General features: G+C 38.9%; 2 protein-coding genes, 1 non-coding gene and 1 pseudogene across 3 annotated transcripts; 2 read left to right on the forward strand and 2 right to left on the reverse strand.

The window, feature by feature from the left end:
- The first annotated feature begins 102366 nt into the window (after positions 1-102366).
- On the forward strand, positions 102367-120238 carry Eif3m (eukaryotic translation initiation factor 3 subunit M). Its single transcript, XM_048359964.1, has 11 exons — positions 102367-102509; positions 104857-104989; positions 107162-107300; positions 107562-107685; positions 107838-107932; positions 111664-111747; positions 112238-112337; positions 113869-113950; positions 118712-118855; positions 119539-119599; positions 120048-120238. Exons 1-11 carry the CDS (start codon positions 102468-102470, stop codon positions 120166-120168), a joined length of 1125 nt encoding a protein of 374 aa, XP_048215921.1. The 5' UTR covers positions 102367-102467; the 3' UTR covers positions 120169-120238.
- Positions 120239-120328: 90 nt separating this feature from the next.
- Ccdc73 (coiled-coil domain containing 73) lies at positions 120329-221371 on the reverse strand. The gene is given in 22 exon segments (XM_048359963.1): positions 120329-120775; positions 126363-126490; positions 129575-129927; positions 129929-130138; positions 130140-130673; positions 130675-130729; positions 130732-131021; positions 131530-131533; positions 131963-132152; positions 136248-136382; positions 142169-142279; positions 159591-159695; positions 162109-162168; positions 163096-163224; positions 175093-175172; positions 175393-175528; positions 182111-182149; positions 198349-198423; positions 200210-200245; positions 202140-202211; positions 213692-213763; positions 221243-221371. Coding segments are annotated over 22 exon segments (3159 nt in total). The 3' UTR covers positions 120329-120559.
- LOC125362837 lies at positions 179047-179151 on the forward strand. Its single transcript, XR_007213137.1, has one exon. It is a non-coding gene; the product is annotated as a U6 spliceosomal RNA (small nuclear RNA).
- LOC125361476 lies at positions 206243-206856 on the reverse strand (annotated as a pseudogene).
- Positions 221372-269492: the final 48121 nt, after the last annotated feature.

The following is a 269492-nucleotide window of genomic DNA, read 5'->3' on the forward strand; positions in this document are numbered from 1 at the left end:
GGGACAGGGGGTGTGTGGCTTCGGGAGCCGCCTCGCCAAGCTTGGCTTTCTTTCGTGAGCCCGATTTGGTTCTGGGTGCGCAGCGATCGACCCGGGAGGCGCAAAGCGGTTAACGGAGCAGAGGGGCTGGGGGAGCTCCAACGGCCCACAGCCAGAAGCGTGTTCACACCTTTGGGAACGTGAAGCACACGGCAAAATAAACTCCTCCCTCCACTTATTAGCGTTTGGGGAGCCCTGTGCCTTAGAACAGGTGTTGGGAGTTTGTTTTAGTTTATTGGTGGTTCTTTTAAATAGTTGGATCTTTTGGAGACACAATCTGTAGGCGAAGCAGAAGCGCCAGGAGCACGGCGTGAAGTGCGTTTCAGGGCGCGTGGAAACGCCCCAGGAGCGCCGGCAGGCAGCGGCGACGGCGGAGCCTGGAACTGCCAGGAGCGATGGGCAGGAAGAGGCCGATAGCAGCCCGGACTCCTGAGCCAGGCTGGCTGGGTATGGGGCAACTTTCTAGCCAAGCCTAAGGACGCAAAACAACAATGAAGCAACTGCTGTTTTACCAATAAACGGAGCATCCCAAAGACCTTGCTTTCTTCCCTATTTGTTACACTTTGGTTTCTTTGCATGGCGTAAATACAGTCGCCCTCAATTCTAGTAGCAGAAGCGAAGCACGAAGCGTGGCGCCCAGACCAGCAAGCCTCCTCCTTCTCGGGGTTGGCGCCTGTAGGTGAAAACTGTGGGGTTAAAGGTTGAGAAGGTCATGTCCGCTGCCCCATCACCCTGGTGGGTAGAAGACACGGGGCTAAGTTAGTGCACTTGAGGGCTTGGCAGAGAGAGGCACAGGCATTCAAGAATGGTCGTTTAAGACTAAACTTGTCAAAACCAAATTGCCCTTCGGGAACCCTAGCACCCCCACCCACACCTTTTTCCATCCTGCTCCCCACCTCTTATTTCTACTTGGAAGTCATTTTCATATCTAGGACTCAAGCACTGGCAGGAAGCGGAGATAGAGAGCTTTGTGAAAAGCCAGACTTTCATTTACAAACGAAAGGCAGGGATTGTTTCTCTTTTAATCGCTTTGCAAGGTTGGGTTTTGTTGGGGAAGCGCGTCTGTACTCTGAAGAGAAGCTAGTTTGATGCATGCTTTTGGGATCTCCAATCTCAGGCAGAGCAAAAACAAATCCCTCCTTCGCTTTTTACAAACTTGTTTGTGTCTTGAAAGTAGCATTCTGAGGTGGATGGGAGGAGAGGGGCGCCCAGCAATTTAGGATTCTTCTCTCCTCGGCCATTTGTTTGTTTCCTATGGCGGGGGGGGGGGGGGGAGACCCAGGAAGTGAGATTTTCATTACAAACCCACGGTGTCCCCCAACTGGCCCCGACTTCACCCCACCCCATGGTGGGAGGAGTTCCCGACAGCACTCAGGGCGGAGATGTGAGTGCTGAAAGTTTCTGCCGACTGCGGTCCAAGGCTCCCAGGTCTGACTGGGGTGCCCTCAGGAGCACCCCCTTTCCTGTGCCTTCCCTTTTTCTGCACCTAAAAGCCACTCTGGAAAATCTATAAGCTTCCAGCCTAGTTCTTTCCACTTTGCCGCCTTCCCGCAGGGTGTTGGGCTCTGCTGCCTGTGCTGGGCAGAGGGACCCAGAGCCAGGCTCAGAGATGGTGGCACCTTCCGCCCACCCAGCAACCCCTCAGCCCCAGAGGCCCTTCCAGCTTCCAGAAAGATGAGAGCTGAGGTTTACTGGGCTCTCTCCACTCCCACCATTTCCCCTCCCGGGTCAGCTCAGAAACCCCCTCTCAAAGGATCGAGGTCCTAATCGCCAATGAACCAAGCTGGAGATTAAAGTCCTTGATTCATAGAGAAAGAAACTGAGGTCCAAAACAAGGAAAGGTGTGGGGTGCAGTGGTTAAGAGTAAACTTGTGGACGGAATTTGAGCTTCCTCCGGTCATCAACAGCTGTGTAATCCTAGACCACTTCTGTAGCCCTTCCGAGCCTCAGTTTCCATAGGAAGCACCTACTCGGTGTGCTACCTACCAAGGCTTGGGTTATGCACTTGACAAACCGTAGTTATTGCCCGTTCAAGGACATGCAACCAAGCTGAACTGAAACCCAGGTCTCTCCACGTCCAGCTTTCCCAGGGGTGTCTTTAAGTCCTTGTCCCTGCTCTTCTAGAACTAATAGAGAGGAAAGAACGTGGAAGCCCACGTTCAAATACGTTGGTCAAATGAAAGCATTCCAGCCTAGAAGGTGCATAATTACTGCAATATAAACACATCACATGTAGGTGGGAGGGGGCGATGAAGACCTCGGCTACCCCCCCCCCACACACACACACATATACACACTACACTTTCACCCCAGTGTTGTCCACGGCATCTGACAGAGCCTGGAGGCTGGCGGCTCCAACCGCGGCTCCCAGGGACCAGCGCGCACCCCGGCCCCGCACCCCCCGGCCCCGCACCCCCCCCCCGCCCGCACCTCCCGGCCGCACACTCCCCGGCCGCGCGCTCCGCGCTCACCCCACGGCCAGGGACAACTGAATAAACACGCGGAGGGCTACGATCTGTCGAGGACCGGGGCCACTAGCCCACTAGCGGAGCTGCAGATCCGTAGCGTGTCCTCAGGCCACCTCTTCCACACCCCACACCCTCTCCCGGGGCAAGAACAGGCTCTGGATTCGCACTTTTCCCACTAGCCCAAGCCAGGATCCCCAAGGGCAAGACTTCTCCGATCCTCCCGGCCATCTCCAACTCAACAATCTATTCATCTGAGCCGTTGGGCAAACGCTTAAAATGGTTCCATCCCGGCACTAACGCAAAAAAAACAAAAACTAATTTCTAAAATTAACAATAAGAAGAAACTAAAGATGGGAAGGTCTTTTGTAACATATAGCCCTCTCCTAGGCATCGTCTGTTCACTTGAAAATTATCTCTATCTATTTTGCTCAGCCTCTCATTTACTGCTCAAACTCTTCTTTCTGACCTGATTTTGGGTCCCCCCCCACCCCCCCACCCCCGCCACAACCATAGCTGGCAGTGCCTGGAGCCACCGGGGATAGTCAACTCGGTCTGATCTGATGCATCCGCGAGATGGTCCCCGAGTCCCCAATGAAAGGATTCCGCAGCGAGGCCTCTATTATTATACCGTAAATCTTTTTAAATTCTGGAACTAATTATATAGAGGATATGTCTCAATTTGTTCTGCATTAATGCCACAGTGGGGATAGAGGCCAGGCCATGGCCAGAGCAGATACGTAGGCCCATGAAATTGATGAACTGAGAGTTGCTTCCAGTCCTGGGCGCACCATCTGGAATTCCAGTCTGAGGTTACAATTAGAACTCCTGACCCCTGATTCAACTTTGCAAACAACTGGGATGGGGGTGGAGAATGGAGGGGGGGGCAAAAAAAAATCAAGAAGGAAAGAAGAAAAAATTTCTTTTGCACCTGTAAAGAAAAGAAAGAAAAAGATATGATTTTAAAATCTTTCCATCTTAGAAAATTCTTTCCAAGTATTTCGTTTGTGTTTTTTTAACCTATAAAAGATAATGGAATGTATTTTATAGGTTGAATTTTATCTTATCTCCTTTCACTCTCCTGACTGCATTCAGTTTTATAATTGTCATTTTCCTCTCTGAGTTGGGTTTGATTATATAGGACCAAAATAATCCTCAATAAATTAGCTTGGTAAGTATTGCCAGTCTGTGATGTCCCTTTTAATAAATAGCCTAATTACAGAAATCTACCTGGATCCAGGAACTCCTATTGTTTTTAATGCTACTTAAGCTTAACTGTAGTAATCAGACATTTTATTTGTGTTGTAATTTTATTTGTATTCTAAATCCTTGGGGCAAATATAACACACCTCTTTATTTTCCTCTCACTTTGACCTCCTGAAGAACTGAAGGACCAGGCAGTACTGGGAATTTGTTAAATTTATTAGCATACATGCTTAGACAAAACGAGATATAAATCATTCAGATGTATTAAGCCATAAAATATCCCAATGAAGTCAGCCCCTTGCTAGGGATCTGGTGTATGAATGTTCATATAAAACAAGGTATCAGTATTCTCTTTCAACTGGAATGCTTGTTCTAGGAATACTCAAATGTTGGGTTAGAAATACAGAAGGGAGAGGCAAGGCAAGGGATGGATGGGAGAGATTCTTTAGAGCAGACTCTGAACACTGTGGTGGCTCCCAGCCTAGGATAAGCAGGCAAAATCTCAACAGTCTGCATTAGGAATGTTCAGCATATGATTTTATTTGGGGAGGGGCATTTGTTTTGTTAATTTTAAGAGACATATACAAGCTGTGTAATGGTAAGTAGCAAAGGAATTAGAGGGGGGAAAAGGAATTAGAGGGGAAAAAGGAATAGAAGGCAAAAGTCAATGCTTTCTATAGATGAGTTTCTCCCTCTAAAGTCAACTCAGCTTTGCAAAAATTGAGTTAGGAAAGACACTGTATCTTCATACAGATAACGGATTAGCCATTAGTGAAGAGCCACCTGGGCCTCTGTCTGCAAACCCGGATGTGCAGCTGGTCGACAGGAGAAGGATGTGTATTCACTAGAGGTGGATGAGAAGGAGGAGCAGGCTGGGGGAGGGAGGAAGGGGAATTGAAGTTGACCAAGACAGAAATCCAACAAAATGTTGAAGGAGCACATAATTGTGGCTCTCTGTAAATCTCAGCAAATCAGGGCATCCTTTGCCTTTTAGAAATGATTGTTCCTAAGGTATTTTGTAACTGAGGGTGATAAAAAGTGAAATAGCTGAGCATGTTGGTGGCTCATGCCTGTAACACTAACCTCTTGGGAGAGGGAGATTGGGAGGATGACAATTTGAGGCCAACCAGGCAAAAAGTTCTGAGATCCCATCTCACCCAATAAAAAACTAGGTGTGGTGACGATACTCCTATCATCCCAGCTGTGCAGGAAGTGTAAATAGGAGGGTCTACTGTCAGGCTGCTAGTCATAAACATGAGATCCTATCTCAAAAAATAACAAAAGCAGAAAGGAATGGGGACATGGCTCAAGTGGTTGAGCACCTGCTTACCACACATAAGACCCTGAGTTCAAACCCTAGCACTGCAGGGGGAAAAAGGAGGAGGTAACAAACAGTACAAGAAATGTACCCAAGGCCTAATGTATGAAACTGTAACCTCTCTGTACATCACTTTGACAATAAATAAGAAAAAAAAACTGTAGAGTGCTAGATAGTGCTCAGGACCAGCACTGCTTCATGTGAACAGTGGAAAGGAAGATGTCTATTGAGAACCCTGGCACTCTGCTAGATGACTTCAATTTATCTAATCAAATAGTATTAATGAAGCTTTGGGAAAACGAGTCAACCAGCTACAGCTTGAAACAGCATCTTATTATGCACAGAAATGAATTTACACTTTCCATACATATACATACATATATGTTTGTTATTGTTGTTGTTGTTCCAGTACTGGGGACTGAACTCAATGCCTGGATGCTGTCCTCTGGCTTTTGAGACAAGGGGCTCTACTGCTTGAGACACAGCTCCACTTCTGGCTTTTTGTTGAATAATTCAAGATAAATATTTCATGGACTTTCCTGACATCTGGCTTTGAACTGAGATCCTTCAAATCTCATCCTCCTAAGTAGCTAGGATTACAGGCATGAGCCACCACAGCCTGACTTCCCATCTTTGTCTTAACTTACCTGTGTCACATTGAAATCTCCTTCTTTCCTATATGGAAAACTTTTTAGTCAAGACATTAACTCTAATATTAATGACTATGCACCCTTTAAGTTAACATTTGGAAACTCTCTTAGTAGGTACCTTTGCAGATACCCAGCAGATAGCAGGGACTCCGCAAAGACATGGTTTTCAAAATGAGCAGGAAATTGTTTTCAGCCAAAACAGAGAAAAAAAGTAGTTTGACCTTCTTCCAGAAGTTACCACATAACATTTATTAATAGTTCTGTAAACAAGCTTAACATAGTATCGGCTTGCTGTTCAAGATATTACAGAAGTTTACGAGAAGTTGCTCAGGGAAAACAAGATAGAGTCATTAGAAATCTGATACTACCCAATAGTGCATTTATTCAAGTCTCCATAAATCACAAAGCGGTGAAACTTCATTGTGATCGCTCTTCCAGATCTAAAGGACCACCCCCCCCCCCCGGCAGAAATTAAATCCATTTCACAAAGCCCAGGATTTTTTCCTCTACCAATGTAGAGGCTAATTACAAAATTTCCCAAGAGATAGTAAATATTAAACTTTAATCAACACATACGACACAAGATAAATATGCTCAAAAGTTAATCATGATTTTCTATTTATCTTTAATTATCCCCCACCTGGTAATGGGATAAATAAATATTATCTGTTATACTTATTTATACCTAGAGGTGCCACACTTTAATTTTTCCCATGTCAGTTTCCTTTTAAGCTGCTCTTCCACCTTAATTATGATCTTCTCTTTACTCCCCAGTGTCTAGGTTTTAATGATAAATGATGAGTACTCCATTTGCCTAAAATTTTATTTTGTGGAAAAAGCAGATTTAATAAAGACATGACAGCATGAGTAAAAGACAAAGGGTTAAATGAGATGAAAAGATAGGATTAATATTAGAAACAAAAGGCTAAAAATAGGGCTTGGTTTGGAGCTTACTGACAACCAAATCAAAAAGGAAAAATAACACTGGGTACATGTCTCTCAATTTGTAGTAGAAGCAAGACACCCAGTTTTCCAAAGTGACAATTTTTTCTAGCACTAAACTCTTGGCCCATGAAATAGTTGTTAGTATCTTCAACATTACCACTACCACTGCTGCCACCACCACCACCAACAACAAACCTCAGAAGATGCTGAGATGTTCTCTAATTGGTAGTTTCTCATTTCCGTCCATCATCCATAGGAATATTATGACCACCAGTTAGCATTTCCTTAGCCTCAGGTCCTCAGCTCCTGCAATTAGCCCCAGATCCACCCATACCTAATGAGCCATTCCTACTCACTATTAAGACCTACCTACTTCCCCTTTACTCCCAGAGAGAGAGAAGCTGCTACCTGGATAAGGTGCAGATGCCATGTAGCTTCCTCTCCCATGGGAAGTAGGCCCCATTAATAAACCTCTTTATGAACCTTCTTCTCCAGTCTGTGATCTCCACATGGTATGGAGATGGCCTGGACATATCCTTTCACCACCCAATGTTAAAACTGTTGTGTATGCTGTTTCTAAGACAATAGAAGTGGTAAAATATTCCCTTTTAATGGGGCAGAGTTAATCTGATCTGATTCAAATGAAATCGATTTACGTTTTAGAAAGTCTCTGCTGGTAATTTTTTAAGTATCTTTTTTATTCTTCTATTCATGAATTATTAAGCAACTATGGATATGAACCCAAGCAAAGCTAAGGAGTTGATTCTTGATTTCTAGAATCTGTATAGGATTCAGAGGTGCTCAGTGCAGGGATTCTCATTGAGAAGACATCTGGCATTGTCTAGAGACTTTTTCTGGACAGAGTGCTGCTGGCTTCAGGTTGGCAGAGGCTTGCTGAACACACCATGTACAATGCTGGATCTTGCCAGCCTAACATGTTGGAGTGGTTGAGAAAGCTAGGTACTCTAAGAACATCCTAGCTAGGGTAAGCAGAATAAAACCATGTGGAAGGAAGGGCCTCAGGCTGGATCTCCCTACTCCACTCAAGTAAAACAGAAGATGGCTCTCCTTAAGCTCAAGGAATTTTGAGAAAAGAGCTTGGGAGGCGGGGGCTGGGGATATAGCCTAGTGGCAAGAGTGCCTGCCTCGGATACACGAGGCCCTAGGTTCGATTCCCCAGCACCACATATACAGAAAACGGCCAGAAGCGGCGCTGTGGCTCAAGTGGCAGAGTGCTAGCCTTGAGCGGGAAGAAGCCAGGGACAGTGCTCAGGCCCGGAGTCCAAGCCCCAGGACTGGCCAAAAAAAAAAAAAAAAAAAAAAAAGAGCTTGGGAGGTGAGAAGAAGCAAGGCATGTGGTTGAGATTCAACCCAGAAAGAAAATTCCAGATGAACTAGTTTAACTAGAAAAGAAGGAGACTCCATGGAGAACAAAAGGGAGAAAGTTAGGAGAGTCTGCATAAATTTAGAGCAGAGTTTCTGTCCTGATGCTATGCTCCAAGATCCCTAAATATTGCGAGTACATTTTAAAACCACACAAATCAAAGGCAGCATAAACTTTTATGTTCGCAAGATCATTTTTTTAATTCTAGCTGTGGTGTATATATATGAATAAGTTCATATTTTGCTTCCTCTCCCACACATCATTTTTTTTTACCACTTACATAAGGAGGAGTCATGGGAACGCAGGTTTATATCACACTGAAGTTAAAAATGGGTGCCACCTTAAAAACACAACCTCTCAAGACCCAGAAAATTCTGGACCACTGCTGTAATTAGATGACACCCCAGGAATCTCCATTAAGAAATATTATTCTGACCTAGTTCTTTATGTCACGCTGCAGATTGTCCTTCCCTTGAGTCATGGAACGCTTTGTGAGAAAAGACTACAAAGCTGAGTCTCTCGATATTAGCCATCTCACCCTTCAAAAGTTCAGCCAGAAGTGGGACAAAACCCTCGTCACCGTGTTGACATGTTTACTTCTGGCATAGGAAAATACTGCTGTTGCCCAATTCAGCTTCCCAGTCAATTCACTTGCCTGGAGACACATATTTTATGTCTTCCTTTGATGATTTACAAATAAATTAGTACTATCCACAAAGTCTGCCAACATATATGCATTATCGGAGAACTCGGAGATGTTGAAAAATGATGGTAATTTATCGTATCCCAATACTTCCTTCTTAACAATCAAATAAATATCACGGGCTAGTTTATATACCTGACATATTTATTGCCACATTCCTGCTGAGAACTTCCCATTGTCGTGTGTTCTCACACATTGTTTTCACAAATTGTATTTTGAAAGAATTGAATAGAAATTCGGGCCAGAAAAGCAAGATGTTATCTTTTGGAAAGGATGAGCCCACTCTAATGGAAGATGCTAATCCATTCAGAGTTTTGGAAAGCCAGAGGCCTCCAGTGGGTGTGATAAATCCACAGGATCTGAATCCAGGGTTTTGCACTGGGACCCTGAAGTCAGTCATGTTCCAAATAAACATAGTGTATCATTATTATCATTGGGCAAGCTTGAACATCTGTTAGGTCAAGTTTGCCCTGTTTCCTTAAAGGCAACTGGAGTCACTGAACACTGTTCAAATTCCTACTGTCACAAATGGATCCAAGATGCCTAATGTAAGGTCCCCCTGGGGAGGGCTCCAGGTAGATGCCCCCCCCCACCTGTCTAAAGTTTCTGTCCAGTACCTGCATTACCTAGGTAACTGGCATATCTAGAGGCAGCCACCTCCCCTCACCTGGCCACACCTCCCTGCCCCTGCCCTTTTCTCTAGCCATGCATCATCTTGGCCACAGGCCAGCAGTTTGGGAATAAACCTTTCCCTCCTGCCTGAATACTGTGTGATGCTTTCTTTTATCGGCTACCTACTTTAATAAACCTTACACATATATAACACCAAACCTAATCCTTTATCACTTCTGTGCTTAGAAATCAGATTTGGAAAAGAGAACATTTCACCTGCTCCTCTCAGTTAAGTCATAGGAGAGTTTTGTGGAAAGCTGGAGTTCTCTTATCAGCTCCATGACATGGCTGCTGTCAAAAGATGAGACATCTAGAGCCAGCTGACCTTTGTGTTTAAAGTACTGTCCATGTCTTAAGTGGTCATGAGGAATCGAAGTCTCACACACTCAGAAGCTCTTCGCCATCCCCTTTGCCTAACTCACTGGTACCTTCTCAACTATCACTCAGTTGGCATCAAACACACAAGACAGTTTTTTCACTTTGTTGAATCCTCATTTGCTAATCCTTTTCAGGTTGAGTCCTGGCAAAAGACCTTGGTGAAGACCCTGCGGGTCCTCCTACTTCAGAGAAGATATTGTATGAGTTGCCCAAGATCATATACCTTGATAGGGGCAGAGCATTTCTCAAGTCCAACTCTGGGTGAAATGAGAGCCATCTTTTACTTTTTTGGTGGTTGGTACTAGAGTTTGAACTGAGGGCTGCAGGCTTGCCAGGCAGATGCACTTGAGCCATCATGAGTGGAGAGTGCTGTCTTTTGATACTGCTAACAGTGTTCATTTACTGACTGATGAGTACCTTGTACAGAGCCAGCCATCTGACCGGGGGCACACACAGTCCCGGCTCTAAAATGCTTTATAGTCTGCTACAGGACTTGGTTCTAATCAAAGCAGAACATTAAAGTTCAGATATAAGAACTGTCCTTGGAACAACCTTCACTCATACCAGACCCAAGAACAGAATTCTCTTCAGTTCTTTCAGGTGTTATTCAGAAAGAGAATAAGCCACATTCTTAAGTGTTCCAGAGAAGGTCTTTGGTGGATATGTAAATGATTGGCTAACATGATATTGTTAAAATTAGGAGAGCTTGACTGCACTTCACCAGAACCCATACTATAAAGACACATGACAGGCTGACAAGCTCTGTTTGCTTGAATTAGTCAATGATGCCTCTTAGCTTAGCTACAAGGCTACCTGAAGGGGGAGCACTTCGAGTTCGGAACTGAATTGGAATGACTTGGCGGATCAAACTTGAAAGCACAAGTCTTTTTAAGTATTTAGCAGTAGAGTCAAAAGAAGATAGCCAGAAAGCCACAAAAAGGCTGTTAATCTGCTCCACCCTGTATTTTTGTTGCTTATTTGATGCTGATGAAATCCTGACATTGCGGGGTAGGGGGTGGAGGTGAAGGGTTAACTGAATGTTACACAATGTGCAAACATCACAGACATTTACCAAAGATCACATGTCAAGATGTAAAACGAAATACAAGAAAGAAAAGGAAAGAATTTCTCCCAATTGGATTCCCAAAGGATCTGAAAAGCATTTCCAAAGTGTCTAGTAAGGCATTAAAAATAATTATCCCAGAAAGCTATCACTCCCTTGGTTGTTTTAATGTATTTTTGTCTACAAACAAGAGCAATTTTCTAAACCACTGCCTTGGCTTATTTTAAAAGGTCTTTAGAACAAAAATACTTGGATGAACCTAGGATTACTGGCAACAGCAACCCAGGGCTGTGGATGAGAAAGATAAAAACCGATGATGCACATTGTGATGTCAGGCTTAAAATATTGTATAATTAAAATAGGGTAAAATGCTGAAGCTTAGAAACAAAGAAATAATCCTATCTGGAAAATTAGCAAGTTTATTTAACAGGATGTTAAGTAAGAATTTTCAAAGCGTAGTATAAAATTGCTCTTCTGCTGCCCAGATGGCTCTGTGGAGTAACTTCTTCATGTAATTAGAAGGAGGTGTCCTCCTCTTTTTGTCCTCCTTTCCTCCTCCTCCTTCTCTTTCTTCTCCTTTCAACAATAACCATAATTTTTATTTTTATCAATTATCATATACTGAGTGCCAGTCTCTCTCATGCATCCCCTCCACTTCTCACAACCATCATTTAAGTGAGCCATTATTAGCATCAGGTGCTAGATGAGGAAACTGAAGCTCAGAGGGTTGGGCTGGCCACAGCCTAGTCATCATGAAGACAGTATAGCCAGAGCAGCAGTCATTGGGTTCGATGGTAGAGTTTCAGTATTCTGGAAGGAATGAATGATACATAACTAAATGTTGAGGATCCACTTCTGATTAAAAAACCCTAGTTGTAGTTGATCCTCAGAATGCAATCTGGCCAAGATCCACAAACCATAGTGAAATTCAATTGCTTCCCACTGAATGTTTCCACCATTCAATGTCAACTAAAATCTGACCCACCCATTTCCTGTTTGTAGCAAATTCTAGCATGCCCTGTTCTTTGTGTTGAAATCAATTTTTTTTGTTGTTAATTACAGAGAGCAACAGTGTGAATACATTGTGGAGGAGTTACCATAAGAATTTGCTACTTCAAGGAATCCCAAGGTGATTTGTTTTCCCCTCTGAAGCATTCTTTGCTCTCCAAACTTGAGTTTTTCCATGCCAGGATTCAAAAAAGATGGGGTAAGAATGTTGCACACACCCATATTATATCTATAAATAAAACAGGAGGCCCCTGTGCTGAAACAACTGCTCTGTTTTTTAACTAGGTGGCTTTCAAGGGCTCTCAGAGCCAGATCATTTTTGACCATCACAGGGAAGAAGGAAATATTCCTTCATAAACCCAAAGGCTCCTGAGTATGTACAGCTATAGATGCACCCATGCCTCTGAATTATGGGAGCTATGTTAATTGTGTGTTGTGGAAGTCACCATCTTTTCCCTTCCTGCCTTTCATGCGATTCTTGTTTCTTCTCTTCCCTTTCACAGTGAGCTCTCATTCACCGAGTTGGTGGTTCCCATTCCCACCTTTTGTTCCCCAGCCCCCTCACACAATCCTGAAGTCCCATTAACAAAATATTGCACATTTTTATAAAAGGAAGCTGGCTTCATAGGGCCAAACAGGCACTTGACACATGTAGTAAAATACAGAACTCCATCCAAAGTTGACTTTCTGGGGCTTCTCATATTGTGGGTAGGGGAGAAGGACTACACACCTCAGGCAGGGACTCAAACACCCCAAAGCTGACCCAAGCCTGGGCCCGTGGAGCCATGGATTCCCAGTCAGATCTTTGGGCTCACAGGTCCCCTAGGAAATGTGTCTGGTTTCCAGTTCCTCCTTTATTTTTCCTGAAAAATGGTGCTGTGGTCATGGAATAAGGTCTGTTGGCTGTACTAAGAGCTAGCTACTAGAGGACACCCTGTATAGCCTGCTAGGTTCAACCTAGAAAGCATGAGCAGTGCTATTAACTAACCCAAGCCACACATGTCAGGCCTAAGTTCCCTTTTTGGAAACATAAATAGAACTTTTAGGCTTCATTTGGTTCACTTGGCTCCGTTGTAGAGCTGGAAGCTCTTGGCAAGCTAGCAATGGAACAGGAGGAGGAGAAGGAAGATGGCTGCATCGACTAAATTGGCATGAAAATTACTGCTCAGGTCCCTGAATAGCATAGGTCCAAGTTAGCATTAAACTGTACATCTTTTCAGTAACAACTTGGTGCCACAGACTTCAAAAGGCAGGCCCATCAGATACTTCTCTGAGAACAAAGATGTGTTTTGTTTTAATGAGCTTATTATTTTACAACAAGATATTCAAACTGGGAGAAAAGATTACCCTGTTGTAGGAACCCACAATCCAGTATGTTGTGGCCCTGAAACAGAACAATTGGTGTCAGAAACTCTTTTGTGAGCTCTTTTAACAGAGCCAAAGTTGGTTGGCAGTACATGAGTTCCACAGTCTACTGAGTGCCAAAGATGAGACTGGCTTGTTGCCATAAACCCAACTACGCAGTCAGTAAGACCTGGTTTCACCAGCTCAAGGCTGCTCTGACTTCTGATTTTTTTTAACAATAGAAATGAAACTACCAGAGGGAGGAGACAGAACAATGGTGTTTTGATAAATGCAATAGAGACAGAGTGTGACTGACAATCCAGGTCAGGAACAACAACAACAAAAAATAAGGCACAGATTTATGTCACTGTGCTTCCTTGCCAAGAAGCAAAGCCTCTGTGGGAGGTTTCCAGCAACATGGTGGATGGCTGGATGGTGGCCATTGGGATTCAGCAAATTTGTTGGATTTTTTCTCCAACATGACACTTTTTCCTAAAAGACTGCAAACATAATACACATGATGGCCAAAGAATCTCTGAGATTTAGAAAGGATGAACTAGAGTGAGATAGTGAGACTTCGTGGTTAAAAAAAAAGTTTTCTTGGAGATAAACTAGGATGATTCAGATGAATTCTGCCCCCTCCAAAAAAGAGTAGGCTAAGAAGCCTCTAGTTGTCCTTTCTAGACTTTACAATCCTCTAAAATATAGCAATTAGGAAGCATTCATTCATGGCTTTAAAATATTGTTTATAAAAAGTATATCATAAAACAAGCTTGGAAGAGGTTTTATGTGAAAGTTCATGTGAGAAACACAGCTCTTAGCACGCATGCCATTCTCCACCTTGACCCCAAAAGGAATGTGTAAATTGTAACATATGGAATGTAAGCATCTCTGGAGGGTGGAGAATTTTCATAAATCTGCCTGGCAATAAGCATCACAAGGTCTTGCATGAGAACAGGCCCCAGAAAAGCAAAGATGGTGAATGTCGTGTCGAATGTTGAGCTTTTAAGTTATTAATGAACCCCAAATCTGGCAATCAAAAATTTCTACACAATGTCCCATAATAATTTTGAGTATTTCCTGATAAGGAGCTCTTCTTTTATAGGATATAGCCCAGAAATTGATAATAGAATTGTCTATCCATACATCCATCCAAAAACTATCTGCTGAGGGGCTACAATGTGACAGACAGTGTAGTGCTAGCACGATGGATTTCATTGGAGAACAAGGCATGGTTGCTTCTGTAAGATTTAATAAATGGGGGAAAAGATATTAGAGAATAATAAAGAATGCCATAATGAGGATATTAGCCTACACTAATACAGTGTAGCCACTTTTCCAAATCCTCTTGCATGGCTTATCTCACTTAATCCTGTACGAAATCCCTTACAGGACACACTATCATCAGCCTGATGATGGAAGCAAGGAGATCTACAAATGTTCCCCAAGACCACAAAGCTAATGACTAGTGAGTGAAATATAAAGTCAGAAAGTGTGAGTCCATGTCCCAAGTTCTATTTTTTTTATGACCTAGATGGAAAGAGGACACTGATTTAGCTAAGAAGGCTAAAATGCTTTCCAGGAGCTGAGGTTGGGGCTCAAATGATAGGACACCTGCCTAACTAGGGCAAAGCACTGTACTACCTCTAAAAAATACTTTTCAGGATATGATTTCAGGTTGGACCTCAAGAATGGGTAAGTATTTGTTGGGAAAAAGAAAAGTAGAGAAATAATAAGTCTTGCTGAGACTATTGAACTAAAGCTAAGCAGAGTGGAAGCCTCTGAGGATTGGGACCAAGTGACACAGCTCTGGACATACTGGTACATTCAGGCAAGGGACACCTGAGCCTGATTCTGAGTTGGTAACTCACTCCTCCTATCTGCCATCTTTGTAGGAAGGTGGATCCTACCAACTGTCACTTTAACAGATTGCTGTCATCTGGTGCAGTTAAAAAATAGGGTTGGAGTTTATTTCACTTAGCATCATTTTACATGTTCATAAGTGGTTTGTCATTTTTGTTGCTATGTTCAACATAACACGTTAACTAATTTTGGTACCCTGGGTATTGTATATATGTTTATCGGAAGTAGGGACAGGAAGGGGAACATCAAAATAAAAAGACAAAGGGTAAAAGGCAGACCAGTGCAACAGCAGAACTACATGTTATAAACCAACTGTACAACTGGGGGGAGGGAATTGAAGAGCAGGGAAGGTAGGAGAAAAATGAGGGAGGAGGTAACAAGTTTGATAAGAAATATACTCACTGCCTTATGTATGAAACTGTAGCCCCTCTGTACATCACTTTGACAATAAATAAATCAATTTAAAAAGACAGGGTTGTCAATAAAAGAGTTAAGTTTCCTTCTGCACTCAGATCTGCTTCATATTAATTTCCCTTGTCATCATTAATTTTGGCATTGCCCAAACGTGGGATCCTAAGATTTTTAAAAATTGAGCAGCACACTGGGGGTTCACACTTGTAATCCTGGCTACTCAGGAAGCTGAGATCTGAAGATCACTGTTTAGAGCCAGCCAGGGCAGGAAAGTCCATGAGACTCTTATTTCCAATTAACCACCAGAAAACCAGAAGTGGTGCTGGGGCTCAAAGTGGTAGAGCACTAGCCTTGAGTAAAAGAGGTCAGGGACAGCTCCCAGGCCTGGAGTTCAAGCCCCATGATCAATAACAACAACAACAAAAATAAGAGAGAAAAATGTTGTTGTTCCTCAAATTTCCATATTAAATATGCCAATATTTCTTTACACTTCTAAGACAGATACCCTGTATCCTGAGTACTTATTTTGTCCATTCTTCCATTCACTCACTAAAAGATTTCCATGTGCAGGGCATGATAAAGGTGATAAAGTCAAAAGTAAATAATATGAAAGTCTTTGTAATCCAGGCTAGAGTCTGCTTCCAGGGTGGTTCTCACACCACATGACACCATCATCCCCCATGGTAGACAAAATGGTGACTTCCCAGTGGTGTCCTCAACCTGGTTTCTGAACCTGTGAGTGAATATGCCACCTTGCATAGAAACAGAGACTGCAAATGTGATCAAAGTTAAGGATCGTGAAATGAAAGATTACCAAGGTGAGTACAATGTAATCTCAAGAACACTTAAAACAGTAAAAGAGGATCTGAGTAGGAGACAAAGCTTCCTAGGCAGAAATATAGTGAGTGATGGAACTGCTGCAAGGGGCTACAAGCCAAGGATAATGTGCAGTCCCTAGAGCTGGGAAGGCCCGGTGCAGATTCTCCACCAGATCCCCAGCAAGAAGTACAGAGTGCCAATGCCTTGGTAGCAGCCAGCTAGGACTTCTGATCCGCATAACTGTAAAATGAAAACTTGTGTTGTTTTTAAGCCATTAAATTATTACATCTGTAAGGGAAAACAAGGACCCTCCTCACTCTGGCCATGACTGGGCCCAGAACAGACTCCTTTAATCCCTCACAATTTCCAACAATGCTACAATACTTCTATACCAAATGCCTCCTATCAGTCAGTGAAAAACAATTCACTTGCAGTCCATTAGGGTCTATATAATTTATACCCAATACCATGTGGACAGATTAGATATTTCTTTGATAATTCTTTTTTATATGGGTCCCTAAAAGTAGGTTAGTGAAATTTCTATGTGCTCTTGGTCAAATGAGAGACATTTCTGTGCTCTGAGGTCTTCATCTCTATGCCGAGTAGCAACCATGATCTACTTCCAAGGTTATTGTAAAGATTAAATGAATTCTGTATGGAAGCATTGGCAATAGTGCCTGGAACAATGATGATGATAGTAGTCCTGTATAGGCCTCAGTTTGGGCTTCAGTATGGGAAACAAGGCAGAGGAGCAAGAGTGGTGCAAGTTGACAGAAGTGAATTGGGGGAGAAGATGGGATAAGGGTGATAATGGTTGAAACAGGAAGAAGTGAGTAGACTTGAGAGAAGTCTGAGGGATAGAAGAGCAAGGCTTGTTAATGGATTGCACATGGAAATGAGGTTTGTCTGGGATGACAGTAAAGAAGTATAATAATGCCAGGCACCAGAGACTCGCATTAGTAATTCTAGCTGCTTCTAAGGCTAAGAATGGGAAGACTGACGTTCAAGGCCATGGCAGGCTGAGAAAAGATGGGTCCTTTCTCATTCCATAGCTGGGCAAAATGTCAGATACTGGTCACCCTAGTCCCTTAGAAGGCTGAGATTGGGAGGATTATGGTTCCAGACAAGTCACAGAGTCTCACAGACTCATTGGGAGAAACTGTACATGGTAACATGTGCCTGTCATCCCAGTTACAATGACAAGCATGATTTGACATCATATCTCAAAAATAACCAGCACAAAAAGGGCTGGAGGCATGGTCCAGCAGTAGAGTGCTTGCCTAGCACACATGACCCTGAGTTCAAACTCTAGTACTGCTGAAAGAAAGAAGGCTAACAATGACATGTTAATGCAATATGAAACAAATTTTTATTCTGATCCTCTGGTTCCTTCCCTCCCATCTTTCTCCACTAGGATGTCTTTTTTTCTTTCTTTTAGAATAAAGGTACAACCAAAAAAATAAGAACTAGGATTAAAAGAAGGCATCAGGTATGGAAGCATGAACCATTTGACAATGTAGGAAAAACAAGATACTCTTCTATCTGCATTTTGACTTGCCTGTGCCAGTATGTGAAGAAGGCATTGTAGTTGGGGAGAGGGAGGGAGTACAAAATTAGAGAAAGAAAAATAAATAAAATGTAAATGTCTGAATTGATTTTTTTAAAACAATAAATGTGTGTCATAAGAAAAAAATGGTTTTAATGCTGATAATGAAATTGAGTTGAAGCTGGGCTCCCGTGGCTCATGTTGTAATCCTAGCTACTCAGGAAGCTGAGATCCAAGAATGGAGGCTCAAAGCCAGTGTGAGCAGACAAATCTGAGAGACTATTATTTCCAGTTAGCTAGCAAAAAGCCAGAAGTGGAGTTGTGGTTCAAGTGAAAGAAAAAGCTAGAGGACAATACCCAAGCCCCGAGTTCAAGACCCTAGCACAAAACAGAGAGATTGAGTTGGAGCTGTGGGCAGTAGATGGAGATCCAGCACAGACAGCTCTATATCTCCCCTGCTACATTTGCCCTGCTAGGACTGCATGAGATGAGCTAGTGCTCACCCTAATTGTAAGGGAGAAATCTTCAGGAACAACATCATCATCCCTAAAGCCCAGTTTTGTGAGCTTGCCTACTCAGAATTGCTGAATAGTGCAGTATATCTGTGCATGCAACAAAATACCCTTTTCCCCCCTGACTTGGCTGTGCTCAGGAGAAGGGAGGCAGGAAGGCACACTTTGAAACTGTAGCCAGTCTTTGAGCAGATTGAATTCAATTTTAGATACAAATGTCAAGGAAAAGCTCCCTTGGCTCTGTGTTCCTTGCTTACTGAGGCGCAGTGTGATGCTCCATTGAAAGGCCTGCTGATCTGGCCAGCATGGGGCTGATAATGATAGAGGGAGAGGAGCAAGCAGCTGCCACTGCAGGACCAGTGACCTTCCCAAGGATGCGGAGGAAAAACTCTGCCAGAATCTGCTGTACTGCCTGGACAACGCAAGAGAGCCATTTAACAACCAGCATTGCCACAGATATGCTGTGTCACCCTATCCCTGAGCCTGGCCTTGATTTTTCCAGCACTTAAAAGGATGAAAAGCTGGGCACTGGTAACTCACCTGTAATACTAGCTCCTCAGGAGGCTGAGATATGAGAAGCCTGGTTCAAAGTCAGCCTGGGCAGGAAAATCCATGAGACTCTTATCTCCAATTAACCACCACAAAGCAAGAAGTAGAACTATAGTCCAGACTTGAATGAAAAAGCAAAGGATCAGTCCCCAGGTTCTGATTTCAAGCTCCAGTAGCAGCACACATGCACACAAAATAAAAGCTTTAAAAAAATAAAAATACGAAAAGATGGAAATAGATGATCTCTTAAGCCTTTTTTTTTTCCTGTATGTTATGATCCTGGCAATTACAGCCTCTATAGAAGAATATAAACAATTAGTGTCTGCTAAAAATTGGAACAGCCTTTTGGTGGTTGACTTGATTTTTGCCTTTCTGTCTTACAAAGGGCATATCCTTTGGCCCAGAGTGTCAGTTCTTTGCTGTAGTCTATGGGAATAATAGACTACACAATAATGCAAACATGGATGTTTAGCACTGTAAACTATCAAAGGGAAATTATATGCTCACTAGTAGGAAAATAGTTAAAGAAAGCTACTACAGAGTAATTAGGGAAGGGGTGAGTGGGTTGGGAGAAATGGGTGAGAACATCGAAAGGGGTGACATTGACCAAATTGCTTTGTTAAATGGCAACTCATTTGTACAACTATGTAAAGATAATAAAAAATTTTAAGAGAATGCAGATCCAATTTAAAAACTAAGTGCAAGATCCTGTAAATAATTTAATCATCATAGTTTGCCATCTGTTGAATTATAATTGCTAAGCCTGGAATTAAAATGCTTAATAAACTGCTAGGTGCTAGTGTCTCATGCTTGTAATCCTAGCTACTCAGGAGGCTGAGATATGAGGATCTAGGTTCTAAGCCAGCCTAGGGAAGGAAAGTCCATGAGACTTTTAGCTCCAAGAAACTACCAAAAAGCCAGAAGTAGAGCTGTGGCTCAAGTGGTAGCATGCTACAGTTCAAGCTCTAAGACGCTTTCTCTCTCTCTCTCTCTCTCTCTCTCTCTCTCTCTCTCTCTCTCTCTCTCTCTTTCTGTCTCTCTGTCTCTCTCTCACACACACACACACACACACATACACACGCAATTAGCAAACCAAAACAGAAGGAAAAATGGAATACAGTTGTTCATGACCCGAAAAGGGAAAAAGAAGGGGGGGATCCTAAAATGCAACGCTAGGTAAGGAAAATAGATGGTAGACTAAATCACACAGTATGACCATGATTTTCCTGAAGATGAAATTTCAGTATGTATACTATGTTATGTTATATATTATACTTGTTTAATGATGAATTTGTTGTTCTATGTACACACCTGGAAAAATGGCCTGGGATTCTAGCACAAACAACAGCCATAGTATGTACAGTAGTCACAAACCATGTAGGGGTTTGAACTCAGAGCCTGGGTGCTGTCCCTGAGCTTTTTTGCTCAAGGCTGTCATTCTACCACTTGGGCCACAGCTCCACTTCTGATTTTTTGGTGATTAATTGGAGGTAAGAATTTCATGGACTTTCCTGCTCCATCTGGCTTTGAACTGCATTTCTCAGCCTCCTGAGTAGCTAGGATTATAGGCTTGAGCCACTGATGCCCAGCCTTAATTACATTTTTGTACATCTGCTACAATTGAAAAACTGAGATATTAATGTATTCAATTACTTGATTACTTCAAGTTTAATTTTTTAAAACCTGGCATTTGATTGAGTTATTGGACAGCTTTTCATATGTTGGCAACAACTTGGCTATGCAGATCCAGTTTTCCAACTGTATGCTTTATGAAATCTAAAATGTTAACATTCAAATGGAGGCAATTATAAAATACACAACAGATGTAAAATACTCAAGACAAAAATCATGAAAAGTCTGCAATAATTTTACTTCTCATTATTTGATTATGTTACATTTTGGAATGATTGCTTGGATATGTTGGATTTAATAAAATATATGACTAAAATTCATTTTACCTGTTTCTTTATACTTGTTTAATGTGACTACTGGAAAAATTTAAGTGATATATGTGATATTGATGCTGGGAGGGAGGAAGGTCGGTTTAGACTTTCCTTTTTTATATTACATGGTTTTATATTGTTCCATTTTATTACACTGTTCAAATGTGACATGTATACTTTCATAATTTACAAAGAATACTACAAATCTTTATATTATTCAAACAAATTAATTTCTATTGTTCTATTATTCTACACAGTTAATAAACTGTGTATGTATGTGTGTGTGTGTGTGTGTGTGTGTGTGTGTGTGTGTGTGTGTACACCAGTATGTGCCAGACTAGTGTTTGAACTCAGAGCCTGGGCACTGTCCCTGAGATTTTTTTTTAATCAAGGCTGGTGCTCTACCACTTGAACCACAGTTCCATTTTTGAGATTTTGGTGGTAAATTGGAGATGAAAGTCTCATGGACACTTTCCCAGGCTGGCTTTGAACCATGATCCTCAGATCTCAGTCTGCTGACTAACTAGGATTACGGGCATGGGCCATAGGTGATAAATTTCTACAAATTAAGAAAATTGAGAGAATTTCTCTCTCTAATCCATGTTTTTGGGATATTGTATCAGAGTCTGGAATATTTTGCCATCAGATGATTTTAAAATAGAACTCTCCCTGGTGTCTTCATGATTTACCAGCAGTTTCTAATTGTCTAACCTTTTTCTTTTTTCTTCTTTTTGATTACTGCTATCCTTGACAAGGTGAGACCGCCTGAAGGCCATCCCAGCTGTGTTGGGAAGGGATTTTTTTTCTCAGAGTAGGAGTTAAGCCCAGGAGAGTTGGGGAGGGGGAGAGATAAATAACCCTTAAAGAAATCTCCTCTCTTCTCTCCAATTCCCTCCTTGCCCTGTATCAAGATTCCCCAAAGCTTTAGGATCTGTAGCTTTAGGCTGAACTTCCTACCTCACTAAGTGACAAGGCCAGGATGTTACTGCTCCCCACACAGACACGTCTGTATTCTACATAAAGATGTCTGTGTTACACATAAACACGTTATGGCTGTAGCAATATCACTTTCAAAGGAGCACTAATCCGCTGAAGTCATCGAGTCAGAAAACATTTGCTTCTCCGTGTCTGGTGTCTGAGCTGAGTGTGTGAGAAGGAGAAGAGGAGGGAGGAAAGGATAGAAAGATAAAGAAAGAGCATTTTTATAAAACCTGGCTCTGCAGATATAAAAGCATTCCTCTAGTTTCATGTTTGTTATGGCATTGTTCTCTTACACTATTTACCCTGTGCTTTAAAATATGGATGGTGATCTTTCTACACAAACTTACAGCTATCTCAAATCAGTTTTCTGGGTAAGAAGTGGTTGGGCTTGAATGGATGTCACAGAGTCACTTGGGCAGAGAAAACTCAGCTGCGGTTCTCATAAAGCGCAGGAAATAACTGACTCAATGCTCCCCTAAAACTCTACACTATCACAGCCCCCATCTCCCCAGATCATATTCGCCTATTTTTATTTGTCTGTCTTGCTAGACTGAGCACTCTACAAAGTACAACTATCCCAGACGCTAGTACATGTCTGGTAAACAGCAGGTTGATTACAAGGAAGGAAGGAAGGAAGGAAGGAAGGAAGGGAGGAAGGGAGGGAGGGAGGGAGGGAGGGAAGGAGGGAGGGAGGGAGGGAGGGAGGGAAGAAGGAAGGAAAAAGGAAGGAAGGAAGGAGAAGGGAGGGAGGGAGCCATTACCACTATCTAAAACATTAATAAAACTAGGATTTTATCTAAAAGACCTGTGGAATCTTCATCTTGATTATACTCATATATATATATATATATATATGTATATATACACATTTATAATTCCTATTATGGACTATAAGATGGCTAAACAAAGGTTAATTTAAACACACACACACACACACACACACACACACACACACACACACATCCCTGCTCTTGTCAAGTTTACAATCTAGGGAGAGGATAAAAGGCTTAAATAAATTCAAAATTAAAACTGGGAGAGAGCAAGCAAAGAGGTGACAATGTCCAAAAAGAAATATACTCTTTACCTGACTTATGTAACTGTAACTCCTCTGTATATCACCTTTATAATAACAAGAAAAATTAAAAATAAATAAATTAGAAATTAAAAATTGTAAGAGTGTCTCTCAAGGATATGCTCTAAAGTGGTGACAGCTGTTGGTGGGATGTAAATTAGTTTGGTCACTGTGGAAAATAGTTATAAGTATTCTCCTCAAAAACAATAACAAACCAACAGAGAACTACCACATGATCCCAATCCACTATTGGGTATATATCATAAGGAGATGAAATCAACATACCAAATAATACCTGCACTCCTGTATTAATTGCAGTGCTGTTCACAGTAGCCAGGAAATGAGATCAACCATGGTATTCATCAATAGATGAACAAAAGTATACATACAATAATATACATGAATTTATGGTAGTGGTCTTTTAAAAATAAATTTGGGTAAGTTCTACCAAAAAAAAATGAGGTGGTAATAGAGAATAAAGGGACAACACTAATTTAGCCAATCTGTGTTTTCTCTGAGGAGAAGACATTTACAGTGAGGCCCCCCCCCCCCCACACATACACACACACTTGGGGGATCAGAACCATGGTCGCCCATGCTAAGCAGCACTATCATGAGCCATTTCCTTAAACCAGGAGGCCACTATTAAGCTACTTTTTTTTTTTTTTAATGCAGGAATGGAGTGGTATAGGAGAGAGGAACTTTCCATGCATGTTCTCAGGAAAGGTTTTAGTGTTGGCTGCCTTTACAACTCACTGCTGAAATGAGATATGAGGTTTGAACTTGACTTGGTTCATTTTGGTTTAAGAGACTATGCTAATTTGCAGGCCTGCCTGGGTGTCAAGGCCTATTGAAACCACCCATTCTGACTGTGAAGAGGGCCATTTCCCTTGTTTGAACAACAGGGTGGTCATGAGCCATTGTGATAGTAGGTGAAGAAAAGGCAAGCAATAGGCTGGTGGATTTCATTTACATCTCACAAAATTGTCTCATGCCACTTCACATTAGTGTCAGTATTTTGATCTGCTCTTGTTCTTCAATTTCAGTCTTAAAGATATTTTTTTTTGTAGACAGTAATTATAGATGAAGGAGTTCTGGGGATTCAAAAATTAGAAAATTCTTACTTCTCACTTGTATACCTTGCCCTTTTGAATTTTTTTTTTTTTTTTTTTTTTTTTTTTTTTTTTTTTGGCCAGTCCTGGGCCTTGGACTCAGGGCCTGAGCACTGTCCCTGGCTTCTTTTTGCTCAAGGCTAGCACTCTGCTACTTGAGCCACAGCACCGCTTCTGGCCGTTTTCTGTATATGTGGTGCTGGGGAATCGAACCTAGGGCCTCGTGTATCCGAGGCAGGCACTCTTGCCACTAGGCTATATCCCCAGCCCCCCCCTTTTGAATATTTTTAACTAGCAACTTTTTATAAACTAGTAAAATAAAAATTGTGAACTATATGAAGTTCTACTTACCATACCATCCTTTCAGCAGGGTGGTGGTGCTTGTTTTTGTTTCTGGATTATTTTTTATTTTTTATTTTTGTCGGTCTTGGGGCTAGAACTCTGGGCCTGGGTGTTTTCCCTGAGCTCTTAAGTTCAAGGCTATCTATCACTCTACCACTTGAGCCACAGAACCACTTCTGGTTTTCTGGTGGTTAATTGAAGATAAGAGTCTCATGGACTTTCCTTCCCTAGGCTGGCTTTGAACCCTGATCCTCAGACCTCAGCCTCCTGAACAGATACTATTACAGGCATGAGCCACCAGCACCTAGCTTTGTTTTTGGCTTTTGTTTTCTTCTCATGACTGATGCAACACATACTCAAAGCAACTAGATTGGAAATTTCATAATTTACTTATGGGGAGATGACTTCTAATAATATTTCAATTTCTTCCCCAAATTCTTTTAAAAATTAGGATCAAAATCTACATGAGAATGTATTGACTATGTTTTAATTCAGTATATATAGGCCATAGTTGTCAAGTTTTTAGATTAGTATATCATACTTTAAGTCAACCAGTTCCCTTTGATCATAATATACAATGCATAATTAGCTTTTAATGAATGTGTGCAAGTCCTGGGGCTTCAACTCAGAGCCTGGGGGCTGTTCCTGTGCTTTTGTGCTAACAGCTAGTTCTCTGCCATTTGAGCCACAGCCCAATTCTGGCTTTCTGGTAAGTGTTTGGAGATAAAGAGTCTCATGAACTTTCTTGCCTGGACGGACTTTGAACTGTGATCCTCAGCTCTCAGATTTCTGACTAGCTAGGATTACAAACATAAGCCACATGTGCCCTGCTCTTAATTTTTAATCTAACTATTCATAAAATTTTATTTGCCTGTCAATAGTCAACAAATAATAGTGACTTTTAGTAATCAAAAAACTAAGATTTTTCTCTACAAGTAGTTAAGTAACTCAAATAACATTCCATTGGATGCAAATTTGATATATAAGGGCCTAGACTGAGCAAGTCACATTCTAGATTGTTCTTAACTTCACAAAGGAATTTAAGTAGCCAAGTCTCACTTGGTTATCACCTTCCAACAAGGGTGATCATGAAACATCTAAAGATTATTTTTACTTTATTATTTGATTTTCAGTACCGGCATTTGAACTGAGCTTATACACATACACACTTTTGCCACATGAGGTATGCCTTTTTTGTGTGTGCTATGCTATTTTTCACAGTCTCCAACATTTTACCCAGGATCAGTCTTGGACATCAATCCCCTACCTACACTGCCTGAATAGTTGGAATTACCACTGAGAAACATTACACTTGACTGTGCTTTGAGATAGGGGCTCTCTACTTGCTGAAGCTGTCCTTAAATCAAAATTATCCTATCTCCATCTCCAGAATAGCTGTGATCACAGGTCTGAGCCACCATGCCCAGATAATGGTTCATGTTAGATTGAATGATTTTTCTTTTGTTTTGTTTTTGTGGTGCTAGGGACAGATCAACAGGGCCTTGCACACATGTGCTCTATCATAGAGCTTTGCCAGGGCTCTGCTAAGGCTCCGTTTTAAGAACATCTTGCTTCATGGTGGATACTAATCCCTACTTAGACAACAGTTTACCCTACACCCAGTAAATAGGGCAGGTTTGGATGTGGAGCTAAAAGCAGAGTTCCAGGTGCCCAGGCATCAGAAATAGGATGGAACCACACTGCCTGTCAGAAGCCCCCAACCAGGGTTGGGAAAAGGAAGTGACACCAAATAATTCTTAACTAAACAGAATGGAAGCCAAGGCTTAGCCCACTCCAGGCTGGATCCGCTTCTCTGTCTCCAAGTCACTGAATACACACAGATCCATTCTTCCCTCAAACCTGACATTCTCCCTAGTTACAAGCCTGTGATTTCCAGAAAGACTATTTTCTGTTTCTTTTCAGCTGTAGCAACCTGCTCTTTTAAATGGCTTCTTTATCTGCTTGGGTAATTACAGTCTGTGACTAACAGCTGCAGTTTATAAACATGAGTTTTGCATTTGGGTCAGTAGTTCTCAGGTCTTTTCAGAATGACAACAGCCCCAGCCCAGGCTGATCTTGGCAGTCAGACATCCATCTCTCCTTCAGCACCCAAGCTGCCAGTACCCAGTGTGCAGTTAGTTAACTGCGGGTGGGAGTTCCATCTCCACTTCATAAAAGAGGTCACAGTTTTGTTTAAAAAGGCAAGTGTAATATTAATGCAAACCTCTAATGTATTACTACCATTTTTAATTTTTCACTTGCATTTTTTAATGCTCTCAATGGTCTACAATGGATAAGCATGTCTTCCATACTTAGGGAATCAAATGGCATTTTTCAAAAAGCAATTCATTGCTATAAAACTTTTAGAAGAAAGTGTAGAAGAAAGCTGACATTAGCTTAGAAGCTAGGGTAATGAAATAGTTCTTAGATATAGACTGTATGTAGTTATGAAAAAAAAACACAATGAAACCTATGGCCTCCACTTAAAAACTTGCTAAGAGCCTATGCCATTGACCTGTAATCCTAGCTATACAGGAAGATCAAGGTTTGATGTTAGCCTGGTCAGCAAAGTCCATAACCATAAATTCTTATTTCCAATTACCCACCAAAAAGCTGGAAGTGGAGCTTTGGCTCAAGTGGTAGAGCATTAGCCTTGAGCAGAAAAGCTAAGGAACAGTGCCCTGAGTTCAAGCCTCAGTACTACAAAGAAAAAAAATTGTAAGAAAATTTTAAAAGGAGAGTTGGACAGAGGAAGAAAAACAAAGAACAATAGAGATGATGAATATGATCAAAGTATATTATATGTATAATGGAAGTATTACAGCAAAATCTCTCACTTTATACAATTGATAAACTGGTAAAAAAAAATCTCTTGATCAATTTAATTTCTCTTCTATTTATCTTTTAGCATATGTATTTGTCTTCAATCATATATGAATGTTAGATTTTGCTGAAAATATTTTCTACCCTTACCCTACAAAAAACTATTCTTAGAAAACATCGAAAGCACAATTCTTTTTGTTAAGTAACAGAAAATACACAAAACAGACTTTATTCCTGTTTGTACACATTTATTATTGTTAAATGCCTCTAAACAATTTTTTTCTCCAATCCTGGGGCTTCAACTCAGGGCCTGGGTGCTGTCCTTGGGCCTCTTTGTGCTCAAGGCTAGCACTCTACCACTTCAGCCACAGTGCCACTTCTGGCTTTTTTGAATAGTTTATTAGAGATAAGAGTCTCACAGGGACTTTTCTGCCAGTGCTGGGTTCAAACTGCAATCCTCAGAACTCAGCCTCCTGAGTAGCTAGATTACCGGTGTGAAAGCACAATTCTTAAACAACAAAAGAAAGGTAGGTAAATTAGACTTCGTCAAAATTTTAAAAGAACTCTGAGGCATCCATGTTAAGAGAATGAGATATAAGCTAGAGAAAAAATACCTGCAAGCTACATATTCCAACAAGGGCTAATATTTACAATATTTAAAGAATTCTCACAATTCAACAGTGAGAACAATCAAATTAACAATGTACAAAGGATACAAAGATTTTTCACTGAAGAATATATGCAGAGTACAAAGAAGCACAGAAAAAGATATTCGACATTATTTTCCCTTAATGACAAAATACAAATTAACACCACAGGGAAATACTACTGCATATGTATTAGAACAGACGAAGTAAAAGAAAAAAAAGATAGGTAACACTTGGAAAGCTGAGTCAGATGATCTAGAGTTTGAGATCAGGCTGGGCTACACACTGAATTCTAGACCTGGACTCATGAGACTGTCTCAAACAAAGTCAAAACAAGTCAAAAACAAATGAGACAGCAAGGATACAGAGAAATTGAGTCATTTCTATGTTACCAGTTAGAGGCAAATATTTGGACAGGAATTTCCAGTAGTCGCATTTTCTGTATCTTCATTGCTATGACAAGCTATGAACCATCAGTGCTCTTTTACTACTGAGAATACAGTCAGTGATATCTTTAAATCTAGTTGGATTAGAAAAGAAGTTCCAGAAGTCTCAGAACCACTTAAGGAAAATCAGTCTAAGTACTCTAAAAGTACCAAGAGATTAGAACATAACCAGTGATTGGTTATGAATGTATATGTACATATGTTTATTTTATCAAAATAGGAGGTCTCAGGAAAAGTTAACAATGGAAAACTAGTATGTGAAGTAGGAGAGAGGGGCAGATGTAAAGAATGTTTCTTCAGTTCTATATTGTTGGGTGTGTTAACAAAGACAAATTCACTTTTTCTTTTTCCAGTCCTGGGTCTTGGACTCAGGGCCTGAGCACTGTCCCTGGCTTCTTTTTGCTCAGGGCTAGCACTCTACCACTTGAGCCACAGTGACACTTCTAGCATTTTCTGTGTATGTGGTGCTGAGGAATCAAACCCAGAGCTTCATGCATGCTAGACAAACCCTCTACCACTAAGCCACATTCTCAATCCAGATATACTTTTTAAAAATTAACTTTAAGTAATCATACAAAGGAGTTGCCATGTAACAAAGCAGTTTATGAATAAAGTATATCTTGATCAACGTCACCTCTTTCAGCATTCTTAGATTTTTTTGAAGTGGATGGATGGATAGAGAAATGAATAATTATTTTCCTAGACATTTCATGACATCTTCTAGAATTGCATAATTAGTGAGTTTTTATTCATTTTGTTGATGCACTTATCCCCACTTTTACAGTTTCAAGGAATTAAGACCCAGAGTGACAAATATATGCCTCTTGTGCTGTGTCTGTTCTGTGCTTGTCCAGGTTCCCCAATCCAATGAGCTATGCCCAATTACTTATAACTCCCATGACACCTGCCAGCTTCAATGCCGTTGTGCTTATCTATCATAACCAGTGTGTTTAAAAACAGAGCTCTGCAGCTCTCCTGCCATGGTAGACAGTATCCACACTATTTCCTAGGGTTCTGTAAGCTCATCATATTATTCCCAGAAATCCTGGCCACATGAGAGATAGATTTAGTCTTGGAAAAATCTATCCACTAGCTTCTAGTAGGAAATGATTCACTAGCTTCTTCTAGGAAGTCAGAGAGATTTCATTCTAATTTTACAAACTGGGAAACAGAGGCACTGAAGGTTGGTCAGGCATGTCCAGTCACCAAGCAAGTTAAAAGTGATGAGACAGTATGGATAAGATATTGGAATCAGAACTTAGATTTCTAGTTTCAAGTCAGACCTACACTGGGGAGTGGGAAGTTGTTCTGCTTTGTTTTGTTGCAAAGTTTAATTCCCTGAGCTCCAGTTTCCCAGTCAATAAAGTAAGTACTACAACCTATTTCCTAGAGTAATGTTACCATGAGAACACATAAACATTTTGCATATTACAGAGCATCATAGAGCTGATAGGAGGAACAACCACAAGGAAATTATATATAAATACTTACTACATTGTAGCTGACCATATAATTATACATTTTATATTTACACAGTTTATGTTTATGTATATTATTTAGTTTTCTTAAGGTCTTTTCAACTTTTTAGAAACCATCCTTCCATTATCCACCTTATTATTTTTTCTCTACTCTAAATATTTCTGAAAACAGGTTAAAAGGAGACACCAAAGTATCAGTCCCATGCTAAAGGCAACAATACATTAAGAATGCCATGCTAAATCAACTACCACTCTGGAAGTACATTAAAGTTGTTTGAAATGCTTCTAGGAGGAGCAGAAAACTCTAATCCCCACAAGGATCCTTTTAAATCCATATTCCTTAATTTCAGAAAATTTCCCAAGTCTTTCAAAAGGCCAAAATATCATTTTACAGTTTGGAAGTAGTAATGGAGACTACTTCAATTTTTTTTTTTTTAGATCATTCTTGTTTAAAGAGTTCAAGGAAGCTAGATCTCCTTTGCAATGGGACTAGGCCAAGTAGACGATTCCTGTCTTGGGGGGAGGGGGGGGCCAGGGGAGGAGGTGGCACGTGGGAGTCAGCCATCCCTAGGGCAAGGCTAAATGGCTACCTAGAGAATTCCTTAAAGCAGCAGAGTCAGGAATTTTCCCTGTTATTTCTGGGTGAGATTCTCATGTCTGTCATTGTGTGGAAAAACGCCCAGTCCCTCTACTAGGCAACTGAAGGAAATAAAGTTTCCAAATGAGAAGAAAAACAAGGCTGGTTACAAGACAGGCAAGTGAGACCATCTCCATGCCCTTTAGCAAACAGTTGTTTGTTTTTTGTTTTTTGTTTTTTTGGTCAGTCCTGGGGCTTGAACTAAGGGCCTGAGCACTGTCCCTGGCTTCTTTTTGCTCAAGGCTAGCACTCTGCCACTTGAGCCACAGCGCCACTTCTGGCCGTTTTCTATATATGTGGTGCTGGGGAATTGAACCCAGGGCTTCATGTGTAGGAGGCAAGCACTCTTGCCACTAGGCCATATTCACAGCCCCTAGCAAACAGTTCTTACAAAGAAATTTTTACCTTTTGAGAGAGACAAAGTCTCGTCCCCATCTTTCTCCTGCTGCTTATGAAAATGTCTAATTATGAAAGCCCCAATGAGGGCTGTGAATATGGCCTAGTGGCAATAGTGCTTGCCTCGTGTACATGAAGCCCTGGGTTCCATTCCTCAGCACCACATATATAGAAAAAACCAGAAGTGGCACTATGGCTCAAGTTTTAGAGTACTAGCCTTGAGCACAAAGAAGCCAGGGACAGTGCTCAGGCCCTGAGTTTGAGCCCCAGGACTGGCCAAAAAAAAAAAAAAAAATCCCAATGATCACAATGAGTATTTCTGGAAACTACCAACGTGCCTGGCATGATATAAAGATTCTATATACATACCTGATCTCTTTCAATCTTGCCAGCAGCCTTGAGGCAGATACTACTTATTAGTTCTGTTTTACAAATAAGAAGGTCATGGTGTATATGGACTAATTAAGCTGTCTAGTGTCACAGTTACTGATTGATTGATATTCAGATCCATATCTCTTTTCTTTCTTTCCTTTTCTTTCTCTCTCTTCCTTTGTTCCTTCCTTTCTTGTCATTTCTCTTCTTCCTTCCTTGCTTTCTTCTTTCTTTCTTTTCTTCCTGCTTTATTTCCTCCCTTCTCGTTGTTTTCTTTCTTTCCCTTCATTCTCTCTTTCCTTCTTTCTATGCTGGTACTGGGGCTTGAAACTAGGGACTGGGCATGGTCCCTTAGATTTTTCACACAAGGCTGGTGTACCACCACTTGAACCATAGCTCTACTTCTGGCTTTTTGGTGCTCTACACCAGACTCTATTGCCCCGGCTGGCTTCAAACTAAGATCCTCAGATATCAGCCTTTTCAGGAGCTAGAATTACAGGTATGCACCACACGCACCCAGCTCTTTTTCTTTTTTCCCTTTTGAGCCAAGGTTCTACTCTGTAATTCAGGCCTCAAACTCCAAATCCCTCTGCCTCAGCTTCCTAAGTGCTTGTGATTATAAATATGCACGATAAATATGACTCTGAAATCTGTTTACCCAGAATGACACACAGCTGAAATGTAGTCCGCAGGTAGTTAGTGGGAGATCCATGCCGGATACTTAGGTTGCACATTAATTGTGGGGTTGCTTTGTAATTAACAACCATCACTGTGTCCAAGTGAATACTTTACATGCATCGTCTCATTTACCACTTCCCAGCAGGCTTGAATGGCATAAACATAGCTGACCCTGGAAATATTTTGTTTCCTCCATCAGTCCCTTTTCCTTTTTCCCTACTTCCTTCCTCCTCCCTCTGCTGCTTATAGTTGAAGAGTACCAAATGCCCACATCTCACTTTGTCTTTAGCCTAAAATGCAAGAGCATAGAGGCAAGGAAGACAGGAATCTATTTTAGGTGTCTTCTGGGTTACTTTGAGAGGGAACAAGCATCCCTCTGCTCATCTTCAGGACAACTCCCTGTGCACTTGGTGCCAGAGCAGTGACCTCAGACCACAGCTCCAACACTGATTACCAGTAATCCTGCTCAAGAGGTGATAGAGTGTCCTTTCTTTCAAAAAGGAGATAAAAATAGCCAAGAAACAACACTTTCTTTAGTTCTCTGAAAGCTTGGCTGCCTTCCAGAATAGACTTATGTACTTTTTGTACTTGGAGGGGAAAAAAGAGATGGGATTTGATCCAAGAATGGTCCTACAAATGAGAGAAATAGAGAGCAGGCAGCTGGAGCAGCAGGCTCAAGTGGTACCACCAGCTGCAGGCCCATTAATTAATGTTCCCTGGTATGCAGCCGTGCCCGTGACCTTGATTCTTGTTGAATTCACAGAGATAATTTCTACAGAGTCTCTACTTTTCTCACTGAAGTATATTTATCCAAGGAGTGTCTTGTATATTTTCCCCCTCATCCCTCTCTGAGCAGTAAATTTATTCTAATTGCAAAGAGATATAGTAAAAGCCTGATTGAGCTCTTGGCAGTTTATAGAGATTTATTTCTAGGGCTTAAGGATTTTTTTTTAAGAGTGTGTGACTAGAGAAGGCCTGAGGGGAGCCGGGAAAAGGAGCCCAAGAGAAAATGTAGATTTAATGGATCTATAAAATAACCCTGCTGTAGATTAGCTCTGTTTCCATAAAGAGTTTACACAGTCTGACCCAAGCCAGGGCCTGTGACAGCCAGTTCAATATGAGATCTCTGAAGCATTGTACATTTCTCTCTGGATTTTTGGGTTTCTGTGTGAAATTTGTTATTCCCCAAGCTAGGGGATGGGGTGGAATCTCTTTTCCAGCGGGGGTTGGGGGAGGCATATTTAACTACAAGAACTGGCAGCTATGAAGAGACACAAAAGTAGACCCTAGCACCTGCCCTGAAAATCACTGTCTTCTCAGGAACTCTGTCAAAGCTGAATTGTGACTTTTAAGCCATGGATTGTGGCAGGCGGATGAGGAGAACCTGACCTTCCCTCTCGGGGCTTCTGTACAAGAATGGGGAGTCTTCTGACATTCAGTCCCCTAAGGCACTTCCAGCTGATAAGGAGACAGACCAGCACTCAAATCCCGTTTGGGGCCTTCTGCTTCAAACAGGCTTTGCAAGCACACATTACTGAACATTTCCCTGAAATTCTTCTAGGCTTTTGATCCCAAGAGTGACATTCATCTTTTTTGCAGCTGCTTTGCAAGTTCTGCTGAGGATGAATTTTAGGACTTCCAACTGTTAAATTGGTTATATTGTAAATCTAATCACAGCACTAAAATGGAGACGTTTGTTCTAGTAGAAGAGGCAAAATAGAGAAGTACCTGAAGTGGATGCTAGTGGGAAACAAAGCCAGAGAATAGGTCACTGGCCTTCAGCCACTGGCAAGTTTGGACTTGGGTTACCAGGTGATAGGGTTCCTTCACTTGTGCTTTTTTTTTTTCCCCCCCCAGAAAACAGCACAAGTAGATGTTGGAGGAAACAGGGTGTGTGTGTGTGTGTGTGTGTGTGTGTGTGTGTGTGTGTGCGTGTGTGTGTGTCCTGAGGCTTGAACGCAGAGCCTTGTGCTCTTGCTCAGCTTGCTGGCACTTTACCACTTGAGTCACGGACCCTAGTCTGCCATTTTTCTGGTTAATTGAGATGGAGTTTCATAGACCTTTCTGTCCAAGCTGGCTTCAAACTACAATCCTCCAAGTTCCAGCCTTCTGAATAGCTAGAATTATAGGTGTGACTCACTGGCACTTGGCAGAAATTTTCCTTTGCTAGCGAGATGACTGGGAGGGCAGTATGGGGGCTTGAACTTAAAGCCTTCAGCTCTTGCTCAGCTTGCTTGCTCACTGCTGATTACCGCTTGAGCCATGTCCCCAGTCTCTGAAACCTGGCTAGGCAACTATTAGATGCTGTAATTTACATGTAGCATCTTGGACACACCTGGGCCCCAAAGGGCTGGGGCAGCCACCATCCCTGTGGCTTTGCTGTTTGTCTCTCTTAGGCTGATGTTTGTTTCTCATAGCTTTCCATGCACATTCCATGTTCCTGGTTTCTCTAATGTCCTGTGGTCTCCAGTTCCTCAGAAGACATGCTCCATTCCTGACATTTTAAAATTTGTGTGCTTTCCCCTGAAACAGGCTCTATCCTCACAGCTTCACCCATTACCCTGTGGGAGAGGAGTGTTCTTACAGAAATTCTGACCCTGCCACATGTTGCCTAGTCGTCATTGGAAATCTAGGTGGAAACCTCCATGACCCCATAACTTCTACATTCTGCTTGCTTGCAAAGTCAGCATCATATGGATGGTGCCAAGATCTGCTGCCATTTCAAGCAGGAGCCCCTTGGGCTGCACCTGGGACCCTGGCTTTGAGTGGTTGGATGGCTTAGAGAAACTCTTCCCTAGGTGACCCTGCATACAAGGGTTCCTTGGAGACTTTCAAGGGAAAGTCAAATGAGTTTCACCTTGAGCCTGCCATAGATGATGGGTATGTGTATGTGCTTATGAGAGCCTGTGTGCTCGCACACGTATAGGTTGGCTCTCCAGAGGTTCTAACTCCTCTAAGGAAATGGATGAAGAAGCACAGGGTGTAGCTCAAGAAGGCAAATAGGGTAAGAGGACAGTCGTCTAACTCTATGGGGCTTCGTACATGTCAGAGCAGCTCAGGATTGACCAACATTTGTATGAACAGGAACTGAAAGACATTATGGCAGGAGAATGGCACAGCTATTGTGGTCTACAAATCCCTGGTTGATTCTCCATGGTAATGTCCAGGTAGGCTCCTGTGGAGAACTGCTACATACAATGGCATGATAGCCAGGCCTTGGCTCTGACTCAGTGGCTGTAGTTGTCCCGTGCTTCAGCTTTCCCCTCCATAGATGGGCCGCTTTTACAAGGCTCTTGGTTCCTGCCATGCCATAACTTGGGCTTCAATTTGACTTTGGGTTACAGTGGCAAGCAATGCTGATGTCCTTCTTGTATCCTCTGACTCATTTGGGAGTTCACCTGCAAGAGTGCTAGACAGTTACGCACAAGCTGGCCATTCCCCATGCCAGCATCCATATCTCTTCCCTACCAGCTTTTTCTCTGCTCCCTGGTGACCTGCGAGGCTGCTGAGAGGTTCAGCAATGAACACAGCGGTCAGGAGTCTCTGAATGATGCTTTAGTCTTCCTGCTCCCCAGTGGGAGCCTTCTGAGGTGATTCTCGAGAGAGATTTAGCCACAATTCCTTAAGGCAGGAACCTCCTCATGATGCATCTTATATTCATTTTTTCTTCCTCTTCCTTATTTTCTCCATCCTTAGTGATGTTTCTTAGAACTACCTCCTAAGTAAGCTTCCTGTCTCCACATCTCTGTCTCGAGGTCAGCTTTTGGAGGTTACAGTTCTATATGACTCTCCCATAGCCACATGTTCTGACATCTGGTCCGGAAGACTCGGTTTAGAACTTTGGAGATGTGACTGGTCCAGATCAAGGGTCACAGTGCAGCCCTGGCTCACATATCTGTTCCCCGGTGGGTGAGCTTAAGAAATGATTGACATTTCTAGCACACCCAACTTCTCTATGCTGGGTGTTGTGCTGGAAAATGGTTCTCTGTTGAGAACAAAACACATTTTCTGCCCTTCAGGGTTTCCAGCTGGAAAATGGAATTATAAATAATACTCATGTTAGAAAACAGCTTCATTTTGTACAATTGTGCAAGTGTTAGGAAAGCAGGATAACAGTTGTTTGGAATATAGAGAACTAACATCCAATTTGAGACTCCCAAAATTTACATATTAGAAATCTTAAATACAAAATACAAAACTTCTGGTTGTCTGGTGGTTCATTAGAGGTAAGAATTTCATGGGGGCTGGAATGTGGCTTAGTGGTAGAGTGCTTGCCTAGCATGCATGAAGCCCTGGGTTCAATTCCTCAGTACCACATAAACAGAAAAAGCCAGAAGTGGTGCTGTGGCTCAAGTGGTAGAGTGCTAGCTTTGAGCAAAAGAAGCTCAGGCACAGTCCCCAGGCCCTGAGTTCAAGCCCCTGGACTGGAAAAGAAAAAAAAGAGTTTCACGGACTTTCTTGCCCAGGCTGGCTTTAAATCATGATCCTCAGATCTCAGCCTCCTGAGTAGCTAGTATTACAGGTATGAGCCACTGACACCTGGCTCAAAATCTTTTTTTTTAAGTATATAAAGCAATTATTATGGGCTAGGACCACAGTAAATTTCCATTTACTTAGTTCCCACAACAACTCTATGAAGTTAATACCTTGTTTCCATGTATGGCTAGCCACATAATTAGTTTTAACCTCAGATTTCTTATTTGTGATACCATGAGTAGACAGCCCCTTGGAACTCCTAAATTCTGTGAATTCAAGAAAATGCCTGTTATATTCAAACACTCAGTCATTTTGCAAATATTCAATTCATTCTCTGTGGCAATGTGCAGAGTGCTGGCATACAAAGATAATCTAAATTGTTGTAGTTATTACTTCTCTGCCAGAGAAGAAAGGTTTTTTTTAGAACTCACTGTCAGACCATGGCTCTTGGATTTCCAGAACCAGAAAAATCAGGAATTTAGTCAGGTATGGTGGTTCATACCCGTAAGCCCAGCAGTGGGGATACTGGGAAAGGAAGATTATGAGTTTTAGGACAATCTGGATTATATAGCAAATTCGGGACCATCCTGGGCCACATAGGGTGACTCTTTCTCAGAAAAAACAATAACAACAAATTGTGACATTACCATCTCATTCATTATGGGATCCTGTTGTAGAAGGACCTAACTTAGGATTCTACTTCACCAAAGAGGTCCTTTGGAAAACTCAAATACCTTTAACATGATTATTTAAGTACATCTAGGTTTAAATTTTCATCTTTAGCCTTCTTTGTGAAGATTCAGTCCTTTTTGTCCTACCAATACGGCATCATGAGGCCCTTCTATGTGTTGACCCATTCCTGATCACTTTGCATGAATTATCTCCTTTAGTCCTTACAATAACCAAGTACCAGTACCATTCCCATCTTAAAGATGGGGAACCTGCCACAAATAACCTGCCTGAAGTCGCACATCTGGTATAATAGGGTTTTAATCTCAGGCAGGATGACTTCCAGGACTATCCTTTGAATTCTAACATTAAACTGACACTTTCTTTAAGAAATTTTTTGAAAAAAATTGTTGTACAAAATAATGGGTTTCATTATACTTCCACACATGCATACAATGCCATACCCTCATGCCCTTCTTCCCTCCTCCTGGTCTCTCCGCCACATATAATCATTCCTTTAGGTTCATGCTCTTTTGCTTGCTTATATTTATGGGTCTAGGTGTCATATGAGGGACAATGTGGTATTGGTCTCAGTCTGACTTAGATTACTTAAAATGGTAATGTCTAGTTCCACATACTTCCCAGCAAATGACATAATTTCATTCTTCTTTATGGCTGAATAATAATCGTGTGTGTGTGTGTGTGTCTGTGTGTGTGACATTTTCTTTTTTTCTTCTTCTTTACTGTCAAAGTAAAGTACAGAGGGGTTGCAGTTTCATATGTAAGGTAAGTGCATTTCTTATCCATTACCTCTTCCTTCATTTTTCCCCATCTTCCCCTCCCCAGTGCCCTCCCCCACCATGAGTTGTACAGTTGGTTTACACCAATTGGTTTTGTAAGTATCGCAATGGTTTCTCATTTTATGCTTTGTCTCTCAATTTTGGTCTTCCCTTTCCCTTCCTTAGTTCCAATATACATCTATATAGTATCCAGGGTACCAAGATCAGTTACAGTAATAGCAGGAGTAAAACCACAGGAAGGGAATACAAGAGAAAAAAAAAGGGTATGGTTTTACATGCCATGTTGAAATTAATTACAACAATGATATACCACTCATTTCCATAGCATGGAGTTCATTTCACTTAACATTATCTTATGTGTTCATACGGGCATAGCTATTGAGCTGTTGTGATCTTCTGCTATGTCTATCCTAGAGATGTACGAATTATTCCCTATGAGGGAAACCACAGAGTTCATGTTTTTTTGGGTCTGGCTCACTTCACTTAGTGTGATTTTTTTCTTGTGTGACATTTTCCTATCTATTCATCAGTTGTAAGGCATCTAGGCAGATTCCATAATTTGGCTATTGTGAACAATCTTGCTACAAATGTTAATGTGAGAATATTATATGCTGATTTACATTCTTTGTTTATATGCCTAGAAATGGTATAGACAAAGCACATGGTAATTGGATCTTTAGGTTTTTTTTAGGGATATACATGTTTATTTCCATGGTGGCTGTACTATTTATATTCCCACCAACAGTATAGAAGATTTGTCTCAGAATTCATTGTTTAAACTGCTACCATCCCCCCCACACACACCATCCCTGAGCTCTTTTGCTCAAGGCTAGCACTCTACCACTTTGGGCTACAGTGCCACTTCTGGTTTTCTGGTGGTTCATTAGAGATGAAAGTCTATTGGACTTTCCTGCTGGGCTGGCTTTGAAGCTTGATCCTCAGATCTCAGCCTCCTAAATAGCTAGGATTAGAAGCATGAGCCACCAGTGCCCAACCTAAACTGCTACCATACTTAATAGTCAGATACTGTGCAAGAGATTTTCACTGGAAATTTAAGGGTTAGCCTCTTTGAAGAGCTGAGCATAAGAAATAAGTGTTAAGCTCCAGTCAGATAGTGTTCTAAGGAGATAACTAAAACTTGAAAGCTTTTTCTTTTTAATCTCAGGATTATGAATCTATCCATACACCAGCCAATTCTGCACTTTAGATGGTGCAGTAATATGACACTAGTAGTACAGTTTTAAACCTAAGGTTTTACATGTCTCATACAATTTCTGAAATTGTTTCCAAGACAAGTCTCTACTCTCAAATCTGAAGCAGGTTCTCTAAAGATTTCCAACACCATGCAGTATTTACTTAATTGTATCAGTTATATAGAGGAAAAACTCAAATACTAAAAGTAGCTGTGTTTTAATCATAAAATAGTGTGTTGCTAGAAATAAAACAAAATATGTCAAAGAAACATACACCATGCCATGTCAGTGAGCATTCTTGGCATTTCATGTTCAAAGCCACATTGCCTGGAAATGAGTAAAATATAAACATAGTATTTGAACTGGGACATGACAAGAAACTTTAAGACTGTAATGTGTATGAAGACAACATTTCAAACCTATCCTTTCAAAGTTTCAGCCAAGAATTGGTTTTTATACATTCTTTGCAGTTGTCTGATAGCCAACATCTCCTTGAGATTTCCATTTCCAGGCTGAAGGTCCCCATTCTCCAGTTTGTTGCTGTTACCTAGCTTTGAGACCCATACTAAATCGCCCACAAGAATGGCATGGATCTCTCCACTTTTCAACTCTGTGATTCTAGACTATGGATGGTGACAGACATCCTAAAAAGTACTTGCTAGAGGGATTGCACTTTTCAAATATAGGAAGAGTTAAGTGTTTTGTGAGTGATTCATTCCATAGCCAGCTGGGAAGAGCATAGAAATGGTGGCTTCCAGGCCCTGATGGGGATGCTTGTCATGGTGTTGGTGAGCAGGTACAGCATATTTTTGAGAAAGCAAGTACTTTGGAGGCCTTCCAGAAGCAACAATCTGACAATGGGTTTCTTTGACTTCCCATCACAAGAAAGGTCTCTGAGATTCTGGGGAAACAGCAGTGATCCCACAATCTACAAGATAACTTTAACATCACCTCTCCAACTGCGATGTGGTGGGCCTGGGGATACAGTGCCCAGAGACTCCTCCAGACCCAAGTATTTGTCCTGCCATGCTTCCATCCTAGATGATAGTATGGCCGCTGCCAGCTCTCCACTGACAGCTTCTCTGGAGCTAGCCCTGAGCTAAAGGGCCTGCTTTGCCCAAAGCCACAGTGAATGCCCGGGCCCTGGCCAATGTGCCCAACCTTGAAAAGTCACTAAAGTGTGAAGTCCCATGCAAAGGCGCAAGGCCTTTGTGAGAGAGCCACATCCAGTGTATTTGCCAGGGAGCTTTTCTCTGCTCACCCACAATGCCTCCAGCACTCTCCCCAAAACTCCCTGCACACAGAACTCATTCTCAAATCTATTTCCTAAGGGTCCAGATCTGCCCTGGGACACGCAGACTGAATTCCAAACCAAGCTTGGCATATTTCTAGTATGGGATCTACTTTCAGAAAAGTAAAAATAATCCCCACCTCCAAGAAACACTTATAAGGAAAGGAGCAAGTGAAACACATAGTAAATAATTAATAATAATAATATATCATCTAGAGAACATTTCTCATGCATCACATGCTAGTTTATGCACTTTACCACATAAGCACTCTATGAGGTAGAAAACATCCTTATGTTGTTAAGGGTGGGAAAAACGGAGGCACTGAGAAGTTAAGTCACTTTGCCAAGGTCACACAGCTGATAACACACAGCCAAGAAAACAAGGCCAGGCAGCCGCAGAACCAGCATCTGAAGCTACAACTCTACTGCCTCCCATTGATGAAGGAAAAGTTTAGAAAGTAATTCAAGATAATGATAAAAGCAAAATAAATGTCACCAGATCCAAGAAATAGCCTTAAAACAAAATAATTAATAGAAAATATTTTCACAAAGGATCTCTGTACTTCTATCTTTAAATTTTAATATTGAGAAAAGCTGTGCTTATTTTTTGGCATCAAAAAGGTGGGTAATATAGCAAGCCAGCTGGTTGGGACCATAATTTGCTACCTAATGTGACTGCCATGGGTAACTCCACTAGATCATTAGAATATTTATTCTTGGATTTTTTTTCTAGTGGAACATGGACTTGGTTTCTTTCTTCATGAAAAGTATATGAGAGCCAGGTACTGGTGGCTCACGCCTATAATCCTAGCTCCTCAGGGGCCTGAGATCTGAGGATCCTGGTTCAAAGCCAGGTCAGGCAGAAAAGTCCTCATGAGACTCCTTATCTCCAAGTAACCAACCACCCAAAACCCAGAAGTGGTGCTATGGCTCAAGGGGCAGAGCTCTAGTCTTGAGCACAAAAAGGTTCAAGGATATTGATTAGGCCCTGAGTTCAAGCCCCACAACCAACAAAAACAAAAACAGTATATGAGGACCAAAAATAAACCAGTGACATAATTATTAATTAGGTAGTCATTTTATATATTAGTGAGGGCTCAAGTTCTGTCATACTCCATCCAGTTCTATACTAACCCTAGGATTATGAGAGGCACTGGAAAAAAGGTCCCTGCTGTGCCCCTCCTGTCCCTATATATAGCTTATACTTGCCTTCCCTTCCAATTCCTTTCCCCATTACATTCTACTGCAGTCAGGCTTATACCAGAAATGTTCTCTTAGAGGAAAAATGTGTGAACAATGTTTGTTTGGGCCTCTCCCTGTTCTACTGGTAAAATCAGAGAAATCTCTTACTCTTTAAGGCACAAGTCTGTTGCTGTTTTTATGACTTGCCAACGAGGTGGTTTTTCATCTTCTGCTATTAGACAGCTAAAGTAGAAGAGAGTGCCTTCCACACCAAATAAATTAAGCATCCAAGTAATTTACAGCTCCAGGTATGTTTGCCAGACTAGCATAATTGAATAAAGTCAACAGATTAAATGTTCCCTTGGCAATTGGTGAGGGTATGAGATACAGCACCTGGGTTGTGCTAGTGGTCTCACCATTAAATCACAGGCAGGACCCTCAGAATCCTGGGGTCCCAAGTGACAGGCGGGAGCTGACTTTGGAGATAGAGTTTTCCTTCCCTCCTAAGTGTCTAGTAAATGGCGACAGTAGAAAACACAACTGTAGAGAGAAGGAGAGGGAGACGGGAAAGCGGAAGGGAAGGAGAGAAATGAGCAAGGGGGAACTTTCCTCCAGTATGGGGAAATATAAATTGTTATTTACATGTCATTAAATTGAGAGTTTATCAATGTAACAGTGTGCACTTTTACATCTCAGAGCAAAAAAAATTTAAAATGTCAAGAAACATTTGGTATCCTAACTAATATTTGTCACCATCAATGTCAGAACAAAACCTGAAAGAATTAGCCACTGTTTTCTTCTTCTCCATTTCTGGATGTTGACTAACATCTGCTTTAGCTACAGAAGGAAAGCATGTCTACAGGACTGATGATGACAGAAGAGAAACGTCAGCACCAGGGACTTACATGCCCATCCAGTTTTAAGTGCCAGGATCCATTCACCTGACTTCTAACAAATGAAGTTTTAAAATAATAACATGGTTTTGAATTCACCTATTGAAGGATGGGTGGCTTCAAGCCATCCAAACGGAGAGTTGGGTAGGGAAACAGGAGAGAAGTTGATTTGGTGGGGATTGCATTTCTAGATACTGTTTATTGTACCTAGTAAACAAATAAGAGCTCTCTCTCCACTGCCTCCATGTCTCCTAGGAATTGAAGTGCTAGGGGGCAAGAGAGAGGCAGAACTATGCTTCTAAATCTCAATCATTATTGGTAGAGTTTCTCTCAAGATGAACGGGGTGGGCAAAAAGAAGAACCAGACACCCATAATATGTATGGTAAATAATTACTCTGGGGGAGGAAAAGATGCAGGGGTGGGGAGATGGGAGATTTAATGTCCAACCTACAATGCATTGGGATTTAAGGTTAAAAAAAATTTTTTAAACCTATGCATTGGGCTTGTTGCTGGCTTTTTACTGGGCATGCTGATGTTGTCATGTTCACTTAGAAAGCTTCCCAGGGCTGGGTTATGAACATGCAGCCTTGAAAACGTCAACAGACTTATTGTCTTGTTGAGTCTGCAGGCAGGAAGGCAGAAATCAACGGCAGCAAAGCAGGTGTGAGTAACCCCCCCCCCCACCACCTCTATTTCACAGGCAGCTCACTTTGAAGCTGGAAAATCAAGGACACTGGTACCTTCAAGGAAACAAGGATATAATTATCACAACACCCAATTTGCCAGTGACCTTCCATTCCTCAGGCCTGTCCTACTCCCTTTGCTGGCACCAACCCAGATCCTCACAGACAGAGCTCCATGTCCCAGACGGCTCAGATGAAGGAGCGACCCCCTCCAGTACCCTTTGAAAATGCTCTTAATCTCTTTCTACTACACTGCTTTCGCTGACATAAATCCACCAGCCCAAGGGGCCACAGAGCCTCTATGTAGGGAGGCCCATTCAGGCCAAGTGAAGTCTAGGCAGCCCCAGTGTAGGATTTATGCTTCCTCTCACCTGGGCTGGCTAGCTGTGACCTCAGCTCCAGCCTGTTTGTGAAGGTTCGGACATAACCTCCCAGCCCCTCGCCAAGCCTGCCGTCACCACCCCGTCACAGGAGCCCACTTCTCTAGGCCATGGGAAGCTCAGGGCAGAGACGCTTAACATCCATGATTAGATTTGAAATGTTGAAAGCAGAAACCTAATAAAATGAGTGCAGAAAAACAAAAAGGGCTATAAATTGTCATCTGAAAGGAGTGGCTAAAGAATTCATCAACTCAAAATACTTAAGGGTGATTTCTCAGTTACAACTCCAATCAAGTATTCGGTTTCCTTGCCTTTCCTGGATGAAAGTCTGGCCTGGGCTCATCTAACACATATTCCTTCCTGCTTCTAAGTCAAGCAGCCTGAGTCAAGAGTTAACACAGCACTCCTTTACCCTACTGTGTGTGTGTGTGTGTGTGTGTGTGTGTGTGTTCACGCACACACACACATTTTGGTCCTCAGGGATCCACTGAAATTCACTACTGGAATCCAATTCAGAACATCAGGAATGTTTCTACCTTTTCACTCAATAATACTTGTTACAATTGAACATTACATTTATTTTAAAATAAGAATAAAATTCTACTTTTTAGACCTCACAAAGACTGCCTATGGCAAACTGATTCATGGAAAAACATCAGAAGTATTGTTCCAGGTAAAATCAGAAACGAATTATGAGTGCTCGTATCACTGTTACCATCATGTAACACTTTGAAAATTCTAGGTCATTCATTCTTAACTGGTAGAAATTTTGCTTCCTTGTTAAGACACTAGGCAATGTCCAGGGCTATGTTTTATTGTCTCAGCTTTGAGGATGAAGGTGCCATTGGCATGGGGTGGGAAGAGGCCAAGAATACTGCCAAGCACCCTACAATGCAATAGGCAGCTCTCATAGCAAAGAATTATCTAGCCCAGTCAAGAGTGCTGAGATTGGGCTGGGAATATGGCCTAGTGGCAAGAGTGCTTGCCTCCTACACATGAAGCTCTAGGTTCAATTCCCCAGCACCACATATATGGAAAACGGCCAGAAGGGGCGCTGTGGCTCAGGTGGCAGAGTGCTAGCCTTAAGCAAAAAGAAGCCAGGGACAGTGCTCAGGCCCTGAGTCCAAGTCCCAGGACTGGCCAAAAACAACAACAACAACAAACAAAGAAAACAAGAAAAGAAATCTCATTTACATTATTATCTTTAAACTCCAGATCGTCCCAAGCCTTTCCCCATGATCCGGGCCCATTTCCTGCCAAACTGCTCCCCCTTCATCTCCAAGTAAAATCTATCTGTGCCCTAGCTGGTTTCTGGCATGCTAACAAGGCCATCGCTCCCAGTGGGACAAATCTGTGTTTCCCAGTAGGCTTGGCGGAAGTAGTGACCGTGTTTGCTGGCACTTGCTGAGGATGACTGGCCATTCTGGATCTCTCCATCATTTCAGAGTTCCTTCAGGCTGGTGAAGGAGAAAGACTGGGAGTCAATCCTGTCATCTCAGAACCTTGCAATATGTTGGGAGATTCATGAGTGTCCTTATCACACATGCATTTAAAAAAAAAATCCTGGTTAGAAGTCAGGGTCACTATGAGGTTTTCTGTGTGTGTGTGTGTTTTTTGTTTTTCAGCATTGGAAAGGGAGAGGTAATTGATCATTGTAGGAATGCAAGACTGAATGATAGCCCAAACAGATGTCTTTTCTCAGTAATGATGTAAGTTTTGTGGGTAAAGGGACTTGGGTTCAACAACATTGAGCTATCTGCTACATTGCTTATGCTGATCTTATTTAATTCTCCCAAGCCACTGAGAAGTGAGACATTATATGACAGTAGGGGAAATGAGGATGGAAGGGGGCAAGCAACTTGCCAAAAGCCACACCGCCTGTGCGTGACAAGAAGCAGCCTGCAAACCTGGGGCTTTAAGGGCTCCTCCATGTCCCATTTTAGGATCATTATGAGCAAATAATGAAAACATTTAAGTGCAAACCAGCTTCCAAACGCTGTTAGCCAAGGATGAAACTTTCTTCTCTTCAAAATGGAACTACTCATGGGGAGAACTAACCAACTTTTGTGCTAATAAAAGAAATCTTCATATGTAAAAACCCTATCTCAACTTTAAGATCAATATGAGCTGAGTGCAGTAACTCACACTTGTAAAGGTGATGCATAGAGGGACTATAGTTATGTAAATAAAGTAATGAGTACATTTCTTCTCAGTGTCATCCCCTCGCTCATTTTCTCCAGCTTTCAATCCAAGCTACTTGTGAGGTGCAGATATGGAGACTGAGGTTCAAGGCCAAGTCAAGTTTAAAAGAAGCAAGAACCCCTCATCTCAATCAATAAGCTTGGTATCGTGGTTCACATGTATCCCAGCTATATGAGAGGCAGAGGTAGAGGATTATGGCTCAAGGTGAGTCCTTGGCATAACTGAGCAACTAAAAAATAATAAAAGCAAAAAACTGGACTGAAGGTATAACTTAAGCGGTAGAACAACAGCCGAGCAAGCAGAAGGCCCTGGGTTCAAACCACCAAAATAATAATAATAATAATAATAATGAAGAAGAAGAAGAAATAAAACATAACGCTACCTAATAATTTAATATTTTCTCCCCTGCAGATTGGAAAATGTCAACCTTTATCTGTTTCTAGTCACAATTCGTGTGAGGCCAGCTTAAGGCCTCTTGGTGTTCCTAAGAAATGCTGTCCACAGGCACAAATCTGGATGTGGGTAGTGGGGGCTGGGGATGGCATAAATATTTTCCAAGCTCTATTCAAACACTGACTTCTATCTCCTACCATGTACCCAGTGCTGCTATCATTTTTTCTAACAGTTGATGGCAAATTCACCTCATAAATCAATCTGCACAAGAGGTTAGAGGCCAACCACAGCCAATTAAAACCTCTTTGCAATAATTCATCCAAGATCTGAGTAAGGATTTTTTTTTCAAGTCCTAGGAGGCTCTTGTTTATTCTAATCAGATCAGTAGAGGAAAAACTAAATTGGGTAAAGCCTACATTTTTCTCTTATCCCATGGCACAAACTCGGATGTTTTTGTAAGAGAAGGAAGAGAAAAAGGAAAAAGATATGAAACCAAGTCGTGGGCGAAAGATATGGAGAAACTTTCCCCTTAAAGTAGTGTTACAAGGCAAGACTCCTTCAAGGAGTGACCTGCTACAAATGCCTTCTTCCTCAAGGTTCTGCTCCTACTGTTTCTGCCTGAGTCCTGCCAGTGCTGTTTCCAACTGAGCTGCTACTTAGAGCATGTCTGTGGCAGGCCAAATGCTGTGGGGGATAGAAATGAGTTCAGTGTGGTCTTTGCTTTTTATAAAACTTGATTAAAGAGAGCTGTATAAGAAAATCCTGGAAAAATAGGGTATATAATATATACATCCAGAGCTTTGAACACAAATGCCTTGTCCAAGGGCAGCCATGTGGCTCAGTATATTCTCATTGGTAAGTTAGCCCCCCTCAACATGCAAATAGATCTTGAAGCCCCTTCTCTTATATAAAAATGCCCAGAATGCCTTACTTTATATGTGGTATACACATATTAACACATATATACACATACATATCTATAACTATGACCATGATTATCTGTATCTTCATATCTCTATCTATGTCTTCATATATAATTTTCTATAGTCTCTGTTTTCAAGGCTAAAGAGTGAATCTAGGGCCTGACTTGAGCTAAACTCTCTACTCCTGAGACTCATCCTTACCCAACCATGAACAGATAGATAGATAGTAGATAGTGTGTGTGTCCATGCGCATGCGTACACACACACACACACACACACACACACACACACACACACACACACACACACCAGTCCTGTGGTTTTGAACTCATGGCCTGGATGCTGTCCCTAAGCTTTTTTACTCAAGGGTATCATTCTACCATTTAAGCCACAGCTCCACTTCTGATTTTTGGTGATTAATTGGAGATAGGCGTCTCATGGACTTTCCTGCCCTATTTGGCTCTGAACTGCAAGTCTCAGTTCTCAGCCTCCTGAGTAACTGGGATTACAGGTTTGAGACAACGATACCCAGCCTTAACTATATTTTTGCTATAGACCTGCAATGATCATGGACAAATTACTGATCTCACTAAACTTGTGTTGCACATCTATAAGATTGATAATAGCAGGGCCAACTCATAGATACAGCAGGTTCAATGAGATGTTTTCGAAGTCAGCATGCTGCCTGGCCCCCAGAGTACCCACTCATTGTAGATCTAACTTTAAAACCAGGGGCAGGCTCCTAGGTTATCAGTTCATTCTCGTCAAGTGCCATCCCCCAGCCCCTGGTCTTAACCCAAAGCTTGATGGATCACTTAAGGGGCCTGCAGTGACATCTATGGGAGCTCTGCAGGCTCCCATAGGGAGTTGCCAAAGAGGTTTCAGCTTCTGTGTGGTGATTTGGCCCAGGGAGCCGCTCTGCCTGGCCCAAAGGGCTTCAATATGGTTCATATACTCATACCTGTTTAGCAAGGCTCAAATCTAATCCTCTTCTCACACAGGCTGGGGCACAATCTGCTGGATTTCTAGTTCCTTTTGTTGTCGTTGTTGTGTTTTGTTTTGTTTTGTTCTTGAGACAAATTCTCTCTTTAGGGCTGGGGATATGGCCTAGTGGCAAGAGTGCTTGCCTTGTATACATGAGGCCCTGGGTTCAATTCCCCAGCACCACATATGCAGAAAATGGCCAAAGTGGCACTGTGGCTCAAGTGGCAGAGTGCTAGTCTTGAGCAAAAAGAAGCCAGGGACAGTGCTCAGGCCCTGAGTCCAAGCCCCAGGACTAGCAAAAAACAAAAACAAAAACAACAACAACCACAAAATTCTCTCTTTAAATGAGACTCCAATGATTCAATCAACTGCTGGTGGAAAATGCTACTTTTTTAATTCTAGAAAGTTCTAAAAGGCAGAACATGAAGTTGCAGTGTGCCAAATATTATACAGAATCCACACAAGTGAAATGATGTGTAGGTATTGCATTGGACATTATAAGTAATCTAGTGATGATCTAAAGTGTACAGAATGATGGAAATAGGGTATATGTAAATATTCTCCCACTTTATATAAAGGACTGTGGGTTTGATATGTGAAAGGGATCATGAAACCTATCCCCCACAGATGCCAAAGGATGATGGTGCTTTAAAAATACTTTTTTTTTTCCAGTCCTGGGCCTTGGACTCAGGGCCTGAGCACTGTCCCTGGCTTCTTTTTGCTCAAGGCTAGCACTCTGCCACTAGAGCCACTGCATCACTTCTGGCCGTTACTTATATATGTGGTGTTAAGGAATCAAACCCAGGGCTTCATGTATACGAGGCGAGTACTTTACCACTAGGCCATATTCCCAGCCCCTAAAAATACTTTTAAAGTCTTCATATGAGCACATGCAATTACACACATATATGATTAATACTATTCTGCAGTGTGCTTTCTGTCCAAAGTATGGTGGACATCTTTCCCAGGTGTCATTTAGTAGCTCTGGCAAAGCTCTGGTCTTTCCCTAAGTTCTGCAGAGCCTGCAACAAAGAAAACAAACAACAAAGTAAACTGAAATACCAGCTTTGCCTTCCTATTGTTCCTCTTTCCAACTTCATTCAAGGAGGCCTTGGTGTTAGGTTCTGAAGCCTAGTTTGGGATGAGGAAGGAGGTCAAAGAATTCATAACTTTTAGTTAATTCTCTGGAAAGCCAAGTAGTGATTTGTAAAATCAGTCCTGGCTGCTGTGGTCTGTTTCTCTTTCCTAAGAAATTCTCTTTAGGCCATACACAAGTGAATCACATTTAGCTATTAAGGAAGATCTGAGGATTACAATTTGAAGCCAGCTGGACTCTTGTCTCCAATTGACTATCAAACAAGCTGAAAGTGGAAGTATGGTTCAAGTGTAGAGCGCCAGCTGTGAACAAAAACACAGGGTGAGAACATGAGGTCCTGAGTCCAAGCCCTGGTACTGGCAAAGGAAGAAAGGAGGGAGGGAGGGAGGGAGGGAAATAGGGAGTTCTCTTTGTCCTCAGCTTTCTGAGATGTATGCATGATTTCTCATCAAGTTCTAAGCACTAGAGGAACATAGAACAAACAAGAATTGGAAGTCTGTACCACACCCAGGACTCCAAGAGACATGAGGGAAGAGTAGCAGCTCATAGTGGTCACAACCAACCCAGTCTTGGTCTGTATTCATCACCTGAATCACAAGGAAGGAGAAATGGAAGGAGGAAGATACTCTTCTGATGAACTCTTCCAGAATTTCTCTCAACTCTTCCAGTAAGAAAAACTACTAGCATATCCTCACATCTGCCCAGTATTGGTGCAAGGGCATAAATAAAGATCCACAGTTGAGTAAACCAAGACACAAGAAAAGGAAAAGTAATGGCTCTTGAGAGAAAGTGTGCTGTCACCAAACTTAAGTCCCTAAGTCCTGCCTCACACTGAGGCAGATAAGAAGGTTCTGTCCTCCTGGATGCACTGCAGCCCTCTTGGAGCTCTTTATTGCTTGCCCGCCTGCCATGTTTATTGCTGTCAGAGGGGCTGTGTTTCTGACAGGTGGGTGTAAGGGAAATCAGGGCAGTTTGCTTGAGATTTTTGAGAATTTGGGAGCTCAAGGGAACTTCGAAGGTGAGAGCCAGATGGAGAGGAGATCCTGACCCACCACCACACATATGAATTCTCCAGTCATCCTGTGTCGGTTTGTGGCTCATCAAGCTTCCTGAAAATGAAGTGGTGTTTCATTCCTGGAGCATCTCCTCCGGATCAGCCTTTAACAGGATATAAAGTTATGAAGCAAGCATTCACCCAATATTCCCGAAGTGGAATCACTCAGAGTTCAGAATCACTTCTGATTGTCAATAGAAACAATTTAATCAACTAATAATACTGAATCTAGGGCCCAGAGAAGGGGGCCATGTCTAAACACACTCCTTTCCCTCCTTCCTTCTCTCTCTCCCTCCTTCCCTTCTCTGTCCTTTCCTTTCTTCATTCTCTCCTCCTTCTTGCTCTCCCTCCCTACTTCCCTGCTCATCTTCCTTCACTCCTTCTCTTCCTCTCCTTCTTCCCTTCTCCCCTCCCTTTTCCTTTCATCTTTCCGTCCTTCCCTCCCTCCCTCTCTCTCCATACTTTCCTTCTCTCCTTCATTTCCTCCTTCTTCCCTTCCTTTCCCTTTCTATTTCCCTTCCTATTTTCCTTCCCTTCTACTTCCCTGTTCCCTCCCTCACTCCATTCATTACTTTCCTCCATCCCTAACTTATACCGTCTTTTTCTCCTTTCTCCTCCATTTTCCTTTCTCCCTCCCTGTTTCTCGTCCTCCTCTTTTCTACTCTTTCTTTCTTCCTTTCTTAGTGTGGTAATAACATACAACATGAGATCCATCCTTTCAACAAATTTTGAGTAAATAACACAGTACTACTAACTCTAAGCATAATATGGTACCACAAATCTCTAAAACTTAATCATCTTGTGTATCTGAAACTGAAATAGTAACCCTCCATTTCCCCTCCCCCAGAACTACTTTTAAAATAGCTCTTCTGAGCATGTTACAGGACACTTAGATTTAAGATCTCTAATTTGTCACTAGTGCTCAGTCTTCTCCAGCCAGAAGTTGAAACACTGAAGTATTTTTTAACTCCACAATTAATCAATGAAGACAAAGAACTTCAGAAGGAGTTCTTCATAGGAGTCATTCCTGAATTCTCATAAGCAAGAGAAACAGAACAAACACCATCAAGGAGCCAAAAGTTACCTCATAAGAATGAAAATGCTTCATCTATAGACATTTCCTAATATTTTAATTAAATATACTTTTCCATTCTTTGGAATGTATATACATATATATGTATATACATATATATGGACCCCTATAGGAATCCTTGGTTTGATTCTCCTATCACTGGAATACTGCTATGGGTTAGTTGTAGATTGTCTTCCAAGGGCTCATATTGGCCCGAAGTGGGGTGTTAAGATGATGAATCTTAAGAGTCACATCTTAGTGGAGGATGCAAGAATGGCCTTCCTCTTCTGGCTTCTGGTCTGTCTGATGATATGATCTCTTTCTCCATATATGCTGCCACCATGCCGTGAGGTCCTCCTCAGAACCAAACTGATGTAGGTGCCATGCCCTTAAACACGCAGGACCATGACTCAAACAAATCTCTCTTCTTTATAAAGTTAGCCAGCCTTGTACACTACATTACAGCAATGGGAAAGTGACTATCATAATGTAATTACACTTTATTTTAATCATTCATGAAGTAAGTCAAGCTATTTATATGTATACGAGCTATAGAGGAATGCCCTTGTCAGAGTAGCTGTTATTCTTTTTTTTTTTTTTTTTGCTAGTCCTGGGACTTGAACTCAGGACCTGGGTAGTGTCCCTGAGCTTCTTTTTTGCCACAATGCCACTTCCAGCTTTTTCAATTTATGCGGTACTGAGGAATCAAACCCAGGGCTTTGATTGCATGCTAGGCAAGCACTCTACCACTCTACCACTAATCCACATCCCCAGCCTTGAGAACATCCATTGAGCAACATTATGCTATCTAGTTTGAGAGATATTTTGGTGGAAACCATGGTTAGAGTTAGCCTAAGATGTGCTAAAGCAACAGCTGTGCCCTGGCTCTCCTAAGCATATCAGATGTGTGGCCCCCAAAGGCAGCAGCTGGGATGATTTGAGAGACTTTAACTTCACCTCCTAATTAGCAATATGGCAGGAGACTATAAAAACAGGAAACAATGAAGCCAATCATAGTGGCACACACCTGTGTTTCCCAGTGCTGAGGCTGAGGCAGGAGGATCACAAGTTCATGGCCACAGAATGAGTCTGAGGCAGGGCTGGGCTAGAACTGCCAAAAAAAAAAAAGGAAAGAAAGAAAGAGAGAGAGAGAGAGAGAAAGAAAGAAAGAAAGAAAGAAAGAAAGAAAGAAAGAAAGAAAGAAAGAAAGAAAGAAAGAAAGAAAGAAAGAAAGAAAGAAAGAGAAAGAAAGAAGGGAGGGAGGGAGGGAGGGAGGGAGGGAGGGAGGGAGGGAGGGAGGGAGGGAGGGAGGGAGGGAGGGAGCAAACAAAGAAGGAAGGAAGGAAGAGAGTGAGGGCCTGACATTCAGCTTATGCTACTGATGTTTTATGCCATGATTCTTGACAGGGTTTTTTTTGTTCTTTGACCTAGAAAACATTAAGAAAACATTTTTCTCAGCAAAGAAGCCTAATACAGCCTGGAACGCAGCTTCCTGATAAAATGTTTGCCTAGCATGCTGAAGGCCTTGGGTTCAATTCCCAGCATGGGGGGAAGGGAGGGAAAAGGAGAAGGGGGAGGAAGAGGAAGAAATAGCCTAATAAAAACTGTACATACATAATTACATTTGTATGAAATCCTAATCTACAGTGACAACGACCCCATCTGTGGCTAGCGGGGGCTGGAGAGTAGACTAAACAGCAGAGATTGACTATGAAGATACCAGAAGATTGGGGGGGGGAGGGTGACAGAAATTTGTTATATCTCAATCGTACCATTAGATACACAATAGTATATTGGTGATAACTCAAACTATATGCCTAAACCGCATGCACTCAGATGTGTGTATGTTCTGTAAAGTTAAATATGTTTTAAAGTGCTGCATGTGGCTTTGTGTTTATTTGCTGGGTGTGCAGGTCATGGCTAGTGTGATATAAATGTGTCGCTAGGATCCTGAGTGTTGTGGTTGCCACGTGCTGCAATGCCTGTTTGGAAGCCAGCCCCACATTTTCATCACCACGGGGACCACTGCGGAACGCTGCCCCCAGAGTTCATTATCTCAGCACTTACTGCTTTGTTTTTGTTTTTTCAAAATACAGAAAAGTAATTAGAAGCCATGATGGGCAATAACCTCTGTGCCAAATTACCTTCTTTTAATTTGATGATGCTTTTGAATTGTTCAAGCTCAAATAATTAATTGAAAACTGCCAGACTCTTGATAGGATTTTTTGGGGGGTGGGAGAGAATGTGCACAGAAAGTATTATAAGGAATGTTTTCTATGGTTAAAAAAAAAAATCAATCCCTTAAAACATGCAATGACCACTGGACCACTGATCTGCTTCGAAAGACAATAATCCACATGGTGGGGCTGACTGGCTGGCCATCCTCTAAGAGTGAAGTTTGACTGTTTCTTTAGGAACACTGATAAGACTCTATTGCACAAATCAAATCATGAAAAGACAGCTTTCAGATTTCTTTAGGGTTGAGAATTGAGCTCATTCTTGAAAGTGCTAAGGGAGCATAGGTACAACCATAAGAAGGATTTTCTTTTCCTTCTTTCTTTCCTTCTATCCTCCCTTCCTTCCATCATTTTATTCTTTCTTTCTCTCTTTCTTTTTTCTTTCTTTCTTTTTCTCTTCTTTCTTTTTTCCTCTCTTTCTTTCTTTCTTTCTTTCTTTCTTTCTTTCTTTCTTTCTTTCTTTCTTTCTTTCTTCCTTGTCTGTCTGTCTTTATTGGGGCTTGAACTCAGGGCCTGGGCACTGTCCCTTAGCCTTTTTACTCAAGGATTGAGTCACAGCTCTATTTCTGGATTTTTTGCTGGTTTATTGGAGATATGAATCTCTCAGATCTGTCTGCCTCAGCAGGCCTCATTTTTTTACCCTCAGATCTCAGCCTCCTGACTAGCTAGGATTACCAGCATGAGCCACTGACAAAGAGAGATTTGAATAGAAGGATGATGACATGGGTGAAGAAAATATTCCTCATTGAGCATGCTCTTGGAAACAGCTTTGCCCAAACCTGAGGTTGATGGAGGGAAAATTGTGGGAAAGACTATGTATCTTATTTTCTGTGGGAGGGAAGTAAAGGGAGAGAAGTTTGGCTTTGCAGGCACAGTTGATAATGTCTTTCAGGCCCCCTGTGGAGCCCCATGCCCTGTACCTTCTTGCCAACAGGATATGCCGCCTGCTCTTTCCCGCCATTGTGGAAAGGCACAATTTGCTTCTCTGATTGAAAACCAGAAAAAAAATAATCCTGACCATCTTCTGTAAATGTTTGTTCTTCAAAAGGGCAGGGTAACTTCCTAAGGAGGTAAGCTGGCCAAAGATCTGAGTGAGCTTGAAATAGAAAGCCAGGCCTGTCCTTGAACCTGCAGAGATATGCAGAGCAGCTCTGGCTTCAGGCCCTGAAGTGGAGCGCAAAGTGGCCTCAGGAAGGTCATGGTGCATCCAGAGCTCAGGCCTCACATCTACCTCTAAGTCTCAGTCCTTTTGCTAAGGACAAGTAAGGAGTGAGCCTTAAATCCTCCTTGCCTATACAATGTTAGCAGAATGCCTCATGTGCTGTAGATAACAGGTTTTAATCTCATCTATAAGATGCACACAGCCTCGGGGTGTTCTCATGCAAAGTGGATTTATAAGCCACATAGAAAGTTTCAGATTTTTTCTGTACCTAGTATGTGTCTGATATGGAGTTGGTACTCAGTAATGGTTGAACATCTAGGTTTAGCTTAGGATTCCACTTATCTATCTATGTCTTCATGTTATGCTTTCTTTCCATGGCAAATGTACCCATTTTTAAAAGTGAGGTTCAAGCCCATGTCTATAATCCTAGCTATTCGGGAGGCTACAATCTGAAGATCACAGTTCAAAGCCAGTCTAGGCAGGAAAGTCCATGAGACTCTTATCTCTAATTAACCACCAGAAAACTGGAAGTGGAGCTGTGGTTCAAAGTGGTACAGTGCTAACCTTGAGCACAAAACTCATGGACAGTGCCCAGGCCCTGAGTTCAAACTCCATCACTGACAGAAAAAAAAAGTGAGGATCAAGGTTTAGAGACAGCCTGGGTAGACAAATCTCAGACACTTAGATCCAATTAACCACCAAAAAGCCAGAAGTAGAAGTGTGGCTCTGGAAAAGCACCAGACTTGAGCAAAAAAGCTAAGCCAAAGCTTGAGGTCCTAAGGCTCTAGTAACACACACACACACACACACACACACACACACACACACACACACATACACACACACGTGTGGTTAATAAGATGTATACTTTTGGAAATGATTGTGATGCCTATGATTCCCAACAGACATTTTAGTCAGCCTCAGGTCTTTGAGCCAACATATCAGTGTGATAAAAGGCTGGTTTCATCTTTTTGTACTGGTATCATTGTACCAAGCCTATGTCTTGCTAAGGATGGACAAGTTGGTGTCAGATAACTAAATCATAAAGATTTTTAGAGTCCAACTTAAAGACTCTATCTTATAGCTAGATCATTTTGTCCTACAAGTTTCAGAAATCATGTTGAAAATGAAGTATACAACTTGTGGGTGGGGACAGAAAGGAAAAACTGGGAGAGAGCAAAGGAAGAGGTGACACTGTTAAAAAAAGTACTTTTTACTTGGTCTATCTAACTGTAACCATTCTGTACATCACCTTTATAATAACAATACATTTATAAATGTACTCTTTACTTGACTTATATAACTGTAACCCCTCTGTACATCACCTTTATAATAATTTAAAAATTTTTTAGAACACAAACAAGACCACACTAAAGCTTCCAGCATAGCCATGTTCATTGCAGCATTGTATACCATAGCCAAGATATGGAATCAACCCATTTCCCCCTCAATGGATGGATGGACCAAGAAAATGTGGTATATATACACAATGGAATTCTATGCGAGCATCAGAAAGAATGGCATTGCCCCATCCATAAGGAAATGAAATGACTTGGAAAAATTATATTAAGCAAAATAAGCCAGACCATAGAAACATAGGTTTGGGGCTGGGGATATGGCCTAGTGGCAAGAGTGCTTGCCTCGTGTACATGAGGCCCTGGGTTCAATTCCCCAGCACCACATATACAGAAAATGGCCAGAAGTGGCGCTGTGGCTCAAGTGGCAGAGTGCTAGCCTTGAGCAAAAAAAGAAGCCAGGGACAGTGCTCAGGCCCTGAGTCCAAGCCCCAGGACTGGCAAAAAAAAAAAAGAAAAGAAAAGAAACATAGGTTTAATGGTTTTCCTCATTTCTTGTAATTAGAATGTGCCTATGAATCTACAAGTAAACACACTGGATAACTTAAAAAAAAATCTTGGACATGATAAATTATAAATTATATAGGACTCTAGAGACCAAAGAAGGATATTTTTAGGAGAGGATTACAAAGGCTCAATAGCTATGTGAATATGATCATATAAAATGATATTTATCAAAATGAACTACAAGAAATAGAAACAAGGGTTTTATTTGTTATTTCAGTTTTTGTTCCTTTTTTCTCTTTTGTTGCTGTTTTTGTGCTCTGTACCTTTTGTCTTGTTTGTAAGTTTATCTGGTTTTTTGGGGGGGGTTAGGGAAAAACAGAGAAATGGTGGGACAAAGGATGAACAAATGCAGCAGTGATACTCACTAGACACTATGTTGAAAATTAACTATACAATTTGTGGGGGGATACGAGGGGAAAACTGGAAGAAAATGCGGGAAGGGGTAACACTCTTCAAAAAGAAATGTACTCATTACCTAACATGTAATTGTAACCCCTCTCTAAAATAATTTTTAAAACAAAAAAAGTGTTTTTTTTTAAGTTTCAGAAATCTTAGATGCACAGATAATTAAAATTAGGGTTGTGTATCTTCTTACTCATGAACTGAATTTATGTTAGTTTTCATGCCAGGTGTGAGAAAGGTTTCATCAGAAAAGCATCTCAGCAAGATGCTCTCATATTGTTACTTTTGGATTATAGTTTTGATATTCTTACAGCTTAAAGACTTGATCATGAGTATTTAATTTTATGTCCCAAGGCCAAACCTACTGAAAGAATGTTCATGCTTGTATTGATTCTGTGTAGTCCCTTTGCTTTCTAACAGCTGCCTTTCTTCTCTACCCTTGACTACCATGGGCTTCCACAACATTGCTGTAGTGTTCACAGTCCAGAGCTACACTGTCTAGTTTTTATCTGTCTCCTGAGCTTCCAGAGTTTTGCAGTGAACCCACTGCCTCCTTTTCTGAGCCACACAATTTGACATTGCATTACTGATACTTTTCCATTTTTATTCTGACTATTGCAGCATTGTATCAAGAAGATTTAAAGTTCTTAAAGAGCAGGAACATTGTCTTGCATTTCCTTCACACATTTTGTCAGCTTTTGAGAGTGTTGCACAAATACACATTTGGTGCCCAGTCAATGCTGGTTGATTGATAAGCCATTGTGTTAATTCAGCTGTGAGTTTGGGACACTAGCACATAGGGTCTGGAAAGTGCAGTCCTTATTGGTAGACATGTGTCACTGAAGCTAAACACTATTTCTAAGTAGGAAACTGGGAGGCTGAGCAGGACAGCACTCCCACGTAACTGGAAGGCACATACAGTTTCACAATTCTGGACAAAAGGGCAGCCTTTCCTGTTTTATGTGATGATTACATTGTCCACTCATTTGTTAACACAGCAAATTGTTTTTGAGCCAATGAGCATGTGCTATGTGTGAAGTAATGTGTACCTTATGGAGAATACAAAGAAATAATTCGGAATCTTGTCATTTAGGGTGCCCAAACTCAAATGGAACTAAAATTAGAAAAATCCTGTCTCTACTTCCTGAAAGAGCCTTGGGGGCAGGATCTGCAAATCATGGGCACCGATAGCAATATCTGGGCTGCCCCATTGGACCCCTGCCTTTGTGCTAGAACAGCCTATCCTGGTGGAAAGAGAAGCCAAGAATCTGGACCTTTGAATCAAACCGTGTATACTGGTATTAGAACTAGGATATTGAAAGGGATTACCAAAATCAAGAGACACAGGGTAAAAAAAGACAAACAACTACAAAAGCAATATTTGCAAAACTGTTCGGTGTAAATGAACTGAACAACTCATGGGGGAGAAGGGAAAGTGGGAGGGGGAGGGGGGAATGAGGGATGAGGTAACAGTACAAGAAATGTATCCAATGCCTAATATATGAAACTGTAACCTCTCTGTACATCAGTTTGATAGTAAAAAAATGTTTTTAATTAGCAAATAGAAAAAAAAGACTCTTTGGAACATCTTTCTACATTTTGTAGAACTCAAAGGCATGTTAACAAGTATGTTAACTAGGAATCCGGAGCATTGGGTGATTTATTTCACACATCCTGTTAGCCTTTGTGCAGTGAGCACATAGTAGGCATTGTACTAGAACTAGGGGTGATATGAATGTTAGCTACCATCTTCATATTTAAAGCATCTGGAGGAAAAGAGATAAAATGCACTTAAAGAAATATAGACCAGAAAATGTGATAAACTATCCAACAGAATTAATCTAGTGAAGAGAGGTCAGAGATCTGTCTCCTTAAAGGAGCTAAAAGGACCTTGAAGGAAGGGTAAGCAACAGGCATGTAGAAATGAGAATAAGACTGAGGACCGGGCGTTAAAACAAATTTTTCTGCAGGGGCAGAAATATATTAGACCTGGATATGGAGGAGTAGACAGTTCCATTTGATGGGAAAGAAAAGAAAGTGGGCACCAGTGGCTCATCCCTGTAATCCTAGCTCCTCAGGAGGCTGAGATCTGAGGATCACCTAAGCCAGTCTGGGCAGGAAAGTCTGTGAGATTCTTCTCTCTAGTTAATCACAGAAAAATCTGGAAGTGGCTCTGTGGCTCAAATGGTAGAGCACTAACCTTGAGCAAGAAGAGCTCAGGGAGTAGGGGCTGGAAATATGGCCTAGTGGCATGAGTGCTTGCCTCATATATATGAAGCCCTGGGTTTGATTCCTCAGCACCACATATATAGAAAATGGCCAGAAGTGGTGCTGTGGGTCAAGTGGCAGAGTGCTAGCCTTGAGCAAAAAGAAGCCAGGGACAGTGCTCAGGCCCTGAGTTCAAGCCCCAGGACTGGCAAAAAAGAAAGGAGGAGGGAGGAGGAGGGAGGAGGAGGAGGAGGAGGGAGGAGGAGGGAGGAGGAGGAGGAGGAGGAGGAGGAGGAGGAGGAGGAGGAGGAGGAGGAGGAGGAGGAGGAGGAGGAGGAGGAGGAGGAGGAGGAGGAGGAGGAGGAGGAGGAGGAGGAGGAGGAGGAGGAGGAGGAGGAGGAGGAGGAGGAGGAGGAGGAGGAGGAGGAGGAGGCAGGGACAGTGCACAGGCCCAGAGTTGGAGTCCTAGGACCATCAAAACAAATTTTTAAAAATGGAAGTGGCAAGTCATGACTCCCCAACTAGGAAAGGTTAAGTTATATGCCTAGGTGAGGTTGCCATAAAATTTATCAGCCATATCAGGACACATTAGTGTGAACATATTAGCAGGATCCCTTAGAGAAAAATTCTTACTGTAAGAATGTATACCTTCAAAGTGTCCTTTCTTTTGACTGCAAAGTGTTCTTCACTTCTTTTAGGAAACAAGAAGCTAAATGTAACCAGAACCATTCCATCTGCCATTTTGAATATGTACTCCATGCCCTTGAGCTAAGCATTCCCAGGAACTTACCACCATATTTCCTTCCTAAACTATGACTTTAAACTGAGTATGTTCAGTAGTGTATATCTAAAATGGAACATGCTCAGGAATGCCTGCCTCCCCGAGTGCTTTCCTATATAAATATGTATAAGCTTCCAGAATAAAATCCTCACACTTTCTGTCTCAAGGAAGCCATTGCTTCTTACCTGCAAAAAATAAACCTTTCTCCTCTTTTATGTTTTGGCTGTGGTTGTTTGGATTTGCACTTGCCAAGACATAAACCTGTTGTGTTCAGTTACAAAAGGGACATAAAAATAATTTAAGTTATATGCACTCTTGAAGTATTTATTGACCAGCATATTTTGTTATATTGGTGAACATCTTTTAAAGTTACATTCAAAACTATTTTAATCAAGTTATTTTTAGATTTTAAAATGCCCATCAATATTTAGATATCAAGCAAAAAATATAAACCTCTACATTAGTCATTGGAACATTTACAATAACATAATAAAAAACATCATGCTTGGGCTGGGGATATAGCCTAGTGGCAAGAGTGCCTGCCTCGGATACACGAGGCCCTAGGTTCGATTCCCCAGCACCACATATACAGAAAATGGCCAGAAGCAGCGCTGTGGCTCAAGTGGCAGAGTGCTAGCCTTGAGCGGGAAGAAGCCAGGGACAGTGCTCAGGCCCTGAGTCCAAGGCCCAGGACTGACCAAAAAAAAAAAAAACATCATGCTTGATATACTCAGATTTGAATCAGGTTCCTGGGTGATTCTGTCTTTAATGTTATAACACTAGTACTTTTTCTGGAAGATTATTATGTTTGTGTTTCTCATGAAATTATCTGATCTTCAAAGTTATATTGGAAAGTTAGCTTGGAACTTGATACTTTTCATTTTTATCAAGAAAGAATGAAAGAAAAGGAGGAGGAAGAGGAAGAAGAGAGAGGGAAAAAGAAGGGAGAAGAGGGGAAGGAAAAGAAGGAACATTCCACGCTCCATCATCATAGTATTCATTTTGTTAGACTGTATGCTAGTTGTTTAAAGGAGTTACACCATTAGAATTATCCCTTGCATGGGCTGGGAATATGGCCTAGTGGCAAGAGTGCTTGCCTCATATACATGAGGCCCCGGGTTCAATTCCCCAGCACCACATATACAGAAAATGGCCAGAAGTGGCACTGTGGCTCAAGTGGCAGAGTGCTAGCCTTGAGCAAAAAGAAGCCAGGGGCAGTGCTCAGGCCCTGAGTCCAGTCCCCAGGACTGGCAAAAAAATAAATAAATAAATAGAATTATCCTTTGCATATGCCATACTTTAGTTTATACATTTGTGTATATATGTATATGGCCCTGTGTATACATTTACATATATATTTGTAAACCCTGAAAGAGTCAATAACCCAATGACTAAACAGTTGAAGAGCTAAATAGAGACTTCTCAGAAAAAGTAAAAATGGTCAATATATGCACCTGAAGAAATGCTCAACATGGCTCACCATAAATGCAAGTCAAAGCAACACTGAAATTCCAAATCACCCCAGTAAGAATGACCATCATCAAGAATATAAACAATAATAGATGTGGTAAAAAAAAAAAAATATATGGAGGAAATGGGATCCCAATACATTGTTGGTGGAAATGTCAACTGATGCAACCTTTTTGGAAAGCAATTTGAAGATTCCTCAAAAAAACCTAAGCATACATGTACCCTATAGTCCAGAGATACCACTCTTAGGCATTTACCCAAAAGATTACAAGTCAGGATACAGGAAGGTCACTTGTATAACCATGTTCACTGATGCACTATTCACCACAGTCAAGTTATGGAAGTAACACAGATCCTCTTCAGTGGATTAATGCCTCAAGAAAATAGGATATATATGCATATGTATAATTTATATGTTTGTGCACATGTATGAATATATAATTTAATATTAATATAAATATATTCATATATGTGCATATATACATTCACATATATAAAATTTACTCATCTATCAGGAAACATGATAGTACATCCTTTGCAGGGAAAAGGGTAGACCTGAAAATAATTAAGTGAAGTAAATAAGGCTCACAGAGACAAAGGATACATATTTCCCCTCATCTGTGGAAGGTATATCTAATTTATAAATATGTATGTAGTAATATACAGAGTCATATGCATATATCCACACATGATTTTTTTGTCCATACAACTTAAGGGCAATAGGCAGTGTAGGGGCAGCCTTGGAGGACTTGATGTATCAATCAACCATCTTAGACAAGATAGGTTTATTGAACATTAAATGTGCCTAGTGGATCCTACATATCTTAGGTAAATGATAAATATTTCAGCACACCAAAAAAAAAAAATCAAGCTTCTACACAGGTTCCAGGCCACTGCAATTGGTTGTCTAGAATAAAAGGTTTCTGTAGCAATGGTAGAAATATCATTTCCTGGTCTTGCCAGAAAATTAAACTAAATTTAAATTAAACTAAATTTTTAAAAATATAATTGTATTATTTATTAAGGTGTTTTACAAAGGGGTTACTATTTCATAAGTCAAGTAATGAGCACAAAATCTTTTAACTCAATACTAGACATAGATCTTTACAGCAACACTATGTCATTTTCAAGAATTAGATAATATATACAAAACAGAATAGCACCTGAGAAATGACACCTGTAATTTGCTATGATTAATTTTGTATTTGGGAGAATCAGAAACTGTTACCAGAAATTTCTGAAGTAGACACAGACACAGTTTTACTGTTTTTGTTGTTGTTGTTGTTTTTCGGGCAACCACTGAGATACCTGTTTCTGAATTCCCTGTTGGTTATTTATTTTAGTCAGCACCTAGTCACAGTAATTGTTATGACTGTTAGAACCTAGTTGTCATGCATCACTGTCATTTAATCATACGAACAAATTATCACCAAAATTTTATTGTTGCAGTTCATTCTTTAACCAGTCTAAACTGAATTCGATAAGCCATATACTAATAAACTTGAAGAAGAAATTAGTTTTTAGATTACATGAATTCATTCTGATGTTCAATTTCCAAGCAATAATTGTTCTTCAGAATGCCAGCAGCATACACATAGCTGTAAACTCAGAGAAATGTGAATATCCGGAGTACAGCCAGGCCAGTTACGATGTCATCAAAAAAAACACACACTCACATAACTAGGAGCTACACAGATCATAAAGCAGCTGATTTCTTTTCACAAAGACCAAATGCACCTACTTGAAGAGTAAGGACTGGTTTCCTCAATATCATTTATTTCCATCAATTGAATGCAGGTAATCTGAGGTTCCAAGGATTTACTAAAAATGTGTACAAAATGTGTCAAGATAAAATAATTTAGGAAAAACAAAAGCATTAACAAAAGACTACTGAACTGGGCTGGGGATATGGCCTAGTGGCAAGAGCGCTTGCCTCGTATACTTGAAGCCCTGCGTTCAATTCCCCAGCACCACATATACAGAAAATGGCCAGAAGTGGCACTGTGACTCAAGTGGCAGAGTGCTAGCCTTGAGCAAAAAGAAGCCAGGGACAGTGCTCAGGCCCTGAGTCCAAGGCCCAGGACCAGCAAAAAAAAAAAAAAAAAAAAAAAAAAAAAAGACTACTGAACTAAAAAAGGCTTGGATATTCTCAACCCTTTCTGAATATGGTGAGTTAGGAGGAGAGGTCCTGTCATTGCAAGTGGAAGAGTGATGCATATACGCAATCATTTGATAATGTTTTGTAAAAACTTAGGATTTACATTGGCAATTGAGAAATCAAATGATTCTAACAGCTGAAGCCCAGGACATTTGTACAAATATAAAATATATAACTTAGTTGGTTATGTCAGTCAATAGAAAAAATGGTTAATGCTGGATAACTGTGCTGTTCTTAACACAAATTTGGGAAGGAGTTTAACATATTGGATGATATTGGCCAGATCCTACTTTTCCATCTATGAGAAAAACAAGTCTTCATATCTCAAGGAAAAATAGACTAGAATTACTATAGAAAGCCTGTTTCATTGTAGGTAATATCAACCTATGGATATATGAATCAATTTTTAAAGTTTCTTTTTTTAATCAGTGCAGAGAGTGTACCATTGAGCTATACCCCCAGCCAAGTCAAAAAAATTTTTGCTAGTCCTGGGGCTTGGACTCAGGGCCTGAGCACTGTACTGTGCCTTGGCTTCTTTTTGCTCAAGGCTAACACTCTACCACTTGAGCCACAGCACCACTTCTGGCTTTTTCTGTTTATGTGGTACTGGGAAATCGAACTTCATGCATGCAAGGCAAGCACTCTACCACTAAGCCAGATAGATTCCCAGCCTGCAAGTTAATTTTTCAGAAGGCCCATTTGTCTCACAAATCTTTGACTTGCAATAGATCGTATAATCTGTTGGTTACTTGTGTGTTACCATTTACTGTATAGTCATCATGCAAATAATGGGAAGAAAACTTTAAACTTTCAGAGGTTTATTATCATAGAAAAAATTTGATTTCCATTTCTTTTTTTTTTTTTTGACAGCTCCTGGGGCTTGAACTTAGGGCCTGAGCACTGTCCTTGAGCTTCTTTTTGCTCAAGGCTAGCACTCTACCGCTGATTTCCATTTCTTTACATCTTTCTGCAGCAGAGAAATAAGTGAAGATGATCAACAACCTTTCAAAGTTAAAATAGCTTATGTATGGATGACATTCATGAAAGCAGCAGAAGGATATAGAAACTTAACAGCAAAGAGAAAAGACACAAAGTTTTCAATTGTTAAGGAGGAGTAGATTCATATATTCATAGATTCATATATATTCTTTAGGCAATGGAGGCAAAGGCTATAATGTGTCATTTACAAAAGAGGAATGGCAGATCTAATGCAAGGTATGGTGACTATAGTTAACTAGATCATATGCCTGAAATGTATTTATGTATATCAAAGCATCATAATGGGTGCATCATAATGAAATTCCAGCACTACGGAGGCTGAGTCTGGACTAAATCATAAGAACCTACATCAAAATAAATAAAATCAAAATGTAAAGCATCACATTATTAAATTTAAATAAATATATATGAATTTCATTTGTCAATTATACCTCAATAAAAGTGGCTAGAAAAAGAGTGATGAGGGGATAATATTACTCAAGTATCTAAATTCCATTGGATACATTTAGAAGAGTTTTGTTTTCAAATGTCCATGTTTATAATAACTAAATATTACATACTTTGCCATTATCTAAACTGAAGCTAGCATTTGTTTTTATTGGGGGGGGGGCGCTGTTACTGAGGTTTGAACTCAGAGCCTAGTGTAGGCCTTCTACCATTTGAGCCATACTACCAGCTCTATTTTTGTAGTAGACTCTTGAATTTTTGCCCAAGCTGGCCTTAGACCATAATTCTCCTACCTATGCCTACTATGTAACTGTGATGACAGGCCCAGCATCACACCTTACAGTTGGTTAAGACAGAGTCTCAAGAACTATTGCCTATGCTGGCCTCAAACCTCGATCGTCCCAGTTTCTACCTCTAGAGTAGCTAGAATTAGAGGCCTGAGCCACTGTGATTAGCCTAACACTTTCTGATTGACACCAACTGTGAAGCAGGTGCATAGATTTTTAGGTAAATTTGGTTAAGTATGAGATCAAAATCATCATCATCTTATGTGGGATACAACATACACACAAAATCCGAAAGGATGAAAAGGAGATGTCCAGAAGGAAGAGGCTGGGGCCAATCACATGGTTTCACAAAGATTCAATTTTCTAATATGTAAAATCAAGATAATTGTAACAAGACCAGATCATAAAATGTATGTCTTATAAACTGTAAAGTGATATAGTAGTATTATGTAATTCACAATAAACATACAAATAAAAATAGGTATATAGGCATTATTCACACCCATCAGTAACTCTGTGCAATTTGTTAGTCTGAGAGAGAGAGAGAGAGGAAGTAGCTAAATTCATTATATGGAAGAGAGAGTATGGGGGTAAGTTTATTGTTGCATTTCCACACATATCTGTAATACTTTCCAATCAATCTCACCTCCTCTATCACTGTCTCTGCCTCCTTACCCTCTTCCCAGAACAATTTCACCAGTTTTCATTGTTCTATTTTCTTAGCTGCAACAATCTATTTTGACAGTATTTTACCTCCTTCTTCCTCCTTGTTAACCCAACCCACTCCTGCTCATACCCCTCCTCACTAGTCTAATGATAATTTTGTTTTGAAGACCATAGAACTCTGGAGCTGGAAAAATCTGCTGTAGTCATCCAATCAAAGTCTCTAATTTTATTAAAAAGAAGCTGATTCACAGAGACATCTAGTGACTTATCTAAGACCACGTGACTAATAAATGACAGGATCAAGACTGATTTAAGCTTTCCTAACCTTGTACAGGTTCTATTTACCATGTTACTAATTGTATGTGATTTATAAGTTGAAGTATCACATGCTATTTCTACTACACGATAGTGATTCTTTAGTCTTTCCACAATGGTGAGATCTGCTTGTCTTTATAAAGAGAGACATCTACACTGCACAGTCTCAAGTGGGAAGAGAAATTCATGTTAAATAACAGGATTCTTGCCTTCAGGCACGGAGATAAGGAAATCACACTGCTATGGGCCTAGGAATAGTTATGCAGTGCCCACAGCAGCCTCAACATATGTAGCCTTGCTAAATCTTGGCAGGGTCAACATGCAAGCTTAACCTTTTAGAACAGATAAATTGAGCTCTTGGAATGTCCCTGGTTAGTAGACTCATAGGGGTCTCTTGGTTGAGCCCCTTTTTAAGTGAAGCTCAGTCTGCTTTGCATCAACTTTACAAGTCCTGAGATCATCTCTGACTGGATCTCCAAGAAGTCAGAGCCAGCAATAAGAAATTCAGTCTATCAGCTCTGCGTTGGCATGGAAGAAATAACTGTGGTTCATGACAACATTATTCATCAGAGAAAATCTTGGAAACTGCCTACATGTTCAAAAATTAAGAAATGTTTAAAGAAACTATGAGCCATTTGCAAGAGATGACATTGTACAGCCAATGAATAGTATTACTTTCTTAGAATTTGAATATCTGGACTGGGCAAGTGGATACATACCAGCTACTTGGGAAAGTGAGCAGGAGGATCACAGTTCAAAACTTGCCTAGGTTACATAGTGAGATCCCTCCTCTGAATATAAAAATTAAAAAGAAAGAGGATATAGCTCAATGGTATGTTCAATACCCAGCATAAGAGAGAAAGCGAAAGGTGGAAGCCAGATCTAAAATACACAAGGACATGATAAATTATATAGGTCTCTAGGCATTCACACACAGTGAGACCAAAGGAGGATATTATCATGATAGGAATACAAAGGCACAATGCCTACGTGCCTCTGATTATACAAAATACTTACCAAAATGAACTCCAAGAAATGGAAATGAGGTTTTTTATCTTTGTTGCTATTTTTTTTTCTTTTCTTTATGTCTTGTTTTTTCATTTATCTGTCTTTGGGAGGGTAAGAGAAGTCCCATAAATGGAGGGACAAAGGGTAAACAAATGTAGCAGTGGTACTCAATAGAAATTATGCTGAAAATGAACTATACAACTTGTGGGTGGGGATGGGAGGAAAAAATTGGGAGAAAGTGAGGGAAGGGGTGACATTGGCCACAAGGAAATGTATTCTTTACCTGATGTAACTGTAATCTTCTGTACATCACCTTTATGATAACAATAAAAAAATTTAAAAGAAGCCAGGTGCTCCTGGTTCACACCTGTAATCCTAGCTACTCAGGAGGCTGAGATCTAAGGATCTGAGTTCAAAGCCAGCCCAGGCAGGAAAGCTTGTGAGACTCTTATCTCCAATTAACCACCAGAAAGCCAGAAGTGTCGCTCCAGCTCAAGTGGTAGAGCTTCATGAGGTGAAGAGCTCAGGGACAGTGCCTAGGCCCAGAGTTCAAGCCCCAGGACAGGAAAAAAAATGTTTTTAAGAGAAAAAGAAATAGCTGGATGTGGTAGCTTGCACCTATAATCCTAGCTATTCAGGAGGCTGAGATCTGAGGACTGAGGTTCAAAGTCAGCTTGGGCAGCAAAGTTTGTGAGACTCTTATCTCCAATTAACCATCAGGAAACTAGAAGTGGCACAGTGTTAGTGCACTATCCTTAAGTGAAAAAGCTCAGGAACATAGCCCAGGCCCTGAGTTCAAGCCCCACAAAAGACCAAAGCAAAAAAAAATTCTTTTTTATTATGAGCCTGAAAAGTATCATTAGTCTCCTCAGCCAAATAAGTGGAAACAACTCAAATTTCCAGCAATTGATGAATGGAAAAAACATGGCTTGTTCATACAATGGACTATCTAGCCATAAAACAGAAACCAAATATCTGTATGTTATAATATGGATATTCAAAACATTAAGTTAAACTAAATAAACCAATTTAAAAAATCACATGCTGTAGGATTTCATTTATATGGAATATTCATTATACAGATAGAAATAGATTGGTGGTTTTCCAGAGATGACATTTTTATGGGGTGGGAAGGGGACTTTTCTGTGTGGTGACAACAACATTATAAAATCAATTTTTTATGATATAACCACTCTGTGTATATTCTAAAAATACTAAGTTATATATACTTTGAGTGGATGAATTGTATGATACATAAATTATATCTCAAAGACTAAAGTACTCTCCCATTCAATGCAAGATCACATGTATTAGGAAGTGTTTCTTCTGTGAACTTGAAAGTCTGAGGTACTCAAATGTAATGATTTCAAATCCACAGGACATGAATCTGGAGTCATCAACTGATGCCCGATCCAAATTTAAGTCAGAAGGACAATACTCCCAGACTATTTTTAAGACCCCATCAAGTAGCAAGTGGATCATAAAACTGGCACAATTAAACAAGCTAAAAATAAACCATCACCAAAGTCAGTGGAAAACTGTGAATTTCATGGTATTTAGAGATACCAGCTTGGTGACTGCCTTAACCAATCAATCCTAATCGGCCTATCAGAAATGGATGGGATTTTGATGTATCTTTTGCTTTAGCCAGGGAGAGAAAGACATTCCCACATAATAATCACATCCTTAGAGAAATTGGAAACGTATGTTCAAGTCATGGTGGTCCTGGAAAAACATCAACTCAGATAGGGTTTCTTGATTGTCACAATTCATTTTGCCCATTGGAATAACTAGAGTTTTACCAGCCTAGACATTGACTGATAGCTTTTTCATAATAGGATATTTTACAAAATTTTGAAATGTAACTCTATTTCTACCTGACAAATGCCCAGACCTGTAAACTTTGAACCCTCACTGGCCTTTATTTCTTGTGACCTTGTTTAAATGATTAATGTTCTTGTAACCACTGCTGGCCTTGGAAAGTAGTATGTATTCCTTTTGTGCAAATTCTTTATTTGAGGCAAAGTGAAATTTCAAGCACAAAGCAGCTAGTCATATACCCTCTGGCACACTGTTGGATCATTTTTATTTCAGTTTCTCTACTAGGGGGAAGAAGTTCATAACTTATTTTTGGTACATATATCTTCCATTTTTAAAAGTTGTAAAGTATCCTTCAGGCTTTTAATTTCTAAAAAATAATATGAACAGTATATTGATACAACTTTATGTTCAAACTCAAAAATGAAGGATAATTACATGATCACCTTATAATTAACATTGTTTTATCCATGTTTTGTAGCATTTGGTACCATTTTGCTATTATCATCCAAGGTGGGGAGTTAAGTCATCTTAAAGCTATGTTAATCCTCACCTCTCCACACCTCAATCTATCTGCACTTAAAGTTCAAAACTTAAACATCAAAAGTTTGAATTTACCAGAAGTCAATAAATAGTTGCTTTCAGTGACTGGGTAAAAAATGGCCTGAGTCTTTTTTACTAACACCATTCTTGAAATGGTATAGACAGAATAAATTTCTCTTGTTGTCTTTATACCAGTTTTGAAAACAAAAGCCAGAAAGGAAAGAGAGAGGGAAAAGGAGGAGGAGGGGGAGGGGAGGGGGAGGGGGAGGGGGAGGGAGAGGGGAGGGGAGGGGAGGGGAGGGGAGGAGGGGGAGGGGGAGGAGGAGAACAGGAGTAAGAGGAGGAGAAGGAAGAAGCGAGAGAGAGAAGAGAGAAAAGAGAAGGGAGACAGAGGAATTAGAGGAGAGGAGGAAAAGTGGGAAAGAGAAGAGAAACAGAGAAAGGAGAGAGGGAAATGAAAGAGAGAAGCAGAAGGAAGAAAAAGAGGAGCGAGAGAAGGAAAGAAGAGAGAAAAAGAGAGAGTAAAGAGGAAAATGAGAAGAGAAAAACAGAGATAGTATGAAAGGAGAGAGGCCAGCCTCTAAGTTTACAAAATATTTTACAAACCTAATGTCCTCTTGTAAAGGTTCATGGGAAATAAATTAAATGAGCAGTCTTTAGCAACTTGTTTAGTATACATCATTACCCCAGTAGTAAAAGGGTTTCTGCAATGCTGAAAGTGTTTTATAAACTACATTTTCTTGTCACTTTGGTAAGGAAGATCATCCTTGTTTAAGACTAAGGGACCATGGAGATGGAGAGAAGCTGGGAGTTGGGGGCCCATCTTTGTTCTAAAGGCCTGTTTACCATCAAGTCAATGGATATTAACACGAACAAGACACTTCCTACCTCCAGATTCCACAGTATAGTGGGTAGAATTTTTCTTTAGCAATTTACATAAATTACCTCTCTTACTAAAAGTGTGTGTGTGTGTGTGTGTGTGTGTGTGTGTTTCTTTTTTGTCTGGTTTTGTTTTTTTGCCAGTCCTGGGGCTTGGACTCAGGGCCTGAGCACTGTCCCTGGCTTCTTTTTGCTCAAGGCTAGCACTCTGCCACTTGAGTCACAGCACCACTTCTGGCTTTTTCTATATATGTGGTGCTGAGGAATCGAACCCAGGGCTTCTGTATACAAGGCGAGTACTTTACCACCAGCCCAAGTGTGTGTGTGTGTGTGTGTGTGTGTGTGTGTGTGTGTGTGTGTGTGTGTGTTTCTTAATGGCTCTAAGGTTAAAGGTGAAAATACCAACAAGGCTGTGCAGAGATGTGGCCAGATTGAATGTCAGGTCCACATTTTCCAGTAAATCTTTTCATTATCCATAAGAATAATCTTCACTGGCTTTACCAATGATTGCTTTGCTATACTTAAGGAAGTCTGATTTTAATTTGCTATCTACATCTCCATTCTGCTATTCTTTTTATAGATTTTAACAAGCTATCAGTAGAATCTTCCTTCACTCAACCTTTAGTGAAAGTTTTATCTATCTTGAGATATCTCTAAAATGATTTATGGCTAGAGAAACAAAACCTTTTGCCTCAAAATATATATTTTCCCCCAGACAGCTGTGGTATTTCACGGAAAGCACCAAAGCTATGACGGGTTGGACTGCAATCAACCATTCTTAATAGGAAATTTTACAGACTTTTAATAAGATATCCTTGAATAATTTATGGAGAGAGGTTTTGAAGTGAAGAGACATTGTTTGCCAATATGTTCTTCCTCTAGTCTCAGGAAATTTAAATAAAAAAGTACTCATTTCCTCTGAACTTAGCAGTTCTCCTTTAAAAGAAAAAAAAATTAAGTAAAACACCTGCTACCAGAGTCCCAAAACATGGTTTACATTCTCCTAGCAAATTATGCTAACACAAACAAACAAATAAACACACATGTACTTCAGCACTAGAGTGCTCTTGTAGACTTCTTGGTCTATGACAGGTCAGAAATTTCCACTAAGGAATACACAGGACAAGCTTGTTTGAAAATCATCAGAGAAGGGTCCTTTGCTTTCAAAAATGTGGAGAATCCCCAAGTTTCCTGCTCATTTGGACCATTGCTTCCTAATCTCTTCACTATGACCATCCCTGCCGCCTGCCTAGTTGCTTTTTTATATTAACTTAATTCTGTACTTAATTCTTCCTATTTTCATCATTCTCCAACTATTTTGCAGGTTTTGTTTGATTGCTTTTGTTTTAGTTTATTTTTTATTTTATTTTATTTTTTATTTATTTATTTGTTTGTTTGTTTATTTATTTATTTATTTTGGCCAGTCGTGGGCCTTGGACTCAGGGCTTGAGCACTGTCCCTGGCTTCCTTTTGCTCAAGGCTAGCACTCTGCCACTTGAGCCACAGCGCCACTTCTGGCCGTTTTCTGTATATGTGGTGCTGGGAAATCGAACCCAGGGCCTCATGTATACGAGGCAAGCTCTCTTGCCACTAGGCCATATCCCCAGCCCATGTTTTAGTTTATAATATTGTTTTTCTACTTAGAAATGGATTTTGTCATTCTCTTTCCTGACTTTATAATGAGAATTTCATCATCTTTGATTATCCAGCGTTCATTCCATTTATTTCCTGCATGGACTAATGGGTAAACTAGATTTGTGCCTTACAAGTTATTTATTTATTAGTTTATTTCTATATTTATTTAAATATTTATTTATTAAATTTTATTAAATATTTATTTAAATATTTATTAATATTATTAAATATTTATTTATATATTTAAATCAGGTACATCATGCCTGATTTATTTGTTGAGATGGAGGAATCACCAACATTAGGTCCAAGCCAGCCTTGAACTTGGGTCCTTCTGACCCTCACCTCCTGAGCAGCAAGGATTATAGGTATAAACCACCCTGCCTTGCTTCCTCTCAAGTTTTTATTTTTCAGCCCTGGGGCTTGAACTCAGGGCCTAAGCACTATCCCTGAGCTTCTTTTGTTCAAGGCTAGTACTCTACCTCTCGAGCCACAGCACCACTTCCAGCTTTTTCTATTTATGTGGTACTAAGGAATCAAATACAGGGTTTCATGCATGCTAGGTGATCACTCTGCCACTAAGCTACATTCCCAGCCCTCCTCCCAAGTTTTAATGACATAAATCTATTGACATCTATGTTAAAAAGCTGGCTCTATCGTAGAAGGTCTAATGGAGACAGAAATTCTGCATCTCCATTGCATCAGCTGGGAGATGACAATTTTTCTGCTCCTAGGGTCAATTCCTGAGTAGCAAAGACAAGATGATATTAAAGGTCCTCCAAATTTTAGATGCCATCTCCTGGGGTTTCAATGGAGTTTCTGTGGGGTCACTGGAGGATCTATAAATAATCCAAAATCTTGATGAGAAAAGTTCAAACAACTTTATAGCCACTCATCTTCATTTCCCTTCTTTCAGAACTATAATAAGGAAAAGAAAAAGAAACAAAACTAATTGATTTGAAGTAAATGTAACATTGAAGAGATCTTTGCCTTAGAAAAGATTATTTTATTGATTTTCATGCCATATCTTTCTCTTCCTTTCTCCTTTTTTTCCCCAATAACCTTGCCCCATCTCCTTCACACACAGGCAGTTGAGCAGCTCCTGAACTTAGATAAATTTTGTTTTCATTCATCAACTATCATTCAAAAACTAACAGCTATATGATTAAAACAGAGGGGGAACGGGGTTACTGAGCTAGGCCTCTGATAAGATGTACAAAAGTGTACTGAAAGTGCAACAGGGTTCTCAAAGATGAGAGGCAATGTGGATTCAACTTATTGGTTCTCAAGATATCCTGAAGCTTTAGGCACTTAATCCAGGAGACCTCTTTCTCCAGTAACTGCTTATGCCTACCTCATTCCATAAAGTCTAGAACTAGAGGTGGGTCATTCTTAAACTTTTAATCAAGATGTGAATAAAAGATTTTTTTCAAGTTAAAAAATAAAAAAGAACTGATTTACCTTAGAACCTATTGTGATGGGCTTGCTGTCATGGATTTTTCTTTTATCCTCTTTCAGATCAGAATTATAATAATTTTTAAAACTAGTAAAAAGAAAGGTGGAAACAAATATCTCAGTTTTGTTATGTCTTATTCTAGACTATACTAGGGATTGAACTCAGGGTCTATGCTTGCTGAACAGGTGCTCTACCACTTGAGTCACATCTTCAGCCCTTTGTCTGTTAGTCATTCTTGAGGTGGGTCTCATTTGGCCTGTGATCCTACCACTTGTTCTTCCCTGGGTCACTGGGGATGACAGACATGTGCCATTGTACCCAGCCATAAGTAAGCAAATACTGGAATCTGCAGTCCAAAATATGACTAAAGTATAGCTCTTGCTAATAATGATCATGTCCTGTTAGTTTATTATTTTATTTCCCACATTAGGATTTTATTTCCTTAAGAAACAGATATATCAATGGATTACAAAGTGTTTTGAAGCTGGGCATGGTGGCTCACCTCAGTAATCCCAGCACTCAGGAGGCTGAGGCAGAAAGATTGTGAGTTCAAGGTCAGCCTGAATTTGGACTACATAGTATGACCCTGTGAAAGAAAGGAAAGAAAGAGAGAAAAGGGGACAAAGAGAGGAAGGAAGAAAGAGGGAAGAGAAAAGAGGAGGGAGAAAGGAAGGAAGCAAGCAAGCAAGGAGAAAAAGAGAGAAAGAAAAGAAGAAATAAGGAAAAAAGGAGAGAGAAAGTAAGGAATAAAAAGAAGTGTTGGTATCTATAAATTCAATACTACTGGCAACAGAAATTAGTCAGTTTCTTTAGAAGTTTGAACCAGATACCATCTTAGGTCCTTTATCCATCACTTCTAAAATCCTGCTCCAACTTTGCAAGTAGGCTATTCAATTATTAACTAAAGTAAACAATACAAATACAATTATTAACTAAACTAAATTAAAATCTAGGAGAAATTCTTTTTAAGTAAATGATATACAATTAGATTTTCACACTTTATATCATTCTCTGTCCATGTTACTCTGTTCTGGCAGTGGCTGAGATTTGCAAGCAATTAATAAAACTAAAATTGGTCAAAATCTGAAAAATCAAGGCCCTGGAACAGGATTGCTCATGAGAAAAAGAGAAAGAGAGAGAGAGAGAAGGGGACAGCCACACAATAACATGAGGAATCAATGTGAGCACCTAACCCCCTAGCTAATGCATTCCTGGGTAAACTCTTCCTATCCTCTGAAATGTTGGTCAATTAAATATAACTACACCCCAGAAGTGACTGCCAAAGGGTAGCTGGCTTTTTTAGGGGCTATGGAAATGTTCTAGAATTAGATAATGGTCATGGTTACACAGCTCCCTTAAAAAAAAAAAGGGACTGAATTTTGTCTTTTCAAAATGTGTGAATTATATATCTTAAAAATGTAAAGTATTAACAAAGCATGTTCCTTATAAAAAAAAGTGGGGCCAAGGAAAGCCATTAACAACAAATAATCTTTTAAAATGCCTAACAAACAAGTGGAGTTACTATACGCCGTGTAGTATGTGGTACAATCTAATTTATATTTTCTACCACGTGCGCTGACAGTACCAGCAACACGGAGATATTAAATCTGCAGTCAGAAAAATGAGTAGTGAGTTAATCTTTGCCACTTGTCCTGCTTCCTCTCACCCCAGCAACCATACTCCCCTAACTGATCATTAAAATGTCATGGAAAGAATGTGACCCAACCTTCTCACCCTGCTACAATAAGACCTCAGCACTACCAAATCAATATGGAAATGCACACCATCAGCTGTTGGCAACTACTCAGAGTGGAGTTTGCTTTTGAAGTCACTGTAAGTAAAACCCCACAAAACTGCAAATTCATGCTATTCATAGTTCTTAGGGATTGTTTGCTCATGGAATAGGTATAACTTCTTTTGCTATCTTTTCTCTACTTAAGTGTGTTTAAACAATATAGAGGCTCACATAATGCCTAAAAAATATCATTTTTAAGTGATACATCACTATAAATAGGCTAAAGAATTCCTGCCAATCATTAGTGCTTAGAGAGTAGGACAAGTTACTGAAATACTCTAATGGCATAAAGAAAATATTTTAAATTCCAGGCATAAATGGGTAAAGTTCAGGGCTGGAGATGTGGCTTAGTGGTAGTGTGTTTGCCTAGCATGCATGAAGCCCTGGGTTTGATTCCTCAGTACCACATACAAAAAAAATCCAGAAGTAGGGCTGTTGCTCAAGTGGTAGATCACTAGCCTTGAGCTGAAGAGCTTAGGAACAGAGCCCAGTCTCCTGAGTTCAAGCCCTGAGACTGGCAAAAAAAAAAAAAAAAAAAAAAAAAAAAAAAAAAATGGGTAAAGTTCATACATTCAAGTATCCAAATCTAGAGTTTTAACTAGAATTCAACTCCCCACCAAAGTTTTTCACAGCTAAAAATATCCTACATTTGTGCCCCATAAAATGCAATCGATGCTGGATTTACCCATCCCTAAGGCCTGCTCTTGTTTGTGGCCCTGCCTCTCATGAGTTCTCAGGCCCCTGTTGGCCCTGACTGTCCTGTGATGCCTGGAGTCCTTGATCTGGCTCTCCATTCAAGCCATCACCTCTGACCATGCCCTCTCCTCCCACATTGTCCTCCCATGTCTCCTCATCAAAGCTCCAATCTCCTCACTGACCCTTCCTTCCTCAGTGTTGTTCAGTGTTATGGAGTATGCAAACGCTCTGAAAACTGCATAGCTCTGTACTAGTGGTCTTAGCTGTTGTAACTAACTTCAGTGTGGTTTGTGTTCATATTTTAAAAAGACAGCTTGCAGTGATAACTTTGATCCAAGGAATGAGTTTGTAATGGTAGAACAGTGAATGGGAGGAATGTTTTGGGAACTAGAGCTTTCTCAGCCAGCCAGACATAAATCACATCATATAGGTGCTACACGCTCTGTAATAGTGTTAACTACACACAGCTTCTAACTTTATTAGTCTGTAGAGAGGCTGAACTTTCATCTTTAATGCTAAATTGCTTACTATTGGATGATTGCTATCCATAAGGCTTGGAAAATTGTGACTAATTCAGTTCAGTGAGTTTCTAAGTGCACACCAAAATATTCACTACTACTACTATGCTTACTACTACTTTGGGACATTCATCATTCAAAGGTGTCCCTTCTGTCCTCAAATTGTCTGGTCCACCAGGTGCCATGCTCCAATTCTTCATGGAAAGAAGGTTCCATTTATGAAGCCCATGGAAGACATTTTCCCTGGTCTCTCATCACTGTGGTCTCAGATTCTAGCTCCACCTACTAACTGCCATGTGTCTAGTCTCCCTTCAGTAGAGTCAGCTACATCTTCTTCTGGCATTATGTGTTTTGTCTATTCACAAGATTCTAAACTTTGCTCCTTCTCCCAGTTCTGGTGCCCCACTTGCTTTCAGATGAAGTATTCCACATAGATGCCTACAAGGCTCAGCCCAACTCCCAGCAAAGCTGCAGGAGAATTGACAAGGGACGAGTCTTACCTTTCAGGCTAGTAATTGTTATGTAAAATAACCACTTGTTATACATAATGGGTTACTGAAATTATTTTTCTAGGACAAACTGGGAAAATAATTCTTCTACAGAACTATAAAACCCACTCAACCCCAAATGCAGGACATATATTCTGTGTTATAGCATCCAATTACTCATGCTCAGCTTCAGACATGCACCACACAAGCCCACCAAGTAAATGGCTGTGGAAATTTAAGAGTTCGTTTTTTAAACAAAAGGTATCTTTCGATGCTTTATAAATCAAAGCAAATTCAGTCAAACTGGACTGAGCCCAATATTTTCTTGAATGGTACTTTGTTGTGCTTGGTTGGTAGCAATTTAAAGGGACTTACATGGAGACTGGTCTGTGGCTTTGTAACTGTCAATGAGTTGATTTGAATTTGACTATCACTAAACAGACATGTTGAGAAGAAGCTTGTTTTCCATTCTGATCCATTTAACTTTCACTTACCAAGTGGGTGCATGGTAGGTTAGCACTCAGCATCCATCCACCCACCCACCTTATAAGCCTCTCATCTAGGAAATGTTGGAAAGCTGGAAGATTGCTTCCTAGGGTCACTAGAAGCTAAATGTTTTGGATCATGGAGCTTCCATAACTAAAAAACACAAATTAGGTGGGTTAGAATGGCAGAGATATATTATCTCTCAGTTCTGGAAGCCAGAAGTGGGACATGAAGATGTTGGCAAAGCTACACTCCCTATGGAGGCTCTAAGAAGATGCCCTCATGCCTCTTCCAGCTGTCAGTGGTCCTAGGTGTTCTTTGGTTTGAAGCTGCATTTTCTCACACAGCCTTTTCTTCTGTCTTATAATCTTCTGTCTCTTACAATGGTATTTTCCCAGATAAACCAGGATGAGCTCACTTTTTATATTCTCAACATAAATACACTGGCAAATATATAGGCTTGAGAGACTCACAAGTTCAAGTTCCAAATGGGCATAAGTGAATATGAACTGGGTTCTGTCCATTAGCTGCACCAGGTGGAGGTTGCAAGGCAGAAGTGAGGAGGGGCCATCTTTCTATTACTTTAGCCCAAGCTGTTGATAATCAACCATGACGATCTTGGGATTTACTGAAGCATGTTAGCAGTGGATCTTTCTGATCTCTAGAGTCCAGAACCATCCTTGTATTTTAGAAGTCAGTGTGCTTCCTGGTTCCCCACTAGGGCAGAAGCAGCAACTATATGGATAAATGAGTGCTTTGATGTTATTCTAGGAGTTAAGTGCTGAAGGTCCAGCATTACTACTCTAGTCTATAATTCCCTGCATTAAATCACATCTTGCTTAAGTTAGTTGTGTTTCCTTCAGATAACGCTGACAATATAGGGCAGATAAAACCAACATTTTAATATTCCAAACAGTGTCATGTTTGTTTGAGCTCCATACTATTTCTGATGCTTGTTTCATAGTGACTGAATTTTTAAAAATCCTATGATCAGTGAATCAGAGAGTCATGTGTGTTTGTGTGTGTGAGAGTGTGTGTATTTGTGTGTTTGCATACACACCAATCCCATGATTTGAATTCAGGGTCTGAGCACTGCCCCTGAGCTTTTTTGCTCAAGGCTAGTGCTCTACCACTTGAGCCACAGCTCCCTTTCTTTGGGGGAGTTGTTAATTGGAGATCATGGACTTCCCTGCCCAGGCTGGCTTTGAACCACAATCCTCAGATTCAGCCTCCTGAGTAGCTAGGATTATAGGCATCAGCCATTGGCTGAGAATCTCTTTTTTATGATAGTGAAACTATATGATGCAAAAATGGTGAATAAATGATAGTATGCATTTACCAAACCCATAAAATAGGATACTTCTTCATTCTTTCTTGGGGTATTCTATTTTAAAGATATGAGAGTATTGATCTTTTCTCACAAATAACCTACGTCTCACCTTTTGGCCCTTGTTACCCTTCTTTCAGATTCACTTTCTGCCTCTTTCTCAAGACTTTCTTTCCTAACCTATTTTCCCAGGAAAAAAGTAATCTGGCAAAGCATGACAACATAACACCTTTGTATTTGCAGAAAATAATCTAACAAAGGATGTAATAGAAAATAATTTAACACTTGTGTGCATGTTTGTTTAATTTGTAACAAAGACTGACAGATACAACCCCAAACTCACTATTCAGTAAGAGTTTCAATACATCTAAGAAGAAATATGATTTTTTAAGAAAAGAGTGAACATTTCTGGCAGCATTCCAGGCACCATGAAATATATTCTCAGTCCTCCGACTATGCTGCTGCTATTCTATCTCTTTATAGTGTAAGCCGTGGGCACATTCTCTGTAGCAATGCTGGAGAGACATGTCCTTAATGAGAACTGAGATCCTTTCTTTCTTAACATGGACACAGCAATAGTGAAACATACCAACCAGTAAGCCTTTATGTTGAAACTCATTAAATTCATTGGTTCTTTGAAGTCCCATTCATGGCACACTCTCATGGTTATTGTGCCAAAAGATGTCAAGGTCATCAAATTGTGTGGCTTTTTTTTTAATGGGGATTGATACACTTATGAAAAGAACTTTGTGGAAATTCTTAAGGAACATCCATTTCTCTTCTTCCTAAGTACAGTAACCTTGTCATGGCCCCTCAAGTACTCACCACCAGTGTGAACGCTGTTTTCTCATGAGTTGCACAACCCATCTGACAAAGTATTCTGACTTCTGTACCTAAATGTCACAATCTTTCAGTTATCCAACAGAAGAAAACATAATTACCAAAAGCCTTTCTCATGCCACACTCAGGGAAATCACTAACCATATTAGGAAAAATAACAGGCCAGCAAAGTTTAAATGAAGAAATTCATCTTTCCTTTGTGATAAAAAGTTCAGCCATGACTTGAGGACTCACTGCACGCTTGGTTGGCTGCAATACTGTCTTTCTGCTTGAAAGCCTGGGTACTTCAGATGGGCCTCCCCTTGTGAGGATGAGGAAAAACAATATCATTTTCCCTGATAGCTGCTGAACTGAAGGGAAGGATTATTTATTTAAACTTCTGAAGCATGAAGCAAAATGCAGCCAGTGTGTACTGTGTCGGCCTGAGAAGCCATAAGTCAGAGATCAGAGTTTACGAAGCGTTCGGTCAGCAGGATGAGTCTCACTTTCTCATGCAGAGCCCCCGAGCAGAGGCTGCTGTGGCTGCCTCACAAGCTTCACTGAAGGAACAAGCTTTTCTGTGCTCCTGCTTCTAAGGATCTCTTTACCTCTTCTTTCTCCACAGAAATATGTTTGTGTTAGTCCATACTGGCTGTTTTAGTGCTAACAGCCATTGTTACTCCTAAATATAGTAATGTGTGTATGTGCGTGCATGGTGGTACTTGTACTTGAACTCAGGGCTTGGGCACTGTCCTTCAGGCTTTTTGTTGTTGTTGTCAGTCATGAGGCTTGAACTCAGGCCCTGGGTGCTGTCCTTGAGCTCTTTTGCTCAAGGCTAGCACTCTGTCACTTTGATCCACAGCTCTACTTCTGGTTTTCTGGTTCACTGGAGATAATAGTCTCATGAATGTTCTTGCCCTGTCTGGCTTCAAACTACAATGCTCAAATCTCAGCCTCCCAAGTAGCTAGGATTACAGGTAGGAGTCACCTGTGCCCAACTGTCCCTGAGTTGTTTGTTTTCTCAAAGCTAGCACTCTACCACTGGAGCCACAACCCCACTTCACCAGCTTTTGGATGATAAGAGTCTCATGGACTTGCCTGCCAGGGCTATCTTCAGACTGCAATCCTCAGATTTCATTCTCCTAAAAAGAATAATTCTAAACCTCTCTTCCTATTCATCCAGCCACCAGCTCCACATAACAGGGATTTGCCAAATCCCATCCCTTCAACTCCTGAGTTTCATACATTCCCTGAAGCCTGGCTTTGGCTACCTGCATTCAGAACTCCTACAACCCAGCCTCCAACCTACTTGTTTGCAAGAACTGCTTGAGTCTAGGGTGCAGGTGCTGTTACCTACTCCTTTTATTTTCAGCTTAGCACAAGCCTTCCAAGAGTCCTAAGAAGGCTTCTAACACTCCCAGCTCTCTTAGTTTTTGTTATGGGCCAAAGTACACTGCTCATGTCCTTTCTTGGTTTTTCCAACAATGCGTATCCTAGTAATGTCCTACCAAATGGTCACAAACATGCTGATTTGAAACAACAGAAATTTCTTATATTGTAGTTCTTTTAAGACACAAGTCCAAGAGAAGTTTTATGGAGCTAAATTCAACTTTTAGCAGGATGGGTTCTTACAAGAGGCTCCAAAGAAAATCTGTTCTTGCCTCTTCCAGTTTCTAATTGCTGCTGCTATTCTTTGGCTTGTGGCCACATCACTCTAATCACTGCATCCCATGTCAGAGTCCATTCTGTAGTCAAGTCTCCCTTTGCTCTCTTTTATAAGGGCATTTGGAATTAGATTTAAGGCCTAGCCAGGATCATTCCTCCATCTTCAGATCTCTAAAATATCTTCTGTCATATAAAGTAACACTCACAGTTTTGAAGGTTTTAGTCAGAGACATCTTAATAGTGAGAGGTTGGTACACACACATTTTGATCTGTTACAGAGATGAATCCATGGTTTTTTTGGCAATATGTTTTCATTTTGAACATGACTTTTCAAAGTAGTAACTTTCTTTTTTTTTTTTTTTGCCAGCCCTTGAACTCAGGTCCCTTGCTTCTTCTTGCTCAAGGCTAGCACTCTGCCACTTGAGCCACAGTGCCACTTCTGGCCTTTTCTATATATGTAGTGCTGAGGAATCGAACCCGGGGCTTCATACGAGGCAAGCACTCTTGCCACTGAGCCATATTCCCAGCCCCCAAAGTAGTAACTTTCTAAAAATAAAATATTCAGGGATATGTGGACCATTCTAAGTGTGTTCAAAGATTCTGCTACTTGGATTTAGAAAATATTTAAATTCAAAAAAGTTTTATTCTCCCTGGCTCTCTAATAGTGGTTTCTTTAAGAAAGGCAAGGATCCTTGAAGTAATCATTGATTCCAGGTTTGAGAAAGGATATTTATAAATACAAATGCTATGAAATGTTTTTAAATGCCTTTGAAGATTCCTGAGTTTTCCTAAAAGGATTCAAGAGATGACCTACAAAAATCAGTCATTGGCAAATAATCACAATGAATTGAACACTATCAAACACACAGCCATTGGTTTAAACTGATCACAAAAAGCAAATCCTATGTCATTTTTGGAAGGATAAGAAATCAACTTACTGCTTTTAAAATATGGTAGACAAATTGGAAAATGACAAAGCATTTATCCTATGAAGTTTTCTTCTTTGTTTTTATTTATCCTTTTCTCATGAACTACAGTCAAGTAGTTGATGAGAACAACTTTCTCTATAATTACTTCATCTGATAAACAGCAGAACTGTAGAATTAAAAAGCTCAGAGCAACCAGTTGGCAGTGGCTCGTGCCTATAATCCTAGCTACTTAGGAGGCTGATATCTATGGATAGCTGTTCAAAGCCAGACCTAGCAGGAAAGTCTGTGAGACTCTCAGCTCCAATTAACTACCAAAAAAGCCAGAAGTGGAGCTGTGGCTCAAGTGGAAGAACACTAGCCTTGAGCAGAAAAGCTTAAGGATAGCACACAGGTCCTGAATTCAAGCCCTTAGGACTGGCCCCCCACTGAAAAAGGGGAGCTCAAGGCAGCCCCCTAAAAAACTAATGAATTGTGTAACTCCTAATGAACGAATACACCTGCATAATGATGATCCATAGCTACCAATTCACAAACTGTAATAACAGAGCATGAACCTTTTGATAGAGACACTCACTCACAAGTACTTATAGAACAAGGTTGACAACGTAAATCTAAACAAAACTCTACTCTTAATAACTAGAGTGCAGGAAATGCAGAGGAGAAAGGAACATGTTCAACAATACAAGGTAGATCCGGTTTGTAAAATGTGCATGAGATTCCACAGACCAAAATTGGTTGAGAAACAAAAAAAAATGATTGAGGAATATTTAAATGTTAAAAAAAATTCAGTTGTTATATCTATTGATCATAGAGACTATAGGTGTATTGTTATTTAAACAAACTATTAAAATGTAGCAATAGGATAATCCAGAAAATAAGAACTCTGAGTAAATATTTAGTGATGTTAAGGAGTTGGTATTAAGCTTTTAAAGATCATTTTATTTTTTTTAAGTTTTTATTATAAAAGTGATGTACAGACAGGTTACAGTTTCATACGTTAGGCATTGGATACATTTCTTGTACTGTTTGTTACCTTGTCCCTCATTAAAGATCATTTTAGAGTAGTTATAGGTTCATAGAAAAATTGAGTGGAAAGTACAGAGTTTTCCCATAACTCCCTGCTCCACAGACATGCACAGCTTCCATTATCAGCATCCTTCAGCGGACTGGTACATTTGTTATAACTGATGAGCCTACTCTGCTATTTTACATGAGGGTTCATTCTTGGTGTTGACCAGTTTGCAGGTTTCAGACTAATGTATAATGATAAGATTATACATTATGCATAAGACTTAAAACTGTTCTGCAATCTGCTTGTCTATCCTTCTACCCCAAACCCTGACAACCACTGATCTTTTTCTGTTTCCATATTCTCATCTGTTCTAGGTCATATAGTTGAAGTCATAGTATACAGTCATATAGTAAAAAGTACCTTAAATTGGCTTTTTTAAAACTTAGTAATATGCATTTGATGTTCTTCTATATCTTTTCATAGCTTGATCACTCATTGTCTTTAGCACAAAATAATATTCTATTGTCCAGATGTATTATACTTTATCCATTAATCTACTTCAGGACGTCTTGGTTACTTCCTAGTTTGGGCAATTGTAAACCTTCTGTAAATCACCTGGAGCAGGTTTTCAGTTAATCTAGATAAATACTAAAGACTGATTACCAGTTCATATGGAAAGAATGCTCAGTTGTTTAATAAACCAACAAACTGTCTTCAAAAGTAACTCTACCATTTTGCAGTCCCACCAGCAATAAATGAGAATTCCCAATGTTCAACAACCTCACTAGCATTCACTACTGTAATGTTGCTGATTTGGTTCATTGATAGATGTGTAGTGATACCACCTCACCTTATTGTTTTAATTTGTATTTTCTGAGTAATATATGATGTAGATTGTTTTTCATATGCTTATTTGTCATATGTATATCTAGTGATGTATAATATCATTTTAATAAGGTTTTTTAAAACTTTTTTCCCTACTATCGAGTTTCATGATGAATATTTTAGTTGTGATAAGTCAAAAAGAAACTCTTATCATTTAGAATTGTATATAGAAATATATAAAGACAAACACATGGTGTTTGGCATTTCCTTCAAAGGAATCTGGGTCAGAATGAAGGTCAATATATGAAACACTGACCTTAAACAAGTATCTGTTGAAACTGGACCATGAATGCATAAGAGTTGACTATATTGTTTTCTCCACTTTTACATGCATTTAAATTTTCATATTTGTCTTTTGGTTTTGAAGCTAAGTCTTGCTTTTGATCTGGGCTTAAATTTAACACCACAGCTTGGCACTGCTGACTCACACCTCAGGAAGCTGAGATCTGGGAATCATGGTTTAAGGGTAGCCCAGGCTGAAAAAGTCGCCATTAGATTCTTATTTCCAATTAACCACCAGAAAACTGGAAGTGGAGCTATGGCTTAAAATGGTAGAGTGCTAGCCTTGAGCAAGAGTTCAGGGACAGCACCCAGGATCTGAGTCCAAGCCCCACCCCACCCCCCACACAAATAACAATATCAAATGCAGGTCATTAGGAGGACCTTTTGTTTTACATCATATGTAGTCAAATGGCATTAGCTGTAGTGTATTAGTCCAAAATCTCCCACAGACCTTTTAGTAGGGGACTCATGATTCCAGGTTCAAGTATATGGGCATTATTTAACTATCCTTTGTACCTTATATTCTACATGAATTTTACACGAATGTCCCAAGTTGTTTATATATATTATGTGCTATAACTCTTAGCAATTTCATACATTGCTTATTACCTATTCTCAAATATCCTGGTAATATTCAAAGCTATGAAACCTGTATCAGGTCATATACCCTTGCAAGAGGGCCCTGGAGAGAAAATTCCAAGCAAAAGTCAACCCATTTCCTAATGTCCTAATGCAGACTTGTATTAGAAAATACATACATACATACATACATATACATATTATGTGTATACATATATATGTAGTAGCATACTTGTTAAGCTATAAAGATCTTCCAAAGATACGCCATGCTCTAAGTAAATCAGACTGAACACCTTGGTACCATTATTAATATGTCTTGTGTGACCTTTCCATTAGGTATTTTTTTTTTTTTGGCCAGTCCTGGGCCTTGGACTCAGGGCCTGAGCACTGTCCCTGGCTTCTTCCCGCTCAAGGCTAGCACTCCGCCACTTGAGCCACAGCGCCGCTTCTGGCCATTTTTCTGTATATGTGGTGCTGGGGAATCGAACCTAGGGCCTTGTGTATCCGAGGCAGGCACTCTTGCCACTAGGCTATCTCCCCAGCCCCCCATTAGGTATTTTTTGAGTATGTACTTGGCACTGACAATATAAAGGAACACAATACATTCTTGTTCGTGAATAACAAAACCTGAGGGATGGGAGAGAACAGGTATCTGGCAGTCATTTGACTCAATGCTCATGTGGACACGTTGACCAAAAGGTGCAAGCTGTATCTTATAGGATGAACAAGTTCTGGGGATCTCATTAGAGCATGAGTGAAGATGGACATTGTTAACTTATTTGTGATAATCCTATACAATGTCTACGTAAGTCATCACACTGGACATCTTGATATAACCTTCATTTGTCGATGAAGGAGTTCACATAGGTTTCAGAGAAAGGATCTAGCAAATGTTCCCATGGAAGCACTCACATTCTTCATCTTTTCCATGTCTTTGTTTCCAACTGGTTCTCAATAGCCATCGCCTGAGCCACCATGTTGTGTGGCTGCAGACAGCGTGTTCCCGAGAGACATGCAAATGTGCAGATAGGAGCCCAGACTTCAGTGCCAGAGTCTATAGCCTAGAGTCCTGCCTGCATACCAATATGCTTTGGAGACATTTTGTATATGTGTGCCACTGTACCTTCCCCATATATAACCTAGGGTAAGAATCATACCACATTATAAGGTTGTTGTTAGGCTTACATGTGTCAGTATCTATAGAGATCTTGAAAAAGAATCCAATATGAAAGGACCACAGGAGTGTTTGCTACAATCAATGCTGCTATTTTTGTGAGAATCCACAAATCTACCCTACTCCTTGTTCATTTCCCATGACCCTTGATTGCTTCTTTCTATAGCTTACTACTATTCAAGCTGCTCTCCTTGTTTCCTCGAATATGCCAAGCCCTCCCAATAAGAGGCTACTGTTTTATACAGACAACTGTTATGGGAGTGCCTCTTTTCAAAGAGTCACTTAGAAGGCATCTCTGCTCATCCCTCGGCCTGCTATAGTGTTTGAAGAATCTGCCTTGAATTTCGTCACAGCTGTCCACAGCCTATCCTCGGTCCCCACTCCCACCACTGTGTGCCAAAATCTCTCCCTTGGTTCCAGTAAGTAAAAAGCTCTGTTTCAGTAATAATGTCTTCAGCAATGTTCCCTGCTCACAGTAAGGCACTTTTCACTGTTAGGCAAAACAATTTAGCATAATTTAGTATCCCAAGCTGCTTTATGTCAAAGCAGGATTTCCTTTTACCTTTGAATAATTCAAAAAAAGGCTCATTATACGTTATTTTTCTAACAAAGTAATGAACAGTCTTCACTTAAAGAATTCCCCAGACACGTCTAGACTAACTGACATTAACTCCATTTATTTCCTTTGGTTTTAAATTATTTTGAGTTCCTGGTACATATACATAGACAAATCCCATGAGCAAATCCAAGAAAACTTCCAGGTAACACTTAAGCCTTAACCTACCTTCACTTCACATTCTTCTTGCCAAATGTGCGTCAGGGGGAAGGAGGAAAAATATGGTATACCCAAGCAATGAGTATCTCTGGGTGAAGGACTTTTGGTGACTGTTTTCTTCTTTAAACTTGCTACAATGAATGTGTTACATTTAGTATGAGTGAAAAATGACATCAAAACTTGTCTCCTATCTAATGTTCCCTTTCATTCTCAATGCCCATACACTCTCTGGGTCCTTTGATCTTGACATTCCCTTACTTACACCTAATAGTGCCCCGTTGGCTTTTTCCATCCAGCTGTAATAACTGACTTGCAGGCTTGTCTATAATGCATCCTACTCCATCTCCAATTGTATTGTCCCCTTCATACTCTCATCATTCGATCCAAAGTTTCGAAGGGAAGTGAATGTTTTTCCTGGTTCTGAGATTTCTAAGAGAAATATCCCACAGTGGCTAAAAATGTTTCCTTGAGAAAATCATAAGGGTCAGCTACATGCATCTCCTTTCTAGGAATTGCCATTACTGTTCACAGGAATCGTGTGCAGTTACTAATTGCAACGTTTCGTAGATAAGGCTAAGAAAGTTACCCAATGCATAGGACTATGCATAGGAGGTATCCAGGACCTGAGTCAGGACGTGGGGCTGCTGAATTGTCAAAGTCACACTCTTTCTATTACACCACGCCCTTGGCAAAGAGCATTAGTCATATTTATATTCACCATGAGCTATACACTCAGACACAGTGGTTGAAATTAAAACATCCTTTTTAATAAGATCACTATTTTCACAGTCTTTGCCTGTGGCCTATAATTGATCACATTTTATATTATGTTGGATTTTTTGCTATTTCTTCTAAGTTCTAGCTCCTTAACCAGATCATTGGCTTAACAAAATAATGCCCATGGGCTATGTACATACTAAGAATTTACATATTAAAAACTTCATTTTAGGTCTGGGAATATGGCCTAGTGGCAAGAGTGCTTGCCTCCCATACATGAAGCCCTGGGTTCAATTCCCCAGCACCACATACATAGAAAATGGCCAGAAGTGGCGCTGTGGCTCAAGTGGCAGAGTGCTAGCCTTGAGCAAAAAGAAGCCAGGGACAGTGCTCAGGCCCTGAGTCCAAGCCCCAGGACTGGCAAAAAAAAAAAAAAAAGAACAAAAGAACTTCATTTTATTGCTACTTTATCAAGAATTGAATTAAAAGTTATATAATTTCTATCTAAAAACCTGGAGTAAAAGGATAATTTTCCAAACATGGACAATGATTAAATATTTTTGAAGACAAAGGAAAAGCTAATATGTATATTATTTGTTATATGATCCACTATCAATATTTTCTAAACATTGATGGTTCTAACACTTTAACAAATACATATGTCTTGTTATCTAATCTACAAAGGAAAATACAAATGGACACACAGTTTAAAGCATAATATATACATGTAACTACTTGATATAGTGGGATATAATAATTTTTTTAATATTTTTCAAAATTGTATTTATTTATTTTTTTAGTGACAGTACTGGAGCTTAAACTCAAGGCCTGGGCAATGTCCCAGAACTTTTATGCTCAAAGATCTACCACTTGATCCATAGCTGCACTTTCAGCTTTTTAGTGTCTAATCGGAGAGAAGAATCTCAAGGATTTTCCTGCCCAGGCTGGCTTTGAATTGTGTTCCTCAGATCTGAGTTCCTTGAGTAGCTAGGATTACAGGTGTGAGCCACCAGCACCCAGCTAGAAAGACATTTTTTTTACAGAGAAACAAAAGCAAGAAAGCCAAGAGAGTAACTCAAATTTATACTCAAGAGAAGCCTAAGGAAAATATTGAATATGTCTAGGATAGATTTCTACCCAACAAATTCTTAAGACAGAAAAGCAGTTGGTAGATTGACTCAAGATGTTTCTGTAATGAGGTTTACTTTGTGTTTGATAAGAAGAAATGTGGGATTTTCTAGATACCAAACTACCATCATTTATTTATAAACTATTGCCTTTGCAATGATAGATTACACAGTACAGCTAGTTGCAAAATGAAACCTTCTACCAGGTATAATGTTTTCTTATCTCTTCTTCCTGTTCTGCCTCATTGGAGAGAGAGGAATGACAAAAGGGTTATATAGCAAGTCACTTCTTCAGTGAAACAAAATATACAACTTTCTGTTCATCTAAGGAGTCTTAACTCCTCCAGTCTCCACCCTCATCAGCATTTTCCTTTTGGATTGGATCCTAGTTTCACATACTTGGGTTTTCACTGAATGTGTACTTGTTTTCATTTCATTATTTTTCTCTGGTTAGACTATAAGGTCTCCCACAGTTGGTCTTCTGTCTTTTCCATAAAAACAGTATCCTCTTAGCTCTTTGTACAGTGGAGTGCCAAAACAGACATTCAATAAATTAAAGCTTTATTGGGTTTTGTTCTCCTGGGAATAAAGAACTAGGGTTGTCCCCTGCTTCTCTCCTTCATGCTTTGGACCTCTCCAAAACCACATTCCTATACACAGCACAGCTGAAATAACAACCACTCCAGCTTGGTTTTTTATAGTACCATATACTTTTCAAAGTGTCTTCATATCTCTTATCTCATTTCTTCTTCACCAAAATCCTATGAGGTAAGTAGAGCAGATATGGTTCATCTTATTTGATAGATGGTAAAAACAGAGGAAGAGAGAGGTTAAGTGACTTGCCCAGTCTCTCACCACTCCACTACATCTGCCAGAATTATCTGCCTCAAAATAAATATAAACATGTCATTCCCCTGCATAAAATCATCAAGGGAACTCTGGCTGTCTACAGGGTAAAGTGCAAACTCCTTAGGAGGGCATGTGTGTCCCTTCACATCCTGGCCCCCTGCTCCTGGGCAGCTTCATCTTCCACCACTTCAGCCAGCACACCACACTCCCCCAGCCAGTCCTGTCCCTCGACATCATCTCCTGCCTCAGACCCATGGCTTTCTCTGCCTGAACAAGCCTTTTAGCTTAAACCTCTCCCTGTCACTCTTTAACCTGGGACTTTCTGACTCAATCTCCTGTGAGTTAAATGAAACCTCTTCTACCATCTCCCATCTTCCTCTCTGCTGGGTAAGTCAGCCATTTATTTATTCACTAAAGACAGTGTCTTGCCATGAAGCCCAGGTAACCCTGAAATGCAGGATCTGTTTGTCTCAGCCTCTGGAGTGCTGAGATGACAGTCATGTGTCACCATGCTCAGTAAGCTAGTCAATTATTACAAACCACCAATTCTTACATTGGTGTTCCATGAGACCCTAGTCTATTTTTCCTTTTCCTTTTACTCTGTACTCCTAACATACCATATGACTGACTGATACTTTAAGTCTTCAAGTTCCAGTCTGTTAAAATGGAAGCCCCACAAAGGCAAGGAGCTGTACCTCCCAAAAGCATTCACTGGGGCCTGCAATGTAGCTTAGTGTTCAAGGGCATGCCTAGCGTGTGCACATGTACAAGGTCCTAGGTTATCTCCAGCATTTCAATCTTTCTCTCTCCTCTTCCTCCCCCCCTCTTTTCTCTCCTCTCTCTATATATATATATATCTCTGTCTCTCTCTCATTACCCAACTATTATTCTGACATTAAGACTACCCAGAAAGCCAGGTGCAGTAATCCTACATACTCAGTCTGCAATCCTACCTACTCATGAAGCTGAGCTCTAAGGATAGCAGTTCAAAACCAGCCTACGCAGGAAAGTCTGTGAGACTCTTATCTCCAATGAACCACCAGAAAACTGGAAGTGGAACTGTGTCTCAAAGTAGTAGAGTGCTAGCCTTGAGCACAAACACTCAGGGACAGCACCCAGGCCCTGAGTTCAAACTCTGGGGCAGAGAAAACAAACAAAAAGACTACCAAATGAACTAGTTTCTTTGGTCTGAGAGAGAGAGAGAGAGAGAAGAGAGAGAGGGTGAACTGAACCACACACAGAACTATGCAGTCACAGTGTGTCCTAGGGACATAAATAAGGAGCACAAGGTGCCAGGGACTACGGGTAGGGCATTGACGAAGTACAGACAGGAAAGGCCAAGACTCTGGCCAGATGGGTACACAGACACATAAACAGAACTTTGACATCTATATACAGGTCAATCAAGTTCACAAGGAGCATCTTTCTATTAGTCATTACAAATAAGTGTTTAGGGCTTGATTAGGATGTATGGAAAGTAGGATATAAAACCAAAGCAGTAACTGGGCATGAGTGGCTCACGCCTATAATCATAGCTACCCAGGAGGCTGAGATTTGAGGATCACAGTTCAAAGCCAGCCAGGGTAGGAAAGTTCATGAGACTCTTACCTCTCATTAATCACAGAAAATCCAGAAGTGGTGTGTGACACAAGTGGTAGAGCACTAGCCTTGAGCAAAAGAAGCTCAGGGGCATTGCCCAAACCCAGAGTTCAAGCCCCATGACCCACCAAACAAACAAACAAAAAACAGAGCAGTAATGACTGTACAGAAAAATCAGATGAGCTCCTAAGCAGTAAGGACCATGTATTCACTTTAGATGCAAACGTACTTGGATGTTTCCACCTCTAAAACAACTGTTTTACAACACTCTTACTTGTAATAGAAAACTGTCAGAAATTAATAATTCTGGGCTGGGGATATAGCCTAGTGGCAAGAGCGCTTGCCTCTTATACATGAAGCCCTGGGTTCGATTCCCCAGCACCACATATACAGAAAATGGCCAGAAGTGGCGCTGTGACTCAAGTGGCAGAGTGCTGGCCTTGAGCAAAAAGAAGCCAGGGACAGTGCTCAGGCCCTGAGTCCAAGGCCCAAGACTGGCAAAAAAAAAAAAAAAGGAAAGAAAGAAATTAATAATTCTGATATTACTAGTTTCAAGAGGAAACCAGTCTGGACTAAAGGCATTTCACCCTGATCTCCTTATGACTCAGAGAAAATTCTAGCACTCCTATCTTGAAATATTAAACCTGTTAATTCATAGAGCTTCTAGATTAGCAGAAATGTGATACCTTTTTCCTTATGAAAGCCCTTTCTTTTGCCCTTTTTGGTTTAAAACAAAATTTCATAGCTAGAAGTGTATCTACTGAGTGATTAATTGTGGTATTTGGCTTAATTTCAACAGTAGTAATACTTTCATTCTCTCACTGGCTCAATTTCTTTTTCTTTTTTCTGGGGTGGGGGGTAGTGCTGAGAATTGAACTCTGAGCCTCACCTTCACTAATTAAGCACTCTATCACTTGAGTCATATCCAGTCCTTTTGCTTTTAGTCTTGTTTTTCAGATGTCTCAGGCTTTTGATGGGGCCAACCTCATGCTGAGATCACCCTTCAGTCTTCTTCTTGAGTAGCTGGGTAGCTGGGATTACTGGCAGGAACCACCACACCCGGTTCTTGCTCAATTTAAAACTAATATGCTGGGTCCCTTGTGATAAAACTAGTGACTCATGATCATGGCTGCTATAGGTTTTGTAGTCTGGGAGGGACAGGAAGATGTGTGAGTGTCATATAATGTTATAGAGATAAATTATGGAAGTTTACACAAGAGCCAGTGGGCAGACTAGGAAGGAAGTGCTTCATTACTCTGGGAGACAGGGCAAGAGGAAAGCAGGGATACAAAGCATCTCCGAAGAGAGGACACCTGCTCTGAGTCTTGAAGTTCTGTGAATACTCAAGATAAAGTGGAAAGAATGGGAACAGGATTGAAATATGAAACAGATTGGAGTGTTCAGGGAAATATAAGCAGTTCAATATGGCTGGACCTGGTGTGTGAATGTGTATATATGTGTGTGTAGCATTTGAGTGTGTTGCATAATATGGTAAGAAGCTGGGATTTTACTCAGTAGGCCAGTGTGTTCTCAAATTGTGATTCAATTGTGGCTCTCATTAAATTTTAGATTCTAGATCCTCAAGAGGAATAATGGGTGAGTTTGGATCGAATGAGAATCTTAAGGTTGTCTAGGTGACTGCATTGTACAATGAAAGTTTGAAGACCACTGTAACAAGTGATTGGCAGCTATTCAAAGGTTATAAAGGCAACAGAATTGGATTTGCTTTTATCAAGATTCTTTCTTTGGTTCCTAAACTCAGATGTTTACAAGAACAAGATAAGTAATGCCTTTACACGCAAAGCAGGCTGTAGGTGTGATCAAGCAGGGACAATTGAGGGGCCTCACACTGGGTTAAAGGAAGTAACCACTGCACAGCTTCAATTCTTGACTAGCAGGAATATTAATCCAGTGCCATCAGACTATTCTTTTTCTTTCCAAAATAAATGAATTGTCTTAGTTCATTTGAAATTACTCTAACAACACTGGAGACTGAAGATGTAGGATTGCTCCACTGTATTATGGTGCAAAACCAACATTCATTCTATAGAAACCATACTTGTAGTTTTGAAATTTGTACTATTTTTTCCCACAGCTTGCAAGATACTCTCACAATGCTGGATGCTGAAGCAAACTACAGACACAGCCAGCCACATGACCCTGAAAGTGAACAACTGGTGCTCTATGGTTTGCTGTGCAGCTATGTTAGGATATCCATTGGCTTGGGTGTATTCAATACATATTCAACTTAACGGTATTTTCAAATTACGATGAATTTATTGGAGACATTACTCCATGAGCATCATATTCTTGGAATACATATTTCCACTGGTCTCTTGTTTTTCTGTGTATCTTATAAGCAGAAGCACTGATGCCCCTTTTCTGAGACTTCTGGCTTCTTAGGATGAGCACACAGGGTCTGGGATCTCCAGCCTGCAGAAGGCCATGATGGAACTACTCAGCTTCTGATGGCATAAGTCAATCTAATAAACCCTCCTTAAAATTATATATATATATATATATATATATGGCCTACTGGGTAAAATCCCATATATGTATACACACGTGTATGTGGCTACATGCACACAGAAAGAGAAAGAGATTTTAGTGGTTCTGTTTTACTAAAGAACTCTGGACAATGCAACAAGGTTGTGGTTTAGTGTGGAACTCTTTAGGAGCTCAAAGTAACATTTTTCCCTAAAAAAATTATGAGCTCATAAAACTCCTCTTACATTTGCATCGTTTGCAGTTGGTAAGCCTTTTGACTACCATATTTCTTTGTTCCCCTTCTAAAGTTATTGTTAAAAAAAAACCTGAGTGATGATTATGTCTTCCTTGCATTGTACAGATTTATGAATGTCTCAATAACTGACTATGTCAAGTGAAGTGAAGAGGTTAACCTTATGAACTTTCTCTTACTACACAGACTATTGGGAGGGTTAATGCTTTCTTGTGCTCAGTGTGTTTGAGATTTCAGGTGCTGTGTTCTACTGCTGGACCATAGCTCCAATGTAATACATTTCAATAAGGCTCCAATCAACTGGCTTAATCATCATTTGTTTCACCTATAAAGTCAACTGTAATCATATGTTATATCACTAATATAAAATTTAATTATTAGCTATAAATCCCTGAGATCCTAAAATGATAGTAACTTTGTAAATTCAATGTTATGCTGTAACAATCATGAATCCAAGTTTCCCATCATAAATAGACGATAAAATTTTGTTAACTTGCACTTACATAAACCTTCTATTTACAAAATTATGTCTGTAGACTTCAAACTTTTCTCTCTATGTCAGTCAAGATTAGGTTCATCTATCTAAGAGAATATCAATGTAATAGCACATAAAGCGAGATGGAGGTTTATTTTCTATGTCAATACCAGCTTAGAGAGGTTGGCCTTCATGGACTGGCACCACCCCATCCTGATGTCCCCAGGCATATGGGCTCCTTCCATCTTTCCTCTCTCATTGTGGCATCTACCTTCAAGGTCATGGTTCCATGTTATCTCATGTTTCAAGCAGAGAAAGGAAAAGATCAAAGTCAGTTTCCAAGCTCTTTTTAAAGAACCCAGGACTCCCTCTTAAAACTTATTAGAATGGGGAACTAAAAGAACTTAGCTGATTTTTGTCTTGAAGAGTATTTAAGACTTTCTTTAATTTTCTGATTGCTCTTTTCTAGACAGTTCCTAAGAATGTCTTTTAGAAACTCTAAAGAAGAATATGATACAATAATAACAGGTTGCTACCATGGTGGTGGAAATGACAGCTCTTTTTTTATTAGCTATAACACACCAGTGACCTATATTTTATTTCATGCATATGATCAAGTTGGAATTGGTCAGCTCCAATTTCATCTGGCTCCAAACTTCTTTATCTAAAGCATTTGGAACTTTTCCTACCATATGTAGTAAAATAGATAGTGTATCTTGCACTGTTTGTCTGAATTAAATGATATTTAAGCCCAGAAAAAAATGATTAGAGTATATTGATTTCATTTAATAAAAATAAAACTTAATTTTTTTCTTTTTTTATCTTGGCTATCATTAAAAATGAATACAGGGCTCAGACTATAGCTTAATGATAAAGTGCTTGACTAGTATGTGCCAAGCTCTGAGTTTGATCCTAGCACAGCAAAATAATTAAGAGAAACATAAAGCATCCGTATATAGACTTACACCATGCCTCATGAGGCTGGCCCTTCCATCACTAGGGAGTGGCTCCTCTCCCCAAGCTATAAAGAAAGGAGCCCAAATAAAGTTGCTCTTCTGTCCTTAATCTTTCACACTACAATGTTCTTTTACTTCACAAGGACCACAGAATGAAGAAAAATACTAAATGAACAAGGCTTTTAACCTTGCTCATTGTGAAATATACGTATGTTTTAGTTTGTATTCCTAGAATTTGGCAGTAAGATGTTCAGAGATTATTTTTTCAGTACCAATAAATATTTATTGACTGTCAGGGGCTGAGCACTGAAGTGGGAGCAGGAAAGGTAGGGTGTCACACACAAATTCTCCACCTTCAAGTTCAGTTTATATCTCCTTCCATCTTTCCTTCCTTCCTTCCTTTCTATCTTCCTTCCTTCCTTCCTTCCTTCCTTCCTTCCTTCCTTCCTTCCTTCCTTCCTTTCTTCCTTCCTTCCTCCCCTCCTTCTTCCCTCCCTCCTTCCCTCTCTCCCTTCCTTCCTCCTTCCCTCCTTTTCAGGTTTTGGATATTAAAAATACAATTACTTGGCTGGGGATATAGCCTAGTGGCAAGAGTGCCTGCCTCGGATACACGAGGCCCTAGGTTCGATTCCCCAGCACCACATATACAGAAAACGGCCAGAAGCGGCTCTGTGGCTCAAGTAGCAGAGTGCTAGCCTTGAGCGGGAAGAAGCCAGGGACAGTGCTCAGGCCCTGAGTCCAAGGCCCAGGACTGGCCAAAATATATATATATATATACAATTACTGCACCTTTTGGAAAATAGTTCCTGAAAGCCAAGCACAAGATCAACACAGGGTTCAGTGATTCCTCTTATAGGTGTATCCGAGAGAATATAAACACAAGTTCTCAAATATCTCATACATGAGTGTTTATGGAAGCATTATTGATGATAGCCCCAAAATTGAGAAACAACCCAAATAGCCACCAAATGATGGTTGGATAAACAAAAAGTGGAATATTAATAACACTGTTATATGATTACAAAAAGGAATGAAAGACTGACAAATGTTTCAATGTGGTTATGCCTTAAAAACATGCTAAGTAAAAGAAGCCAGATATAAGAGGTCATACATTTTATGGTTCCATTTATAAGGAATGTCTGGAGAAGGCAAATTCATGGAAGGAGAGAGAGCAGAATAATGGCTTCCAGGGCCTTGGGTTGAGGAGGGGGAATGGAGCATGGTTGCTAATGGATACAAGGGTTTCTTTTCACAGTTTGACAGTATCCTAAAATTAGTAGTGATGGTAAGAATTTTATATGGAATTTTATGCAGCTAACATAACACTTGCAATAAAGCTTTAAGAATTGCATCAAAATGCATGGATAAGTCTTTTGTGTGGATTTTACAATTTTCTTAGTAGAATCATTGGGCCAAATGATAAGTGTATATTAAATTTTTTAGGTAACTATTTCTGTCTTGCAAAAGTGATTGCAACCATTTTACATTCTGGGCATATATGAGGATCCCAAGGCTATACACGTAGACCAATACTTAGTATGGCCTTTTCTTTTCATGTTAGATATTCTTGTAGATATATAGTACTATTTCATTTAATTCATATTTTCCTAGAATCATGTTGCAGTGTTTCCTTCCACTTACTGAATTATCTATGCATATTCTTTAGTAAAGTCTGTTCAAAGTGTTTGCCCACTTTTTTAAAAATAAATTTTAGTTTATGGAAGTAGTGGAGTTTGAATTCAGGGGCTCATGCTTATAAGGAAAGCACACTGCCCGTTGTGCCAAATAGCAAGCCCTTTTTTGCTTTAGTTTTCTAGTTTCGTTTCTGACAGGGTAATAAGCTTTCTGCTTCGGACTAGCATCAGACCACAAACCTCCTACTTAGCTCCTGTGTGGTTAAGATTATAGATGTGTGTCACCACACCCAGCTCTTTTGCTTACTTTAAAATATATAAATTGTTGTTGTAGAGGTGATATACAGAAGGGTTGCAGTTAAATAAGTCATGAGTACATTTCTTTTTGAACCATATCATCCCTTCCCTCACTCTCTCCCAGTTTTTTCCTCCTGTCCCCACCCAAAAGATATATAGCTTGTTTTCCATATAGTATGTAGGAAATATCACTTTCTTTCACCGTTTCTTACCCTCCTAAAGACAAACTAACAAGCAAGACAAAAGGGAAAGACAACAAAAATAGAAACAATAACAACAAAAATCTCTTGTTTCCTTTTCCTGGAGTTCATTTTGTAAGATGGGGGTGAGGGTGGAGAGAAGGCTTGTCCTGGGGCTTAAACTCAGGACCTGGGTGCTGTCCCTAAGCATCTTTGTGCTAGCACTCAACCTTTTGAGCCACAGTACCACTCTGGCTTTTTCTGAGTAGTTTATTGGAGATAAGAGTCTCACGGACTTTTCTGCCCGAACTGGCTTTGAGCCACACTGGAACCTCAGATATCAACCTCCTGAGTAGCTAGGATTATAGGCATGAGCCACCAGTCCCCAGGTGCATAAGGTATTATTTTATATGATCATAAACACACAGCTATTGAGCCTTTGTGACCCGTTCCTATGACTATCCTTCTTTCATCATTGTGTGAATGTGTAGAGACAGAGACCTGTATAATTTATCATGTCCCAGAATATTTTTCTAACCATCCTGTGTGTTTACTTGTAGATGTATAGACACATTCTAGTTACAACAAATGGGAGAAACCATGCAACCAGTGTTTCTTTTGGCTTGGCTTACTTCTCTTAGTATAATTTTTTCCAAATCTTTCCATATCTTTTGAATGGAGCAATGGCATCCTTTCTGATGGAAATGTGGAATTCCATTGTGTATACATATACCATATTTTTTGATCCAGTCATCCACTGAGGGGCATCTGGGTTGATTCCATATCTTGGCTATGGTGAACAATGCTCCAATAAACATTCTTGTGCTGGTAGTCTTAGTGTGACCTTGTGTTCTATTGGATAAATGCCCGGGAGTGAAATTGCTGGGTGATAGGAAAGCTCTGTGTTTAGTCTTCTGAGGAACCTCCATACCGCTTTCCAGAGAGGTTGAACAAATTTACATTCCCACCAACAGTGGAGTAGTGGTTCCCTTTAGGCCACATCCCCACCAGCATCTGTTATAGTTAGCTTTCTTGATAATGACCATGCTAACTGGGGTGAGGTGATCTCAATGTTGTTTGGAGTTGCCATGTCTTTTATGACCAGAGATGTTGAATATTTCTTCCTATGTCTATTGACCATTCTTACTTCTTCCTCTGAGAAGTCTCTCTTTAAGTTTTTAGTTCATTTATTACTTGGGTCGTTGATTTTTGATGGTTTCTTTGGGGGGAGGTTAATTTTTCCTTTGCTCACTTTTTAATTAAGACATTTTCTTATTGAGTTTTTTAAAGTTCTTTTTATAGTTGGCCCTCTTCATATCTACAGGTCTGTGTCCACAGATTAAATCAACTACAGACTTTAAAAGTATTCAGGGGCTGGGGATATAGCCTAGTGGCAAGAGTGCCTGCCTCGGATACACGAGGCCCTAGGTTCGATTCCCCAGCACCACATATACAGAAAACGGCCAGAAGCGGCGCTGTGGCTCAAGTGGCAGAGTGCTAGCCTTGAGCGGGAAGAAGCCAGGGACAGTGCTCAGGCCCTGAGTCCAAGGCCCAGGACTGGCCAAAAAAAAAAAAAAAAAAGTATTCAGGAGCTGGGTGCTGGTGGCTCATGCCTGTACTCCTAGATGTTCAAGAGGCTGAGATCTGAGGATCATGGTTCAAAGCCAGTCTGAGCAGGAAAGTCCATGAAGACTCTTATTTCCAATTAACCACCAGAAACCTAAAAGCAGAGTTGTGACTCAAAATGGCAGAGTGGTAGCCTTGAGTGAAAAAGCTCAGAGACAGCATCCAGGCCCTGAGTTCAAACCCTGCAACCATCAACAACAACAAAAATTATTCAGGAAAACTGTCTATATTGAATATATGGACTATTTTTCTTGTCATTATTATCTAAACAACACAGTATAGTTAGTATTCAGGTAGTATTTACATTGTATTAAGTTTTATAAGTAATCCAGAGATTATTTAAATTTATATAGGAGGATCTACATAGATTGTGCACATACCTCACCATTTTTTTTTTTTTTTTTTTTTGCCAGTCCTGGGGCTTGGACTCAGGGCCTGAGCACTGTCCCTGGCTTCCTTTTGCTCAAGGCTAGCACTCTGCCACTTGAGCCACAGCGCCACTTCTGGCCATTTTCTGTATATGTGGTGCTGGGGAATTGAACCCAGGGCCTCATGTACATGAGGCAAGCACTCTTGCCACTAGGCCATATCCCCAGCCCCTATACCTCACCATTTTTATTAAAGTGAATTGGGAACTCATGTCAGAGAGAGAACCTGGAGCCACCCATAAACAAACACTGAAAGACAACTGTAGATTCTTGATATAAGTCCTTATCAGTTTATGGTTTGCCAATATTTTCTCCCAGTCTGTCTTGTCCATATCTTAGCAGTGTTTTTTAAAGACCAGAAGTTGTAACTTTCATGAAGTCCAACTAGCCAATTTTTAAAATTATGGGCCATGCACTCAGGAATATATTTTAGAAACATTTACCTAGACCAAGGTCACAAAATTTTCCTTTCTCCTAGAAGCTTAACAGTTTAGCTTTTACCATTAGGTCTATGATCTACTTTAGGTTAAATTTTCCATTTAGGACAAAGATTCAGTTCATTTTCTCATTGTTCTGGCACCATTTCCTGAAAAAATTAAATGTCCTTTGTATCTTGGTTAAAGATCAATTGATTATATATGTGTGAGTCTGTCTCCGGGTTCTCTATGTTTCTGTTTCTTTGACCTATTTATCTTGATGATAGTACAAGGGTTTGAACTCAGTGCCTTGAACTTACCCTCTTGGCACTCTAGCAATTGAGCCATGCCTGCAGTCTGGCTTGTTGTTGGACATTTCAGAGATGGAGTCTAGCTGCTCAGGCAGGCCTCAAATCACCATCTTCTAGATCTTAGTCTCCAGAGCAGTAGCTAGGATTATAGATTGTGTGCCATTGGCACCCAGCAACACCACACTCTTTTGATTACTTTTTAACACTTTTGCATACCTACCAGCAATGAGTAAAACTTCTGTTACTCCCTCTCCTTGTTAACACATGTATCTTCAGTTTAAAAACTATTACATTTTTATGTATTATAATAAGCATGTAATAGTATCCCATCTCAATTTGAATTTTCTTGCTAGCAAGTTCCCCATCTTTTTCCTTAAAATTTCCTAGTTCCCTAAGCAAAAATAATAACTATTCCAGTGTGTGTCAAGACCTCTTTGTTGTGTTTCACTGCACTTCCAAATTAGAGAACATGAAATTTTTTGCAAGTAGATATTCTGCCCTAGATTACTAAAGAATATTGGCTTGAATTCAACCAAGCCTTTAAAATCACCTTGACTTCCTTTTTTTCTCACACTCCACGTTTGACCTATCAGCAAGTCAATTTACCACTAAAGTGACCAAAATCCAATCAATTTCCCATTATGGCTATATCTATTGCCTGGCTTCTATAGTAATGTCCTAAATGGTCTCCCTAATTTGGCTCCTATTCATCTGTCAACTTGCAATGCACCCACTGAAGAAATACTCTTCCAGAACAAGTCTGCCAAATAGTGTTAACTTTAATCTTTTCACACTTTTGAGCAAGGTTGTGAAGTCATGAAGGGTTAAAAACAACATTCATCACTGCTTAAAAGCCTCTCCAACCCCATCAAGCAATAACTACCTCCTTTGTCGTTGCTCTTCTCCTTTCTTCCTCATACTCAGCCATAGGCCTGCTGGCACCTACCTCAAATCCTTTCCTTGATTTTTCTGCAAGAAATACTTTTCCCACCGATTTCTTCTTTGGTTTCCTTCCAGTCTCAAATACCATTGGGGCTGTTTTCTTTGGTAACTGTGTATAAATAGGCATGAAGAGAGACTTACCCACCACCCATTTTTTTCATCTTGTTAGTGGCACTATGTTCACCACAGAAATTATTTAGGGGGCTGGGAATATGGCCTAGTGGCAAGAGTGCTTGCCTCCTACACATGAAGCTCTGGGTTCGATTCCCCAGCACCACATATATGGAAAACAGCCAGAAGGGGCGCTATGGCTCAGGTGGCAGAGTGCTAGCCTTGAGCGGGAAGAAGCCAGGGATGGTGCTCAGGCCCTGAGTCCAAGGCCCAGGAATGGCAAAAAAAAAGAAAAAAAAAAAAAAGAAAAAAAAAGAAAGAAAGGAGAAAAAAAAAGAAAAAAAGAAATTATTTAGTAGTGGGCTGGGATGTAGCTCAAGGGCCTAGGTTCGATCCCCAGTGCCAAAAAAAAAAAATTACTTAACAGTAACTCCCTTACACTATGTACTATGTACTGAGGGCTTTACAAATTAATTCACTCCTCACCATACTGTCTTCAAAGTACAAAGTATTCTTACATTTATTTCCAAGAGGAAAATGAAACCCAGAGATCAGGCAATGAATTGCTCAACTCATCCATCCATCCATCCACCCATCCAATGGTGCATCTGAGACTCTATCCCAAGGAATTCCACTGTGGAGTGCCTGCCACCTAGGCCTGCCTTCCTAATGACTTCTTTTCAGTGACTGTGTGTTCCTACTGAGATGCAAGCTGCACTAAGGGGGCATCCTTTGAAAAGTAGTTGCCCTAACTGGTCCCTCAAATAGAATAGGTTAAATCGTACCACGAAGGGGCGAAAAGGGGGACCGGTCAGCTTTGCACAGACGTCTATCCTGAACGCTTAGTGCGAGGCTCGATGGTGGTCTGGGCAGAAGGTTAGGGAAAATCAATTTTCAACGGCCAACAGGACTAAAATTTCAGGGCAGGGACGGACTGGGAAAGGAAAGGCGAACCACAAGCCACAAGCGCTCAGAAGCCGCCTCGCAGGTCCGCGCGGCGACGCATACGCAAGCACGTCCACCACGCCCACAGCCGCAGCGGGATCCAGAAGACATCTGGTCCCGCCCCTCCCCGTGACCCCGCCCCTGCCAGGACCCGCGCAGGGTGACCCGGAAGCAGTTTGCGGCACCGAGGCTCTTGCCCTGTTCTCTTTTCCGGTTGGCGTGGTCTGCGTGTGTGGCGTCCGCGGCACCCAGGCCTTCGCCATGAGCGTCCCGGCCTTCATCGACATCAGTGAGGAAGATCAGGTAAGCTCGTGAGCCGTGGGTACCTCCTGGGTGGCGTGGGAACGGTCTAGGGGCCGATGCCGAGTCTGGGCCGGGCGAGCAGGTTTCACCCCCCACGTGCGAGTAGGGAGGCCGCGGGCCCGGGTCGTGCGGCCCCGCCGCGGGCCGCCGAGCCGCAATCGCCGCGCGGGGTCCGGAGCCCCACTTGCCAGCATGCTGGGCGTCGGGACTTCCAGCTGTCGTCGGTGTTGATGACAGTATTTCGACTGATTAAGAATGGTGACTGCTTCCGTCCCTCGATTGCAGCTACTTCCGGTCTGGAAACGCTTCGGGAAAAGTCATTTTGTATTAAAGTTTCAAAAATGCTTTTATTACAGTGCAATCACAAAGGCGAAGACGACAGGTATTTTCTTAGGTGGACTTGCCTTCTGTTCTTGTTAGTGCAGGGGTGAGATCTGTTCCGTAACCCCAACTTATATGGTCAGTCTCTCCTTAAAGACTGGGACCCATCAGATCTATCCCGATCCTAGAAATGTACAGTTTGGGGTTTGCTCTTTCGGTATTCAGGTTGATAGTTTTCGCTTTCTCCATAACAGAAATTTAACTAATTGGTTGGAAGCTAAACTAAACGTGAAATCATAGTTTATACGTTAATTTTGTATCTCTGGAAACTATTCTTTGAGATTTTGGGTTCCACATGTTTGCTGGTCCAAGAAAACTTGTAGGATTGAATGTATAATTCCTCCCCTCTCCTCCCCCAGCACAGTCCACAACTCTGAAGAGCAAAGTAAAGGGAAAGTAAATGGAGTCGGTATCAAGATGAAAGAAAGTTAGGCACATAAACAGGAAGGTGAAGCTTGGCCCTTGTGGCTCACCCAATAATTGTAGCTATTCAGTCTGAAGTCTGAGGATCGGGGTTCAAAGCCAGCCAAGGCAGGAAAGTCTCCAATAAACTTACTCAGAAAAAAAAACTGGAAGTGGTGCTGTGACTCAAGTGGTGATTGGCAAGGGAAACTTGTTACCAGTAATTGGTTGTAGATTACTTTAAGATAATTGATTTTTCTTAACATATAAAAGGATTCATGAATGGAGATGCTCTTGTCATTGATCTTATAAAGTGTCATTTGTTAAGTTACAGTACTGTGTAATATGTGAATTTCAAAGTAGCTATTCCTTTCAAGGAAATACTTGACTACTTCAGGTGTTTATCTTTGATCAAATGGTCAGTATGACAGGCATTAAGATCTGAAATTTGCTATACTGCCCCAGAACCATTGATTGTATATTAAGAATGGCATGCAGGGGCTAGGAATATATGGCCTAATGGCAAAAGTGCTTGCCTCATATACATGAAGCCCTGGGTTTGATTCCTCTAGCACCACATATATAGAAAATTGCCAGAAGTGGTGCTGTGGTTTAAGTGGCAGAGTTCTAGCCTTGAGCAAAAAAAGAAAAAAAGCCAGGGGCAGTGCTCAGGCGCTGAGTTCAAGGCCTGGGACTAGCAAAAAAAAAAAAAAAAAAAATGAGAAGACTGGTATGCAAGCAGTAAACTTGATTAGTTTCTGGAAAAAGTATGGTTTGTAATTACAAAGCAGAAAGTGAGCAAATACTTTTTGTTATGATTGAACTACATTGTTTCCATCATAGGGAAACATGCTTTCCCAGTAGTATTTTTATTGTTTTAATATGATTATAGCTTATTATTACTACTACTACCACCATTATCTTGAGCCAGTACTGAAGCTTGAACTCAGAGCCTGGGTACTATCCCTTAGTTTTTTCCACTCAAGACTTGAGCCACAACAACTCCACTTCTGGCTTTTTGCTAGCAAATTAGAAGAGTTTCACAGACTTTCCTGCTCAGGCTGGCTTTGAACTGCAATCCTCAGATCTCAGTCTCCTGATTAGCTAGGATTATAGGTGTGAGGCACTGGTGCCCAGCCTCATTTTATTACTTTTAAATCTGTCTGTGTTCATATTTGACTACCAGGACCTCAAAAATTATTGAATACCATATGTAGGTGGTGGGGTGGGAAATGTCCAAATCACTGGATGTGGTAGCTCACTTATTTTTAAGTTTCCCTAGACAGATTGGTTATTGTATTAGAAAGTTTTTGATACATACTAGAAGCCCAGCAAAATGCAAGTGACATGAGAGGCTCCATATAGGTGGTAGGTGGTATGTCTGGAGACACAGGCCTTGTGGAAGGAGGAAAGCTTATGGCTCCTGTGGAGAATGTGGGGGACAAGCCCTTCAACCTACTTTAAAGTAGACTAGTTAATATTTGCCTTTAGTTTTTTGTTTTTTTGTTTTCAAAAAGTTTGAGATGTTGTGTTTTGACTATAGCAACCGTGTTTGATTCTATAGGCTGCTGAGCTTCGTGCTTATCTGAAATCTAAAGGAGCTGAGATCTCAGAAGAGAACTCGGAAGGTGGACTTCATGTTGATTTAGCTCAGATTATTGAAGCCTGTGATGTATGTCTGAAGGAAGATGATAAAGGTTTGTTTTTAATATTTATTTTTTTCTTTTTTTTTTTTTTTTGCCAGTCCTGGGACTTGGACTCAGGGCCTGAGCACTGTCCCTGGCTTCTTTTTGTTCAAGGCTACACTCTGCCACTTGAGCCACAGCACCACTTCTGGCCGTTTTCAATATATGTGGTACTGGGGAATCGAACCCAGGGCTTCATGTATACGAGGCAAGCACTCTTGCCACTAGGCCATATTCCCAGCCCTAATATTTATTTCTTAATAATCATAAAAACAGACTTTAAGTATCAGTGGAGGCCAGCTTAAACAAGTAAAAATTGATGAACTATGTCAGCCAATGGTTGGGAGTGATGATTTGCACCTTATACCTGCTATCACAGCAATGGGGAACCCACAGTGACTGGCTGCAGTGCACATACTTGTCATACCCAGGGAAACAGAAAAATCAGTAGGATGCTTGCAGCCCAGGCTGGCTGAGGCATATAGCAAAACCTTACCTGAAAAAAATCAGTGGATAGCTGGGCACTGGTGGCTTACATCTCTAATCCTATCTGCTCAAGAGGCTGAGAACTGAGGATTGAGATTCAGAGCCAGCATGGACAAGAAAGTCCATAAGACACTATCTCCAATTAAGCAGCAAAAAGCCAGAAGTGGAAATGTAGCTCAAATGGTAAATTACCAGCTGTGAACAAAATAAGCCAAGTGTGAGAGACGCTCTGAGTTCAAGCATCAGTAGTGGCAAAAAATAAAAATAAAAAATGTAATCAATGGGAAGGGGGCTGGAGGTGTGGCACCTGTCAAGCAATCACCAGGCCTGAATTCAATCTCTAGTACTGCCCCTCAAAAAAGTTTGTTTTCAAAGTCTGTGAGACCTTTATCTCCAATTAGCCAGCAAAGAGCTGGAAGTTGAGATGTGGCCCAAGTACTAGCCTTGAGCCAGAAAGCCAAGGGATAATACCCATGCCTATAGTTTAAACTCCAATACTGACCAGCGTGTGCATGCACACGCGCGCACACACACACACACACACACACACACACACACACACAAGATTCAGGTATAGATATGTACATAGGAGAAAATACAAGGTTTAGCTAAACCATCTTACAATCTATGCCAAAACAAGAGAAATCAAAACTCTAAGAAATGTTGAGTGGGGATATATGGTAATTAAAGTTTAAAAGTTAAAAAAAAGTTTTCTTTTAGAGTTTTTAAGTATTTTTTTCATTTTTGCACATTCTTTGTCTTATCTGTTAAACTTGTGAAATAAGCCAGTTTGAGTGCTACACATATGAAATGTTGATTTCAGAATGAAATGAAGAAAAAAAATCCTGTTGATAGGCTTAAGTAAATGTCAAAAGTCATCTAACTGTTATGCTAATTTCCTATTTATTGAGACAAAGTGGGGAATTTTAACATTGCATTCTGAAATCTCTAACGTTTAGGGATTAAAATTGGCATATGGGGCTGGGGATATAGCCTAGTGGCAAGAGTGCCTGCCTCGGATACACGAGGCCCTAGGTTCGATTCCCCAGCACCACATATACAGAAAACGGCCAGAAGCGGCGCTGTGGCTCAAGTGGCAGAGTGCTAGCCTTGAGCGGGAAGAAGCCAGGGACAGTGCTCAGGCCCTGAGTCCAAGGCCCAGGACTGGCCAAAAAAAAAAAAAAAAATTGGCATATGAATAATACCTGTAATACTTGAAAATAAGTCATCTAACCAGAAAGTTAATAGCTTTCTTTTCTGAATAATTCTTTACACAAGTACCAAGTCTTCCTCAATTGAGACAGCATGCTGGCCTAAAACCTAACAAGTAATACCTTAATAATTGAATACCTGCCAGTAAAATAGCATAAGAATTTACATATGGACGTGAATGTCATCTATCTTTTACTAGTTAGAATCCAAATCTCAACTAGCAGTTGCCTTCTTTTATAAAATACACACACTGCTTTCTAAATGTTTCTAAGCAATAGTGCTGGTTTAGGTTGAATTCATACAGATGATATATTTGCTGCTTTCCACTAAAAAGGCCCACAGAAAAGGGCCCCCAGGACTGTTTCATAATAACCAGACTACATATTTTCAGTGTCATAAGTGTAATTGCTTTCATTATTTTGGGAATATGTATTTACTAAACACATTATTAAAGTGTGACTGTTGTGTTACTGATACTTGTGTTAGATGTTGAAAGTGTGATGAACAGCGTGGTATCACTCCTGTTGATCCTGGAAGCAGACAAGCAAGAAGCATTGATTGAGAGCCTGTGTGAAAAGCTAGTCAAGTTTCGGGAAGGCGAACGCCCATCTCTGAGGCTGCAGCTGTAAGTTAAGATCTGAAAGAGCCCTGGCTCTTCCTATGGCACTGCCTTTTAATGGCTTAAAAGCAAGAATTCTGAAACTTGACTATCAGCTTTGGCTCTTACTTGTGATTTTAGCTAGTCGTTTAACCTTTGTGCATCTTAATTCCTTCTTTTATCATAGGGAAGTTATTGTTAGTACCATCTCAAGTTTGTTGTGAGAGCAAATAACTGAACTTAATATAGTGGTGTTTGATCTTAAACGTTGTTTTGTTTGTTAACCAGGCTAAGCAATCTTTTTCATGGGATGGATAAGAATACTCCTGTCAGGTACACCGTATACTGCAGCCTCATTAAAGTGGCCGCATCTTGTGGGGCCATCCAGTACATTCCAACTGAGCTGGATCAAGTGAGTTACTTGCTCTGCTTACACAAAATGTACTTTTACATTGTAGCTAAAATAAGAATCAGTTATTTGTATCCTAAATGTTATCTTTTAAATTATGAAAAATCCACTCAGCCATGTTACTAAATTTTCTCCTTTTGTGAATCTCATTATAGGTGAGAAAATGGATTTCTGACTGGAATCTCACCACTGAAAAGAAGCACACCCTTTTAAGACTACTTTATGAGGCACTCGTGGATTGTAAGAAAAGGTAAAAGGTATTCAGAAGTAGTGAACTTACAATTTAATAGGCAATATAAATAGGTGGGTGTGGTTTTTGAAGGCCAGTAAAGCCAGTCCTTTTTATTCTACTTTGTTCTCCACAGTTGTTAAAAACCTATTTCTGTAAATTGTACCTACTAAACTAAAAGATAGTTACAAAGATTAAAGTGTTTGTCCCTCATCTATGAACTTGTTAAAAGGCAGCACTTGCTTTTGTTTTGGAACTCGTACAGTTAATTCCAAAACTGTGTGTGACATTTGACTCATTTAATTAATAGTTCTTTGATATCTTGGTACAGAGTCAGTCATGCTGTTGCTTTTAGTGGTGAGGGCACATCAATCAGAGGTTCCCACAGCTGAATTCCAGTGGCTAACGTCTATAATCCTAACAACTTGGGAGACAGGTCTGGAAGGTTGTGTTCCAACTAGAACAGAGAAGTCCATGACACTATTAGACAGGAAGAAAGCTGGGTGTGGTGGTGCATGTCTGTTTATCCTAGGAAACCTAAAACAGGTGGATTTCAGGACAGGAATGACTGGGCAAAAAGCAAGACTATGTCTCCAAATAATCAGTGCCAGAAAGACTGGAGGCATTGCTCAGTGGTCGATACTTCGCTAGCAAGTGGGAGGCCCTGAGTTCAAACTCTTAATACCAACAGAAGAAAAGTGTTTCCTTTTTATAGAGAATCTTAAGTGCTTTGTCTAGAAGAAAAGACAGAGCCAACTCCAGCACCATGCTACTGGCTCCTTGTCACATCTACTTAGTTGTTGTAAGAAAGACTTCCTGGTCCCTTGTATCTAGCTAACACCACCATCCCATCCTTGTTGGATTATTTTTCCATTGCGCTCATTAGTACTAACAGGCATCCTGTATATTTGATGTTTAGTATCCTCATAAGAACATAAGTTTCATGAGGTATTGTTACTAGAACAGTACATAAGTCTGGTAGATAATTGGTAAATATTTCTTGGAAGAATGACTAGTCCCAAAACTAAACAATGGCAAAAAGAGGCAGACACACAAGACAACCATATGAAGTGGTCGTTTGAACTACAGAGTATATAGTGTTTCCAGAGACATTCACAAGAGAGTATCTTAACACTTTGCAAGTGTAACAGCCTTGACTTCTAGTTTTCTGAGGTAAAAAATAGTTTGCAGTATTTGAATTTCAGATCCTTTAAGAGCAGATACAGGGCAAGGAATATGGCCTAGTGGTAGAGTGCTTGCCTCACATACATGAAGCCCTGGGTTCGATTCCTCAGCACCACGTATGTATGAAAAAGCCAGAAGTGGCTCTGTGGCTTAAGTGGTAGAGTGTTAGCCTTGAGCAAAAAGAAGCCAGGGACCATGCTCAGGCCCAAGACTGGCAAAAAAAACAAACAAAACAAAGAGTAGATAAAGCCCAATGGGTATTCTGTATACTCAGTCCCAGCCTTTCAACAGCAATATGCCCCTCTCCCTCAGAGCTCTTCTCTTGGTTCAGATCCCCTCTGTGCTAGTTTTTCTCTACCTCTTTGATAGTTCATTTTGGTACCTTTGTAAATGACTATTGTTCCTAAGATGATTAGTATTACTCAAGTTGTCAGCGTAGAACCTTTTTTCTCACTTGGCTCCTTTTCCCTGGATCATCTGGTATGTTCCCAGTGCCTATGTCACCTACAGAATGAAAGTCTAGGTCTTGAACCCAGACAGGGCTTCTAAGCTTCAGATCTGCATGTCAGCTGCTTTCTATCTGTTTCTACTTGTATGTGGCCCACAGATGCCACAAACTCAATGTGATCAAAATGAATTTAGCATTCACTTCTGTAAGTGAAGTCTTATGGCATCCTTCACACACACACACACACACACACACACACACACTGCCTCCTTCATCCTTTTATTGAAAGCACCATACGTGGTTATTTCTGCTTTGCAGTCATTACCTCTCTACAAAGCAGCACTGTCTCTTTGAGCCTGTCACAGACTTCAAAGTAGTCTTCACTGGGCAGCCATTGCTGCAGTAAACTTCAGTATATTCCTTGGATTTTCACTTTCTCTGGGCTATAATACAAACTTCTTCATATATGATGAGAGGCCTTTCTCTGTGGCCTAAGCTGGATGAATGTGATGAAAACCACTTTTTAGATGGCTCAGTGACAGACTACAAAAACCTTTGTTTATATGAATAGCCCCTCAGCTTTCCTCTGTGTTTCACACACATACCCCACCCCACCTACCCTCTCTTTGCTGCAACACCCTAGACTTTGTGAACCTTTTTTAGGGGACAAACCACCATGACCTTTCCCAGCTGGACAGTTAATGGCACCTATGTTTGTATGGCCCACAAGCTAAGAATAGTTCTTATTTAATTATTTATTTTTGTTGGTTGTGGGGCTTGAACTCAGGGCCTAGACACTGTCCCTGAGCTTTTGTGCTCAAGACTAATGCCACTTTGAGCCACAGCTCCACTTATGCTTTGGGGGTAGTTAAATGGAGATAAAGAATCTCCTGGACTTTCCTGCCTTGGCTGGCTTCATAATCCCCAGATCTCAGCCTCCTGAGTAGCTGGGATTACATGTGTGAGCCACTAGCACTGGCAGTTTTTATAATCAAGGCAAGAATAATATTACATGGTGTGAACATTATATGGATGCCATATTTTGGTGTCCATGAAATTTTATGGGTACGCACATGTGCTGATTCATTTCTGTACTGTCTCTGGCTACTTTTGCCAAGTTGAGTAGGTAGGTACAGCAAAGATCTCAACCTACAAAACCTAAAATGTTGACTCCCTGTTAGAGAAAGTTAGTATGTCCTTGTTAGACATGATCTATTCCATACAACATCATTTCTGCCTGAAACATTCCTCTTTGAGGCTCAGTGCTTATTTTCATAGCACTGCATTTTTATGAGAACAGTGCAATGCCCTTTGTTAAATATAAATATAGGTGCAAGCTCAGTGTCACCCTTTTCATTCCCAATAATATTCAGCACATAATGGGCACCAAGTGGGTGGATTGACACCCATAGAAGGAACTGGGATTGAAAACAATAGCTGATGCCGATTTGAAGAAAACATGTTTTAGGAAAATCCAGATCTGATTTCTCCCACTACAGCAGTGCTTTCTGAACTAGCTGGAGATTGATCAGTTAAAGGAAGTAAAGAAGGGTGAAGATAAACATTTTCTGAGTTCAAACTGAATGAATTTAGCTACTTTACCTTCTTCATGGCAGAAATCATTGATCATGTGTATAATCCTATAGATAATTTAATTGGAGAGGTAGCTAAAACAGTTCTGTCAATACTTAATGTTGGCTCAGCCGCCATGTTTGTTTCAAGTTTCCTTTCCTGTGCCTTTATACTCAGTCTTCTCCCAGCCTGGAAAGTCCACCAGGAGCTTTTTCCACAGCCAAGCCAAGAATGTTTAGGGATAATTTATATCTTGGGCCTCTACTTGTCATTTCTTGAGAGAGACTCCCTGCTCACTTGATAAAGCAACCTACCCTTTCTACTTTATGTCCTTCATAGCATTTACTCATGAGTTATTTTCCCTTAGTTAATCAGACTTTCATATTAAAAGGAAAGTGGCATGATTATTACTTCTTCTTTTCCTTCTCATTCTTTTGTAGACAGGAGCTGTGTCTTGGTGTCCATTATATAGCATTATAGGTCCTGCCATGTATTTTTACTGAGTGACATTAACTATATTCAGTTCCTAAATCAGTATTTTTTTTAGTGATGCTGCTTCCAAAGTCATGGTGGAATTGCTTGGAAGTTACACAGAGGACAATGCTTCCCAGGCTCGAGTTGATGCACACAGGTAATATTAAGCTTTGCTCTGATGAGAACAGGTATGGGTCTTAAAGGCTGAACTGCCACCCTCAAAATTTTGCTCCATGCCTTACTTGGAACTTATTGAAGAAGTTACTTGTTCTTTCTGGGCTTCTTTCTAAACAATGACAAATGGGCATGGTGGTATTGTATGTCTCAGTGGTTGGAAGGATGACTATGAGAAGCCTATAAAACACTGATGCTCATGGTACATGGTAAGGTGCTGCTGCTGCTCGCTTTTTGTTCACCATGGTGCTTCCTCCTCAGCTTGTTGATGTCTGCTATTTTCTTTCATTATATTAAAACAGGTATGCCTGATTTTTAAAGATTTATAAGCCTATTTGAACCCCTTCTTGAACCTTTTTTGTAGTGTATATTGGATTCTTAGTTTACTGAAAATTTTTGTGATGTGCAAAAGAAGCATAAGGTTAGGATTTCAATACTCTGACCATGCCTTTTTGTTTTGTTTTCTAATTAAGGTGTATTGTACGAGCACTGAAAGATCCAAATGCATTTCTTTTCGACCATCTCCTTACTTTAAAACCAGTCAAGTTTTTGGAAGGCGAGCTTATTCATGATGTAAGTAGATTTAATTTTTTTTTCTAAAATGTTACATACTGAAGCAACAACTCTTTCTTTGCATGAAACTTTTCTTTGCACTGAATGATATAACAGCTACTGGAGAGACCCTACTACTGCCTTACATCCTGATCAGGTTGATATTTAGGCCCATATTTTTTCCAACCACTAAAAATGGTGCTGTTCTTCCTTTCCTACATCCCCTTATTAGTCAGTCCATTGTGAACTTTGATAATACACTCTTCTTTGAATTACTTAATGTCAGGAGCCCAAATTGGGGAGACACATCTAATATTTTAAATCATAATCCAGGTGCTATGTGGTTTATGCTTGTAATTCTAGCTCCTTGGAAGTCTGAGGTCTGAGTATTAAAATTTGAAGCCAGTGTGTAAGACTCTTATCTCCAACTAACCACCAAAAAGATAGAAGTGGAGGTGTGGCTCAAATGGTAGAGCACCACTTGAGCAGAAAAGGCTGAGACACTAAGGCCCTGAATTCAAGCCCTAGGGCCAGCACCAAAAAAACAAAACAAAAAGTCCCAACCCATAAAAGATAAGTATGCCTATAAGCCCTATAATCGCAACATTTAGGAGGCTGAGATAGAGGCTTACAAGCTCAGGACCAACCTGGGCTACCTTCCAATACCCTCTCAAAAATAAACCAAAAAACACTCCTAAATATACTTTTGAAATGCAAGTGTATATATTTTTTTATTACTTTCCATATGAACTGTTCCATTCACACCACCCTTCATTGTCCATAGCTTATTAATGAGCCATAGGAAAGTAGATGATTTGAATGGTAATCTGATGAAACCATTGTTTCTTCCCTAACAGGTAGTTTCCTTGTTAGGAGTCATTATCTTTTTATTTTATTTTAATTTATTATATATTTTTTTCTTTTTTTTTTTGCCAGTCCTCTGGGCCTTAGACTCAGGGCCTGAGCACTGTCCCTGGCTTCTCTTTGCTCAAGGCTAGCACTCTGCCACTTGAGCCACAGCGCCACTTCTGGATGTTTTCTATATATATGTGGTGCTGGGGAATTGACCCAGGGTTTCATGTATAGGAGACAAGCACTCTTGCCACTAGGCCGTATTCCCAGCCCTAATTTATTTCTTTATTGTCAAAGTGATGTACAAAGGGGTTACAGTTTCATACGTAAAGCAGTGCATACATTTCTTATCAAACTTGTTACCTCCTCCGTTATTCCTTTGCCTTTCCCCTCCCCATTTTCCTCCCTCCCCCATGAGTTGTATATAGTTTTGTAAACATATAGTTTTGTAAATACTGCTGTTTCATTTGTCTTTTATCCTTTGTCTCTCCATTTTGATATTCCCCTTCCTTTCCCTAGTTCCAATACATGTATATACAATATCAAGGGTAAGCCATAGGGAAGAAAGACAAAAGAAAAAGACATGTTGAAAATAACAACAGTAATAAACTACTTGCTTCCGTAACTTGGAGTTCATTTAATCTTGAGTATGAGTCTTAATTCTGTTTTAATGGCCTTTTTTTCCCTTGTCTCTGTCTAGCTTTTAACCATTTTTGTGAGTGCTAAATTGGCATCGTATGTCAAGTTTTATCAGAATAATAAAGACTTCATTGATTCACTTGGTAAGTTTTGGGATATTTGAAGGAGACAGAAAGATGGAATTATGCTACTCTGTAAAAATTGTTCACTGTGAGACCCTGCAAATGTGGTTGTAGCTTTATGTGTAGATTACTCATTCATTAGAATGCTGTATTATAGAACAGTGACCTACATTGGCACTTATTTGAAAAGATGACCTAAGGATGAATTGGGAACCAGAAACGGATATAAATGGCATTAAAAAAAAAAAAAAAAGATAGGCAAGAGCATGAAACTAGGAGGTAAAATAACCTGGGTTTTTTCTCTTCCATAAAGTCTTTAGGCCCTTCTAACTCTACATTACTGTGATTTTCATTAAATTCTAGCAAAAACTAGGTGTGTTTAAAAAGACTCAGATAAAAAGTTTCATTAATATTTTTTAGAATTTGTGAGTGAGAGAGGGTACAGAAAAGCAATTGAAAAAAATCTTTACCTTGTTCATGATGGGGACTCTTGGAGATTTGACGATAAAAACTTGTTGCTTAAACTAAGTATGTGTGAGAGAGAGAGTATACAACCTTATTCTCTAGATGCATGGTGATTTATATTTTGAGTGCTGTTTTTTAAGATAGATATAGTTAAAGAAACGGTAACAGTTCTTTTCCCTCCATAGTATTTCATTCATGCTTGGATACCACCTATACCTCCCTCCCCACCCCCCAACTCCCTTCACCCATTACCTCACCTCATCCATCATCACACCCTATCTGCCAAAATTTTAAGAGTTACAGAAGTATGTAATTAGATCTAGGGAAATAGAAATGAATACCTGGCGATTTTACTCCAATAATAGAAATTTTGCTGGCCACAGTTTTGTCGAAAGCAATATAAAAAATCTGATTTTGATCTTGAATTTCATTATCAGATCTTAGAAAATGGAATTAATATCTTCATTGAGCAAATCCCACATACCTTCAATATTTTAATTGTCTTTTGAAGCATGCTTTTAACACTAAAATTACAAACAGAATACTTAGAAAAGTTGCAGTTTTACAGATTCTAGTAGTAAAACTACTGGCTTTTTGTTTTGTTGTTTTTTGGACAAGAGCATCAACTATGAAAATAATGGGCTTAATTTTTCTGTTAAGCAGTAACCAAAATCCAATAAGGGTTTGACTATGTTTCATATTAACACTGAATTATAACTTCATTGATTGAGGTGTAGATGAAGAGCAGTATAATTATAATCTACTTGACAAGACTTAGTCTAGACCAGACTTAATTCTAGTCATTGAGATTGGGGACGATTGACTTATTTGATGGTGAGGCATAACAAAGATTTAAATAGATGCAAAAGTGTGTAGAATGCTTTGCCAGGTGCACTAGACCCAGAAAACCACATTCTGTCCCAGTTAATTTGCTTTGTGGCATGAAGCTGTGTGATGGAATGTTAATGTCAGCAACCCCTTTATTTACGCACCAAGGCAAAAGGAGTAGTAATTAACACTTTGACACTCCCCCATTGATGTGTAATTGACTGTTTCAAAGGAGCACTGGTTCATAAGCTATTGCATGCATTAAAACTGCGTTTTCTGTATTGCAGCATTTTAAGATGGGTCAATGACAATGCAGAAATTGCTCAATGATGCACATTTTTTTATTACTGCATTAAGCTCTTGACATATTAGTAATGAATAAATGTTTCCATAAAATTAGATTTTTTATAACTTTAAAATTGAAATATGACACACAGCACTGTGCCTGCCTCTTTGAAGGTAGTTATTCTAGTTTTATGAAACAAATATGGCTTCCTGTAAATCTTTAACTCATAATGCTTGCTTCACAGTTTGATGGTCAGAACAAAGCACTAAAGGCTTTAAATTTGGTTTATTTTAAAGTAGTGACTTTAAACATTTATTTGAAGTGTTTTTAGGGTTTCCACATGTAAAATAGATAAAATTTTATTTGTTCTAGAAATAGTCTTCATCCCTTTGTATTTCACTTACTTTAAGGTTGTAACTAAACAAAGTAACAGTGAAATTTAAATAATGCTTTTAATTGGATCTTAGAAATGTCAGGAGCATCATTAATTCATGTTATCATATTCAAAGAACTAATATATATATACCCATGGAAGTAGATATTTAGGAATTTTGAAAGTGTAATATTTCTTTGATAGGAAAAAGTTACTAACATTGCTAACTTATTGTGCCAGTGAGAAATAAGATTCCCTAATCTGTCTTTGATTTTGAACTTCTATGCAAATTAAGAATCTTCTCTTAGCAATTTGTTCATATGAAATGCCTTGGAGAAAACATTTCGTTAAATGTTTGTTTGGGGTTCTTAATGTGTTAAGCACTTACGATAGATGAAAGTTGATTCCACAGGTGGTATCAGGGTGTTAAAGCATGTATTCTTTTTTTTTATTAACACTGACAACTTGGGGCAGAAGTATCATTATCTTGTGTCAACTGAATTGCCCTAACATGTTCACATGTAATCTGGTATTATCCAGTTGTTACCTTCTTGCTTCAGAAAGTTAATCAGCATTTGATTTGCATTTGTTAATTAGGGTTAATGTGCACTAATTGATTTTTTGATGCTTGTAGATTACCATTAAACCCAGTTAACAATACTTACTTTTGCACCTCATTCATTTGAGTTATGATGATCGTGTTTTTTGTTGAATCTGTGCCAAATAGGAAGTCTATCACAATTACAGCTAATTAACAGATAATCACGTGCTATGTTAATGGGCTTCTCTAATATTCCACTAATAAATGAATGCTATAAATTTCATATTTAGGGATTGCTTGGACATAAAACTTGTTTAGCAGTACAAACTTGAGACTGAAATACTAAAAATACATAGTTGAGCATTTGCTGAGTTTGTATCATCTGAAAGTTGAAAGAAAGGAATGCGAAAATCTTAGCTTTAAAATTTTAATACCATTAGAACAAATCCATATGATAGCCAGCTATAATTCTGTTTCAGCTTAGAACTGTGTTATAATTTAGGCACTATTTTTTTCTTTCTTTTCTTTTTTTGCCAGTCCTGGCACTTGGACTCAGGGCCTGAACACTGTCCCTGGCTTCTTTTTGCTCAAGGCTAGCACTCTGCCACTTGAGCCACAGCACCACTTCTGGCCTTTTTCTGTATATGTGGTGCTGGGGAATTGAACCCAGGGTTTCATGTATACGAGGCAAGCACTCTTGCCACTAGGCCATATCCCCAGCCTCTTTTCTTTCTTTCTTTTTTTTTTTTTTTTTTTTTTGTTGATTGTGAGGCTTGAAATCAAGGCCTGAGCTCTGTCCCCTGAATCTCTGTGCTCAAGGCTAGTGCACTACCAACTTAGCTACTTCCAGCAGAACTGTGTTATAATTTAGACATTTAGAATTTTTAAATTATTTTGTCTTTTAAGCTCTTTGTTTTTATAAATGGACCTAAGTTCTAGGCCTTGGACAGTTGCTTTGTAACTAAATCAATCATTTAATCTCTTTGGTTTTGTTTTTTAAAGTAAACAGATCTTATTTTTAAACTTTACTCCTGGTCCTAACAATTATAATAGCATGTTTCATTAGAAATTATAATGCATACTTTGAATTCTATGGTTTAAGGAACAGTTAATGATATAGTTTAATTTTATCTAGTACTAAAGCATATTGGCCAGTAACTGCTAATATATATATATATGTATGTATATGTATATACATATTATTACAAATGCTGAGCACAGGGCTGGGGATATGGTCTAGTGGCAAGAGTGCTTGCCTCTTATACATGAAGCCCTGGGTTTGATTCCCCAGCACCACATATACAGAAAACGGCCAGAAGTGGTGCTGTGGCTCAAGTGGCAGAGTGCTAGCCTTGAGCAAAAAGAAGCCAGGGACCATGCTCAGGCCCTAAGTCCAAGGCCCAGGACTGGCAAAAAAAAATGCTGAGCACATTTTTGGCAAGTTTTGATTTGTAAATATTAGATCTAGAGTGGCATGACAGGAAATGTATTTTCATAACTGAAAATTTATAGGGGTGTGTGTGTGTGTATATGTGTTTCCTTTTTTTTTTTGGCCAGACCAGGGGCTTGAATTCAGGGCCTGAGCACTATCCATGGCTTCTTTTTGTTCAAGACTAGCACTCTACCACTTGAGCCACAGCTCCACTTCTGGCTTTTTCTGTGTATGTGGTGTTGAGGAATCAAACTTCATGCATGCTAGGCAAGCACTCACTAGACCACATTCCCAGCCCCTAGGAAAATATTTACATGTTTACTATGCATAGTGACAGAAAGAAGATAATAAATAGATAAGAAATATTGTGTGTTTGAGCTGACAGAATAAGCTTAGGCACTCTAACTATGAAATGTGTTCCATAAATTTTATATCCTAAAATATATAGGTACAAAAATGTAAATTGTACAAAAGTTTTAGGTCCAAAAAAACTACACATTCTTTGAACCTAGGCAGTCATCTGTTGCACTATGGGAACAAAGAAATGTTACAGAAAGTAATTTTTATATATGGTGTGCTTATATAATGCATTTATAAAAATGAGGGAGGGGGTATTGTTGTGGTATATCCACATATCTACACTGAACAAGTTCACCCCTAACCACATTCTAGTTCTTCTCCCTCCTCTCCCATTTAGAAAATAAATTTTGAACACCCTATGATGTCAGTTCATGGTTTGCAAATACAACTTTAGTCAGAATTATTCTAAATGCTCAGTGATGTAACAAAAGAGTTGTAATTGTGTAGATGTTTCATTAGTGTGGGTACTCAACAGATTTCACTATTGTGTTATTCAGGCCTGTTACATGAACAGAATATGGCAAAAATGCGACTACTTACTTTTATGGGAATGGCTGTAGAAAATAAAGAAATTTCTTTTGATACAATGCAGCAAGAACTTCAGATTGGAGCCGATGATGTTGAGGCCTTTGTTATTGATGGTAAGGCCATTAGAACTTTTTTCCCTGTTCTGTGAAAATTTAGATTTTTATCTTAAAATGAAACATGTTAACAAAGCAGATTGTTTTGTAGCAAACATATCTGTTGATAAACAAATACATTTGTAGACTGAAAATTCAGGCATTGGTTTGGGTATTTGTTCCACCTTCTAAAATCATAGTCCTTTAGGTGTTATGAAAGTAAACTTAGTTTATCTACTATGTGCAATTATAAGAAGAACTGGAATTATTTTTGTTCTTATTCCTGTACTGGGGCTTGAACCCTAGGCCTTATACTCCTTACAAGTAGCACTCTTGAGCCACCTCTCCACTTGTGGCTTTTTCTAGTTAACTACAGTGAATCTCTAGCTGCCTAGGCTGGCTCAGAATCTTTGTACTCAGATGTCAGCCTCCCAAGTAACTAGGATTATGGGGGTGAGCAACTGGAGTCCAACTTAACTAGAATTCTTAATGAAAACTATAGAATAGGTTGACCCATCAGCCATAGGACTTGACAATTGTATAATCTTCCTCTTAGTTTCAGTATATTGCTTTTCTTACAAGATTCACAGAACTGCTTTATATATTGGAAACAAGGCAAGTGTTTATTGTATTTTGTTTTCCCTTAGCTATGTTTCTTAGTAAGTTTCTGTATGACATATCATATTTAAAAAAATCTTTTTCAGCTGTAAGAACTAAAATGGTGTACTGCAAAATTGATCAGACCCAGAGAAAAGTAGTTGTCAGGTAAGACATTCAATACCTTGCTGCTTTTTCAAGAACATTTAGTTTATTCTAAGCATTTATTTCATAAAAATATTTAGAGAACCAAGGTAGTGTTTTTATCAGTTGACTGTAGTTAAATAGTGGCTATTTATCATAATTTTATTAAAGTTCAAACTGAATGTGATTAGCTTATTTAATGAAAGAGTCCTATTTTCCAGCACATTTCATTTAATGACTGAGCATTGTCTAGAATACTAATGACTTCTGAGTCTATTTTTATTGAGTTGGTAATAATAGAAGCTTTAGAATCAATATGGCAAAAAAATACTTTTTAAATAAGCATCTTAATTTTAAATACTCTAAATTGTCTTTTATTAAAGTTTTGCTTTTAAGTAGATTCAAGTGTGTACTATGGTGCAAGGATACAAGAGGATAGAAGGTTGACTAATATTTTGTTTTTGATTTTCAGTCATAGCACACATCGGACATTTGGAAAACAGCAGTGGCAACAACTGTATGATACACTTAATGCTTGGAAACAAAACTTGAACAAAGTGAAAAACAGCCTTTTGAGTCTTTCTGATACCTGAAATTTAATGCATACAATTTTGTTCTTTGGGGGAAAAAAAAATCCTAGTAAAATATCATACTAAAATCCTTGATAGTCTGGACATTTATTCTCTCAAATTTAAAGTATAATAAAAAAAACTCCAGAAATTAGAAAGATGTAGATTATATTACTTTGCCTTAGACAGTACATGAATTCTGTAAGGAAGGACACTGAAGGAATAATACTTTGAAAGAATTACATGCAGAAGGGAAGACAAAAACTTAAAGGATACCAACAGCTAACTCAATCTAGAAAAGACCTTTAATAATATATTTGCAGAATCAACTTTATATGTAGTCTTTTACTCTAATAAAAATGATGTCAGTGTTTGACATAACATTTCACCAGTGAATGCATTTAATTGACATTGGTTAGTCTGTTTTTTCCAACATCTCTTCTGCTTTTCTTTTTTTAGGTTGGTCATCATTTTCTGTGTTTAGGAACTTCACAGTTTCAGTTAGTTGATTTGTAACATGACCCTGCCAATCATCATCATCAGAAAAGGCAGCCAGATCAAGAGTAGCTTTAGCCTTGATTGCTTGAAAATGGCTTTGTAGCACAGGTGAAATCAGAGTCTTTCCTTTTACCTAAGAAAGATGGAATTTATTTTGCCTTAGAAGTTATTATACAAATGTCTTTGAAGAAAATCAGTAAGCCTCTAAAATTGTCAGTATTAAATACTGCTAACATCTTTAGAGCTGATGAACAATGACATTAGTTAGTAGTTTTAGCGCACACAAAATCCCGTGCAATGTGAATATGTTTTATGTGAGAGCTCTTCAAATTCCAGGAATATCACGTTTCTAAAAGTATTGAGTTTACAGTGAAAGAAATTTAAAACTCTACAGGTAAAAACCCAGTTTTGTTTTTTACACCTTTCCCAAACATGTCTATTTTTGTGTCTTCTATCAAAGCTGGTAGAAACCTGAACATTCAAACGGAAGTAAACTATAAAAACTCCTTGTTCATGTTTCCTCTCATGCTTCTGAGCTCCATTGTTGAAGAAACAGGAAGATGCAATGAGGTATTTAGAGGTTGGCATGCTTCCAAGACACTGTGTCAAGTGCTACTTACAAATACCATGTTTCTCAAAAATAACTTCAGTGTAGGCTTTTTTCCTAATAGTAAAGTTCTTGTTGGAAACTTAAAAATAGAAAAACCTATGTAAAGAAACTAAAAATTTAGTAATTCACTACCCAGAGAGATGTCTCAATATTTTGCCATTTGGTGTAAGTCTCCACCCCCTCAACCCCTTTTTTATCTTTCTGTAGAACTTCCTATCTTGCCTTTTCCTGTGACTAGTTTGATAGGTCTTTAAGACTTTTCATAAGCAACTGTCCTTGACTGCAAAAAAAAAAAAAAAAAAGAAATAATCCCTTGTATAGATGTGTAATGATTTAATTACATTTATTGAATGTTGAAGTTGTTTTCCAGTTTATCCAATCAAAAAGAGATTTAGGGTCTGGTGGTGTGCCTCGGCATCTGTAGAGCATTCAAACTAGTAACGTGGAGGCCCTGAAACCCCAGTACTGAAGAAAAAAGTAAATAAGCCATGTAATTTCCTGTGAAAATCTGATGAGAGTCCCAGATTAAGTGTATTCATCTTTGCAACAGGAATGTTGAATTCCTTTTAGATAAGTTACTGTGTTTTATGTATAAGAGGATTATACGTGTGTTTTAGAAGAAGGCAGAACAGGATAAGAATCACATTAAAGAGCCCAACCATTCAACATTTTGGACATCTTCTGGACTAAAGTGTTTGCATGTGCATCAGTACTAGGGCTTGAACTTGAGTCCTCAAGCTCTCACAGCTGATGGTCTACCACAGGAGTCATGACTCCAGTTCTGGCTTTTTGCTGGTCTATTGGAAATAAGAGTCTAGACAGTTTGTCTGGCCTGGTTTTGAATCTCAATCCTTAAGAATTCAGCTTCCTGAATAGCTAAAATTATAGATATCAACTTCTGGTCTTTTAAAAATATTTTGATAAGCCTTAAATTGCAGTACTAAACCATTTTAGCATATTCTTCTGTTCTTAAACTCTGTTAGAAGGACTCAATCATATGTCCTATAATTTAATATACTGGTGAATACCTTAATTTTAAGAAAATGATCACTTTGTCCATAAATTCTTGTGAAGGTCTTTGAATGTGCCTTACTTATGTTAAAATGTTACCAGTTTAGTGAAAATGACAGCAACATTTTAATTTTTACTGTGAAAGTGCAGAGTAATAAATTTGTTTTTAAATGTTTAGGATCTACTGGGGGCACGGGTGGCTCATACCTGTAATCCTCATGACTCAGTATGTGAGAGTCATAGTTCAAAGCCAGCCTGGGCAGGAATGTCCATTAAACCAGCAAAAAGCCAGAACTGTGGCTCAAATGGCAAGATTGCCAGCCTTTGGCACAAAACTTAGGGACAGCATCTAAGCCTTGAGTTCAAGCCTCAGGACTAGCATGAATGAATAAATGGTTTATAATTAACTGCAGTTCCTAAAGGTCAATCTTTTGGTATTGCTATAGTTAACTCCCGAAAAATTATACAAATACTGGTTGAGATGATAACCATGTTCATAAAAAATGTCACCACCAAGAGACCTGGCATGTCCTAGTCAGCATTTATGAGCCTTATTTTTCAGGTTATTTTAGCTCCTAGATGTTACTACTACTATTAAAGAGATAACTGGTATAGAGTAAAAATACATATAAATGCATGAATTTCTGGTAATTCTGGCCTAAATATTCAACCAACCCTATTTAACTCAGAACCAAAATGGATTCTAAGGGATCCACATAGTAGTGAGAATAGATGAGAGAAAGGTCAAATATAAAACCAACTTTGAAGCAAAATAACTCAATCTTTACATTTTATTGATCCTATTTTTTATCTTCTGATGAAGAGGAAGAATATATTACCTATATGTTTTAGTTTCTGCCTTTTCCCTGACAACCCACAGAGTGAAAGGGTTGGAGCAGAGATTCGCTTCAAAGAAACTAGGTAGAGGGGCTGGGAATATGGCTTAGTGGCAAGAGTGGTTGCCTTGTATACATGAAGCCCTAGGTTTGATTCCTCAGCACCACATATATAGAAAACAGCCACAAGTGGTGCTGTGGTTCAAGTGGTAGAGTGCTAGCCTTGAGCAAAGAGAAGCCAGGAACAGTGCTCAGGCCCAGGACTGGCACAAAAAAAAACTTTAAAAAAAAAAAAAAGGTAGAATGTAGATTAAGATTAGGGAAGGTGGAAGAAAAATTAGGAGTTAACAAGTATAATAAGAAATGTACTCACTACCTTACATCTGAAATTGTTACCCTACTGTACATCACCTTCACAATAAAAATTTTAAAAAGAATTGATTTACCTAATGAAATTGTCCCACATCATAACTGATGTTCCTATAGCCTACTGCAATAAGTTTAGTTCCAGCTGTTGCCAGAGATGTCATGTTCTTTGTCTTTCCCTTTCTCTATTTCTTCAGAAATTCACCATTTCCTACTTCTTCCTACCTGACATTTCTTACAGCATTAATACTATTCCATTATTTCTGCTTGGGATTAAATGTATGAATTGAATAGATTTACTTACTTTATGCCCTCTGCATTTTCATTCCTGAATATAATCAAGACTGCAGCAGGTGGGGCTGGGGATATGGCCTAGTGGCAAGAGTGCCTGCCTCGGATACACGAGGCCCTAGGTTCGATTCCCCAGCACCACATATACAGAAAACGGCCAGAAGCGGCGCTGTGGCTCAAGTGGCAGAGTGCTAGCCTTGAGCGGGAAGAAGCCAGGGACAGTGCTCAGGCCCTGAGTCCAAGGCCCAGGACTGGCAAAAAAATAAATTAAAAAAAAAGACTGCAGCAGGCTACCAACAAGACCCAAGAAGTGGTTGGGATCTCAGAGAGAAAGTGGATTGGCACCTAGTATATACACTGAGTTTTACAGAATACAGAATGTATATGGTAAAAGGAACTTACTCCCTTTCTGGCTGGAAAAAAATTTTTTTACTTGTCTATGAATAGCTCTGTAGGGCTGGGAATGTGGCTTGGTGGTAGAGTGCTCCCCTAGCATGCTTGAAGCCCTGGGTTCTATTCCTCAGCACCACATACACAGAAAAAGCCAGAAGTGGTGCTGTGGCTCAAGTGGTAGAGTGCTAGCTTTGGGCAAAAAGAAGCCAGGAACAGAGCTCAGGCCCTAAATCCAAGCCCTAGGATTGGGGGGGGGGGGGGAGGAAGGGAGGAGGGGAGACTGCAAATTTTATGTAAATAATAAGGCCAGGTGTGGTGGTTAACACTTGTAATACTAGCTACTCTAAAACTAGAGGATCATGTTTTGAGGCCAGCTCAGGTAACAAGCCCATCTCAACAAACTATACTGGTGATTCAAAACTATAATCCCAGCTATACTAGTAGCAGAGGCAGGAGACTTACCCTGGACAAGAAGCTTAATCCCTGTCTTTAAAAAAAAAAAAAAAGAAGAAGAAAGGGCTGGGAGTGTTGTTGTTCAAGTAACTTTTGAGTGCCTCCCTAGCAAGTAAAAGGCCAAAAGTGCCAGTACTGCCCACTCACACAAAAGACCAGGGGCACTGTAGGCCAAAATGCCTTACAGCTCAGTTCTATCACCACAGTGCAAAAAAAAAAAAAAAAAAAACCCACACACAAAAAAGGTATATGAACAAATGAGTGTGACTTTGCTGTAATCAGGTTTTACTTCTATAAGATCTTACTTCTGGACTTGGCTACATTATATTGGTGACTTAAGCTTAACCTAGAATAATAATGTTTAGTATTGTGCTTGACAAACAGTAATATGAGTTCTTAGAAAGCACTTCAGCCAGCCAGTGTTTGTTTTATACGTAGCAGTGTTGTTTTTTTTAATGAAATGTTATCTATGACAGTTGAGAAAAATTCAGTAACATCTGACTCGGACCCAACCATCAAGCCTGGGTGTGCTGTAGATCAGCTCTAAATAACATCTTGGGTTAAGTAGAAAAAGTTATTTACCTTACAGGATGTGGGAATATTTGATGTTATAAGTAGTGTAAGGGTAAATTCTCGGAAACATTAATTGCAGTTAAGAACATCATGCGTTAGACACAGAACTTCCCTATTAGGTTAGTTATTTTTTTAAAAAATGGGCTTTCTAGACATTTTAACTTCCATTGTGTACTTAGATGTACAGGGTGTCTAGCTCTGATGATCTCAAGTTTTCTCCTTGATTCTCTAATTTACCCAGCTGGCCAAGCCAAATTGTAGGTTTATTGAGGCTGAATTTACAACTCTAGGTACCCTGAGTCCGTACTTAAACATAACTTGTTACTGAGTCTGGTTATGAAAATGTGAAAAGGACAGAGCAGTCTTGATTTTTTGCTTGATTTCTTATTTTGAGATTTCTCCAATCCAAAAAGGGAAAATACATTCTTAAAAAGCTGTTATTTGCTAAGTATGTGTTGATATTATTATCCTGTGTTAAAGAAAAAGTTGTACCTCTAAAATATAATCATTTCTAATGTTTGAGATCACCTTCCATCAGTTACTGCCCATACTCTTCTTTTAGGAAAACTTTGAGCTATAAACTTTTTCTTGCTTACATTCTGCACCAGATGATAATAAAACTTATACATTTAGCCAAATAACCTGTCAACTATAGTTACTGCTTTTCTTATGACAAAGGCTCTCCCAGGAGTCATGTGACCTCTGCAAATATTCCGCTTAATACATCCCTACTTAGGATAGATCATGTCACATTATAATTAGTTTATCCTATCATACACTTCTAATTCAAATTTCTCAGTTTCCAAAAATAATACAAATTGAACTAGGCATAACAAAAACTAAGCTTGACTAGCTTATTTTTAGGCATCTTTGTTAATAAAAATTTTTGTATGTACAGAATGGCACTATCTGTAAACAGATGTGACTAAAATGTACAAGTAAATAATAGGATGCTCTCATACTGTCCCTTCCAAAACAAGCTGGATTCTATCTGTTTGATTTATACACTGTGACTTTCCCCTGCTGTTTTCTATCAACCTTAACTGTGAAAAATGGTGCCATGTTGCCCTCTTGATATTATTTTGGAGATCAGTTAGGTCTTAAAGCATCCAGATGCATACAGTTCTACACATATCTATAGAATTAGCTCATGAAGGTCTGCTCAGCAATATTTTTAATTGACTTACATGTGCTGTGGGAAAAGAAGAATCATAAAAAGTCTTTGCAACTGCATTCCTCTCTTCACCAGGCTCCCCCTTGGGATCTGGATGGTTACTCCAGTTAGTCAAAGTGTCAGCAACTCTGGTCATAGTATCTGATTGACAAAGAGGAAATGGCAACAACTGAATTTTGTTCTCTAGACACTCACTTTAGTAAATGAAGTTTCTGATCCCATACTCTCGTATTTAGAAAGTACTTTTTTTATACTTGAATTTAAAACCTGCTGATCACTATAATTTCACATTAAAAAGAGTGAAATGATATACATGGCTTCTGAAATCGCTCAGATAATTGATACTTTTATTCCCATTTACTGTACTACACATGTAAACAACTCTGTAATGACCATTTTACCAATACAGAATATTGAGAAAGACAATGAACTAAACAAGGTTTATAAGCCCTATTTGAAAAAAACTGCCACTTTGGGGCTGAGGATATGGCCTGGTGGCAAGAGTGCTTGCCTCGTATATATGAGGCCCTGGGTTCAATTCCCCAGCACCACATATACAGAAAGTGGCCAGAAGTGGCACTGTGGCTCAAGTGGCAGAGTAGCTAGCCTTGAGCAAAAATAAGCCAGGGACAGTGCTCAGGCCCTGAGTCCAAGCCCCAGGACTGGCCAAAAAGAAAAAACTGCCACTACAATAAGTCCACAAAGACTTTAGAAAGGTGAACAAAAGGTTCATTGATATTTTTAATGCACTATGTGAAATTATTTTTTTCTGGCATTTTTCTTCCCTATGGTATATTTAGCGCCTGTTGTCACTATAATTGATTTTTGGTACCCTGGCTATTGTATGTATGTTTATCTGAATTAGGATAGGAAAGGGGAACATCAGAATGGTGAGACAAAGGACAAAGGGCAAATCAATGTAACAGCAATACTTACAAGACAATAGGCTGTAAACTAACTATACAACTGAGGGGGACATGAGGAAGAGGGAAGGTTGGAGAAAAATGAGGGAGAGAGAAACAAGTCTGACAAGAAATGTACTCGCTACCTTACTATGTAACTGTAACCCATCTGTACATCGCCTCAACAATAAAATTAAAATTTAAAAATGTTGAAAACAGCTAGAAAAATAAATCCATAAATGCAGAGGAAGCAGTTAACGGGGTGGGGGTGGGGAAGATACAATACATTTAACAGGACAGACTTGCAATACAAGAGATACAAAATGGAGTTCTTCAGGAGAAGGAAGGTAATACCAAGTAAACTATGCAATCAATCCAGTGGCATGTGCCAAAAGAAATGAGTAGCACTAAAAATACTAACTACATGGATTAAAAATAAATTTAAAAAGTTCACTGAGCTTCAATAAATAAAATTGATCTAAAGAAACATACCTATAAAGGTTAAAGACATACTATGCATAATAACTGTTCCAATTCAATTCCTTGTAACACTGAAATGGCACTGGGAAATTTTATATTTATATATAAATGAGGCCAGCTCCTAAGGCAGCATTTAACTCAAAATTAATACAATCTGCTGGGCACCAGTGGCTCACGCTTGTAATCCTAGCTACTCAGGAGGCTGAGATCTGAAGATCTCGATTCAAAGGCAGGCAGGCAGGGCAGGAAAGTCTGTGAGACTCTCCTCCCCAATTAACCACTTGAGCTGAAGAGCTCAAGGATAGTGCCTAGGCCTTGAGTTCAAGCCCCACAACTGACCAAATAATACAATCTAAAATAACGTTTTGCCAGGCACAAGAGGCTCATGCCCGTAATTCTAGCTACTCAGGAGGCTGAGATCTGAGGATCGTGGTTCGAAGCCAACCCTGGCAGGAAAGTCAGTGAGACTCTTATCTCCAATAAACTACTCAAAAAAAGCTGGAAGTGGCCCTGTGGCTCAAGTGCTAGGGTGCCTTGAACACAATGAGGCTTAGGGACAGTGCCCAGGCCCTGAGTTCAAGCCCTAGGACCAGCAAAAAATAAAACAACTTTTTGTTACAAATTATCATAATACTACAAAATGTTATTTTGTATATTTTAATCTCTATACATTAATATATAATCCTTATACATTAAAGACTGTAGTTGGAGAAATTAAGTTAATATTGCAGCATTTTCTTTTATTGGTGCTAATAAACACAGCATGCTTGCCTCATTTTAATCTCCAAATATTCTTTAAAAATTTTTTCTTAATTTTCTTTTTAAAAGCCTATAGAAGACCATACAAAGTTTTCCCATATTTTACTGCATGTCCTTAACAGGTCTAAGTGCATTGTTAAATAGAGCCCCTCTCTCCTTTTAAGGTATTTAACATTTGAATGTATTGATATAGGTACATAGTTATTCAGGGATTCAATATAATGTTTCAGAAAGTAGCAGATATCAATAATATACAGTTTTTTTCTGTTCCACTATTATAAAACAAGAACAAGCTGAATTTGTGGTGCTGGCAAAAGAATAGAAACAAGTAGAAAAACTGCAGAAAAAGAAAACTAGGGAAGAAAAATGACAACTAGCTTAAAGCCAACTTCAAGTGGCTCACGCCTTAATCCTACTCAGGAGGATGGTGGTCCAAAGCCAGCCAGGAAGGAAAGTCCATGATATGCCTATCTCTCATTATCTACCAAAATGACAAAGTGGAGCTGTGGTTCAAGTGGTAGAGTCCTAGGCCTTGAGCCTAAGAGCTCAGGGATAGCGCCCAGGCCTTGAGTTCAAGCCCCAAGATTGATACCAAAACAAAAGAAATAAATATAAATGTTGTTAAGTACTCTGAGAGGATAGACAGGAAAGGAATAAACATGCACACTGTCAGGAACTTTAACCAACTCCTCCAATTCATTTCCTCTAAAAAGTAAAAAAAGATTCAAAATTAGGTCATTAAGTAACCAATCATAGTTTAAAATTAATTTCCTAGATCTGCTCTTTTGGTTATGCCTTGATGATGGAAACAAACAACAACAACAAAAAAAAAACACTTAAAAATTCCTGTGAGTGTACACATCGATAATACTGGATTTAGGTTAAATACTAGATTCAGGTTAAAAAAATCCACATTAGTCTAAATCTTTCCAACTTTTACATAATGTATTACATAAATGTAATACATTAGGCTTAGGCAAAAATAAACATTTTCATTTTAAACAGTCTATCTGGAAAGCTTTTGTCAAGAATAAGAAGTAGTACAACAAATGTTAAGAATTAAGATATACCTTGGTTTTCTTACCTGGCTCATTATCCTTTGTGCCATCCTCCATACCAACATTTTTATAAGGAGTCACTGAAATTATCATTTTGTTTTCTGATGGACCTACTGGTCTCTCCTTCAGCAACAAAGGAATACTACAGGTTGAAGTACTCACTATTTGACTTTCATTTTGATTTGCTTTTGACCAAGGACCAGCGTCTAAATTCATGTGTACTGGAGCTTTCTCGGTTTGTTTATCTAAAGTAGAAAAATCAAAGGCTGACCTTACTTGTCCGTTTACTAAATCTTCAGATGGTTTTATGTGAAATGACTGTGATTCTTCCAGCTGACCTTCATTGTACATTTTTTCTAAAATGATGTCATTTAATGACTGTTTTCTCTGTATTCTTTAATAATGTATGCTGTCTTATGTTAACAGTGACAAAAAAGGGACTCTTTTTTGTAGTTTCAGTTATCTGATTTTCATCAACCTGCCTTTCATTAGAAAACTGTATTTCTGTGGATGTTTTCACATAAACAGAAGTTTCCAAACCTTTGTTCTCATGGTTAATCTGAAGATGGGAATTGTTTTCCACATATCCCAAATTGACTGTTTTGCATATTATTCACAATTTTCCATACAGTTCCTTCTTCAGGGCTTGATTTGGTTTTCACCAACTTGGGAATAATACTGTCTTCTCAAGTTTTAAGCACTTTCAAATTAGCAAAAGGAGCAGATGAAATGGAGCAGTTGATTGTTGTATTACAAGGAATAGTCTGGTCAGTTTTCTCTTCAATCTTGTGATACACTTGGTGGAAATTTGAGGTTTGTTTAAAAAGTAGTGTGCTGCATTCACTTTTTAAATTTAACAGTTGCATTTGATTTCTTTTACACAGTTAAACATCTAATCAACCTTTATCTGAATCTTTTAAGCTATACTCACACTGAGAACTCATTTTTACATCTAGAGATGAATCTAGTTCTGTTTTGTTTTGGTCTCTATTTGCAATTTCCTTCTCCATAACATTTTCTTGAATCCCTAGAAGCATTATGAATTGTTTGCAAGGTTCATTCTCAGAAACATCTTTATTATCATTTTTTTACTGAACCATACTATCAAAAATACTGTTAACTGAATCTCTTATTTTCCATATCCAGATCTACACCTATATCTGTATGCTGAAGACCTAATACTCTGTTCTTTGTGAGTATATCTTTTCTGTTTCTACTGGCATATCCACTGCTGAAAAGGGATCCCCAGGTAATTTAAAATTTGTATGTCCATTGTCTTTTTCCAAACCTACCTTGTTTTTTATTTCTGTGGTAACTGATTTTCTACCTTCGGTAATATTCAAAGCTTGTTCTTGCCTAATTACAACTTTGTCTAGGCAGAAAGTTTTGCTTAGAGAGATTTCACTTTGATTTCTACCCTGAGATGACACAGTCATACTAATTTCATTCTTGAAGCTCTTTTCAAAAATCAGTCTGTCACAAATAGAACACAGTAATATTTTATATTGTAGACTAAATTTTACCTTCACACACATATGTATTACCTAGTTTTGTAAAAACATTTAACCTTAAATATCTTATGGCCAATTATTGCACAAATATAATGTCATACATTTTACCTGAATACTGGAATTCTTTAATTAAAATAACTATTCTAACAGGCTACATTCTAATTTCTGTAACAACCCAGGTCTAACAATATTCAGAAGTTGCTAGCTTCAGATCTAAAAATCATTACTTTTTCATTTATTATGCTCTAAATATTTTCAAATTCTGTGGTACATATTTGTAGATACATACTATTAGTTTTATTTATTTATGTTCAAACTATATATGTCAAATCTTAAGTATAGTTAACATGATGTAGAATACAAATTCATCTTGAAGGACTTTTTTGTCCAGCCATTCTTTCTACAACATCCCCACCAAGTGGCTGGTTCTTCAGCCTAGGATTGAACACCTTGATGTAGCATATTTAAACACGTCTTTGTCATCACTGGCTAGAAGGATCATTTGAATTAAGAAAGTGCTGTACTCTTACCAGAAGGCACTGCTGATTTAGAACATTCCCAACAACAACAACACACACACACACACACACACACACACACACACACACACACACACACACACAAAATGCAAAAAGTGAAAGCAAAAATACAAGGAATAAGAGGTAAGCAATGCAGAAATCTAGCTTTTTATTAACATTTTTATTAACATTTTTATTGACATTGATCTTAGTTGATGGTTGCTTTGTTGACATAAAATGAAGTTTCTTCAACTATACTACACAGTCTTAAATGGCTATCCCCCTAATTGCACTGAGAGCCCAGCATGGTACTTTGCTGATCCTTTATTTATGGGGAAAATAATCTCAAAAATACAAGTTAGAATATGTTTAAGTTTAAAGTTACCTTCTATAATGGTTTCTTCTACTGGTGAATGGTCTGTCTTTTCCCCTTCTTCTCTGTATTCAGTATTTGAACAAAAACTTTTAGTATTTTCTTCGCTTATCTCAGGCCCAGATTTGTATTTCTGTAACACGATGCTTTCTGACTTTTCAGTTAATACATCACTGCTTTCATTATTTATTTCTGGAACATTCTAGTGTAAAATGGAAAAGGCAGTTTTAATGTAGATCAAGACTTTTAAAATAAATAACATTTGATTATATTTTGCTGATAAAAGTAGAGGTAAGCTGGGTGCCAATGGCTCATGCCTATGATCCTAGCTACTCATGAGGCAATTTGAGTGAGGATTACAGTGTGAAGCCAGTGTAGGCAGGAAAGTCCATGAGACCCTTATCTCCAACTAACAACTAAAAAGCTGGAAGTGGAGCTGTGGCTCTAGTGGTAAAGTGTTAGCCTTGAGCAAATAAGCTCAGGGACAGCACTTAGGCTAAGTTCAAGCTCAGGACCAGCACAAGAAAAAGATAAGAATGAAAGACAGTGATATATAAAGATCTAATGGAAACTTGTTCAACCACTCTGGAAAGTAGTATGGAGGTTCCTCAAAAGGCTAAACATAGAACTCCCCTATGGGCCAGATGCTTTGGGGCATCTATCCAAAAGATTATAAGCAAGACCACACTAAAGCCAACAGCACAACTATGTTCATCACAGCACAATTTTCCATAGCTAAAATATGGAACCAACCCAGATGCCCCTCAGTAGATGAATGGATCAAGAAAATGCGGTACATATACACAATGGAATTCTAAGCTGCCATCAGAAAGAATGACACTGCCCCATTCATAAGGAAATGGAAAGACTTGGAAAAAAATCATACTAAGTGAAGTGAGGCAGACCCAAAAAAAATAGATTCTATGGTTTCCCTCATTGGTAATAATTAGTACATGTCTAGGACAGTCCTAGCAGAGGATCACAATAGCTCAACAGCTATGTGCATATGAACACATAAGATGAGGCTAAGCAAAATGAATTCCAAGTTATGGAAATAAGTGGTTTATCACTGTTGTTGTTATGTTCAACGTACCATGTGAAATTATGCCGTTTTCTTTTGTCTTTCTTCCCCATGGTTTTACCCCTGGTGTCACTGTAACTGATTTTGGTACCTTGGGTGTCGTATATACATTTATTGGAAGTAGGGAAGGGAAGGGGAACACCAAAATGGAGAGACAGGGGTAAAAGGTAAACCAATGCAACAGCAATACTTAGGAAACTATATGCTATAAACCAACTAACTGTACAACTGGGGAAGGGAGAAGGAAGGAAGGTGGGAGAAAAATGAGGGAGGAGGTAACAAGTATGATAAGAAATGTACTCACTGCCTTACATATGAAACTGAAACCCCTCTGTACATCACTTTGACAATAAATAAACCAATAAAAAAAGAATGAAAGACTTTGAAAGACAAGGATGAAAGAAAAAAGATAAGAATGAAAGAGACAGAAGGAGGAAGGGAGAAAAGAAATAGAAGGCAGGCAGGGAGGGAGGGAGGGGAGGAGGGAGGGAGGGAGGGAGGGAGGGAGGGAGGGAGGAAGGGAGGGAGGAAGGAAGGAAGGAAGGAAGGAAGGAAGGAAGGAAGGAAGGAAGGAAGGAAGGAAGGAAGGAAGGAAGGAAGGAAGGGGAGAAGGGGGAGGGAAGGGGGGAGGAAAATAAGGGGGAGGGAAAGGAAGAATGCCAATTCTGCAGAAACATATTCCATCTCAGTTCATGAGGTGTCCAATACTAACTACCACCTCTGGTACAAAAATAGAAACAAAAAGTACAAAGCAAAAATATAAATTATGTTGCTTATCACTGCTAAATATTTAGCAAAGCATTTACCAGCTCCAATCCAGCCATATGTAAAAATAATACATTTTATCCAGTTGGAAGTTATTCCAGGAATGCAAGATAAACATTTGGAAATAAACTCATGTAATTAATATTAACCAGTTTTTTAATGATTACTCAATTGATACAGAAAAAAAAACAAAATTTAATGTCCATTCATTACAAATACTTAGTCACTTACAAATTGGAAATAGAGGAGGGGCTGCGAATATGGTCTAGTGACAAGAGTGCTGCCTCGGATACATGAAGCCCTAGGTTCCATTCCTCAGCACCACATATATAGAAAATGGCCAGAAGTGACACTATGGCTCAAGTTGGCAGAGTGCTAGCCTTGAGCAAAAAGAAGCCAGGGACAGTGCTCAGGCCCTGAGTTTAAGCCTCAGGACAGGCAAAAAAAAAAAAAAAAAATGGGAATAGAGGAAACTTTCTCAACCCAATAATCAACCCAATATAAACAAAAACATCAGCTACCATTTGTAATATGAAATGATGAAAGACTACTATCTCTCTGAGAGGAGAAAAAGGCAAGAATTTCACTGTCACAACTTTAATTTAATAGCATTAGAAAATCCTATTAATACATTAAGATGAGAAAAACTAAAATGAGCACTACACTAATCTATAACATCAGAATAATTTTAAAAGTCAATATACAGTTATACTTTTACATGTAAGCAATGAACAGTTAAAAATCAAAGTTTAAAATACTATTTATAAGATTCCATGGACTAAGTTTGTGTGTAGTTTTATGGTACAGTGAATACTTACCAAGTATGAGTCCCTGAGTTCAATCCCTAGCACCAAACAAACCAATAAAAAATGCAGTAGATTTCCCAAAAATGAAATATTCAGAAATAAATTTAAGCAAATATTCACAAAGCCTATACAATGAATACTATAAACATTCCTGAGAAGTTATTTTAAATGCCCCTTAAAATGGAAAGCTGGATCATATAGTAGTTCTATGTTTAGTTTTTTGAGGAGCCTCCATACTGCTTTCTACTCTTGGGTATATATCCAAATGATTACAAACTTGGAGTACATTAGGGCCACCCATACAAACCATGTTCATTTGCAGCACTATTCACTATAGCCAAGGTATGGAATCAGCCCAGATGCCCCCCAATAGACACATGGGTTAAGAAAATGTGGTATATATACACAACACAATTTTACTCATCCATTAGAAACAATGATCATGTATCATTTGCAAAGAAATGGAATAACCTGAGGAAAATCATGTTAAGTGAAGTCAAGCCCAGAGAGATAAAGAATGTATATTTTATCTCATATGCGGAAGCTAGAATTAATTTATAAAAATATAAATATACACTACAGGGTAGTATCCAAGTGCACATAAGTGTATGACCAAAATAGGGTGGCTTCAGGGAAGAACTCAAATGATGCCATTACTTAGAAAGGCTAACTCATAGTACAACAAAATAAGCACCAAGAAACAAGTACTTGAAAGTGAGTTGTGATCAAGGGGAGGAGACAGACAAATGAAGAGGGGGGAGAAAATGCAGTCATAAAGTTCAATGCATATACTACAATATTAAGAAAATCAAGAGATGGGGTAGGGTTGGAAAGGATGGGGACAATGATTAAAAGGGTGACATTGATCAAGATCCAGTGTATTTTTACACTACTTTGCTGAATGGCAACTCCTTTGTAAAACTACTTAAAGATAAAATTTAAATTTAAAAAATTAAAAATAAAGGAAAGCCATATCATATTAATGGGCTAGAATATTCAATATTGTTAAGATGTCAGTTCTTCACAAATTATCTACAGATTTACCACAATTTCAATCAAACTCCCATGGACTTTTAGAAACTGATGGGCTGATTGGCACCTATGTATTTATTTAGTCAATCGATTTTCAAAAAAATTACAAAGGTACATGTGAAGAAGTAGAACCTTTTCAACAACTATGTCCTGGGACAACTGGAAACCCATATCCAAAATTGAGATTCTTGATCTTTACGTCTTACTGCATAGAGGGAACGTTAACTAAAAATGCTTAATACTCATTCTTATCACACATGTCTGGTGCTCGACCACTTCAGCCACAACTCAACCTTAAACCCATTTTTTTTTTTTTTGGCCAGTCCTGGGCCTTGGACTCAGGGCCTGAGCACTGTCCCTGGCTTCCTTTTGCTCAAGGCTAGCACTCTGCCACTTGAGCTACAGCGCCACTTCTGGCCGTTTTCTGTATATGTGGTGCTGGGGAATCGAACCCAGGGCCTCATGTATATGAGGCAAGCTTTCTTGCCACTAGGCCATATCCCCAGCCCCTTAAACCCATTTTTTGAAGTTTAGAAATCTAATGAAGAGCAAAGACAAAATCATCAGTGATAGTCATTTTACAGGTTATAGCCCCAACACCCTTGAAATTTACCTGAAGCTTCTTGTCTTCCTCAAACTTTTTCTGATCACATAATTCATTGTAATGTTCTTGTAACTTACTATGTGTTTCTTTAAGTGATGATAATGCATTTTTAATGTCATTTATTTCTCCATTAAGTTCTTCAGCCTAAAATAACATTTAATCAAAATGAGTGAGTGTATAAGTATGCTTTGTCCAAAAATATTAATATAAGCCTTGTGAAATACTAACTAGACACATATATACAAATGTAACACAAACAAAAAGTAATTATATTGAAAAAAGCATTTATGAAAATGTACTGAGTTCTTACACATAATCATATACTCATAAAAACTAAGATACTGAATCAAGTAACTTGCCCCAGATCATATAAATATAAACCCAAAGCAAAATCTCAGGGTTGTATATTTACCTAGTAAACCAAAATAATATTTTCAGTTATAAAAACCCTATAAGAACTTATATTTTATTGTTGCAAATTGGATATACAGGTTATAACACTATCCAATGAAGAATAACCTTTAAATACTACAGTAGAAACTGACATAAATTATCTGCTTTGTATTTATATCTACAAATTGAACTTTTACCACCTATAAAACTTCATAATCTTTTTCTTAGGGGAGTACTCTTTCATGAAAACACCATTAAATGTGAGACAAGGTAAATTCCACTGAAGAGAAAAATACCATTTCATCACAGGGGTGATAATTCTCTTTTTAAAAAATTTCAACTCTGGTCATAAATCTCGTATATGTGTGTAGCAGTCCTTGTAGAAGCCAACAGATATAAACTCACAATACTATCTTGTCCTGTTCATTCCTGTTCCCTCCTCTTACTTCTCTCTAGCACCAGGACTTGAACTAAGTACCTCATGCTCTTGCTCAGCTTTATTTTGCTCACTGCTGGTACTCTAGCACTTGAGCCACATCTGTGATCTGGCTTTTTTTTTTCCTGGTTAACTGGAAATAGAATCTCTCAGATTTTTCTTCCCAGGCTGAATTTGAACCACAATCCTCATATCTCAGCCTGCAAGTAGCCTTACAGGCCTGTGATACTAGCACTTGATATATCTCATCTTTTCTTTTTTTTAAAAATTTTGCCAATTCTGGGTCTTGCAGTCTGGGCCTAGATACTGTGCCTGAGCTTCTTTTGCTCAAAGCTAGTGCTCTACCACTTTGAGCCACAATGCCACTTCTGGCTTTTTCTGAGTAGTTTTTAGAGATAAGTCTCATGGACTTTTCTGCCTCAGCTGGCTTTGAACCAAATCCTCAGATCTCAGTCTCTTGAGTAGCTAGGATTATAGGCATGAGCCACCAGTGCCCAACTGTATCCTCTCCTCCCTCTCCCTCTCCCTCTCCCTCCCCCCCCCCTCTCCCCAGTCTTGGGGCTTGAACTCAGGGCCTGAGCACTGTCCCTGGCTTCTTTTGCTCAAGGCTAGCACTCTACCACTTGAGCCACAGCACCACTTCTGGTTTTTTCTATTTATTTGGTACTGAGGAATTGAACCCAGGGCTTCACGCATTCTAGGCAAGCTCTCTACCACTAAGCCACCTTCCCAGCCCTTACCATCTTTGGTCTATCTCCACAGACACATCTTTTCCAAGGCAACATTCTTCCTGTGTTTTCTGTCCCTGCCCCTATTCTCCTTAGTCTTGATTCAAGCAATTTTCTCTTTTCTTCTATCTGTTCTCACTCTCTTATTGTGAGCATTTTCTGCTCAACTCACAAATATATCCTCACATTTCTTATTTTTCTTTATAACACAGTTATTCTCTCTTGTTTCTCAAAATAAATAATGCACATTTGATGTTTTCAATTTTAACCTACCATGTCTTAACCACCTGGCTTCTACCATCATTGCTCTATTGTTTGTTTTCTTAAAACTATTTCTCAGTAACTGTAAATTAACAAATGCTTTTCACATCACACCATTACAAAGCTTTGACAATGTTGATTATAATTTTCATGATACTGGGGTTTGCACTCAGGGCCTAGCCCTTGCTAGTCATGTGCTCTACTCTACCACATAAGCCACACTTCTAGTCTTTTTTTTTTGCTTTAGTTACTTTTTCAGATAGGGTCTCCCATTTTACCCAGGCCAGCCTCATACTTTGATCCTCCCATCAATGTTTCTCACCTTGCTGTAATTACAAACTTGCACCACCACATCCAGTTTGTTGGTTCAGATGGCAATCTCTTAACTTTTTGCCCAGGCTAGCCTTGAACAGTGCCTCACAATCTCTACCTCTCAAGTAGCTGGGATTACAGGCATGCACCTCATACCTAGCCTATTACTATTATTTTTTTTGTCAACTGTGAGGCTTGAACTCAGGGCCTGGGCACTGTCCCTGAGCTCTTTTGCACAAGGCTAGCGCTCTACCACTTGAGCCACAGTGCCATTTCCATGTTTTGAGTAGTTAATTGGAAACAGGAGTCTCAGTGGACTTTCCTGCCCAGACTGGCTTTGAACTGTGATGCTCATATCTCAGCCTCCTGGGTAGCTAGGATTACGGGCACCCAGCTCCTATTACTATTCTTGAAACAGACTCTTTTAATAATACTATGCTCTGTTATCCTGCCATCTTTCTATTTTTATCAGATTCCCCCTCTCCTCCAGCTCCCAAACAGAGCTAAAAAATATTGCTACTCCCCAAGATTCTTCCTTGTTTAGCAGTCTTCTAGCTTTCCATTCTTACTACAGAGGGTCTTACTTCCCCCATAACTTCAAAAATCCCCACTATGCTAATAAATTTTAAATCTATACCTCCTCCCAACCTCTCCCTTAAGATGAAATTCACATTTCCAAATGCATGATATGCATTTCAAGCTAAATGTCCTGCAGGAGCCATAAATTCAACAGTTCTCAAATTAAAGTAATTATTTCTATCCTCCAAATCTGCTTCTCCTTTTACATTTCTCGTGTCATTTAATGATATTATCATCCTATGAGTTATACTAATCTCAGCATCATCTTTTTTTTCTTTTCCACTTTTAATAGCTAGTATATATAAGAGGTCACTAAATCTGCCAATTCTATTCCCCAAATTCTTCTTGTATCTATCCCTTGTCTTTATTCTCACTACTACTGCTATAACTCACATTCTCCTGAGCTAATGACTAGAGGGCTATTTTATTCTCCTCCTGGTCCCCTTCCATACAATTATCCTCCATACTTTGTAAGAGTTATTTTACAAAATCTCAAATCTGCCTATGTCACTTGTCTGCTTTAAAACTTTCCATGGTACCAGATGACAGCAGCTCATGCCTATAATCCTAGCTATTTAGGAGCCTGAGACCTGGAGGATCTCAGCTCAAATCCAGCCCAGGAAGAAAAGTTTAGGAGCTTCCATCTTGAACTAATTAGTAAAATGCCAAGTTAGAGCCAAGACTCAACACACACACACACACACACCTGGTGGCCATGGCTCATGTTCTAGCCACTCAGGAGACTGAGGTCTGAAGACAGCAGTTTAAAGCTAGCCCCACCAGACAAATCTGAAAAACTCTTTTCTCCAACTAACCAACTGAAAGTGGAGGTATGGTTCAGCCTAAAATAACATTTAACCAAAATGAGGGAATATATAAGTATGCTTTGTCTAAAAATATTAATATAAGTTTGGTGAAGTACTAACTAGACACATATATACATATGTAACACAAACAAAAAGGAATCATATTGAAAAAGAGCATTCATGAAAATGTACTGAGTTCTTACACACAATCATATACTCATAAAAACTGAGATACTGGGGCTGGGGATATGGCCTAGTGGCAAGAGAGTTTGCCTCATATACATGAGGCCCTGCGTTCGATTCCCCAGCACCACATATACAGAAAACGGCCAGAAGTGGCGCTGTGGCTCAAGTGGCAGAGTGCTAGCCTTGAGCAAAGGGAAGCCAGGGACAGTGCTCAGGCCCTGAGTCCAAGGCCCAGGACTGGCCAAAAAAAAAAACTGAGATACTGAATCAAGTAACTTGCCCCAGATCATATAAATATAAAATGGCAGTTAGGATTAAAACCCAAAGCTAAATCTAAGAGTTGTATATTTACCTAGTAAACCAAAATAATATTTTCAGTTATAAAAACCCTATAATTAAAAGCTTGAATTAAAAGCTAAGATAAAGCTCAAGGCCTTGAGCTCAAGCCCCAGTACCAGCATAAAAACAACTAAAATAAAAAATTTTCAGTTGCTTCTCATCACTTATAAAATTCAAATCTCTTACTAAGATACCTATCAGAAGGTAGCTGCCATTTATTTTCCAATGTCACATTCCATACATCCTACTTTCTATTCAGAGAAGACTATTTACCACCCTTTAAAATGTAGTCTTATGCATTCATTCTGTTTATTTTTTTAATGGGATGCAAACAAGATGGACTAAGAACACAGGGAACAAAGGGTACCTCTTGTTTGGTGAAATCCTAAACCATCTTTCAAGCCCAAACTTGTATCTTTTTCTCTAAAATTGTCTAACTAAAAGCTATGACTTATAGAACTAGGTTAATAATATTAAAAATAACTCTACATGCTGGGTTTTGGTGGCTTACACCTGTAGTCCTTGCCACTCAGGAGGTTGAGATCTGAGGACTGCAGTTCAAAGAAGCTCAGACAGGAAAGTCCATGACTTTTCAACTAACCACCTAAAAACCAGAAGTGGTGCTGTGGCTCAAAGTGGTAGAATGCTAGCCTTGAACAAAAATGAAGCCAGGGACAGTGCTCAGGCTCTGAGTTCAAGCCCCAGGACTGGCAAAAAACAAAACAAAACAAAAAACAGTAGCATTTGTGTAGAGTTATAAACATGGAGTGTGAAAGGCAGCTCAAGAATATACAAATGTCAATTAACTGAATTACTCCATTTGTTTCTTAATTGTGAATGTTTCTGATTAAGAAATTTCTAAATATTATTCTTAAATTTGAATAAAACTTAATGAAATCAGTAGTGAAAACTTAGGTCTCTCCAAACTATAAAGAAAACATGTTAGATACAAATGAATAAAAATACTTTTATAATTGTACATCAAATATAATCCTCATAGAAAGTGTGATCAACCTGATAGGGATATATTATATTAGTATAATTAAAACATATACTAAAATTAGTGTAACAGTATCTGTAATTATACATTTCTAAGATATAGCTTCACAAAATCATACTGATTTTCTATTGTACTAACTCATGCTTGGGTTTTTTTTTTTGGTGGGGGGAGTTGGAGTGCTGAAGATTGAACACAGGACTTAAAATGTGCTGCAATATCAGCAAATTGTGTTTAATTCCTTAAAAAGAATGGAAGACAATGATATTAAAATACAATAATCAATTTTGTGGTTCAAAAATATTTAATGTGAACATTTTATTTTACAACTTGAATTTGTATGATTTTATATCATAATTTTGTCTACTTAAATTATAGTGTGAAATAAACAAATGTACTTTAAGAAAATAGCTGTTCACAACATTTCAACTCTTATGATAAAATGTTAATACAATAAAAACTCAACTACTGTATACCTGTTCCAAATATACCTCTAATACATCTCAACAAAACTGCTGAGGAAAGCAAAATAGATCCACTAACAATAGTTCATTTATAACTCTAATCATTTACTAAAATACACTGCAATGGTTTTATTAAAAAGTAAGTTAATTTTCCTTTGTCATATATGGAAATTTATTCAACATACCTTCAAACACATACATACATATGTATGTATGCAAATGTGTATATGTATGGTCTTCCATGCATAAAAACATTACTGGGGATTTTATAAATTTAGCTTATAAAAACGCTATGAAAATATGAGTGCAAGAAGATGTGTCTGACTTTATTCCTGACTTACTTTTTCAATATTTTCTTAGCATTTAATAGTTACTTAAAATTCTACATCTATGTAAATACTTTTATACTTTACAATTTAATAAACATACATGTCTCTTCCAAGTTCCTAGTTCTTTCTCATGCTCATTTTGAAGATTAAGGAACTTTTCTTCATTTTCTTTTACCTTCTCCCTTTGCAGCTCATTATCTCTTTCAAGGGTCTGCAATAAAATTAATTATCCAAAAAATAATCAATACCACATTAATGAATTTTGATGTGTTTTATGTTGCTTGGACCTTTGCTTTGAACATGCTGAAAGTGCCATACAGATCAGTGATAATGTGCTATCTCAACAATCATTTTCATAAATTAACAGAAAGGTTCTTACAGTTTAGTCAACAGGAAATAGGGGGAGGTTATGATAAAGAAATGGCTATAAAAGGGTATAAAAACATTGCCATTATTCAGTTTCACTGCATAAGTTTTAATGTACTGAAAAAGTAATATAAAGTACAGAACTGAAAAGTATGAAATGTAGCATAATCCAGCCTAACCCTACTAAAAAGTATTTAACTACCACAGGACATTTTACCTCCTTATTTTAGAATTAACTGGTTGGTAAACCCTAAAATACAATTTTAATTTTAAATTCATGCTATTTAGCCTAAATTAAATATCTGTCATTTAACTTAACTACTTCATTGGAATAATATAACAGAATCACTACCACACTATTCTCCCAAAAAATAACTTCAAAAATACTACCAAGTATTTTCTAAGACTAAATCAATGTAAACAATAGTACTAGTTATCTTCGATGCCTGCTTATAATCTGAGAAAGTGTCTATAAAGATATAAATAAATAGTAAGAATGCTTATCTGCACATCTAATATATCTGGGAATTTTGAGTTCATTTATCATCATAAATCTGTGTAAGCTCATGGTTAAAATTTTCAAACCACATAAAAATGCAGAAGCAGAAAAGCTTTACCGTAAAAGTATCCTATCAGTTTTCCCTCCCCGAAGGGAGGTGTCATTACTGAAGTTGCCTATAACATGCATGTATATAACATACAGATGATACCATTTCATACATACTTACTGTTACATAATCTACTTTTCCCCAAAATAAAACCATCTTGTTTACTTTCTATATTATTAAATATAGACCCATCTCATTTTAAAGGCTTAATAACCTATTTAAAATATCAATATGCCAATACATAATTGTGTAAAATTATAGTGACTTATCTGAGAACAAGCATATTACAACTTCTAACATGAAAATTTATCTTTCTTATAAATAGTTATTCATTTTTAATGAATATGCATATAATATACAATTATATACACATATATATTATACAAACGGATACTTACTTTTGTTGTCTATTTCAGGATAACATAAATTTTTGTGTGACTGTGTGCTGGTCCTGGGGCTTGAACTCAAGGTTTGTTGCCCTGTCCCTAATCTTTTTCTTTTCTCTTTTTTTTTTTGCTCAAGGCTAGCACTCCACCACTCCTTAAGCCACAGATCCACTCCCAGCTTTTTCAGCGTTTAATTGGAGATAAGAGTCTCACAGATTTTCCGGCCTGGCCTACTTCAAACCTTAATCCTCAGATCTTATCCTCCTTAGTATCTAGAATTACAAGTGTGAGCTATGGGCACACAGTCCTGTATTTTCATATAAAATACATTCCTTAATTCATTGTTCTATCTAATAATAGTTTCTAAATATTTAAGACTGTATAATTAATAGATGTTTAGTACATTCACATTTTAACAAAGATTTTACATTACTTTTTTATGTAATATACCATATTTTCAAAAAACAGACAAACCAAAAGTTTAGGGAAGAGATTAGAGAACAAAGCTACTCTTTATCCCAGTAACAATAACTAACCAAGAGCATTATGCTCTTAAAACAGTGTGCAGGTATGTTCATAATTTCCTGTCCTGTCCTTTATCCTCATCTAATTGCCTCTTCAGGTATCTCTTAGTTTCAGTTTTTATGGAAATATTCCATCCTTCCACTACAATCTGTATATTCCTCTCAGTCTGCTGTACAAAACAAGTTAGCTATGAGAATACTTTTTTCTCTTTCGTCATAGGTCTCCTGTTTCCTAGATCAGTGTCCTCATTGTGCTTTACTACCTTTTCATGGTATAGCAACTTTTCTGTTAACTTTTTTTTTCTGCAGTATTGAGCACTGAACTTGGGGCCTTGAGCTTGGTAGGAAAAAGCCCTACTTCTTGGGCCATCATCCTAGCCCTTTTGCTTTTAGTTTGCTCTTCAGATATGTTCTCGTACTCATTTTCCTGGGCTGACCTCCAAATGAGATCTTCGAGTCACTGCCTCCCAATTAGCTGGGGCCATCATACCTGGCTTATTTGTGATATAGATGTCACGTCTATCCAGGCTAGCTTTTCTATTTTTCCTTGATGGAGCTGTGGTTTGAATCCATTCATATGATAGGCAAGGACTCTAAAATTTGAGATTTTTTTCACTTTACTTTTTAGATAATGTCTCATGCTTTTTGCCTGGGTTGAACTCAGATTATGATCCTCCTACCTACATCTCTCATTTAACTGGGATTAGAGTTATATCCATCATTACTTGCCTTCCTTTTTTTTTTTTTTTGTCAGTCATATGGCTTGAACTCAGAGCCTGTGCACTGTCCCTGAGCTCTTTTTGCTCAAGTCCAACACTCTACAACTTAGAGCTACAGACTCACTTTGGTTTTTGAGTGGTTAATTGGAGACAAGAGTCTAATGGGGACTTTTCTGCCTGAGCTATCTTTGAACTTGGATCCTTAGATCTCAGTCTCCTGAGTAACTAGGATTACAGGTGTGAGCCACCTGCACATGGAGACCTGGCTTGTTCAAGATAGTGTCTTGCTTTTGCTTGTCTCAAACTAGTCTTCCCATCTCCATTTCTCAGGCAGCTAGCATTATAGACATAAGGCACTGTTCCCAAGTGGGCATTATTTCTTGATAAAGGACACAAAGTTTTTGATACTCTGCATTTCTGCAAACACTCTTATTCTACTAGTTCTTGGCAATTAGATTAGCTCTAATTTGGAGCCTTGTTTGGTTTTGGTTTTTTGCCAGTCTTGGGGCTTGAACTCAGGGCCTGAGCACTGTCCCTGGCTTCTTTTTGCTCAAGGCTAGCACTCTGCCACATGAACCACAGCGCCACTTCTGGCTTTTTCTATATATGTGGTGCTAAGGAATCGAACTCAGGGCTTCATGTATACAAGATGAGCACTTTACCACTAGGCCATATTCCCAGCCCTAGCTCTATTTTGGAAATCAATTTCTTCCCAACCTCTGTAAGCATGCTTGTATTGTCTTCTACCTTCCACTATTGCCACTGAGAAATTGGAGGCCAATATATTGTCATTCTCACTCTTAGTCCCTCATATTATCTTTTCTTCCTGCAGTTTTAGAATCATCTCTTCAGGTGTAGTACAAAATTTTATAAGTATATACTTCAGGCAAAACAAACTCATATCCATGATACCTGAGAACTTTTTAAAAAAATCATTCTTTCTCCATTTTCCCTGTTATCTCTCTCTCAAAAACTCACCAAATTCCTTGGAATGACTCCCTATTTATTTTCTTTCTCCCTTGTTTCGAACTTATCTTCTTCTTATTGCCTTTTGAGTCTACTTTCCACAAGACTTTCTCCCAACCTTTCCACTGCACTTTTTTTTCTTGATGCCAGTCCTGTGGATTAAACTCAGAGCAGTCTCTGAGCATTTTTGCTCAAAGCTGGTGCTCTATCACTTGAGCTACAGCTCCACTTCTGGCTTTTGGGAGATTAATCCGCACTTTCCTTTCCAGGCAGCTTTTCTTTTTTTTTTGCCAGTCCTGGGCCTTGAACTCAGGGCCTGAACACTGTCCCTGGCTTCTTTTTGCTCAATGCTAGCACTCTGCCACTTGAGCCACAGCGCCTCCTCTGGCCTTTTCTATATATGTGGTGCTGAGGAATCGAACCCAGGGCTTCATGTATACAAGACAAGCACTCTTGCCACTAGGCTATATTCCTAGCCCTTTTCCAAGCAGCTTTGAAGAGCAATCCTCAGATCTCAGTCTCCTGAGTAAGCTAGGATTACAGGTGCAAGCCACCAGTGCCAAGCAGCTTACTTCTTTTATTTTTATTTATGTTTGTGTGTCAGTCTATGGCTTGACAGTCCAGGTGCTATCCTTGAGCTTTCCTGCTCAAGACTACTACTTACTAATTGAGTTCTCCATTGCACTTTTTAAAAATTATTTGTCATTGTGATGTACAGATGGGGTTACAGTTTCATACGTAAGGCAGTGGGTACATTTCTTGTATAACTTGTTCCATTGCACTTTTTACAACTGCTAATATATTTGCTTGAGGCACTTTATTTGATGAGGGCTTCCCTATGTACTCTTAATTCCTAATTTGTGGATTAATATTACTTTTAAATATATTTTCCTAGTTTGTATGTGTCCTGTTTTAATATTCTAAGTGTCTATTTTTTATACTGAAGACTTTCTTCAAATATCCAGTGATCCTTAATAACCCATTCAGATTTAAGAATGAGACATTAGGGCTGGGAATATGGCCTAGTGGCAAGAGTGCTTGGCTCCCATACATGAAGCCCGGGGTTCAATTCCCCGGCACCACGTATATAGAAAATGGCCAGAAGTGGTGCTGTGGTTCAAGTGGCAGAGTGCTAGCCTTAAGCAAAAAGAAGCCAGAGACGGCGCTCAGGCCCTGAGTCCAAACCCAGGACTGGCAAAAAATAAAAATAAAAATAAAAAATAAAAAAATAAAACTTTAAAAAAAAAGAATGAGACATTAAGCTGATTAGAAGCTTTGTCAAATGGTGAGTTTCACTAGTTTCATCTGAACTACTTCACATCTAGACCTTTTCTCTTAGAGTGGTTAGCTTCCACAGAAAGGAATCTTCCATTCTTCTTTCCAGGAGTCAGGCTAGTTGCTCTCTAAATAAGCAAACTACACTGGGAAGCCTCATTCACCATTTATATTTTTATCCTTTTTTCAGTTTAATATTGTCAATAGTATACTTAGTGAACTAGGTAAAGAGGAGAGAGGGAGAGGAAAGAGATTAATTTTAGTGTCTGACATTTTCATTCTTGTTAAATATTGCCATCATGGACAATTTCAAGCCATTACTATTTTAGCAACAAATTTGCCAAATTTCCAGATCTCACAGCTATAAGCTTGTTCCAGAATACCAATGAATCCCTCCCAAGTCTCAACCTCAGCTTTCTCTCAAATGTCCAACAGAAATCTCTAATATTCTGCCAAGTAAGAATGGGGCAGTGCTTATTTAAATCTGTGGTTACAACAGGGTCTTACATAGGACTTTTAGTCTAGAGATTCCATTGCATACTCTACTTACAGTTTCTGATCATTCCTCTGTGTACACATGTAGATGTGTGTACATGTGCATGTTGGTTGTTTTATATGGCACTGTTGGGAAATGAATAGTGTCTTATGCTAAGTAAGGACCCACAGAGTCATACCAAAGCCGCCATTCCTGCATCTTTGACTTAGATTTCTACTTCTTTTATGTCTTAAATTACCAACTGTCTACCTGGTTCTAAAACTTACTTTTATTGTTACTCCTCTATTTCCTTGTCCATGTGGATTTCTTAGTTTAATTCTATTGTAGTTTCAGAAAGAAGTAGAAGTAAATGTGGGTTCATTTCAATATGTTTAGCTAGAATCTCTGACCAGGAAATATCCGAATTTGGGAAGAGTATGAGTTTATTCTCATTCATTTATTTGAAAAAAAAAAATAAAACTTAATGAGATCATACCGTGTCTTTAACCCTAGTTTTCTTATGCTATGTCAGTGAAAATATTGTTGTCCTCATGGAGTTTATACAATATTCCAGCAGAAAGTATTTTTTATTATTTGAAAGTGATTTAATAAATCTGAAAAAACTGTGAAAAAGGGGTTTGTGGAAGCTTAAAATAAAAATCCACTACTAAAGTTTAATCTAAAAGCAAGTCAACTGTACTTAATACTATAGTTATAGGAATAAACCAGCTATATTATTCTTCTTAATGCTAGATTATAAGAATATAACTATAGGGGCTGGGAATATGGCTTAGTGGCAAAAGTGCTTGCCTCATATACATGAAGCCCTGGGTTCAAGTCCCCAGCACCACATATATAGAAAAAGGCCAGAAGTGGCACTGTGGCTCAAGTGACAGAGTGCTAGCCTTGAGCAAAAAGAAGCCAAGGACAGTGCTTGGGCCCCGAGTCCAAGGCCCAGGACTGACAAAAATAAATAAATAAATAAACAAACAAAAAAACAAACAGATATTATAACTATACTTATAACTAGACTGCACTACCATTAAATCATAGTAGAAAGTATTTCCAACTTGAGAGTTTAAGTCTCTGTGCTCTAAAATTTACTACTAAGAAAGTAAGACAGATGACAGTATAATTATAGAGCCCTGAAAAACAGTTGGCTATTATCAAGAGTAATGAGCCCTTTTAATACAGGTGGAATTAAAATGCTCCTCAAGACAACACTTCCAATATCTATGCAGTATAATCCTTAGCAAAAGTTCAACACTAATATTTTCTTATACTATATATCAGTGGTTCTCAGACACTAGTCTTTAGACAAGTACTGATCCATGACAAAACATTCACTAGACTGTGTAAAAAAAAAAGTCAATATATTGCCATCAAATGACTTTTATAAAGAACTGCCCTTTATCCTGAGATTATATCCTTAATACATTTAGATGTCAAAATGTTGTATTTTATCAAATAATACTCTTTATAGTGTTTCTTGTTTTCTTAATGCTTTTATTAAAATAAACAGTTCTGCATGTGACAATACTTTTAAATTTTATTGCATGAAATATATCTATAAAATATCAAGAGAAAGGAAATCATCTAATAATTAAAGAGAAAGGTATTTAGTTACCTAAGATATTGGTAGCCATAGTTAAAAGATCCTGGAACCATATTTGTAACCATGGTTAACTCAAAGAAACATGTAAGTATATATTTAGAATTTAACTGTATATAAACATTGGACTTGGAGCTTATAGTCAACTTGGGAGTTGTAGTTTTAGTATAAATAATCTAACAATATTAGCAGCTCTCATAGATCTAGAAAAAATATTTTCAGGGTATAATACTGTGAAAACAGTACCGAAATAAATATGGATTTAATCTGGTTTTGCCATTAATTATGAGACATTGAACACCACTGTTTATTACCTTCTAGCTCTATTTCATCATGAAAAGAACTAGATTAATCTCATAATACTTTTTTCATCCTAAAATAATCTATGTTTCAACTCCTTTTATGAATTAGGAGATATTCTTGGTGAGAGCTAGTTATAAATGCTTGGGCCAAGAGGAAGCAATCCAGAAATTCATATGGAACAATAAAAGACCTAGAATAGCAAAAAACACTCCTAAGCAGAAAGAACAGTGCTGGAGGAATTACAATACCCAACTTCAAGCTGTATTATAAAGCTATAGTAATAAAAACAGCTTGGTATTGGCACCGGAAGAGGCCTGAAGACCAATGGAACAGAACTGAAGACCTAGAAATGAACCCACAGAACTACGCCTACTTAATCTTTGATAAAGGAGCTAAAACAATAGTATGGAAGAAAGATAGCCTCTTTAACAAGTGGTGCTGGCAAAACTGGCTCAACACATGCAACAAACTAAAACTAGATCCTTATATATCACCCTGCACCAAAATCAATTCCAAATGGATTAAAGACCTCAAAATCAAAATAGACACCCTGAAAACACTAAAGGAAGGAGTAGGAGAAACACTTGGGCTCCTTGGCGCAGGACGGAACTTCCTTAACAAAGACCCAGAAATGTGACAAATCAAAGAAAGGATGGACAAATGGAACTGTTTAAACTGCAGAGCTTCTGCACGGCAAAGGACATAGCTCGCAAGATAAACAGAAAGCCCACAGACTGGGAGAAGATCTTTACCGGACATTCAACAGACAAAGGCCTCATCTCTAAAATATATGCAGAACTAAAAAATTACCTTCTTCCAAAACAAAACCGCAAAGAACCAATAGCCCCCGCATGAAGTGGGCTAAAGACTTACAAAGAGACTTCTCTGATTAGGAAATGAGAATGGCCAAGAGACATATGAAAAAATGCTCTACATCACTGGCCATAAAAGAAATGCAAATCAAAACAACATTGAGATTCCATCTCACCCCAGTAAGAATGACATATATCAAGAAAACTAACAATAACAATTGGTGGAGGGGATGTGGCCAAAAGGGAACCCTACTTCATTGTTGGTGGGAATGTAAACTGGTTCAGCCACTCTGGAAAGCAGTATGGAGATTCCTCAAAAGGCTAAATATAGAACTCCCCTATGACCCAGCAGCCCCACTTTTGGGTATCTATCCAAAAGACCACAAACAAAATCACAGTAATGCCACCAGCACAACAATGTTCATTGCAGCACAATTTGTCATAGTGAGAATCTGGAAACAACACAGATGGCCCTCAGTAGAAGAATGGATCAGGAAAATGTGATACATATACACAATGGAATTTTATGCCTCTATCAGAAAGAATGACATTGTCCCATTTGTAAGGAAATGGAAGGACTTGGAAAAAGTTATACTAAGTGAAGTGAGCCAGACCCAAAGAAACATGGACTCTATGGCCTCCCTTATTGGGAATAATTAGTACAGGTTTAGGCAAGCCATAGCAGAGCATCACAAGGCCCAATAGCTATACCCTTATGAACACCTAAGATGATGCTAAGTGAAATGAACTCCATGTTATGGAAACAATTGTTATATCACAGTTGTAACTACCTTCAATATCCCATGTGTATGTGTAGCTTCTATTATTGATGATGTTCTTGTATCACCTTCCTGTGGTTGTACCTACACTATCTCTGTAATCTTATCTGAGTATATTGGAAACCGTGTATACTGGTATTGGAAGTAGGAAATTGAAAGGGAATACAAAATTTGACAGACACAGGCTAAAAAAAGAAAAACAAAGAGAAAGATGGCGCCGACAGAGTAGGGAGGCACCCGACTCGCTCCAACTGAATAGCGAGCTGGGAACTCCAACACCCAACACCCCATCAAGAACCCAGCAAAACCAGCAGCCAGAAGCAGTGGAGAAATGCAGGAAATCAAAAAGGAGCAAAAAAGTAGAGCCGAAAACCTACACAGAGCCGGAGAATCTCCAGGGCACACTCCCCCCACCAGCCGACCCTGGCCCAAACAGGGCCAGGCTGGGAAAGGGGAACCCTGCGATCGGCAGACAGGCTGCCAGGAGTGCAGAATCCAGATAGCAGGAGACCCCACGGTCACTAGGGAGGGTGCGGACCAAGACACACAACAGCAGTGACGAGAAGTTTGGGTCCACACCGGGTTCGGACAGGGGAACCCAGCGCGGCAGAAGGAGGGAACCGGGGAGGCCAACACGACATTTCGCCACCCCCTGAGGGACCAATGGCGGTGCGGGACACACACACAATGTAGGATCAGTGAGTCCCCAATTACCCCTCACCCAACGGGAGACAAGCTATCAGAGACCCAAGCCCTACAAAGAAGCTAGATCTCCCTCCCTCCTCCTCCCCACCCCGTGGGAACAAAGAACCCCCAAATCAGGCGGGAAGCTCCCTTCGGGCGCTGGGAAGTCAGTTTAGCAGGGGAAGGGCAGAGCAGCCCCAAGGACCCACAGGTTCCTGAACTGGCAGAACCAGCCCCGCCCCCTTCCCAACAGGGGCCAGGAGACTGCCGGCAGTGCGAGCCCCACCCGAGGCGCCTGGACCTCGCGGACTCTTACAACTAAAATTACAGGCGCTGGTGGGCAATACCAGCACAACAGGGACACCTGGGCCTGATAACGTCCCCGCCTCGCAGTGGAGGCGAGGTCTGAGGGTGCTAACCCACACACGGACAGTCGATCCCACTGGGCCCCACACAGACCGCCCCCCTCACAACAGACTAGCAGGAGGGCGCAAACACAACCCAACAACCCGGGGCTCGCTCTGGGAGGCACACCCCGCTAAAGTGCCTGTTGTGGTGGGTGCACAGCGCACAGGAGGGCGGGACAGCGCCCGCACTGGTAGGCGTACCCTGCACTGGTGGGTGGGGCCACAGAGGCAGCACCTGCTGCCATAGACACACCTACACAAGAGGGAGGAAGGAGCTACAAAACAAACCTGAGAAGCCATCCACAGATCTCCAGATGCACAAATCACAAAGAAACATAACACAGTTCATCAAAGGGCAAGCCAACTCGCCAGCTCCAAAAAGCAGCACGACTGAAGAGGAGATGGAGATTAAAAAAGCAAATGAGGCCATGTTAACAGGAATGATGGAAAGCGTCAGGAATGAAATCAGAAAACAATTCCAGGAGTTTAGAGCAGAAATCTTGAAGGACACCCAGGAAGCCAAGAAAGAAATGGAGGCAAAAATGGATACAATGCAAGCCTCCTTTAAAGAAATGGAAGCAAAAATGGATACAATGCAAGCCTCCTTTAAAGAAAACCTTAACATCCTGAGAATTGAAATGCATGAAAAAATAGATTTAAAATACAACTCTTTAAAGGAAGAAATTTCCACGATCAAAGCTGATATGACAACGATAAATAGCGCTCTGACATCCATAAACTCCGCAATTGAAACCATAACACAAAGAGTGGACCATATGGAAGCCAAAATCTCTTGCCTCGACAATGAAGCAGCCAACAATAACCAGAAAATGACCACACTCCAAGAAAAGGTGAAACTTCAGGGCAGACTAATCCAGGAACTAATGGACAAAGACAAGAGATATAATCTGCGCATAATTGGAATAGAAGAAGGAGCCGAATACCGGAGCAGAGGGCTTAAACATGTTCTCAATAAAGTTATTGCAGAAAACTTGCCCAATCTCACAAGGGACCCCATCCAGGTAACCAAAGCCTATAGGACACCCGGCAGGCCAGACCCCAGAAAGCCACGCCAAGGCACATAATATTCAAGACTGCAGACCTCAAGATTAAAGAGCAAATTCTGAATTCAAGCCAAAGCGAAGAAAGAAATTTTCAACAATGGGAAGAGGATTTGAATAACAGCTGACTTATCCACCCAAACTTACCAAGCTCGAAATGAGTGGAAGAACACCATCCAAGTACTTCAGGCTAACAATTTGCAACCTCGGATCAAATACCCAGCGAAATTGGAGTTCACATTCGAAGGGAAAACCAGATCTTTCCACACCAAAGAAGAGCTAAAGGAGTATGTGAATAAAAAACCAGCCCTACAGCGAATTCTAAGAGGGGAACCCCAACCAACAGAGATAGTAAAAGACACACAGACAGAATCAGAAAGAAACTTCAATAGCCAAAGTCCAACAGAAAGAACAGCTCACTAAAGACAAGAAAAAAAAAAAGAGGAATAAACAGCCCAACAAGAAAATGGAAGGAGAAAAACACCCTTATCCTTGATTTCTTTAAATATAAATGCTTTAAACTCCCCAATAAAGAGGAGCAGACTGGCAGAATGGATTTGCAAACAAAAAGTTGACATCTGCTGTCTACAAGAGACCCACCATACAGCAAGGGACAAAAACAGGATTCGAATGAAAGGATGGAGCAAGATCTACCAAGCAAATTCACCCACCAAAACGGCAGGTGTAGCCATCCTGATCTCAGACAAACTCTTCCGCAAAATAGAAACAGAGGGAGAAATCCCAAACTCATTCTACGAAGCTAATATCATACTCATTCCCAAACCAGGCAAAGACCCAACAAAAAAAGAGAACTACAGACCAATATCACTAATGAACACAGACGCAAAGCTCCTCAATAAAATATTAGCTAACAGGATCCAGAAACTGATCAAGAAAATCATACATCATGACCAAGTAGGCTTCATCCCACAGTCACACGGTTGGTTCAACATCCATAAATCAATCAACGAAATTCACCACATAAACAGATCTAAAATTAACAATTACATTGTTATCTCAAGTCGATGCCCAAAAAGCCTTTGACAAAATACAACATCCATACCTATTAAAAGCTTTGGAGAGAACAGGAATAGATGGAACATTCCTCAAAACAATAAAAGCCATATACAACAGACCAACTGCTAACATCATATTAAATGGAGAGAAACTTAAATCATTCCCCCTAAACTCAGGAACAAGACAAGGATGCCCACTCTCCTCACTTCTGTTCAACATAGTGCTGGAATCCCTAGCCATAGCAATAAGGCAAGAGGAGGACATCAAAGGGATCCACATCGGCAAGGAAGAAATCAAGTTATCCCTATTCGCAGACGACATGATCTTATATCTGAAGGACCCAAAAAAACTCAGTCCCCAAACTCCCACACCTAATAAACCAATTTGGCAAAGTAGCAGGATACACAATCAATCCACAAAAGTCAGCAGCTTTTCTGTACACCAGCAATACACAAACAGAAAAGGAAATTATGAAAACAATTCCATTTACAGTAGCCAAAAAAGAATAAAGTACCTAGGGATCAACAATACCATGGATGTGACGGACCTATTCAATGAAAACTATAAAAATCTAGTAAGGGAAATCAAAGAAGACACAAGAAGATGGAAAGACCTCCCATGCTCATGGGTAGGCAGAATCAATATAGTGAAAATGGCCATATTGCCCAAATTGTTATACAAATTCAATGCAATACCTATCAAAATCCCAGCCACATTCTTCACTGAAATAGAGAAACCAATCCATAAATTCATATGGAACAGCAAAAAACCTAGAATAGCCAAAGCAATTATAGGCAAAAAAGCAGTTCAGGAGGTATCACAATACCAGACTTCAAGCTCTACTACAAAGCCATCATAACAAAAACAGCATGGTATTGGTATAAAAACAGATCGGAAGACCAATGGATTAGAATTGAAGACCCCGAAATAAAACCGCACTCTTACAGCCAACTGATATTCGACCAAGGAGCTAAAGACATACAATGGAATAAACATACCCTCTTCAACTACTGGTGTTGGGAGAACTGGGCAGCCATATGCAGAAAACTCAAAGTAGACCCAAGCCTATCACCATGCACCAAGATCAACTCAAAATGGATCAAGGACCTCAATATCAGACCTGAATCCTTGAAACTACTGAAGGACAGAGTAGGAAAGATGCTAGAACTTATAGGCACAGGAAGGAACTTCCTGAATAGAGTCCCAGGGGCACAACAAATAGGGGAAAGACTCGACAAATGGGACTACTACAAATTAAAAAGTTTCTGCACAGCTAAGGACATAGCCACCAATATAGAAAGACAGCCAATGATATGGGAAAGGATATTTACCAGCACAGCAACAGACAAAGGCCTAATATCTGTCATCTACAGAGAACTCAAAAAACTAAGCCCCTCCAAGCCCAATAAACCTATTAGGAAATGGGCAAAAGAGCTAAAGAGAGACTTCACAAGAGAAGATATAAAAATGGCAAAGAAACACATGAGGAAATGCTCAACATCCCTGGTAGTAAAGGAAATGCAAATAAAAACAACCCTGAGATACCACCTCACCCCAGTTAGAATGGCCTACACTCTGAATTCAGGAAACAACAAATGCTGGAGGGGGTGCGGGGAAAGAGGAACCCTTTTTCACTGTTGGTGGGAGTGCAAATGAGTACAACCACTTTGGAGAACAGTATGGAGGTTTCTCAAAAAGCTCAATATAGACCTACCCTATGACCCAGCCATACCACTCCTAGGCATCTATCCTAAACAGCAAACCCCAAGATATCAAAAAGACATTTGTACTTCCATGTTTATCGCGGCACAATTCACAATAGCCAAAATATGGAAACAACCCAGATGCCCCTCCACAGATGAATGGATCCAAAAAATATGGTACTTATACACAATGCAATACTACATAGCGATTAGGAATGGTGAAATATTGTTATTCGCAGGGAAATGGTCAGAACTCAAACAAATAATGTTGAGCGAGACAAGCCTAGAACACAGAAAACAAAGGGGCATGATCTCCCTGATACTGTTAACAAAGGGAGACGGAGAGACAGTAGAGACCAAGTCTGTGAATACTGTATATGTTCTTGATACATTGTACATTGTATATATGTCTACCTGACCTAGAGAAGGGATAGAAAAACAGGACGTAAGATATCACAGGAAATGTACACACTGCCCTACTATGTAACTACCCTTTTTGCACAACACCTTGTAAAAAAAATTGTGTTCAATTAATAAACAAATTGTAAAAAAGAAAAAAAGACAAACAACTACAAAAGCAAAAATAAATAAATAAATAAATATATAAATATATATATATATTTGGGCCAAGTAGGATAGTGCACACCTACCATTCCAGTACTCGGTCTAAGGCAGGAAAATCTCAGGTTCAGGACCAACCTAAGCTAAATAGTAAGACTTTGTCTTAGGCATTTTTTCAGTGGAAAAATAAACAAAGAAGAAAAAGGAATGGGAATGGGAGGAAATGAGGGGAAAATGGGATGAAGAGAAGGAAAAGGAGGAGGAAGGAGAGGAGGAGGAGAAGCAATAGAGGATGGAGTAAGAAGGAAATTGAAAATTTTGAGTAAGCTATATATATGTTCTTGGGAGAAGGATCAACATACTAGGGAAACAGTCCAATTATAGTGTGTGGTAGGAAGGGGGCATGTGGGAAGGGGCTCTTGCTTGTAAGGGAAGTGGACTTGGAGAAAAATTTTTAAATTAGTCTTTTATTAGAATACATGAAGGGATTAAGGGAGAGAGGGGCTTAACTGTAGCACACTGTTCCTTTCTCCCCCTTTCTCTTTGTCATGTAACTCCTATCATGTGGAAGCAGATAAAACTCCCTTTATATGAGAAGTAATAAAATATAAACCTCGTTTTAAAAAAAATATTAATTGCATTCCTCAGGTCAAATTTAGTCCCATTCAGTATTGACAGAGTATATAACTTTTGTGTTTAGGAGCAAAAAATTAAAATTAGAAAATTAGAAAATTCTATTAGAAGTACTAAAATATGTAATTCTCTCTCTCTCTCTCTCTCTCTCTCTCTCGATCTCTCTCTCCCCCTCCTCCCCCTTCATTCCCCACCCTGCTGCAATGCTTTTTATTTTCTACTTAATAGCATGATCTACCAGGCAGGAAAAACAAAACAAATGTCACATATTTCCTAAGGACTCCTCACCGTCCAATACAGCATGAGTGAAATCCACTAGTTAGCAGGTTCTCTTTCCTGCCAGTTTCTTCACCCAGGTACTGTTCTTGCCAGAAATGGGAAGTGGGACTGGGAATATGGCCTAGTGGCAAGAGTGCTTGCCTCATATACATGAAGCCCTAGGTTCTATTCCTCAGCACCACGTATATAGAAAAGGCCAGAAGTGGTGCTGTGGCTCAAGTTGGGAGAGTGCTAGCCTTGAGCAAAAAGAAGCCAGGGACAGTGCTCAGGCCCTGAGTTCAAGCCCTAGGACTGGGGGAAAAAAAAAAAAGAAGAGAAAAGGGAAGTCAAGCTTCCTCCCCTGGGAATGCTTTACCCAAATGATTTCATTATGGTGACTGTTAAAGAATTTCCACTTTCAGGTGCACATTCCAGGCAGGTATGAGCTCAATATCTGGACTGGGGACTCACCCTGCCCCTACCAGTTCACCTGCCATTCATGCCAAGGTACTGCCAATCTCTATCAGGGATAATAGCTGTCATTTCCTCACCCCAAATGCTTCATGGTGCCAGGGGACAAGGAAAATTTGTTTTACCAGAAACTACAGAGTCTATAGATTCTCACAAAAACTATACCAAAAATCCAAAATATTTTAAAATTTCTTCTTCCTGCTCTATTGTTAAGGACTTGCCTCACCCCTTCCAGTTCACCTGCCTGCCATTCCAAGATACTACCAACCTGAAACAGGGGGAACAAATGCCTTCCCTCTACCAATGCAGCAGAGTACATGTACCGACCTTTCCCTACCTGCATTTAGGCACACAGAAATAAAGGTCAATAGTATAACACAGGTTTTTCCTCACAAATATGACCCAGTTAACCTGCAACAGTGGCAGAAAAGGAGGAGGGCAGGGAGAGTCCTTAAGTGTTTGTTGCCAAGAACTAAGACTGGGAGATTAATAGAGACAGGAAAGAAATACTGAAGCTAAGCTTCTAGTTTACATGCTCTATTGTCCAATCAAACTTAATTTATAAAATCTAAATCCAGAGATAAAAATTAGTTTAAAAAAAAACTTCAAAGACAATGTCTGCAAAAATTAACTGAAGTCAGGCCCTTCTGAATGTGGGTCCCTCAGGCAACTCAATAGCCACATACTCATGAAGCTGGCACTAGTTTCTACTACTTGGGAGTACCTGAGAGACAGTGTACGACTCTGAGAGAAAAGAGGCTGACTTCCCCAAACATTCTGTTGTTGGAGTCCAGCCTTTGGACTTGACGGGGGATGGGCATTGGGAGCGCTCCCAAGACGCCGCCCTTCCCCCAACCCTGGGGAATGCGGAAGCAGGCCACAATTCTCTGGGTCCGGAACCAGAAGAACCGGCTTTGCGAACAGCCCCCAAACTTTCTCGCCAGCCCATGCGCCCCCAGTCTCCCCCTGGCCTGGCGCTTTCCGAGTGACGTTAGCTCATGAGGGGGTCATATGGCAAGCTCGTAGCCTATCAGCGTCCTGGCCGATCAGCCTTCTTTCCTCCCTTTCTACCATTAGCCCTTGCCCCCGCCCTAATAAATCAGATTGCTCATGAAGCATCTCCGAGGTCCGAGTACGCCTGGCTTTCTTCACGGGTAAGGAGGGAGGTAAAGCGATCTCGTACGACCGCGTGCACCTGAGGTCTTTCCTGAGCCCCCCACTCCACCCTGGACTTACCTGCGGGTCGGGTGACCAGGGGAGAGGGTGAGAAAGGGAGCTGTTAGAAGCATAGCAGAGCCTTAGTCCCCGCGCCAGGGGAGGCGAACCAAGCCCGGCATTCTGTGATCTAGTTTATTGCTTTTTTAAAATGTTGATACTTTTAACTATTTTCAATTTTAGACATTGGCTACCATTCTAAAACAAAGAAAAATCTGACTAATCCCACTATAAAATGAATTCAGATACTGAATAAAATCTGTAGTTGGGCACTGCTGGCTCATACTGGCTACTCAGGAGAATAAGATCAGGAGGATTGTGATTCAAGACCAGCCGAGGCAGAAAAGTCAACTAGACTCCATTTCCAAAATAATTCGGAAAAAACTGGATTGGAGGTATGGCTCAAATATTAAATAACATCCAAGCAAACAGCTGAGTTTGAGCCAGAGGCTTCGAGTTTAAATCCTGGCTGCTAGCAAAAATAAATAAATGACATTTAACTAGTTACTTAGATGCTACAAAAATGTATTTGTTACTTTAGATACCGATACCACAATTAGTTGAAGGAATCTAGTATGTTACTCCTAAAACTTAAAATTATCTTGGTAAAAGACACTTGTGAATAATGAGAAAGCTTATTAGACAGAAATATATTAACAAATATGCTAATATATGTATATAAATTACCTGGTTATTTTCTCTTAGAGTCTTCAATTCTGCATTTATTTCAGCATTAGCCTGAATTTGTTGCTGAAGTAACTGCTGCATATGTTGAAAAGAAATGATGATATCCTTCAAAAATATAAATGATATATGTATCATATATATAAATTATATATAAGTAGATGTTTTCAAATTCATTCTAGAAATTTTCCAGTTAATCCATTATCTTCGAGGTTTAATTTCAATGCTTTATGTTTAGCTAATAGCATATTTTATAATCTACTTTTTTTTAAATATTGTCTTTCAGGCTGGGAATATGGTCTAGTGGTAGAGTGCTCACCTTGTATCATGAAACCCTGGGTTCAATTCCTCAGCACCACATAAACAGAAAAAGCCAGAAATGGCGCTGTGGCTTAAGAGGTAGAGTGCAAGCCTTGAGCAAAAAGAAGCTCAGGGACAGTGCTTAGGCCCCGAGTCCCAAGCCCCAGGATTGGCAAAAAAAAAAAAAAAAAAAAAAAAAAAATATATATATATATATATATATATATATGTCGTTGTACAAAAGAGTTGCCATTCACCAAAGCAGTTTATGAATATAGTGCATCGGATCACTGTCACCCTTTTAAACATTCTGATCCACCCTTCCCAATAACTTACTATTTAAAATAATTTATATTATGCAGTTTCCTACAAAATATTGTATTTAAAAAATGCCTTAAGCTGGGTACCAATGCTCACGCCTGTAATCCTAGCTACTTGGGAGGCTGAGATCTGAAGATCATGATTCAAAGCCTAGTTGGGCAGAAGAGCTCTCATGAGACTCTTATCTCCAATTAATCACTCAAAAACCAGAAGTGGAGCTGTGGCTCAGAGTGGTAGGACACTAGCTTTCAGCACGAAGAGCTCAGGGACAGTGCCCAGGACCCAAGTTCAAGCCCCACAACCAACAAAGATAAATAAATAAAATCACCTTAAATAACCAAGTTTTTTTTTTTAACATACCATAGATTTTAAGGCATTATTGAAAAATGTCGAAAAGTAAAAACTAACATAAATTTCGTTTTGGCTTTTCTTATCCCCAAATAATAAAAATATTTTGCTCCTAAAATTTCATATGAGCTACAAAATTATAAAATACCATATACTCTACTAGGATATTATTAATCAAATGGAATAAAAACAGAGTAGACAAGAGACAAAAATGGTTTTCTTTCATAACCCTTTTTGTAAATATAAGAATTTCAAATAACATGACTTCAATGAGGGGAAAATGTCCTATAAAAGCATGCCCACATATAAATACACTTCAATAACTATCTGCTAGCATACCACTGGTTAAACAAAGAAAAACTAATCTTTCAAAATGACAGTATAGCCAGGTACTGTAACTCAAACCTGTAATCCTAGTTTCTCAAGAAGCTAAGATCTGAGTTCAAACTCAGCCAGGACAGGAAAATCTGTGAGACTTTTATCCTTAACTAACTGCCAAAAAGCCAGAAGTGAAGAAGAGGATCAAGTGGCAGAACACAAACCTTGAGCAAAAAACACTCTCAGGGACAGTGACCAGGCCCTGAGTTCAACTCCCAGGACCGGCGCGTGCACGCACACACACGCACACACATGCACACGCACACATACAACCAGGCGAGGGAGAGTATCTGTGATTAATAAGTATACATATGTCCATTCAACACACATTAACCAAGTGCTTACTAACGTAATTTTGTTAAGCTTTCATAGGCATGATTCCATTAGTTAATTTTCTTTTTTTGCCACACATAGTCTTGTGCCAAGTCGCAAGACCACCACCAAGAAGACCACCGAGACTCAGACATTCCGAAATGCAAAAGCAAGGCAAGGCTTTATTTAAGCGAGCTGCAACTCGGGCCTCGTCCTACCCACCGACACAGCGGAGGTTAGGAGGGAGCCCTGAGCTGTGATTACACAGGGCTTATGAAGGCAAAGAACAAGGTTACAAGAATCAGGTGTTCAAGCAAGCAAGATTAGGACACAGGTACAAATCTGATTGGCTCAGGTTTCGATTCTAAAATGGGGTTCACGTGGTAAAAATGGGGCCTGACTTCAAAGTCTGGCACTTCAAATAGCTGATTTTCTTTGGCAGTACTTAGGCTTGAACTTAGAGCTGGCACAATACTAAGGAGTCACACATCTAGTGCTATTTTTTCTCTGGTTCTTTCTAGAATAGGGTCTTGCTTCCCATTTGGGGAATAAGACTGTGCTGAGCCATGATCTGCCTACTTAGGACTTCTCATCATTGCTTGGATCACAGACACAATTCAATGTCTTCAAGTTTACTTCTGTGGCTGGGCTGGGCTAACCTAGCACTGTAATTCTCTCTAACTCAGCTAAGGGTTCAAAAGGGTCTTGCCAACCAACTTTCCTCACTAGGCTGATCTCTAATCATAAACCTATTTTCAGCCTCCAAAGTAGCTAGGATTACCAGCATCAGCCAACTGCATCGAGCTATTATAGTTTTGTTTTTAATACACATTGGATCCCAAAGTATTCAATGACTGCATACCTGTTTTTCTTCTTGAATACAGGTAAATTCTTCATTAATCTTCTTGTTTAATTCCAACTCCTTCAAAATTGAATAGTTTTAAAATTATGATGTAAACTTCAGCATATTCTGTATTCAGTTCAGTACCCACATTCATTTGTGGTCACAGAGAAACTCCAATGAATTAGAAAAAGTCTTAGAACCCAGTAAGGGCAATATAAACATGTAAATGTTAAAACTACAAAATTTCTTATCTTCAATGCCATTTCAAGGGCTGGGAATATAGCCTAGTGGCAAGAGTGCTTGCTTCATATACATGAAGCCCTAGGTTCAATTCCTGAGCACCACATATATAGAAAACGGCCAGAAGTGGCGCTGTGGCTCAAGTGGCAGAGTGCTAGCCTTGAGCAAAAAGAAGCCAGGGACAGTGCTCTCAGGCCCTGAGTCCAAGCCCCAGGACTGGCAAAAAAAAAAAAGTTTCAAGATACCATTGGGCCAACCTGGGCGCTGTGGCTCACGCCTGTAATCCTAGCTACTCAGGAGGCTGAGTTCTGAGGATTGCAGTTTTAAGCCAGTCCAGGCAGGAAACTCCTGAGACTCTTATCTCCAATAAACTACTCAAAAAAGCTGGAAGGGGCACTATGGCTCAAGCTGTAGAGCACTAGTCTTGAGCAAAGGATGCTCAGGAACAGCAACCAGGCCAAGTTCAAGCCCCAAGACTAGAAAAAAAAATTTTAAAAGATGCCACTGAACCAACATCCACTGTAATGGTATCTGAAAACCACATTTAAGAAGAAATATAATGGTAATATTGTTGTTCTAAAGTTCTAGTAATGACAGAAATTACATAATAATTTTAAATCAGACCTATAACTTAATATTGTTCTATATATTAATCTTAGAAAGGAATATTTTGTGATATAATTCTGAAATTCTCATGTTTTATTGTAAAGTAATAATGTTATATTAACTTAATTTATATAATTTAATTTTATGTTAATCCGATACCACTTTGAGTCTTTCCAGAAGTTCTTCGCATTTTTGTTCTTTAATTGTCAGACTGATGCTTTCTTGTTCCATCTTACATTGACAGGTGACCTTGGACCTTATCAAGTCTGAAGCAACTCTTTTTAGTTCCTTAATAAAAGAAACATCAAACAGAAAATTCAGCACATAAATTTCATCAAAGCAAGATGCTTTTCCTATAATATAAACATCTACCTTTAAATCTCCAATTATAATTCATATTCTAAGATCAATACTACTGGTCTTTCAAGACCCCTTAGGCTCCTTTGTAAGAGTAGCTATGGTGGAAATGCCATATATGGCTATAGAAAGAAGCAAGGCCAATACATGGAGACAGAATGCATGGTTTGGCTCTTAATAAGAATATACCAATTAACTAGACAAGCATATAGGATGTTTTCTACTCCTTACTTATTCAAAGAACATCTAAGGAAGAAATGATAATAAATAATTCTCAATTCCCAAGTTCACAAGCATCTAATAAGAAAAATGTATGTAGGCCTGCGAATGTGGCTTAGTGGTAGAGTGCTTGCCTAGCATGCATGAAGCCCTGGGTTTGATTCTCAGTACCATATAAACAGAAAAAGCCAGAAGTGGTGCTGTGGCTCCAATGATAAGAGTGCTATCCTTGAGCAAAAGAAGCTCAGGGACAGTGCCCAGGCCCTGAGTTCAAGTTCCAGGACTGGCAAAAAAAATGTATGTAAAAATAATTACAAAATGGGGCTGGGAATATGGCCTAGTGGTAGAGTACCTGCCTTGCATAAATGAAGCCCTGGGTTCCTCAGCACCACATATATAGAAAAAGCCAGAAGTGGTGCTGTGGCTCAAGTGGTAGAGTGTTAGCCTTGAGCAACAAGAAGCCAGGGACAGTGCTCAAGCCCTGAGTTCAAGCCCCAGGATTGGCATATATATAATGTGCTGTCACTTAACAGAAATATATATTCAGTTACAGGCATCAAGGCGGCAGTATACAGAAGCTAGAGTGGTGGTGCACACTTGTAATCCCAGTTACTTTAAAGGTGGAGACAAGAAGATAGTAGTTGAAAAGTAGCCCAGGAAAAGTTAACAAGAGCCTATATCAAAAAGAAGCTGGGCATAATGGCACACATCTGTGATCCCAGCTGTGTAAGAGGCCATGTGTAAGAGGATCTTGGTCTAGGTTGCCTCTAGGGAAAAATACAAGTCTCTACCTGAAAAATAACTACAAAACAAACAAAAAAGGGACTGGGGTATAACTCAAGTGGTAGAGTACATACTTTTCAAATACAAGGCCAAGTCTCCCCTCAAAGAAACAATTTCCTTATGTAGTTTACAAAATAGTATTTAAAGCTATGGGAACATATTAATAGAGGACAAAAGACAAAAAATTGACTGAGTATTAAGGACTTCCAACATTTATAGTTTAGAGAAAAAGCCAATACAGAAGATGGAAAAGAAGTTAGTTAACTCAAGTAGAAGGTGATCCAAGAATGTGGTATCAAGGAAACTAACACAGGAGCAGCAGAAACAGAGATACTACAGTTTGCTTCTATATCCTACATGTTAGTTTCACTCAATTATATCTTAACTCTCAATTCAAAATCCAAAAGGGAAAAAATCACTAGTCTTATTCACATACCAGCTTTGAACATGAACATTGCACAAAATGACTGCTAGAGTAACTCTGTGGATGAAGAGATAAGCCTCTATTCTCAGAAAAGCAACCAAGCAAATTGCCGTCTGATATAAAGAGAATAACCAAGTTGTATTAAAGTACTGAAAATGTGTCGATGGACTTGAAAAACAAGTAGTAGGCTGGATATCCTCCATTTCTTCCTCCTGATTCAGTTTCTGTTCCGTGTCAACACTGTACTATGCCCAAAGATAGTTCGATTAACATAGGGGTAGGGCTTCCCTGACCCACTGAAGCTCACCATGACAACATGTCCCATGAATGCTAAATATGGAGTTAAAAGAGTTAGTGTTTTTCATGCTGGGCTTTGGTTTTGGTCCCATTATTCCTTTCTATGCCATTTAGATGGAAATGTTATTTCAAGTTGAAAACATGTCAGTTTTTTATTTTTGCTTGAGGTAGAAACTTTGTATTGGCCTTTACAAAAATATTATCTTGGGCTATGAATGTGGCTTAGCAGTAGAGTGCTTGCCTAGCATGCACAAAGCCCTGGATTTGATTCCTCAACACCACATAAACAGAAAACGCTGGAAGTGGCACTGTGGCTCAAGAGGTAGAGTTCTAGCCTTGAGTAAAAAGAAGCCAGGGACAGTGCTCAGGCCTTGAGTTCAAGCCCCAGGACTGGCAAATATATATTCTTTATTACTGTTCCACCTTTTAAAATAATTTATTAGAGTAGTTTTATAGTGTCATAGCAAAACAAAGAAGAAACTATACCAGTTCCTAGGAACTGGACTTTTGAGAAACACTTGAACAGTTGAGATTTGGGGATGGACATGAGCCTTTGGAAGCCAGAGGTGGAATGTTATGATTTTACTATGAAATGTACCCCACAAGCCAGGCTTGAAGGCTCATACCTGGAATCTGTTACCTGGGATGCAAAGATTGAGGATCATGATTCCAGGTCAGCCTGGGCAAAAAATTAATGAGACCCCCATTTCAACAAGCTAGTTTGGACATGCTGGAATACAATCATCATCCCAGCTATGTGGGAAGGATAAGTGGAAAGCTCATGGTTAAGGCTAGTTTGTGAAAAATGTAAGAATTTATCTTAAAAATAATTAGAGCAATAGAGGATGGAGGTATGGCTCAAGTAGTAAGTATGAGGTCATGAATTCAAGTCTCAATACTGCCAAAAAATAAATATCTCATACATGAACATGTATTGGAGATTTGGTGGCCAGAAAATGGGCTTTGGGGAAGTGACTGGCTCATGAGGATTCTGCCTTTGTGAATGGATTAATCCACTGATTGATTCAAAATATGAACATACTATTTATTGAGAGATGGTGGAACTGTGAAAGGTAGGTCCTGAAGAGGGACTCCTTGGGGACTACAGCTTGCCTTTCTTTTTTTTTATTGTAATGGTGATGTACAGAGATGTTACAGTTACACAAGTCAAGTGATGAGTACATTTTTTTTAACAGGGTCACCCCCCTCTCATTTTCTCCCAGTTTTCCCATCCTTTCCCTTCCCTCCTCAAGTTGTATACTGTAGTTCATTTCCAACATATTTTCTAGTGAGTATCACTGCTGAATTGGTTCACCCTTTGTCCCACCATCTCTGTGCTTCCTCTTCCCCTCCCCAACTCATATGAACTTATATACAAGACAAGGGGTACAGAAATAAAAAAAAACAGTGCAAAAAGGGAAAAAACAAAGGTGGGGAAAGATGTTTTAAAAAGAATAGCCAAGAGTACAATAAAAAAAACTCTTGTTTCCATACCTTGGAGTTCATTTTGATAAGCATTATTTTATATGATCATATGCACATAGCTATTGAGCCCTTGTCATCTTCCAAGAATATACTCCTTTGGTCTCACTGTGTGAATGTTTAAGAGTCATGTTTACTTAATCATGACCAAGGGTAATTTTTTGTCTTTTACAATCCAGTAGGTTTACTGATGGGTTTATAGGCACATTCTATGCAGCCTATGTTTCTTTGGGTCAGGCTTACTTTGCTTAATGGAAAGACTTGGAAAGAAAAAATTTTCTCTTTCTTAGTTGAAAGGACTGCACTCTCTCTCTCTCTATATATATATATATATTTCTCTCTCTCTCATATTGAAGGGACTACTTCATCTCTCTCCCTCCCTCCTTCCGTGTGTGTGTGTGTGTGTGTCTCCTTCCTGACCATTATGAGGTGAGTAATACTGCAGCCACATGCTCCTGCCACCATAATAGTGTGCCACACAATAGGTCCAGAATCAATGAGCCAAGGACTATGGACCGAAATTTCTAAAATTGTCACCCTAAGTAATTGCTCCCTTTCTTCCAGCTGATTTCAGTACTTTGTGACAGCAATGAAAACTCTAACTGATCTGCTATAGTTACCTCATAAGAAATATGATTTCTAGTGGACAATTCAAGAGTGGAAAAAACTTATATGAATGAATTATTTAATGCTTCTATTATCAATAGAATGGTTAAGATCACAGATTCTGGGACCAAATTTGTCTTTCAATCTTGGTTCTATTTGTTTCCTAACAAGCTTTAGTCAAGTTACTTAATTTCATTCTGCATCTAAGTTCTTCATCCATAAAGAGGTCCCTGGTATGTGATAATCCATGCAGCAAGTATTTGCTAGGCATCTAGTATGTGCTAGATAATGTTACCTGTACCACTATGCTAAAGACAAGGGATTCTATAATTTTTACAGTTACAATACAATATAGAATTATACATATACTTATAAAATACAGTACTCTGGGCTGGGAAGGTGGCTTAGTGGTAGAGTGCTTGCCTAGCATGCATAAAGCCCTGGGTTAGATTCCTCAGTACCACATAAACAGAAAAGGCCAGAAGTGGTGCTATGCCTCAAGTGGTAAAGTGCTAGCCTTGAGCAAAAGAAGCTCAGAGACAGTGCCCAAGCCCTGAGTTCAAGCCCCAGGACTGGCCAAAAAAATATATATATATTATATTTTCAGTATATTTTCAGTACTCTGGAGTCTTAATAAATGTCATAAAAATTAAGTGTTCTTTTTATTTATTTAAGGAATTAATATTCATCCATTCATGGAACAAGAGTTTTCTTTTATAAATACCTCAAAGAAAAATACCATGTTTCATATTTACTTTATGTTTTATAGCACTTTAATATATTCAGAAATCTAAATGTTGTAGTATCAATAGAAAATTATAATAAACATAAAATGTAACCAAACCATTATCTAAAAGAAAACCTTGATGAATCCAAAGGTTTAATGCATTTAGGATAAAGTAAATGGCAGTAAAAATAATTGGTAAGATCAGTCAGTGTCAGTCAAACAGACTTGTTACTAGTAGTTCATAGTAGATTTGCAAGGTTGCTTAGAAAGAAGTGAAGTAAGGAGACTGGGTCTAAGCAAAAGGCCTTAATAATAGAGGACATTCTTCAGTTTAAAAATGTGTTTTGAGTTGGTAAATTCCAAAACAGTCTTATTCTCCTTACATGATTTGTTCTTATTTCCCTAGATTGTTTGGTTTGATTTGTTTTGGCTTATATTTAATATCTTTGTTAGATTTAAGTATTCACTGTTTTCTTTATTTACTCTGATTCACATGTGATGCTTTCTACTTTGTTAAGATTTCATGCACATTGTGTGGTTTGGGGGTACATAAGCCATATGCTAGTTGTACTAGGGGAGATGGGGCTTTGAGACTGGAGTCACCCTGCCACCCACTAGTGCTCCAATAAAGATTACAAAATTCGGCATTTTAAATGGTACCTTTTCTGTTCTTGAGACTGGATCTATCAAACAGTAGTAGGCCTAATTATACTATTAAGGTTGTAATCACTGATTGAATCAATAGGCTTTACTCCATTCAAATGAAAAAATACACTTCATAGTAAAGCAAGAAACTCCTGATTTAAGTACGAACAAAGCAGTGCAATGTTATTAGCAATACTCAGCAGATGGCAAGTTATTCACATTATGTTAACTTTAAAAGAACAGCTTATTTTATGACTAGAAAATAACCTTGACTGTTGTAACTAACTTCCTTAAACTGTGAGTTTAAAATAAGTTAATTCACAGTGACAAAGTGCTTACCTAGCACTTAAACAAGATCCTCATTTAATCACTACAAGCACATAACAAAAGGGGAATTCTCAATTTCAAGTTCAGATTCAAGAACATGCTACACAATAATTATAGAAATAAGTATAACAAATCATTATTCTGGTCCAGAGGCCAAATGGTTTTTAACTTACTAAAACTAATTTATTGATGTAACTATTTCTACCACAGGTAAATATTTTCTAAAATAGGATGGACTGTTAAAATGGCCCATAGAAACAAGAAGATGGAAAAATCAATGTACTGGTTTCAGTAACTCTTAAAATTTATAATATGTGAGGCAACAGAAGATACTGTATGAAAGGAAATGTACTCATTGCCTGGTTCATGTAATGTAATCCCTCTGTATATCACCCTTATAATGATAAAGTAAATTAGCTTTAAAAGTTTATAAAATGAATCCAAAGGTAAAAAAAAAATCTGCTAGACAGGGCTAAGAATGTGGTCTAGTGGTAGAGTGCTTGCCTAGCATGCATAAAGCCCTTCATTCGATTCCTTAGCACCACATAAACAGAAAAAGCTGGAAGTGGCGCTGTGGCTCAAGTGGTAGAGTGCTAGCTTTGGGCAAAAACAAGCCAGGGACGTTGCTCAGGCTCTGAGTTCAAACCCCAGGACTGGCCAAAAAAAAAAAAATTCTGCTAGATGACCCTTTCATCTCAACTCAAATATATAGGATGTTTGACTAATTTATATTGTTATACAGTCAAACGCTACCAGAGTATTAAAATCTCTTTCGTTCAACTGATTCTATATTTTTAACAAGAAATAACAATATTAGTGGCTTTAACTTAATGTATTTTTTACATAATACTGTTTCTTGCTTTCAAATTATTTTTTAGGCAAAAAGAGAAGGAGTTTTGTTGCTGTTTTTGTTATGTTTTGCTTTGTCAGTCATGGGGCTTAAACTCAAGGCCTGGGCACTGTCCCTTAGCTCTTTTGCTCAAGGCTAACACTCTACAACTTTGAGCAACAGCCTCTCTTCTGGTTTTCCGGTGGTTAACTAGAGATAAGTCTCACAGACTTTCCTGCCTGGGCTGGCTTTGAATGGTGATCCTCTTATCTCAGCCTCCTGAGAAGCTAGTATTACAGGCCTGGGCCACCAGTGCCTAGCCTATAAAGGTAAGTTTTAAGGAAAAATTGAAAATAATTTTCTGAAATTTTGTTTTTTAAGGTTAGTGTCTCCTAAAGCAAAATATGCCTGCATAAGGTAAACTAAATTTTCAATCTACTTAGAAATTAAATTAGATATTTGTTTAATATGAGTGATATGTTCATGACTCCCTTGTAAGATACAATATCCTATTATATCTTAGGTTAATAGATAAATCTTATATTTACTACATAATATACAATTCTCTAAACAAAGACTTGTTTTCAAAACTGAAGCTGTTGGAATCTGCTATGTTATAGAAGATACTCTAAAATGTATCAATTCCTATTAATATAATTATTATGAAATATCAGGAAAGTGAGGAGAAAAGTAGGGATAGAAAATCATTATATGACTGACAAAAGTAAAAATAAATAATTTTACATCATTCTCTCATGTTAATTCATCTTAAGACTATAATAAATTAAAATCAAAGACTTCCATGAAAAATACACTTTTGATTTTATAGGCTTTACAAGCTTTTAAATATCTTGAACTTTTAGTACATTGTCTGTTTTCTAACCATTTTATTCAAAGCTGTTAGTGCAGCAAATAAACAGTACATGCTTTGATCTCATTAAATTACAACTTATAGTTCCTAGAGTCATAAATACTGTGCTGTTTTCTGCTTCACCCTTCCTCTTCTGGCTTAGGGTAACCTGTTTAATGTCACTATCTCCTTGAGTGCTCTGACATTTACTCAGACAAATAACAGAGGTTATGAATGCTGCTCATAGATAATATCAGGAATTCCTCATGATTGCTATAATAGTGAACCCAACATTCACAACTGTAATACTTATTTTATCTAGCAACTAAGTTTGATCTGCTTAACTGTGCTCTGCAAAATAGGAATTCTGTCTTATCATAAACCAATAAGTTAAGTGTTCTGGACAAAATCAAAAAACAGCATAAGGCAAAAATGAAAATTATCTTTGAGAAAATTAATGCTCAGAAGTTTTAAATGAGAGATACAATCAGTGTTTGTAGATTTGATTAGCTTCTGAAAAATAAAGTAAAAAAAAAAAAAGAAAACTTCTTAAGGTTAAATAGCAAAGCTACACAAAATATTAAATTAATGAGCCTAGATAGTAAAATTGGCTCTTAAAAATACTTTTTTATATTTTCACCCTTGTAGTCACTCAGACTTTGAAGTCTCAAAGGTAACAGTATTCTCTTACTTTACTCTTTCATACAACCTCTCTTCAAAAGAGTAATTTGGAAGAATAGACTGTGTTATGTTTTGGATGTGAAAGGTCCTCCCACAGGTTGACTGTTGAAGGCCTGGTCCACAGCTGCTTTAGGAGGTGGAGCCTGGCTAGAGGAAAGTAGGTCACTGGGAGCTATATCTTATCCTCTCTTTGTACTTCTGTCTCTATCTCTATCTACCCACCTGAGGTGAGCTGTTTTGCTCCAAAACATGCTCCCCACCAAGACAGTCTGCCTACCATTGGCACAGAAGCAATGCAGCCACGGACTGTGAACAAAGGACTAAAACAAATAGATAAATCCTTCCTTCTGCATGATATCTGTTCTATTAAAGCCATTGCTTGCCTATGTGCCTCTAATCATATAAAATAATATTTATTGAAATGAACTTCAGGAAATGGAAACAAGTAGTTTTTCTTTGTTGTTTTTGTTTTCTGTTTGTCATATTTGTTTATCTCTCTTTAGGAAGGTAAGAGGCAGCAAAGAAATGGAGGGACAAAGAGTGAACAGATGAAGCAGTGGTACTCTCTAGACATTATGTTGAAAATGAACTATACAACTTATGAGTGAGGATGAGAGGGAAAAACTGGGAGAGAGCGAGGGGAGGGGTGACAATGTCCAATAATAAATGCGCTCATTACCTGGCTTATGTACCTGTAAACATTCTGCACAGTGCCTTTAAAATAACAAGAAAAAGTAAAAATTTTAAAAGTCATTGCTATGAGAATCATAATTTTTTAAAAATCTTTGTTTTGATAATTCCAGCATTCTTGCCATGTCTGACTCTGATTTGTATGCTTGTTCAAAGCTTTCACATATCTTTTGTGATATGGTTAGCAAGATAAATAGAAAGCCCACAGAATGGGAGATCTTTACTAGCTGTGCATCAGACAAAGGCCTCATATCTAAAACATACCTAGAGCTCAAAAACTTAAACCTCGCAAAAACAAATCCTCAAAGAAACAGCAACCCAATTACTAAGTGTGCTAAAGACTTAAAGAGAGACTTCTCCGAAGAAGTAAGAATGGCCGATGGACACATGAAGAAATATTCAACATCTCTAGCCATAAAAGGAATGCAACTCAAAACAACAAATGGAAAGACTTGGAAAAATTTATACTAAGCAAAGTAAGCCTGACCCAGAGAAACATAGGCTACATGGTTTCCTTCATTTGTAATAATTGGAATGTGCCTATAAATCCATGAATAAACCCAATAGATAGTAAAAGAAAAATTACACTTAGACATGGCTAATTAAACAGGACTCTAAGCATTCACACAGTGAGACCAAAGGAGGATAGTCTTAGGAGAAGATGACAAGGGCTCAATAGCTATGTGCATATGATCATATAAAATGATACTTATCAAAATGAACTCCAAGAATTGGAAAAAAAAGAATGTTTTTATTGTACTGTTTGTGGTTCTTTTTTTCTTTCCTTTTTTCTTTGGTTTATTCTCTTTTGTCAATGTTTTTTATTTCTGTATCCATATATATATATACATATATATGTATATGTCCATATGTACATATACACGTATGTATATGTATATATACGTGTATATGTACATATGTATATACACACACATATATATATGATTTGAGTAGGGGAAGAGGAAGCACAGAACCAACTCAACAGTGATACTCACTAGACACTATGTTGTAAATGAACTATACAACTTGAGGGAGAGGGGAGTTGGGAGGGGAAAAACTGGGAGAGAATAAGGGAGGAGGTGACACTGTTCAAAAGAAAATGTACTCATTACTTCTTATGTAACTGTAACTCTTCAGTAAATCACCTTTACTATAATATTTTTAAATGTCCTTTGTTTCTTACTATACTTTGTAATTGTTTTCACTGAAAGGAAGATATGTATACTGGATATAAGGAACTGAGGTGAATAGGCCTTTAGTAATAAAGTGGTAAGGTGTTGGAAAGGGAAGCATCCTATGATCCTATTATTAGATCTAAGTCTTTTGGTGAACTTGTACCACGATACTGTGACCTTCATCAGTGCTTTTATCAGTTTTTCCCACTCTCCTTAGGGCCAAAATTGTTCAGTGGAGTGGGCTAGAGTTTGGTATTTACCCTTCTCTATGGAAGATTTGGTTCTGATATAACCCTACAAGTTAGCTTTTATAAAATAGATTCCCTGAAGACAGGCCACACCAAGAATAAGAGACAGCTAAGGCATTTTCCAAAATGGTTCTTTTCCATCCCTCTGCTTGAAACACAGGAGGTTTTTGTTTTGTTGACCTACAAATTAAGACAATCTCAATCAAAATGATAAAAAGCTATTTTATAGATACTAATACTGGTTCTAAGTTTATATGGGAAGGTTAATAAAATACACAATAGTCAACTCACTATTATAGAAGAACAAAGTTACAGAAGTGATACTATCTAACTTCATGACTTACTATAAAATGTCAGTAATCAAGATAATGTGAGGTTAAAAAAAAAAAACCATAACTGAGGGGATGGGAATGTGGCTTAGTGGTAGAGTACCTACCTACCATGCATGAAGCCCTGGGTTCAATTCCTCAGTACCACTGCGGCTCAAGAGGTAGAATACTAGCCTTAAGCAAAAGGAAGCCAGGGACAGTGCTCAAGCCCTGAGTTCAAGCCCCAGAACTGGCCAAAAAAAAACCCCATAACTGAAAAGTCTAGAGGCAGAAGATGATGAGGGCTTAGTTGATTCACAGACTCAATAATGTCATAGAAGGATAAGTAACCCTTGAAAAATTATTTTGGTAGTACTGATTTGCCATGTCACCAATCCTAAGTTCTTTTTCTGATAGAGTCTCACTTTTTTCCCAAGGCTAGCCTGATATCATGGTCTTAACTACTTATGCCTCCTGCATTACTGGATCACAGATGCACATCACCATGCTTGATGAGTTGAGATGGAAGTCTAGCTAACTTTTTACCTGCACTGGCCTCAAGCCAGAATCTGCCCAATCTCCCACCTCCAAAATGGCTAGGGTTATAGAGTCTGAGCCACTCAATCTGACTAAAAAGTAGGTACCATTATGGATTCCTCCCTTTTGGCTTCTCTTGTGGTTGGTGGAAAATGCTACCTACAGTGGGGTAATATTTTCCTTGATTTATAACCAGTAAGGCTATTTGTCCATTCCTGAACCAGTGACTATGGCAAAATAAAAAGAAATGTCATGGACTTCTGCTTAAACAAAGAGGTATCAAAATAAAATATGAATAATGATGAGGAGAAAAGGGATGCTGGTGAACAGTACGTAACCAATGCATTCTTCTTCAGGATGCTATTTTTTTTCTATTTTCAAATATGCTAAATTCTTTCCTGCCTGATCTTTGAACATATTGCTGTTCTTGTCTAAAACATTATTATCTTCAGTTCTCCACTTTATCCCTAATCTAACAGTCATCACATTCCAATTTTTTCTTCAGCTCACTTACAGTTTTAAATTACTTTTATATGTATACTTATTTGTTTTATTCCTAACTCCCCTACTGAACTGTCTATCTATGACAGGAGAAATATGTTTTATTTACTTTGTAGTTCTATCCTAGTGCCATATAGTACCTGGCAGACAGAAGTCATTCAGGAAATACTGAATTAATGTATGAATGGTACTCGCAGTGAATTCTTGCTGATTGCTCACATTACTATAAAAATTCATGCCACAGATAGGAAGTAAAAAAAAACAATATTTTACATGGATTTGAACAAATTCATTCATTATATTTACTAGACTCATACATAACTCAAACTTTATGAATCTACATTTACCCTTTTATCAGTAATATCACTAATATCCTTATATCAGTAATGACCAGAAGTTTTATGATTCCATAAGACTAATTATTTTAAACTATATTTTTATTTAATTGTATAAAGTTTTACCAGTTATACCTTTTTTAAGCTGCATAGCTCAGCTTCTTGTTTTTCATTTAAAGTTGAAAGTTGTTTGTTTAATTGTATTGCTTCCTGTACTATAATATAAAAACAAGAAAATATTATATTCACTGTACATTTCAAATAGTATCACTGACATGACAGAAAAATTGTCCCAATGTAATATATAACTATGACTTGATTTAATATCAAATTGCCATTTACTATTATGAGTATCAGGTAAGTTCAATTTATTCATGAAAATTGCGATTAAATGGTCTGCATTAAACATGTAAGTTTAAGTAAGATAGTACTTACCATTTTGTTCTAACTTTACATGATTCTCTTTTACCAATCCAAATTGATTTGTTATTGCCACACTGTATTTTTCAATTTCATTCCACTGTTTATGATTATCTTCTTTAGCCAGAAGATTTAACTGGACCTTTTGTTCCTAGTTAGCAGAACAATTTTAAAGTTACTTTTTTCTTTTTCTCTCCCTCTCTCTCCTTCCACCCCCCTCCCCCCACCCATCTTCCCCAGGCCTGTAATCTTAGCTACTCAGGAATCTGAGACATGAGGATTGCAGTTTGAAGCCAAACCAGACAGGAAAGTCCATAAGACTCTTTATCTCCAATTAACTCTTCAGAAAAAAAAAGAAGTGGTGCTGTGGCTCAAGTGGCCGAGCACTAGCCTTGAGCACAAAGATGATCAGGGACAGCATCTGGGCCCTGAGTTCAAGCCCCAGGACTGGCAAAAAAGAAAGAGAAAAAGAGAGAGAGAGAGAGAATCTACTTCAGTTAGACATAGTTGGTGAAAATTAAACCCTATATAAAATAAAGGTTTCTACTGCTTTCAGCTAAGAGAGCTTTTACCATGTTTAGGAAAATGGCTTTTGAAAAAGAAATATATCAACAGAATAAACAACAGTCTTTAAAAGTTTTTTATGTTGGCCTGACATTAATTGGCTTTGCATTAAAAAACTATTTCTGATTCTTTAAAAAATTAAAGAATGGTGTATTCCAATCAGGTGGCACCCAATAATTGTTCTCTGAATGAATTGTTGTCCTATAGAGTTGCAAAGTGGAAATTTGTTAAGATTCCTCCTGACCAGGATCCATTTCCTTTGCCTGACAGTACCATAATGTACATTTTTAACTTAGGGGCCCTATTCTTCTATAGTAAGGAGAAGTAGACATTACTCAAAATAAACCATTTTGTTTCTGCCTTACAGGAATCTGATCTCAAGAAGCAAAAACACCTTAACTAAAGTAAATAGTTCAGTGGTGTTTCTATCCAAAGCCTGTTTGGGATTTCTATATCTTGCTTCATAAACTTTGAAATGAAACTTCTCCCTGTTGAGTCCCAAACCAATTCTCTACTGTCTAGTCTACTTGGTTGTAAATGCCTTCACTCAATTTACATTTGTGTAAGTTAACGAATTATTTTGTACTGCTTTAAACCAAAGTACAGGAAATACAGCACGGTGGTCAAAAGCTAGTCTGCCTATAAATTCTGCCTTTAATTTCTGCCTCTATGACTTAGCCAATGTGATCCTGGTGTTGCCAGGAAGTGGGGTAAAATGAACATATATAAAGCACAGAACAAAGCCCAACACAAAATGATCAGTAGATGAGGTGTTTATTTTTGTTACAAGATCATCTGGCACCTGAGGCCTTTATTAATTACTGATTTAATAGTACTGGAGATTGAACCCAGGGCTCTGTGTATAATTGGCAAATACTCTATCACTGAGCCATGCTCGCAACCCAATATGAGGTTGCATTATTCCTTTGCTAATAAAACTCTTTGAATTTTTTTAATATTTTTTAGTTTAAAATAAGAACAGCTTTCACTAATAAAGGAAAAACATTACAATTTGAGCTGTAGCTAACTAAACTAACTTGGCAAGTCTTATACTAGTTTTAACTTATTCAAAGTTATGTTTTAATTATTTTAAGTAAAGTGATAGAGTAATTGGTAATTATTATGTTAGATCAGTTGAATGTTTCTGACACATTTTTGTGATCTTTCAGCGTCATAATTTGGTCCATTTCTATAGATTATATGGCAGTTACAAATACAAACAAGTTGACAACCTAGGAGATCTTCTATTTACTTGGGTAGTTACTATTATCAATTACTAAACAATAAAAATTAATGAACCATTATAATGTTCCCTAAAGTATCATTTAATTTCTGCCTGATGAAATTATACTAACTTGTAGATGTTTAGGAATCTAATACTATTTCACTAAAAACTGCCTAATAGCATATTTTCAATTCAAGGGATTATCCAGTTTTTCAATGCAAATCAGTATTTGTACAGCCTTTAAGAGAACACTGTCTACTACATATTACTACACAACCCTACAAAAGCCTCCTTAGCCTCTATCAGCAGAAAATATGGTGGTAACTACAATAATGTGAAGGAAAAATATACTGAAAAGACATTCCATGGGCACTCCCTATTCACAGAGCTCAATACACATTACTTTGGTGTGATATATTCTATTTTAATATCCTTTGCTTGAAATCAAGGTTGAATTCAAGGAAAATGTAATAGGGGAGAATAATGGAAGGCATGACATTAATCAATATGCTTTGTACAAATAAACTGAAATGCTGAATTGTAATTCTTTTGTGTAACTCCTTAAAGATAATTTTTTAAGACCCAGATGTTTGGAAGGTCTCCAGTGAGGAAAAAAAAAAAAAACCAACCATAGAGAAATAGGAAGGAGGAAGAAGGAGAGGGGAGGGGAGGAGAGGTGGAGGAGAGGGGAGGAGAGGAGGAGGAAGAGGAGAAAGAGGAAGAGAAGGGAAAGGAGGAAGAAGAGAAAGCCAAAGAGGTGCAAGAGGAAGAGGAGGGGGAAGAGAGAAGAGGAAGAGACAGAAGAAAAAATTCAGTTTCATTTGTTTGCATGCTATAATTCTACTTTTCAAACACAAAGTAATGATGATATTGTCATTAAAGCTTAAATATCACATACAATATCCTAACTGCAAAGAAAGATTGTATTGTTGAAATGAATTAAGTACATATTTTTCTATTTCCATCTGTGAATTAATTTGAATTATTATTTCTCACATTACTTTACTACTAAAATAGTAAAGATTTACTAAGTTCACAAGACCTAGTTTAAAGGAAAGTAGCAGGATGCATTACCCTCTAAATCATGTGAACCTCATTTTAAACTAATCTATAAAAATCAAGATTAGAGAAAAAACATGTGCATAGTTATATATGTGTGTGTAGTCTTTAAGTTTATTTAAAGCCTTAAATATTTAAAGTAGAAATTATTTTAAAATAGTATTTGCACACAATTTTTTAGAAAGACATTCATAAGTAAAAGTCATAGCTATACATTTCCACTTCTTCTATTTGCTTAAGGAGACTAATGGTAAAAACTTCTAGAAACAATTATTCATGGATAAATTTTATAGAACAAAAGATAAATTTTACATATCTTAATTTCCAATTTTGCAGTGTTTTTAATGTGATCCCAGAATAAACAATAGTTACAAAATTCAATTCTGTATTTGAGTGTATGCCAGTCCTGGGGCAACAGCTCAGGGCCTGAGTACTGTCCTTGAACTTTTTTACTAAAGGCTAGTTAGTGCTCCACCACTTGAGCTAGGTCTACTTCTGGGTTTTTGAGTTTTTGTTAGTTTAGTTGGTTTTTTAACTCCTATAAGAGGTCTACACTTAAAGTGATAGTAGTAATATTATTATAGTGTGATTTTAAATAGGGGACTGTTGAGAGGAAAACAGTGAGATGGAGGAGGAGGAAAGAAGAGAGAGGTACAGGTGAGTATGATCAAAAGTATATTGTATGTGCATGAAAATAGCATGAAGAAACACATGAGAAAGGAGAGGAACGGGGGCTAAGAAAGACTAATAGAGGGGGTAAATTTCATCAAAGTACATTATATGCACTAAGTAAATATCACAAAGAAACTCATTTTACATTAATTTACACAAGTAAAAACATGAGAAACTGCTCAGAACAATACAGAGAATTAGTATAGCCCCTGCACAAGGGTGACACAAAAATCTGTGAAGCATTCCATATTTCTATTCTATTCTATTCTATTTCCATTCTATTTCTAAAGAGATATTTCTTTTACATGCCTTCTGTAAGAAAAAGTGATACATAAAACAAGTAAAAGTAATTTAAACGATCCCCAATACAAAATGTGACTTAAGACAAAAATGTGACTTAACAATGATCTGATAAATTTTTACCTAATTAAGCAATATTAGCTTATACAGTCATCTATAATAAATTATACAAGATATCATCTATGTAATTATAACTGAACACACAGGAAAAAATTTTCTTACTGACCAAATCGCAGGGATAGCTAAGCTAATGCTCTAAAATTTTTCTTTAACATGTTTTGCTGAATTTCTTTTTTGGTAATTACTGTAAATTTTTTAAGGATAGATTTAAGGAGTAGAGTTTAATAAACAAATCTTTCCATTAGTGACACGTTCTGCATTAGTGACCACTTCTACAAGAAAATCGGCTTACTGAATTTCCAGAAGACAAAGGTTTACTAGTAGTTAAGTGCTTACCTATAGGAAATTAGATCATGGGTATTTTTTCAGTACTAGAGTTTGGGTTTGAACTCAGGTCATAGCTCTTTTTAAGCAATCACTCTACCACTTAACCCCACCCAGCCATATTTTTGCCTTAGTTACTTTTTAGGTAGGGTCTCAGATTTTTGCTCAAGGCCAGCTTCAAACAGAGGTCCTCCTACCTATGGCCTCCAATGTAGATAGGATCACAGGCACAAAGCAAACACCTAGTTTATTTGTAGAAAATGAGTCTAACCAATCTTCTGCCTGGGCTGAACTTGAACTACAGTCCTCCTGATCTCTACCTTCCAAGTTGTATGAGATTACAGGCATGAGCCTCCATGTCTGGCGGACCACAGACTTCTTTACAGGTTTCTTCCTGGGTATGGTGGCTTATGCCTGCAATTCTAACTATCTGGGAGGCTAAGATCAAGGGGCTTGCTGCTGAGACATGCTTAGGCAAAAAGTTTGAAAGACCTCATCTCACTCAAAAAAATCTAAGTGTAACTGTGAATAACTGTCAGACTAGTGTAAAAAGAGTAACAGGAGGATCTTGGTCCAGGTCAGTCAGAGCAAAGAGTGAAACTATTATCTTAAAAATAACCAGAACAAAAAGAGCTGGAGGAGTGGACCAAGTAGCAGACAGTCTGCCTAGCAAGTATGTGGCCCTGAGTTCAAAATGAGTCCCACAAAAAAAAAAAAAATTCTTGAACTATTTTCGAAATCATTTCTTTCAGGATACTTCACTCTTCAAAGCCCCACCTTTACATAAATATAATTGCTAACTTATTCCCTGTCTTACCCATAAAGACAAATATTATAAAAAGAATAAAATACTACTTAGAATAAACTAAGATTAAATTTAAGTAATGAAAAGATCATATGATTTATATAATAATAAAATAAGTATGAGGGACAAGGTACAGTACAAGAAATATACCCAATGCCTAATGTATGAAACTGTAACCTCTCTGTACATCAGTTTGATAATAAAAATTTGAAAAAATATATAATAATAAAATAATAATGACGAAAGAATTACAATGTGAGACAAATATATGCAAGATGATTTAGAAGAAAAGAATATTTGTAACTTTTGAATAAAAATATAAGTATTCTGTCAGAGGGTATATAAAACACTGATCAATACACAAAATTATTTTAATGAAAAGTGATATAATGCTTTGAACTGCCAGAAAAATTAAAACTATAACTCAAATACCATTTAAGCTAAGAGCCTGGGATTCATAGTAACAAAAAACTTGTAAAGTAACCAAACACTAGGATTAGTATACTATATGTTCCCATATTTTGAAGGTTATAATATCTGCTTAATGAAATTTTAAGCTGGAATAAAATAAAACATGTTTTATGTTGGCTTTGATCTTTAACTTGTAGTCCTATCTCCCAGGTCAAAGGGCATATTATTCAATTTCACTATATTTTGTGTAAAACCACTGTAGCGTTGAAGATGACTTTCTGTACAAATGTCACAGTACTTAAAGCTAAACTGGAATCTAGTTTTTCAGCTTCTTAATTAAAATCACAGCTTAAAATAGTCTGGAATATTATCTTTACTCTTTCCAGTTGAACAGCAACAGAATTTTCACATCTTTTATTCAATCAAGCTTAGCAGCAATCTTCTATGAGCTCTTTTATTTTTTAATGCACCAAACAATTCAAAGAAGCAAGACACCTATGTCATAGGAATGTTCTGTTGTTTCTTACAATGTATATATATACATATATATGCATATATATAATATAGCATGCTCAAAAATAAATTTACTTGTGTTTCTCCAGAGAATGAAAACTCCATAGCACAAACCCATACAAGAAGCCTTCTGAAGATTTAAGTAGATATAGAAGAATTTTGTTCAATCAAAATCACAGAAAAAAATCTAAATCAAATAAGGCTATAAAAGGAAAATATCAAAGAAAATATTCTATAAAATGTTATACTGGGAAACTGTAACCCCTCTGTACTTCACTTTGACGATAAAATAAATTTTTTAAAAATGTTTTACTGTGTAGAGCAAAGATATTTATTTTATATATATACATAAATAGTAAATACTTGTTGAACAGTAAAATAATAAGAACCATATCCTAAGTGTAGAAATCTGTAGAATTAATACCACGAAATGCTATTATATATATTTTAAAATCTAGTCCATAATAACTACATATCTACATAAATGCCTAGAAAAATCACTAGTATATTTTAGAACTCATTTTGTAATATATAAGCATTATATAAACTGCAAAAAAATTGTGAAATAATTTAAACTATACTGTACTTGAAATTATGGCAAGCCTTTAGATAATATACAATATCCAGTTTGAACTATTTCTGTTTTTGAAACTAATGTCAGATTTATAATCACAATATTACTATGCATTTTATGTGTATATATCCAAGTGGTGAAAGTATATATACTGTAATTTCCTTACCATTTCACTCACTTTCTTCTGTAAAGAATATTCAGAAACCTTGAAATATAAAGAAAGACAATCTCATTAAAAGTCATTATTACAAATTTCTTTGAAGATTAAAATTGTATACTTGGTGTTTTTTCTATGAATATTTGTTTTCTATGCACAATTTTAAGATTTCTTAAAATTTTATTAAGTACTTGTACAAAGTTGTACAAAGGTGTCAATTCCACAAGTCAGAATATGAGTACAGTGCATCTTGATCAAAGTCACTCCTTCCATCATTCTTCCCCATTTGCCTCCACTCATCCAAGTTATGTAGTTCAGTTTTTACATAATGTACATTGAATATGACTCTGTTTACTCACCCTTTCTCCTTCCATTTGTACGACCTCCTTCATTGCCCTCCTCCTCAAACATGAAATTTTAAGTGACTTTTCTCAAAATCTTATTTATAATAAATTTTTCCTTATAACAAAAATAATACATTCATTTATTTGTTTAATGTGTATTTACAACACCTACTATATATATACTAGACAGTTTTCCTAGGCTCTTGGGATATACCAATGAACAAAACAAGTTGTTGCCCTTGAGAAGAATTTTTCCCAGCAGGTGTGGTAGTAGACTCACAATAAATATAAGTAATATATGTTAGAGTGATACATGCTAAGACAAAAATTAAAAATGTGAGATAGGCAAAACAGTCTAAGAGTTTCCTGTGTTGTATTAGCTCTTTATTGAAGAAAATGTGAACGAACAGGTAAGGATAGGAATGAAAGTTATGGTAAATAAATCATCTCACAACCCAGAGATATTAATACTTGATACTTTCAAATCTTCTTTGGATTTATACTTTTAAAAAGACCAAGGAGGGGCTGGGGATGTAGCCTAGTGGCAAGAGTGCCTGCCTCGGATACACGAGGCCCTAGGTTCGATTCCCCAGCACCACGTATACAGAAAACGGCCAGAAGAGGCGCTGTGGCTCAAGTGGCAGAGTGCTAGCGGGAAGAAGCCAGGGACAGTGCTCAGGCCCTGAGTCCAAGGCCCACGACTGGACAAAAAAAAAAAAAAAAAAAAACACCAAGGAAATGAAGCACCAGTGGCTCATACCTGTAATCTTAGCTACTCAGGAGGCTGAGATTTGAGGATTGTGGTTCAAAGCCAGTTTGGGAAGGAAAGTCACTGAGACTCTTTTGTCCAATTAACCACCAAAAATTCAAAAATGAAGCTGTGGCTCAAGGAGTCAAGCACTAGCCTTGAGGCAAAAAAGGGGGGAGCGGGGCTGGGAATATGGCCTACTGGTAAAGTGCTTCCCTAGCATGCATGAAGCACTGGGTTCAATTCCTCAGCACCACGTATACAGAAAAGGCCAGAAGTGGTGCTGTGGCTCAACTGGTAAGAGTACTAGCTAGCCTTGAGCAAAAAGAAGCCAAGGATAGTGCTCAAGCCCTATGAATGACCAAAAAGAAAACAAAAGAAAAGCTTAAGAACAGAACCTAGACCCTGATCAAGCCCAAAGACCAGAACCAAAAGAATAAAGGGAAGAAGGAAGAAGTAACTAACAAAACTTTTTTTTTAATTTATTTATTAATTGAACACAAATTTTTTGACAAGGTGTTGTGCAAAAAGGGTACAGTTAAATAGTAGAGCAGTGTGTACATTTCTTGTGATATCTTACGCCCTATTTTTCTATCCCTTCTCTAGGTCAGGTAGACATATATACAATATGTAATGTATCAAGAACATATACAGTAGCCACGTGGCCACACCCAAGAAATTTCACCTAGGGCTTTAAATGTAATGTCGATATTAGACCATATGTCGACTGTAGTCTTATATGAACATACAAACATAGCTTTGAGAGGTCAATTTTTGACCTTTATATGTTGAGTAATTGTTTGGTTTTAGTTACATACTGTTGGGTCGCTGCCCCAATCCTGTGGGGAATACTATTTGACAAGCAGTTTTTGGTTTCACAGACTTGGTCTCTACTGTCTCTCCATCTCCCTTTGTTAACAGTCATATATCAGGGAGATCATGCCCCTTTGTTTTCTGAGTTCTAGGCTTCTCTCGCTCAACATTATTTGTTTGAGTTCTGACCATTTCCCTGCGAATAACAATATTTCACCATTCCTAATCGCTATGTAGTATTCCATTGTGTATAAGTACCATATTTTTTGGATCCATTCATCTGTGGAGGGGCATCTGGGTTGTTTCCATATTTTGGCTATTGTGAATTGTGCTGCGATAAACATGGAAGTGCAAATGTCTTTTTGATATCGTGAGGTTTGCTGTTTAGGATAGATGCCTAGGAGTGGTATGGCTGGGTCATAGGGTAGGTCTATGTTGAGCTTTTTGAGAAACCTCCATACTGTTCTCCAAAGTGGTTGTACTAATTTGCACTCCCACCAACAGTGGAAAAGGGTTCCTCTTTCCCCGCACCCCCTCCAGCATTTGTTGTTGCCTGAGTTCAGAGTGTAGGCCATTCTAACTGGGGTGAGGTGGTATCTCAGGGTTGTTTTTATTTGCATTTCCTTTACTACCAGGGATGTTGAGCATTTCCTCATGTGTTTCTTTGCCAATTTTATATCTGCTCTTGTGAAGTCTCTCTTCAGCTCCTTTGCCCATTTCCTAATAGGTTTATTGGGCTTGGAGGGGCTTAGTTTTTTGAGTTCTCTGTAGATGACAGATATTAGGCCTTTGTCTGTTGCTGTGCTGGTAAATATCCTTTCCCATATCATTGGCTGTCTTTCTATATTGGTGGCTATGTCCTTAGCTGTGCAGAAACTTTTTAATTTGTAGTAGTCCCATTTGTCGAGTCTTTCCCCTATTTGTTGTGCCCCTGGGACTATATTCAGGAAGTTCCTTCCTGTGCCTATAAGTTCTAGCATCTTTCCTACTCTGTCCTTCAGTAGTTTCAAGGATTCAGGTCTGATATTGAGGTCCTTGATCCATTTTAAGTTGATCTTGGTGCATGGTGATAGGCTTGGGTCTACTTTGAGTTTTCTGCATATGGCTGCCCAGTTCTCCCAGCACCAGTAGTTGAAGAGGTTATGTTTATTCCATTGTATGTCTTTAGCTCCATTGTCGAATATCAGCTGGCTGTAAGAGTGCGGTTTTATTTCTGGATCTTCAATTCTAATCCATTGCTCTTCCGATCTGTTTTTGTACCAATACCATGCTGTTTTTGTTATGATGGCCTTGTAGTACAGCTTGAAGTCTGATCTTGTGTTACTTCCTGCACTGCATTTTTTGCCTAGAATTGCTTTGGCTATTCTAGGTCTTTTGCTGTTCCATATGAATTTATGGGTTGCTTTCTCTATTTCAGTGAAGAATATAGCTGGGATCTTGATGGGGATTGCATTGAATTTGTATAACAATTTGGGCAATATGGCCATTTTCACTATATTGATTCTGCCTACCCATGAGCATGGGAGGTCTTTCCATCTCCTTGTGTCTTCTTTGATTTCCCTTATTAGATTTTTGTAGTTTTCATTGAATAGGTCCGTCACATCCTTGGTTAAGTTGATCCCTAGGTACTTTATTCTTTTTTTGGCTACTGTAAATGGAATTGTTTCCATAATTTCCTTTTCTGTTTGTGTATCGCTGGTGTACAGAAAAGCTGCTGACTTTTGTGGATTGATTTTGTATCCTGCTACTTTGCCAAATTGGTTTATTAGGTGTAGGAGTTTGGGGACTGAGTTTTTTGGGTCCTTCAGATATAAGATCATGTCATTTGCAAATAGGGATAACTTGATTTCTTCCTTGCCGATGTGGCTCCCTTTGATGTCCTCCTCTTGCCTTATTGCTATGGCTAGGGATTCCAGCACTATGTTGAACAGAAGTGGGGAAAGTGGGCATCCTTGTCTTGTTCCTGAGTTTAGGGGGAATGATTTAAGTTTCTCTCCATTTAATATGATATTAGCAGTTGGTCTGTTGTATATGGCTTTTATTGTTTTGAGGAATGTTCCATCTATTCCTGTTCTCTCCAGAGCTTTTAATAGGTATGGATGTTGTATTTTATCAAAGGCTTTTTGGGCATCGACTGAGATAACAATGTAATTCTTAATTTTAGATGTTTATGTGGTGAATTACGTTGATTGATTTACAGATGTTGAAACATCCCTGTGACTGTGGGATGAAGCCTACTTGGTCATGATGTATGATTTTCTTGATCAGTTTCTGGATCCTGTTAGCTAATATTTTATTGAGGAGTTTTGCGTCTGTGTTCATTAGTGATATTGGTCTGTAGTTCTCTTTTTTTGTTGGGTCTTTGCCTGGTTTGGGAATGAGTATGATATTAGCTTCATAGAATGAGTTTGGGATTTCTCCCTCTGTTTCTATTTTATCGAAGAGTTTGAGGAGTATTGGTAACAGCTCATCAATAAAGGTTTTGTAGAATTCATTGGTGAATCCATCTGGTCCTGGGCTTTTCTTTGTTGGGAGGTTCTTGATTACCTCCTGTATCTCACTGTAAGTTATTGGTTTATTTAGTTGATTTATTTCTTCTTGGTTCAGTTTGGGCAGTTTGTACTTCTCTAAGAATTGATCCATTTCTGTAAAATTATTGTTTTTTGCTGAGTAGAGGTTTTGGAAATAGCTCCTTATGATTGTTTGAATATCGTTATGTACTTGTTGTAATTTTTCCGGTGGAGTCCTTGATTTTATGTATATGAGTCTCTTCTCTTCTTTTTTGTAAGTCTTGCGAGGGGTCTGTCAATTTTATTTATTTTCTCAAAGAACCAGCTTTTAATCTTATTTATTTGTTGAATGGTCTTTCTATTTTCAATCAGATTTCTCTCTTCTTTAATCTTTGTGATCTCTCCCCTCCTAGTCATTTTAGATTCTGTCATTTCTTGTTTCTCCAGTTGTTCTAGTTTCATCATGAGGTTATTCACCTGCTCTGCTTCCATTCTTTTAATGTGAGTGCTGAGGGCAATGATCTTGCCCCTCAGGACTGCCTTAGCTGTGTCCCATAGGTTTCTTTGTGATGTGTTTTCATTGTCATTGTGGCTTATGAATTCGTTGATTTCATCTTTAATTTGGTCTGTGGCCCAAGTGTTGGATAACAGTGTGGGGTTTAGCCTCCAAGAGTGTGTATAGCCTCTGTGGTATCCTTTGTTGTTGAGGGTTACCTTTAATCCACTGTGATCAGATACAATACATGGGATGACGTCAATACTTTTGTATTTGCTGAGGTTCTTTGTGTAGGCTATGACGTGGTCTATTTGGAATATGATCCATGGGCTGCTGAAAAGAAGGTGTATTGGGTCTCTGTAGGGTGGAAGATTCTGTATAGATCTGTCAGATCCATTTGGGATATGGTGTTACTTAGGTCCTCAGCTCCCTTGCAAATCCTCTGGGTGTTGGATTTGTCTCTTGGAGAGAGTGGGGTATTAAGGTCACCCACTATGACTGTGTTTGCATCTATCTTGTTCTGTAATTCTGTGAGAATTTGCTTGACATATGTAGTGCCTCTTTTGTTCGGTGAGTATACATTTATCAGCGCGATGTCTTAATTCTGGATTTTTCCTTGTATTAATATGTAGTGTCCTTCTTTGTTTTTTGAGTTGATTTTAATGAAAAGTCCAGCTTGTCTGAGGTCAGGATGGCTACACCTGCCGTTTTGGTGGGTGCATTTGCTAGGTAGATCTTGCTCCATCCTTTCATTCGAATCCTGTTTTTGTCCCTTGCTGTATGGTGGGTCTCTTGTAGACAGCAGATGTCAACTTTTTGTTTGTGAATCCATTCTGCCAGTCTGCTCCTCTTTATCGGGGAGTTTAAAGCATTTATATTTAAAGAAATCAAGGATAAGGGTGTTTTTTCTCCTTCCATTTTCTTGTTGGGCTGTTTATTCCTCTTTTTTTTTTCTTGTCTTTAGTGAGCTGTTCTTTCTGTTGCACTTTGGCTATTGAAGTTTCTTTCTGATTCTGTCTGTGTGTCTTTTACTATCTCTGTTGGTTGGGGTTCCCCTCTTAGAATTCGCTGTAGGGCTGGTTTTTTATTCACATACTCCTTTAGCTCTTCTTTGGTGTGGAAAGATCTGGTTTTCCCTTCGAATGTGAACTCCAATTTCACTGGGTATTTGATCCAAGGTTGCAAATTGTTAGCCTGAAGTACTTGGATGGTGTTCTTCCACTCATTTCGAGCTTGGTAAGTTTGGGTGGATAAGTCAGCTGTTATTCAAATCCTCTTCCCATTGTTGAAAATTTCTTTCTTCGCTTTGGCTTGAATTCAGAATTTGCTCTTTAATCTTGAGGTCTGTAGTCTTGAATATTATGTGCCTTGGGGTGGCTTTCTGGGGTCTGGCCTGCCGGGTGTCCTATAGGCTTTGGTTACCTGGATGGGGTCCCTTGTAAGATTGGGCAAGTTTTCTGCAATAACTTTATTGAGAACATGTTTAAGCCCTCTGCTCCGGTATTCGGCTCCTTCTTCTATTCCAATTATGCGCAGATTATATCTCTTGTCTTTGTCCATTAGTTCCTGGATTAGTCTGCCCTGAAGTTTCACCGTTTCTTGGAGCGTGGTCATTTTCTGGTTGTTGTCGGCTGCTTCATTGTCGAGGCAAGAGATTTTGGCTTCCATATGGTCCACTCTTTGTGTTATGGTTTCAATTGCGGAGTTTATGGATGTCAGAGCGCTATTTATGGTTGTCAGATCAGCTCTGATCGTGGAAATTTCTTCCTTTAAAAAGTTGTATTTTAAATCTATTTTTTCATGCATTTCAATTCTCAGGATGTTAAGATTTTCTTTAAAGGAGGCTTGCATTGTATCCATTTTTGCTTCCATTTCTTTCTTGGCTTCCTGGGTGTCCTTCAAGATTTCCGCTCTAAACTCCTGGAATTGTTTTCTGATTTCATTCCTGACGCTTTCCATCATTCCTGTTAACATGGCCTCATTTGTTTTTTTATTCTCCATCTCCTCTTCAGTCGTGCTGCTTTTTGGAGCTGGCGAGTTGGCTTGCTCTTTGATGAACTGTGTTGTTTCTTTGTGATTTGCGCATCTGGAGATCTGTGGGTGGCTTCTCAGGTTTGGTTTATAGCTCTGCCCTCCCTCCTGTGTAGGCACGTCTATCAAAGCAGGTGCTGCCGCTGTGGCCACGCCCACCTGTGCGGGGTATGACTACCAGAGTGTCGCCCACCTGTGTGCTGTGCGCCCGCTACAACAGGTGCTGGCGCTGTGGCCCCATCCACTTTAGTGCGGTATGCCACCCAGGGTGAGCCCCAGGTTGTGTTGTGTTTGCGCCCTCCCGCGAGTCCGTTGTGGGGGGCGGTATATGTGGGGCCCAGTGTGATCAACTGTCCAGGTGCAGATTGGCGCCCTAAGACCTTGCTTCCGCTGCGAGGAGGGGGGGCCATGATCAGGCCCAGGTGTCCCTGCTGTGCTGGTATTGCCCACCAGCGCCTGTGATTTTAGTTGTAAGAGTCCGTGAGGTCCAGGCGCCTCGTGTGGGGCTTGCACTGCCGGCCATCCCCCGGCCCCTGTTGGGAAGGGGGCAGGGCCAATTCGGCCCATTCAGGATCCTGTGTGGCCTTGGGGCTACTCCACCCTTCCCCTGCTAAACTGACTTCCCAGTGCCTGAGGGGAGCTTCCCACCTGATTTTGGGGTTCTTTGTTCCCTCTGGGTGGGGAGGGGGAGGGAGGGAGATCTAACTTCTTTGTAGGGCTTGGGTCTCTGATAACTGGTCTCCCGTTGGGTGAGAGGGTAATGGGGGACTATCTGATCCTGGATTGTGTGTGTGTCCCGCGCAGCCATTGGTCCTTCAGGGGATGGCGAAGTGTCGTGGTGGCATCCCCGGTTCCCCCCTTCTGCCGCGCTGGGTTCCCCAGCTGCTGTCCGTCCTAACCTGGTGTGGACCCGAACTTCTCATTGCCGCCATCGTATGTCTTGGTCCGCACCCTCCCTAGTGACCGTGGGGTCTCCCACTGTCTGGATTGTGTGCTCCCGGCAGCCTGTCTGCTGATCGCTGGGTTCCCCTTTCCCAGCCTGGCCCTGTTCGGGCCAGGGTCAGCTGGTGGGGGGAGGGTGCCCCGGAGATTCTCCGGCTCCATGTAGGTTTTTGGCTCTTCTTTTTTACTCCTTTGTGTTTTCCTACATATCTCCACTGCTTCTGGCTGCTGGTTTTTCTGGGTTCTTGATGGGGTGTTGGGTGTTGGAGTTCCCAGCTCGCTATTCAGTTGGAGCGAGTCAGGGTGCCTTCCTACTGTGTTGGTGCCATCTTTCTCCTCTCGACTTTCAAAACTTTTTTTTTTGGCCATTCCTGGGCCTTGGGCTCAGGGCCTGAGCACTGTCGCTGGCTTCTTCCCGCTCAAGGCTAGCACTCTGCTACTTGAGCCACAGCGCCACTTCTGGCCATTTTCTGTATATGTGGTGCTGGGGAATTGAACCCAGGGCCTCATGTATACGAGGCAAGCACTCTTGCCACTAGGCCATATCCCCAGCCCCGACTTTCAAAACTTTTTGAAGGTACTGTTTAAACCTGTTTAAACCTATGACCTTTACGTTTTATATTTACTAAATCCACAGCTATATTTTATTAACATTTCTAAAGCACTGCCCAGTTGTTGCTGCTTTTTTACAAGGTCAAGTTTGAAAGTAATACAATTACACTGACATACAATTTTTTATGGATTGATTACACATACACTCTCACACACACATGCAGTTATAGAGTCTGAAATTTAGGGCCTTATACTCCCTAAGTCCACACTACTACTTAAACCATGCTCCTAGTCCTTTCCTTAGTTATTTTTTTGATAGGATCTTCTGTCTTTGCCTTAAGAAGGCCTAGGACTTAAATCTTGTTACCTATGGTCTCCCAAGTAACTGGGATTATAGATATGATCCTCCAAACCTAGCTTATTGGGTGAGATGTGTGTGTGTGTGTGTGTGTGTGTGTGTGTTTGCCCAGGCTCGCCTAGATGTAATCCTCACAATCTCTGCCATTTGACTAGCTTGAATTAAAGGAATGGGTCACCATGATCAGCTGGATAATACATTTAATATTTACTTTTTAAATAAAAAACTCACATCCAAATTGGTTACTAGAAACAGATAGCTTAGTAGTATAGAAAGTTGATACTAATTAATGAACTAACTATAAAAGGCAACTGCAAAAATGACACATAAATTCTATAGTTATTATATTACATAAAAAATTTAACTGACTAAGAAAACTTTATTTTCCTACTCATTTTCAGGGTTATGAAAGTTGAAAATAAAAGTCTAAAATGCAATGCTTAAAGCTTTTAATCCTTTCCTTTTCCTGGTCAATTCAGTCCTACAGGTAAGGCAGAACAAAGTAGGGGTCTATGAAGAAGTGACAAAAGAGTTATAGCTGCATCATTCTAGAAAAGGATATATCAGTCCTGAGTGAGTAGAAGAGGATTCCCTACAGGAGAGAAGGACAGTTCATTGTGGAGGGTCAGGATGGATCCAGAAATATGATTTAGTAGAACATATGAGTCCTAGGGTTCAATCCTCAAAATGAAAGAAAAAAAATGAGTGGAAAGAAGAAATACTGAGGAGGATAACCTTGCTAAAGTACAACCCAACTAAACATGTCATTATTACATATGGAAAGGATAGATGGTCAGCATATTGGACAAAGAATGACATACAAGGTGATTTAACAACTAGGTAAATATATAAATGATAATAAAAGATTTATCACTAAAATCCAAGAAGAAAAAAACTAAAATGATGATTATGATTTGAGACAGAATTAGACATGGTATGAATTAGTAGCTTTCAAAATACACAAAAATAAAGACATAAATGCATATATACATGTATATGTAAGTACATATATGTCATACATATATACTTTTGAAATATTCAGAAGTTCTGAGATCAGTGACAACCAATACCAGTGTGTAATAATGTCCAGATCTTGTCTTGTTCATACCATTTCTACTAACAGGAATACTTTCTTTTTTTTCATAAATAGGAATACTTTCCTGATGAAGAAATGATTTCTTCCAGAAAAAGATTAGGTAATATGTGCTGGGAATATGGCCTAGTAGCAACAGTGCTTGCCCCATATACATGAAGCCCTGGGTTCTATTCCTCAGCACCACATGGCCAGAAGTGGTGCTGTGGCTCAAATGGAAGAGTGCTAGCCTTGAGCAAAAAGAAGCCAGGGACAGTGCTCAGGCCCTGAGTTCAAGCCCCGGGACTGACCAAAAGAAAAAGATCAGGTAATGTACAAAATGATTGGGATGCCTTTTATTTTAATGTAAAGATGCATTACATCCATAAATGGACATGTTAAAATGAAACACCCTTGAGCCAGGCATCAGTGGCTCACACCTGTAATCTTAGCTACTCAGGAGGCTGACATCTGAAGATCTCGGTTCAAAGCCAGCCAAGCAGAAAAGTTCATTAGACTCTTATCTCCAATAAACTAATCAGTCCTGCCCTGGCTCTGCCGGGCCCAAGATTAGAGTTGGGTTTATAGCAGGCCTATCATGACAGAATTGCAACCAAGACTTCAACTGTGGAGTGCACATGTCTGTGACTCTTACTCCAAGGTTAAAAGCATCAGAGTTGTGTTTGGTGGCCACAGGTTTGCATTGGGGTAGCATTGGTGTCTTCCCACTACATGTCTCAGAAACGGTTGTGACTGCTGCAGAGAGCAGACTTGGTTGGCCTTTGGTTTGTATGGATTTTGTGACTAGGAAGATGGTTAAAGGCCCAAGCCTTCTAAAATCTTTTAAAGTTGTCACCCTGCTTAAACCAGTAGGGCACCAGCCTACAAAAGCCAGAGTACTCAGAGTAAGCAACCAGGGAATAGTGGGAGATTTCAATCGTCTTTAATCAGTCTGTGTAGAAATTTGCAGGCAACCCAGCAGGAGGTGTGACAGTCTATCCAGGGGACTCTGAGAGATGCCACTACAGCCTCGCCCAGATCCAAACTATCTCTCCTGCCTGCCTCCATCACACATGACTAATGAAGCCTGCTGATTCGGGATGGAAGACATAGCCACTTCAAATCCGCTGAAGCTGAGACTTTTACATTGTCCTGACCCTTTACTTTCTTGATTATTATTCATTTGTTTTCTCTCCCACCTGCTGGTAAGGGTAAATGATATGATTTGAGGGCACATGGATCTCACTCAGTCTGCCATTCTCTATAGTGTGATGACTCGTGAGCACCTACCTGGTGGCCTTTGCATGTTTTTTTTAATATACTATTTTGCAGTTAGATGCATTTTGGTAAATAGCAAAAAGGTGCCAAGTTTGGGTTCTTGACACAATGCTAGTGGTTAAATAGCCCAAGGAACTCTAAAGTACTAACTAGTTGTTGTTTGAAGACTCCTAACTTCTACTGAGTTTGGTCATTGCAGAAATTGTAAAATTGTCATTTGAGTTCTAAAGGTCTTCATGGAATAACTGGGACGGAAGAAAAAAAAATGGCTCTTTTAAAACTGGCAGCATGAGGCAAGGTGCCCCCTAGGCTGAGGTGAAGGATTAAAGCAGACATTAGGTAAAAATTTGGAAGTTAAAAAAAAAAAAAGCAGCCGGAAGCAATGGGTGGCACCTAGGCTCCAGATTTCTTCAACTACCTCCAGGCTTCAGTTTTTCAAATGCAAATGAAGAAGCTAAAGTGTAACTGTCACAGAACTCTGGCAAGTATTTTTTGGTCAATTCTCAACAAGTTACCAGTAAGCTCTACTCCTATTGTTCTCCTGTTGCCTTAACTGGAAATAAAAAGGGCTTTTATGGCTAAGACTCCTTTGATTGCAGTTCCAAGCCAGCCTGGGCAGAGAAAAAAAAATCCCTCTAAAACTCCATCTCCCAACTAACCAGCTAATGTGGATAAACTTTAATGTGGATAGGGATTGGTGAAACAGTGACTCCTTCAGCATGAGAGACTTACATTAGAGAAAACAGTCAGTCCTCATATCTTTTTTTTTTTTTTTTTTTGGCCAGTCCTGGGGCTTGGACTCAGGGCCTGAGCACTGTCCCTGGCTTCTTTTTGCTCAAGGCTAGCACTCTGCCACTTGAGCCACAGCACCACTTCTGGCCATTTTCTGTATATGTGGTGCTAGGGAACTGAACCCAGGGCCTCATGTATACGAGGCAAGCACTCTTGCCACTAGGCCATATCCCCAGCCCAAGTCCCCATATCTTGAGAAAAATCTCTTGTTCAAGACTGAGGTACTCAGGGGTCCTGAAAACAAGGACAACCCTGAGTAATGGTTGTCCTGAGACACCCAAACAACACAGGATCTGGGAGGGAGACAAAAAAAGGTTCATGGAGAAGGAAGAGAGCTGGACATGAGTAAGCTGAAAAGTTAATGGGAGCCTGGGAAGCAAAAGAAACAGTAATCACTAGCACTGCCTACTTAATCAGGAGAGCAATGTCACTGCCTACAGTTCATTTTAGCGACAAAACACCTTTGGCTGGCAGAGACTCAGGTTCCAGGAGCAGTCCAATGGTTAATAGCTAAGCAGGGTGTGAGAATGAACTACCTGGACACTTGAAAAAAAGAAACAAAGAACAGCTGCACCTCAAGAATTCCTGGAACAACCAGTAACAGTATCTGAGAATTAAAAGGTCATAAAAGGGGCTGGGAATATGGCCTAGTGATAGAGTGGTCGCCTCATATACATGAAAGCCCTGGGTTCCATTCCTCAGCACCACATATATAGAAAAAGCCAGAAGTGGTGTTGTGGCTCAAGTGGTCAAGTGCTAGCCTTGAGCAAAAAAAGAAGCCAGGGACAATGCTCAGGCCCTGAGTTCAAGCTCCAGAACTGGCAAAAAAAAAAAAAAGTCATAAAAGGGTGGTTATAAAGAGAGGGCAACTTTGATGTAGTAATACCTAATACTCTGGCAGTGAAGGGTTTGGTAGCCCTGTCATCCCTAGCTACAACAAATACTTGAATTAACTATTAAATCTTCAAATGGTTCTTTTCTGGATTTATCTGTTAAATATCTTTTACCTGAATTGCACAGGATTTAAATATTCTGTACCTGAATAGCTGTTTCTTACTTAAGATATGAGAGGTTTTCTATTACTATTTCATTTAATGTTTCATATCCCTTTAGTTTGCACTTCCTCCTTCATCCATGCTTCTGATTCATAAATTTGGTCTTTTAATAGTGTCCCACAGGTCTTGCATGTTCCATTTGTATTTCTTTTCCTTTTTCTTTTATTTGACAATTCAAATATATCTATCTTGTCCTTGTGCCTTGATATTATGGCTTTAATTTGGTGTAATGTACTGAAGAGATTTTCCAGTGAGGTTTGTTTTGAGGGAATTTTGTGTTGTTTTTTTGGGGGAAGTTGGTGAGGGGAGTTTGTAGTTGAGTTTGAATTCAGGGCCTTGTACTTTATAAGCTGGAGCTCTACCACTTGAGCCTGGTTTTTGTTATTTTGGAAAGTGAGTGTAATATTATATATTTCCACTCATATGTAGACTAGACCTTAAAATGTCATGTAATAACATTACATTATTATCAGAGGTGTTTTTTGGAGGGGAAGAGACCAGTAGGTTCCCGAAAAATCAAGTAAAGGGTAATAATGGAATGTATTAAAAAGTAATATAGGGGCTAGGAATGTGGCTTAGCTGTTTGCCTACCATGCATGAAGCCCTGGGTTCAATTCTTCAACACCACATAACCAGAAAAGCTGGAAACAGAACTGTGACTCAAGTGGTAGAGTGCTAGCCGTAAGCAAAAGGAAGCCAGGGACAGTACTCAGGCTTTGAGTTCAAGCCCCAGGACTGGCCAAAAAAAAGTAATATAGGCTTGGCATCAGTGGCTCATACCTTTAATTCTAACTACACAGGAGGCTATGATCTGAGAATTATGCTTGGAAGTTAGCCTAGGCAGGAACATTCATAAAACTCTTATCTCCAATTAACCACCAAAAAGCCAGAAGTGGAGCTGTGGCTCATGTGGTAGAGCACTGGCCTTGAGTAAAACATCTCAGGAATAATGCCCAGGCACTGAGTTCAGGCCCCAGCCCAAAATCCAAACAAAAAAATGCATGCATACATGCATGTACGCACACGCGCGCGTGCGCGCGCACACACACACACACACACACAGAGTAGTGAAACCAAAAACCCACAGAAAAGCAAGTGGAATGGGTGCTAACATAGATCCAATGAACGTAATCAAAAAACATTACATACCTGCTTACATATCACAATGAGGCCCCTTTATATAATTAGTTTGTGCTAGTAAAAAAAATGTTTAATTATGTATTAATATATAAAAATATTGACTTATAATGCTATATCAATAAGCAAGCACATTATGGCTCACCATTTATTCAATTAATTAATAATTCAATTAATTTCTCTGAAAAGTGCTTTACAGTTTTCAGTCTATAAGTATTATACATTGTTAATTTTCCCAAACTATTTCCTAATTTTGGAGCTATTATAAACTATATCATAATTGTATTTTAACTTCTGGATGTATTTTTTTTCTGTCTGTCCTAGGGCTTGAATTCCGGGTCTGAGTACTGTTACTGAGTTTTTTTTGCTCAAGGATAGCACTCTACAACTTGAATCACATCTTAATTTCCAGCTTCTTTTTTTTCCTTAGTAGTTTATTAGAGATGAGTCTCATAGACTTTCCTTTCTGGTCTGGCTTCAAATCACAGTCCTCACATCCCAGTCTCATTTGCTAGGAGTAGAGGCATGAGCCACTGTGCCTGGCCCAAATAAAATTTGGGGCTGGGAATATGGCCTAGTGGCAAGAGTGCTTGTCTCATATACATGAAGCCCTGGGTTCGATTCCCAAGCACCACATATATAGTAAACGGCCAGAAGTGGCAGAGTGCTAGCCTTGAGCAAAAAGAAGCCAAGGACAGTGCTCAGACCCTGAGTCCAGGCCCCAGGACTGGCAAAAAAAATAAAAAATAAAATTTGTTTTTATACATTGATCTTGTACATTGTGATACTGCTTAACTCATTTATTCCAGCAACTTCTTTGTAGATTCTGATTTCATGTAAAATGACTGTTTTGTCCTCAAAGATTTATTACTTTTTCTAGTCTTATTTAATTTTATATAATTTTATATCCAGAGAAAACATTCCACATGAATAAAGGTAAATTAAAAACATACTCAGCCAGGCACTGGTGGCTCATATCTGTAATCTTAGCTATTCAGGAAGCTGAGATCTGAGTAGCAGTTTGTAGCCAGTCAGGGCAGAAACTCCGTGAGACTCCTTACCTCCTCTCCAAAAAAACCCAGAAGTAGTGCTGTGGCTCAAATGGTAGAGCACTAGCATTGAGCACAGAAAGGCTCAAAGACAGATCCCAGGCCCTGAATTCAAGTCCCAGAACTGGCAAAAAAAAAAAACCTCAGATAAAGAAAATCAATCACAAGAAAACCTGGCATAAAAAGAACTGCTAAAAGAAATTCTCCAAACTGGAAAGGAATAATAATAGATGGAAACTTGAAATCAGGAAGGAAGGAAAAATGAAAAGTCTAGATTAGTTGTCTATTCTTTTCTTTCTGGTTATTTAAAATTACATATAATTGTTGAAAGCAAAAATTCTAACCCTTATGAGGTGTTGTTCAGTGAATGTATAGAGAGGTAATATGAAGACCACTATATCAGGAAGTATGGAGAGTATTAAGGTGTCTATAATCACAATAGTAAAATGTTGCTCCTATAAGGTAAATATAAGAAGTTAATTATGTATATATGTTTTGAAATCCTGAGACCACATTTTCCCCAATAATCATTCTGTTTTTACTTGATTTATGTTTTGTATGCTACACAAGGACAGAAGCTTTTCTCTTTACTCATTGCTGTATCCTCAGTGCTAAGAAGAGAATTTGGCACATAGCAGACCTTCAATATATACTGAGTGAATTATCATTAACTGACTTCTGTATTCTCTATGAGACAGTGAACAGTTTAAAGGCAAAAGTGATGTATCTGTAGCCTATATTTACATACATTAGCACAATAATTAACACATATTTAAGGATTCCATCAATACTATTTTATCTTAATATTCAGGGAAAAAATAAGTTATAATATATAGGCTTTACTTACTTCATATATAAAATAGTAAAGCACTATTTAACAATGATGACACTGAATATTTTAAATAAATGATAATAAAGCAATGATCCTAATTTGAAACATAAAGCTCTCAGGAAGAGTATTAAATTATATAATACATATGAACGCTGTTAGCTTTGCTTTGCTAGCTTGTACTGTTGAATGGTGTTTTACTTACACAATGCTAAAATAGCAAAATTCTTAAGCACTTTACCTGTAGTGTTTTTAATGTTTTCTTCAATCCTTCTATTTCTTTTTCTTTTATTTCTGTAGCAAGTTGGTATTGTCCCTTTAAGTAAAAATTATATTTCAATTACATTTCTAATATAAATATTAAGAAAAGGGAAAATATGGGGCTGGGGAGATAGCCTAGTGGCAAGAGTGCCTGCCTCGGATACACGAGGCCCTAGGTTCGATTCCCCAGCACCACATATACAGAAAAACGGCCAGAAGCGGCGCTGTGGCTCAAGTGGCGGAGTGCTAGCCTTGAGCGTGAAGAAGCCAGGGACAGTGCTCAGGCCCTGAGTCCAAGGCCCAGGACTGGCCAAAAAAAAAAAAAGAAAAGGGAAAATATAAGAGCTCAAAACCCAAAATCTCTATCTACATAGAAAATTACATGCCAACTAGCTTCCAAGTATTAAAGGCCTTTGTATATTACAGTTTTTGTAACATGAAGTCTCTTTTTTTATGGTACAGGGACTGGATTCAAGATATTGCACTTGTTAGGCACCACTGAAGCCACTACTCCAGCCCCTTTTTACCTTTGTTATTTTCAGGGTAGGATCTCATTTTATGCCTAGACCATGATCCCCCTTTGCTTACCCATATTGCTGAGGATGAGAGAACTGTGCCACTTTTTCAGGCATTTTGTTTCCCCTATAGCTAAGAAAACAGTTGTAAATCACTCCACCCAAGGTTTGCATTCTACACTTGAATGTTTTACATTCTTAGAGATAGAATATACCATCTTCTCCCAAAATCTGCAAGCAATTTAGTTCTAAGGTTTCCATGAATAAAATATGAGGATGCTCAAGTCACCCATATAAAATATCATAGAATTTAAATATAACCTATGCACATCCTCCTGTATACTTTATATTATCTCCAGATTACAAATAATAGTTAATACTATATAAATGCTATGTAAATATTTGTTATACTACATCATTTATGAAGTGACAAGAAAAGAACCTGTACATGACCAACTTATGAATGTGAAATCTGTTGATAAAGAGCCTTCTGATTAATAAGGTATGCATTTGCATGATGAATGTAAGAATGGAGGAGATTTTTTTCTAAAAAGTCTTCTGCTATAAATAAGTAGAAGTGAATATTGTAAAAATCTTATAATGTAAACATTGTAGTAGAGTACAAAGAACATTAATTTAGGGAGTAAACAGTTTCTGTATTCTATTCCCAACTTTACTCTGTCAAATATCTTTGGATTTGGGGAGGTTTTGTTTATATGTATTTTGTTTTGCTCTTTTTTATTTCAAGCAAAGTCATTTTATGTAGCTGAGGCTGGCCTTTAACTTAATCTACAACTGAGGCAGGTCTTTAACTTACCCACCCTGATATAGGCATATGCCACCACATCTGGCTATGTCTTTTTAACCCTGTTAGGACTAAATATTCTCAATTGTAAGTTTAAAAGGGTAAAGTAACATGAGTACCTTGATGCTTGATTCTTAATGTTCTTTTCTATTTATAAGAATTTAAGCAATCAGCTAGGCACTGGTCGCTCACATCTATAGTCCTAGCTACTCAGGAAGCTGATAGCTGGTGCTCACAGTTCAAAGCTAGCCTGTGCAGGAAAGTCTATGAGACTCTTATCTCCAATTATCTGCCAAAATGCCAAAAATGGATCTGTGGCTCAAATGGTAGAGCACTAGCTTTGAGCAAAAAAGCTTAGGGACAGTGCTCAGGCCCTAAATTCAGGCCCCAAAGACTGGCACAAAAAAAATTTTTTAGGCAATCAACATTCTTCATTCATTTATTGCTAACACTCCTAGTATAATAAACAATTATAATTACATTCATTTAATTATAGCTTAATTTTTAAAATTAATACATACCTTTTCTTCTTCCAAAGCATACATCTTCATTTGGAACTAATAGTTTTTTAAATTAAAATAAAAATTAGTAAACTGTTATAGTGAATTATATTTGTTAATAAGACTATAGAAACATTTTATATCTCTATATCCTTTGGATTTAATATAAAGTGAATATGCTACTTCCACAATTAGAAAATAATTAAAGGCATAAAAGGGAGAAAAGCCGGTTGTCAAAGTAAATGAGCAACTAAATCACATTCAGACACCAATTATCTCTCAAAGTTTAGTTTTCCCCTCCAGAAATTTTATTCAATGTCAGAATATTTTAACATCTTCTCCTAAATATCATCATGTATAATTTTCAGAAGGTATAAGTTATAAAATCAATATAATTTGCATTTAAACATTTAGTATTTATGTTCTGGAAATTTTTAACATGATAGTAAAATAATGACCTTTCTAAAATAATGACATTTTAAAACAGAAAAGCTGAAGTGTACATGCCCAAATAAAATAATGAAATATTCTAAGAAGCCTAAGTTATTTTAGCAAAATTGCCAAAAAATAAAGGTTTCTTTGGAGAACCCTTTCTCCTTTTCCAAACTATTTACTTACATTCAAAAATTCTTTATTTAAAACAAACACAATGGTAGAATACTTGCCTAGCATGTGTAGGACACTGGGTTTGATCTCGAGTACTACAAAACAAAAAGAACCCAAGAACATCTCTGCTAACTTTCAGGTATCTAAGTAATCTTATCTTACCCAAAGTCTCTTCTGATGGCAGAGATATAGACTTGCTCTCTCCTAGAGAACACTATACTATACTTGGGCTTTCTTTACCTTTCAACTAAAACTCTAACTTCAGTTAGGCTTATTTCAAATGAAAGGAAAAAACCCTGTCATTTGTTTAAACAAATTCATTCCAAGATGTAAATGATCAGTAGTTTAGCCCACCAGTGATGTAAGATATATAGGTTTATTTCTTTGGATGCAGTTTTTTTCTAAACACACACTTGAATAAAGATAAAAACAAAAAGAAAAAAGGAAAAGAAGAAAAATGAGGATACTGAGATAGATATAAGGGGAAAAAAATCCCAGAGGATATTTACATCAATGCAGTTTCTTAAACTCATGTTTCTATTAAGAACAGTCAAAAGTGACAGAATTCAAATTAATTGCCTGAATCATTTATTCATTAAAGTTTCCTTTTTTAAACTTTTTTTCTTTCTCTGTTTTCTACTAGTCTTTCTTATTTACTGATGGTTATTTATGGAGCCTATGATAACCATCTCTTCTTAACCTTTCCAAATACCAACTATATTTTTTTTTTCTGGTCATGGGACTTGAACTCAGAGGCTGGTGTTATAACTGATAAAGGTGCACTGTGGAAAAGATAAGATCCTAGGATACTTTAACAAAAAGGGGGAGGAGGGGAAAGCACACACCTACCTAAATTATTTAGAACAAATGAAAACATATGTCTTCCATCTCCAAGAAAAGTTTTCCAACTAGCTTTAAAAAAGTTTTCCAAATTACTTTTACATTCTTTATAATCACTTATTATTCAGAATAACTTTATTCATTTTTTCACTTTCCATAATAGCCCTTTTTTTTTTTCTCTCTCTCTCTTTTTTTTTTTTTTTTTGCCAGTCCTAGGCCTCAGACTCAGGGCCTGAGCACTATCCCTGGCTTCCTTTTGCTTAAGGCTAGCACTCTACAACTTGAGCCACAGCGCCACTTCTGGCTTTTTCTATATATGTGGTACTGAGGAATTGAACCCAGGGCTTCATGTATACAAGGCAAGCACTTTTCCACTAGGCCATATTCCCAGCCCAATAAGCCCTTTTCTCTTAGTCTTCTGTGAATACTAGGAACAGCAAGTTATAACATTCATGGGAGAAGAAATATAATACTTAAAATTATAATATTTGTCTATTTTTATTACCTGTTTTTTCAAACCTTCCATTGCTTCTCTGTGTTGCTTTACTAATGCTTCCTTTTCATTTTGAAGAGTTTCCTATTGTAAAAATAAAGAAAAGTTAAACCAAGTTCCTATTTTGTCAGTTTAAAACTTGACTGGATTCACAATTTAAATAAAATTAAAACAGATTTTATGCTCTTGAAATGTAATGTTAAGCCAATTTGGTTTTTTTGTCATAGAATCATTACATAAAACTTTGCTTTCACGAGCATCTCCACAATAAAATACACTGTTTTATTTTTTTTTAGGCTCTGCAGGTTTGGGGCATGACTAATTGGCAGAGTTTCTGTGTAACAAGCATTAAGCCCTTAGTTCAACAAAATAACAGCAACAACAACAACAATAATAATTTAGGGCTGAGAATGTGGCTTAGCGGTAGAGTGCTTGCCTAACATGCATGAAGGTCTGAGTTGGATTCCTCAGCACCACATAAACAGAAAAAGCCAGAAGTGGTGCTGTGGCTCAAGAGGTAGAGTGCTAGCCTTGAGCAAAAAGAAGCCAGGGACAGCGCTCAGGCCATGAGTTCCAAGCTTCAGGACTGGCCAAAAACAAAACAACACAAAACAAATAATAATAATTTAATAATAACAACATCATCAACAATATTAACAGTATCACCGAATATTAAAAATGACAGTTTTACACTTTTTAATTTTCTTTAGACTTCAGATATGACTGGCTACAATGCTTTTTTTTTTTTTTAAAGAAAATATCTTTATCCAAACTACAATTGAGTTTAAAAGTTGATTCTGGTCTTAGGACTTCTAGACAAATCAGTTTTATCATCCAAGCATAAATGTTCACATGGCAATATATATATTATTAATTCACTGAAATAATTTTTTGCAAAACAAGGTACCATTAGGTATTTTTTGGTTTGGGGGGTTTTTTGCTATTATAAAGGAGACTAAGAAAACTTTTTTTAAAGCTGACTGGGAATGTGGCCTAGTGGTAGAGTGCTTGCCTAACATGCATGAAGCCCTGGGTTCGATTCCTCAGTACCATCTACACAGAAAAAGCCAGAAGTGGTGTTTGTGGCTCATGTGGTAGAATGCTATCCTTAAGCAAAAAGAAGCCAGGGACAGTGCCCAGGCCCTGAGTTCAAGTCCCAGGACTGGCAAAAAAATAAATGCTGGGTGCTAGTCATACCTGTAATCCTAGCTACTCAGGAGGCTGAGATCTGAGGATCTCAGTTCCAAGCCAGCCTGGACAGAAAAGTTGGTAAGATTTCTATCTCCAATTAACACCCAGAAAACCGGAAGTAGCACTGTGGCTCAAAGTAGTAGAGTGGTAGCCGTGAGTGCAAAAGCTCAGGGCTAGCAACCCATGCCCTTAGTTCAAGCCCTACAACCAACAAACAAATTAATAGATAAACAAATAAATAAAGGTGATATACAGAGGGGTTACAGTTACATAAGTCAGGTAAAGAGTACATTTCTTTTTGAACAATATCATCTCTTCCCTCATTCTCTCCCAGATTTCCTCCTGTCCCTGTCCACAAGTTATATAGTTCATTTCACCAGTGTCTAGTGAATACCATTGCTGTTCACCCTTTTCCTCTCCATTTCTGTGCTCCTCTTACTCTCCCAATGACAGATAAATGAACAAACACGATTTAAAAAATAAAACAACAACAAAGAAAAAAACTCGTTTCCTCTTCCTGAAGCTCATTTTGATAAATATTATTTTATGTGACCAGAAGGACATAGGCATTTTATCTTGGTGTTCCTCCAGGTATTTTTTTTAATGTCCATGTAATTCCATTTCTTTGTCTCTTTCCTCCTTTTTAGATGGAAGGTATATATGTCTTTACATCTAAGAAAACTTTGAATTTTTTTTCTTGTATTTTATTAAGGTTAATGATTCTTATAAATTAAATTCTCATCATCCTAGATCTAAAAATGGAAATTAATTTCAATTTTTTTCATTTGTCTTAGTGTTTCTAAATGATACACTGATTTAACCATTTTAAAGTTTATCTATTGAACTCCTATTACATTGGAAGTTTAGTTTTCCTATATAGTCATTATCCCACATTTTCCCCTCTTCTTTCAACAGTTATAACACAACTCTTCCTGAAATTGATAGTATTTAAATTATGACTAAATAATTATTCAGTACTGAGCCATGTAGCATATAGTGATTACATTTTATTTTATTTTTTTCTATTTATTGTCAAAGTGATGTACAGAGAGGTTAGAGTTTCATAGGTTAGGCCTTGGGTACATTTCTTGTACTGTTTGTTACCTCCTCCCTCACTCCCCCGTCCCCATGATTACATTTTAATCTCATCTATTCCATTTTTCTGAAGTTTACAATAATTTAAATCCCATATCTAATTTTTAAAACAGTACTACCTACTTCCAGATATGTATTAACTGGTTGCCATTCTATCTATGATAGAATAAAGCAAACAAACAAAAAGAATGGAAAAGGGAAAATGAGATGAGGAGATCCTAGGATGGCCTGGGAAATCAAGTGCATAAGAAACAGGTTTAGAAAAGCTATAGATGCTAGACCAAAGCTTTCAGAATTTAACTCCAAAGGTTTCCTAGAAAAAATAAAGAAGACTAATACCCAGTACTACAATCAAGGAAAGAAAAAATAAGCACAGTGGAGACTTCAAGAATGAATTCTTTGGGGCTGGGAATATGGCCTAGTGGCAAGAGTGCCTGCCGCGTATACATGAGGCCCTGGGTTCAATTCCCCAGCACCACATATACAGAAAACGGCCAGAAGTGGCGCTGTGGCTCAAGTGGCAGAGTGCTAGCCTTGAGCAAAAAGGAAGTCAGGGACAGTGCTCAGGCCCTGAGTCCAAGCCACAGGACTGGCCAAAAAGAAAAAAAGAATGAATTCATTGAGAAATAGATTCTCAAGATGTGACCTCCAGCTCTCTCCTCACTTTTTAAAGAATATTCTTAAATCTAAAAATCTGAGATTTAAATGCATAAATATTGAAATGTAAAATAGCTTTATACCCAGATCACCAAATTCAAATCTTACAAAACGAATTAGACAAACACAGAATTAAACTGATGACCTCAGACAAAATAACTGAATGCTCTTATGACAGTTTTTCAAGCAGAAAAAAGTTTCCTGGTAAAGATCTTTATAAGCAGTAAAAACAAGGGGAAAATAATTGTTCTGTTCTAGATACAACAAAAATAAGAGAGAAAAATCAAGCAATCAATTAATTACATTACTCTGGAAGGAAATTAGGTGCCTGATTTTTAATTTTATTTTCAAACAGAAATTTCTCTAAATATTTAAAGAAACTTTCAGAGTTCATGATCTACTGACAATGGTCATGTGTAATAACCCACACTCTCCTTCTTCTCTAGTCTGTGAATATTAGCCCTGGATTTTCAAGTGAAAATATTATATTCTTATTTATGATACTACATCCATTAACTTAAAAGCCATGCATGCATGCATGTATGTATATATGAAATGAAAATTAAATGTTCAAATCATTTTTATTGCCATTTAGTTGTCTCAGCCTCTTAAGTGCTAGAATTAAGGGGTGTGCCACCATGCCTATTTCACTTTAATATACGTCATTTATTTTATATATGCATATATATTTATACTCATATATATGAAAGAATATAAATGGAAAATATGTTAAAGCAGGTGTTTTGAATTTGTGTGTGTGTGTGTGTGTGTGTGTGTGTGTGTGTGTGTGTTTCCTAGGGCTTGAATTCAGCCCTAGGCTCTATCCTTAAGCTTATTTTTGTTCAAGGCTAGGACTCTCCCACTTAAGCCACAGCTCCACTAGTACCTGTAGTTTCCTGGAGATAAAAGTCTCACAGTTTCCTGACCAGGTTGGCTTGAACAGTGATTGATCCTCAGATTTCCACCTCCAGAGTAGCTAGGATTGCAGGCATGAACCAATGCCACCCAGCAAAATTAAGTCAATAAAAGGATGAAATATACTAAAGTACTAAGAGGAAGTAAACAGTGTTTGACAATTTTTCAAGAAATATTTTGATGAATACCAACTTCCTATACAATGTATATCTTTGATATCTCTACATCCAATAAATATCACAGAGAAACTTTTTTTATAATAATGGTAACATTCATTTATTTGCAATTTCATGCTAAACTTATTCCCGTGCCATAAGTTTTTGTTTCTTCAGTTTCTTCTGGCATACCTTTTTCTTCTGTGCAACTTCCTCTTCTGGTTTAGGAACAATCTGCTCCTTTTCAATGAGGATCATCTCAATGTGGCAGGGGGAGCTCATGTATGGGTTAATCCTACCATGGGCTCTGTAAGTTCGGTGGCGCATCTTGGGTGCTTTGTTCACCTGGATGTGTTCAATGACCAGGGAGTCTACATCTAAACCCTTCAGTTCAGCATTACTCTCTGCATTCTTAAGCATGTGCAGCAGAAATTCAGCACTCTTTTTGGGCCACCGACCCTGTGTCCAACCCCACTGTTTGGCCTGGGCACACCTGCCAACTCAACCATTGTAATGCCGGAAGGGCACACATTGCTTCTTTAAAGTGACATCTTTCAGGTATCTGGTAGCTTTTCAGATATGCACACCCTTGATGGCCTGGGCTGTTTCTCTGGTGTTTTTAAAGTGAAGATTCGAACCTCGTGACTTGCATGATTTTGTGGGGTTTTCTGGGTCTAGGGAGTAGCGAACCATTTTCACAGGTTACCTCAGGTTGCTTACAGGAAGAGCACAGAGAAACTTTTTTAAAGCTTGCTGTTCTATTATCCAATAGAGGAAAAGCATGACAATATTGTCTCTAAGCAATGACTATGATATAAACTTAGTAGCTTCTCTCCCTAAATTAAATACAAATTTAATCTTGTTTGTTAACAAGTCATCTTTTGAAACTCAAATGAGGAAAATATCAGGTAGGATACACTGCAAAAGTCTCAACTAACCTCTATATTATAACTCCTTACCAGAACTAAAATCAGCCAAAATGACAGAACTTACACAACTGAGCAAAGCTTGCCAACTGTCCACAAATAAGAGCTAACTTTCAGAGCAGTAGGCCTTAGGAGATGCTCATATTTTAGAACACTGTAAAAAAAAAAAAAACAGTAAGGATTTCTGACCTCAGTATGAATCCCAATTTCAAATGATGAACCATTTCAGCACACTAATCCTGAGGTGATTATCATAAATCTTCACTAAAAATGCTAACACACTTCATGATATAAAGTCTTGACCCCTATGAACATCAAAAAGTCAAATCTTGGGGCTGGGGATATGGCCTAGTGGCGAGAGAGCTTGCCTCGTATACACGAGGCCCTAGGTTCGATTTCCCCAGCACCACATATACAGAAAACGGCCAGAAGTGGCGCTGTGGCTCAAGTGGCAGAGTGCTAGCCTTGAGCAAAAAGGAAGCCAGGGACAGTGCTCAGGCCCTGAGTCCAAGGCCCAGGACTGGCCAAAAAAAAAAGTCAAATCTTTATAAAGATTCAGAAATGGTTATTTTGAAATACATACAATTAGCTCCAGAGTATGAAGAAAGCATGACTAGTAAATTACAAGAGAATAACTCTTTCAGGACACTTGCTGGACAGACACTTGGTGGCACCAGAGGACCTCAACAGAATTTCACAAAAATTTTAACTGCAATTACCCATCAGAGCAAGGACAGATTGAAAACTATACTAAATGAGCACTGATGGCACTTTAACTAAGATTGCTAATGATGTTCCTGGTACCTATCTCATCTGTCATCAGACCCAACCTAATAAAACTGTTATCCTTGTAAACTCAAACTTCAGGATCCCTAGTGAACTTTCTAAAATTAATCCCTGAACTGGGTTCTGATGTGAGCTCACCATTCCTTACTTTTTTTCTAGGATGGACTGAAATTTCTTGCCAAAGAACTACCATTCTGGGGCTGGGAATATGACCTAGTGGTAAGAGTGCTTGCCTCGTATACACGAAGCCCTGGGTTCAATTCCCCAGCACCACAAATATAGAAAATGGCCAGAAGTGGTGCTGTGGCTCAAGTGGCAGAGTGCTAGCCTTGAGCAAAAAGAAGCCAGGGACAGTGCTCAGGCCCTGAGTCCAAGCCCAGAAATGGGAATAATAATAATAAGTAATTGATTAATTAATTTAAAAAAACTACCATTCTGAAAACAGAAAAAACAATTTGCTTCTGTGATCCCATCCTGAGGCTCTCTCCAGTGATGGAGGCTCTCACTTTACTGAAATTGTTATTAAAGAACTTTGAGGGCTAGGAATATGGCCTAGTGGCAAGACTGCTTGCCTCGTATACATGAAGCCTTGGGTTCGATTCCTCAGCACCACATATATAGAAAATTGCCAGAAGTGGCGCTGTGGCAAAAGTGTCAAAGAGCTAGTCTTGAGCAAAAAGAAGCCAGTGACAGTGGCCAGGCCCTGAGTCCAAGCCCCAGGACTGGCAAAAAAAAAAAAAAAAAAAAAAAAAAAGAAAGAAAGAAAAGAAACTTTGAAAAGCCTTACCATTTATTTAGAAACCCACTGCCCCCATATAAAAGTAGAGAGATATAATGATACATACTTTCATTCTTGATCTTCTAGTCCCTCATGAGACTATGAGGTCCTTGGTTTTCACCATATTAATCTTATTAAAAAATTGTTCTAGGGCTGGGAACATGGCCTAGTGGCAAGAGTGCTTGCCTCATATACATGAAGCCCTGGGTTCAATTCCTCAGCACCACATATATAGAAAAGGCTAGAGGAGGCGCTGTGGCTCAAGTGGCAGAGTGCCAGCCTTGAGCAAAAAGAAGCCAGGGACAGTGCTCAGGCCCTGAGTTCAAGGCCCAGGACTGGCAAAAAAAAAAAAAATGGCCTGAAAAGTTGCTCTATATGCTCATTCCTATTATCCTAGCTACTCTGGAGGCTGAGATCTGAGGCTCATAGTTCAAAGCCAGCCCAGGGAAAAAAAATTAAAAACAAAGAAGTTGCTCTATAAAACTGGCTACTTCTCCCCTGATCTGAAGCATCTGCTTACTTTAAATAAACCTGGGAAAAAGCCAACTGATAATGGAATTTCCTTAACAATGTTATCAATAATAAACATAAACTCACTTTCTCTTCATCATCTAAAATTCAGAGATGATGTCTTGTTTAAATGAAACCAGAAAAAAAAAAACACCTTGAAACCAATATTTCAACATTTCTATCAGGTTCTCTGACTGTGAGTGCGATAACTAAACTCCAGGACACAGATCCCTGGGTTCAAATCTCCTTCAGGGATGAGGAAGTTGGTTTGTTTCTGCCACCGATATTTATAACATCATTACAGGCCACACAATATTACCAATACACACAGCCACTAGCCAATGAGAAGCATTTCCTGTCTGTAACACCTTGTACCAAATTGTTTCACAGGCTTTACAACATTCCTCACCCTTGTCACTGGATTGCCATTCCACCAACAGCATTAATACTAGAGTCCTAAGAACATTTCTGAAACTATCTTCTGAAAAAAAATTCTACCCTGGAAACATAGGTCTGGAAGACAGCTATATAGTAGGATGGCCACTATCCAAGACATACAGAGTAAGATCTAGGTCAGAGTAACTATAACTCACAGACCAAGTCTAATAAACTACTTGCTTTTGTACAAAATGTGAGAAAAAATGGTATATACATTGTTGCACTGGTAGCTCACATCTATAATCCTAGCTCTTCAAGAGAATGAGTTCTGAGCTGTGAATGTGGCTTAGCAGTACAGTGCTTGCCTAGCATGTATGAAGCCCTGGGTTTGATTCCTGAGCACCAACACCACATAAACAAAACAAAACAAAACAAAAAAGCCAGAAATTGGGCTGTGGCTCAAGTGGTAGAGTGCTATCCCTGTACAAAAAGAAGCCAGGGACAGTGCTCAGGCCCCAGAAATGTCAGAAAGATAGAGAGAAAACCTCAGGGTTTGTTTTTTTTGGTGTTTTGTTTTTGCCAGTCCTGGGGTTTGAACTCCGGGCCTGGGAGCAGTTCCTGAGCTTCTTTGTGCTCAAGGCTAGCACTCTACCACTTGAGCCACAGTGCCACTTCCAGCTTTTTCTTAGTTTATTGGAGTTTAACAGATCTCAGCCTCCTGAGTACCTAGGATTACAGGTGTAAGCCACTGGTGACCAAGTTCACAGGTTTGTTATTGTTTTTTATGCGGGTCCTAGGCTTGAACTCAGGTCCTAGGTGCTGTCCCTGAGCTCTTTTGCTCAAGTCTAGCACCCTACCACTGGAGCCAAGCTCCACTTCTGGCTTTTGGGAGTTAATTGGAGATTAAGACTTTCCTGCACAGACTAGCTTCAAAGAGCAATCCTCAAATCTCAGCCTCCCAAGTAGTTAGGATTACAAATGTGAACCACCAGTGCCTGGCTTAAGAATCACAGTTTAAAACTACTCTGGGCAAACAAATCTGAGAGACCCTTATCTCCAACTAACCAGGAAGAAGTCAGAGTGTCAGAGTAGACGTGTGGCTCAACAAGTAGAGTGCTAGCTATGAATGAAAAAGCTGAGCAAGAGTGTGAGGCCTGGAGTTCAAAACTCAGTATTGGAGGAGGGAAAGATTTTTACATTTTTAGTGGCTAAAGAGGAAAAAGTCAGGGGGCTGGGATGTGGCTTAGTGGTGAAGTGCTTGCCTACCATACATGAAGCCCTGGGTTCAATTCCTCAGCACCACATAAACAGAAAAGGCCAGAAGTGGTGCTGTGGCTAAGAGGTAGAGTGCTAGACTTGAGCTAAAATAAGCCAGGGACAGAGCTCAGGCCCTGAGTTCAACCCCAGGACTGGCAAAAGAGAGAGAGAAAAAAATAAAAATAAAAAGAGGAATAATATTTCAAAATTGTGTGAAATCTGAACTTTTAGTGTCTATAAAGTTTTATTAGAAATAGATGTACTTATTCATATAAGTACTGCCCATGGCTGCTTTCACATTGCAACAGAATTCGGTAGTTGTGGCAGAGATCATAACAGTCCACAGAGCCTAAACACTTATCATATGGCTCTTTACAGAAGGAGCATGCTGACCTTCCGACTACTGAGTGTGATGCTTTAATTGTTCCTTACTTTGCTTAATACTTTATTTCCTCTCTGTTAACACTCAGGAACCTTGTGCAGTGGTATATGCCTATAAATGTACCACTTGAGGTAAATTTGATTTGGTGATAGCCTCTGTTCTCATGGTGTGAGTACTTGGTGACTGTCTTTAAGTGATGTACACACCTAAGTATTTTTATAAGGTTGATGTGTTCAAATGTTCTAATATGTGACTTCTAGAGTCACTTTTTTTTCTTTTTTTGTTGGTGGTACTGCAAGTTGAAATCATGGCCTTGTGCGTGCTAGATAGTGCCTTTTTGCTTTATTTTGGGGATAGGCTCTCACATTTTTGCCAGGGCTAGGACTACACTAAGAGAACTACAATTCTCTTATTTATATTTCCTAAATTGCTGTGATCAAAGGTCAACACCACCATACCCAGCTATTAGCTGAAATGAGGATCTCTAATTTTGAGGGGAAGAAGAGAGTCTGGGCTAGCCTTGAATATGATACTCCCAATTTCCACCTCCTAGGTAGCTGGGTTTACAAGTGCAAGACATCATGCCTGGCTATTAGCATTAAATACCGTTGTACAGGCACTATCCTATAAGATGACCCAACAAATAATAGTAAAACAGGAAACAACTCTCTCCTTATTACATACTTAAGATAAACAATCATGATCAAAGATAACCATATATACTATTATAAATTTTCATAAAGCATAAAGTAGTACGTATTTTTATTTATCACAACTTAAATAATAATAATAGGTTTTTCTCCCAACTGAGGCCAAAGTAGAAGAGAGAGAATGAAAACTGCAACCACCTTTATCAGTAGAGTTATCAGAACTGAAAATACTTACATCAACACAGCTTAATTTTTTGTTCAAGGAAACCTTTGTTCAGTAAATACTATTTACTGAATAATCTATCCTTCCTCACTGATTTGAAAACACAGTTATCATTCACTAAATTATCTTATGTATTTGGATCTAGTTCTAGACTCTATTAGATTCTATGGAACATGACAATTCATGAACATGACCAACCTATTTTTATTACTATAGCTTCACAATATCTTTAAGAATTAAGTATGACTATATCATCCTATTTTTTTCAAACATTCCAAACATTCTTGTATGTTTATTTACACATGCAACTTACAATCAGCCTAAGTGCCAAACAGGCCTTTGGTATTTTTTAATTGGGTTATGTTAAATATAATGATTAATTTGGAAACAGAATAACTTTATTCTATTAATTCTCGCACCATGTGTGTATGTCTCAGCTACTCAAAAGCTGAGGTAGAAAGATCACTTAAGCCCAGAAGTCCAAGCCCATCCTGAACAAGATACACATCTCAAAGCAAACAATCAAAAAAAAATTTAAGATAGTACTCTACCACTTCCATATTCTGTATGATCTTGTGGGTCTTTCTGGCCCCCCAAAATCTAATAACTTCTAGTTAGGTTTAAATTATGTCATTTTAATTCATATTTAATTCATTAATTCATTAAATTCTGATATGTTGCCCTTAAATTCCTATTTGAGTATATCTAAAACTATCACTAACTTTTAATTATCAGTATTATTAACCTTTCACCTTTAAGTTTAGTGCATTAGAAGCACTACATGAATGCTTTAATATTAAGTTAGAGAAAATCAGAACTGATGATTTTTTTTCTATTTGATTGCATTCTACAGCAATACACTTCTAGTGCTGAGATCACACTGCTTTCAAAGTACACTCATTCATATTTAATGTGTTTCTTAGTTGCAAAACAAGTTTTCAGAGTTATCCTCTGTATAATATATATAAGAAAAGCTAAATAAAACCAGCCTAGAGTAATACCAGAAAGACTAAGTAAAGTCAGCTTCAGCGGCTCACATTTGTAATCCTAGCTACTTAAGGAAGCTGAGATCCAGTGGATAAGAATCAAAACCATATCAGCAGATAAGTGCAATTGACTCATCTTCAATTAATCGGAAAAAATATCAGGCTGTATAGCTCAAGTGATAGAGCACCAGCTTTGAACAAGCAAGCTGAGCAAGAGAGCATGAGGCACCAAGTTATTTCACCAGAACTGGCAAAATAAATAACTTGAACAAAACTTTTACTTTGTTTTATGGAAACCCAAATATCATAAACAATGTTAGTTGAAATTGTCCTGAAGTTTTGTTTCAAATAATGCACTACTCCTGAATATATTTAGGAAATTTAAAATTCCATTTTAACAATAACTAGACTACATTATAAATGGATGTTAAAAATGCCAATAGAGGGGCAGGGAATATGGCCTAGTGGTAGAGCACTTACCTCGCATACATGAATCCCTGGGTTTGATTCCTCAGTATCACATATATAGAAAAAGCCAGAAGTGGCCTGTGGCTCAAGTGGTAGAGTGCTAGCCTTGAGGAAAAAGAAGCCAGGGATAGTGCTCAGGCCCTGAATCCAAGCCCCAGGACTGGCAAAAAAAAAAAAAAAAAGCCATTTGAGGGGGAAAATACTCACCATTTGCCATTTAAGTTCTTGTGTCTCTGTAATAATTTTATCAATCTGTTTTTCATATTGAGTTTCAGCTTCCTAAGTCAAAGAGAAAAGAAAAGTGCTATGAAAATTATAATCTCAAGATATTCATGTCCAGCCCTTTCTAGAGAAATGGAATCAATATCTTCTTATATTCACTTTTTGAAAAAGCTGGAAAACTAAAAATTAAATGCAAGTTCTTACAGTGAGCTGCTTTAAGACCATAGATCAACATGGGCCCTTAAGGTAGGCTTTTCTGGTAGGAAATCTACCAAAGGCTTATAGAAAAGATAGGGAAGATTCTGAGAAAGTTTTCATCTTTGCTATTAGTAGAGAAAGTAGTCACAATCTGCTTCCACTATGGACTCAAAACACTGATAGGTGGAAGAACAGTAACCAAAACTATAGCCAAGTGAGGCAAGCAAACAAAACAGGGTCCATAGCTGCCAGGGTAGCTCATTAGACTGGGCCACAGATCCACCTCTGCCTAAGGAACAGTGTGCATAGGCAGATAAAACAGGATCTATGTATGGTTGCCAGGACCACTCCCAAGACCAGCAATCGATATACCTACAGATCTGCACCTGCCTGAGGAATGTCCAAGAACACTTCCAAAAGATAGTCCTAGACTGCAAAAGGTGCTGACAAGGTGTTAAGAAAGTTCCTGTGGCCAGCTTCACTGGAGCCACATGATAACCAACCAGCATGTTTGTTCAGCAAAGCAGAGTTCTCACCAGCTGCACAGGAACAGGGAACAAGGATGACAACCCTATACAATGACCTTTCACCATGCAATTCCCAAGTTCTCACTTTAAGACTGCCCAATCTCTATGAGTAATGTGTACAAATTCATCCCAGAAATTCTCAACAAATCTAGGCATGCACAATGTGTTTGTGCATGAAAGCATTGACTAAAAATTACTGGAAGACTAATAGGTTAGTAAACATAAGTAGAGGAAAGAAGCAAGCTAAAGGAAAGCAACAAAATGATAAGATACATGATATACTTCTCCAAAGTAGCTAAATATCAATGGGCTCAACTTCCCAACCAAAAAAGAACAAGCTCCACCCGTCAATCAACCTGTCCATTGAAATAAAGGACCACCTTAGCTCCAACCAACAAACCACACACTTTCCCTGAACTGCCCCCAAAAAAGCAGGAAAGTATAGTATCCTCAGTGCTGCAGCACTTTCCCACAGCCCACTCTTGCAGTCTCATAGGGCATGCACTCCCTTTCAATAAATCTATATATTCCTTTATCTGTGTCCTACTCAATTCTTATTTTGAACACAAAAGACATGGAACCAAGATCCAGACAGGGTACTCCCTTTCCTTCAAACATTCATGTGGTAATACAGACATGGATGAAGAGCAACCCTTTTGTGAGATACAAACAATATATAAAATCAATACACAAAAATATTAACCACATTTCTAAATATTAATGATGAACACAAAGAAAACAAAATTGTAAATACAATTTATGGCCAGGAGCTAGCGGTTCATCTTTAATCCTAGCAATTCATGAGGCCAACAATCTGAGGACTGTGGTTCAAAACCAGCTCAGGAAGGAAAGTCTATGAGACTTATAACTCCAATTAACCAGCAAAAAGCCAGAAGTGGAGCTGTGGCTCAAGTGGTAGAATGCAAGCCTTGAACACAAAAGCTCAGGGACAGAGCCAAGGCCCTGGTTCAAGGCCCAGGACTAGCACAAAAAGAAATTATATATACAAAAAGGAATCTAAAAAGAGCAATTCTGGTATTATTTCAGTGGCTTATTCAACAATACCCTCAAAAGGTATGATTATGCCCATCTTTTCATATTGCCATTATCACAGTAATTTTCCTTAGGCTTTCTACACCCTTTATTATTAGAGAAGAGCTCTCCCAACTAGGCATTAATGGCAGACAGGAGAGAAACTTACAGTAGAAAAGTATATCCTCTTTAAAGGATAATGAAAGACTTCCTGGAGCTTCCCAAAAGATATCCTCTAATATCTTATTGCCATAACTGGGTTACATATCTGCTTCTAAGTCAATCATTAGCTAGAAAGATACACTCAAGCTTCAAGACTAAGACCATTGAGGATTTATATGACTCACACTGGCAAGAGGCACTTCAAAGTTCTTTCTTTTCTTTCTTTTTTTCTTTTTTTTCTTTTTTTTTTTTTTTTTTTTTGCCATTCCTGGGGCATGGACTCAGGGCCTGAACACTGGCCCTGTCTTCTTTTTGCTCGAGGCTAGTACTCTGCCACTTGAGCCACAGCGCCAACTCTGGCCATTTTCTATATATGTGGTGCTTCATGTATATGAGGCAAGCAAGCACTCTTGCCACTAGGCCATATTCCCAGCCCTCAAAGTTCTTTCAACTTAGAAGAGGACAGGAAAAATATACCACTAGATACCAACAGTGTATGCTATATGATAAATAAAGGGAGATTAGAATCTCTTGCAGTAATACACACCCATTATCAAAATCTATTGGCAGCATGCCTGTAATTTCAGCTACTCAGGAGGCTGACAGGCTGATTTCAAATTCAAGGCCTGCCTGGGCAACCTAAAGAGATTCATCTAAAAACAAAAACAAGGGCTGGGAATGTGGCTTAGCAGTAGAGTGCTTGCCTAGCATGCACGAAGTCCTGGGTTTGATTCCTCAGCACCATATAAACAGAAAAGGCTGGAAGTGGCACTGTGGCTCAAGTAGTAGAATGCTAGCTAGCCTTGAGCAAAAAAAAAAAAGCCAGGGACAGTGCCCTGAAAGAATAAATGTACGTGATTGCATTTGTTCAAAGATATGAGAGGAGTATGTAATAAAACACATCCCTTCCCAAACCGTTTGAATTTAAAATACATAAGATTTGTTTATCATATATATCTTATTATACATTTATGGTTGTTTGTTTGTTGCTAGAATAGATTCTAAGATTTTATCATGATCCAGATATTGTTTGAATCACTTTTTATGTATTGACTAACCCATAAGACAATTTTAAAGAATGGATATTCTCACTATTGTTATTTTTGCAGATGAAGAAACTAAAGTGGCAAGACAATATATAATTTGCCTAATGTCATAGCAGATAAACAAGAAAAGCCAATTTTTTAGTATGGCTTGTCTTTTTCTTTTTGGGAGGATGAGAGGGAGAGGAAGGATTAGTACTGAGGCTTGAAGTTATTGTTTCACGCTCTTCTTGGCTTTTCCACAAAGGGCTAGCACTCTACCAACTGAGCCATACCTCCACTTCCAGGTTTTTGCTGGTTTAATTGAAGAGAAGAGTCTCTCAGATTTGTCTGCGTGAGCTGGTTTTGAGGCAGATTCTCAGGTCTCCGTCTCTGAAGAGCTAGTATTGCAGCAGTGAACCACCGCTGGTTTGTCTTTTGAGATGGGATCTTGATATGTTGGCCAGGATGGTCTAAATGTGATATACCCATGCCAGCCTCTTGAATAACTGGTACAACAAGTGCACAGCACTATGCCTGGCTCGAAAACCAACATTTGGGACCAGATTAGCCATCTCCAGAGTTTCTGACACTAAGTTATATTATCTTTAAAAGAGTGTAGCTGCAATGAGACAGTTACATTATGATTACTACTTTTCTTCAAAAACACCAAAATTCAGTTGTCATATCCTACAAAGGTTAGATAACCATTCAAAATAATATTACATGTGTTAAATATACAAGCACGTTCTATTTTTTTTGATAGAATGCTTCAAGATAAAAACAAGAAATACTTGGATGAAAAACAGAAAAATTTAAGAACAGCCAGACTGGGGATCTGGCTTAGGTGGTAGAATGACTGTCTAATAATTGAGACTCTAATTTAATCCTTAGTACTGCCAAAAAAAAAAATATCAAAGTGCCATGGACCAGACATGGTGACACACTCCTGAAATCCCAGCTACTCAGGAGATCAAGATCAGAAAGATTGAGGCCAGCCCTCAAAAACAGTAAGACCCTCACCTCCACAAACAATTGGAGCATGGAGATGTCGACTGTAAACCCAGCTCCAAAGAAGGAATGGTGAGGCAGATCCAAATCCAAGGCAAATCCTAGGCAAAATACACAAGACCTAACCCAGCAGAACAATGCCTAGGAAGTACAAGGCCCTGAACTCAAAGCCCAGTACCACCAAAAGGAAAAGAATTGCTCTGAATGTTTAAAAACTACTATCTTTCTGTATCAGAAGAACTTGGGGATTTGTAATTACTAGACAAGTTCTCTACCAATTGAGCCATGCCTCAGTAGGGAAAAAGACTTTTTTAATAAAAAAAAATTTAAGCTATCCCATGAATATTAGATATACTTACTTTTTAAGAAGACCAAGAAAGTATCTGGAAGAGTGTACTTTTTTAGACAACATAAGAAATTAAGTCGAGCCATGGTGTAGGAGATAAATCATGAGTTTGAAAAGGACAAAGTATCCAGTGACAGTTTGGGCTTCTTGGACATGTGCCTGCTGTATGGACTATCTCCCTAAATCTGTTCAGGGTCAAGAACTGAAAAGGTCTGACCAATACACAGCCCATCTTGTAAAACTACAGCCTGAAGCAAGCACTTTAAAAAGAACATAACACTTTCAAAAGGTTATAAAGAGTAAATAAACCATCAAATTACTCCTCTTTTATTGTTTTTGTAAAAACACTTAAATCCTTGTAGTCCTAAGGCATCTAATAAAAAATAAACACTTTTAGGATTCTATATTCTGGGATATTTTATTGAAGTTAGAGATGGGATTTTCTTGCTAAATTTAGTATTTTATTTTCTCAATGACAATTTCATAGGAATGTTTTAAGTTTTAAAAACTGCTTAAAATAGAAAAATGAAAGAAATGAAGAAAGTGTGACATTAAATTAAAATCCTACTACAGGAGAAGCAAACACTAATGCTTTTTGGCTAACACCAAACAATTATCTTTTTTCCATGTAGGATAAAAACATATTCCAGACAAAGGCCTGCTATCCATCATATACAGGGAGCTCAAGAAACTAAACTCTTCCAAACCTAGTAAACCAATCAATTAATGGGCAAGGGAACTAAATCAACACTTCTCAGAAGAAGAAGTAAAAATGGCAAAGAAACACATGAAGAAATGCTCACCATCCCTGGCCATAAAGGAAATGCAAATAAAAACAACCCAGAGATACCACCTTACCCCAGTCAAAATGGCTATATTCTGAATTCAGACAGCAACAAATGCTGGTGAGGATTTGGAGAAAGAGGAACTCTAATACACTCCTGGTGGGAAAATACAACCACTCTGGAAAGCAGTCTGGAGGTTCCTCAAAAAGCTAAATATAGACATGCCCTACAACCCAGCCATACCACTTGTAGGCTTCTATCCTGAGCAACAGGAACCAGGATATAACAAGAACACCTGCACTGTTCACAATAGCCAAGATATAGAAACAACCCAGATGCTCCACTACAGATGAATGGATTCAAAAACTGTGGTAACTATATACAATGGAATTTCACACTGCCATTAGACAGGATAAAATAATGGCACTCACTGGGAAATGGATGGAACTAGAACAATTCATGTTGAGTAAGATAAGCCAAGAACAGAGAAACAAATGGCATATGGTCTCCCTGATATGTGTTAGATTTAAAACACGATGAGGGGCTGGGCATATGGCCTAGAGTGCTTGTCTCGTACACATAAAACCCTGGGTTCAATTCCCCAGCACCACATATACAGAAAATGGCCAGAAGTGGTGTTGTGGCTCAAGTGGCAGAGTGCTAGCCTTGAGCAAAAAGAAGCTAGGGACAGTGCTCAGGCCCTGAGTCCAAGGCCCAGGACTGGCAAAAAAATAAAAAATTAAAAAATTAAATAAAACACAATGAGATCTAACAAGGTAAACAGGACTCAAGATACCAAACTATAATGAGAACAAATGAGGACAGCCTTGGGAGAAAAGCACCAAATAGTAAGACTCAAGCACTTTAGAACCCCAAAGATAAGGAAACAAAGGACCTCTTCTGAAAATGTCCTATTATTTTTTAGATGATGCTATATTCCCTACCTCACATATGGGATATACATGAGCACACCCAAGGGAAGCAGGGTGGAGGGCACAGAATGAGTAGAAAGTGGGTGGAATTAATATATATATATGGACATGTATATATATACATATGTGTATGTATACATGTATATATGTATATGTGTATATATGCATATATATGTATACATGTCTCTATATGTATAGCAGAGGCGCCAGCTACATTGGACATGGATGAAAGTGAACTAAGCAACTCATGGGCGAAGATGAGAAGGAGGGAATGTCAGAGAAAGAGGGAACATATGTTACTCAGCAAAAGGAAAGTAATGTACATATCACCCAAATTGAAAAAAATGGTTTATTGTTAAAGTTCATAGAGTTCGTAAGCTATATAGAGTAGAATGATGATCTTCATCATTGTGAAGGTTAAAATATATACTGTGAAATATATGTAGTAACTTAAACTCAATTAAAAAAATAAAAACAAAAAACATATATTCTATGAATTATAATACTCAGGGGTATGATTCTACTCATTAGTAATTCCAGTAGTCATGGGGCTTGAACTCAGGCCTGGGTGCTATGCCTGAACTTCTTTTTGCTCAAGACTAAGCTCTCTGCAACTTGAGCCAGAGCTATACTTCTGGCTTTTTTTTGGTTGGGAGGTACTTTATTGAAGGTAAGAGTCTCAAGGACTTTCTTGTCTGGGCTTTAAACAATGATCCTTAGATCTCAGCCTCCTGAGTAGCTTGGATTAGGAATAAGCCACCAGCACCCCGCTTAACAAATAAAGGAATTTTGTTCCTTGAATTCAGAATACTTACAATGTACACTTATTTTGTCACTTAACCAAATGCTACTCTGTTTAATCACTTCATCGGCACCTATCTTATAACCTTAATGAAAATGTAATCTCCCCAAAAGAAGTTCTTTTTAATCAGTCATGGTATCTAATGCATATGTAAGACACAATGATGAAACCTCTTTCAACAATTAACATTTTAACAACAAAAAAAGCATGTTTGGGGCTGGGGATATGGCCTAGTGGCAAGAGTGCTTGCCTTGTATACATGAGGCCCTGGGTTCAATTCCCCAGCACCACATATACAGAAAAAAATGGCCAGAAGTGGCGCTGTGGCTCAAGTGGCAGAGTGCTAGCCTTGAGCAAAAAGAAGCCAGGGACAGTGCTCAGGCCCTGAGTTCAAGGCCCAGGACTGGCCAAAAAAAAAAAAAAAAGCATGTTAGGAATTTGAAACATTTCTTTTCTGAAGTGTTGGTGTTAGTGGGAAAGGGAAGACAAATGAAGAAAGGGAAGGAGGATGAATATAGACAAAATACTTTAAATACATGTGTGAAAATGGAACAAGGCAACTTGATGAGAGTGGTTTAGGGAGTGAGATGAGAGAGAATGGTTACAGGGATGATTATGATCAAAAAGCACTATATACATAAATGGACTTGTTAAGATAAAACCCCCTTGTACAATTCATTCATGTCAGTAGGGAAAAAAAAAACAAAACAGGAGCTTACCCTCCTCATACGCAATTCTTCTAATGCTTCCAGTAAATTTGTTTTAAAATCTAATAGCTGAATAGAAACCATTGCCTCTGAAGAACTTTGAAGTGTAAAGACAGATGATGATTCAGAATTGTTCTCCATATTAACATTTATTTCCTGTAATATAAAAGGTTTCAAATGAAAAAAAGCATATATGTTTTTCATGTAGATACCATAAAAAAGTAACAACCTATATCCAATGATCCTCTAAGATCAACACTGAATAAGTTTCTCCTACCCAATCTTCACACACACACACACACACACACACACACACACACACACAAACACACACACACAGCAGCAGCAGCAACAGCAGCAATAATGTATTCTATTTCTCCATGGTACCTAAATTCCCCTGGAGACTACATTTCAGCCCTCAAATACCAATCTTCCAAAGGCTGAGTTCTATCAAGGGCTGTCCCCTCACTAGTTGATTCATGACAAGACAGATACACATTCTCTTCCTAAACTTTGCCTTGTCATAGCCACTTTTCAAGGATGGAATGAACATTAATTCAGAAATCTTCAAACTCAATAAAATTAGAGGCGATAGCCTCACACCAAAGTCCCTTCATTGCCATACCCATTCAAATAAATCAGTTAAGAAAAGTTGTATTAAGTTGGTTGATGGTTTTAAAAACCCTTAACTTATTTAAACAATTTGAAATGAAGATATTAGTAATGTCTTTAAGAACCTTGCAGAAACAAAAATTTTTTCCAGAATAATGTAATTTTATCCTAAGTACTCAATAAAGTTGCAAGGAATAAACCAGCACACAAATATAAGAGGCATGGAAATCCCTATGGTATTGTGAAAGCCAACTCAAAAACAGATTAGAGATAAATACACACATATTGCAGGTTTTGGCATTACCACATATAACATACATATATAAGCAACTATGTTTACTATATTTAAAGAAATAAAGCCAAACTTAAAATTATCTATAAAAGAGTAAATTTTTGGTATTTGGGGGGAGAAGGGTTAAGAAAGGGTTTCCCTATGTAGCCCCAGTTGTTCTTGAAGTCGGGACAACCTCGGGCTGGCCTCAGAATTGAAATCCTCCTATCTCAGTTTCCAAAATGCTGGGATTACAAGTGCGTACCACCACGCCAGACAGAATTTGTGTGTGTGTGTGTGTGTGTGTGTGTGTGTGTGTGTGTGTGTGTGTGTTTGGTACTGAGGCTTGAACTCAGAACTCATAACCTATTTTTTCCACTCAAGGCTGGCACTCTACTCACTTGAGCCATGCCTCATTTCTGGATTTTTTTCTTGTTAATTGTAAATAAGAGTCCCACTGACTTTTCTGCTTGGGCTGACACTGGACCTTGATCCTCAGACTTCATCCTCCTGAGTAACTAGGATTATAAGCATAAGCCACCAGCACCTGGCCATTGTGCCAATGATTTCTTTTTGAGACAATAAAAATTCTCTGAACATTAGTAGTAGTGGTGGTTGCACAACTTTCAAAATATACTAAAAAACTAAACTGTGTGTGTGTGTATATATACATATATATATACAGATACATTTATATATATATATATATATATATTTTTTTTTTTTTTTTTGCCAGTCCTGGGCTTGGACTCAGGGCCTGATCACTGTCCCTGGCTTCTTTTTACTCAAGGCTAGCACTCTGCCACTTGAGCCACAGCACCACTTCTGGCTATTTTCTATATACGTGGTGCTGGGGAATCAAACCCAGGGCTTCATGTATACAAGACAAGCACTCTTGTCACTAGGCCATATTTCCAGCCCCTAAACTGTATATCTTTGTTTATTTGTTTGTTTTTGTTGCCAGTCCTGGGGCTTGGACTCAGGGCCTGAGCACTGTCCCTGGCTTCTTTTTGCTCAAGGCTAGCACTCTGCCTCTTGAGCCACAGCGTCACTTGCAGCTTTTTTCTATATATGTGGTGCTGAGGAATCGAAGCCAGGGCTTCATGTATATAAGGCAAGCACTTTACCACTAGGCCATATTCCCAGCTCTAAACTGTATATTTTAAAGAGCGATTTGATAGTATTGGAATTATATTTCAGTAAGATTATGGTGTAATAGTATAAAAATAACATATTTTAATAAGGAAAGATTTTTCTTCAGAGAAAAAGAAAATCATTTTTTTCTTCACAAAAAATAAAAGAAAGAAACCCAAGCCAGATATAGAGACTCATATCTATAATCCTAGCTACTCAAGAAAGTGAAATGAAAAAGATTACCATTAAATGACAAGCAAAAAGTCCAGGTGATCCTTTCTCAACCAATAGTGGGGTATGGGGCTGGGAATAAGGCCTAGTGGCAAGAGTGCTTGACTCCCATACATGAAGACCTGGGTTCAATTCCCCAGCGCCACATATATAGAAAATGGCCAGAAGTGGCACTATGGCTCAAGTGTCAGAAAGCTAAAGTGTCAGAGTGCTAGCCTTGAGCAAAAAAAAAAAAAAAAAAGAAGAAGAAGAAGAAGAAGCCAGGGACAGTGCTCAGGCCCTGAGCCCACACCCCAGTACTGGCAACAACAACAACAAAAAAATAGCAGGGTATGGTATTACACCCCTGTCGTCTCAGATATACAGGAGGCTAAGATTAGGAATACTGCAATCCCAGGCCAAGCTGAGCAAAAACTTCACAAGACTATTTCAATAGAAGAAATTAGGCATGGTGATCTGTATCTGTCATCCCAGCTATCACAGGAAGCATAAAATAGAAGAATCACAATCCAGGCAAATACTGGTATATTTGTGTGCTGGTTTTTTTCCTTGCAAATTTATTTCTAAAAAGTTATTGAGTACTTAGGATAAAAATAGCCAGCTGAACTTGGCACCAATGGCTCACATCTACAGTCCCAGGCACTTAGGAGGCTGATATCTGAAGAATCACAGTTGGAGCTAACCCAGGTGGACAGTCCCAGAGACTCTTATTTCTAATTAACCAGAAGAAACCCAGAACTGGAGGCACCACTCAAGTGATAGGCGAAAAAGATTAATGAACAAGAGCATGAGAATCTGAGTTCAAGTCCCAGTACTGAAACAAAATAATAATAACCAATGCAAAAAGAATAAACAATGCAAAAAAGGAAGTACAGCACAAATGGGAACAAGTATTAGACACTGATTTCAAACCACAAGTACCACTAAAAAATTAAAAAGAAAAAAACTTGAAAGAATAAAACCAGTGTCTTATGGAAGTTTGAAATATAAAATGATGAACAAGACAAAAGCACAGTATATGCAGGTGACAACTCTTTGAATAATTAAAACAGTTTAACAGGGCTGGGAATGTAGCTTAGCAGTAGAATGCTTGCCTAACATTCATGAAGCCCTGGGTTCGATTCCTCAGCACCACATAAACAGAAAAAGCTGGAAGTGGTAGAGCGCTAACCTTGAGCAAAAAGAAGCCAGGGACAGTGCTCAGGCCCTGAGTTCAAGCCCCAGGACTGGCAAAAAAAAAAAGTTTAACAAAAAATATCAAGAAACTGAAACATATTTTGAAAGGGGGGGCATTATAGGAGAGTGAAGGATGAATGGAAAAGGGAACAGTAGACAAATACATGGCATTAAAGTTTGAACTCAGTGCCTTGCACTTACTAAACACTCTACTCTGCACTTAGTAAACACTCTACTACCTGAGGTATGCTTCCAGCACTTTTTACTTTAGGTTATTTTTCAGATAAGGTCTTTCACTGTTCACATAGGGCTGACCTCAGACCACAGTCCTTCAACATATGCCTCCCACATGGCTGGAAGACATGCTATAATGTTCAACTTATTTGTTAAAATTGGAGTCTAGCTTTTTGTCATAGCTGGCCTTCAACTATTTTCTCTATTTTTGCCTGCCTGGTAGCCAGAATTGGGTAAGGGTAACTGTAAGAGAGTGAAGACATTGCTAATGAATACATGGGTTCTATCTGAGGTAATAAAAATGTTCTAAAATTGGCAGTTCGATAACAAACTATATCAAAAAGCACTGAACTGTATACTTTAAATGAGTGAACTACATAGTATAGAAACTCTATCTCAGGGTTAGAGGTGTGGCTCAGGTAGAGTACCAGCCACTGAGCAAAAGGGTCAGATACTGAGTTCAAATCCCAGTCTCTAACAACAAAAACAAAAAATAGAAACTCCTATCTCCATAAAGCTGCTAGTTTTTAAAAAATGCAATGATTTACTTAAAAGATAAATGGAAGCTGAGCACCGTTGGTTCATGCCTGTAATCCTAGCTACTCAGAAGGCTGACATCTGAGGACTGCTGTTCAAAGCTAGACAGGAAAGTCCACAAAACTCTTATTTCTAATTAACCACCAGAAAACCAGAAGTAGTACTGTGGCTCAAAGTGGTAGAGCAAGCAAAAGAGCTCAGGGACAGCGCCAAAGCTCTGAGTCTAACCCCTCAACCAACATGAAAAGCTCACAGACAGCTCCCAGCCCCCGAGTTCAGCCTCAGAACTGGCACACCACACACATACACATACACATACACACACACACACGAAAGGAATTACTGGAGGAAGGGTCACTAACTGCTAAGGCTTCACTACTAGCTGAGTAACAAAACAGACTTCTCATTAATGGTTTACCTCACCAATGTTAATTAATATACAGACATGTTTTTCACACAGTCTTTTCACCATCTCCAGATAATTCTCCAATTCTCCTTCCTGAAGTGAAAGAGGAAAGTGTAGAACACACCTGGCGATGTAGATTTTAAAAGAAGTACGATAAATAGGATATAAGAATTCCACAGGTGATAAAGATTTTTGCCCCATTTTCATTTTCAGCCCTATTGCATATCCCCTGTCTTCTGCTGTAGCTGGTATACTCAACTACTGCCATGATTCAATTTTTTCAGAGCATCAACTCCCTATCTCCTTGAGGAAGACAATCTAAGAAGGTTCAACAATTTTTCCTTAATAACGATCAACTTCATTCCGAACTTTCAGAATACTTGGTCCTGAATCTACTTCTAATTTTTTTTTCAGGTACCTGGGCACTGTCCCTAAACCTCTTTGTGCTCAAGGCTAGTGTTCTATCACTTGATCCACAGCACCACTTCTGGCTTTTTCTAAGTATTTTACTGGAGATAAGCGTCTCACCAACTTTTCTGCCTGGGCTGGCTTCAAACCATCCTCAGATCATAGCCTCCAGAGTAGCTAGGATTACAGGCAGGAGCCACTACTGCCCAGCTACTTCTAAATTTTTAAACCAATCACACCATTTCTCTGTGTTCTGACAAATAGTGTGAAATCATCTCCTGTTCTCTCTTGTCTCTGAAACCATTTTCATGCATTTTATCAGCAGTGAAAAAATGATCAGCCTATTACGTATAGCTAGAAGTTTCAAACAAGATTTCAAAACCACCTATTTGATTATATAAACTCTTATGTACACAGAATGGCACTTTGAAAATATTGGCCCCCCAAAAAATGCATGATTTACTGTACAGATTATACAATTAACCAAAATATTAACTTCCTAGAATATGCAGAACACAATGCAAGCTTCCAGGATATGAGCTCACAATCTGGTTGAAGAGACAGACATAGAAACCAATGGTGTGAAAACCATTAAAACAGAAACATATGAAATACTTAAGAAAATACAGGTGAAAGCAATTAATTCCATCCACCTTAAAAAGGCTGTTGTAGAGAAGTATTATAGTACAAAGCCTTAAATATGTGAAACAGACTCTGGAGAGAAAACACCGTAAGTAAAATTGTAATTATAAATTTCCAAGGTTTATAATTTACATTAAGTTCATCAATTTGGGCTGGGAATATGGCCTAGTGGTAAAGTGCTTGCCTCACATATATGAAACCTTGGGTTCAATTCCTCAGCACCACATATATAGAAAAGGCCAGAAGTGGCACTGATGCTCAAGTGGTAGAGTGCTAGCCTTGACCAAAAAGAAGCCAGGGACAGTGCTCAGGCCATGAGTTCAAGCCCCAGGACTGGCAAAAAAAATCATCAATTTACCAACAGAACTGTCTACATAATAATGTCAGTGCATCTAGATGATTTCTTTATTCCTCAGCTTTAGGAGCCAAGCATTGTTGTTTTAGTCACTGCAATATCCTCCAATGTCTATCATAATGTCTACATAGTAGACATTAAATAAATATTTTTTTATGTGTGTGTGCCACTCCTGGGACTTGAACTCCAAGCCTAGGCACTGTCCCTGAGCTTTCTGGCTCAATGCTAGAGCTCTACCATTTGAGTCTCAGCTCTACTTCTGACATTTGGGGGTAGGTAATTGGAGATAAGAATCTCACAGACCTGCCTGGGCTGGCTTCAGACCTCCATCCTCAGATGTCACCGTCCAGAATAGCCAGGATTGCTGGCATGAGCCACCAGCACCTGGTAAATTTTTCACTGTGAAAGGATATTAAATCTATTTCAGCTTTATGAGCTACATACTTGCCATATGTACATATGATCCATTATTCTACCTCAATATATTTACACTAAACTACCTTTGTGTTTTTTTCTGGTCTGAGGTCTGATTTTGTTCCTATACTATTCCTAATTATTTTTATACACATCATTATGTTTTATTTTTTTTTGTTTTATTTTCTTCACAACACTTACCATTATCCAAAATACTGACTAAACTTGGTAAAAATTTTATCTAGCTCTTTTCTTTCCTGCTCTGTAAGAGTGTGAGTTTATCTATCTTGGCTGTTATATCTTCAGCACCTAGGACAGGGCCTTGGGTGACTATAGGAGATTAAACATTAATTGGATATTAAATGAATATATCCCACTTACCTAGTTTCTGAAATAATTTAGTTAGTGATCACTGCTGCAGACATATTATAATTATTTAAGGACTCATAGATTAAGAATTGATTGTTATTAACAAATCTGCATCCTGAAACTGACCATTCTGTGATACTTTAACTCCAGATTCACTTCCAGCTCCAAAATTCTATTACATAACTTTACCATGTGAATGACTCTTGATGCAGCATCTCCAGCGACCTTAAAGGTACTAACTTTTTTCACCTCAAACTAAATGAATCAAAATGTGTAATTTTTCTTCCTCCTCAAATCTTTCATATCAGTATCCAAAATCTCCAACACACACAATTTTTATATATTTCTCCTTCTCTACCTCTGCTTCCTATACCATCTTGCTCACTCTCTTGACCTCATCCTCTCATTCTTTCACTTTCTTCTTTATCCTCTAATTCTCATCTCTAAATGGACCTATTGGTTTTCCTTCTAATTAGCCCTTAAGTTCATCCCACACCATTACTCTATTACCATTCTAGTCAAACACTCATAACTCAAACATGAACTACAGTTACTTTTACCTCTTATTTAATCTTCTCTTCTACTTCTGTCTACCTGAATATTTTCTCCAGTGTTACTTTATACAACATCACTTAGATCTCAGTCTCTAAATTGAAAAAGGCTCCTTTTGTAATACAAATCAAGCTCAAATGTATGTTACTGATTTTTAAGAGTTCCTATTTTTGGGTCTGGGAATGTGGCTTAGTGGTAAATTGCTTGCCTAGCATGCATGAAGACCTGGGTTCGTTTCCTCAGCACCACATAAACAGAAAAAGCTGGAAGTAATGCTGTGGCTCAAGAGGTCAAGTGCTAGCCTTGAGCAAAAAAAAAAGCTAGGGATGGTGCTAAGGCCCTGACACCAAGCCCCAGAACTGAGGGGAAAAAAAAGTTCCTATTTTCTTTTTTGGGGGGTGGGGGGATGGAGGAGGTTATGGGGCTTGAACTCATGGCCTGGGAGCTGTCCCTGAGCTCTTTTGTTCAAGGCTAATACTGTACCACTTTGAGACACAGCTCCACTTCTAGTTTCCTGGTGGTTAATTGTAGGTAAGAATCTCACAAACTTTCCTGCCTGGGTTGGCTTTGGACCACAATCCTCAGATCTCAGCCTCCTGAGTAGCTAGGGTCACAGGCATGAGCCACCAGTGCCTGGCTTCGTCCTCCTTTTTGATCCTAATCTTCTGTACTCAAAAGATTTCCTTTACTGTGATCTATCTACTTCTTTACTATGTCCATTCTCACCTTTATACCTAGAATAATTTTTCAACTCCCCTGCCACCTTAATTCTACTCTTCCTTTATGCCCAATTCAAGATCCAGTAATCCTTCCCTTAGTACTCTAAGCCAAAATGATTAATTTTCTAAATATGAATGTTTTATTAAAAATATATCCATTACTTTTTATAAATCTTATCCATTACTTATATTCCAACACCTTATAAAAAGAAATTTAACATTGTTATTTAAAAATTTGCTACACTTTTGTGATTGTTATTATTCAAAAAGACTAATGTATTCCTATTTTTATAACACACTTCTTAAAGCTTTACATAATTGTACAAAGGTGTCTCAAATTAACACGTCAGTTTGAGTACAATGCCCCTTGATCCGTATCATCATCCTTTCCATCCCAAGCCTGACTCAGTAGCACAGCATGCATGAGGCCTTAGGTTTGATTCATAGCACACAGAAGGGGGGAGGCACGCAGTGGAGGAAGAAGAGAGAGAAAAACAGAAATAGAAAAATGCTTAAGTTAATAAAGTGTGCCATTCTGGTCATTAAAATAAAGACATGAAATATTCAATTTGAAGTTTTATCTGTATATTGTTCTTTGTAAATCAAAATTATCTCCCATTTCAATATTGATTTTATTATAAGACTCTCCAAAACTGCCTGTTTCCCCATATTGTGAACCACATTCAAAAAATGTTTCCACTCTGAATTCAGGCAACAATAAATGCTGGAGGGGATGCAGAGAAAGAGTTGGTGGGAATGTAAAATAGTACAACCATTCTGGAGAACAGTATGGAGGTTCCTCAAAAAAACCTATGACCCAGCCATACCATTCCTAGGCATCTATTCTGAAAAACAGGGTCCAGGATACCACAAAGACACCTGCACATCCATGTTTATCACTGCACAATTCACAATAGCCAAAATATGGAAACAACCCAGATGCCCCACTATGGATGATTGGATCCAAAAAATGTGGTACCTGTATACAATGGAATACTAAATAATTATTAGAAATGATAAAATAATGGCATTTTGCTGGGAAATGGTCAGATCTTGAACAAATAATGTTGAGTGAGACAAGCCTAGAAAGGCACATGGTCTCCCTGATATGTGGTGGCGGGGGGTGGGGGGGGGAGAACAGTAGAGATCATATCTGTAAAGTGACAAACTTCTTTTCAAATGGTATTTCCACAAGTTTTGGTCAGCGACTTTACAGTATGTCTCTAAAACCAAACAATTACTAAATAAACATAAAAAGGTCTAAGATAGACCTATCAGAGGATCACAATAGCTCAACAGCTATGTACATATGACTATAGAAAAAGAAGCTAAGCAAAATGAACTCCAAGAGATGGAAACAGGAGGATTATATTGTTGTCATTATGTTTAATGTACTAGGTGAATTTCCTTTGGTGTACCCCCTGTGGTCACTATATATGATTTTGGTACACTGGATATTGTATATATGCTTATCTAGGGAAGGGAAAGAAAAATGAGGGAGGGTGTAACAAATAAGACAAGAAATGTATTCACTACCTTATTATGTAACTGTACCCCCTCTGTACATCACCTTGACAATAAAATTGAAAAAAAAAAAACAAAAGTTTCCATATAGAAAATCAGCCCCTTTAATCAACTATGATACATTGTACGTTTAAATTGACATGTTGAATGGTAATCCCTGTGTATAACCACTTAAAGACACTAAAGACAGCTGGGCACTGGTGGCTCATGCCTGTAATCCTAGCTACTCAAGATGCTGCGATCTGAGGATCACAGTTCAAAACCAGCCAGAACAAGAAAGTCCATGAGATTCTTATCTCCAATTAAGTGCCAGAAAGGCTGGAAGCTACGACTCAACTGGTAGAGTACTAGGCTTGAACACAAAAGCTCAGGGACAGCACCTAGGCCAGAGTTCAAGCCCCAGGACTGGCCAAAAAAAGAAAAAAAAAGATACCATAACTATAACAAATTGCTGACTATATATCTTTAACATTTAGTTCAAACTGTTAATAGGGAACTCATAAGCAGCTCATTATTTATGGTTACTTCTAATAATAAATTACTTTAAATATCATAAATATATTTATTATATATTGGCAACATATGACACATTATATTCAGTATTAAAACATCTCAAAGAAAATTGACCACAAAAATGCTTAAAGTATTTTATCTATTAAATCATATTGCTGATTTTATATCTCATAAATATTGAAGGTTTTCTAAAACTGTTTTCAAAAGCACATAATAAAATCTTTATTTTTATATGATTTAAGAGCTATGAAGACTTTTATGTTTAGAGGTATTTATTAAAAATTACATCTTAAATACTCTACAATGAATAGAAAGTTATCCTATAATCCTGATAGGGGTCAGAGTAATAACACAGAATGGACAAATTACACTGTCATTCTACTTAAATTATTTAAGTTATTTAATTTGACCTGTAGATAGTCTCTTGTCTACTCATCATGCCTGACTTTTAAGTGGGAGGTCTTCATTCATGATGATCCTTTAATGGAAGCAAAGCTTTCTCCATTTAACCCATGCTGTTATCAATCATGTACAGGGATAAATGAGCCTGTAAGATTTTGCCAGTATCACAAATGACACTGTGACCTGAGGCCAACATCTTTATTTGCTTCTCCAGTGATTCACTTCAGCAGATATTAACCAATTTTATAATCCATGAAAGGCAAAATTAAAGGACACCATCCATAAAACAGAATAATTCCTATCAGCAACAAAGTGATGTGTGTATTATCTTATAAATTATATGGTCATACAGTGTGGTAATGTAATGAAGTAAAGATGGTAATAATCAAATGCCTAGGGCAAACGCTAATATGCATTTAATCACACAGCATGAAGCCATTTGTCACTACAGTTGAATGCATGTGTACATAAAATACATGAGTCACGTCCTTATCGTTATACTATAACAGCATCAATTTTACACTATCATTTCACATAACAACTATCAGTAGGCTTTGACATTAGCTAAAACACTCAAGAAATACAAACAAAATTGTCAACAATAGCTAAAAATATAAAAAATGATTTGACTTTGCAGTAACTAAAGTATTTCCCCCCAAAAAAAGTTGTTAAAGAACTGTAACTCCCAATTTATTTTTTTCTTGTTTTGTTTTTTGCCAGTCCTGGGGCTTGAACTCAGGGCCTGAGCATTGTCCTTGGCTTCTTTTTGCTCAAGGGTAGCACTCTAGAGCCACAGCACCAATTCTGGCTTTTTCTATATATGTGGTGCTGAGGAATCAAACCCAGGGCTTCATGTATACAAGGCGAGCACTTTTACCACTGGGCCATATTCCCAGCTCCAATTTATTTTTTTCTTAAATACATCATAAGTTGGTGTTATATACAATCTTTTATTCTTAGGAACTCTTATGACCAGAACTAAATGCCAAATAGTTTGATAAATATGTCTACTTCATAAGTGATAAATACGGTATTTAAGTAAAATTATGGATCACATTTGTCACAGAAAGTAAAACTATGTCCAAAACTATAGTCATTCATTAAACATAAGCTGATTAAGAGTGTATTATAGGGCTGGGAGTGTGGCTTAATGGTAGAGTGCTTGCCTAACATGCATGAAGCCCTGGGTTCGATTCCTCAACACCACATAAACAGAAAAGGCCAGGCCAGAAGTGGTGCTGTGGCTCAAATGGTAGAGTTCTAGCCTTGAGCAAAAAAAGAAGCCTGGGACAGTGCTCAGGCCCTGAATCTCAAGCCCCAGGACTGGGGGGGAAAAGTGTACTATAAAAAAAGATTGAGGAAAAAATACAAGATATGATGTGAGAAAAAAATATAAGACATAATCTAAATTTGTATAAAAACTCTAATTATCTTATCTCAGATGGTTACAAAATTCACTGGGAAACTCCATCAAGACTTTCTGTAAACTTGTAGTGCAGAAATATTACGTTCCCTAAGGTATATTTCCTCAAAAGCATATGACATCTTTTATTTCCATATAACAAAGTGCTAAACTGAAACCGTTTACATATATATTTATCACATTCTATCTTATATCAGCAATTGTTACTTTGGCCATTATTTTGTAAGTACTTAATCACTGACCAAGTCTTACTTTTGTATTCTCACACTGCCAATATAATGTAAAAAGGTAGGCACTCAATATTTGTTGCACTGTATATTATACTAAATGTAACCAATTATTCAAATCCTTTGGAAAAGGTGGATAAAGGATATTTGGAAGCCATGAGTTGCAAGGTAGCATATGCAACTAGTAATTCCTGTAACTAATATATACATCTAAAAAAAGACATCACAAATCTAGGAAAGAGGACATTTATGGAGAACAAAACCTATATATGGTTTTCTTTCTTTTTTTTTTTTTTTGCCAGTGCTGAATTTTGAACTAAGGGACTCATGCTTGTTTACTTGGGGCTTTACCAATGGGCCACACATCCATCCTGGCTTTTGCTAGTTATTTCTTGTTTGTTTGTTGCCAGTCCTGGGGCTTGCACACAGGGCCTGAACACTGTCCCTGGCTTCTTTTTTTTTTTTTTTTTTGGCCAGTCCTGGGCCTTGGACTCAGGGCCTAAGCACTATCCCTGGCTTCTTCCCGCTCAAGGTAGCACTCTGCCACCTGAGCCACAGCGCCCCTTCTGGCCGTTTTCCATATATGTGGTGCTGGGGAATTGAACCGAGAGCTTCATGTGTAGGAGGCAAGCACTCTTGCCACTAGGCCATATTCCCAGCCCCCCTGGCTTCTTTTTGCTCAAGGCTAGCACTCTACCACTTGAACCACAGCACCACTCTGGCTTTTTCTGTATATGTGGTGCTGATGAATCGAACATAGGGCTTCATGTATACGAGGCAAGCACTTTACCACTAGATCATATTCCCAGTCCCACTGGTTATTTCTATAGATGGAATCTCTCAGACTTTTCTGCCTGGAATGGCTTTGAACCATTCTCTGGCTCTCAGCCTCCTAAGTAGCTAGGATTATAGGCAGGAGTCACCAGTACCTAGCTGGACTTTTTTTTTTTTTTTTTTGCCAGTCCTGCCAAGCTTGAACTCAGGGCCTGAGCACTGTCCCTGGCTTCTTTTTGCTCAAGGCTAGCACTCTACCACTTGAGTCACAATGCCACTTCCAGCTTTTTCTGTATATATGGTGCTGAGGAATCAAAATCAGGGCTTCATGCATGCTAGGCAAGCACTCAACCATTAAACCACATTCCCAGCTCCTGGCTTTTTTTTTTTTTTTTAAGCAACATGGTCATGCTATTAAGCTGTCCTTGAACTTCAGATCTCAAATGATCATACCACCAAGCCTCCCAAGTAATTGGTACTGAAAAGCCACACCATGCCTAGTTCCGGGGGAGAGAGGGAGGGGGCAAGAAGAGGAAGTGGGGGGGGGGGTTCTTGAGCACTTGGTCCATTACCCTTTTCACTCAAGGCTAGTGCTTTACTACTTGAGCCACAACTCCACTTCTGGCTTTTTTGATAGTTCAATGGAGTTAAGAATCTCATAAACTTTTCTCCCTGGGCTAGCTTTTAACTGGGATCCTCATATTTCAGACAAGGAGGATGGTTTGAGGTCAGCCCAGGCAAAAGCTGGTAGGACTCTTATCTAAAGGTCAAGGCAGGTGTTGCAGTATACAATTGTGGTTTCTGCTCCTTTGAGTCTGAGAACAATAAGAGTGCAAGTTTGAAGCCAGCCAAGGCTTCAAGAAAAACTTCAATGCAAATCTGATCTTGTTAAATCAATTTCACAGTATCAGAACTAAGTAGTACCTTAAAATCTGAAAATATTAATACAAGCAAATAAAGGAAACAAAGAAAAATCATGCACTCATTCATGCAACTATTATCTGTTAAGCCCTTCTATATTCAAACTGTAATCAATTAAACAAACAAACAAACAAAAAGACAGAAGCTTTCCATGGTGGCACATACCTGTAATGTAGCATCCAGCACTCAGGAGGCTGAGGCAGGAAGATGATGAGCTCAAAGCTGGCCTGGGCTACATAGTAAGATGCTGTCTCAGAAAATAAAATAAAATAAAAAGAATTCTCAGGGAGCTGAGATTATAGCCTAGTGGTACAATACCTGCCTCACACACACGAAGCCCTGGGTTCAACTCCTCAGCACTACATACATAGAAAAAGCCAGAAGTGGCGCTGTGGTTCAAGTGGTACAGTGCTAGCCTTGAGCAAAAAGAAGCCAGAGACAATGCTCAGGCACTGAGTTCAAGCCCCAGGACTGGCAAAAAAAAAAAAAAAAAAAGACTTCTCAGGAACCCTGTTAAAGAAATATAGATTCTATTTATAATAACACAAGATAATTTTAATACAATATGATCATGTGCAAGGCAAATTTCTGCCAATAGCACATGCTTGTCATCCCAAACTATGTAAGAGGTTCAGATTAGAAAGATCACAGTTCCAGGCCAGTCTAAGGAGAAAAATTTGTTAGACTCTTTCTCCACAGAGTGAAACTTGATACAGTGATACGTGCTTGTAATCACAGCAACAACGGGAAAACTAAAGGAAGCAAACCATAGCTCAAATGCATTCCCAGGCCAAAAGTGAGACCTATCTGAAAAATAACCAGTGGAAAACAGGACCGGAGGTGTAGTTCATCTATTTGGAGCCAGCCTAGCAAACACAAATCCCAGTACTGCAGAAGAAGATATAATAAGTTCTTATAAAACTGCTATCAAGACTGACAGAAGAATATAACCTACCAACAAAAGTATTTACCATTACATTTTTCACTTCCTTTGGCAATAGCCCCTTAAATAGTTCCCCAAAGTGTTTTCCATTAGAAAGCGATTCACTCACACTCACACACACACATACACACACACACACACACACACAATAAGACCCTGTGAAATAAACCTATAAGTGAAATCAAACTACAGTGAAATCAAACTACAGATACTGATTCATTCATTCATTTTTTTGTTGTTGCTGGTCATGGGGTTTGGACTCAAGGCCTGGGCACTGAACCTGAGCCACTTTGTGCTCAAGGCTAATACTCTACCACCTTGAGCCACAGTTCTACTTCCTATTTTCTGGTAGTTAATTGTAGATATGAGTCACACAGACTTTCTTGCCAGGGCTGGCTTTGAACCAGGATCCTCAGATCTCAGCCTCCTGAGTAGCTAGGATTACAGTCGTGAGCCACCAGTTCCCAGCCCTCATGATTCATTCCTTAAAAAAACATTGTAATGTGTCTTAACCAAAACTTATTTTAATAAAGGACTAGAAAAATAAAACAAAATAAAATGGCACATTGTTCATGGTAAAGGCAAGTACTGTCTCATGTATATTTTATTTGGGTGTACATTCTTATATTTATAATGGCCAGCATATAAAGTAGTTTTTCTGGTAGATTCAAGCCCTGGGCTCAAGCCCAAGGACCAGAAAAAAGATACCTGTATGCAATGTATTGCAGATCATGGCACTATAATATACTTTCAACATGCCATATTCACTCTCAGAGCAACACTAACACTGCATCAGTATGTTTATGACACAGAAACTAAAAGCACTATGCTGCCGCCTACTGGACACTGTGATCTTAAAATTATATGCAATTCCTTCCTGACACTACTATAGTATGAGGTATGAAGTAGGTTAAAAATTAAAATATGGGGCTGGGAATATGGCCTCGTGGTAAAGTGCTCGTCTCGTATACATGAAGCCTTGGGTTCGATTCCTCAGCACCACACATACAGAAAAAGCCGGAAGTGGCTCAAGTGGCAAAGCCATGAGCAAAAAGAAGCCAGGGACAGTGCTCAGGCCCTGAGTTCAAGCCCCAGGACTGGCAAAAAAATAAGACCAAAAACAAAAGAAAGAAAGAAAAAATTAAGTTGATAAAAAGTTAAAATATCGGGCTGGGGATATAGCCTAGTGGCAAGAGTGCCTGCCTCGGATACACGAGGCCCTAGGTTCAATTCCCCAGCACCACATATACCGAAAACGGCCAGAAGCGGCGCTGTGGCTCAAGTGGCAGAGTGCTAGCCTTGAGCAGGAAGAAGCCAGGGACAGTGCTCAGGCCCTGAGTCCAAGGCCCAGGACTAGCCAAAAAAAAAAAAGTTAAAATATTTTCTCAAGATACATTTAGTACACTTTATAACAGTAGCAAACCTAATTTTCCAAATTTTAGTTACTTACCTCAGCCCAATCCTTAAGCCAGGGAGTGTTATCATAAACAATCAACCTGGCAGAAGAAATGGCTAAAAAAAAATGTGAAGCAATAGAGAATATATTCCACCATAATATTTGCTGATTTTCAGGTTGGAAAATTTCAGTAAGGGTTTCTCCTTCAAGGTAAAAAGCAGCCTTAGACATTTATCAAAACCAATGCAAAACAGGAAACAAAATGTTGCAGAATTTCAATTCTTCTTCTAAGGGGAAGATTCTTAATGGAATCTTCACATTGTGTTTCTAAATGGAGTACAGTGACTATAAAGATTCCTATATGCCTTTAATCACTTTTATTTGCACAAGTGAAGTAAAAGATTGCAGCAGTAAGATGACTAATTGAAATCCAGTTTGGTACTGTTTGGACTAGCAAGACAATAATTTTATTCCCAGGGAAATTCTATTCTAATTTGTTTCTATAAAACACCAAGTTAGTTTGTTTAGTTTGGCAGCACTGAGAGCTTATCTCACCACCCCAAATTTGCTTGGCAAGTACTCTACCACTTCAGCCATGGTCCCAGTCTTTTTCTTTGCTTTACTTTTCAGGTAGGGTCTCCTGGTTTGGGAGCTTTTTTGTTTGTTGTTTTGTTTTGTTTTTTTGCCAGTCCTGGGGCTTGAACTCAGAGCCTGAGCACTGTCCCTGGCTTCTTTTTGCTCAAGGCTAGCACTCTACCACTTGAGCCACAGCACCACTTCCGGCTTTTTCTGTATATGTGCTGCTGAGGAATTGAACCCAGGGCTTCATGTATACAAGGCAAGCACTCTACCACTAGGCAGCATTCCCAGCCCTCCCCACCCCCCTACCCCCCCCATCTCCTGGTTTTTGTCCCTAACAGGCTCTGTCTAGAATCCTGCCTCATGTTTAGCTGAGCAGTGCCTTAACTGGTTCATCCAAAGAACTAAAAGAATAAAAGTACCAGCTTGAAGCCCCCATCTGTAATCCTACTCAGGAGGCTGTGATCTGAAGATCACAGTTCAAACCCAGCTTGGGCAGCAAAGTCCCAGTGAGACTCTTATATCCAATTAGACCACTCAAAACCCTGATATAGTGCTGTGGCTCCAAGTGATGGAGTGCTAGCCTTTAGCAAAAGAGCTCAGGCATCTCAACCAGGCCGAGTTCGAGCCCTACAACCAACAATAACAACAACAACAAAATACCAGCCTGTAATGCCAGCATTCAGAAAGCTATGCCGGGGGGTGCAGAGTTCCAGGTAAGCTTGGTATACACAGTGCGACCCTGCCTGCAAATTTAAAAATAAAAAATAAATATTTAATTACCAGAAAAAGCCCTAGAGTTCTCCTTCATTATTTACACACTTCCACGACTTAAAAGATTAGACTAGAAGTTGGGAGCTATACTCAAAATGGTCCATAGTTGAAAATCCAAGGGGCGGGGGGAGGAAATCATTTCACTAATAATTCAAAATGTTGCAAATTTTGCACGCTTTGAATTTTTTTTGACAAGGATACCCGGTGTGTGTATCCGTAATACACACATTAAAAACAAAAACAAATGCTCCAAGTCACATATATAAAATATACTTTCTATTCAAAATAGAAAAGACCCGCATGACTAACCTGCAGCCTCCACGAGTGACAGCACTCGGTGGAAGATTCTAGATAGCAACCTTATGAGCGAGGCCTGGGCAAAGCCGTAGTTTCAGCAACTTCAGGTGACGGTTAGGTGAAGTTAACATGGAGAGAAAGGTTAGGGTTTCTGCCTGAATACTCCAATAGCTCCAGGAGATCTCCCCAAACGCTCTCAGGAAAGATGGCTGGTTCCCACTTCCGGTCCAGTGCTTCCGGTTTCCGGCCTTGAAGGCCCCACCCCTGACAAAGGGGCTTAATCTTGAATACCTGTAGCAAAATGCAATCAAGTTTTAAAGACACAAGCTCCTAAACCAAGCGCCAGTGGCTCATACCTGTAATATTCAGGAGGCTGAGATCTGAGGGTTACGGTTCTAAGCCAGCCGGGTCAGGAAAGTCCATGACACTCTTATCTCAATAAACTATTCAAAAAGGGCCGGAAGTAAAGTTGTGGCTCAAGTAGTAGGGCGCTAGCCCTGGGCAAAAGAAAGACAGCACCCAGATCCTGAGTTCAGGCCCCAGGACCAGTGCTCTCGTGCCCTCTCACTCTCCCTCTCTCCCTCTCTCCCTCTCTCCCTCTCTTCCTCTCTCTCTCTCTCTTTCTCTCCCTCTCTCTCACACACACACACCTACACACCTGTTAAAGTGTAGCTCCAATCATGCTGATGATTGCACCTATTCTAATACCTAATTAGCACTATATTTAAATAACTTCCGTCGAAAATTGATTAAATGGGAATACAACATGTTTTAGGTCTATATAGTTCTTGCACGCTATAAAAAATCTGGAAGAAATTATCTGTGCTATCAATTACTTATTTTTGTCAGGCCTGAGCTCAGGCCCTAGACGCTATCCATGAGCTTCTTTTGCTACCACCTGAGCCACAGTGTCATTTCTGGCTTTTTCTGTGTATGTGGTACTGTGGAATCCAGCCCCAGGGCTTCATCTATGCTAGGCAAGCATTCTATCACTAAACCAACTTCCCAGGCCTGTGCTCTGAAAAACTTCACCATACTTAGAAGTACAGCTATTTCTAGACCTCTTTTTTTTCTCCCTCTCTTTCCTTCAGGCCTTGGCCTAAACATCACTATGTTAGGGAAATCATCCCTGATTCTCCTATAGTAAGTAATTCCTGTACATGTAGCCTACCTTGTGCCCACCTTACTTTACTTTCCATAACAATCTACATCTAACTTAGTATGTTTAATTATTGTTTATGTCTTAGAACAAAAGCTTCATAAAAGCAGAATTGAATTTTATCCACTTTCACTTACCAGATTCTAGCACAATGCCTGGAATATAAATCCAAGAAATTGAAATAAATGGATATATAGAATATGAGCTTCCAACATGGTATCTATCAAGCATACTGCTATGCCTAAAATGACTAACATTTAACAGTAATTTACTATGTGCCAAACAATGAGGTAAGTGTTTTACATAACTATCTTATTTTAGTCTCCACAACAGCCTTACTGTTACATACTTCTTGTGTATTTGGAAACTATAGTATTGAGAATTTAATGAGTTGAACCTAATGACTTTGGGATCCCATTCTAATTTTGTGAATTTTTTTTCCTAGTGATTGACTCTGTAATTTGGCTGCTTTTTTTAGTGTATTTAGTGTATATTCCCTCCAAGATTCACATTGAACCTTAACTCCCAATGTAACTATACTAGGAAGTGTAGCATTTAAGAAATATTTGGAGGCTGGGGATATGGCCTAGTGGCAAGAGCGCTTGCCTCGTATACTTGAAGCCCTGGGTTCGATTCCCCAGCACCACATATACAGAAAATGGCCAGAAGTGGCGCTGTGGCTCAGGTGGCAGAGTGCTAGGCGCTGTGGCTCAGGTGGCAGAGTGCTAGCCTTGAGCAAAAAGAAGCCAGGGACAGTGCTCAGGCCCTGAGTCCAAGGCCCAGGACTGGCAAAAAAAAAAAAAAAAAAAAGGAAATATTTGGGTCAAGAGGGCAGCACTCCCATGAATAGGATTGGTCCCCTTGATCAAAGAATTTGACAGAGTATGGGATCTTTTTTGTTGCCCCTTGAATATCTTTAACTCTGACATAAATGTGTTCTTTGTCCCCAGAGGATGCAACAGCAAAGTACTCTCTTGATAGCAGAGAGCACTCCCTCATCACATACAACCTACTAGTGCCTTGACCTTGGACTTCCCAGATTCCAGAACTATGAGAAATCTAGAAATCTATTTACAAATGATCTGGTTTTTACCACTTACTATAGCAGCACAAACAGACCACGTCAGTTAACAGGTACAAAATAATCATAAATTTTAATAAATATAAAGTCACTCCAAGAATTTTTCAAAAACTTTTTTCTTTAAAAAACACATATAATAAAACTCATTTTTAAAATAATTTTCAGAATTGTTTTGCTGCCACTTCTTTCCTGAAGTATTTATTATAGATATTTCTACTTCAATATAAAACACCGTATTTATCATTGATTTTCTCTCTCTCTTTTTTCTTTTGTTCTCTTTTCTTTCTTTTTTTTTCTGTTTGTTTTGTCCTGGTATTTGGGCTTGAACTTATGGTCTCATGCTCTTCATTGACTTTTTTACTCAAGGCTATTATTGCTCTACCACTTGAGCTACCTTCCAATCTCAGTCCTATGATCTCATTCTCCTGAGTAGCCAGGAATGATTACAGATGTGAGCTCCAGCACCCAGCCAGAGTTTCTATTTTAAAAAGAAGACCTCAGCAAACTAGGACAACCACTCTAGACAGAAGTGTGAAGGGTCCTCAAAAAATGAAAACTAACCATGCCACTCCTAGGCATCTATCCAGCACATCACACACCAGGATACCAGCAAGACACCTGCACATCCATATTCACTGCTGCACAATTCACAATAGCCAAGCTATGAAAACAGTACATATGCCCTACAATAGATGAATGATTCCAAAAAATGTGTTGTCTATATACAGTGGAATTTTACCCAACCATTAGAAAGAATAATATTATGTCATTTGTAGGGAAATGGATAGACCTAGAACAAATCATGTTAAGTGAGATGAGCCAAGCTCAGAGAGACAACAGTGCATGTTTCTCTCACCTGTGAAAGCTAGGTCTAAAATATACTGGGACATGATAAATAATGCAGGACTCTAGGCATTCTCACACAGTGAAACCAAAGGGGCTGGGAATATGGCCTAGTGGCAAGAGAGCTTGCCTCGTATACATGAGGCCCTGGGTTCGATTCCCCAGCACCACATATATGGAAAACGGCCAGAAGGGGCACTGTGGCTCAGGTGGCAGAGTGCTAGCAGCCTTGAGCGGGAAGAAGCCAGGGATGGTGCTCAGGCCCTGAGTCCAAGGCCCAGGACTGGCCAAAAAAAAAAAAAAAAAAAAAAAGAACTCTCTTTCCAACACAGTGAAACCAAAGGAGGACACTTAGGAGAAGAACACAAAGGCAAAATGCCTATTTGCCTCTGATCATATAGAGTAATATTAACATTTATCAAAATGAACTCCAGGAAATGGAACCAAAGGCTTTTACTTTGTTGCTGTTTTGTTTACTTTTCTTTTTATCTTGTTTGTAAGTCTATTTATCTTTGGGAGTGTAGGGGGAGGCCCAAAAATGGAGGAACAAAGGGTGAATAAATGCAGCCGTGGACTCACTAGACACTATGTTGAAAATGCACTATACAATTTGTGGGTGGGGATGGGAGGGAAAAACTGGGAGAGAGTGAGGAGAAGAGTGACATTGTCCAAAAAGAAATGTACTCTTTACCTGATTTATGTAACTGTAACTCCTATATACATCACCTGTATAATAACAATTTTTAAAGGAGGAGGGGAAACAAGAGCTAATACTCCTTTTTGTTGTTGGTGGTGGCGGTGGTGGTGGTTATGGGGCTTGAACTCAGGGTCTGGGCACTGTCTCTGAGCTTTTCAGCTCAAGGCTAGTACTCTACCACTTGAGCCACAGTTTTCTGGTGATTAATTGGAGATAAGCATCTCACAGACTTTTCTTCCCTAGGCTGGCTTTGAATTGTAATCTTCAGATCTCAACCTCCTAAGTAGCTAGGATTTCAGGCATGAGCCACCAGCACCCAAGTAATGTGCCTATTTTGAACACAGCCTATCTATGCTAAACAAACATTCTATATCAACAGTCTCAGTCCTTAGGTAAGTTCTTTAAAAATGAATTAAAATTTATTATATTCAGTCAAGAATGGTGGTGCATGTGGGCTTAAATGCTTGTAATCACAGCTACCTAGTGCATAAGGATGGCTAGTTCAAAGCCAGCTTGATCAATATACCAAGACCTTTTCACCAAAATAGGTAGATAGACAAACAGAGAGACATATAGATACTGTCATGTCTACATAGTGAATATTGTTTTGTAGATTTGTTCTCTCTCTCTCTTTCTCTTTTCCTCCCCTTTCTGCCTACACAGTTATCCAAAATCAAACCCATATGATAAGAATGTCTTCCTCTTTCTTCTACATTCTCCTTTTTCATTTTGTTTTCAGCCTCCATTTTTTCCTTCCAACTCATGTTATTTTACATATGTGCCAATTAAAAACTTATTGTTACAAAGCCTGTTTTTTTATTAACAGACATTTTATTTACTGTGGAATTATTTTTATACTTTAAATAATAAGCCTCAAAATGTCTTAAGGTAGTCCTAGTCATAATTGTCAGAGAATGAAAGTATGTCATTTTTACTTGATGTAGTAAAGGGAGTGAGCATATTTACATGTCTCCAAAACTACGTTTCCTCTAATCACAGCTTTCTTGATCTATATTAATAGGCTTGGAGCTAGGTAGAGTTTGTTGTGGATAAACAGTGACTCCCTAAAGAATGATAGAAGATAATCTTAACCAAATACACACACACACACACACACACACACACACACACACACACTGGACAAACAGGTTTTTTACAGTCTACTTACATGCTATTGTGAAATCAAGTGCTTGCATTCAGAGCACTTACCACATTTTATTATATTTGGTTGTTTCCAACCTTGTGGGAAGATTTTTAATAGCTTTGTTTTTTGAGGTTAGGTCTTAACTATGTTGCCTAGATAAATCTTGATCCTCCCATCTCAGCTTCACAATCAGCTGGGACTACAGGCTCATACATACCACCATGCCTGCTTCAGAGATTATATCTTATTCATCTTTGTAGCAGCAACTTAAGTACAGTGGTTTACACACAGCATATAGTTAATAAGTATTTATAGGGAAATATTTAAAGTTTCTTATAATTCAAATAATTTTATGTAATAATTGGTAACGCCTTAAGTTGTGGTAGAAATTTTAAATTTGCTAGATATTGGATTTTTCCTTCTGACTTTTCAATTTGATACAATGTGTCAATCAGCTATTAAATTTTAGGCATCAATATTAGGATAATAGACTATTCAACTAGAAAATATTATCTAGATTTACTACATACACCATGAGAGAACTTCTATTGTGAACTTATGATTTATTGACATTATTGAAATGTATTTCACATATAGTAAACAAAAAGATCAAAATTCACTCATTAGAAAATTTAGATTAAGGGCTGGGGATATGGCCTAGTGGCAAGAGAGCTTGCCTCATATACATGAAGCCCTGGGTTCGATTCCCCAGCACCACATATATGGAAAACGGCCAGAAGGGGCGCTGTGGCTCAGGTGGCAGAGTGCTAGCCTTAGATTAAGTATGTTCGTCATAAGACTTGCTTTTTTCCTAATAAACTGATTTGTTTTGCTATTGCTATTGGGTTTTGTTTTGTTTTGTTTTAGGTTTCACTCAGTCTCGGTTTATTCAGGGAGGAATCACATTTATAAAGGCCAGATGGCGGAAGAAAGGGGAGGGGTGTAGCGCACCTAGCTAGGCACTATAATTGGCTGCCTGGGATGTACGTCAGGGGTGGAGGGCCAAGGGACCTCCCTAAGGGACGGCCTACATCTACTGTGTCACAGCCCACAGGACCACCTCTGGGTTCACCCCCAGCGGCCATCTTGGCGGCACATGGTCCCGAGGCTGGGAGGTGGGGCCAGTTAGAGCCTCCTCTTAAAGCTGCAAGGCATCTGGGGCAGACATACCCCACATGTCCCCCTTTTGTTTTTTATTAATAACAGAGGAGGGGTACCAGGCTGGGAGTATGGGTGGAGGTTGTTTCTTCTGGAACTACTTCCTGTTGAAAAGGGGCGAAGTAGTGAGGGGTCCCTGATTTGTCATTTGGCCTGGTACCATCCAGTTTGGTTGGTAAAAGTCCTCATCATTTCCACGAGAATGGCTATCAGGGCCAAAGGGTGTCATGGTCTCCTCTGGCTACCTCCTGCAGCTTGGGCACATCAAGGAGTCCCTGGGGCTGGGGTCTTCAGGGTCCAGGTCTGTGCCCGGCACAGCAATGTAGTAAGAGGATGGCCTTGAACTGCAAGTTCCCAGGTGGCAACCTCGGTGAGGGATGTTATCCAGAGGACAATCAGGCAGCTCGGGAGAAGGTTTCATGCAGTCTCTATTGGGTTTTTTTGTTTGCCCTTCCAACTCAAAATTTAATGAGAAGTGATAAGACAAATTCAACAATTTTATAAAATATAGATTCTTGACACCTCCAATTAATCCTTATCCTGGCTCCTAGTTTTTGTTATTAAGAACATCATTCTCCCAGTTAAGCAAGACAGGAACTTCTAAGTAATAGTATATTACTCTTTATTTCTTATTCCTCTGCTCCAAGTTGCAGAACTCACTAATAAAATTGAATGAAGTACTGGGAAAGTGAAGTGAATGAGAACTGGGGCACCTAAGTGAGTAACTTGGTAATGGTGTGGTCATTTAATTAAATGCAGAAGAAAAATACAATGTCTACAATTAAGGGGTGAAATTTTTTATTAGAGTGTTGTTGTTGTTGTTTTGCTTTAAAAGAAGCAGAAAAATTCTTCTTAAATTTAGTTAATCAATAATGAAATACCTCAGAAAACAGGAAGTCAAAAGTGGAGAATTCTAGTTTTAGCTTGTTAAATTACCTTTCCACTTCAAAGTTTATAAGTCTCATTGGTTTTATGTTCTATGATTTTAGCTCATTCTCCCACTGATAGCAAGACCACTTTCAGTTCTGAGGATTGCACATAACATACAAAGAAAGAAAATTGTCATATTGTCTAGAGACTACTTAGATGGGAGGAAAACCTTTCCCAAAAGCTTTCCTGCAGACATTGCCTCAATCTCATGCCTATCTTAAATCATTATTACATTGACAAGTGGAATGGGATAACCATGATTGCTTAGTTTCATCAAGATCTATACCATAAGCCAAGCTTTACAGCATCAGCCTACACTTCCAGCATTCAGGAGGCTGAAGCAAGAGGATGACAAGTTCAAAGCCAGCCTTGGATACATAGGAAGACTCTGCCCAAAATACAATTTCTGTCACCGTCTCATATCTGAGTCCTCATTTGCTTTACCAACTATGAGAACATTAGTGTGATATAACCCCATTGTGCTAATTTTGCACTTCTCTAAAGAAATAACAGATGCACTAGGCCCTGCGTTTAAAAGAAAAAAGGATAGATGATTTAAGAGAAATATATACCAAAACTTTTTCAATAAAAGTTACAATTATAGGGTTAAGAAGGTGGCTTAGTGGTAGTGTGCTTGCCTAACATGAATGAAGCCCTGGGTTTGATTCCTCAGTACCACATAAACAGAAAGGCTGTAGGTGGCACTGTGGCTCAAGTAGTAGAGTGCTATCCATGAGCACAGAGAGGCTCAGTGACAGGGTCTAGGCCCTGAGTTCAAGCCTAGGACCAGCAAAAAAAAAAAGTTACAAGTATGAGCAAACAGTTACTGAGTTTAAATACATACAGAATTCTTCCTGAAAAAAAACCCCATCATATTTTATACTTTAAAGATGGTTCTAAGCTGGGCGCCAGTGGCTCATCTGTAATCCTAGCTCCTCAAGGCTGAGATCTAAGGATGGCAATTTGAAGCCAGCCCGGGTAGAAAAGTCCTCATGGGACTCTTACTCCAATTAACCACTCAAAAACCAGAAGTGGTGCTGTGGATCAAGTGGTAGAGTGCTAGCCTTGAGCACAAAGAGGATCAGGGACAATGCCAAAGCCCTGAGTTCAAGCCCCACAACCTGCAAAAAAAAAAAAAAAAAAAAAAAAAAGATGGTTCTAACAAAGCAATTCCTGCTGGTTATTATGTAAAAGATGCAAAACATTCACTCATAACTGCTACTACAAAGAACCTCTTCTATCACAATTTTAAATCACCCCTTTTCTCTGAAACTACCAAAACCAATCTTTAATTCTAGAATATCTTCTTCCCCAATAAATTAAAGCAAAATGAGCCCTTATTGAATATTAACAAATAGCCTACCCATTTAGTTCAGTTCTTTAGGCAAATCAAACCCATGAGGAGACAGATAAAATTAAACTTTTACAGCTTCAACTTTAGACATTGAACTTTATATGTGGCTGCATTAGTCAGTCTTTTTTTTTCTATGACAACCTACTTGAGAAAACAAGAGGGAAAGTATTTATTTCAACTGGTTTCTGAGGTTTCAGTCCATCATCTGCTACAGCACCAAGCACCACAGCAGCAGAGGACATGGCAAATTTGCTCATCATGTGACAGTCAGGAAGCAGAGACAGAGGGGGCCCCAGGCACATCAGCCCCAATGACCTACTTTCTCCAACTAGGTCCACTGCCTACAGTTTCCTTTGCCTTCCAATAATGCCATTCAATTATGAATCCATCAGTAAATCAATCCATTGTTAATTCAAAGCCCTAATTATCCAATCCTCTCTCAATAATTGTATGCACCAACTAGTTATTAAGACTTCAACAGGGGCTGGGAATATGGCCTAGTGGCAAGAGTGCTTGCCTCCTATACAAGAAGCCCTAGGTTCGATTCCCCAGCACCACATATACAGAAAATGGCCAGAAGTGGCGCTGTGGCTCAAGTGGCAGAGTGCTAGCCTTGGCAAAAAGAAGCCAGGGACAGTGCTCAGGTCCTGAGTTCAAGCACCAGGACTGGCAAAAAAAAAAAAAAGACTTAACAGCTGACACTTATATAGTTGATACTTTATATCTAAACACTATACCACTATGACTAGCCTATGTCACTGTCCAAAATAGAGAGTAGGAATGAAGCATTCTAAACAGTTTATGTGGGAAAATGCTATAGATTTTCTATATATTTGAAGATTAAACTGCAAGTCATGGTTGGCTTTCTTTAAAGCATGACCTTACATTCTTAAGATAGTCATTTTGTGGTGTGTTATCAAGGTGAAGGCATCATGTCTAATACTTTTTTTCTTCATGATTATGAGTTTTCTTTACTAACTATAAATTGACTAAAATAGCAAGAAGGGACAGGGAATTAGAATTAGCTCTATCCACATTAACAGCAAGTTGATACTGCCTTTTGCCTAGGTCTTCAAATATTAAACTATTCCTCATTCACTAAGTCAACTATTTTTCCCCCAAATAGTGGATAGTATCTTCCTTCTTCCTGCCATACTAGGATTAAAGTGAAAGTCTATAATCTAATAAAATTTACTTTAGTTATGTCTATTTAAATGTCTTTGGTTAATAATGTAAGGACATTCCCCCCTTACATTTACATTGAGATTAAAAAGAGCTTACACTTACATTAATGCAATGCATGCTCATCTCTAACACCCCCTCCCTTCTTCCTATAAAATTAGTTGTAGAAGCTGAGTGCTGGTGGCTCATGCCTATAATCCTAGCTACTCAAGATGCTGAGATCTGAAAGCTCCAGTTTGAAGCCAGCCCAGGAAGGAAAGTTTTTGAGACTGTCTAATTACTACCCAAAGGCCAGATATAGAGCTCAAGGGGCAAGGTGTTAGCCTTAAAAAAAATTCAGGGACAGTGACCAGGCTGTGAGTTCAAACTCAAGACTAGAATAAAAAGAAAGAAGAAAATAGTTGTAAAATATAGATAAGACATTTATCTTTTTTTTTTCTTGACTCCAAACTTCAGAATAAAGGAGTGGAAGCAAAGATCTAAAAACAACAACTAAAAAATCATACAGCAAAAAAGTACTTCTGCCCTTGCTCTCATTGACACAGCAACTCAAAACACATAGAACCTTATTTACAAAAGAAATCACTTCTATTATTCAGTAAGCTTCTCCCAATAGTGAACAAATGAGGCAGTTATCCAGATATTTCAATTTCCCATCCAATCATCTTTAATTGTTTAGCATATCTTCCTGAGTTCAATCATCAGCACCACAAAAAGTAAACATATCTTCAACATCTTATTTTATTTGCTCATACTAATATGATTTGAACTTTTATATAATGTTCATAAACTTGCAATACCATTTTTATGTGTAAAGACTGCTTGCAAACTTTTCAAGGGCTCAGACTCCCCTTCTTTCAATCACAGTAAATCCCTGTGACATTAATAGGAATTTCACATAAGTAGGAAAAGAAAGAAAGAGCTCTTAAAACTTATACAGCTATAAAATACCCAAAATGCTTGTTGGACTCCTTTATTTTTAGAGTTCAGTAAACCAGATCAAGAAAAGAAATGTAGATATAAGTTAAACAAAAAATATAAACACAAAACCAATGTCAGGTTATTTTATAAAGAAAATTCTTCAAACCAGATTTAACCTAACACAAAAATTTATATTCTAGACAACTGTTGATTGGAATATCCATATAAAATTGGTTTAAAACAATGTCATAAGATAAAAGAGATGGCTGGAAATGTGACTTAATGGTAGAATGCTTGCCTAGCATGCATGAAGCTCTGTGTTTGATTCCTCAGTACCACATAAACAGAAAAGGCCAGAAGTGATGAGGTGGCTCACGTGGTAGAGTACTAGCCTTGAGCAAAAAGAAGCTCAGGGACAGTGCCCAGGCCCTGGGTTCAAGACCCATGTCTGGAAAAACAAAAAGTTCAAGACCAGTCTGGGATACATAGCAAGACCCTGTCTCAAAACTACAAATGCAGGCTGGGCACCCGTGGCTCTTGCCTGTAATCCTAGCTACTCAGAAGGTTGAGATCTGAGGATCGAGGTTCAAAGACACCCTGGGTAGGAAAGAGCATGAGACTCTTCTCTCCAATTAACCACCAGAAAACCAGAAGTAGAGCTGTGGCTCAGGTGGTAGAGCTCAAGGACACTGTCCAGGCCCAGAGTTCAAGCCCAGGACCAGAAAAAAAAAATGCAAATATACACACACAAACGGGAGGGGGAAGAAGGAGAGGAGGGGGAAGGGAAGAAAGGAAAGGAGAAGGAAGGAAAGGAGGAAGGGAGGAAGGAAGAGAGGAAGGAAGGAAGGAAGGAAGGAAGGAAGGAAGGAAGGAAGGAAGGAAGGAAGGAAGGAAGGAAGGAAGGAAGGAAGGAAAAAAATCAGGGAGCTTATGTTAGCCCACCCCATCCTAGAATAATAATAGCAATGACTTCTTCTAAAAATAAATCCACTATAAAAACATGATAAAAGTTTAGAATATTTCTTTTTTTTTTTTTTTTGGCCAGTCCTGGGCCTTGGACTCAGGACCTGAGCACTGTCCCTGGCTTCCTTTTTGCTCAAGGCTAGCACTCTGCCACTTGAGCCACAGCACCACTTCTGGCCGTTTTCTGTATATGTGGTGGTGGGGAATCGAACCCAGGGCCTCATGTATACGAGGCAAGCTCTCTTGCCACTAGGCCATATCCCCAGCCAAAAGTTTAGAATATTTCTAATTCTTTTTCTTTATAAGATCCAAAGACAAATTACACTTATGGGAATAAAATACGCACTCAGAAAAATAAAATGATTTGAGAACAGAAAAGATTGGATTTTCAATGTTTAACAAAATTTAATTTGCATTGAAGGCAAGGTACAACAAAAGTGTAAAAAGAGTTAACCAGGAAACAAATTTAGAAATCTAAACAAAGTAAAGAGAAAAGGATAGAGGGGAAAAAATGAGAATCGAAATATATGCATGGAAGAGGGAGATGTTGAATGAGAATTTAAGGTGCAGAGTAGGGCACATCTACCATTCCAGCCACTAAGAAGCCTAAAATAAGGATTGCTTGAACCCAGAAGTACCAAATCAACCTAGGCAACAGAGAGATCCTATCTCAAAAAAGAAAAACTGGGGCTGGGGATATGGCCTAGTGGCAAGAGAGCTTGCCTCCTATACATGAGGCCCTGGGTTCGATTCCCCAGCACCACATATACAGAAAACAGCCAGAAGTGGTGCTGTGGCTCAAGTGGCAGAGTGCTAGCCTTGAGCAAAAGGAAGCCAGGGACAGTGCTCAGGCCCTGAGTTCAAGGCCCAGGACTGGCCAAAAAAAAAAAAAAGAAAGAAAGAAAAACTAAAATCCTAAAAGAAAAGGCAACATCTGAAAAATAAAACTATCAATCCAATGAAAAAAACATTATTCAGAGCTGATCATTTAGAATGAGTTGAAGGAAAAAAAATCACATATTATGAATACTGGTTTTCTATATTTGTAAAATTCCATTAGAATCAAGCTTCCAGTGGCTCATGCCTACAATCCAAGCTACTCAGGAGGTTGAGATCTGTGGCTTGAAGTTCAAAGGCAGCTGGGGCAGAAAAGTCCCCATATGACTCCTGTTTCCAATTTACCACTCAAAAACTAGAAGTGGCACTATGGCTCAAGTGGTAGAGCACTAGCCTTGAGTGCACAGAGGCTCAGAGACAGCAACTGGGCTCTGAGTTCAAGCCCCACAACCAAAAAAAAAAAAAAAAGAAAAGAAACAAGCCTTGAAATTATTGTTTTTCATTATTATAGAATAATATACATTACTTTGTTCTAGTACCAAGTCAAACACAAGAATCTAACCAAAAAGAGGAAGATATCACTCAATGGTAGAATGCTTGTCTAGCTTGACCAGGCCCTGGGTTCTATCCACAGATTTAAAAAAAAAAAAAAAAAGCCCTAAAATTCAATTTATTCACAATCTATGCTTGAAGGACATTTTTATATTCACATGCTGGTATTTAAAATTAAAATATTTTCTTACATATTACTATGTTTCTTGCTTCCCTTGCCTGATATAATAAAAATGTGTACATTCTTTAATTTCATTCTTCATTAGGTCATATTTTAAAAATTACATTCTCTGAAGATCATACTCAAAGAACGATTATTAATTTTTTATTTATTTTATTTTATTTTTTGCCAGTCCTGGGCCTTGGACTCATGGCCTGAGCACTGTCCCTGACTTCTTTTTGCTCAAGGCTAGCACTCTGCCACTTGAGCCACAGCGCCACTGATGGCCATTTTCTATATATGTGGTGCTGGGGAATCGAACCCAGGGCTTCATGTATATGAGGCAAGCACTCTTGCCACTAGGCCATATTCCCAGCCCCCATTATGATTTTGTAGCTAGACTTCACCTAGTATGATAGAGATTTCTTTTTTCCCTTGGTCGGGCATGGAGCTTGAACTCTGGGCCTGGGCACTGTCCCTGACCTCTTCAGCTCAAGGCTAGAGCTCTATTTTGACCCACAACACTACTTCCTGTTTTCTGGTGGTTCATTGGAAATAAGAGTCTCTCAGGGACTTTCCAGCCCAGGCTGGCTTTGAACCTCAATCCTCAGATCTCAGCCTCCTGAGTAGCTAGGATTACAGGAGTGAGCCACCAGCACCAGGCTTGAAAATGTAACACAAATTTCAAATATCATTAAGTGTACAGGGTGATGTAGGGATTTTAAAAAATGATATTTTAAAGAGTAGTAAGAGTAAGAAATCTATTTTCTTGTATGCAAATAATTGAAATCATTTATGGTTCATAAAAGCAGAAGATGAATTTAAAGCAGCTCACAAAATTAATGATAAACCTGGAAGAGATTTAGAAAATGCCTGAAGGCAGACCAGACTTAATAGCAGGAGCTACATCTCAGACAATACCAGAGGAAGTCTGGTTAGGAAGTGAGGAGTTTGAATGGTGAGTGTAGAGGTCAATATGCAGAGTTGAGGGACACCATTATAGACTCTTGCTGTCTTTTCCATTTACAAGTAATTCCTAAAGGTTTTTTGTATCTAGGACCTTTTGTGAGCTAGGATGTCTAAACCTTACAGCCTAGATAAGGTGCCTTTACCCTATTACAAGCCTAGGAAAGGAAGTATGGCTTCTTGTACACAAAGATAGGTAGATGAGGAAGAATATATTTTTTCCAGTGGTCTTAGTCTTAGTGTTCACAACAAAAAATTACTATATGCTGGTGGCTCATACTTTTAATCCTAGCTACTTAGGAGGCTGAGATCTAAGGTTCAAAGTTCAAAGCCAGCCCAGGCAAGAAAGTCCATGAGACTCTTAAATACAAAAAAAAAAAAAAGCTGAAAATGGAGCTGCAGCTCTTGTAGTAGGGTGCTAGCCTTGAGCAAAATAGCTCAGGAAGAGCATGAAGGGCCTGAGTTCAAGCCCCAGGACCAACATACTCCCCCTCAAAAAAATTACTATCTGATCCTTTACTTTTAATAGTGAATAGTCTCCCTTAAATAATGAGGACAATACTTGCTTCTCCTGGTTTCATTGATATATTGTAAAGATAAATGATTTAATATCTGAAAGTTATACTAAACACCTGAGGGAAAGAATTATAAATACAAATTGTTTTAAAGAAATTATAATTAACAAAGATCATAATAGCTGCTGTGTTTCCAACATAAATAATAATGTTACCATGTCAAACATACTAGAAACTGCAGATCTTTTGCTCTAACTACAATTACTGTATAGAAACTTATGTTTTAAAACTGCAATAATTGTTAGTTAACTTTTTAATCTATGTTTATATAAAATATAATCCTGAGGCTTAGGTTGGAAAAGGGAAGATAGATGCACAGATGGTTGGATCTGTTACATTAATTTCACAATCTGTGAAGGAGTGGATTGCTCCTTGAATGGTAATGGAAAATTAGTTTATTTCTTCATTAAGACTGTGGGAGGAAAATTAATACTCTCAGCTTTTCTAAATTAATAGAATATCTTTATTAAAATGATGAATGTCCATGCCTACTTCCTTTGTGGTTGAGAGGCTTTCTAACATAATAGGATGACTTAAAGATAAGCTTTAGAAAGCATCTTGTTAAGAAACTGAGGGTCAGAAAGACTAAATTATCCACCCAAGGTCACACAGTAATTAAGGAGAAGAGTGAAAGTAGGATGTTGGGCTTTTACTGGGAACTGGTAGCTCATGCCTTTAATCCTAGATACTTATGAGACTAAGATCTGAGGATCAGGTTCAAACCCAGCCCATGTAGAATAATCTAAGAGACTCTTCTCTCAAATAGAGATGTGTAGAAGAGCCAGCTCTGAGCCCAAAAGCCAAGCATAAGAGCCTGAGTTCAAGCATCCTATACAGAAAGTGTGTGTGCGAGAGAGGGGAGGGGAGAAAAGAGGGAGGGATGGAAAAAGGAAGGAAGGAAGGAAAGAAGAAAGGAAGGAGGGAGGGAGGGAGAGAAGGAGGAAGGACGGCTAGGTTAGGTTAGGTTCTGATTCTTCTTTTCTTTTTTTTTTAATTTATTTTGGGTTCTGATTCTTAATCTATTGCTCTTTCATATTCTCTAAGACTCTTAAAGGAGGAAAAAGAAATTTTTCCTCTTGTTGGTGTTATAATACTTTTGATTCCTGTGTCCTGAGAAATAGTAATTCCTTATCAGAAAAGAAAATATGTATGTGTTCCCAGTTTTGTTTTTCAGAGGTCCTGAGGTCAGGGGAATAGAACCACTACCTTGAGAAAGGCTAAACCATATACAAAACCACGAAGGCAAATCATTCCTAAGCTTTCCTTTTCTCCATGTATACATAGCCAGTTCTGATTAATTCATTGCCCTCCCAATTCCCCTTTAGAACTCCCCCAAAGCCAGATGCAGTCGTGCGCATCTGTAATCCCAGCTACTCAGGAGGCAGATGAAGGAAGATCCCAAATCCAAGCCTAGCCCAGAAAAAGGTAAGGAGAAAAGGTAAGGAGATAAGGAGACTCTCAAAAACAAAATAATGCATGAAAGACTGAGGGCATAACTCAAGTGGAAGGGTTTGCCTAAGCATGTATAAGACCCTGGGCTCAATCTCCCGTAATGAAAAAGAAAAAAAAGCAAGTCTGAAATTTTATTTTACATTTTATATGAATGGTTTATGTTTAATACACATGAGTACATGTATGCACAAGCATGTGCTGGCATGTGCCTACCACACATTTTAGGAAACACATCAGTGGAGCGTCTTTCATATTCACATGATTATACCCTTCTTTCATGTTCAGAAGTAACTAACCACTAATCACTCTCCTTTCAGTTCTTCTTTCCCTATTATTTCTTTCTTTTCCTTTTATTTCTATTATGGGTGGGTGCACTCCTAATCAATGCATTGTTTAATTTCATATGTGCTTTTAAAACTTCATATAACTTGCATAAACATAAATATGTTCCTCTAGCTTTCTTTTGTTCTCAATATTTCATTTGCTACATGTGTTTGTGATATATATGATACATATATTTTGGTTTCTGTCCATGATTCTGGACTCAAAATTCCCTCCTCAAAGCAGGCCATAGAAACTAGAACTTCTCTTTCCCAAGGCAGGTCACAGGAACTCCAATCTTCCACTCTCTCTTTCTTTCTTTCTTTCTTTCTTTCTTTCTTTCTTTCTTTCTTTCTTTCTTTCTTTCTTCCTTCCTTCCTTCCTTCCTTCCTTCCTTCCTTCCTTTCTTTCTTTCTTTCTTTCTTTCTTTCTTTCTTTCTTTCTTTCTTTCTTGTTACACTTGTTTAAAAAAAAATAACAAACAAAAAAAAAAACAAAACCACACCACAGGGCTGGGGATATGACTTAGCAGTAGAGTGCTTGCCTTACATGCATGAAGTCCTGGGTTTGATTCCTCAGCACCACATAAACAGAAAAGGCCGGGAATGGCACTGTGGCTCAAGTGATAGAGTGCTAGCTTTGAGCAAAAAGGAAGCCAGGGACAATGCTCAGGCCCTGAATCCAAGCCCCAGGACTGGCAAAAAAAATTAAATTAAAAAATTTAAAAACCACAATATTCTGTGCTCTTATTATTATTTTTTTTTTTTTTTGCCAGTCCTGGGGATTGAACTCAGGGCCTGCACACTATCCCTGGCTTCTTTTTGCTCAAACACTCTACCACTAGGCCATATTAACAGCCCTGTGTGGGTCTTAACACCCTCTTCATTCCAGAGGTGTCCTGCCCATTCTCTGTAGGGAGTACTCTGTCCAATAGGCTAAGAAGAATGCTGGACAGACCAGCCTGACTGGGTTTCCCAATCCAGTCTACTAATACAGATCATACTCAATTGTCAGTTGTTTTTTGTTTAATGAGAGATTCTTGCCATATAGCCCAGGGTGGTCTTAGATTCACTATATAGCCCAAGCTGGCCTCGAATTCTCTATCCTTAAGACTCAGTCCTACTGAGACTCAGTCCTAATGAAGAGATCACAAGTGTGCCACCACAACACCTACCTGTCCAGGCACAGTTCGTTTGTTTTGATTGGTCATATGGCTTGGATGTAGGGTTTGGGAGCTGTCACTGAGCTCTTTTGCTCAAGGCTAAGCTCTACCACTTTGAGCCACAGCTCCACTTCTGGTTTTCTGGAGGTTAATTGGAGATAAGAGTCTCAGACTTTCCTGCCTGCGCTGGCTTCAAACCACAATCCTCAGAGCTCAGTCTCCTGATTAGCTAGGATTACAGGCATGAGCCATTGGCACCTAGCAACAATCTGTATTTTAAACTGGCTAGAATATTGTTGAATGGTAAACCCTTTGAACAACTATTTAAAGATATAATGTAATATAATTTTTTAAGATATAAGTAATTTACAGAGAAATACAGATGATAAAAATATTATCAAAATGATTTTTTAAGCCCAGTTTAAATCTCCAATTAAATCACAGAAAATGCCAGAAGCAGCACTGAGGTTCAAGTGGTAGAGTGCTTAAGCCCCTGGGTGTAATCCTCAACACAGAAACAGACAAAAAAAATATTGTTACCAAATGACCCAACATATGGTAACTATGATATCTCTAGGTATGTTTCCAAGAGAAATGAAAGCAAACACACAAAATCATGTAAGCAACAAATGTTCATGACATTATTCACAATAGTCAAATGGTGGAAATAAACCTAATGCCCATATACAGTAATGATAGAAGGATAGATTCATTATAGTAGATTACACAGTGGAATAATATAGCCAGATAAATGGATGCAATACTAATGCATGCAACAAAATGCATGCCAGCATGCCCAGCTTACATTTTGCTAAAATGACAAAGCAACAAACATCTTTGGAGCGCTACATCTTTGCAGATATCCAAGATTCTTTAAGTGGACAAGTGTCTAGGTATGGGTTAAAGAGAATAGAGTATTTTAAAAGCGTTTATGTATGTTGCCAAATTGCCCTATAGAAAAGATGAAAAAGAAAAAATAAATAAAAGTTGAACCAATGTGACACTAGCAGACTATTTCCGTATTCATTTTTTTCATATTTGCATGTTAATCTTTATCAAAATGGAAAAGGAAGTTCTCTCTTATGTCAGGGCTTCAGCACCAACCACTGATTGTTTTTATATTGCCCTAAATGTCCTCTTTGTCTCTAATCATCAATCCATTGTTTACCACCAACACATTAATCTTTTTTTGTAGTGCTAGGCAAGCAAGAACTTGAGCTGCAGCACCAGTCCTCCTTGGTTTCTTGTTTGTTTGTTTGATTGCTTGCTTGTTTGCTTGCTTTTGCTTTTTTTTGTAATAAGGTCTCCTTACCTATGCTAGGACCAGCCTATACTTTTAATCCTCCTGACTCCATGTCCTGAGTTTCTGGGATGATGACCACTTGTTGTCTCATTCAGTCAGATTTTCTTCTCTCTCTCTCTCTCTCTCTCTCTCTCTCTCTCTCTCTCTCTCTCTCTCTCTCTCTAACTATCTCTCTCTCTCTCTCTCTCTCTCTCTCTCTCTCTCTCTCTCTCTCTCTCTCTCTCTCTCTCTCTCTCTCTCTCTCTCTCTCTCTCTTTCTCTGCCAGTCCAGGGGCTTGAATTCAGGGCCTGGGCACTGTCCCTGAGTTTCTTTTGCTCAAGGCTACCACTTGAGCCACAGAGCCACTTCTGACTTTTTTTGTTTATGTGATACCAGAGCTTCATACATGCTAGGCAAACACTCTACCACTAATCCACATTCATGAACCAGATTCATTTTCTTACAGCAGTGCTCTTATTTCCCTTTGTAAAAATCTTTAAAGACTTCATCAGCTACAGAACTGAAAACATAAAAGGGATCCAAATAGAGAAAGAAGTTAAACTATCTCTATTTGCAGATGGCATGATCTTATGTCTAAAAGATCCTAAAGACTTTACCCTCAAGCTGCTAGAACTGATCAGAAAATGTGGCAAAGTATCAGGATATAAAATTAACCACAAAAATCAGTAGCTTTTTGTATACCAACAATGAGCAAAGAGGAAAATAGAAAAAGAAAAGGAAAGGAAAAGGAAATTGACAAAGACACAGGAAGTGGAAAGGTCTCCCATGTTTATGGATTGGCAGCATTAATATCATGAAATTGGCCAGACTGTCAAAAGTGATCTACATATTCAGTGCAATACCCATAAAAATTCTAATGTCATTCTTTATTGAGATGGGGGGGAGGGAATCCAAAAATGTGTATGGAACCACAAAAGGTAAGGAATAGCCAAAGTAAATCTTGGGGTGGGGGGTAGCAATGCTGGAGTATCACAATTTTAGAGTTTAAGCTTTGCTAAAGAGCTATAATAACAAAAACATCTTAGTACTACCACCAAAATGATTTTGAAGGCCAATAGAGCAAACTGAAAGATCCAGAAGCAAACCCATATGCATACAGCCTCTTCAAATGGTTTTGGGGAAACTGAACATCCATACGTAAAGGACTGAAATTGAACCTATGACTGTCACCTTGCAATAATATCAACTCAAATGGATCAAAGACCTCAACTCAGACCTGAAACACTGAAACTACTATAGAAAGGAATAGATATGTGAACAAGCTCTTCTCTGTGTTATTAAATATGTCTGCAATGTGGCCTCATAACCTTTTTCTGATCTTATCTTAGTCTCCACTTTCCTACACATACCTAAAGCCATGTAGTCATTCTTTTCTAAAACATGACCCACAATTTCTCATCTCTTTGTCATCGAAGATTCATGTCATGAGTACTACCAGCTTCCCTTCCCCTGCCCCTGGCAGATACTACTAATTAACCATCCCACTCTTTTCCTACTGAACTGGAATACAATATTGCAACATAGTGCTACAGACTGCAGGCTTCCTATTAAATGGAATTGGCATTTGAAGTGAAACTAACTTGCTAACCTTGTAATAGCTCTTTCACCTACTTGGCATTTACCTTAGCTCCTCTTCTTCACTCTGTTCCTGTCAACTAAGATTCACTTCAAATTGTTTCCTCCTCTAGAAAGCCTTTTTTATTCCAATCTTCACCTCCAATTCTCTAAGCATATTACATGGCTCATGAACTTCTGATTTCATTTTGGTTTTTTTTTCCTTCACAATTATACTTGTGTGCTATTTTCTGTCTTTTTTAGATCATAAGTACCTTTTTTTTTTTTTTTTTTGCCAGTCCTGGGGCTTGAACTAAGGGCCTGAGCACTGTCCCTGGCTTCCTTTTTGCTCAAGGCTAGCACTCTGCCACTTGAGCCATAGCGCCACTTCTGACCATTTCTATATATGTGGTGCTGGGGAATCGAACCCAGGGCTTCATGTATACAAGGCAAGCACTCTTGTCCCTGGGCCATATTCCCAGCCCTCATAAGTATTTTAAGATAATAAATGTAATAAATTTTCAGATTCTGGAGCCAGACTACCTTAGATCAATCCTAGATCTATCCCAACTAGTTATGAGCCCTTAAGCAGGCTGTTGAACAACTTTAAACTTCAATATCCTCCTTGACACAGTTTGGATATAAATACATAATCCTGCTGGGAGTTAATTTGATAACATATACAAGACATGCATATTTGATAACATGATATGCCAGGAATGATGAACTCCAAGTGGAGAACCTGGAAATAGAATTGCATATTTTTCTTTTTTTCCCTCCATCCTCTCATTTTTTTCTGCAATGAACAAGCATTGCCTTTGTAATAGAAAATAATAAAATGTATTTCTTAACTTTTTGAAAAGTTATAGAGGAACTAGCTCATCATTTTCTGAATTAGAACTCTTTTGAGGGACTGGGAATATGGCCTAGTGGCAAGAGCACTTGCCTCGTATACACGAAACCCTGGGTTTGATTCCCCAGTACCCCATATATAGAAAAAGCCAGAAGTGGTGCTGTGGCTCAAGTGGCAGAGGGCTAGCCTTGAGCAAAAAGAAGCCAGGGGCAGTGCTCAGGCCCTGAGTCCAAGGCCCAGGACTGGCAAAAAAAGAACTTTTTTGAGCTTGTTAGTGATAGAAAATGATCAAGAAAATATAGAAGTAACTTAGGAGACATTAGATCATAATTAAAGAATGATTCATGAGAAATCTTTCCAAACCAGCAGCACAAAAGTGCACAGTCAAGTTCATGAAAGTGGATGAGGCAATATTGTGATGTTTAAGAACCCCATCTCCAGGCTCACTGAAGTGACTTGCTAATTGCCTGCTGACAGGGTTAGTCCTGTAGTGACCTGACAGTACCCTTTTCCCATGCCCTTCCCAGAAACCAATGGGCCTTTTTGTTTCCTTTGTCAGTCTAACTTGCAGAAATAAAATACAATCATATTTGAATTTTTATTTCCTTGATGACTAGCAAAGTTCAATGTTTTCTAAGAATTTCTCATTGGATATTTGTATTCCTTCTTTTGTAAATTTTCTGCATATGTATTATCTATCTCTTAAATGATCTTTTTCTTTTCTTTCTTCCTTTTTTGCCAGTCCTGGGGCTTGAACTTGGCCTGGGCTCTGTCCCTGAGCCTTTCTTTACTAAAAGGTAGAGCTCTACCACTTTAGCCACAGTGCCACTTCTGGGATTTTTTTGTCTTTATGTGGTACTGAGGAATTGAACCCAGGGCTTCATGCATGCTAGGCAAGCACTGTACCTACCACTAAGCTACATTCCCAACCCTTTTATTGATTTCTTAAGTAAACATCTTAACCCTTTATCTGTCATATAGTGTCAATATTTTTCTAGTTAGTCATTTGCTTTTATGGTGCATCATAATATCTAAACATGTTCAATTTAATGAGATAAAATATGTCGATTTTAAGGGGCTGGGGATATGGCCTAGTGGCAAGAATGCTTGCCTCGTATACATGAAGCCCTGGGTTCCCCCAGTACCACATATACAGAAAATGGCCAGAAGTGGTGCTGTGACTCAAGTGGCAGAGTGCTAGCCTTGAGCAAAAAGAACCCAGGGACAGTGCTCAGGCCCTGAGTCCAAGGCCCAGGACTGGCAAAAAAAAAAAAAAATGTCGATTTTTTTCTTCTATCATATTTATTTTACTTTTTTTTTTTTTGCCAGTCCTGGGGCTTGAACTCAGGACCTGAGCACTGTCCCTGGGTTCTTTTTTCTCAAGGCTATCACTCTATCACTTGAGCCACAGCACCACTTCTGGCTTTTTCTGTATATGGGAAGCTGAGGAATCAAACCCAGGGCTTCATGTATGCTAGGCAAGCACTCTACCACTAGGTCACATTCCCAGGCCCTCTTTTACTTTTTATTATAGTCCCTTTTCAGTTTATATGAAAATATTATCCCCCTGTATTTTCTTTTAATTTTTCATTTAATCTTTAGTTATTTAATTTAATTTATTTAATTCTTAAAGTCTTCTGAAACTTATTGTAGGATAGCAACTAACTTTGCAAAATACATTTTTAGGCTGGGCTATGGTGGATTACTCCTGTAATTTTAGTTACTTAGGAGGCTTAGATCTGAAGAATCATGGTTTAAAGCCAGCCCAGGTAGAAAAGTCTGCATGATTTCGCCTCCAAAATAACCAATGAAAAACCAAGCTGAGTAAAATAAGCTGAGCAATTGAGTTTAAATTCCATACTGCCCCCACCAAATATATGTATATACATACATATATACATATATAATGATACATATATATACATAGTTTCAGAACTTTATACATTACAACATATGCTGTGCAAAGAAAATGTTTGCAATATTAAATGTGTCCAAGAAATCGTCACTTAATAGAATATCCTGTAACTTGAATATTCAGACAATACTTCAGAGTTCCTTTTGACAGTCACTCTGTGCTCATTTTAAAAAGCTTAGGCATTGAAAGCTTATTTTAATAGTTTTCATTGAAAAAAATCCTTCTAAAATTTCCTCTCATTATTTGGCTGTCTTACAAAGGGTACAATTGCTTTGATATGAAACACTTGGAATTTTATTCTCAGAAAAGAAAGAAAAAATTATGCCCTTCATTGCATGAGAGGATGATGCCACATGCCAGAGTCAGAGCTTGAATTTCACCTTTTCAAGATTGAAAGAGAACAAAGGAATCTGTTCATAATTCATAGGACATGAATCATAAGTGTAATTACTGAATGGTTAAGTAGAATTCAAATGGCAAGAGGGTAAAGTTGAAATCCTATTGAGGTAGAAACCAGAAACCCTGGTTTCAATGCCCCTCCCCATTCACTTACCAAATTTCATTAAACTAATCTCTCAAGTATTCTGCACCTGTTTGCCAATGCATTTAACAAAGCTCATATTTGATTGTTAGAAATGAAGGGCTCATGAGTTACCATATTAAAGCATGAAGAACATTTTGGACTAAAAATCTCTACAGCAAGGGTCAAAAATTCACCATCAGGAAACCTTCAATGTATCCACAACTGACAAGTCTCCTTTCCAAGTCTCAGATGTTATTTTTATGAACAAAAGTTCTCAAAGAGTCACTAAGGAGAGTAGACGTGAATGGTTTTGGCCATAACAGATATTTCTTTTTATTTTATTTTATTTTATTTTATTTTATTTTATTTATTTATTTATTTTTGTTGGCCATGGGGCTTGACCTCTGTGCCTGGGTACTATCCCTGAGCTCTTCAGCACAAGGCTAGGACTCTATCACTTGAGCCTCAGTGCTACTTCTGGTTTTCTGGTGGTTTATTGGAGATAAGAGTCTCACGGACTTTCCTGCCCAGGCTGGCTTTGAACCGAGATCCTCATATCTCAGCCTCCTGAGTAGCTAGGATTACAGTTATGAGCCACTGGCACCCAGCTTCTTAACAGATTTTTTTTTTTTTTTTGGCCACTCCTGGGGCTTGAAGTTAGGGCCTGAGCACTGTCCCTGGCTTCTTTTTGCTCAAGGCTAGTACTCTACCTCTTGAGCCACATTGCCACTTCTGGCTTTTTCTGTTTATGTGGTGCTAAGGAATCAAACCCAAGGCTTTGTGCATGCTAAGCAAGCACTTTCCCACTAAGCCACATTTCCAGTCCAATAGATATTTCATTTTAATGAAATTGAAATCATAATACATTTTAAGAATCCTAATTGTCCTTCAATTTCTGCAATGTGGGAGTTATTTTTCTTCTAACTTATTTCAGCTTTTTTTTTTTTTTTTTTTTTTTTTTGGCCAGTCCTGGGGCTTGGACTCAGGGCCTGAGCACTGTCCCTGGCTTCTTCTTGCTCAAGGCTAGCACTCTGCCACTTGAGCCACAGCGCCACTTCTGGCCATTTTCTGTATATGTGGTGCTGGGGAATCAAACCCAGGGCTTCATGTATACGAGGCAGGCACTCTTGCCACTAGGCCATATCCCCAGCCCTTATTTCAGCTTTTTAAGATATGAACTATATTTATGTGCATAAATACAAGAAGATGCATGAGCTATAAATCTATGTTTATTAATATTCACACAAATATGTGTAGAAAAACACTGATGTAGGTAACCACAAGATCCTGAAGTTTATCTGTTACATACTGGTGACAGGGGTGGCAGAATAAAGTAATCAGTACATTTGTTTAAATCCTTTTTGATTAAATATTCTGAGTCTACCGTAGGAAAGGTGGTGAATACTCAGGAGACTAAAGCATGAGGAGCTGAAGTTTAAGGCTTTCTCCAGCTACAAAGTGAAACTGTTTTAAAAAACAAATACAAATAAGAGCAGAAGTGGTGATTTATGTTTACAATCCCAGCTATTTGTAGATGAAGCAAAGGTAAGATCACAGCCCAAGGTTGGCCAGGTCAAAACTATGAGACCATATCTGAAAATACTAAAAGCAAAAAAAAAAAGAAAGGAGGATGTGGCTCAAGTGGTAGACTACCTACCTAACAAGCAGGAGGGTAAGAGTTCAAGTCCCAGTGCTGGGAGGAAATTGAAGAAAAAAAAAAATTAGTCCATAGTTGGCAATAATCTCTAGCTAAGGCAGCCTCCAGTTCTAGAATATGTATTTCATTGAACAGTTTTACCAAAAAATGTGAAAAGATTTATTAATTCATTTAACAATTTTCAACTAAGGATCTGGTAGGCCTTTGCTAGTCACTGAGGAAAACTATTAAACTAAACTATTAAACTGCTGATATAAGCTATTTGGAGGGTGGTAGCTCTCTTGCTTGACTTTTTTTTTTGCTGAAGGCTGTCATTCTACCACTAGAGCCATACCTCCACTTCTAGCACTTTGCTGGTTAATTAGAGATTTTGCTGGTTAATCAGAGTCTCTTGGATTTGTCTCTCTCAGTAGACTTTGAACCAGGACACTTATCTTAGCCACTTGAGTGGCTAGGACTACAGATGTGAGCCACCAGCATCTGCCTTAGACTTTTTTTGTTGTTGTTGTTTTTTGTTTTTTTGGCCAGTCCTGGGCCTTGGACTCAGGGCCTGAGCACTGTCCCTGGCTTCCTTTTGCTCAAGGCTAGCACTCTTCCACTTGAGCCACAGCGCCACTTCTGGCCGTTTTCTGTATATGTGGTGCTGGGGAATCGAACCCAGGGCCTCATGTATATGAGGCAAGCTCTCTTGCCACTAGGCCATATCCCCAGCCCCTTAGACTTTTTTTTTTTTAACACAATGACAGTTTCATAAAATCCACTTAAGAAAATTATTTTTAAAATCCTTGGGCTGGAATATGGCCTAGTGGTAAAGTGCTCGCCTTGTATACATGAAGCCCTGAGTTCAATTCCTCAGCACCACATATATAGAAAAAGCCAGAAGTGGCGCTGTGGCTCAAGTGGCAGAGTGCTAACCTTGAGCAAAAAGCATCCAGGGACAGTGCTCAGGCCCTGAATTCAAGCCCCAGGACTGGCAACAAAAACTAAACCAAATAAATAAAAAACCTTAGAAGAAGAAAGGAAAACAAGAAAGAGTTGAGGAGCTCAGTCAGTAGAGTATGTACTTAGCATGCATAAGGCCCTGGATTCAACATCTAGCATATAAATAAATAAATAAATGACTGCTTACAATCAGATTGCAAAAGAGCAACCTGGGAGAAATAAAAAGGAATAAAAGAAAAGATAAAATTGGGAGGTGAGGGAAAAGGAACATACAAAAGCAAAAATAGAAACCCTTGGAGTTCAAAGCCATCCAGGGCCACATAGTGATACCATATCTCAAAACAAAACAAAACAGGGGGCTGGGGATATAGCCTAGTGGCAAGAGTGCCTGCCTCGGTATACCCGAGGCCCTAGGTTCGATTCCCCAGCACCACATATACAGAAAACGGCCAGAAGCGGCGCTGTGGCTCAAGTGGCAGAGTGCTAGCCTTGAGCGGGAAGAAGCCAGGGACAGTGCTTAGGCCCTGAGTCCAAGGCCCAGGACTGGCCAAAAAAAAAAAAAAAAACAAAACAAAACAAAAAACAGAAGCCAGTGCCAGTGACTCACACCTGTAATCTTAGTTACTCAGGAGACAGCTGAGATCTGAGGATCATGGTTCAAACCCAGCCTTGACAGTAAAGTCTATGAGACTCTTAGCTCCCTTTAATCATTAAAAAGCTGGAAGTGGAGCTGTGGCTCAACTGATAGAATAGCAGAATGAGTGAAAAAGCTAACAGATAGCACCCAGGCCCTGACACAAATGAAGGAAGGAACAGAGGGAGGGAGGGAGGGAGGGAGGGAGGGAGGGAGGGAGGGAAGAAACTGAGGGAAGGAGGGAGGGAGGGAGAGAAAGGGAGAGAGGAAGGAAGGAAGAGAAGGAGAGATGAAGGAAGAGAGGGAGGGAGGAAGGGAGGGAAAAAAGAAGGAAAAGATTATGTAGCAAACAGGCAGTAATACGATTATGATAATATAATGATGAGTGAGTACAGTGTTAACAGTTGTAATAATGCCAAGTTACAGTTCTATGACCAGCTGTGACACAAATCTCTGTCATAAGCCCCAGGAGGCAACCCAAACTTACATGGAAACAAGTTCCTGTGTGCCCAGTAAGGACTAGAAGGATTATTTTTTTAAGCATGACATGTAATTCTCATCACTATACATAGCATGAGAGGAAATCAGTTAACTTTCCCATTGTTCTTGATTTGATTTAGTTGTTTTGTTCTTTTTTTTTTTTTTTTTTTTGGCCAGTCCTGGGCCTTGGACTCAGGGCCTGAGCACTGTCCCTGGCTTCTTCCCGCTCAAGGCTAGCACTCCGCCACTTGAACCACAGCGCCGCTTCTGGCCGTTTTTCTGTATATGTGGTGCTGGGGAATCGAACCTAGGGCCTCGTGTATCCGAGGCAGGCACTCTTGCCACTAGGCTATCTCCCCAGCCAGTTGTTTTGTTCTTAATAGTCACTCTTCTTTAATAATAGAATTAACTATATGGTTTGTTAAAGTTTCCCTAGGAGGGTTTTCAGCAAGTATTTCACATGAAATCTTTAACTCTTTTATCTATTTGATGTACCTGAAAATATCTACTTGCAGGTGGATAATCAACCTTGGAGAGTAGGAGTCTTTTACTTTTCACTAACTGACTTTACTGGGCTAAATTAAAATGTCAGCACTAAAATGTCATAGAAACATCAAGTTTAGGAAAGTTGCCTCTCCTCCTCAGAGTTGTCTACTGATACAGTCATCCGATACAGTCATCCGTGTGTGTCTCTTTAAGGATGTGGCTGTGACCTTATGGTGCACAGTTTCATGGCTGCAACCTTACCATTTCCTGTCACAGTCCTTGAGTCAGTCTTCATGCCCACATTGAGAAGCCAGTTTCCATTTCATTCTCGAATTCACACAGGTAAGTGGGTGTGGGTGTGTGCTCAAACTCACAGATGCATTTTACACTAACCCAAGTCCATTAATCTCGTTGCTGTAATTTCTTTTTTCTTATTTTCTTTGAACTGAAATAACTCCTTGCTCACTGCCCTTCATTGTTTAATAACTCAAAAGTAAGCACTGGAAAGAGTGAAGAACCTAACTAATACTTGGCCAATGACCATTCATTTATTTCATGCTTCAATATCCCCTTGTGAAATGTGAATCATACCATCTGCCCAGAATGAGAGAAATACTGTCTGGGAAAGGACTTAAACACTGTAACTTTAGAAGGTAAATTTCATGAAATAAGACTGAAGCAAACAACAAAAGAAATCAACAATCTTAGACACTGTGGGTACAGGCTATTCTCTTTTTCCTTCTGCCAGTTAATCCAGAATCTCTTGCAGTTTTATAATAGTTGAAGTTTGTGTGCATCCTGTCAAATGCTATAACCTCTTCTAGGTCCATATTCCAAAGGACACATAATATGCATGGGATAATTCACCACTGACAAACAGACTTTCACATCTCTATATGACTCTGCTCCCAGTTTGCAAACTCTGATATTTGATGAGATTACAAAACCTCATTTGTTTGGGTATAAATATCCAGATGTGTGGGTTGACTTATTCTACTAAAGAATGTAGACAAAGTTCAGATCTGCTGAAAAAAACAAACACAAAACCCAAAACACAGCACGAGGCATCTGACTATTTGCCTCTGCTCAAAATAGTGTGAAGCACTTTTCCTAGTTGAAAATTAATTATTACCACCTAACAAAAATGTGTTAGGCAAATGTAATGTAGAAGGCCCTATGTTCAATCCAGTTCTTCAGAATGGAGACTGTGGAGTTTATCTTCCTTATTTCAGGGTTCCTTTGCTGTAGGTTGGTGAATGAATAAATGGAAGAGTAAGTATTTCCTGTTCTCCTGTTCAAACAGAAGAAATGATTTCTAACTTCTTCAGAGTCTGATCTCAATTCTTTAAACAAAAGAAAAATAAAAGAGCCAAGCCCCACTGGCTCACAACTATAATCCTAGGTGAGATCTGAGGATTGAAGTTTGAAGCCTTACCATGCCAACAAGACTAAAAGACTCTTATCCCCAATTAACCAGCAAAAAATAGGAAACTGTGAGTATAGCTCAAGAAAGAAAGTACCAGCCATAAGTAAAAAAAGCCAAAGCAGAGCTAGAGGCCCCACGTTTAATTACAAGTGCCAGCACAAACAAAAGAATGGGGGAGTATACAAATAAAATGTGAAAAAGAAGAGGATGGAGAAAGGGAAAAGAGAAAACATTGTCTAGAAGGAGAAAATGAAAGCAGAGTGTCTGAAGAATACTTAGGAAGAATTCTTTGGATAAATTGAATTAATCAAAGATTAGAAAATATTCTCCTCCTCCTCCTCCTCCTCCTCCTCCTCCTCCTCCTCCTCCTCCTCCTCCTCCCCCTCCTCCTCCTCCTCCTCCCCCTCCTCCTCCTCCTCCCCCTCCTCCTCCTCCTCCTCCTCCTCCTCCTCCTCCTCCTCCCCCTCCCCTCCCCCTCCCCCTCCCCCTCCCCCTCCCCCTCCCCCTCCCCCTCCTCATCCTCCTCCTTCTTCTTCCTCTTCTTTTTGCTTCCAGCAAGTGTCAAGCCACACTGGCCCAAAAATGAGACTTAAAATAATGTTCCAAAGAAGTGTTCTACATGTTATTTAGATAAGGGAGAATATGGCTATCACCTGACTTAGGTATTCTGTCCATCTGCTTTTCATTATTTGAGACAATAGTTCTTCCACTCTGATCTCAGAGCTTCTTCATGTTCTTTAGCCCTTTTATTTATGTGAATTATACCCTTACATTATATTATTACATTATTCTAGTAGCATCAGAGACATTTCCAAAGTGTTACATTAAATCAAGACAAAAAGTATACTTATTTTCTCTCTTGCTGTGTGTGTTTCCACCTAAACTCAATGTCAAGTTCAAGATTACTTATTTGAGAATAATGAGCTTAATGAGTATCCTGGTGGATATGATTAAAGATAGCTAATAAAAGTTCAGAAGCACTGAGAACAAGCAAATTTTATTTATCCTTATAAATCTTACATTAATCTCTATTTAAAATTATATTTGATTCTAACCCCACACTATAGAAAAATACTAGAAAACTCAAGCGTGTGCCCACTGATATTTTGTTAGCAGAATGATGATGTCATTTCTGCCACATGAAATTGCCTCTGGAAATTTCCACCGTACATTCTTGAAAGAATGAAGGTGAAAAAGG

This window comes from Perognathus longimembris, chromosome 13, assembly GCF_023159225.1.
Source record: "Perognathus longimembris pacificus isolate PPM17 chromosome 13, ASM2315922v1, whole genome shotgun sequence".
NCBI classification, from domain to species: domain Eukaryota; kingdom Metazoa; phylum Chordata; class Mammalia; order Rodentia; family Heteromyidae; genus Perognathus; species Perognathus longimembris.

Bases quoted from the DNA above. Each gene is read 5' to 3' on its own strand.
- Eif3m (XM_048359964.1), top strand. From the start codon at position 102,468: ATGAGCGTCCCGGCCTTCATCGACATCAGTGAGGAAGATCAG. The intron at 107,301-107,561 runs GTAAGTTAAGAT...TTTGTTAACCAG, and splicing joins CCATCTCTGAGGCTGCAGCT to GCTAAGCAATCTTTTTCATG. The intron at 119,600-120,047 runs GTAAGACATTCA...TTTGATTTTCAG, and splicing joins CAGAGAAAAGTAGTTGTCAG to TCATAGCACACATCGGACAT.